The sequence below is a fragment of the Conger conger genome, chromosome 2, assembly GCF_963514075.1.
Source record: "Conger conger chromosome 2, fConCon1.1, whole genome shotgun sequence".
Classification (NCBI taxonomy): Eukaryota; Metazoa; Chordata; class Actinopteri; order Anguilliformes; family Congridae; genus Conger; species Conger conger.
The window spans coordinates 38,085,181-38,328,973 of record NC_083761.1 but is presented as its reverse complement, the minus strand read 5'-3'; the positions used below and the strand labels follow the sequence as shown (position 1 = coordinate 38,328,973).

Here is a 243,793-nt window from a genome sequence, read left to right as displayed (position 1 = left end):
GTCTGTTGGTTTTCTATGACTCTACTACACCTACTGGTAAATTATTTGCCATGTAGTAATATATTTTCTACCAAAAACAGTGATTGATCTGGTAAGTCATGTTGGACTGCTATTATTTTGAACACAACTGTATATGCCATAGACTATAATGGTACTTATAGTTATATATCAATATTGTTGTGTTTTGCATTAGCTATTGTATTGTTGTACTCTAGTGTACTGAGCAGCAGACATTGAACAGGTCGACCAAGGAAAACAACTGCAGTTGATGACATTGTGCAAACCCTGAAACATAAGTCATTGACATTACAGGGTCCACAGGGCAGACGTGAAGGTATCGCAATCAACCGTCCAAAGAAGACTTAGAGAGCAGCAATATAGACGATATACCAGAAGATGCAAACCACTCATCAGTTGTAAGAATCAGAAGGCGAGATTACAATGACAAAGTACAGAAATGAAAAAGCCACCGGTTCTGGAACAAAGTTTTATGGACCGATGAGACCAAGATTAACCTCTAGCAAAGTTATGGAAAGACCAAAGTGTGGAGAAAGAAGGGATGTACTCAACATACGATCCAAAACAAACAAGCTTATCTGTGAAGCACGGTGAAGGAAGTGTCATGGCTTGGGCTTGCATGGCTGCTGCTGGAGTGAGCTCACTAATCTTTACTTATGATGTACCTCATGATGGTAGCAGCAGGATGAATTTAGAAGTCTACAAAAAACATTATTTAATTACAGTGACCAGATTTCCATACTTCAAGCAATAACCTGTTACCCCATAACTGAAGGAAGACAAATTTGTCAGCTGCTAATTGAAAAAGGAAGAAGAAAAAGGAATATGCTACCAAATATTAAGTGTTATTTCTGTTCATTTACTTACATACTCTCTGTTCCAATACTTTCCAATGCTCACCTATAAATTCGGTGGTCTGATACCAAAGGTGTTATGTTCTAAGTAGTTTAACACATTTAGGTGTAAATACCAGGAAATAATGAAATTCTGAACACTTGTCTCCTGTTCTTCTTTTTATCTCAACCCCAAATATATTCAGTGTATTGCAAAAACAAAGGAATTGGCCTTGCTGTTCCAATACTTTTGGAGGGGACTGTATAGTTATGATGGGCTTGGTCCTCCATATTGTTGTAGATTTGTGATTTAGTGGATATAAATTGTTTGACAGGTGAATAATTTGAATACGTTTAATGGGAAAGAGTGCAAATGATGGTACAAATCACTTGGACAAAGACAAAATATACATGCATCAGTCACTATTAAAACAAAGCTGTTTTTTTGTTCCACAAAATATTCCCATTCAGCCAGATACAAATTGAACTAAAAAGTAATTCTATCACCCACAATTTTGAATGCAAAAGTTGTTGCCCAAATGAAACTGACATACTGTCCACTCAAATTGTCTGGAACACTTAAAAACCCTGTAGTAAAATATTCACAATCATTTGTTCTTCTGAGCAATGTTTTCCCCAACCCCTTTCACAATTAGGTTATTATTACTGCTTATGATATTGTAATGGATAGGAAAACCATAATCAAAGCTATATCCAATGTAGCTTTCACAAATCTCCTTAAATACAGCCTTGTCTGAGTAGCAAAAAGTACTATTTATCTCAGTAGAAAAAATATTTTCCAAAGGTGTGAAAGAATGAAACATTGTAAACTGCATTGTTTTCTAAAGAGATTATAAGATACATAACTTGTGACTTGGTAAGCCAATAAAATAAATAATTATATGCAGCTACATTGCATATTCCAGTTCACCATTAATATTGTATTCATGAAACTGAATGAGCCAATAAATAAGACTTCCTCAAGAAGTTCTTGATGGAACCAAATGTAGCATCAACACAAAGTCAATTAAAACCAGCTTTTAAAAGGCAGTAGAAAAAAAAAAAAGAAGCATATTAATCATAAAAATGCTGACAAAAAGAAAAAACTTTTTTTTTTGCCTCCCATATAAAAGTATAAATATCTCCAAGGAATTGGACACAACAATTTTCAACTGTTATACATTTGGATGAAATGAGGTAATAGTTGTGTTCTCCCTCCAGTTACTGAAAGTATTTAAGTCCTGCGACCAGGAAGAACTTCTCCAGGAAGATCTCAGAGTCGAGGACAGCAATGTGGGCAGCCCTGCCAATGAGGGAGTTGGCAGTGTTGGGCAGGGCATGAATAACGTCATAGCGTACTAGGTTGCACTCTTTATTCCGCAGCACTGGAAGCAGCATGTTTTCAATCATCTCAGCATACACTGGACCTGAGGGGAAGAAGAAGGAATAATGAACTTGTTGAAAGAGTGATGTGATGAAGACAGCATGCCAGACTCTGTGGTTCAGGAGGCACATCAATGTGGTATTCAATATATAAAAAATTGTAATCAGGAGTAAGATGGTTCTGGTGGGAAATGCAAATATAAAGCAGAGTTCTATCCATCCATCCATCCATCCATTATCTTAACCCACTTATCCTGAACAGGGTCGCAGGGGGGCTGGAACCTATCCCAGCATACATTGGGCGAAAGGCAGGAATACACCCTGGACAGGTCGCCAGTCCATCGCAGGGCACACACACCATTCACTCACACACTCATACCCATGGGCAATTTAGACTCTCCAATCAGCCTAAACCTGCATGTCTTTGGACTGTGGGAGGAAACCGGAGTACCTGGAGGAAACCCACGCGAACATGGGGAGAACATGCAAACTCCACACAGAGAAGCCCCAGCCGACCGGGATTCAAACCCAGGACCTCCTTGCTGTGAGGCAGCAGTGCTACCCACTGCACCATCCGTGCCACCTCCACAGAGGTCTAGAAGATCCAAAAATGTCTTCTGCTGGAGTGTCTTAACCCTGTTCCCCATTATTCCAATTTTTTAAATTACAGTGACCAGATTTCCATACTTCAAGCAATAAAAACCTGTTACCCCATAACTGAAGGAAGACAAATTTGTCAGCTGCTAATTGGACTCTTGCAGTGCACTTGCGGGTCACTTAGCAAAATCTTGCTAAATTCAACATTATATTAGCAATCCGCCAAGGGGCAAACACAGGTGGCTTAAAAGGGAATTGAAGATGATACTCTGATTGGTTTATTGCATGTTACAGTCAAGACACACGTACATTCAGTAAGCCACTAAGTCCAGCCCTTTTGAATCTTGCGACTTTTGTGCTTGAACTATCTGCCGTGAAACAAGAAAAAGTTGGTCGTGCACATTAGACCATGTGGTAAGACAATGAAAATAGAGCCCAGAGAATCATATTCGCCAATATCTTCATGCAAGAAATCATTCTGAGATGGCCAATGTGAAAATACTTGCTGTGGGACAGAGGATCGCAGCTAACCTGCAGCATGCTTTAGGGATCACTCCTAATCCAACCAGACCAAAAAGCTAAAGCATCTTGAAGACCAGCTCCAAAACTCCAACATCTTTACAGCCATTAATGAACCAAAGACAAAAACACAGTATATCTCTTTCTCAGCCTAGCTAGATCCACATTTTTAATTCCAGAAGTGGGCCTATGAAGGTCTCTATTGAAATCCAACAAACTTACTGAAATAATTCCCTTTATATTTATATTTGTCAGCTGACTACATAGATTACTCCAGGATGCCTCACCTGACTGCTTGTCCTTTAAGGCTGTTTTGCACATCTCGATGCGAGCAGAATGGTAGGGGACATAACGGTCCTGCAGAGAGCCAACCAGCACCACATTCTTGAAAAACTGAAGACCTGAAAAAGGTTTGGAAAATAAAAGTCACAAAAATCCAGTTGCCTTGAACTATTGGTGTGAACTAAAAGTGTGCAAATGTGATAAAATAGTTTGAATAAGAGCCAAGAATTCAATTAACACATTACTTTTTTTAGAAAATAAAATCTATGTGTATAATGGGTGGGGTTTCACACAGACTTGAACTCTTTACACTCAAGTTTCTATTTAGCAGTTGGTCCCAAAAACAATAAACGAACAAACAAAAAATATTAACCCATAAGCTTAATTGGAGAAGATGGCATATGATTACATTTTTACGTGGATAGCTGATAGATTTTGAAACATTTATTCATCAACAATAGCATGAATAAATGTTACGGGTAGGATAATCTTGTTATGCCAACTAATACAACAAGGAAAAGACCACCCCCATTTCAAAGTGAATATAAAAACCCGCTGAAGTGATTGGTAGTGTGGATGAAATACTCAAAACACAGTTTCCATTGACTTGACATTATCCCAAGATGCCTGTAGTAACTAGGAGCTCAAAGCTCACCTGCTTTTTTGCTGAGCTTGTAAAGAAATGTCTGACGAGGGTCCGGGTGATCACGGCAAGTCAGCTGCAACAAGGAGCCAGACTTTTTCCACTTCTGCATAAACCAAAGACCTGTGTGTGTTTAAAAGCAAAATAATTGGGAAATAAAGCTCAAAATGAGGCTTAATAAATTAATCACTAAGGCAAGCTAAAGCATGATTGTTCACATTTACTTTTGCTGTACTGTATATCTTTTCTTCTCATTGAATGAATAATAAAACAATGACCCCCAAATCTGGATATCTTTTTAACAGTTGTAGCCCTATTATACCTAAAATTATGAAATAAAAAGTTTCATTTTGATTGGAAACTTTTTACCAGGATATTTGGACACCATACATTCACGACTACTGTCTTTTCTGGCTCCACAGTGGTGGAATGAACTCCTCATGGAGGTCAGAACAGCAGAATCTCTTGCCACCTTCAAGCGCAGACAGAAGACGCACCTCTTCAAGCTGCACCTCTCCCTGCCCCTCCCTACCTCCCTGTAAACCTTAACTGCTGTCTTTACTTGCGTTATTTTCTTCTATTATTAGGATGATACCTTTGCTAGTTTTGTTTGGCAAGATAAGCAGTATATTCATATATTTGCCTGGTGCGGTACTATGCAGAAATTAAAAAAAATAATGCCAATGATCAAATAGATCTTTGTTGTACTGCCAGTTGAAATTGTACTTCCCTCCAGGGTCTTTCAACGCATTTATCCCTGGATATGGGTATGCACTTTGCTGTACGTCGCTCTGGATAAATGCCATTAATGTAATGTAATGTAATGTAAACTGACACTGATATAGGAAGCCATCAAAGCTTCTCTTTGAAATGATCAAAACATGCCAAGACATAGCAGTAACAATTCCATTGTACATAAGTAGGCCTATTATACTTTTTGAGCTACATAAGTTTCATTTTGATAGGAAACTTTCCACCTTACTAGGTTGAATATGCAACACTTTTTGTTTACTTTCTGGCCGAACCTAACTTTGGCATTTATGAATGACCATAACTTTTTTTATGAGTAGTATTATAAAAATTGGAGTTCATCATCTGGATCTAGACAGAATAGTAGAGATTACTGACAGGAAATTGGCGGTAAAGAGGGATGTTCTGCAGTTGTTTGCCATGGGGATTATAAAAATGGAGGTTCGCCGATAATAACGGAGGTATCAGCAATTGCGCCTGGGGTGCAAAGGACCCTGCTGGTCCTTTGGTTATATTTGGTTTTGAATTTTAAATGAAAAAACTAAAGTTATGTTCTTATTTGTCCAAAAATCCAATGGGACAATTTACCCCTTACTTTATGGGGCAACTTGTCACAAGTGTACACCCTCTACTATAACTGTTGACTGAAATAAAATATGAAGATGTAATGAATATAAAATATGTGCCTGAGACATTTTTTCATTCACTGTAAGAAAGAGCAAAAAGTATGACAATATGACAAGTATGACAATAGCGGGCTCTCCTCTGCAGTTTTCCCTTATTTATGAACATAATAATCTATGTTATCTGTGTCATGACTAAATACAGCCTTTTTTCATTTTTCTTCCTTCGGCCCTTCCTTTAAACAAATTCCGGATGAATGTGAGGATAGACAAAACACAACACAAAAAAAGGGAGATTTTGATTTATAATGAGAATTTCAGAGCCACTGGTAGCCCAAGTCATAGGACTTGTCCGATACTCATCTCATGATTGAAATGAGACATCAATAGCTCCAACAACCTAGGGAATCCAAGCCGTTTTGATGGATGGTTCCGAGATGAGTAAGGAAATCAGTGAACCGCCTGACATTGTTCAGTGTTGTGAAAGCCTTGGTAGTGGCATGTATAGCCTTACCTACTAATTGCTGACTGTAATGGGCATTGCAGTATTTTTCTAATCAGCAGGATCCGTAGTGTCATGATAACTTTAATTTATGCTGAGGGAGCATTACAGCATGCAAAAGGAGAATATACAATATCTCTTACAAGATCTGAGACAAACAGAATACCCTAGCAATCAAGAAGCTACTTTTTCAACAAATCCGTCCCATCATACACATAGGCGGCACCAAGGAGGTGTTTCAGCACCTCCTAGAGGTGGCATAGCCCCCCCCCCCACAGCACCCCATGCACATTTCCACAATTCCATGGAGGCATGGTGTGAGTTTAAACAGAGAAAGCAAGATGGCTTGAAAATTGCTAGATATAGGACATTCAAAAACTGGAGTACACGGTACACAGTATTCTCAACTGTTATCTATGGATGTACAGTACTGTGCAAAAGTTTTAGGCAGGTGTGAAAAAATGCTGTAAAATAAGAATGCTTTCAAAAATAGAAATGTTAATAGTGTATTTTTTTTATCAATTAACAAAATGCATGAACAGAAGAAGTGAATGAACAGGAAAATTTTAATCAAATCAATGTTTGGTGTGACCCCCCTTTGCCTTCAAAACAGCATCAATTCTTCCAGGTATACTTGCACACAGTTTTTGAAGGAACTCGGTAGGTAGGTTGTTCCAAACATCTTGGAGAACTAGCCACAGTTCTTCTGTGGATTCAGGCAGCCTCAAATTCTTCTGTCTCTTCATGTAATCCCAGACAAACTCGATGATGTTGAGATAAGGGCTCTGTGGGGGCCATACCATCACCTCCAGGACTCCTTGTTCTTCTTTACATTGAAGATAGTTCTTAATGACATTGGCTGTATGTTTGGGGATGTTGTCCTGCTGTAGAATAAATTTGGGGCCAATCAGATGCCTCCCTGATGGTACTGCATGATGGATCTGCCTGTACTTCTCAGCATTGAGGAGACCATTAATTCTGACCAAATTCCCAACTCCATTTGCAGAAATGCAGCCCCAAACTTGCAAGGAATCTCCACCATGCTTCACTGTTGCCTGCAGACACTCATTCTTGTATCGCTCTCCAGCCCTTTGGCGAACAAACTGCCTTCTGCTACAGCCAACATTTTGACTCATCAGTCCAGAGAACCTGCTGACATTTTTCTGCCCCCCCAGTTGTTTTCGTGCATAGCTGAGTCGATTGGCCTTGTTTCCACATCGGAGGTATGGCTTTTTGGCCGCAATTCTTCCATGAAGACCACTTCTGACCAGACTTCTCCACACAGTAGATGGGCGTACCTGGGTCCCACTGGTTTCTGCCAATTCTGAGCTGATGGCACTGCTGAACATCTTCCGATTGCGAAGGGAAGTAAGCATGGTGTGTCTTTCATTTTCCAAGTTTCCTTGGCTGACCACTGAGTCTACGGTCCTCAACGTTGCCCGTTTCTTTGTGCTTCATCAACAGAGCTTGTACAGCATATCTGGAAACCCCTGTCTGCCTTGAGAGACCTTGCTGATGCAGTATAACTACCTTGTGTCTTGTTACTGTGCTCAGTCTTGCCATGGTGTATGCTGTATTAAACTGTCTTCAGCAACCTCACCTTGGAAGCAGAGTTTGGCTGTTCCTCACCCAGTTTTAACCCTCCTACACAGCTGTTTCTGTTTCAGTTTATGATTGTGTTTCAACCTACATATTAAATTGATGATCATTAGCTCCTGTTTGGCATAATTGGTTAATCACACACCTGACTATATGCCTACTTTGTGCAAGTGTACCTAGAAGAATTAATGCTGGTTTGAAGGAAAAGGGTGGTCACACCAAATATTGATTTGATTTAGCTTTTTCTTCTGTTCACTCACTTTGCATTTTGTTAATTGATAAAAAATAAACTATTAACAATTCTATTTTTGAAAGCATTCTTACTTTACAGCTTTTTTTCACACCTGCCAAACACTTTTGCACAGTACTGTATATCAGTACAGCAACGTGAATCCATAACAAGTGGACAACTGTTGTTTGTTGATCAAAAAAGTATTATATTATATAAAACACAAATTTTAAACGCCACAGTCCAAAAGGCCACTCGGTGAATGAGAGGGCAAATGGGCAGAGGCTCAAGCCTTCCTTGAAGTCTATCTCTGCATTGTCTGGTTTCACGTTACCATTGCAGGCTCCACTTTTTTATCACATAATGTATGGCTGCACAATATATCAAATTGCGTTTTTTTAAGCACAATAAGAATAACCACCACCATGGGGGCATATGGGCTTTTCTTTTGTCTTTTTTCTTTAATCCTACCTGATGAGGTGGTAAACAACCGTTCGTGACCATGTGAAATCCTTCCAGGAAAAAATATCACTGATATGTAATGGATGTTGTTGCTACATGACCTTGCTACAGATTGGCTATGTGATCATATTCTTAGTTTTTTTCAATGACATGGAGGCTGCAAGGAAAAATTTCACATGGCCTCTTATGTTTGCTTGTTTAGTTCCGCATCAGGTATGATTAAATAAAAAAAGACAAAATATCACCTCCATGCCCAATAGTGGAATTCTTATCAGGCTTAAAGAAACTGTGATGAGATATATTGTGCAGCCCTAAAGTTATATCAAACATAGCTCACCTGTATTGACCAAGGCAGAGCTGTTATACAGGGTTCCTAGGTGTGGCCCAGACAAGGACAGGAAGGTGTATAACTTGTTCAGGTAGCACTTGAACCTGGGCCTTGTCAGCACAGACCGGATTATTAAATTCCCCAGGGAATGACCCACGAAGCTGTTGGAAGAATTTCACAATCATCCATCAAATACCAAATAAACAGATTGGTGTGAGATAATTGCAAGAGAACTGGACTGTGTCAATCAAATGTGCACAATTGTGAATTTGAAGTTATGACTGACTCTAGAAAATGATACATAACCAAAAAAATAATTCAGCATTATTTAAAGGAAGCTAACAGTGCCACAGTATTTGTCCCATGCCCAATATTTGGCCCCCTAAAAATGTATGATTGAATGGTTGTGGGGAAAAACAAAGTATAATGGGACTGTTTGCATTATAAGTATCTTAACAAAACATTTAAACGTATGACATCACCAGCCAAAGCAGTAATGCTACAGAAAGTAGCAAGTTAGTTAATATAGCGTTTGATAATTTTAGCTAACTTTCCTATAGTAAATGTCTTGTGTTAATGTAACTCATTGGTGAGCTACCTAGCCATCTAGTTAGCTTCACAGATATATCATTACAATTATATAGCGCTTTTCTTGCTTTCTTGATTTTTCCCTTTTTCTCCCAATTTGGTTGCCAATTGTACCCTATCTATATAGGGTCCCAATTTGGTTGCCAATTATCTATACCTATGAATGCCTATCCTCACTAGCTGCCGCCACTGCTTACTTCTAATAATATTCAATCTTGTAATGATTAACATTAGTCAAAGCATGTAATGTACTTCACTGGCATTGCATCAGTCTAAGATGCTGTTAGAATTCCCCCAGCAGTTACCATGGTAAGGATGCTTGTTCAACTGAAAGCTGGGGGTTCCACCAATGTTAAATCAGTGGTGGCCATTTTTTTAATCTTTGAAATATATACATTGTATCATTTAACTTAGAAATGCTGTAAGTAAAGAACTGATACCTGCCTTATTTTTGAGATGGTGAGATTATAGATCTGGATGTACTGCACAATTTCATCCAAGAGCCGGTCTGTCATCGACTCAAAATCAGCGAAGGTATCATTCTGCGGAGGGGGTTAAGAGAAACCGCTTAACTGTGTGAAAAATCAACAAATACTTGGAGACTTGAATCAGAAAGGCTGAAATTGGAATTTTATAACTCAATACCATGCCACATAAAACCCTCCTTCCCCAGTTGACCCTATGGCCATTGGACTCCCAGCCACAGTCATTGGTGTGCACTAGTGCCTCAAATTAGATCATGCCTGTCTCTCAGAACTCGGATCAAACTTTTTTGCGTCCCTTGTTCTTATTAATCCCACTGGCTATCTTTCCAACAGAAAACACCTAAAGTACTGTAAATACTGTATTATAATGGACATCTTCATTTAGGTTTTCTGAAGTTAGGAGCGTTTGTTGAATCCAACGTGGCACACTCGCACAAGCCCTTTGTACAATAAGAATACAAAAAATGTTCTTGCATGCGGCCCAATGATCACAGGCACACTGCTCATGCAAACAAAGCATCTATGCGGAAAAGTGTAAAGTCTTGGATTGGCCAAGTCAGTCACCGAATGTAAATCCACTCAAGCATACATTTCACTTGCTGAAGGGGAGACTGAAGCAGAAACTCCGAAATAAAAATCCACTGAAACCCGCTGCAGTGAAGGCCTGGAAAGGCATTTCCAAAGAAGATAACTTTTGGTGATGCCAGCAGATCATAGACTGGATGCAGTCCTTACATTGAGGGGCTATAGAACCAAATATTAGACCTTATTGCTTTGATTTAGTTTTAACTTCTTCTTATTTTATTTAATGATAAAATGTATCAAATATCCACATTAACCCTGTGAAAAATGAATTGCCCCCTTTATCTTAAAAACTGGTTGCAGCATGTTTAGCAGCAATTGAACACTTCCTATAATTGGATATTAGTCTTTCACATCACTGTGGAGGTATTTTAGACTACTTTTATTTGCAGAACTGGTAGGTTTCTTTTGGCCTGATTAAGGCTTATCATTGTTGATTTTAACTGATTCCCCATGAAAAATGCCCCGCGTTTCTCCACATTTGGAATGTTTTTAGAATTAAAATGTATTGTGAATTTGCTTGTCTGGACCCTTGCCATCAAAATAATTCAAATTTTAGCCTGATTCGTGTCGTCTGACTTAAGGGATTAAACTGGATTTCTTAGTCTTTTGCATTTTGCTCATCTCACAATTGCAACAAAAAAAAAACCTAAATGATTCTGAAGTTATTTGAGATAATGTTCCTTGATCAGAAGAGTAAAAAGTGGAACAGTTTGAACGATATAGCACTGTAAGAACATCATACCAAAAGTCAAACATGGTGGTGTTAGTGTGATGGTGTGTGGATGCTTTGCTGCCCTAGGACCTGGACAACTTAATTTTTGAAGGAACCATGAATTCTGCCCTGTGAATCTGTGAATGAGCTGAAGATGAAGCTTGTGATCTAGCCAAGTCTTGACTTGAATCGAATAACATAAGGTAAAGGCGAGAATAGGCCATTCAGCCAAGCAATGCTCTCTGCTTTTCCTACCCCTAAGTATACCTACTGCCTAGTTTGCCAAAAAGCTAAATTCAAGCCTGGTCTTGAAAATCATGAGCAGGATTATACCCGCAGTGTTGGATGCCATAATTTCCCTAACTACATCCAATTCCCATACATCATTGCACAACAGGCCGAGGTCAAGAGGGAATTTTACGCCATCGCCCAGTTTCCCAACATAATCGGAGCACTAGGCTGTACCCATGTAGCTATCAAAGCACCATCAATCAACAAATGAAATTTTGTCAACAGAAATGGATTCCACTCAGTCAGTGTACAGATAATCTGCGATGCGCATTTGGCCCTGCTAAATGTCATTGCCCAGTGGCCGGAAGGAAAGCATGACTCGTATGTATGTTTTTTTTTGTGTGTGTTAGTATAAAAGAACACATTTGAGATTTCCAAATATTCATTTTCCAAATTATTTAATTTTTGTATTTAATACATTTTTGTATTAAAAAAGTAACATATTACTGTAAGCAAGTGACTACTTTTTACATAAAAACTTCATCAAGGCTGTCTGGATCAGAAGCAAGTAGCCAACCAGTCTACTATGGCAAGTTCTCCAACATGCTTGGAACAACCTCCCTGCTGACTGTCTTATAGAACTGCAGGACAGCATTGGCTATCTCAGAGAAGTGATGCAGTTTTAACACTGAAGGGTGGTCACAAGCAATATTGATTTGATTCTGTTTTTACCTATTCTGCCAAATTACTAAAATGTAATGTAAAATGTATAGTACGTTTATTTAGTACCTTTCATTGAATTATTTTTGAAAGAATCTTATCTGTACAGAATGTTATACTGGTGCCAAAGACTTTTGTACAGTACTGTATCTCTTATCTGCTGGTCCATGGCTCATGACTCCTCTGACCAACCCAACAACCCAACAGGAGCGTAATTATAACCGGGCACGCACATGCACAAGAGCCACTGTAGAGTGCGCAATTGGCCTGCTGAAAGTTTGATGGCTATGCTTGTATGGCCTTTAAAGGGATGTTTTTTTTGCCAAATATTGTCAATTGTGGGTGTTTCTGTATTCAAATATATTCAAAAGAAACAGAATTAACGGAATCTGTCACATGCTCCCATACAGCAGTTTTTCTTTTCTTGGTTATCCCTACACTGTGTGAACCAAACAATACATTTTGTTTAGATTCTACTTCAGTGACATCAATCTCGCTTCCTGTAAAGTTTCTCTTTTTGGCTCTTTGCGCCATTATTCCAGGAAGATAGCAGGCATGTTTTCATGCAGCCTTCAAAGGGAGGTTTTTTTTGTCATATATGGTTAATTGTGGGTGTTTCCGTATGCAAATACTTAGAATCGTGCACAAGCAGAGAGGGTAAGAATAATTGGTATTTATCAACACAGAGTACTTGCAGGTGTGCGTACGACCTGTGTGCGTATGTTTGATAAATATTGATTTTTCTGTGCGTAGAAGCATTCAAAATTTTGTTCATAAGAGATAAATTAGGACTCTATGCAATGTTGATAAATGAGAGGCCAGGTTTGCTTTCGATCACGTACAGATTAATTGTAACAGTATGCAACTGTATGCTGTGGGAACATTATTGCGTGCAGTAGATCTGTGACAAACAGAATACCCCAAAAATCAAGACGCTACCTTTTGAACAATTCCGTCTCATCAGACATTTCCAATACGTCCCTTCTTGGCAGAAAAGTGCATGGTCTCCACCTCAAAACAGCCGTTTGCTGGCAACTCTCTTAAATAACTTAGAAGCCAAGACTATTTTTGACACACAAGAAATTTTATACAATTCACTTATTCTTACTCATACAATTAAGATCAAAATTGCATAATTCTCAGAATTCTCATGCACTTGAGACGTGTTTTACTATGAGCGCCTTTATACAGACCAGCCCTGGTCTATTGAGAAAGAGTTGCTTGGGTTTTGGGAAGATATTTTATGGGTACACCTAAAGGAGCCCTTGTGAGGGAACTTTTTTGTTGTTTTGTTGTCTTTTGTTTTTAGTTCGGTACCTGTGTGATACATTTAGGTTAGCTTATTTGGCTTATTTTTTGGTTTGAGAAAGTTTTGTTTTTCCTTACATAAAAATATGTGTAGGGACTACAACTTCCACATTCCCACAGGAAAATTCTGCGACGTCCACCACGAATGACGTCTAACTTGGTTCAGCCAATCCCGTAATGGCGGGAGCAATAAACGGTCCCGTATAAGAGCAAGACACGTTTTTGGGATCTCTCTTCTGCTCTTTTCTGCTTCTTCTGCCTCTTCTGCTTCTTCTCTTCGACGCACCCTTTTTGGCCATTCGCTTCAGCTCATCTGCTCCGAGACTCGGACAGAGGCTGAATGCTGCACAGCGCACTACCAGGCCTACGGACACACCCAGTTACCTCGCGGTAACTTCGTGGCCTATAGCGAGTGGAAACTGGTGTACGCGGAACGCTACATCAGTTTACCCCTGCAAAGCTCAGCAAAGAACAACAGCATCAAACTTTTCCACCCGGAAAAGGGACCAACGAACATCCTTCCAGCAACCGAGCGGACCAGACGACAACGCGCGGCTAAGACGCCCCAGCCTGCGCATCTCTCCAGGACACACATTCACAGCACCATCGCGGCTCCTACAAGGACAGCACGTCTTTTGGATCCAATGCGTATGGACTCAGTAAGAGAACAAACATTCAGGCATAGCCAGTGTTTAGTTTAGTCTTAACTGTCTTTGTGAATCTGTGTTTCCATATTTGCCGTCTTATCATTGGAATGTATTTTGTTAGCTATATATGTACGTGAATTGATTCGCCGTCTTTTGCGCATATATAGAGTAAACTATGCAAGTAGTCTTCTCACAGCTAACAATAACTAACACACCCAGAACTCTAGCTTACCCAAGCTAGCTACTCCCACTTTTACCTTTCCTTTGTTCAAACGACACGCGCGCTTGCGCGCGCCACACACACACACACATACCCAACTAAATTTCATTACTAACTTCCCGTTAGTTTATCTGTTCTGTGTTTTACGTTTGTTTAATAAATATATTTTATTAAACCCCGGTGTCCGTTTTGGAATCACATAGACATGAGAGCCAAGTTAAAGCAGTCTTTCGAAGAACTTCCAACCTTCAGGTTATCGGTATGTTTAATCATTAATATTGGTTATTTTAATTATTAATTAAAATACAAAATTTGTGGTTAGATATTTCTGATAATAGTAATTTTATGAGACTGATTACTTTTTGCAGTTATACTGCTACACAATGTTTAAGTGGCGCCCCGGTTTCGTAGAGAGTAAAATCCCTGCGTTATTTGGCGGCCCGTGCGAGGACCCTACATTATTTGGAGTCCCGTGCGAGGACCCCTACATATGTTATTTCATCAACATCAGCAATTACTACCAAATTATATACCATCACAAAGACTTTCCTGTCACAAATACACATCACATCATTTTTAAGAACACATTGCTGAGGGTGTTTTTATTTAACTACATTCATATATATTAAATATATTATATAATATACTTTAAATAATGCATGTACTAACCTGATTTCTCTCGGACATTAGAAAGTCGATACGAGCTCCTGGTAACCCCAGCTCCAGGTAGGTTTTCACTAACCGTAGGTCAGCGCTGTTTCCTGTGTTTATGGATGGAAGAGAGACATTTGGTAATCGGAATACATAAATACATAATCACATGGCAGGAGGCTAATGCAAGATTTTCAATGTCATCTTGTGCACAGGTATATATACAGGTACACTTGATTAGGAACACAATAGTAATACAGGGTAGGGCCTCCCTTTGCAAAGTTTTTTGTGCCATGGATTCCACAAGATGTTGATTCTGTTCCATGTTGACATGATTGCATTATGCAATTTCTGCAGATTTGTCAGCTGCACATTCATGCTGCGAATCTCCCGTTCTACCACCTCCCAAAGGTGGATTCAGATCTGGTGACTGGGAAAGCCACTGAAGAACATTGAACTCATTGTCATGTTCATGAAACCAGTTTGAGATTCCCCTCACCATACTAATGGGACTAAATTACACTACTATCGAACACATTTATTGGCTAAATGGCTTTACGTCATCAAGGGTCCAAGGTATCAAATTTTTCTGATTTCTGTTTGCTGAAAACACAAAGGACACTAAGAATATGCTCTACTGGATTGTAAATGCTTTAGAAACATGCCTCCAAAAACCAGTATCATTAGGAAAGGCACTCCAAGCCATTTGTCATTGAGGAAGATGGATGTTTAAGGAAATGAAAGCAAAAGTACAAATTGGAGAGTCTAAAATGCTCTTGCCTTTGCCTACAGAACCAGAGTTTTATCAATACAGCATTTATCCCCAGATCAACTGCCGTCATTCTGGCTTTGCATTTTCCATCATGTGTCATAGATACTGTTGGACATAGATAGCTTACTGAATTGGGTATTGACTGCGCATAAGTTTTTAAGTGTTTTGACAAGAGTGATATTCAAGAGAGTGCTCACATTTGCCACCTGGTGGTGGTTGAAACACAAAACCAAATGAAACACAAAACCACCGTAAGACTGCTCAGTGATGTTGGAAGTAACCAGTAGATAATGGTAGGTGTAATCATTATTGCATGTTTAAAACAAAGGGTAATTATGTCTTCATATTTGTTCATGTTGATAACATTTACATATCACATGTATTATGCGGAGAGAAATTGTTGCAAAACTGCGCTTTAATCAAATACAGTCAAATAGTTTATATATGCAGTTTATCCAAAATTTGTGCCAGAGTCCTACTGTAGCTATCATTTTAACGACTGTGGCATAATTCAAATTAAAACATTGCTCAAATTGCGTTATGCCCTTCTTCTCATTACACATGGGTGTAAAATGGAGAAAAAAGCTGCATAACTTCTGTTCAAACATACAAGAAAACTATATACTTTTATTTCAATACATTTACTCTTATGTTTCAATGATTTATATTTAGTAATAAAAAAAATTCTGAAAACCACAGGTGCCAAAATTATTGGCACCCCTAACAAACAAACCCCCAATTGCTACGCGCTGGTTGGTGCCTTGCATGGCAGCCAATCGCGTTGTTGTGTGAGTGTGTGTATGAATTTGTAAATGAGAAGCATCAGTTGTACAGCAATTTGGATGAAGGCACTATAAAAATTCCAACCATTTACCACATTTACCATTTCACAATAACATTTGTGCCAAAGAACTGTCAATTCAGAAGACACAGATGGTAAAGTCGGTTAATGGGTACAGAAAAATACATAAATGGTTAAACATGCATTAAGGGCAATAATAAAAAGGCATAAACAGATGAAATGTTTGCAACCTTGCCAGGAAAGGGAAAGGGACCCCACGGATAGTAAGGAAGATGGTGAGGGAGGCGATAAGTAACCCAAGGTTTAAGAATTGCAGAGATTGGTTGTGTCTTAAAGAAAAGTAAAAAAATAAAAATAAATAACCCTAAACATTGAATGGCACTTCTATAACAGCAAACCCTTTGGAATGTTGGCATGAACACTGCCCAGTTTGCCAAACCTCATTGAAATCAACATGTTTGGCAGCAAAATGGAACGCATACAATGAGAAGCCTCCTGTCTTACCTATGGTCAAATATGGTGATGGGTCATTCATGTTTTGGAGACATTTTGCTGCCAGTGGTCTAGGGGCACCATTTAAGATCAATGGCAGAAATGAATTCAATAAAGTAGCGGGGATATCTTGGAAGAAAATCTGGTTGTCTCTGCTAGGAATCACAGTCTTGGTCATAGGTAGATTGTCCAGCAGGACAATGACTCCAAGCAGACATCAAAATCCAGACAGAAATGGTTACATAAAAACAACGACCATGTTCTGCAATGGCCATCTTAGTCCATCCATCTATCCATCCATCATCACCCTCTTATCCGGAGTCGGGTCGCGGTGGCAGTAGGCAAAGCCGGGTATTCCAGGCGTCCCTCTCCCCAGCAATGCATTCTAGCTCCTCCTGGGGGATCCCGAGGCATTCCCAGGCCAGGAGAGATATATAATCTCTCCAGCGGGCTCTGGGTCTCCCTCGAGGTCTCCGCCCACTTGGACGAGCCCGGAAAACCTCCAAAGGGAGGCGCCCGGGAGGCATCCTGATCAGATGCCCGAACCACCTCAATTGGCTCCTTTCAACGCGAAGGAGCAGCGGCTCTACTCTGAGCTCCCTCCAGATGTCCGAGCTCCTCACCCTATCTCTAAGGCTGAGCCCGGCCACCCTACGGAGAAAGCCCATTTTGGCCGCTTGTAAACGCGATCTCGTTCTTTCGGTCACTACCCAAAGCTCGTGACCATAGGTGAGGGTTGGGACGTAGATCGACCAGTAAATCGAGAGCTTCGCCTTCAGGCTCAGCTCCCTCTTCACCATGACGGTCCGGTGCAACGCCCGCATTACTGCTGACGATGCACAGATCCGCCTGTCGATCTCACGCTCCCTTCTACCCTCACTCGTGAACAAGACCCCGAGATACTTGAACTCCTTCACTTGGGGCAAAGACTCATTCCCAAACCGGAGGGAGCAATCCACCGTTTTCCGGCAGAGAACCATGGCCTAGGACTTGGAGGTGCTGACTCTCAGCCCGGCCGCTTCACACTCAGCTGCAAACCGCTCCAGTGCGTGCTGAAGGTCACGGTCCGATGAAGCCAGCAGAACCACATCATCCGCAAAAAGCAGAGATGCGATTCTGAGGTCACCAAACCGGACACTCTCCTCACCTCGGCTGCTCCTTGAGATCCTGTCCATGAATACCACAAACAGGACCGTTGACAAGGGGTAACCTTGGCGGAGTCCAACACCCACAGGAAACGTGCTTGACTTTGTGCCGAGAATGCGGACACAGCTCTCACTTTGGTTATACAGGGACCGGATGGCTCGTAACAACGGCCCCGGTAGCCCATACTCCCGCAGTACACCCCACAGGGTTCCCCGGGGGACACGGTCGAAAAGCTTCTCCAAGTCCACAAAGCACATGTGGACTGGATGGGCAAACTCCCATGACCCCGCCAGCAACCCTGCCAAGGTAAAGAGCTGGTCCACTGTTCCACGACCAGGACGGAAGCCACATTGCTCCTCCTGAATCCGAGGTTCGACCGTCAGTCGGAGCCTCCTTTCCAGCACCCTAGAGTAAGCTTTCCCAGGGAGGCTGAGGAGTATGATACCCCGATAATTGGAGCACACCCTCCGGTCCCCCTTCTTGAAAATGGGGACCACCACCCCGGTCTGCCACTCTGCAGGTACTGTCCCCGACCTCCACGCGACACTGAAGAGGCATGTCAGCCAAGACAGCCCAACAATGTCCAGAGCCTTCAGCATCTCAGGGCGAATCTCATCTACACCTGGCGACTTGCCACTGAGGAGCTTTTTGACTACCTCAGCAACTTCCGCCAGGGATATAGGTGCAGATTCCCCTGAGTCTTCTGGCTCTGCCTCTTCCACAGAGGACGTGTTGTTCGGGTTCAGGAGCTCCTCGAAGTTCTCTTTACACCGCCCGACAATATCCCCAGTCCAGGTCAGCAGTTCTCCTCCCCTGCTGAAAACAGCCTGAGACAAACCCTGCTTTCCCTTTCTGAGTCGTTGGATGGTTTGCCAGAACTTCCTCAAGGCCAACCGAAAGTCCTTCTCCATAGCCTCCCCGAACTCCTCCCATACCCGGGTTTTTGCTTCGGCGACTGCCGAAGCCGCAGCCCTTCTGGCCACCCGGTACCTGTCTGCTGCTTCAGGGGACCCCCGAGCCAGTCAAGCCCAAAAGGCCTCCTTCTTCAGCTTGATGGCCTCCCTCACCGCTGGTGTCCACCAGCGGGTTCTTGGGTTGCCGCCCCGACAGGCACTGATGACCTTCTGGCCACAGCTCCTGCTTGCCGCCTCTGCAATGGAGGCTTTGAACATAGCCCACTCGGACTCCATGTCCCCAGCTTCCCCCGGGATGCGTGAGAAGTTCCTCCGGAGGTGGGAGTTGAAGACCTCGCGAACAGGGGCCTCCGCCAGACGGTCCCAGTTCACCCTCACTACACGTTTGGGTTTACCGGGTCTGTCCGGCAGCCTCCCTGGCCACTTGATCCAACTCACCACCAGGTGGTGTTCAGTTGACAGCTTTGCTCCTCTCTTCACCCGAGACATGTCCAAGACATACGGCCGCAGGTCTGATGATACGACCACAAAGTCGATCATCGATCTTTAGCCTAAGGTGCTCTGGTACCAAGTACACTTATGAGCTACCCTATGCTTGGACATGGTGTTTGTTATTGACAATCCATGACCAGCACAGAAGTCCAATAACAAAATACCTTGGGTTCAGATCAGGCAGGCCATTCCTCCCAATCACCCCCCTCCAGGTTTCTCCGTCATTGCCCACATGAGCGTTGAAGTCGCCCAGCAGAACTAAGAGGTCTCCGGGTGGCACCCTTTCCAGGATGCCGCCCAGTGACTCCAAGAAGGCTGGAGCTTTCCCCCCAGCGACACGTAGTCGCAGAGAGGCGACCCTCTCATTCCCCGGGTGGAACTCCAAGAAAAGAACAGAGTCCAGCCCCTCTCCAGGAGTTTGGTTCTGTGCGTGGAGGTGAGCCCAACTATATCTAGTTGGTACCGCTCCGCCTCCCGCACTAGCTCCGGTTCCTTCCCCACCAGAGAGGTGACGTTCCACGTCCCCAGAACCAGTCTGCGACGCTGAGGATCAGCACGCCCGGATCCCCGCCTTTGCCTACTGCCTGTTGTGCAAAGCACCCGACTCCAATGCCGAGCCCTGCAGGTGGTGAGCCCACAGGGCGGCAACCCCACGTGACCAGTTTGGGCTGTGCCTGGCCGGGCCCCATGGGATAAGGCCCGGCCACCAGACGCTCGCCGACGAGCTCCCCGCCTGGGTCTGGCTCCAGCAGGGGGCCCCGGTTTCCCTTTTCCGGGCGAGGTAACTGGGTCATTGTGTGGCCGTATCATGGAGTCTTTGAATCGCTCTTAGTCTAGCCCCTCCCCCGGGACCAATTTGCCTTGGGCTAACAGTGCCCCCGACAACCTAGCTCCCAGGATCACCGGGACACAGAAACCCCTCAACCATATTTAAATATTAAATCCCATGGTCTGAACTGAAGAGTCCCAAGGATATGAATGATAGTGAAAAAATCAGCATGGAGGATTGGTCAAAAATCCCTCCAAATATGTTCTCATAGGAAAATACTTGCGGCTGTCATCTTTGCCAGGGGTGTTTGCACAAAGTACACTGCTCAAAAAAATGAAGGGAACACTTAAGGGACACATCAGATCTTTTTGAACAATTTATTCAAGTTGAAAATCTTTACTGATGTACATTGTGTAATTTGTTGAGAACAAAATGATGTAACAACGGTCAAAGGAAACCAAAATCATCAACCCATTGATGGCTGGATTCAAAATCACACCGAAAATCTAAGTGAAAAATTTAAATCGCAGGCTGATCCAACTTGTGTGAATTTTATCACGGTAACTCATAATGTGACTCAGTAGTGTGTATAGCCCCCGTGTGCCTGTACACACTCCCAACAACGTCTGGGCATTCTCCTGTTGAGTTGGTGGATGGTGTCCTAAGGGATCTCCTCCCAGACCTGGAACAGGGCATCAGTGAGCTCCTGGACAGTCGGTACTTGGCGGCATCAGATGCACCAATACATAATGTCCCATAGGTGCTCAATTGGATTTAGGTCAGGGGAACATGAGGGCCAGTCAATGGCATCAATGCCTTCCTCATCCAGGAACTGCCTACACACTCTGGCCACATGAGGCTGGGCATTGTCCTGCACCAGGAAGAACCCAGGGCCCACTGCACCAGCATAAGGTCTGACAAACAGTCTGGGGATTTCATCCCGGTACCTAACATCAGTCAGGGTACCGTTGGCTATGACATGGAGGTCTGTGCGACCATCTAAGGATATGCCTTCCCAGACCATCACTGACCCACCGCCAAACTGTGTGTGGGCTGTCCAGCCTTCCACGATTCAAGCATACTCAACCATTGGAGGGCAGAATTACCCAGTTGAAATGTCCAACTTCTGTGTTCCAGGTGCACAATGGCAAACATAAACAAAAAACATGGCAGACCATGAAAAACTGGTGGTATTTATGTGGCAAGTGTATAACCACATGAACTGTTTGTATTCTGCACTGACCCAACGGCAGAAATTACACCACTCGTTAACTGTGCTCCGGTCTAGCTACATTGGTAGGTAAGTCATTAAATGGCAGCTAACTAATAACACTGGCAGCATCACATCAATTCACACGCAGAACAGGCTTTACTATATGACAGTATGTTTGCAGGAACAAATACTTGCCTTTTAGTTTAGTTGTTCACTATTTACGATGTTTTTGTGCCTCCATGGATGCTGTCATTGTTGTGTGAAGTCAGGGTAGATGGATTTGCCCTGAGTTCACAAGTAGGAATTTAGACTTTGAGTGAGGTTCTATTGCACTTTCCAACTAGGAATTCAGAAAAACGAGTTAATAAGAGTGTAAATTGTGAGGCACTAAGTTAATTAATGTTACGTACAAAGACAGAATGAGGCATCATTAGCATTGTCTGTTGCAGCTAGCTAACGTTAGCTGCTAACTTTACAACATTTTACTTAGCTATGTAACGTTAGTTATGCAATGTATTTAACTACGTAAGGTTAAAACAGGGGGACCCTTGTGAACCACAGCTGTGGACTGTGCAAGAACTAAATAGCAAGATGAACTTACCTCCTATATTGACTCTAAATTAGTCTGATGGGGAATCTATGAAATTGTTTGAGGTTATATAGCCTAACATTTGTCAAAGAAAAACAATGTGGTAAAAATATCTTAAATAGGTTTTTGTCCAACCACTAGGTGGCTGTGTATGCACTATTACTATTCACTATTTTATTTTTAGTTTACAGCACTTTTTGTGAAGATTTATTAAGGGCGCCAATAATTCTAGAGCCCACTGTATGTAGGTTATACTATTAGACGTAGGAATCTTTATAGATGTGCTAGATATAGGCCTAAGACTATCCCCTTCAGTGTCACTGGAGTAACGTTATGGATAATAATCACCACAGAATCTAGGGGTAAAAAGTTTAGGCACTTTTATTTTAAAATTGTAATGACAAAACACCAGTATTAACCATATGATTACAGTGGTGTAAGCCTGTGCATCACAATTCCACTAGTTAAATGAAACACTGTGTCAAGCATGAGGTTGGACATTGGTTGGTTATCTCCCTTGGCGATACAAACTTTCAAGCATTCATTGCAGGGGGCAGTAATAATTTCGTTCATCACTGACTTTGTAGGTAAGGAACCGCCATATTTCACTTCGAGCACCCTGCTTTTCAATAAGGTCAGTGTGATCTACTGCGGCCATCATATCTAACAAACTTCTCCTCCTCCATGAGGATACAGAGCTACACTTGCTACACATCTTTCTCTCATTCACAGGTCACGAGGTGTCCACAGAGACACACACTCACAGGTCATTAGGCACATCCACTACATCAATTTTCCCTTCCATGCTTAAAGGTTTGCTTGGTGGGATTGGGCTTGGGGTGGTTCAAGGGTTTGTTCTATCTGTGCCCTTATTTACCCTTAAAAATGTAAAAGGTAAGGTACACTGTATTTTTTTAATACACTGTGTTCACTGTATGCTTCACATGTAGCTCACAATAAAGATAGCAATGTCAAATGCGTTTTCATACTTTGATAATGAATTTAATTTTGCAATATGCACCATACGATTTAAGTGGTATGGTTGAATTTTACTGGTATAATGCAAAACCGTACACAGCACATCTGTACAATCTTGGCATTGCGTCAGGAAGACACCGCTGAGCAAGTAGCTATTATAAAATGTATCCCCCCAAAATTGTTTGCTCACCGTCTAGGCCATGGACACAAACAATGAGATGAATGCCCTCCTCTGATCTCTCCTCCATCTCCAAGCTGAAGTAGGGGATGCTGGAGGCTAGGTCAGGTACCTCACTGTACAGAAAACCTGGTAACTTCAGTTGCTTCAAGTCCTCTTTGGCCTGGACAAAGCTGACCAAGAAAAATAAACAAGAAAACCCAGAATCTTTTATTTCCTGTTATAGAGAATGTTACAAAAAGAGAAAATAATTTTATCACTGCATCTCTTTTAGGAACTATAATGAAAGATTTTTGCATTATGGAAGAATACTAGCACTATGCAGCATTAAGGGCCTTGCTCAAGGGCCGAACGGCTGTGCGGATCTTACTGTGGCTACACTGGGGATCGAATCAGCGACCTTGCAGGTTCCAGACATGTACACTACGCTACAGGCTGCCCTGTCCTTGTCCTTTTGTCAAATCAAAACCCATGCAGTTGTATTAACTTTGTAAATTGTAAGTAGTACATTGCTTGAGCCTAAAATTGAGCCATCAAATAAATTAAGTAAAATTTTTGTAGTGGTTTATTTTGTGTTCGGAATCACACTCCAACATTCTGGTAAGAATTTCGGATTGAGAGATCATATTCAACAAAAATCTTAATGGCAAATGAAAGTTAACATAAAAAGAAAAACAAAAAATGTCTGATTCAAGTTGCAAAAATGTTGATTCAACAGGTTTGAAGCTAGAAGTGAAATATTCCAACTACAACTGCTCTTCATGCGTGTTTTGCCATTTATAGATTTGATGTTTTTAACTTGTTGAAGAACCTGTGCACTTGTAAATCAGATGGATTAAAAGCGTCTGCTAAATTACTAAAATGTAAAATCTAAATATCTGGTGTAAAATTTAACAGCTTTGAATACATTATATAAATGACAAAACTTTTGTGATATAACATTGCCAACTTGATGAGAAGTCAAATAACTATAACTAACTAGAACAACTGCAATTCATTTATGACAAATTCAAACCAATATGATGGAAAGAATAATGTTTCAGATGGAAAATGTTATAATTTACTGCTCTGAGGCAACCAAGAAAAAAGGAAAGACATTTCAACAGAATCAAACAAAAAATGAAGATCATACCAAAATAAAGCTTTCCTTAGGGTTTATGCAATCAATAATAATCAAACAAAAAGCAATTATCGATAATGCTCACTTTTGTTTTATTTAAAGTTTGTTGGCCGTCTATGTACGTATGTCATTGTCCATAATGTGTGGAAAATCAATCCAAAAGGAAATGCTAATTTTATAATGTAAGAAAAAACAACAAGTCCCAAATCCAAAACCCAATAATTTTTTCTTCATCCACCAAAATCAAATGCATTGCACAAAAAGGAGTGCTTAAAAGATAGATGCACGGCTTCACCCTGCGGTAAAAGATAATATTTTCCTTCGCCGAACATTCCTTAGATGTGCAACTTCAAAAACAAATATATACATCATCCAAAAAAAACATTCTGATTTTAATAAGATTCCTTTGGTTAATACTTTTCATTTGGCTGTCTAGATTCCCCTTTTGTTTCTCTAGCTTGCCACAACTTGACATTTCAAAAGACCAATCACCTGATTTCCCATACTCCCCTTATTCTTGAGAGACCAACCCTTAAAGGGCTAGTAGATTATATGAATTAGCATGTAAGGTGCTATATTTGACCCACTACCATACCATACAAATAAGTGGAATAAAATGTGCAAATACACTTGACAGGCAGTACATATTTTCTTAACCCACATTTAAATGACATTTCTTTCTTTCAATTATTTACATTTATGTGGCTATCACACATTGAGCATCTCTTTTTGAATTGATGTTACTAGGAGAGTAAAAAATGAAATTGAAGTGTGACGTTGAAGGTGCAATTTCGACACCGCCAGACAATAAATAATGAGAGGTTGATAGTCAAAGTGCGAATGTGTCTATTCAGTAACTAACTGAATGACAGAGGAAGGGAAATCAAAATTACAAATTTTAATAAATGATTTTTATTATTAATGATAAAACGTTTATTTTAGTGTCATTATAATTTGTAACATGCACTTCCATTACATCTGTTGTAAAGGCAAGGCCATGGAGGTGACATCGTCATAATCAATATAAGTTAATTTAGGCTAAATAAGCTGATGCTTAGCAAAAAAGCTAGCAATGAGTCTTAAAAGAGTTAATTTTTTTTATTTTTATTTTTTTATCTTTCAATGTTTTCTTATTATTTATTATATGGACCTCAGTCTCTTATATTTGTTCTTATTTTAAAATGTTATTTTTTGCAACCTATTTTAAATTTATTTTGTATTTATTCATAGTCTGCAGTGGTTTCATATTTCATTTGGCAGTTTGCTTCTGCGGCAAGAATGCCGCTGGCTGGGAAATACCTAGGTTTTTTAAGGGAAATACCTTTTGCACTTTTTTGGCTGGGAAAATATAACTTGTCATGCCTCTTGATGTATAATCATTATGATGGCAATTTAAATAGCACCTTTAAAAAAATTCCTAGTTGACTTCTATTGGGTTTCTTTTGCCCGATAACAGGCTGAGCAGTCATTTCTAGCAAGATTACCCATAATCCGTTGTCTGCTTTTTCCACAACCACCACCACGTGGCAATTGTGAGCACTCTACTCCAGAGCAGTCGTGAACCCATGCCCCTTGGTGCCGGTGATTTCAAGGCCCCCGAGCAGACAGGGGCCCTCAGAGATTTGACCATTTATTTTGGTTGCATATATAATTCTGTCAGAGCTACTGAAATTATTCTTAATTTAAATATGTTATTGGTTAAGTTAAAAGGTCCTTCTAGAATATTGAAAGCAATGCATCTTGTATTCTGTCAGCTCCTGAAGTAATCACACAGTGGTTTTGCCCTGACATGGTCTGTAACATCAAAATCTCTGTTGACTCATTAAATCAAACCAAAATTATTATTTTTTTCTGATACAGGTAGCTAGGACACCAGGAAATGTATTGTAAAATATTAACTAGCTAGCTATTTTTTTACTTGCTGTTGCTAACGTTTGCTAACTTGTTCATATAGATCACAAATATGCATTTCATATTGTGTTAGATAATCATAATCTGCTTGGATGTCATATTGATAGCAGCAAAATTGGTTGCACACTAGGCTATAGCCCTGGTTGCAAATAGAAATGCTTCTGAAACATTTGACTGCCAGATGTAAACAGAGTAAAACTGCAAGAAGCCATTGTACTCACCGTGTGCTTTTATTCTTTTAACTTGCTGTTGCTGATATTAGATACCCAATTCGTTTTTATATCCCAAATATTGTCTTCATAGAGCTGACTGGGTGTCATGTCACCTAGCTAGCTTTGTCTGCATGTCATCTGGCCATCGGCTGGAGTTCACGGAAAACCAAAGTTTATATCTAATGTTTCTCCGTTTCAGTTAAAAAGATAAATCGATATCAAAATGATAAGTAGCCTATTTTTCATCGTGCCATGTTTATAATTTTGTTGACAGCATGCAAGAAAACACATTCGATTTCTTTCTCTGTAAAGCAGGCGAGCTACCCCAAACATTTGGTGACGACTGTTATCTTGCAATAATTCAGAGGAATTAACTTGGTTAATTTTTATATTAATGTTGGGAAAGTGATTTCTTTTAAGACTTTTTTGTTAGACTACTTATTAATACCCATATTGCTGGTTGCTATGCCCATCAAAATAAATAAATGTGCTCATATGATCGCAAGAGTAAGAGTTGGAATTATGGAGCTTTAAAGGAATGAGAGTAGGGTTTTAAGAATCTTTGTAGGTTTTAATGTTGTGGTTGTGAGGCAAGGGGCCAGTGCATTCATCTACCAGGGGGCCCAAAATGCTTTCAAAGGGTTGACCCATTCCCAGTTTTGTTCTCTGATTGATTGAGCAGAGGGCTGCCTCAAGCACAGATCTCACTTCTTGTCGATTCTAACCTATAGTTGATTCTTCTATTGATCAGATCTGCGCACTGTTGTGTCACATTTATTTTATTATTTCATCAAGGTTAGCGCAAGGCAAGTTCTTTAAATAAACATAGGTGTAGATTAGGATGGTGCAGTGGGTAGCACTGTCGCCTCACAGCAAGGAGGTCCTGGGTTCGAATCCCGGTTGGCCTCTGTGTGGAATGTGCATGTTCTCCCCGTGTTCATGTGGGTTTCCTCCCACAGTCCAAAGACATGCAGGTTAGGCTGATTGTCTACATTTCCTGTGGGTATGAGTACGTGAGTGAATGGTGCGTGTGCCCTGCGATGGACTGTCCAGGGTGTATTCCTGCCTTTCGCCCAATGCATGCTGGGATAGGCTCCAGCCCCCCTGCAACCCTGTTCAGGATAAGTGGTTTAAGATAATGGATGGATGGATGGATGGAAGTGTATATTTGTTGTAATCTGCAAAAATGCAACACAAATGATATAAAATAGGTAAACATTAATATCAGCTAAAGTTTGCTACTAAACTACTTTAAATAATTTCATGAAGATTTTACTGGCAGCAGTATGACTGTAAAAGGCTGGCTTTTGAAAAAAACATTAACAATTAGGCAATCTTTGTTTCAGCCATCGCCAGCAGTGCGATGAAGATGGCTACATTAGGCTACAGTATCATAGTACATAGACAGTACATACCGTAACTATTACAGTAATACCTATGTATGTCGTTATCAAACCACAGCACTGGAAACACTTTGTAGTCCTAAAACATGCAGCCCATTTTCAATTTGCCTCCTCTGTCATCCAGTTTTCTACTGAATAGCGGGCCAGACACATTCCAACATAGCATGGCCATGAACACCTCTTGACTAGTATCCGGTGGTGGGAGTGTTAGAGTTGCTTTCTCATCCTAAATAAACATGACTGGTTAATCAGCATATGACTTCACTCTCATAGTGTAGTTGATGGCTACTCATTTTCTTATGATCTAAATCAGGAAAATGAAGAGCTTGTTAAAATCATTTGGTTGCAAACCATAAAAAACGATTAATGAAAAATGGAAACTTGTTTTATTATTATAATTGTTATTTTTACAGTGCACATGCATAGCCATAACAGAAAAGTAGGCTAAAGAAATATGCCACTGTAGGGGATGAATGCTATTAGTTATGTAGGTGGGTCATTTTATGTCTGGAGAGGTTGTAGGGGGGAAGTGTTAGGGGACAGTTCAGGTTGGGGCCAAGTTGTAAACAGAAGCTTGTGGGTGAAGAGCTAGTTTTGTAAGGAGGCATTGTCAACCACGGGCTGGCTATGAGTCATCTTTTATGGGGAATAAAACCAGGGCAGTTGGCTAGCAAAGCAAGTGCTGTGTCGAGGACCGGGCCCTAGGCCCCCTGATGAGAGATTGACAGGGATAGGTTAGGAAGGAATGCATTGTTAACCCCTCGCACACGCCATTGAGGTGGTAGCAAGAACGCCCGTAAGATGAAAAATATGTGGTTCAGAGATAATGAGCAGCCCTACTTGTCAGCGGAGGAGTCAGAAGTCGGGGGACTTAGATTTAGGGTTCTAAGGAGCAAGGTTAAAGTTCTGACTGAGGCCATGCATAGAATGAGTTCCAGCATAACCTTGGAGGAGATTCAACATGCTGAGCGAGCAGTCGGGGAATACCCCAACCCTACAGGGGAGGGGCACAATGCCTGGCTAAAGCAAAAAGATAAGGAAAACGGAAGGGATGTCAATACCAAAAGAATATTAAGAGGCTTTAAGGGCCTTCCTGATTATAGCACAAATAATTTATCGGATAGATTCAAAGGACTAACAGTGGAGGAGTTAAATGATGAATTACACTCAGCTATTAGCTGGATTTCTTTTGTAGATCCCTTAAGGCGCCACAAAAAGGGGCACCTGAAGAGTGTATTGAGATGGTGGCAGGCACTAACTTCTGGCTTGCATGAGGTCAAGGTGTGGAGGAAGTCAAGGAGAGACTATGAAATTGAAACAGACACCAGTGATGAATAGGTTCCTTCAAAAAAATTTTCCACTCGTATATAGAGATGGTGGAAATTCCCTACCGGAGGGGCACATGAGATAAAGTATTGGGGAAATTTCTTTTGAGGTATGAGAAAATGACAGTGAGACAAACAATAGTGATGAATATGGTCATTAAAAACGTTGCATAAGAGATAAATGTCTTCCCACTCGGTATACTGGGGACATTTCTTATCAAAAAAAGGGACATTATTATACAAGTTAAGGATATATAAGGAGTGAGCTTTAAGACGTTAAAAAGCAGAGAAAAAAGAAGAAGAAAGAAGGAGAAAAGAAAAAACCCTCTTAGAATTTCGCTGTTGAAGATATCTATGGGCTGTTGAAGAGAGAGCAACGCAGGACAGCTGTAGTCAAGCTGGAGTGGCGCGCTCCCTCTGCGCGCCACTCCAGGATCTGGATATGGAGAACAGAGTGATGTACGCGGTGCGGACTTAGCCCAAGAGTTGTGGCAACAGGACTGATGTCGAAAGAGCAACGCAGAACAACTATAATCAAGCTTGAGTGGTAATTATAATCTATATTACTTGTAGAAGTAGGAAAAGTAATACATAGAAGTAATACATTATAAGTTTTCTTTTATTTTTATGTCTTTTATTTTTCATTAAGGTACTATATAAGGTAGAAAAATGTAGAGAAGTTTTTAGAGTTTAGATAAACATAATATTCTAGGAATAGTTTCTTTTAAACGTCCAGAAGGGGGAGCTATAGGATAAGGCTAAGGCCAAAGAGGATGGGTATTTGAGGGGTGTACCTTGAATTTTAACATCATGGTGGAAAGGTAAATCAGAAAGAGCTAAAGGGGTATATGTAACTTGCATGTGATCAGCAAACTGAAAGATGATATATATCCTGTAAGCTGTATAACTCTATTCTTTTGATTGATTATAATAAAGTATATCTTACTATAATCATATGTGATAAAGATTCTTTTAGAGGAATACATTGAATACAGGACATCATATACCAGATTTGCATCACACCCTTCACTTCGAGACTGGGCTGGAAGTTCAGTAGAACTTACCAGGGCTCCAGAATGTTCGGAGTACTTGAGTTCGTCCCCGAGACACCTCATGGTGAGGTACTGCTCGTGGGAACGTGAGGTCTGAGCTCGGCAAGGGGTCCGTGGCTCACGACAATTTTGGCGCCCAACGTGGGGCCCGAGTAGTTGAGAACTGCTCACAGCCTAGTGAGGCACTGCCCGAGTAGATTCCTACTCGTGGGGCTCGAGTCGATTACTGGCACTGATGAGAAAGGTGCTAGGCACCCAAGTAGTGAAACCGTAATACTTGAACTCGAAAGGAATCGAGATAATTTAGAATAAGTTACAATATTAGAAGACTGTATAGGACAGTAAATTCGAATAAAGTAATAGTATAAATATAAATTCATAACTAGGTGGGAAAATGGCTGTCAGTGATATGCCAGACCCACATATAGAAGTATATTTCCTAATAAAGAATAGCCCATAGTAGGGACTAAACAAGTCATGCCTCCGACAGAGGGAGAGGCATTGGTTCGGAAAATACATGAAGAGAATGGACATTTCTCTTTTAATGTAATTAAGAACCTGAATAGGTTACATATACCCAAGCTGAAAGAGGTAGTGAAGGGAGTAGTTAAGAATTGCTCACAATGCCAGATGATTAATACACCACACGGCCTGTGGAGTGCTGGATTAACTATAAGGTCGGGAGTACCCTGGGGAAGTATTTGCATGGACGTGGCTGGTCCTGTAGTACGATCCACAGGGGGGCACCGATACTTACTGATAATAGTTGATTCGTGCACTGGGCACACCCTTATCCATCCTCTGCGGCAAGGTACGGGGAGACAGATTCTAGCCAGGCTAGAAAGCACAGTAATAGCAATAGGAAAACCCAAAGAAATCAGATCAGACAATGGAGCTCATTTCAAGAATATCTTTATCAATAAATGGTGTATCAAAAACAATATAGAAAGAATATTCTCCCCACCCTATCATCCTCAAGTAAATGGGATAGTAGAGAAAGTGTTAGATAAAAATACGGTAAAATTGAAAAAGGGAGGAATAACCTCAGTGGCACAATGTAGGAAGATATTAAAGGGCCAGGCTGTTGCATCCTGTGTTCATGTAATGAGTTAAGGCCAGGATATCAGGGACCTGGTGGGGCAAGAGTACCCCCAAAAATAGAGGGGTTACCAGGGGACGCCCTATGGGGAATGACAACCCAGACAGGGCATTCTCCAGTAGTGATGATGCACAGATTAGTGGTCTGTGGACAATGCAGAATTAGCATTGCGACAAATACCATTTTCCTCATGGCCAGAGAGATAGAGGGGCCTGAGAAGGGGGGGGCAGCCTAGGAAAAGATGTTACTGCCTTGAAACAGCAGAAGGGGAACTTGTAATGAGTGCAGAGAACTCACTTTCGAGGGATCAGCTGTAGCAGCAGGCCTCACTCATGCATTAATCCCCTATGATAAAAACGAGACCTCCAAAGGTCAGGAAAAGACAACATACGCCCAGCCCATAATGGGTAGACAATGAGACGACCAACTAAGAAATGTTATTGAACAGACATATAACTACGGGCCCACCTGGCTGCTGATGGTTAACCAAAGGGGGGAAACAGATATACTCTGTTTCAGCTCGGCACTCAGTGGAACCCCTGTCTACAGACGAAGAGGGAGGAGAAGCAGACGCTACGGGAAAAGCAGCTGAACCTGTAGTTCCAGACACCGAGCCAGAGTACAAGGACGTCAGCGATTTTGCTACTCCAATACCACTGAGAGATAACCCGAACAATGGAGGACCGAGTGATGCTTCTCAGCAACGACGCACAAGGAGGCCGAGAATGTCGTGTTTCAGCGGGTTTTTCCGATCAGGAAATGCTAACAGAGTACATGAAAATCCGAAACCAAAAGAAAAATCAACAAATCCTACGCAGTGAGTCTTTGAAGAAGGAACAAGATCGGGAAAGGATAGCAATACTAGGGTTAATATTTTTTGTAGCAGTAATAGGATTAGGAAGTTATGTAATGAAATATAGAGTCCCTTACCAATACACATGCATTACTAAGGAAATAAATGTGATCTGGTGTGAATACAACCTGACATCACCAGGAAGTGAAAACAGTACTGAAAATTGCGGTCAGAAAATGAAAAACGAAACATGCTGTCACTATTTAACTCGCGGAGGTTGGAAATCCAGTATGATAGAATGTGATGTCAGCTGTATCACCACAGACGGGAAACAGAAATGTTCAAGAGGCAGCAAACTCGATATTGTCCAAACTCATTGGGGCGTAAAGTAAAGCGAGAGGTCCCAACAAAAAATACTCAAAGGGCAAGGAGATGTGAGCTTAAATACCCCTTGATTATAAGGAAAGGGTTACCGAGTCAAACTGGACTTCGATGGTCGCAATTAGAACAACGAGGAATAATATGGGGACCCACAACACCACTACTCACTAGTCTATATATAGGGGACCCGCAACAATATCCCAAAATAGATAAGTCAATAATGATGCAAAAGGAACTAGGGTGGACAAATATATATATGTATATCAGAATAGAACTTTACTGTGTACATTAGCCTATTGGAGTCAAGGTAAATTTCGAAATTGCATTTGGGCAGCCGATACAATCCAAGCAAGGCCATCATTATTGATTAAGACAGTAATACCTTCTCGAGAATTAGTAGAGGAGATACTTCAGAAAGAAAAGGAGATGATAGAAGAAATGAGGCAGTATGCAATATCGGTAAATACGGAAGAAGAAAAAGATATAAGGGAAAAATCAATCTCTAAAAACGACGTTAAAAAGGGTGTAATGACAATGGCATGCACATGGGAAGACGATGAATACGTAACCTTCAGATATAGGCCCGTAGAAGAACAACTTAGAAATTGGATAAGTTGGTACTGGAATAAAGTTATGAAAGGAAAAAATCCTAAAACAAATTACAAGGCAGAATGGATTCATTATACGTTAATGAGTGGTTGGTGGGAGGCCTATGCTGGAGATATAGGGAATAATGTATAAAACCAGGACTATTTCAAAAATTATGTCCCTGACTACTTTATGCCACCGCTCAGAACTAATTACACAGGGAAGCAAGAACATGGAGTTAAGCCTCAACTAATTTATTTTAATGATACATTTGGGAAAAGGGTGTATCTAGTAAATCAGACTTCTGGGGCCCTACTTAAAAATATGAGGGTCATAACCCCAGATAACACTTGTAGGAGAGGAAAAGAGTTTATATGGCAACAACCAGCTTGTGACCTTCGAGACGACTTGCGTCTGGTATGGAAAACTTGGAAGGAGATGATTAATGCAGGACAAATATACGAAGGATATAAGTGGATGAGAAAGTTAACTCTTTATAGCAATGCAAGTAAACATATTTTTATAGGGAGAGGAGGGTTCTCTGGTGTGATCAGAGCAATCTGGACAGGAGTTAAACAAGGAGTGAATAATGGAGTAGATACGTTTAAAGAAACCACCTCCACTATCACGTCCAGGGGATGGAACACTATTAAATCCCTGTTTGGGCCCTGGGTATGGGTTATAGGGGTTGGAATATTAATCATAGGAATACTATATGTCATTTTTGTATGCTTAAGGTGCAGGCGTCATAGACAACAGTATGCATACCACAGGCTCGAGTCTCAAAAACAAGAGCATGAGCATCATCGCACTTTTGCTGAAATCTTGACCAGACGACCCCGGCAAGAAATCACTGACCAAAATGGCTACCCAAAACCCAAACAGATAAGGTATAAAGCCTGGAACAGTCAAAGACACAAGTCACCAGAAAAACAGCTGAAGCAAGCATTCAAGAATAATGGCAACTTGGAACAGTTCCTATGAAACCATGAGCCAAACCGGGAATGTATCAGGGGAAGGAAATCTGGGAGTGCGGGAGAACGGTGAAGCAGTACCGTTAGCTCTATCCATGGTGATTTCCCTCCTCCGAGCTCTTGATTTGAATCTCGGTAACATAGTAACAGTAATTAAACTCATTAGGAGTAAAAATTGTTAATTGAGTTCTAAAATCAAAACATGGTTTTATTTGGTTACTAGGAATGCGGAAGGGCAAGATTTCAGACAAAGATGACAAATATAATTTGAATGCTGAATATGAGATTTGATTTTTTGTCAATAACGGGCACCTTATGAATACAAATATGGAATTACAAATTTACTAAGTGGCTGGTATTAGTACAACATGCATTGGCTGTGGGTTATCTAAATTCTAATTTTTCTAGTAGGCAGGTGTTAAGAAATAATATAAATTATATACCTGATCATGCTTGTGTTTGATGGGTCACAAATAATAACAGCCCTCAGTTGTATGTCCATGGAAATGCAGATACTTGTGAATCAAAAGTGTAGGGGCAGGAGCCCAGAGAATGATTTATATCTCTTGTGTACTTAGAAATCAAAACTGTCACCTGAGGCCTAGGGCCTCCAAACAAAGAAGGGGATTCAACAGAGTCTTCAAACTATTCCAGCATAGTTCACAGGAGTCCCCACACTAAAGTTACAAATCCAAGACTAAACTCCAAAGAGAGGTGTCCCGTGTAAGAACAGTTGCATGGCCTCCTTCACCAAACCAGCAAACCGAATACATAAATCCACACATCCAACAGAGATGTAACTTGATCCGTTGGACGTTTAAGATTGATTGGAAAAATCCTGCTGGTTAATAAATAACCATTCTCAAAGTGAAAAGGGAAATCTCGTAGTGTGTGTCCATAAGAAAAGTAATAATAATAATAATCCCCTAAATTGTCCACCAGGCCTAATCGAAACAGTGTAAATTTATAAAAGAATTAAGTTCCTAGGGAGTATAGATAATCAAAGGCGCATGGAAAAACTTATAATATATTCCGGTAGAGGTAGGATGAAGAAATAATAAAAAATAAAGAAAAATTGTATCTGATCTCTTGCAGAATATAAACGGGAATTGGATTATGGAAAAAGAACAAGTGGAAGCCAGTGAATCACAATCCCCAGTAACAGCCCTAAAGGAGGGGTTGGCAAACGAAACAGATACACCCAGTTATCCCATAGAATTAGGAGGGTATCGTAATCATATAGTGAATACTTTGTTTGCCTTGGGAGATAAGAAGAGGTTATTTAACACCTGCAACCTCGAATACCCCCCACTAGATTCCTGTCTAAACTGTGAGATAACTGGGAAGTCTAGGAAGGGGGCCAGGGGCCTATAAGGTTGTCTCTGCAGCTCGTGCTTTGTCTTGAACAAGATTGAATGCATCAATATTATCAACCTAGGAAATCACAGAGAAAAATTTGAAATCTTAGAAAATACAATAACTGTATATTCAGATATTCCAAATTACCCATTGTCAGAAGGACTAGTCACCCCCTACCATGTATCGGCACAGTTAGGTTCTATCCTTATAATAAAAAAAGAGAAGATATTGTGACAATGCACAGGAATGTATTTCCTTATATCTACGAAGACCTTGAAGGGAAACAACAGACTAGATATATAATCAAGAGAAGCAAAATACCCGCTCGGCAGCTGTAAAAACACTCGAACGGGGAGAACTATGTGGGGGAGGGGTTTGTATCTGTGTGTTATTTTATCTTTAAAGACGGTTTGGGGTATACCCCTGAAGAAGAAGTACCAAACGAGGACAGGAGGTGGCGATACGAAGAGAAAGGTCTTTCTGGATCGGCAGGCTCTCCTTGATGGAAGGGATAGCTTCCTGGTCTCGAGATGCAGTTAGGGGTGAAGTTCCGAGGAGTGAGGGACATTGCCCATTTCACGCTGCGAGGAGGCATGCGGGGATGCCTGGAATGCGTCTGCTTCAACATGAAGACAACGCTCAGGAATGGACAGGACTTTGGATACGAGGCTCCTGTAGAGGAGTGGCTTTTGGGACAATTGGTTGCATCATTGTTTTGTTATTTTATTTTTTGTTTTTATATTAGCACACTGCGGATGTGCAACTGTCTAAACTGAGGTGGCTAATGATGGAGTGAGGCACGAAACAGGCAGATTACTGTTGGATAAGCTTGCTATGTGTGTGGCTTAGAAGCCGCAAAAGAGGGAAATTATATAGAATATTTTCCATAGTTATTCCTAGTTATTCTATGATAATCTTATGAATCAGTATGATTATCTTATGTTATTCTATGTATCAGGATGAGCAAAGTAGACAAATTATTTTTCTCTTTGAACATGTTATCATTTATATGATAAAAGGAGGGATTATGGAAGAAAAGTATAATATAACCTAGGATTTATATATCCAGATATGTATTCTCATGCATATAGTCAGAGGACTGCTTAAAAGAATAAATTGTTCTTGTGACAGATAACCAGAAAAAATGTAAGGGAGGGGTGAGTGCTCTCCTCAGCTTACGTCATATAGGCATATGTGCAGGAGATAGGGCAGAACACTCTCCCATTGGTAGGTGCGCTCATGGGCTTGATTGATGATAAAAAACAATGAGGAGGATGATAGATGGGAGCCCAGTTAGTACTTGGTACTCCCTACCGTTTGATACCTGGATATTAAAGCTGTATGGGTTAATTGAGAGGCACTTACGGCTAAGATTGGCTTAGTGCGAGGGGTTGAAGGGGGTGTCGAGGACCCGGCCCTAGGCCCCCGGATGAGAGATTGACAGGGATGGGTTAGGAAGGAATGCATTGTTAACCCCTCGCACACGCCATTGAGGTGGTAGCAAGAATGCCCGTAAGATGAAAAATATGTGGTTCAGAGATAATGAGCAGCCCTACTTGTCAGCGGAGGAGTCTGAAATCGGGGGACTTAGATTTAGGGTTCTAAGGAGCAAGGTTAAAGTTCTGACTGAGGCCATGCATAGAATGAGTTCCAGCATAACCTTGGAGGAGATTCAACATGCTGAGTGAGCAGTCGGGGAATACCCCAACCCTACAGGGGAGGGGCACAATGCCTGGCTAAAGCAAAAAGATAAGGAAAACGGAAGGGATGTCAATACCAAAAGAATTCTAAGAGGCTTTAAGGGCCTTCCTGATTATAGCACAAATAATTTATCGGATAGATTCAAAGGACTAACAGTGGAGGAGTTAAATGATGAATTAAACTCAGCTATTAGCTGGATTTCTTTTGTAGATCCCTTAAGGCGCCACAAAAAGGGGCACCTGAAGAGTGTATTGAGATGGTGGCAGGCACTAACTTCTGGCTTGCATGAGGTCAAGGTGTGGAGGAAGTCAAGGAGAGACTATGAAATTGAAACAGACACCAGTGATGAATAGGTTCCTTAAAAAAATACAAAAAAGCTAGTGTTTTTCCACTTGTATATTGAGATGGTGGAAATTCCCAACCGGAGGGGCACATGAGATAAAGTATTGGGGAAATTTCTTTTGAGGTATGAGAAAATGACAGTGAGACAAACAATAGTGATGAATATGTTAAAAAAGTTGCATAAGAGATAAATGTCTTCCCACTCGGTATACTGGGGACATTTCTTATCAAAAAAGGGACACTATTATACAAGTTAAGGATATATAAGGAGTGAGCTTTAAGACGTTAAAAAGCAGAGAAAAAAGAAGAAGAAAGAAGGAGAAAAGAAAAAACCCTCTTAGAATTTCGCTGTTGAAGATATCTATGGGCTGTTGAAGAGAGAGCAACGCAGGACAGCTGTAGTCAAGCTGGAGTGGCGCGCTCCCTCTGCGCGCCACTCCAGGATCTGGATATGGAGAACAGAGTGATGTACGCGGTGCGGACTTAGCCCAAGAGTTGTGGCAACAGGACTGATGTCGAAAGAGCAACGCAGAACAACTATAATCAAGCTTGAGTGGTAATTATAATCTATATTACTTGTAGAAGTAGGAAAAGTAATACATAGAAGTAATACATTATAAGTTTTCTTTTATTTTTATGTCTTTTATTTTTCATTAAGGTACTATATAAGGTAGAAAAATGTAGAGAAGTTTTTAGAGTTTAGATAAACATAATATTCTAGGAATAGTTTCTTTTAAACGTCCAGAAGGGGGAGCTATAGGATAAGGCTAAGGCCAAAGAGGATGGGTATTTGAGGGGTGTACCTTGAATTTTAACATCATGGTGGAAAGGTAAATCAGAAAGAGCTAAAGGGGTATATGTAACTTGCATGTGATCAGCAAACTGAAAGATGATATATATCCTGTAAGCTGTATAACTCTATTCTTTTGATTGATTATAATAAAGTATATCTTACTATAATCATATGTGATAAAGATTCTTTTAGAGGAATACATTGAATACAGGACATCGTATACCAGATTTGCATCACACCCTTCACTTCGAGACTGGGCTGGAAGTTCAGTAGAACTTACCAGGGCTCCAGAACGTTCGGAGTACTTGAGTTCGTCCCCGAGACACCTCATGGTGAGGTACTGCTCGTGGGAACGTGAGGTCTGAGCTCGGCAAGGGGTCCGTGGCTCACGACAGCTGTGTTTCCAGTCCCTTATTTGCCTGTTAGCTGCACCCATCTCACCACATACAGTATAAAAGCTATTTACGAAATGGTAAAGGTCTTTTTTTTGGTCGTAGCTACATTGAACAGAGGCGGAAATTATGGTAGGCCTATGATAATTATTGCAGCCTACATCTGGCATCAATGTCCATTTCACATTGTGCCAATTCATTCATATTTAGAAAACATAAGTTAATTTACAGCATTCTGTGACTTCAGTACATTAACAGTTCCCTTTCCTATTGTTTTTTTTTTTTTTTTTTTATCAAAGAGAGTATCAACAATGTGCACTCTCACTACTCAGCTGCCCGTAAATCCATTCCCATTCAGGGAGGTGTGGGGAAAGGGAGTGTGTTTCCAGAGTCATGAGACCCTGAATCTACCTATCTCACACATAGCCTACAGTACAAAAGCCATTTGTGGAATGGCAAAGGTATCTTAGGGGAAAACCGGCACAATCGTTCACTTACCCAATTACTCAAAAGTATGTGATTAATGGCTGTGAGAGCGTACACTTGTCTGCAATAAGTCACATTATTGTTTGTTCATAAGTTTGAGGTGATCACAAATGGTTTGTGTACGATTTATCTAAACAAACATTGTTGTTAAAATTATAAAGTATGCGCTGAACATGTAGCATTTATTTTGACTTTATTGTGAGTTGAAAATAAGTTGTGGCTTCGCATTTTTTTTTTGAGAGGGGAGCGCCAAATGAAACAAAACCACTGTACAATAAAAGGGCCGCTTGTTGCACCATAGGTACTGTTTTGTTTGGTGTTAGCTTATGTCACCCTATGTGACCTTGCCGAGCCCACTAAATGAGCCAGAACCACCACTGGTCATGTGACATACACGTTTCTAAATCACATCTCATAAGGCAGGCCATCAAATTAACATCAAACATCAAATTACAGACCTGGACTTACCATTACATGTCCAACAGAAAACACATAATAAGTTCATCCTGTGCCCTGCTTCTTTCACCTCCACTATTACTATCATGGTAGTCATGTTGACACTGTAGTATGATCTAGTGTGACTGGAACTACTGGATGTACTCACATGTTCATTTGTGCGGTGGGGGCGCTCTCATACCAGTGCAAGGAGACAGACGCAGAGGGGGGTAGGGCATGGCAGGGCTGTCTGGTGACAGTATCCAACTTTCCCCAAGAACAGCCCAAGCTGCATGGAGAATCCCGCAATGCAGAGGTAAAGGGCAGGCAGCTGGGGGTACAGACACCAGGAAGGCTCCCAATTTCATGGAAGGGCTCCATGTTGAACTTTTCTGAATAAGGGCCCCTCTCTTCACCTTCTTCAACCCCATCACAGTGCCCAAAGTCTGCCCCTTCAACATTGTTTACATAGGCATGGTCACTCCCTTCCTCATAGTAGCCATTCTCAATCATCTCATGCTCTGGCTCACTCTCCTCCTCCTCTCCTGTTGCCCCCTGACCCAGGGTGACGACAGCTAAATCCATAGGGCTGATCTCAGAGATGTCAGTGCTAGAGTGTGAGCCAAAGTAATTCTCAACTAGGCCCTGTCTGACAATGTCAGTGCTACTTGTGGCTGATGTGCTAGAATGACATGCTGTCTCCCTGGAGAGGTGCTCCTGAGCCCTGGGGTTGACAGAATCCTGTTTTGCCTCGCTGGAGCTTTTTACACCACTTGTCTCCTCATCCATTTCCTCTTGTTTGATTTCACCAGTGAGTTCTGGTAGAGCAACATTTGAAGATCTTGGAGTACCAATGTCCGAGCCAGCATCCTGGAATATAGGGACACTGGGTGAAGGTGGAGCTGATGGTTGAACCCCCTGACTAGCTAAAGCTGATCTGTACCCCTGTTCTTCAGTGCCAACATTGGAGACTGTGCCTGTGCCATGTGCAAATGGACTGATTGTGACTGTAGTGCTAATTATTTTAGTTTTGGACCGGGGAATAGCATCCATGTTCCCAGAGAACACCACACTCTGTTCCTGCACCACAACGCTGGATTTCTTGCCATGATCCCTTCTGGAAATGTTGCCCTTTACCCCATCTGATGTGGAATGGGCCTTGGCTGTCATGGATTCTCGGGAGCCATCCTCACTATTGTCATCGGATGGTAGAGAATTGATGGAAGTGAGGGAAGACTGGATACCACTGACTGCACTGGTGCTTTCAGTGAAAAGACCCTCTACCCCACTGCTCTTCACTGTGGAGTCTGGCCTAATCAGCTGGGAGGTCTGAATGGCCTTTACCACTAGTTGGTAACCATGTTCATCCACTGCCCACCCAGAACTGGGCTCACTCTCAATCCCCGAGTCTGACAGGCGGGATGAGGCACAGGGCCCCCCAATGTCCGTCAGCTTGATGGAGTCACCCCCCACCAGCAGGTGTATCTCCTTTGTGGACACACCTGCCTGACTGAGCTCTGCCAGCCTGTCATCAGACTTGAGGCCTATGCTCTTCTCAAAGACAAAATCTCTGTCCGTGAGAAACGACTTTGTACAGTCAGTTTGAGTAACATCAGAAATAGCACTTTGGAAGTTATTGTCAGTCTGAAAAGGCATTATGACAGTCACTTTCTCCCCTTTATATGGGTTTTTGTTGCTTGGTTTCACTTCAATCTGCCTGATCCCCGTTTCTGGGACTAGCTCTGGGTCTTCAGAGTCTTGGACTAGCTTTTGGCTACATGGTTGCTCACTTTTATGAACTGCTTTACCCTCTAAAGTTTCAGCCCCAATTCCAGTCTGTGGCTTATTCATTATATCCAAGTTCAAGTTATTAGTAAAGGAATCACCTTCCTGGCTTTTAGTGTTAGTCACATGGTCATTTGTGGAATCAATGGCATTTTGACATGCAAAGGAAGATACAACATCTGGTTCATTTAGCTGCTTTGTGAAAGTCCTTTCATCACTGCCAAAGTTCCCCAGCAAAGCCTCCCATTCCTCCTTTTGATTGGGCAACTCATCTTCTTTGCATTTATCACTGCTTTTTAGAGAAACGTTTAGACACTTGAAGCCGACAAGAACCACTGAGTCCTTAGAACTCTGTTTGACTAGTTTCTTGGAATTTTCTGTCTTTATGTTCTTTTTCAGCTTAACAGATTTTCCCTTGAACTTGAAGGAGTCCTCTTGCTTCCCCTTCTGTGGCTTTAATGGCTTCTCATCCTCACCAGGCCAGGCAGTGGACAGCATTGTTTGGTGGAGTCTGGGGTCTGGGATATAGTAGCCCATAGCATTGCATTCCTTCAGGTCAACTTTGTTGGAGATGGAGCTGCTCCTTGCATGGTGGACACCAAGCCATGGAACATCACAATCTTTTCATAAGAAAGGAATATTGATTTGTGTTTAATAACGGAATGGAATATTTTACAATATATACATTTTTAACACTTTAAGGCTTTTTATAAATAACATAATCAATAGGACATTATTAAGTCAGAACATAATACATCACAATTAACTGGGAAAGGAATATTGAACCCAGTTTTTCACTCCCACAATTCTAAGCCTCTGAAATGAGCACTTTCCAGATTTACACAATTTCTCAATGTGGCTGAACTAACCTTCTGTAACAGACTCCAGGTACCGGTCTTCAAAGATTATAGGCAAAGAATTGACATCTCCATCAAGTTCAGCACACTCAACAGGCAGAGGGGGTAGAGACAGGAAGTAGGCTGAATTTTTGATTGCTGTGGTCATCTGTAAGTGGCTTTGAGCACTAGGGGAAAGCAAAACATAATCAGAAAGGAGAGCTTAACATAACATAACCTAAGGTAACAGGCCATTCAGCCCAGCAATGCTCGCCTTTCCCTACTCGTAAGTGTACATACTGCCTAAATTGCCTAAAAGCTCAATAAAATCTAACACTGTATCAAGCCTGGTCTTGAAACCCCCCAGTGTTTCTGCCTCCACTACATGGGCTGGCAAGCTATTCCACACATTGACCACTCGCTGAGTGAAAAAAAATACTTTCGAATATCTGTACGGAATTTCTCCTTTGCCAATTTCCATTTGTGCCCGAACTCAACTTGAACAATCCCCCGTACTTCACTTTGTTAATCCCTTTAATGAATTTAAAAGCCTCAATCAAATCCCCCCTTAGCCTCCTTTTACTAAGCTAAAAGAGATTAAGCATCCTAAATCTATCCTCATAACTATTATCTTTCATACATGGAATCAATCTGGTTGCCCTTCTCTGAACCTTTTCTAGTGCCTCTATGTCCTTCTAATAGTGCGGTCCCTCAGAACTGCACACAGTACTCCAAGTGTGGTCTAACAAGAGTATTGTATCAGGTGAGTATAACTTCCTATGACCCTATGACCCTAAGACTCCTATGAGTCTTTTTCCACTTGAGCACTATCTAATTTTGTACCCCCAAAGAAGTAATCCTGCTTTATATTTTTATTTCCCACGTATAGAACTTTACATTTAGTTGTACTGAATTTAATTTGCCATATTTGCACCCACTTCCGGATTCTGTTTACGTCTTCCTGGATTACTTCAGTAGAGTCTATACTATTAGCTAAACCTCCGAGTTTTGTATGATCTGCAAATTTAACGAAATTACTTTTAATGCCCATGTCTAGGTCATTTATGTAAATGAGGAAGGGCAGTGGTCCCAGCACTCAACCCCTGTGGGACTCCACTTCCCCACAATACCCCGCTCAGATAAGGCTTGCATGTGCAAGAACTGCATTCTGCCATTATATTAGCCCTGTTACAGTGTAGTTGTCAAAGTATTCCCAATATACAGTATCAAAAATGGAATACATTGTCCTGGGTATGGCACTATTTTCTTTGCCTCTGTAGAATTTCTAAGGACAATAAGAGGATGTGACAATTAGACAAATGTTAATTAGCACAAAAAAAAGAATCTTTTTTTCTCCATATTTGGAATGCCCAATCATTTTAGACCCAACACTGTAATACTGTTTGGAAAGCTTGTAACCTTTGGTCAACCAGTAGTCCAATAGTTGAGTTGCTTGTGCTTGACACAGAATCCACCCTCAACATATCCACTTCCCTCAAAGGCAAAAATGGGGTAATAAAGGGTAATATAAGGCCAGTTACAAGTGGACTTCACACTGTATGACCCATTTATCAGCGATGACCCAAGTTATTTGCGTGATAAATGTTAAAACAAATTACACAGGTCAAACTGATGATTGTGTCTTGTATGCATATGGCTTTTTTATCAAGCTTTGTATAACTTACTGTAATTCTTGATATGCCAAAGCAGTGTCTCTTGGGTGCTCAAGACAGAAGAAAGCCTCGCCAAACCTTCGTACCTATAGGAGAAGGATCACTGATGTATTGTAGCTTTAACATACTGTGTTCCTTGCATAAATACATTACTTCATTTGCATAATATGGAGTGGACACCACTCCGATGTGCTAACACCAGTGCTGGTGAATGGTAAAACGACAAATTAATGAACATATACACTCACCGAGCACTTTATTACGTATATTATTATTATTATTATTAGGACTTATTTTTTCGACTTATACTGCTGTAATTATGATGTGTTGTGTATTCAGAGATACTCTTCTGCATACCACTGTTGTAATGTGTGGTTATTTGCATGACTGTCACCTTCCTGTCAGCTTTGACCAGTCTGGCCATTGTCCTCTGACATCTCTCATTAACAAGGCGTTTCTGTCTGCAGAACTGCTGCTCACTGAATTTACTGAAAATCCCTGGAGATCAGTAGTTTCCGAGATATTCAAACCACCCTGATGTGGACATTAACTGAAGCTCCTGACCCGTATCTACATAATTGTATGCATTGCACTGCTGGCACACATTTGGCTGATTAGATTATTACACCTACTTATTCATGCAATTAAGTAAAACTCTTCCTAATAAAGTGCTTGGTGAGTGTACTTAAGACACAGTGTCATACTCTGAGTGTGTGATGCTCCTGGGCAAGAAGGGAGGTGACATCCTCTTGGAGGGACACTACTTCCAGAAACTGCCCCCATAGGGCCATCAGCAGGGAGCAGAGCAGCGCCAGGTTCATGTTCACAAGTTCTGCAAGCTCATCAGGGTTCTCTGCTTTCTGCTGCAGAAGAGAAATGTCCCAGGTACCCAATGAGCATGCTACATACACACCAACCACATAAGGCACAAGACAGACATTGACACAGAAGGCCCAATAAAATAACTGGCATTAGCAGAGGAAGGCTATAATTTGGGTAGTAGTCTCAATTCACAAAATTCACACAATAGTCTAGAGCAGGTGAGGAGCTTGATTATGCAGAATTAATCATATACCCCTACAGCGACTGCTCCTCAGTGTGTACATATTAAGCTTTATTTACGAATGAAAAATTATCCAAAAATATGTTCACCAATAGTCAAGACTATTGTCCGAGATGTGATGAGTAAGGGTAAATATCTACAGAAAAATGTATCTATCTGTAAAAAAGGCCATAATGAATACTCTCTCTTTATATTTCAAATGTTGACAAATGCTGACATGGTTTAATACAAATTTCCTATAAATTGATCAGTTATTGATGTCCATATAAACTTGTACAAGTATGTACCCAAATACTGTAGCTAATCAATTTGTTTGTCTCCATATGGAATTTGTGTGAAACCATATTTTTATGACATATGTCTTAGATATAGGGTGGCCTGTAGCGTGGTTAAGGTACATGACTGGGACCTGCAAGGTCAGTGGTTCGAACCCAGGTGTTTCAAATATGCATCATCAGGTTCATATGATCTTTTTTCTAAGGCTCCAAGGATGGTGATATTTCTCATTAGCTCATGTCACAATGAACTGATAACATATTTGGCATAAGACTCCATTTCGAAAGCTTTTCTCATCGGATCTACATAAATCACGTAGATTACGTATTTTGGACTCAAAATGGTGATCTTTGCCAAGCTGCATCCCTGAAAACAATACCCATGGGGACATTTGCAGTCAGAGCCAAGTTACGGTTACAGGTGAAAAAGACAAAACAGCTGATGGACCTTATGGCAGCATTGCTTGTTATTTGGCTAAATGATACTTATTCCCTAGCATTCAGCATTCATGCTCCCAATAAAATTAGTGAAATCTGCAGGAACTGCGTGGTGATATAGTGTCAACATGAACCTGAATCTCTAAGGAATCCATGCCATGGGGGGATTCCGGGTTGATGGAGTAGGACGTGTTGTGTGAAAGCTCTATGATTTAAATTCAATAATTACATCCCACAAACATTTTCTTGCACGGTATTAACGCTAGTATCCTGCGCTTAATAAGTTTATATTTAGTGTGTTCTGCTTGTGCAAACTTAAAATTGATTCTTAATTGACAATATGTGTTAACATGAAGACAATCACGTGATTATAAATGACCTTTTATTGATAATCCTTATTAATATTAGACCACTTTCTCAATCAAGTGCTGACTAGAAGTCTTTCTCTGTCTCTCTCCCAGCAGACAGCCTTTGACCATAATGTCTCTGCTTCTCCTGGAAGGGGGTAGCTAGCTGCCTGATGGTACCAAGAAATGGCTCACGTCTGTGGAGGGAGCAAACCGATACTTGAGAGACCTCTCAGCCTGAGGGCTTTTTGATATGATCGGGTTTGTTTCGTAGAGAAGACTTTATTCAGGGAACTGACAGACGGCCGCAGGAGGGGAAACAAATTGCTACTTACGGTTTAGTATAATTTTCATTAAAATTGCTATTCATGTATGTCCAAAGACAATGTTTGGAGTTATCCAAACAAATTAAGGACATCGATTCACAATACACCCAAATTAGAGATCCAAATGTATACAAAAAATGTGTAGAGTTACAGATCAAATTTGACCTCCTTTCGACTCACCCAATAGAACGCAAGCTTTGAGAAAGTAAGAGCTTTTTTTGCAATGATGTGTTCAGGGATTTCTACTCTTGCTTGTATGTTTCTGATTGCCCCGTAGACACCAAATTAATGAATAACTTTTTGGATCAATTAGAAATCCCCAATATCCCTGAGGACAAAAAGAGACTGGAGGAATCCATCACAGAAGAGGAGATAGTGTCCGCAATCTCCTCCTTACAATCTGGGAAATCTCATGGTCCTGATGGGTTCACAGTAGAATTCTACAAAGCATTCTACCCATTGATTTCGCCCCAACTCAGTACGGTGTTATCAGATTCATTTGAACAAGGTAACCTTCCACCCTCCTTTAATGAAGCTTGTATTACCCTCATCCCTAAGAAGACCTGGCGGATTGTGCCTCCTAAAGGCCAATCTCCCTTATTAATGCAGATGCAAAGATACTGGCCTGGAGAATGGAGGATGTCTTGCCACGGGTTATATCAGATGACCACACTGGCTTCATTAAAAACCAACACTCGTACTTTAACATTAGACGTCTAGACGGCCTACCTGCTCACAATCCTAGATAAATTCACTGCGTGGATGAAACTGTTATACCTATGTCCCACTGCCACAATATTAACCAACTCTCCAACCCAACCTCAACCTCCAACTGGTAACCCATCAGGGGTGACCCCTAAGTCCATTACTGTTCGATCTGGCCATCGAGCCCCTGGCAATTGCGATCCGAAATAGGGGTGATATAGAGTGAATTTGGAGGACTGGAACAGAACATTAAGTGTTGTTATACGCGGACGACCTAGTATTTTATATGTCGAACCCAGATACCTCACATCCCCCCACACTGTCACTACTTGCCTGGTTTGGTGTTTTTCAGGCTGCAAACTAAATCTACACAAGAGCGAGCTCTTCCCTCTTGGGGTGGGGATCTTAATACCGAGACACGGAAATCTCCCATTTCAGATCGTGCGGGATGAATTTACTTATATCGGTATTGTTATAACTAAAAATAACTAAATAACTAGAAATTTTAAAAGAAAACTTTGCCACCATGTTAACACTGGTGAAGCATTATTTAACACAGTAGACACCTCTCTCCACAATTGGTTGGCCGTATTACATTAAAATGACAATCCTCCCCAAATTTCTTTATCTTTTCCAATTCATTCCCAAATCCTTTTTCGACTCCCAAGATTTGGCCATTTCATCCTACATATGGAAAGGCAAGCACCTGAGGCTAAATAGGGCGCAACTTCAGAAACCCAAGAGTGAGGGAGGTATGACTCTACCCAATTTTCGATACTATTGCTGGGCAGCCAACATACGTTGTGCCACATTGGGGTCACACTACCACGGTCGTGATGATCCTCCACCCTGGGTAAAGATCGAGCTAAGCTCCTCCAATGCTCTATCTGTCGCAGCACTTCACGGCTCACTGCTCCCCCTCCCCTCAAAAGGTAGAACTGATAACCCAGTAGTCTGGCATACGTTGAGAGTGTGGGCCCAATTTAGAAAGTACTTTACCTTTCAGGACTTCTCCCTCTCAAGTCCTATACTTTCCAACTGTCTTTTTCCACCAGCTAAGCTCAATCTCGTTTATCGGGACTGGCATACAAGAGGATTGAGGTGCTGTAGGGACCTTTTTATTGATGGCAATTTTGTCTCAATCGCAGAGCCCTTCTTAGATTGAGTTAGCAAATGTACTTTTAAGAATTTGATCAAATCTCTAAACTCTACTACTGCTGCTAGTTTTGTGGCAGCTCAGGAGATAGTAAGGCATGGAAAGCCATTTATGGACGGTGAATACATGAGAGTCGTTCAATAAAATATCAGAGCATCTATTCTTAAAGACTTCAAAAACGAAACTGAGATAGTTCCAAAAATTAAAGATATGCCTCTCTCCACAAAGACCGTCTAATCGAGGACATCAATTAACCTGCAGCATACTCAATTGCCTGTGAACGATATTGAGCAGACAGCGCTGCTAATGCAGGTGCGTGAACTCTGATGGGCCACAGGAAGAAATTATTGAATTGATACAGCTGAAAGGACAAACACGGGGGGAGGATATTTGTGAGGCTGTTGTGAACTGTTCAAAAGCCAAATAAATAAACACCAGCCACATGGTGTCAGTGACTTCACAGAATGGATTTCTGACTTTACTACAGTGGTTGGATGAAAATCTGCTTAAGTTTCACTGCACCAAAAAGCACTGTGCACTCAAACATTTCCCCTGAGTGTATGGAGATGATGAACTTCGTGATCCAGATAGTGAATAAAATAATGCCAAAAGGCTCAAACCCCCGACTTCTGTGCATTGCTAGATGAGGTCGACAGCGTATATTCGGATCTCCTGCTGCAGAACAAAGTCCAGGTGGGAGGTCCTGAAACACTTGTGCTGAACATGTGAAAACTTTCCCTCAAAGTAAAGGTCTGACCATTCCAAAACTGGAAGATCCTGATTGGCTGGGATAGCTGCACTTCATGGTGGACATGACATCACTTGAACAAAAGTCACCAGGGAAAGGGAAGCATGGCCCAGCAGATGCTGAAAGATGTTTTAGCGCACATTTACAGTGTTCACCAGAGGCTTGCTCTCTCACTTCCCCTCCCTGAGAGAGTTGAAAGAAGGACACAATCACATAAATTGTGATTATTTACAACGTGCGATCATTGGAATGCAAACCGTATTTGGGAAAAGATTCAGCAAGTTCAGAAAGGAAAAGCCTTCCACTATCCTTCCCTGTCCCACCATTGGACATTGACCTATTGAACATGTTCGCTTTCACAGGAGTAAGTCAACCCAACTTTGAAATTGAGCTGGAAGATGTCACCAGTCAGAAAGCCATTCTCATTCAAAACAACAAATGGAGTGATTCTGAAAACTTCCCAAAACCTGAGAAACATGAAACATGGAATGCTCTTCCCGACAATTATATGAACATGAAGAAGTATGTATTTGGAGTCCTATCCATCTTTGGATCAACGTACTTGTACGAGCAGGTTTTCTCAAGCATGAACTACATAAAATCCAAATATTGCTCCCGCCTCACAGATGAGAGCCTGCAGTCTTGTGTGAAGATCAAAATTACATCTTACAGCCGAGATATCAAGAACATCTGCAGTGACGTTCAGAAACAGAAATCGCATTAAAAGAAAAAACATGGTATTATTGCAATGGAAATGCTGAGGTAAAGTACCAAATAATTATAAATAGCCCACTGCAGAGTAATGTTTTCCCACATGTGTTAAAACATTTTAATGAATGCTCATTTACACCTACATTTACATTTGCGGCTCCTGGCAGTTTTTGGCCAAAAATGGCTCTTTTGATAGTAAAGGTTCTAGGGTCGAAAGGAGGTCCTACCAAATACTAGAAAGGTGTAACTAATAAAATGGCCACTGAGTGTATGGAAGTGAACATTTTCAGATAAAATTTAAAGAAGTAATGAACACTGTGTAACTGCTGGCAGACTTACCAATAATTTACCAATTACCAATATTGCCATTAAAAAAGTAAAATTCTGATGAAGACAAATATTTCCAAAGCAACTGAATCATAAGGAAAATGTGTGAATGTGTTACTGCACCCAGTTACATAACCATGATATCACCCGTCATTATTTTCGACAATTTGTTAAGATGTAACAGAATCAAATTGAATGGAGTAGACAAGATGACATATACACACTTTGTGCTGAATATATAATGCACTATATATGATATGAAGCAAATGTTATCAAGGCGTTGGACCAACACAGTAGCTTTTGGGACCATACTGTCCCATGTTCTTCAGGAATTTTAGCAGATAGCATGAAGGTGAAACCTACCTTTACTTGATCACATAGCTCAGAGAGTCGGGCATCCATGTCCAGTTTCTCTGAAAAACATTTAATTATGATTGCTTCTTCACAAAATGCATCTCCATTTTTAAAATGAAAGCAAGTCACAAAGGCAGATATTTGTGCTGTGATCCTGAGGTGATGCCCACAAGAGAAGGAAAGAGTCTGCATGGTACCTGTGTGCAGTGTAATTGAATGATGCAAGAACAATCTCACTCAGGACTTACTCTATTGGATAGCCTTGTGCCAATAGATTGCTCAAATTAATAGATTACTTTGCATCACAAATTATATATGGTACTCAAATAATTTGCATAACAACGGTAATGAGTTTCATCATTTCAGTGTAAGTCTGCAGAAACAAAACACACATACAAAGTCATGCCATTAGCTTCTTTGGTGGCTTTCACTTGATGGCATCATTACTTATCAGAAAATGATAACCATAACTGTTTGATGACAGGGTAAGAAGTGGGTTGAAAAGGACAGTGGAAAACAAAACCACTAAAGTATGTACGGTTCAGGTGAACATTTCTGCACTGGAGAACCTGCCTAAAAAACCTGCCTGAAAAAACATTGTGAATTCTCTCTGCAAATAAATACCAAAAACAAGACATGAAGGGAATAAATGAGAATTCATTGAATCAGATCATGCCTGGATCAAGTTGTCTCAAAGGGGGAAATAAACGACAAATTTAAAAGAAAATTTTTCAAAAAGCTAAAAGCAAGTTAACACAAAGAATTTGGGACGAGGGACATACCTATGTAGATGTTTCTCTGGCTTCGAGGATAGGGTCTTCCGAGTACTCGCTCATAAAGGGCTTGCATGCTGGGCTTGGCTAGTTATGGGATTATACATATAGGCACATTTACTTTTCCTTTACTGACCTTCCAGCTGGATTAGTGCTGAGTTGCATACTTACAAACATAAGCCATATGAAGTGTCAGATAAATGTTGGTGTGTTAGAACTGTGGAGCCCTTTAAGCTCAGCATTTAAGGTTTGAGAGTATGTGCAAAACTACAGAAATGATACAAAGATCTCAGTAAAAAAATAGAAGTGGAAAAGGCTTGTGATGTTAGGAAGCTCTGTTTTAATTGCAGGATAGATCGTTACTAAAAATATGGGTGATTAGTAGGTTTAGTAAAAATGAATATTCTTTCAAAACAGTTTGCATTATGCGACAATTATGACAAAGCATAACCACGTATAAAGACATGAAAACACTTTGGCTGTATGGCTGTATTTTCGTTACCAGTTACAGACTCTGCCACATTGTTACAGTTTTTAAATAATACAATTTCAAAGAATGAATAGTCATCTGTACTCACTCACTCACAAAAAAGATTTCATGAGGGGTTTGTGCACTGCAACCTGGCCATAGGATCATGCTCTGTATTTTTGGCATCCTTGATAAATATGGCCAAGTATATTATAAACAAAAAAATAATAGTTATTGACATAAGCTTAATTTTCCAACATGCATAAAGCAGTATGCTTTAAAAAGAAAAAAATGTTTCTATTTTTTATTTCCCCAAAAAACGGGGTTTGACAATTAGCGCAAAGAAACATTTTACAAGCTTTGCTGTGTTAGTATGTGTACTCACTCAAATTTCCTACTTAAATTGAGGCTATGGTGTACAGGCTGAACCGTAATGCCCCTAAAGACCCATTTTTTTCTTTCTCCCAATTTGGTAGCCAATGGTACCCTATCTAATTCAATTTGGTGTTAGCAGAGGGATACATTGCCCACACCCCGTCCCAAAGGGATCTGGCAATCCGAGGACAACACGCCTTCTTCAAGCCGTCTCGTCTCTTGCTTGTGACCGTGATTCTGAGGCGCCCAGGGAGCTGTTGTGCGCGGCGATCCGCTAACCCTGTCAAGTCCCTCCCTCCCGTGGAGCGAGCCAATTATGCCGCTCCACGAAAGCCAGCCAAATTTGGCTTTTGGCAGGACCGGGGCTCAGTGTGCAACTGCAACGAACTGCAACCGCAAGTCCACTGCATCTTAGTCTGTTGCACCACCGCGGCCCCTAATTAGACACAATTAACGAGAGATTCCTAACCTAAGTTGTGTGTGTGGGTCAAATGGAAAAAGTTAAACAAAAGGGCACGGGACACATCCACTATTTCCACAGGTGACTTGCCTTGGTTGGAAGACAACCAACCACTTGCCAGGGCTAGCCCAATCGTTCTGATTTCTGCGGTAGCGTGCTCTTGGTACTTTGAAAATTAATTGAATTGGTTTAGTGCACATAAAGAAACTAAATTAAAACCGAGCAAAATAAATCTCATCCCTCTCTACTAAACTCCCAACGCTGGGAAGAACGCTACCCGAACAGAAGAAGTGATGAAATAATTATTCTGCCCGAATCCAGTAGGCAATTAAAGGTACAAGAGGTTTTGGGATTTTTGGAGGGATCTTGGACCATTCCTCCATGCAGAACCTTGCAAGACCCTTCATATCCTTAGGTTTGCGCTTATGGACTGCCCTCTTCAATTCAGACCACATGTTTTCGATAGGGTTTAAGTCCAGAGACTGAGATGGCCATTGCAAAACATTGATTTTGTTTTCACAGAACCATTTCTGTGTTGATTTTGAAGTATCCAAACATACGGTTATTGTCTTGTTGGAAGGTCCACCTACAGCCAAGTCTCAGCTTCCTGGCAGAGGCAACCAGGTTTTTGGCTAAAAGGTCCTGGTGCTTGGTGAAATTCATCATGCCATTGATCTAAACAAGAGCCCCTGGACCACTGGTAGCAAAACGGCCCCTTTTTTGATGGCAAACATGCCGACGGTGTACATGGCCAAAAAGTTCAATTTTGGTCTCATCAGGCAATAGCACTGTGTTCCAGTCATAGTTCCAATGACGTTTCGCAAACTCCAGACGCTTGAATATCTTGGTTGCTCTCAGTAAGGGCTTTCTTCGTGCAACCCTTCCAAAGAGCCTGTTAGTATGGAGGCGGCGTCTTATGGTTGATTTTGAGACTTTGTGACCCCAAGACGTAATTCAAGTCTGCAGTTCTTAAACTGTGGTCCTTGTGTTCTTCTTTGCCTCCCTTACTATCTTCCTCACTGTGCATGGGGGCAAGATGCACTTGCGTCCTCTTCCTGGCAAGTTTTCAACTGTTCCAGATGTTTGAAACTTTTTGATTATTGCCCTAACAATGGTTAGTGGCATGTTTAACCGTTTATGTATTTTTTTTTGTACCCATTAGTTGAGTTGTGTAGGTCAACAACCATCTGTCTCTTTTGATTTGACAGTTCTTTGACTTTCCCCATGGTGATGGATGACAAAGGGATTTGTGTTACATCATTTTTATACCCTAGGGAAACAGGAAGTGATGGAAGGCCATAATACAGTTCCTTAAGACTGAGATTAACTTAATAAGTAGAATTTTACTGCAGATTTTTGGTTTTATTTAAAATAATCTTTAAGGATGCCAATCATTTTGACACCTACATTTTTCATAAAAAATAGTATTACTCAATAAAAAAATAGAATAATTGTATTAGGATAAAAGTATATAGTTTTCCCATATGTTTGGACATAAAATATAGCTCATTATCTGTGTTGTTTATTTTATACAGCCTTTTTTGCTCATTTTCATCAAGGGTGCCAATAATTCTGGACCTGACTGTACATTCCCAAAATATTTGATTATCATTCAGTATCCTTATACATTTTTGAATAATAAATAGCATGTGAAATTATGGAATGTGTTTCACTTGTATATGGGGGTTGGGTATTTGACAAAAATTTCAATCATTTCTTATCTTCTTGACCTGTTGCTGTCTGAGGATAGCTGCAAGGAGAGGGAAGTTAGGACAGAGAGGTGGAGGGTGAGAGGCGGGGGAAGTCAGGATCAAGAGTGCTGTATAGTTGCAAAATGCAGTATTTTACACCTTAAAAATTGCTTAAATAAAGGTAAAAATATGTTTCATTTTAGAAGTTCATAATTTTCACAAGTGCTATAAACACTAAATAATGTTGGCAAAAATGCAAAAATGAAGTTCTCCTTTACTTTGAGTCACAAATGGGATAAACGTATACATTTCCTGAATCATGAACTAAACAAAATCTGATATGCATAGCTAATAAAGATCTATGAAGCTAAATGTAAGCAGTGTACCCTAGTGTCCCTTAATGCCTCCAAATATATACAATATTGTTAAATTTGCATTGCTGTAAATCATAAAAGAATCTTATATTTTGCAACTAACAGTTTTGAATTATGATACATATGCATCGTTTAAAAGTAGGAATTACAATCTGTTCATCAGCATATATCTTAATAAGGCATTATTTTCCATCCATCCATCCATTATCTGAACCCGCTTATCCTGATCAGGGTCGCAGGGGGGCTGGAGCCTATCCCAGCATACATTGGGCGAAAGGCAGGAATACACCCTGGACAGGTCGCCAGTCTATCGCAGGGCACACACACCATTCACTCACACACTCATACCTACGGGCAATTTAGACTCTCCAATCAGCCTAACGTGCATGTCTTTGGACTGTGGGAGGAAACCGGAGTACCCGGAGGAAACCCACGCAGACACGGGGAGAACATGCAAACTCCGCACAGAGAGGCCCCGGCCGACGGGGATTCGAACCCAGGACCTCCTTGCTGTGAGGCGGCAGTGCTACACACTGCACCATCCGTGCCGCCGGCAGAATTTTTGCCACCCTTCATAAAAATGGAGAAAAATATTATATATTTTTGCATATAATAAAAAAACATTGATAATGATGTATATTTTCTGTTCAAACATACAGGAAAACTACCCTATATACTTTTATTTAAAATGGTAAATGGTTGGAATTTATATAGCACCTTTATCCAAAGTGCTGTACAATTGATGCTTCTCATTCACCCATTCATACACACACTCACACACCAACAGCGATTGGCTGCCATGCAAGGCATCGACCAGCTCATCAGGAGCATTTGGGGGTTAGGTGTCTTGCTCAGGGACACTTCGACACAGCCCGGGCGGGGGATCGAACCGGCAACCCTCCGACTGCCAGACAACTGTTCTTACTGCCTGAGCCATGAGCCATGAGCCATGAGAGTTAATACTAATTATTCAGTAATCAATTTTTTTCTGAAAAACACAGGTACCAAAATGATTGGCACTACTAACAATGAACAATTATTGTAAATAAAATCGAAGTGAAATTAGCAATACAATTTTACCTTTATTTAGTTAATCTCAGTCTAACTACATTGTGTCATTCCATCACTTCTTGTTTCACTAGAATATAAAAGCACACAAAATCCCTTTGTCAACCATCAGCATGGGAGAAGCCAAAAAACTGTCAATTCGGAAGACACAGATGGTAACTGACCATCACAAATTAGGGAATGGGTACAGAAAAGATACTTAAATGGTTAAACATACCACTTATCACTGTAAGTGCAACAATAAAAAGGTGCAAAACATGTGAAATGGTTGCAAACTTGCCAGGAAGCAGATGCAAGTGCAAATTATCCGCATGGACTATAAGGAAGATGGTGAGGGAGGCAATAAGTAACCCAAGAATCAGAGTTTAAGAATTGCAGAGATTGGTTGTGTCTTGAGGTCAAACAAAGTAAAAAAAAAATGCAAGGCCATGTCAGTCTCCAGACTTAAATCCCAAGAAAAAACCTGTGGTCCCTCCAAATGTTCTCTAACATTATCACAAATTATAGAAAAATACTCATGAGTGCCTGATTTTTGGGGAAATAATTTCTTTATTTGAAAAATGTAAGACTTTGGTTGATTCCACTGTATCATGAAGCGTATGCATGTTGGAAAATAAAGCTTATGGCAATAACTGTACTATTTTTTAGTTTGCAGCACTTTTTGTTAAGATTTAAGGGGTGCCAATAATTTTGGAGCCTATGAATGTACACCAGGACAGAACTTGCTAAAACAGGATGGATTATGTAAATTAGGCCAATTAAGTATTCCATCTTATTTACTAAAGCACTCATTAATTGCGACTCCCCTCTTTATATGAGAATTCTTGGAAGAAGGCGATAATTTGTCTGTGCATATAGAGCCTGGGGCTATTTGGGCTGTATGTAGCCTACATTCTCTGCAGTTGAATGAGTTTGGCTAGGGTGGAGACAAACAAATATATCCTATGATGCAGGGGTCACCAACACAGTGCCCGCGGGCACCAGGTCGCCCCCAAGGACCACATGAGTCGCCCGCAGGCCTGTTCTAAAAATAGCACAACTCACTAGTGAGCTGAATCAAAAATTTTATTTTATTCTGTTGCTATTTTTTTTTAATCACACTTGCATTTATATAGATTTAAAAATGACAATATCTTAAAAATATGTTTATTATACATAAGTTTAGGTGAAGTTAGTATTGGGCGCGTGACAAAACTTCAGTGCTTGGAGAGTAAGCTAGCAGGCGCAGCTTAGATGGACGCTGAATGCAGTTTCTTACCCCAAAAACATGGCAGAAAAAAGAAAGAAAAATTATCACTTTCACAACGAATGGGAGGAGGAGTTCTTTTTTACGACTGTGAAAGAAACTTGCGTGTGTCTCATTTGCGAGGCGACTGTGGCGACGGCAAAGCGGCAGAATGTGGAGAGACACTTCACTACGTGTCACAAAAGCTACCATGCTAACTACCCACCGGGAAGCGCACTACGGGCAGAGAAAGCCTGTGAGCTAAAGGCAGCTTTGGGTAAGCAACAGTCTTTTTTCACGAGGCCGGCGAAAAAGTCACAAAAAGCAACTGAAGCCTTGTTTAGAGCTACACATTTTCTGATCAAGAAGAAGAAGGGATTTTCAGACGGAGAAGTTGTGAAGCAATGATGATAATTGCTAACACTGTACTTAAAGAGGAGAAAAATGGATCCGATCTAATCTCCACTCTCTCCGACATCCAACTGGGGGCATCTACGATGGCTAGACGAGTGTCAGCTATGTCCGGTAACATGGCCGATCAGCTGGACGGGGATCTGGCGAAGTGCAGGTGGTTTAGCATCCAGTGCAACGAGTCCGTGGACAGCAGCAGTACAGCGCAGCTGTTGGTTTTTATCTGGATGGTGTTTGAAGATTTCTCCACAAGAGAAGAACTCCTGACACTACTGCCCTGAAAGACAACTACAAGGGGAGTTGACATTTATAACACAGTGAAGGAGTTTTTCGTGCAGAAAAAGGTACCATTGGAAAAGCTGGCAGCGGTGACTACAGACGGGGCTCCTGCTATGATCGGCTGACATACAGGTTTCATCGCTCACTGTAAAGGTGACCCAGACTTCACAAAATTTCTGCATTACCACTGCATCATTCACCAGCAGGCGTTATGTGCAAAAGTGATCGGCTTTGGGCACGTGATGACTCCTGTTGTGAAAATCATAAACAACATCCGCTCCAAAGCAAAACAGCACAGAATTTTCAAGGTGCTACTGGAGGAGATGTCAGCTGAATATGGTGACCTGATGCTACACACAGAGATCCGATGGCTCAGCAGAGGGCTCAGCAGAGGATGAGTTTTACTTCATTTTTTGTCACTTTTGGGTCAAATCAAAGAGTTCATGCAGTCCAAAGGCGAAGACGTCTCACTGCTAGAGGACACAGAGTGGACACTTGACCTTGCATTTTTGACGGACATTACCGGGAAACTAAACCACTTGAACTGCGAGCTGCAAGGCAAAGGCAAGTCTGTTGTTGATATGATAAGTGCTTTAAATGCATTTAAAGCCAAGATGAACATTTTCTCTGTGGATTTACAGAGAAAAAAGGTGCTGCACTTTCCCTCTGTGCAGTCGGTGCTGAAAGACAATGCTTCTGCATCTGAGACATTTGACAAAGTTGCAGAAAAGTACTGTGAAGTCATAAACAGACTTGGGCAAGAGTTTGAGAATAGGTTTTGTGACCTTGATCAGCTTGAGCCATGTGTGTCATTCATTTCCAATCCTTTCATGAATGTGGACACAACATGCTTTGCTGAGCAACTAAGTGCAACATTCAACTTGGATGCTGGACAGGTGGAGATTGAAATCATAACATTGCAAAATGACCTCCACCTCAAAGCCTACCAGGCTGCACCAAACTTTTGGTGCCTTGTTGACACAGAGAAGTACAGTGGTGTATGCACAGCAGCTATGAAGGTTGCCAGCCTGTTTGGTTCAACCTATCTCTGTGAATCAGCGTTTTCTGACATGAACTTCATCAAGAACAAACACAGAACACGCCTCACTGATGCACATCTCACTCAGAGTTGCAGTGTCAAGTTACACACCAGATTACAGTACACTGGTGAACAGCATGCAATGCCAGTCTTCCCACTAACAAAGAAACAGATACCAGATGTTGTCAGTGGCAACATGGCAGTGCCATGGCAAAGTTGAATTAAAATATTGAAGAATTGTATTCAATTTAAAAGTGTGTTCATGACATGTAACAGTTATAATTTTGTTAGAAATGCCATAGATTTGGTAATTAGTTCAAAATGTGACAAGATTTATTTAAAAATATGTAAGTTGATTTTTCTTTAACATTACATAATTGATGACTTTTTGAAACATGGTGCAACATAGTTCATGATTTGTTAAAAGGGTTTGTCAGTGGCTAGTGAAAATGGGACATTTTCCTATGAAATGTAGTGATGTAAGTGATCATCTGAAAATATAACAATTACTGAGATTAATAGAAATAAAGTGCTGAATATTGATATCTGTTTCCCACCTTGTTGTCATTGTTGATAATTATTGTGAGAAATCGTTAACGTAATCAGTGTCTTCACATAGATGAGTATCATAAATCATTATTAATAATGTATAACTACAGGCAAACTGAGCAAATTTGTTATTTCAGAAGAGTGTATCAAACTGGTAGCCCTTGGTAGCTCTCAGTTTCAAAAAGGTTGGTGACCCCTGCTATGATGCATAATTCTCTGCAAAAGAGACAGGATTTAAACATTGTTTCACACATTTCTACTTATCACTTCTAAATCATTTTCATATTATCATTGTAAGGACGCAAGACTATCAAGTTTTTAAAAGTCATCAGATGGCAGTTAGAATAAAACCGTGGTTCTGAATTGCTCAGTGTAGGGTAGGGTAGATAGGGTAGCCTCATTTGTACATACTTTCAGATGCTCTGTGACCATCCATGTTTATACCTTCCAGCCGCCCCAGTATGACTCGCTAATTTTGTATGACTTTTCTACCTTGGTTCTACCTTTTCTACCTCTGTTCTATCAGTGTTAATATTATTCACTTTTTACGGCTGTAAAGTATCGGGATATTCAGCTTCCTGCTTCAAAAGAATGCGTTATTTTGACGTTTCGTTTGTGAGCTATTGAAGCCGAAATTCTGAATAGGCTATCCCAATATGAAACTAACTTTACCCAAAGGCATCATGCCCATTGACTGCTGATTAAAGAAGAGGGGGGAAAAACAATCAAACATTAATAAAACAAACCAGTACAAAAAAAAGAAATCGAGCAACAGCCCATTTTCATAAGATAAAGGAACAGATCTTTTTGCTTAAAGAGCTCTTTTTCGATGTTCCACATTTTGCATTTTGGAGGGTTCCGGGTTTGTGCAATTATTTAACTAACTCAGCAATCCTCCCATGTAAACTATCCTAGCCTGAGTAAAGAGAGTTGTAGTATTTTGGTTGACCAATTCAGACTAGTTTTGACCAGCTCAAGCTATGTTTTGAAACAGCTGGTAGCTAGTTGACCAGCTCATACTCAATTATACCAGCGCAATTTTCAAGCTGGTCAAGTTAGCGTAGCTGGATTTCACAGCAGGGCAATATTGTCTTTATTTAATTATAAAAGCAAGGCAAAATGTATGTCAGTATATCATGTTAACTCACTAACAAACTTGAAAACTAGCTAAGGTGTTGCTAACCACCCCACATACCACTGTTGTGTTTTCATCGTTATCTCATATTGTTTCACGTTCCTGGCTAATTCAGTTAACCGGATTAGTTTGTTGACATTCTGGGACAAGCTCAGAAAGTAAATTTTCAGTTTCACAAAGCAAGTTCACAATGTAGTTAGCCTCGTTACTGTAGCAAAAGCATCTTATGCAAACATGCAAAAACACAGGTTTAAGCTTCAGTTCATTGGAAAAGGCTATGCCACACAATGAAGTCAGACACACAACAGAAATGAACGCAAAAGGTGGGAGAGAAATAGGCGATAAGGCGCTAAAGTGGAGAAGAATAGAATTAAAAGCAACAAGTAACAAGAGTGAATGAGTGAAATGTAGTTTTCAATAACCACAACAGCACAAATAGTGAACATGAACATGAAAATCTAAAAATAAATATACAGTGCTTACCCGAATGTAAGGTGGGAGATAACTACGGTACCCACTTGAGCATTACTGTAGCTATATTTCCTGACTTGTACGTTTTTCTTATGGCTCCCGCGCTACTTGTATTGCTTCACCCATTTTTTAGCACCTTATAATCTGGACGTGTAAGCATCCCATATTGAGGGCATTTCATTTATTTGACTGCGTAAATTGGAACAGACTTTGTAAATCAGTTGTTAATGTGTCTGGACCTATGACGGGTTAAAACTCGAAAGCAAGAAACATTGCTGGACAAGAAAATTGTTAGGTCAACTGTATTTTATCAGCGGCATGCATGATATCACGAATGCAGTGCCTATTCTCTAAAATACTTTTCATTCCACACAAAAAGCATCTATGTCATTTGAAAGCATATACTAAAGCTAACATTAAAATTCTACAAAGCGAACTATGACTTCAACAAACACACACACACACACACACACACACAGCAAGGTATGCACTGTACGCACACCCACACGCACACACACATGCACACACAAGCACACACCAGTCACCAGTGCAATCTGACAATCCTTACCAAGCTCCATTCTGAGTGAGGGGTGCAGGTCCTTGGTTACTGCAATGAAGTAGCTGAAAAGCCCTTGATAAGCCAGCAGGAGACTGGCACACAGGCTGTAGTGTAGACTGTAGGCATGCTGCAAGCAGTTCTCTGACACAATGAATGTCCTGCCCTGTAAAATTATACAATGATCAAGAAGGGAAAAAAATCTTACAATAGTTCTTCACAGAATTGCCACTTACAGTCCTCTCCAAAAGTATTGGAACAGCACAGCCAATTCTTTCAGTTTTGCAACACACTAAATACATTTGGGGTTGAGATAAAAAGATGAACACGAGACAAGAGCTGGTATCAATTTTTAGGTGAGCAAAATTGGAACAGAGAGTATTTAAGTAAATAAAAGTAAATAACACTTAATATTTGGTAGCATATCCCTTGCATGCAATAAATGCATCAAGCCTGGGACCTATTGACATCACCAAACTGTTGCATTCTTCTAATGTGCTTTGGGTCATTGTCTTGCTGCATGATGAAGTTCCTCCAAATTCATCCTGCTGCTACCATCATGAGTTACATCATCCATAAAGATTGATGATTGAGCAGCCATGCAAGCCCAAGCCATAACACTTCCTCCACTGTGCTTCACAGGTGAGCTTGTATGTTTTGGATCACGAGAGGTTCCCTTCTTTCTCCACACTTTGGCCTTTCCATCACTTTGGTAGAGGTGAATCTTGGTCTCATCAAATGGTAAATGGTTGCCATTTATATAGCACCTTTATAAAGCGCTGTACAATTGATGCTTCTCATTCACCCATTCATACACACTCTCACACACCAACGGTAATTGGCTGCCATGCAAGGCGCCAACCAGCTCAGGGGTGAGGTGTCTTGCTCAGGAACACTTCAATACAGCCCGGGCGGGGATCGAACCAGCAACCCTCCAACTGCCAGACAACTGCTCTTACCGCCTGAGCCAATGTCGCCATCAGTCCATAAACCTTTGTTCCGGAACTTTTGTGGATCATCTATGTAAATTGTAATCTTGCCTTCAAATTCATACTAATGATGAGTGGTTTGCATCTTCTGGTATAGCTTCTATATTGCTCCTATCTAAGTCTTCTTCACTGACTGATGTTTTGGGGTTTTATTTTACAGCTCTCACAGTATTTCTGTCATCAACTGCTGTTGTTTTCCTTGGTTGACCCATTTGATGTCTGTGGCGCAGTACGCCAGCAGTTTCTTTCTTTTTCAGGACATTCCAAGTTGTTGTACCAGCTATCCCCAAGGCTCTGATCAATTTCCCCTCTTTCGTAAGCTTCAGAATGGGTTGCTTTCTGGTAGCTCTCTGGCCTTCATGTTGGTTTATCTTTTCGAACACAAATGCAGTCTTCACAGGCAAAACTCAACGATAAAACCAATAGTAGACATTCAGAACTATTTATTGTTTAACCAATCAATCTAACATGATGCATCTGGGCAACAACCTGTCAGTCACATGTTCCAATACTTTTGTTCACCTAAATATTGGATGATACAAAAGGTGATATGTTCTAAGTTGTTTGAAGAAATCTATAGAACAATACCAGGAAATAAAAGCTGAAATTCAGATTTGTCATCTCATATACATCTACACCTCAAACTCAATTGTCTTCAGTGTATAGTAGGAATTGACCTTGCTGTTCCAATATGTTTTGAGGGGACTGTAGAAGTAATATACAGTGCCCTCCATTATGTTTGGGACAAAGACCCATCATTTACTTATTTGTGTCTGTACCCTACAATTTGAATAATGCGTTTAAAGTGCACATTGTCAGATTTTAACAAATAGCATTTTTATACATTTTGGTTTCACCATGTAGAAATTACAGCAGTGTTCATACATAGTCCCCCATTAACTCATGGATCCCAGAACTTTCCCAGACTGAAAAACACAGAAGGGTATTTATTCCCTTTGGATGGAATTAGAAGTTTGCATCGAAGTCCTGCAACTTGGTCTGGCATTGAAACAATGAAAGCTTGGGGAAAAAATTAAAGCTGGGGTTTGGTATTTTCCTTCATCCATTAGCACTGTGACTGTTACTTGTCTGTTTGTAACCTTTATTGTTTTAAGGTAGATGAACAACATCTTTAGATTAGATGTGCATATTTTTGTAATTTAATACATTTCTTAATTTTAACCTGGTTGCAAGTTGTACTATTTGAAAAAGGTTGATCTAACAGGTTGCTCTGTCTATCACTGAATTTGGCAATTTAATTGATAATTTATATTGTTAATAATAATTACCAAATTAAATCAAATAAACAGATTTTACATGTTGATTAAGTGAGGTGTGGAAACACTTGTGTTTGGTATTCCGAGTGCTGGATATTTAACCTATGGTTAAAACTGCTAGATTCAGGAATTGCTGTTTTAAATGCAATCCTCACTTCTCCCGAAACCCCTTTTCTCTAGAGCTCATGAAAGGCATACTCAATTGGGTTCAGATCGGGTGATTGACTTGGCCACTCAAGAATAGACTATAACATAGGATGTGTCTATACCATCAGCAGTTATATCATCAATGAAGAAAAGTGAGCCAGTACCTTTGGCAGTGATACATGCCCAGGCCATAATATCCCCACCAACGTGTTTAACAGATGAGGCGGCATGCTTTGGATCTTGGGCAGTTCCTTCTCTCCTCCATACTTTGCTTTTGCCATCACTTCATCTCATCTGTCCAAAATACCTTTTTTCCAGAACTGTTTTATGTACTTCTTGGCAAACTGTAACCGGGCCATGCTGTTTTTGTGGCTAACCATGGTTTGCATCTTTCAGTCTAGCCTCTATATTTCTGTTCTTGAAGTCTTCTGTGGACAGTGGTCATTCACAAATCCACACTCCTGAAGAGTGTTTCTGATCTGTCGGACAGGTTTTTGGGGATTTTTATTTATTATGGAGTTAATTCTTCTGTCATCAGCTGTGGAAGTATTCCTTGGCCTGGCAGTCCCTTTATGATTAGAAGCTCTCTTCTTTTGTAATTATGTTCCTATCAGTTGATTTTGTAAGCCTAAGGTTGATGTCTCTAACCATTTTATTCCTGTTTTTCAGTCTAATAATGGCTTATTTGACTTTCATTAGCACATATTTGGTCCTCATGTTGATCAACAGCAATAAGAGTTTCCATGGCTGATCGAAAGGTGCTGAAAGCTCCCTTATACCTGCATGAACAAGGTAATTAAACACACCTGAGCAATTACAAACACCTGTGAAACCATGTGTCCCAAACATTGTTATTCAATGAAATGGGGGGACTATGTATAAGCATCACTGCAATTTCTATATGGTGAAATCAAAATGCATAAAAATACCCTTTAATGAATCTGAGCACTGTGCACTTTAACCACACATTATTTGTGTGATTCCAAAAAAATAATAATCATTGAGGGCACTGTACTATCCACCATGTTCAAACACTGATTTTTGGATATTTGGGCAAATCAAAGCCTCAGAAATGTTGCTGTGATTTACGGACAGAAATTTTTGCAGCCAACTAGATTCAATTCCGCCCAATAACAGAACTATTTACTATGTGTTTGTAAAATAGGTTAAATGAAGGGTTACCTACAAAAAAGGGTTACTCTTCTCTAACATGAGCATGATTGTATGTGCCCAAAGGGGGGGGGAGAACATAAGAGTGTATATCTTTGGATTTGGTTTGTATTATAATAGGTTAAGTTAAAATACAAACATGAAGACACTGTGAGCAACAAGGTTATATTTGCAATAGCGTTGTTGTTGTTGTAGCACGCTGCAGTGATGTTAGCTTACATCCGAAGAAAGACGTTTAGTGTAGCTACTGCCAAACACAACGCTCTCCAAGGTAGGGATGATGGATTCTTTGGTCTGTGTTGGTGCACTGCGGTTCAGCCAGTTACTTTTCACTGCCCGTGGAAAACTGCAAATCAAACAAAAATTATATATGGACTTGACTGCTGGAGAACAGTTTAGGCTAGAAATCTGATGGTGGTGAGAATCATCTGTCAAGATGATTGGGTTGGCAAGTTGCAGGTTGGTAAGGCATATAGGGCACTGAGAGTTCAGCACTTTTCAGGTTGCCCATAGAAATAACTACATTAACCACCGACTTTCACCCAGTAGAATCATTAACTTCCATACTCTTCATGTAAACACTCGGTTTCAGATAAAAGTGGCTCCTGGAGAAGCTATTGCTTCTTGCCAGTCATCCTCAATATATTCATCATTAAGATTCACATAGTAGAGTCCACAGAAAAGAGCTTTGAGTATAAATGTAGAAAAAAAGGTTTTGTTCCTGATATAAATCCCAAACAATGTTCAACCCTTCTGTATGCCATGTTTCAAAAATTATTTGTTCTTAGTCAATGGTTTTGATGCATTTGATGGTATGTTTTATCCTTGATATTTTGTTTTATCTCCCCAGTGCTGTAAATAATAGAATAAGCCTTAATTTCAGTTATCTTTTTCTCAGCACAGCTTGTGAGTTTACATAACAACAAAAAGGGTGTGGAAAACCATGTGTGATCATACCATCACTCCAGGTCATTCTTAACAGTTCTAACTATGGGGGTAAAATTTTCCTTCGGTCCTCCACATTAGATGACACCTTTATTTCAAGGTAGGCAGTTATCAGCCTGTTATCTCTGCTCATGGCATGTCATATAATTGTTATGCCGATGACACCCAACTCTTTCTCTCCTTCCCCCCATCTGACACACGCAGGTCTCTACCTGTATCTCCACCTGCCTGAGAGACATCCAGAGCTGGATGGGCGACCACCATCTAAAACTCAACCCAGGTAAGACAGAGGTAATCTTCATTCCTGCTCTAACCTCTCCCTTCTTTGATTTTCCAATCTAACTAGGAGATACCACAGTGACTTCATCCCCCAGTGCAAGAAGTCCTCTAGGGTCCTCTTCACACTTGTTCCTGTGTTCGATCTGCACTTTGTTGTACATCGCCCTGGATAAGAGCATCTGCTAAATGCTTTGTAATATAATGTAATGTAATATAGCACATCTTGAAACCCCGATGAGACCTTGTCATCAGACCGAGAGTGAGAAAAGCAGACGGAACTGGTTGAGCAGGATTTCAACATAATATGTAGCTCAAAAGTATGCTACTCAAGGCAACAGATGTGACTGGTGTAACACCGTAAAAGTCACATTTAGAGGTATGTCTAATATCCATCCATCCATCCATCATCACCCGCTTATCCGGAGTCGGGTCGCGGGGGCAGTAGGCAAAGCCGGGTATTCCAGGCGTCCCTCTCCCCAGCAACGCATTCCAGCTCCTCCTGGGGGATCCCGAGGCGTTCCCTGGCCAGGAGAGATATATAATCTCTCCAGCGGGCTCTGGGTCTCCCTCGGGGTCTCCGCCCAGTTGGATGAGCCCGGAAAACCTCCAAAGGGAGGCGCCCGGGAGGCATCCTGATCAGATGCCTCAATTGGCTCCTTTCAACGCGAAGGAGCAGCGGCTCTACTCCGAGCTCCCTCCGGATGTCCGAGCTCCTCACCCTATCTCTAAGGCTGAGCCCGGCCACCCTACGGAGGAAGCTCATTTCGGCCGCTTGTATACGCGATCTCGTTCTTTCGGTCACTACCCAAAGCTTGTGACCATAGGTGAGGGTTGGGACGTAGATCGACCAGTAAATCGAGAGCTTCGCCTTCCGGCTCAGCTCCCTCTTCACCACAACGGTCCGGTGCAACGCCCGCATTACTGCTGACGCTGCACCGATCCGCCTGTCGATCTCAAGCTCCCTTCTACCCTCACTCGTGAACAAGACCCCGAGATACTTGAACTCCTTCACTTGGGGCAAAGACTCGTTCCCAACCCGGAGGGAGCAATCCACCGTTTTCCAGCAGAGAACCATGGCCTCGGACTTGGAGGTGCTGACTCTCATCCCGGCCGCTTCACACTCGGCTGCAAACCGCTCCAGTGCGTGCTGAAGGTCACGGTCCGATGAAGCCAGCAGAACCACATCATCCGCAAAAAGCAGAGATGCGATTCTGAGGTCACCAAACCGGACACTCTCCTCACCTCGGCTGCGCCTTGAGATCCTGTCCATGAATACCACAAACAGGACCGGTGACAAGGGGCAACCTTGGCGGAGTCCAACACCCACCGGAAACGTGCTTGACTTTGTGCCGAGAATGCGGACACAGCTCTCATTTTGGTTATACAGGGACCTGATGGCTCGTAACAACGGACCCGGTACCCCATACTCCCGCAGTACACCCCACAGGGTTCCCCGGGGGACACAGTCGAAAGCCTTTTCCAAGTCCACAAAGCACATGTGGACTGGATGGGCAAACTCCCATGACCCCGCCAGCAACCCTGCCAAGGTAAAGAGCTGGTCCACTGTTCCACGGCCAGGACGGAAGCCACATTGCTCCTCCTGAATCCAAGGTTCGACCGTCGGTCTAATGTCTAATATATGCAACAAATTCATCGTGGCAGTATAATTTAAAGCTTTTCAATTTCTAACAATGTTTGCTTCAGGTCTAGCCTGCAGACAACTGTGAGCATACATTAAAGCTAGGCTATCTTTATCGTTTCCTTTTGCCAAGATTGCTTCGGTTTTTTTCTTGCCAACGAGAACTGTCAATTACCTATGATTGACACTTTCCACACATTGTTATTTGTTACCATAGCTACCTCCGTGATACACGCTTATCTTGGGAGACTGACTTTTCACAAGCTAGCTAACTTATGACATTACCGTCCCTCAAACACCGAGCAGAATGATGAAACCAATAGTTATGTTCACTCGTGTTGTTTTTTTTTTTTTAAGCAATCGCAACCATGGCAAAACTTCTGTCTGACCACTCGCTAACTAACTACAGTGGGTTGTGTGTTTCATTTGGTGGTTTGCTTCTGCGGTAATAATTTTGCTGGTGGAAAAGTAATTTGTAGCAAGACTTCCCATAATCCATAGTGGATTAGGGTTCGCTATACATACATAAATGTGAGGGTATAGGGTCTATTTTCCACCACAGCACTTAAACTCATGAGCACTGGCATCTCATACATACCTTTTAAAGATTTACCTCAATTCTCTAGTGGGACTTTTGCTGTTTATGAAAGGTGCAACAAAAATTTTCAGCGCCGTTGACTGTAATCGAATGCTTTCATTTTTATAATTCTACTGACCAAGTACTATTAACAAGCTAATTATATGGGTTAGTGCTATTTGCTTATACTAGCTACTAACCTCATATGCAACCAGTAATAGCCAACAACACAGTAGCACTAACTTCTTGTTAGTAAGTTTTATCACCACTGCTGTGAAGTAAAAAAGTGGAAAAACTACATTTTCCATGAGAAGTGTATTGTTGATTTACACACAGAGGTCTACATTCTAAAACTCCAATTTGCAATATGGATGCCAATTATTTTTGTAGGCTAATACAATTCAGTGGGGATAGCAATCCTTATGCTGTTACGGTAACCTCACTGACAGGCCCATCAAAGACCATAAACCTTGCAATGTCGGCCTACCAATACAAACTTTAAAATAACAAATCAAAATGTATTTACAATATTAACCCCCTGAGCATATTTTGGTGGATTTTCCCCTCCTCCTAACTCCTAACCTGCATAACTTTAGTCTGCCTTTACGCTTCACCATCAAGCTCAACCATTGCTCACCTACATGAACAAAATATGAAACAGTCATTTCAGCATATTATGTGTGTGTGTGAACTGCAATGAACGACCCAAAAAATAGAAGAATTTCGTGAATTTCTTGTATTTTATAACACCCAGCCAACACATAATGTGTTCCAAGGCATTTGTTTTTACACATCACAGAAAACAGAATATTTATATAAAGTGGAAATTGGAAAACGAAACTGTGTAAAGTATTAAACTATATACAACGAGCATAGCTATATGCATATCAGAGATGGGGACTCGAGTCGCACTTAAGTCGCACACACTGTGACTTGAGACTTGACTCGAGTCTCGTCCTCAAAAGACTTGAGACTTGACTCGGACTGGAGGTTTGCGACTCGTGAACAATCTTTTTTTTTTTTGGGCGCATTAAGGAAATGTCTGGCGAGCTGAATGTCATTCCCTCCATCATAGGTAACCTTACGCATCTGGCGCGCGCTGCCACGGCCACAGATGACTACGACACTATGGCGAGCACACCTGCTACTGCTGTGCCATTTGTTATAGCCTTTGGCTATACTAATTTGACACAAAGAAAAGGAACGCTAAATGCAAAGTCTGCGGGATCTACATAAAGGATGCTGGATCGACCACATCCAACTTTATCAGGCACCTGATAACGCACCCAGATAGGTCAGTCACTTGGTAATGAAGTGAACGTTAGCGCCTGACGGTTAGCAAACATGTTTAGCTCAGCATCAGCTATCTTAGAAATGGACTAACGAACGCCAATCTAATCAAGTTAACCTCATTAGCTAGCTACAAAGCTAGTAGCACGCTAACGTAAGATAGTAGTGTAGCTGGGAGGGACGTGATTAGATTAGCGTTCGTTAGTCCATATCCATTTTTAGCCACCCTCTATATTCAGAAAAAAATATTGATATAGCCTGCAACATTATTAGAAGAACCAGTTCTTCTCTCAGAACCCGGTGGTTCCAGATGGATTTTGTTAGTTGCTACACAAAAAAAATGGTAGTTAACGTTATATCATCCAGATCTTAGTACTAATTAGTTTGCTTGCCAAAGACGCAAACTGTTCTTCTACGTAATCTTTACTTATCATTATTATTTCTGGTTCTTCCGGACGTATCTCCAACAGTTTTTAAGCTAGACATGTGACCACCATAAGCTATACTGGTCAGGTTGCTTTTTCTAGATTTATACTTTATATTTTAAACTATAAAGCTTTGAAAAACGACCTCCATTGACTTGACATTGGTGGAATGTTGAGCGTGCTAAACTGCTAAGAGGCTAACGTTACTAAGCAACAATTAACCTTTAATTTTTGTGCTCATTGATATCTTGGGGTTCTTTAAGCGATTATATGTAATATGTGCGGTATAATTGTGCATTTCAAAAAATTTGGTACACGAATGATAGTTAACGGTATCGCTGTGAGAAAAAAAAATCTCCATCTCTGAACGCTCGGTTTCGAAAGGTTTTTTCTACTCGACACAGTCTGATATATTTCGAGGTCGCACAGATTACATTTCGGGAGCATATGCGAAATGGTCGCAATTTCGATACTCTGTACAGACAAATAAAGAGGTTTTTTTTGATCTGTGAATCATGAAAAGCTACTCTAGTGAAGTCCCAGAATGAATATGAATATAGAGAGTGGAAATGAGCATAGGTCCCCTTTAATAAATTTAGCTCTAACAGCATGCTTGCCAGTTAGATACCTTACCGGACTTGACATTTTGAAATAACTTTCCTTTTGCTAGGGAGGGCAAAGCGGAGCTTTAGAATGTAGACCGCTGTGTGTTCACGTGAGTTCGCCGATACATTTCTCACAGAAAACATAATTAGGATAGGATTGTTTTAAACCTTTAAAAGTTATAAATTTTTTGGTACTGTATTTACTTCTGGAAACTGACTTTTCAGCTCTTTCATGATAATGCAAGCTTCTCAAAAGGGCACTGCTGCCCCCCTACTGTCAGAACCCTCAAGTACGTCAGACTGCTGTGGATTAGTGCGCTAACATATGCCACTCGGTAATGGTTGTGCAAGTAATTACTGTGGAAAAAAATTCAAATCTGCCACTGCCCGGCTGATCTCCGGAGGCGGCTATAGCAGTAACTTTAGATTGACCTATCAACAATTCCAGGCTCAAATGCGGTCCCAGACCGAGTTTTTAAGGACCCTGCTGAGATAATGTTACCTCGACATTATTTTGATTGAGTTACCTGTCGATGTGTTGTAGGCTAACAACGATTATGTTTCAATTTACAGTGAGCACCATAATTCATTGGAGAGTTACCTTTTTTAATATTTTGGTTCTGTACTTTAGTATTTTGAGTTTGAAAGGATGAAAATGACAATGACAATGACAATGAGGCTGAAGTGCAGACTGTCAGCTTTAATACATAGCCCCATTTTCGGGGATCAGAAAATATTGGACAGCGTAATATAATGTAGAATAAATTAATAATTTTTAATATTTGGTTGCATATCCTGTGCAACAAATGCTTGCAGTACCTTAAATGGGGTGACGATAAAGTGCTGTAATTTCTAAACGGTAAATCTTATATTGATGATGAAAATACCTTCAAATTAAAGCTGACAGTCAGCATTTGAACCTCATTGTCATTGATTCAAACTCAAAGTTCTAGAGTACAGAACCAAAATACCAAAAAATTAGTCACTGTCCAATAGTGCTCACTGTATATAGGCAAAGCCACCAAAACACATGCAAGGTGAAAGCATCTGGTAATTTTCAAGCTGCAAAATTAAGTAGCGTGTGTTAATTAAATTATTTGTTTATCTTGAAGATTGCTACTATGGATAGAAAATAGGTTGTAGCCTACTGTCACATTTGTATGAAGCAAACGGTACAGCCACATCACACATGGCAAACATTAGCCTAAGTTATAACAGAGTGTTTTGAGAACAGCAAAATTCAAGACGATGAAAGGTGAACTTTATTATTTATTTAATTAATTTTTAGAATAAAATGGGAAATCCATCATTTATAACATATGGCAGGCATTTTATATAGCGCCTTTATCCAAATTGATGCTTCTCCATTCACCCATTCATACACACACTCACACACCGATGGCGATTGGCTGCCATGCAAGGCGCCAACCAGCTCGTCAGGAGCAGTTGGGGGTTAGGTGTCTTGCTCAGGGACACTTTGACACAGCCCAGGCGGGGGATCGAACCGGCAACCCTCCGACTGCCAGACGACTGCTCTTATTTATATGATTCATATGATTCAATTATAATAAAATTGTATCATGATATTATTCATTCACAGACTTTGTCTCCACTGCTGATTTTGAGTGGTGATATAAACTTAACCTCACTTGCTGCCAAGGGAACAAGAAGAACATGTTTGCTGCCATGTTCATAAAGCCTATGTTTTTCAAAAGGTATGGAAGATTCTGCTCTGCTGGTTAAACATCAGAGTAGTTTAAAAAAATCAAACAGTTTTTTCTACGGCTGCAACCGCAGCCTTGTTCTGTTGTACACTGTCTGCTGAATTTGACATTTTCAATTAAGAAACTGAAACATTCCATATTTTTTCAGCAGCTACCATGGATCATGCACTAAGATTGTAGATAAAATAGGGCCCATTACAAATTTGTCATCAGAAAAAATCAATCGGTTGAAAAACGCTTGATACAAAACAATTGTAGTGCAACTACATTTGGCAGCCTTTCCCAGAATTTGCACATGAAATCAGTATTTACATTACCCCAACATAAGTCTACACAGGATTCAATTCATATGTACCAGTGTGGTAAACTCACCTGATTAGGGGCTGATGAAGAGCAACCAAGGACCCATGGATAGTAACAGAGAGGACTGACAGATGAAAATAATCAAACATGATGTTGACATGCTGGTGAACACCACGGTAAAGGTTAAAGTGTAATCGCAGGGTGCGACTGCTTATCATTGGCAGGGAACTCATATCCTCTGGCCTGTGTACAGAGAAATAGAGCGGGTTGGTCGGGTGACCAGCAGAATGTAATTATAAACACAGACACATTAGAAATCACAAGTTACGATAACATTTACAATTACTTTAATCAATCATTCCAAAGACACTAAATGGACACTGACAGAACTAACTAGTTAATTAAAAAGTTGTATGACAGCAGTATGTGCTAATACAAATAAATGCTGCATGCAAAATGTATACATACAGTACACTGTGTGTGTATACACTGCAATCCATACGTATTTGATTTTGGACGGTTTACCTCTGTACTCAAGCATATTGGATTGGAAATGAAACAATGAATGCTTTAATGTGCAGGTATTTATAGCCATATCAGGTGAACTACATAGAAATAGCAGCCTTGCAGCCTGTTGGAGCCAAAATAGCTTTATGTTATTTATTGTGGAAAAACATCCTATTTTTGAGTTGTAGTTTGGCATATCTGCAATATTAAAAATACAAGCTTTTTATTGGCCATTGAAAGTGGGTCCCGCCCAACTTAAGGACACAAGATGGAATTTAGGGAAGTGTTTTTTTGGTTTGATTAGTTGAGTCCTGACGGGTGTGGGGCGACACAGTTTTTCAACCACCACACACACAAGGCGGCACACGCCGAGATTTTTTGATACCAACAGTAAGCCTACATATAGGATACTGACTTGACTACACAGAGACCGACCATAACTTTACATTTTTAAGAGCATTTTAATTCGTTGGATATTGGATACGAATTACGGATGATGAACAGAAGAAACAAACAGGTGCGTTGCAATTACACCCATTCGTGCCAGGACAGTGGCTAATTGACTTGCATGATAGCCATTCCACAGCCTGTAGTATTAATTGGACAGTTGGCTGTTCAGCTGTTTCTTGGCAGGAACAGTGACTGTGTGTCACAGCATCATTAGTTCATCCACAAAAACAAAAGGTTTTGAGATGATTATAGGTGTGGCAGTAAAGCAGGTCATCATAAGACAAAAAAAACTGACTAAAAAGAATGTGCTGGTGAGCTCACCAGTAGCAAACAACCAGACGGATCACGGAAGAACATTGTAGTGGATGACCTAAGAATACTTTCAATTGTGAAGAAAAAAATATTTTTTGACTGTCAGTGGTTTCATGTTTCATTTGGCGGTTTGCTTCCAGCCAGGAAAAAATACTTGCAAGTTCCAACAGTAGGGGCAGTCGCATTGCAATTTAGCCTGTAACAGGCAGAGCAGTCATTTGTAGAATGTCCATTGTTTATTTAGAATTTCTCTGGAGGAATAAATTATCCTTGTTGTTCATGTCACTGTTGTATTTTTCTACAAACATGCTTGTACATAGAAATGCTATCATCTACATTTTGTATAGGCTCTCTAGAGCACGATGAGCGACTGCCTTTGACCAGGATTGATAATGTAGTTGCAGAGAAAATGTGTTACCCCCATCTGTGCTCAAGCAAATTCAGTATAGCTCCTCAAAGGCTATGGGCATGTTATTGAAGTGAAGATTAAAAAGCATTTTAGCATGACATTACATTTCCAACAGTCAATATTTTGTTAGGCTTGCATAAAACAACACAGCATTTTTTCGCCAGTGTAACAAAACTTTAGCATTTTCAATACACATGCAAAGACTGTTGCACTTTGGCAAGAACTTCTTCAGATTTTATGCCAAAAAAGGTTTTACGTTTTACAACCAAATAATTATTATGCGAAATAGAGGAGTTTCAAGGAATCTCTCCTCTGAGTGAATATTTCTGAGGAAGACAAGAGAAAAAATGTTGACAATAGAAAGTATTTTCAGTGACGTGACCCCATTTTATATCGATGAGCCCCTAAATACATTCTCAAATTTATTGATTTTTGTTCAGTATGCTTATAAAGAGCCAGCCTATTTTCGAATAATAAATAGCATGTGAAATTATGGAATGTGTTTGACTTGTTTTCTTGACAAAAACTACAATCAATGTCCTAAATGAATATATTAGCATACAAGATGGTATTATTGTACATATTGTTCATGATCTTCTCGACCTGTTACTGTCTGAGGATAGCTGCAAGGAGAAGGACGTTGGGACAGAGAGGTGGGAGAGGGTGACAGGTGGAGGAAGTGCAAAAACTTTTCTTCAGGATAAAGTATTATATATTTTAGTAAGCAAAATTTAGTATTTTGCAAGCGCCTTGTGATGAAAAAGGGCGCTGCTTTCCCCCTACTCTGAGAACCTGCAAGTATTTCAGACAGCTGTGGATTAGAGTGCTCACATATGGCACCTGTTGGTGGTTGTGCGAACAAGAAATTATTGTGGAAAAAACTAAAAATCTGCCGTAACCCGGCAGATCTCCGAGACAGAAGCCTCAAATGAAACACAAAACCACTGTATATAAAAACTTTATTTCAGATTATGTTAATCCATCTAATTATTTGAATCTCCTGTAATCTGCCAGCAGCAACCCTACTTCTACCAAATGGCTGCAGCTAAGCAGGTGTGGGCTTGGTTAGTACTTGGATGGGAAACCGCCTGGGAAAAGGTGGGCGGTGTTGGTGGGCCAGTAGGTGGAGATCTTCCCTCTGGTCAAATACATCGCAATGCCCCTGTGCTGTGATGGGGACACTGTGCCATAGGATTAGACCTTAAACCGAGGTCCTGACTCACTGTGGTCATTAAAGATCCCATGGCATTCTTCACAAAGAGTAGGGGGTTCCTCAGTGTCATGGCTAAATTCCCAACCTGGCTCTTTCAATCAGCCAACTAATCATACCCTGATTTGATTAGCTAAAAAAAAAGGTCTCTCCCTCTCTACCTCAGCTGATGTGTGGTGAGCATTCAGGTGCAAAATGGCTGCCTTTGCATCACCAGGTTATATAGATAAGGGCTGTAATTTCTATATGGATCACTGGATATGGATGTATTCTTAAATTAAAGCTCCCTGTCTGCATTTAATTATATTCATTGTTAAAAATCCAATGTTCTGGAGTCCAGAGCCAAAACAACAAACTTGTGTCTCTGTACAAATACTTACGGACTGCACTGTACATACACGATTGGGGATTTATTAGACTTATTGGCCTTCTGCTGCTGTAACCTATCCACTTAGTGGTGTGACGCGTTGTGTGTTCAGAGATGCTCTTCTGAATACCACTGTTGTAATCCGTGGTTATATGCGTTATTGTCACCTTCCTGTCAGCTTCAACCAGCTGTCCCTTTCTCTTTTGACCTCTCTCATTAACAACATGTTTTTGCCCGCAGAACTGCTGCTCACTGGATGTTTTCAGTTTATTGCACCATTCTCTGTAAACTCTAGAGCAGGGGTGCACGGCAAGGGCCGATCCGCTTCAGGATTTGTTGGCACAATGTCATGAGCAAATAATGTGTATATGCACCAGCTACAGCTGCAGACTACAAGTGTATCCTGAAGATTTTACTGTGCTCAAGGAGTGAACCAACATAATTTATCAAGCTGTCAGAAAGATAAGGCCAGAAAAGAAGGGCCAGCCTGGTCGAAACTTACAGGAAGCTGATAGAAATGCAAATAACCACGTGTGACAACAGTGGTATGCAGAAGAGCATCTCTGAACACACAATGCGTCAAACCTCTTAAGTGGATACGCTACAGCAGCAGAAGGCCAATAAGTAAAAAAGAAATATGTCTAATAAATACCTAATAAAGTGCTCACTGAGTGTATATAAACATACACTGCATACTGTACATTCAGCTCCCGAATTCTTGGCACCCTTGAGAGAAAAAAAAAAAAAAAAAAAAAAAAAACCCTGCATATGACAAGCAACATAAGATAATAATCTATCTGTTACGTTCATACATATGGGAAAACTAAAGTAGGCTCCAGAATTATTGGCACCATTGAGTAAAATACTTAATTTTTGTACTGTACTTTATACTGTGCTTTATAGAATACCTCATCATTGCCCACACCTGGTTCCGGAAGAGATTTTCCAATTCATTTTTTCCATAAACATTTGAGAAGGTTCCTAGCTAAAGCATTTTAAGCCATGAACTGAACCATCCAGTTACCAGATGAATCATGATATTATAAAAATGTGTTTAGAGCAATCTTTATGAAACGGAAAAAAGTCAAAGGTACAAGACTGTGTATTTACTGATACTTAATGACAATGAACTACACATCCCATAAAGCATTGTGAAGAATGTAATCAAACTGCTTTCCGCTCACTTTCGTGTTTTAAACAGATTGTAATCACGTACATTTTAGGTTAGTTACATTTGATATTTAGTGCATTCTTGTATTTACACTGGGGTGCCAAAATGTATGCACCCTTGTTTTAAATGTCTGTTACAATTCATGCCTGTTACAATGTGAAAGCAAACCTGGTGCTCATTACACAAAATCATTCTCATCCGGCTGCCTCATTTTGGTTTTGTATTGTACTTTTGCGCACAGCAACACACCAAAGCTCTATGTGGGCTGGCCATGCGTGTCCAAGGGATGGAAAAACTAATCTTGGAGTTTGACTGAATTAGAATTATAGGCCAACTAAAATATATTTTTTTAATAATGATGCATTTCACTTTAATTATGTATCCCTGTTACACCTAATAGCCTACACTTTATCGGAAAGTTTTTGTGATTTGCAATATTCAAATGAAACCTACCCATCACTAAGAAGCCATCCATCAGTGACAAAGCGGTGACACAAATTAAAGTTACTCCAAATATAGCTGTGTGTGCTCCTAATTTAACCACACTAGATAATAGCCTAGCCTACTCTGTAATTGGCATCACATACAACTTGTTGGGCGATGTTTACAGTGTGGAAGCCTACCCATTTCTACACAAAAGTGTATACCCCTTTGTAAGCAGATGTTAGAATAAATAGCATCGGCTACACGTAGACTATGTATTACATGAAATACTTCACTTTAGGCAATAATGGGCCAAATTACTTTTGTGAATCAGCCTATTTGAACATGTGAAACACTATTGGAAGAAACACTGTTTTTGCAAAGAGGTCTGTAGTCATCGCAGTTTTATTTGCGATTCTCAAGGGATGCATTTTCGTAAAACATGTTTTAATAAGGTATTGCAAATCACTTTCGTGAAACAAGCCCTTGAACTCTAAATTGTTAAAGTTAAACATAAGACCTTTCTGCAAATTTTGACGTTAGATTGCTTTTTATTTAAATTAACATTTTACTGTTCATAAATTATATCATAAAAGAATAGGGGCCTGTGCAAAATTTTGGGAACCCTTCTACATTATTCTCTGTTACTTAAAAAAAAAAAAAGATGATTACGAAGGCCCGGACCCAGGTGATTTACACGTTAGCGCTTCAATGAGTCAGGTGAGTATAATTCCAGGACCTAACTTTCTATTCTAAACTCCAGGCCTTCTAATATATGCAACTGCAGTGGCTATTCTGTCTGGAGTTAACAACCATAACAACTCTACAGTTGTCCAAGGATGTCGGAATGAAGATTCATTTTCCCCAAGTAGGAGAAGGCTACAAAAAACTCTCAACATTTCAAATCTATTTCCACTGTCAGAGCATTATTAGAAAATGGAAGATAAATAGAACAATTGAAGTCAAGGCAAGGACTGGAAAACCAAGAAAGATTTTGGATAGAATGGCCCGAGACCTGGTGAGAAATGCTCAGAAGAACCCTTACTTCACTGCAAAAGAGCTGCAAAAAGAGTAGCAGACACAAGTCTAGCTGTTCACAGGACAACAATACAATGTATTTTAAACAACAAAGACCTACATAGCAGAGTTGCCAGAAAGAATGATCTCAACGCAAAATAATGTGTCTGAAGTATGCAAAAGAAAACATTGAGAAGCCTGAAGCCTTTTTGTGCTTTGGACTGAGGAAAACAAAATTAAACTTAAAAAGGTATGTTTTGAGAAAGAAGGGTGAAGCCTTTGTATAGAAGAACACCTTGCCAACTGTTAAGGGGTGGCATTGGCTCAGGAGGCAAGAGCAGTCATCTGGCTGTCTTCCGCCCGAGCTGTGCCAAAGTGTCCCTGAGGAAGACACCTAACCCCCAAATGCTCCTGACAAGCCGGTTGGTCGGGTGGCATGGCAGGAAATATTGTGCAAGTGGAAGGAGGAATGAATTCCACCAAATAAAGAAATAAGGCTAATATTTCAGTCCAGACATTGAGGTTTAAGAGAGGTTGGGTATTCTAGCAAGACAAGGATCCAAAGGATGAAGTACCTCCAGGAAAGATGGCGGTTGATGAAGGTTTTGGAATGGCCACCACAGTCCCCAGACTTGAATATTATTAAATCTGTGCAGGGGCATACATGCAAGGAGGCTGATGGGCCTTTCGTTCATGATTTGCCAACTTACATACATGCTTCATTTTTATGAGTGGAATGGTGACCCATCTGTTTGTGGTTCAAAGGTGCTGTAATGTCTGCTAATATTGTGACCGTGGTGGATAAGTGACAGAGTGACAGAGTGCATACTACATACAGTCCCCTCCGAAAGTATTGGGACAGCAAGGCGAATTCCTTTGTTTTTGCTTTACACTGAAGATAAGTTTGAGGTCAAAAGATGTAGATGAGATGACATATTGTTATTTCTGCTTTTATTGGTGGAGGACGTGTCATGGCTTGGGCTTGCATGGCTGTTTCTGGAGTGGGCTCACTAATCTATATTAACTCATGATGGTAGCAGCAGGATGAATTCAGAAGTCAACAAAATCATGCAGTCCAAGAAATGCATCCATTAATTGGGAGGAACTTCATCATGCAGCAAGACAAATTACCCAAAACACACTGCCAACACAATAAAGGACTTCATTAGGGAGGAAAAGTGGAAGGTTTTAGACTGGCCAAGTCAATCACCAGACCTTAACCTAATTGAGCATGCATTTCACCTGCTGAAGAGGACATGCAAGGAAAAAAACGCTCGAAACAAACAACCACTTGAAGAGGCTGCAGTAAAAGCTTGGAAAAACATCACGAAAGAACAAACAGTTTGGTGATGCGAATGGGTCGCAGGCTTGGTGCAGTTATTGAAAGCAAGGGATATGCTGCCAAATATTAAGTGTTATTTACTTTAATTTACTTAAATACTCTCTGTTCCAATACTTTTGCCCACTTAAACATTTGGTGGTCTGATAAATGTTCTAAGTAGTTTAACACATCTAGGTGTGAATTACCAGAAAATAAAAGCGGAAATTCTGAACTCTTGTCCCGTGTTCATCTCTTTATCTCAACCCCAAATGTATTCAGTGTAGTGCAAAAACAAAGGAATTGGCCTTGCTGTTGCAATACTTTTGGAGGGGACTGTATATGATTATATGGCTGTTCTTCAACAATTCATGAATTCATTGTGTCTTGCCTCAGTAGTGAATAGACCACAACCAGATCTTTTTATTGCCGTCAATTGGATTGGTTCTAATTGACAGTTGGTTCTAATTACTTGGGTTAACTGCCATTTTGTCATTTGTCTACTTCCACAATCCCAACTAGGCTTTGGCCTACACCCTGATGAAGGCTTTATAATAAAGGCTTTTTTTGCCAAATCTTCCAGAGAAAGAATTTGATTACTAAATTTAAAAAATTGAAACGAGAGTAAATGTATTGAAATAAAAGTATATAGTTTTCCCATATGTTTGAACATAACATATACTGTATCATTATCCATGTCCTTTATTATATATGAAGCCCCAGTGTGCCGATAATTCTGCAGCCCACTGTATATAGCCTTTTGATACATACGAATAATCCCCATCTGTGAAGTGCAAGTCTAATGAAAGCTGGAAGTCCATTTCGTTGAGTAAAACTTCAACCTGAAAAATAATTGGAATAAAAGATTCAATAAGGATGTTTGTATAAAAACCTCTGTGAGTACTTTTTCACATACTGCTATAAATATATAGTCACCTGAAAAATAAACATTATTCATTATTTTGTGTACCTCAATAAATATGGCACATTTAATTAAATGTAATTTAAATAATTACCAACGTTTTGGCAGCAAAGCTGCCTTCATCAGGGCAAGGCTAATTCTAAACATTAAATTTGCAAAAAGGACAACTACAACAATGTACAACAATATAGTATTCAATAGGAATTCATTCATATCTATTTTATGTAGGTCTAAACAAGGTGTACATATTCTTTTTTTGCATTTGTACCCCAATAAATACTGAACTTGGCAGCCACTGTAGCATTTTCAGAACTGATTAATCTATTAGATGCATCACAAGAACTAAATAAATTTTAGCCTAGTCTCGAAAACGCACAGCACTTCTTCCTGGCATTTGACACAGCGACCACTCTCTGTATGGAAAAAAAACATGTCTGTGCAGAATTTATCCTTTGCCAATTTTCATTTATGCCCCCTCATTCTACTAACCAAACCCAATCTGGAGAATCTCCTGTAGTTCACTTTGTTAATCCCTTTACTGAATTTGAAAGCCCCAATCATACCTCCCTTAAGCCTCCTGATCTTGAAGATACTAAGCATCTTAAGTCTGTCCTCATTATTTTTATCTTTTATACCAGGGATCAATCTGGTTGCCCTTCTTTGAACCTTTTCCAAAGCCTCTATCTTTCTTGTAGTACGGTCTCCAGATCTACACACAATACTCCAAGTGTGTTTGTTCACCAGCCAGCTGAAAAGCTGTGCGAGTCCGGTTATTTGTGTTATATTTGTCATTTTTGTTTATTATACTCTTGTATAATCAATACTCTTGGCTATGTATCCCAGCATCATATTGGCCTCTTTGATGTTACAGCACATTGAAGTTGGACCCACTCTACATTACTTAAATGTAATCATATTTTGCATGCTTGTTAACTCATTTTTATACGCCAGTGAAAGAGGAAGTGATGGAATGACAGAATATAGAGGAATTAGAGCAGGCCCTCTTAATTTTATTGTGGAGCAATCACTTGTGCCAAGTGGTTCCATTACCTCTATACTATAAATTCTGTCAGAATTATTAAATCACACCAGATCTAGAATTGATTGCTTCTACACATCCTCTCCTGTTCCCTCATTCCGTGCTGTCCCAAGCCACCCATAATGAAATAAAGTTTTGCTTTTAAAATATTTTATTTATGTTCTCACTATGATACACAGCCTTACACTATGATACCCCCCCCCCAAAGTCCCTAGTTTAAATAATCCAGTGCTACCCTAAGCATATGCTGACCCTGTGCAAAGGTTCCCCTCCAGTTCAGGTGCAGCCCATCATGCTTGTACAGCTCACCCCTGACCCAAATGGAGTCCCAATGCCAAATAAACCTGTACCCCCCTCTTTCTGACAGAAGGCTTGTAGCCACATCTTAAACCTCCAGATAACGTGTTGTTTCCCTCTGCTTGTACAGTTAGAATTCCAGAGAACACTACCGTGGAGGTTCTGCTCCTAATCTTTTCTGTTAATTCTACAAATAAGTCCTGCAGAGCCTCAAATCTGCCCTTAGCTATGCCATTGGCCACAACATGGACCATGACAACTCTTCTCTGGCCAGGAGCTTGTCTGCACGCTCCAGGAGATCTCCTACCTGGACTCCAGGCAGGCAACTCACCCAAAAGTTAAGTAGATGGCACAATAACTAGCCTCATCTACCGCTTGTTAGCTAGCTAGTTAAAGGGATACTAAATTTCCTAAATTTAGAAATAGAAATGTTCCAATGAGCTTGTCTAGCATCTTAACCAGTGTTGTTTGAACTAATGGTGACCGTTTTGTTACCATACTGAAGTAAAACTGCATAGTATTTTGCACTTATAGTAACCAGAGTTTCATAGAATCATTGGACCTCATGCAAGAACCACTTGTAGGAACAGATTTCTTCTTAACTCATTAGCTCCAAAATTCCAGAATCCCAAGGGCTGAGAGCAGCCATTCTGAGCACCCAGCCTGCCTTCTTAACATTCTAAATGAGTCCTCTTTGAGAAACCTTCTATGTCTTTAAGGTTTTAAAACTTACAATTGACCAAATAAATATCTTAAGCTCATTGCAACATTTAATTAATTTTATTCATAAGGTAACTTCTAGGGATGGGCATATTCAGTGTTTTTATGGTTTGTTTAATTGGTGACATTTAATCAATTAACCGAGTAAAAATCTATAATAGGCTGTACAAGCATGCTGAAATAGGCTGGACCACAACCAAAACAATAAAAGTCAGAATAAGCACATTAATTAGATGTATTATTGCACAACGGGGCATAATTTCAGGAAAAAACCTGGGCAAAAAATGACATGAATTCATGATTGCACAACATATTTCCAAATATTCTGAAGGCATGACACAGACAAGGGGTGATCGCATGAAAATGGCAACTCTAAACATCAATATATTGAGCAATAGGCTACTCTCTGAACAACAGATATTGTAACGATAGGACACTGCCTGAGGAATGGCACGGAACAACATAGGCTACCTGTAGACAAAGTTGCCCGCAAATATGCAAGTAAAAAAAGGAAATGTTTATTTTTAATAGTGGCAATACCACTTGTCGACCTGAACTTGAAGTGTAATTTCCCATTAAAATTTTTCCCTTAAAACCCATCTCATGCTATTTTCCATTTCATTTTGTTTTATTGGTAATAAAAATACAAGTAACGGCCCAGAATCAGATCTAAGTGTCAGATCTAAGTGGACAAGTGTCCATTTCGGTTAACCAGATAATCAATTAACCATGCCCATCCCTAGTAAATACGAAATATCATTTCATGTACAGGTCGTAATATAATTGATTATGGGCTACTATAAATGAAACATTAAAAATTACATGTATTAGAGAATAATAAATATGGATTAAAAAAAACAGCATTTAAAAAAGTTAATGGAAACTGATTTCATTTCTCCTCAATCTCCATGGACCAGATGTCACTTGGGAGTGGCAAATCACCATCACCTGTGAAAACAGAACACTCTTTACTTGTTTGAAATTGAATTTGATTTAATTCCATTTTATTTATTTGTTCTTACTTTTGCTGTGACTTCAATAAACACTCAGTGAGCACTTTATTAGGAACATGTAAATGTAAAATGTAATGTAAAATGTAAACATGCGATTACCTAACCAGCCAATCGTGTGACAGCAGAGCAATGCATTAAAGCACGCAGATAGAGCTCCGGTGCTTCAGTTAATGTTCATATCAACCATCAGAATGTGGAAAGAATTTGACCATGGAATGATTTTTGGCTGATCTCTGGGACTGCTGGGATTTTCATGCACAACAGTCTCTAAAGTTTGCAGATTGGGAGCAGCAGTTCTGTGTTCAGAAACACTTTGTTTATGAAAGAGTTCAGAGGAGAAGGGCCAGACTGGTCAAAGTTGACAGGAAGGTGACAGAAACGCAAATAACCAAACATTACAACAGTGGTATGCAGAAGAGAATCTCTGAATACACAACATGTCAAACCTCAAAGTGGATAGGCTACAGCAGCAGAAGACTTAATAAGTCTAAAAAAAAAGTCTAATGGATACCTAATATAGTGCTCACTGAGTGTACATCCTTTATTATTATTATCATCATTATTATTATTATTATTATTTTATTTTTTTCCATTGGTGCTGTCAAAAAATAGTAATCTGTTATCCATTTACACGGTACCATTCCTGTTTTCATTGCACACAAGACACTGATCACAAAAGCACACTCACCATCACTTGGAGACCACCTTTGTATTGTATACTTCAAAGCATGGGACAGGACACATTGCTGGCTTCTCAGGACAGGTTTTGCAGAAAAAGGTCTTCCTGTGTCCTTCTTGCTGCTATCCTCACCCCGACCTCTCTTCCTATTTGAGCAGACTCTGCAGACTGGCTAGGTCCCCTGTCAAGTCCAGGAAGTGACGTCCAGTAGGAATGTGCACGGTTATTTGAATATCCGAAAGGGGGATTCGTATTACATGTATGAGTATTCTAATTTGTTGGTTTGTCTATATTTATCAATATGAAATGTTTATTAGACATACACGTTTTAATGGTTTAAAGGTTTTAATGGCATGAATTTCCAATACATTAAAGGCACATAGAAATCCCAGAGGATCAGGATACTAGACAGGCAAGAATCATGTCCTTCACAGTTTCGCTGTGATCTAGTTCTGTCTAATGGCTGTCTAGCATATTATTGCTAATCACTTAGCTAACCTTTTCAAAGTTATCTAAATAACTAGCAACTTGTTATTGGTTTTATGATCACCTTTATTTCACTGACGTTTCTCTCAGAACTAGTCCCTTATCAGTCTCTGCTTCTGAGTCACTGGATTAAAGTTATTGACCAGAATCACCAGTCACAGATTAACTTCAAAATAAGGAAATGAACAAATAAGACACAAATACAGTGTCATTGTTTCTATTGGTCAATGACAAAAAAATGCCCCAGCAACGTATATATTTGATTGGTTGTTTATTTAAAAGGCTGTTTCAGTGAGAAAAGTTGCCCAAGGCAGGCTGACAAATGTCACCCAGGGCAGTTAATGAGTTAAATCACTTGTATGAGTGATTCAAGAGAATTGGGAGATAAAGAGATTGGGCTGTTTTTTTTATTTTTTTTATTGGGTAGGAACAACATCGATGAGCGGTACCTACCTGTCGTATGAATCGTGTAAGCAACGTATTCCATTCATTTTCTATGGAGAGGCTTGCAATGCATGATAGGCGCAGTCTACCAAGTGCCACGGTACATTAAGCAGCTCTGTATTTGCATATGCAAATGAAATGCATCCAGCACAGATCGCCTGGCTCACAAAACTCGGATCAAACTTTCAAACTAGGAGTTGCAGATCAAATATGAATCAAGAGTCAGCTGCCACCTTCAGGTCTCTCCACAGATGTTGGATTTAAGTCTGGGCTTGGTTGGGCCACTCAAAGACAGTCAGAGACTTTTCCTAAAGCTACTCCAGTGTTGTCTTGGTTGTATGCTTCAGGGCATTGTCGCACTGAAAGGTGAACCTTTGCACTCTGGAGTACGTTTTCTTCCAGGACCTCTCTGTATTTGGCTGCATTCGGTTTCCCACAATTCTGACCATTCTCACTGCCCCTGCTGCTGAGAAGCACCCCCATAGCATGATGCTGCCACCACCATGCTTCATCCTAGGGATGGTATTAGCGTTTGCCAGACACAGTGCTCGGAGTTTTGCTGAGTTCAATTTTTGTCTCCTCAGACCAGATAATATTTTTCCTCCTTTAAGTGGCATTTGGCAAACTCCAAACTGAAGAGTGGCTTCCATCGAGCCACTCTACCATAAAGACCTGATCGTGGGCGGCCTGTAGCTTAGTGGTTAAGGTAAATTACTGGGACATGCAAGGTCGGTGGTTTGATCCCTGGTGTAGCCATAAGATCTGCACAGCCATTGGGCCCGTGAGCAAGGCCCTTAACCCTGCAGGAAAAGATTGTCTCCTCCTTAGTCTAATCAACTGTATGTCGCTCTGGATAAGAGCGTCTGCCAAATGCCTGTAATATAATGGACTGCTGCTGAGACGGTTCTCCTTCTGGCAGGTTCTCCCATCTCTGCATAGGACTTCCGAAGCTCAGTTAGAGTGTTGGGTTCTTGATCACTTCCCTGACCAAGGCCCTTCTTGCAACTCAGTTCACTGATGGCCAAGTCAAGGAAGAGTCCTGGTGGTTCCAAATTTCTTCCATTTCACAATTATCGAGGTCACTGTACTCCTGGGAACACTCAATTTTTTGAAATTGTTTTATACCCTTGCCCTGATCTATGCCTCGCTGCAATTTTAATACATTTGCAAAAATGTCTAAATGCATGTATTTATTTTGTCATCGTGGGTTATTGAGTGTAGATTGATGGGCAAAAATAGCTATTTTATCCATTTTAATATCTACAACACTATAAAGTGAGCAATAAGTGAAGGTGTCTCAATACTTTCTGAAGCCACTACAGAGATTCCGGGGTTATTTAAGAAAGTTTTCTGAAGTTAAGAGTGTTTGTTGAATCTGACGTGGCATACTCAAACCAGTCCATCGCATGAAAAAAGTTTGGGAAATTTACCATAAAAAAAGAAATATGTTCTTGCATGAGGCTCAATGAGTAACATAAATGCACTGCTGTAAATTAACATAATTAATCAATATAACCCAAGTACATATAAGCTAAGAAAATCTAAATTAATCTTGTTATCATTCTTTTATTCACCATATTAAGACAAAATATAATGACAGGTATTGTACATCACCTAAAAATCTGAAGAAAGGTAGCCACCCTGCCCACTGTTGATGCCAGTCACCAACTCCACAGTCCACCGGCAGGACTAAAAAAAGCTTTGGCAAATTATGTACCATTATGTTATGAATTTGGAACATCAAGTTACTATGAGGATGCTGGGTCCTTACCTTCTTTTCATCAAGCAGCAGCTTTACTTTGAATATAAGGACATCATTGATCAGACTTTCTTCATTCTTATAAAGGATTTGGAATGTTTTACTGCAGTTGATACCATTGTGAACTGTGGCAGGGAAGGCAAGATCTGACCCTGAAAAACAGAGGACTAAAGTCAGAAATGTTAATCTAGAGTATTTTTAATACAAGACCAATCCCCTGAAAACCTGAGTATTTGGATCATGCCATAATGACTGGAATGTTTCAATATTGAAGAGTGAGTTAGAAATGATCTTTCATGAATTTGTCTTTCAACACTTTCAAAAACTAAAAATTATGTTCTCATAAGAAAAATAACCAATGTCTATACAGTAGGTCAATTTGAAAGAAACTACTGGTTGACAAAAGACTAGGTAGAAGGATGTACACAGGCCGGATTTCTCTTCCAGTGAAATTAAACATAACATTAAAACAGGAGCAGTAGTAATCTGACTAGCTCAACCTAAAAAACATGCACCAGACCACAATTTGAGCAATCTTGTTGAAAAATGTTAGCTTGGAGTAGTCCTCAAATGACTCCATAGCACACTTAAAACCGCTCACTCAGGAACAACATGAGACTGACCTTGCAAAAAGCTATTATTACATTATAAAAAATTATGAACAACATGCTTCTCAACATCTTTATCAGTTTCGTTCTGCAAACAATGGCATACAGTCCCCTCAAAAAGTATTGGAACAGCAAGGCCAATTCCTTTGTTTTTGCAATACACTGAACATTTGGGGTTGAGATAAAAAGATGAAGACGAGACAAAAGTTCAGAATTTCAGCTTTTATTTCCTGGTATTCACACCTAGATATGTTAAACTACTTAAAAAATTGTACCTTTGGTATCAGAACCCACAATTTTTAGGTAGTGGAACAGAGAGTATTTAAGTAAATGAAAGTAAATAACACTTAATATTTGGTAGCATATCATTTGCTTGCAGTTATGTTTATTATGACGTCACAGAACTGTTGCATTTGCCTTGTGTGATGCTTTTCTATGCTTCTACTGCAGCCTCTTTCAGATATTGTTTGTTTCTGTGAATTTTTCCCTTCAATCTACTCTTCAGGAGGTGAAATGCATGCTCAATTGGGTTAAGGTCTGGTGACTGACTTGGCCAGTCTAAAACCTTCCACTCTTTTCTCCCTAATGGGGTTTTTGTTGTGTTGGCAGTGTGTTTTGGGTAATTGTCTTGCTGCATGATGAAGTTCCTCCCAATTAGTCTGGATACATTTCTCCCTAAGTTGGAAGACAGAATGTTTTTGTCTTCTGAATTTATCCTGCTGCTACACCCATGAGCTACATCATCAATAAAAATTAGTGAGCCCACTCCAGAAGCAGTCATGCAAGTGCAAGCCATGACACTTCCTTCAGCGCAGATGAGCTCGTATGTTTTGGATCATGAGCACATCCCTTCTTTCTTCACACTTTGGCCTTTAAATCACTTTGGTAGAGGTTAATCTTGGTCTCATCAATCCATACTTTGTTCCAGAAAGATGCAGCTCATCTCTTTTTTCAAAATGGAATCTCGCCTTCTGATTCTTACTAGCCTTTATACTGCTGCTCTCTTCAAACAGTCTTCTTCAAACAGATGATTGAGATACCTTCACTTCTGGCCAGTGGAGATTGTTTGTGATGCCACTGTCTGATGTTTTGGGGTTTTTCTTCACAGCTCTCACAATGTTTCTGTCAACAACTGCTTGGTTTGATCTCTGTTGCTTAGTACACCAGTGGTTTCTTTTTTTTTCAGGACATTCCAAGTTGCTGTACAAGCTATCCCCAATGTTTGTGCAACGATTTCCCCAATTTTCTAAGCTTCAAAATGGCTTGCTTTTCTTGCTTCACGTTGGTTTATATTTTCTAACACAAATGCACAAAAGGCTAAAACCAAGAGTTTCAAGACGTTCAGAACTACTTATTGTTAAACCAATCATTCTAACTGGACACATCTGGGCCACAAGGAACTCCTATCAGTCACATGTTCCATTATGTTCACCTAAAAATTGGGTGGTCTGACACAAAGGGTGATATATTCTAAGCAATTTAACAAATCTAGATAAAATACCAGGAAATAAAAGCTGAAATTTGGAACTGTCATCTCATAAACATCTTTTGATCTGAACCTCAATTGTCTTCAGTATCTAACAAAGAAATTGATCTTGCTGTTCCAATACTTTTGGAAGGGACTGTAGACAATTAACAACATGTACAGTAATATCGATTACCAATCATCACAATGGACAATTCACATGACATGATTTCAATAGGTCTCATACACATTTTGAGCAATGGATTTCCATGACATTTCCATGACTTCTCAATGGCTTTAAACCAATTTCCATGACCAAATACTCTGTGTGTACATAAAATGTGTATACATAGAATGGATAAAATGTGCTTTTGACACTGTAAATAAGCAATATTACTGAATCATGAAGAAATCCTTACTCCGTGACCTGTATGCAATATGTACAGTGCATCCGGAAAGTATTCACAGCGCTTCACTTTTCCCACATTTTGTTATGTTACAGCCTTATTCCAAAATGGAATAAATTCATTTTTTTCCTCAAAATTCTACACACAACACCCCATAATGACAACATGAAAGAAGTTTTTTTTTTTTTTTTTTTTACAAATTTATTCAAAATAAAAAACTAAGAAATCACATGTACATAAGTATTCACAGCCTTTGCTCAATATGTTGTTGATGCACCTTTGGCAGCAATTACCGCCTCAAGTCTTTTTGAATATGATGCCACAAGCTTGGCACACCTATCTTTGGGCAGTTTCGCCCATTCCTCTTTGCAGCACCTCTCAAGCTCCATCAGGTTAGATGGGGAGCGTCGGTGCACAGCCATTTTCAGATCTCTCCAGAGATGGTCAATCGGATTCAAGTCTGGGCTCTGGCTGGGCCACTCAAGGACATTCACAGAGTTGTCCTGAAGCCACTCCTTTGATATCTTGGCTGTGTGCTTAGGGTCGTTGTCCTGCTGAAAGATGAACCGTCGCCCCAGTCTGAGGTCAAGAGCGCTCTGGAGCAGGTTTTCATCCAGTATGTCTCTGTACATTGCTGCATTCATCTTTCCCTCAATCCTGACTAGTCTCCCAGTTCCTACCGCTGAAAAACATCCCCACAGCATGATGCTGCCAATACCATCACTGTAGGGATGGTATTGGCCAGGTGATGAGCGGTGCCTGGTTTCCTCCAAAAATGACGCCTGGCATTCATGCCAAAGAGTTCAATCTTTGTCTCATCAGTCCAGAGAATTTTGTTTCTCATGGTCTGAGAGTCCTTCAGGTGCCTTTTGGCAAACTCCAGGCGGGCTGCCATGTGCCTTTTACTAAGGAGTGGCTTCCGTCTGGCCACTCTACCATACAGGCCTGATTGGTGGATTGCTGCAGAGATGGTTGTCCTTCTGGAAGGTTCGCCTCTCTCCATAGAGGAACGCTGGAGCTCTGACAGAGTGACCATCGGGTTCTTGGTCACCTCCCTGACTAAAGCCCTTCTCCCCCGATTGCTCAGTTTAGACGGGCGGCCAGCTCTAGGAAGAGACCTGGTGGTTCCGAACTTCTTCCATTTACGGATGATGGAGGCCACTGTGCTCATTGGGACCTTCAAAGCAGCAGACATTTTTCTGTACCCTTCCCCAGTTTTGTGCCTCGAGACAATCCTGTCTCGGAGGTCTACAGACAACTCCTTTGACTTCATGCTTGGTTTGTGCTCCGACATGCACTGTCAACTGTGGGACCTTATATAGACAGGTGTGTGCCTTTCCAAATAATGTCCAATCAACTGAATTTACCACAGGTGGACTCCAATAAAGCTGTAGGGGACGGGATGTACCTGAGCTCAATTTTGAGCTTCATGGCAAAGGCTGTGAATACTTATGTACATGTGATTTCTTAGTTTTCTATTTTTAATAAATTTGCAAAAATCAAAAAAACTTCTTTCATGTTGTCATTATGGGGTGTTGTGTGTAGAATTTTGAGGAAAAAAAAATTAATTTATTCCATTTTAGAATAAGGTTGTAACATAACAAAATGTTTTTTGTTTGAAAGTGAGGGCAGAAAAGGGAATTTTGAGGAAAGAACAGGACAGAGCTGGGACAGTGGGAAAATAACAAGGGGGATATGATAGAAATCTTAAATATGGATATAAAAAGGTCCAATTGTGGAAAAAGCTCCAGATACATGCCTCCCCACTCCGCCATTTCACAGGGAAGGCAAAAAAACTTCACTATCCTGTCAAAATTTAGTTAATACAAGAATCACATTCCTGAATATCAGATCTACCTAAATATTTGGTAAACAATTGGTGGTCTAAAAACACCAATTGGTGATTATATAATCACACCTTCAAATATGGTCTTCATTACTGTTTTTAATTAGTGTCTTTCAGTTGGATGACAATAAAGATATTCACCTGCCAGTCTGTTAATTGTTGCACTGACACACCTATAAAGGTGTCTTATTGCTGTGCACAATCACCTTGATGAAGGCTGCTTAGCCGCAATGGGTTGGTTGGCAGCACTTCTAATTACGTTGACGCCCATGGAATAAAGGCTTTTTAAATATCCACGTGAGTGCCTTCAAAGTTTTATCTTTTTACTCATAACGTAATATTGTTTTTATTATTCATTCTTGTTTAATAAAGAGATATGGCTGTTCGGGCTGTTCGCAATTAGTGTTTTTTTTCCCCTTTCTATGGTAGTCGCCTCTGTTCACTGGTCAGTGTGTGCTGCCACTTGAAACTTTTTTAATGTGGGCTACTTTCACACCTTACTGTTAAAAATATGTTATATAAAGCCAACAATGACCAATGATTTTTCCTTTTATTACAGAAAAATGACAGTATATTTTTACAGTATTTCCTATGCTTTTTTAAGTGACACACAAATTTATGTAAAATTATGACAATTATCTGTGATTTTATGATTCACTTGTATTAAGGTGAATGTCCATAATGACAAATTAAAAACAGATCAAACATACACTCACTCGGTACTTTATTAGGAACACATGAACACCTACTTATTCATCCGATTATCTAATCAGCCAATCGTGTGTCAGCAGTGCAATGCATAAAATAATGCAAATACGGGTCAGGAGCTTCAATTAATGTTCACATCAACCTTCATAATGGGAAAAAAATGTGATCTCAGTGATTTCAACCATGGTATGATTGTTGATGTCAGGTCAAAGGGCCAAAGTGAGAGAAAGGTGACAGTAATGCAAATAACCACACATTACAACAGTTGTATGCAGAAGAGCATCTCTGGCAAACCTTTAAGTGGATAGGCTACAGCAGCCGAAGACCAAAAAGTCTAATAAATAAGTTTAATAAATACCTAATAAAGTGCTCACTGAGTGTATATTGCTCTGCCTGTAGCCAGCCAGAAAAAATGCTTTGATTATTGGGCTATCTTTGACCTCATTTACACTGGTCATTTCATCCTGGTAATATCTGCATAATGATTATCGACATAAAAATGCGGGTATGAATGCACATTACCAACCGATTCAAATCTGATCGCCCAAACCATTTCAGGAGGTGGTCTTTCGAGACAGATGTTATACAAGTGTAAATGCATCCATCTCTCCAAGAGGCAGATGACAAAGGAAACTCCTCCCAAAGTAGGAATTTGACAAATCATCAGTCTTTGTAAATGGTTACCATCCCATTTTGAAAATGGTTAACCATGAAACCAATCATGCTTATGATCACTAGGGGTCGTATGTTATTAATATTTAACTAAATAAGTTTTACATTTAATAATTTTTGCATTTTCAAACTTTATTTCAGGCCAAATTAAGACAGTTTAATTTAATGTCAACATTGTAAGTCAGATAATAGCCAAATTAAGGATTTACATTTTTTCAACATCATCATTGTGCTCACAGATATCCAGCAGTCTGTAGTTAAAGCCGTGTAGGCTATGTCCAGGTATGCTGGTCGATCGTGTGTCATTTATTTAAATGCATTGTTAAAAATGATAATTCTTTGTGTTTTCATGGCAAAATTAATTCAACAAAGTAGAAGGAAATTTAGTAGAAAATCTAGTTGTCTCTGCTAGGAAGCTGAGACTTGGTTGTAGGTAGATTGACCATACATCACAATACACACATAAATGGTTAAGAGAAAATAACATCCATGTGCTACAACAGCCATCTCAGTCTCCAGACTGAAATCCCATCAAAAATGTGTGGTCAAAACTGAAGAGGGGGGTCCATAAGCACAAACCCAAGGATATCAATTATTCTGAAAAGTTCTGAACAGCGGACCTCAAAATGTGTTTATCGATACATTATCGGAAAAGACTCATGGCTGTTATTTTTGTATTAGTATTATACAAAGTATTAAACCAGGGTTGCCAATAACTGTGAAACCTGTTATTTGAGGGAAAATGTAAGACTTTGGCTGATTCATTAATAAAGCACACTATTTTACACATGGTGGAAAATAAAGTGTGTATCAATAACATTATTCTTTTTCTTTTTTTTTTAGCGTACAGCAAATAACAGTACCAATAATTCTGGAGCCCGCTGTATATTTTAATCTATGTTTATTATATACAGCCTTTTTCTTACATTAGGGTGCCAATAATTCTGCCAGTAAAATATTTCACTTTGATTGGAGAATTTCTACTTTACCATCTACTTGGTGATACTTTCCGGTCATTTTCTGGCCAGAGCCAACTTCGGCATTGTATAATTTTTAAATAAATGAACCATTTCACCTCACTTTGTTTCTTAACCAAGATATTTACTTGTGTTTCAAATCTGGACACCAAACACCGAGTGGCACTGATGTAGGAAGCCATCAAAGTATGTTTTATTGTGAATTAATGTTGTCTTTGAAATGATCATGCCACAACATAGCAGTAACAACTACATTTTTTGTACATAAGTAGGCCTATTACACCTTTTGAAGTACACTAAGTTTAATTTTGAATGGTGATTTCAGACAGTAATCAGGTAACATCTTGTGTGTCTCGTGTGCTACATAGTATGGTAATGTTTCTAAATGAATGTAACAACTTCCTTAATAAAATCATCCACAAATTGACTTACAAATGTGTTGCTAGATACAATAGGTCTTCCTGAAGGATGAACTAAACTTTTATAAATCTTGTGTAACAAATAAAACACTGGTGTAGAGGGAAATTCTACTAAATTCAAATTGTTTCTGTGTGATGCAATTCTTCTCTTTTTAAAGTGCTCTTTCTAAAATATAATCCCAATCCTTAATTAGTTGTTCCTTAGAGTTGGCAGGGAATGGTTTGTAAAAGGTTTTATTCTCCATTTGCAGTCAATGGCTCGGTCACATAAACTGGAGTAATTTTACAGTGCCCCCTTTATCTGCTGGTTTAATCACAATTTTGTGGTCTGATTGAAGTTCATTGACGGCTTTTCTCTCCAATATACTGATATTATAATGAGTTAAATTAGCCTGAATAGTGAATGCAATATCACTCTCCACCAATTTGTTGGATTCGAGTGGGGTTGGGGGCCCTGCTGGGTATAATGTACAACCAGAGGTCTTGTGAAAATAGTATTTTAAATGTAATTACAAAAAGAAACAATACCACCTTTAATTTAAATGCATTAACTATTAGTTGGAACAAACGATAGACCTTTACTCAATACAGATTCTTGGGTAGAAGTGAGGGGATAGTTAGAAAGGTTGTCTGCTCTACCAGCACCTCATGGATTGAGTGACATGTTTGTGCCCAATGCTTTTCTTTTGGAAAAAATTTTTTTAAGTTTACATCATGGATTTTTGATTAATTTCCGATGTTCTGATTAACGATGCTTCTCCCTCAGAAGCACTTTACATTCAAAACTTGCTGATTTTCAGTGGACCCTGAAATGCACAAGCTATCAAAAGGGACATGCAGTTATAACTGGTCCATAGCAGTCCAAAGCACAGTGATGGTCTCTTTTACTTTGCCTTGGGCCTTAAGGGGGCTGGGAGCATTTGTATCTGGTCTTGAAAACACCCAATGTTTCTCGCTCCATTACATGTCCTGGCAAGCAACTCTACAGAGTGACCACTCTCTGCTCCTCTATATCTTTACAAATGGATGGATGGTCTAATTGAAAGATGTGCTGCAGTGTCTCAAAAGCAAAGCAACATCAGAAATCAGGATCAGGTGGACCCAGTATTGGCCAATGTTGACAGGAAGCAAATGACTGACCTGCAGGGTGCAGCAGGCTTGTCTCGATCTTGTGAGGGACCCGAGTTGGCATTTTCATGCTGCTGCGGATCTGATAAAACCTGTGAAGACAACATTAACCATAAAGTTAGTGTGGAAAACACGTAAAAGGTGTGGACAATCATCAATCCATGTGGTAGTCCTCTGGCCTACAAAGTAGCCAAATCTGATAGACCTATGAATTTTGTTTTAGCCCAGGTCTATATATAATGAAAAATACATTAGAATATATTTGCGTCATTTGTACAGAAAATTGTTACAAACTTACATCCTTTATCCAATTTTTAAATGGTTGCACGTTGTACTGTAGTAAATAATCAGCTGCAATTTGTAATTTTCTGAAATCAGAAGTATGATGAGTTATGAGATTGAACTGTTCATTTTCTACTTCACCAACGTACTCTTTATTTTATGAACACTGCAAAAACAAAAATCAAATTGAATGAACTTAATTCACTCACTGCACTGGCTCTCTGCCTTGTTCACAATGCATGACTGGGTTATCTCCCATTAGGAAAATGACAAGTCAGCATGCACAGAAATTTATTTTCCAGAATTGCCAGTAGGTTATATTAATTACACTAACCGTGGCAGTTTAGAAGCTGGCTTACAACAGCCAAACTCATTTCTGCTACCTGAGTGTGATTTCACCAGGTGACTTATATAGACTACACACATGTTGTCCTCCTAAATTAACCATAAACCTAGGTTTTTGAAGGTTTGTGCTTAAGACACAGTTGTCCCAGCAACAAGCCCATCTGCTTTCCACCAGGACTGTGCGCATTTGAGAAAAAGAGACATAAATTGCACCCCTTACAAGAAATCCATGTTTAAAACCTTTTTATCCGAGTTGTTTATAAATAGAAACAAAACATAACCAGACCAAATGTCTGTTTCCCTCTGGCGAGTATTTTGGTACTGTTGGTTACTTCAGGAAACCGACTGTTCAGATCTGTCATGATAATGAATGCTTCTCATGATGAAAAAGGGCACTGCTGCCCCCCTGCTGTCGGAACCTGCCTGTGCTGGTCATGGATTGTCCATAATGAACACCATGTTCAAGCATATGGTGGATCATTCCCTGTGTACCTGGTACCAGAGCACCTTAGGCCAAAGATCGATGATCGACTTTGTGGTCGTATCATCAGATCTGCGGCCGTATGTCTTGGACACTCGGGTGAAGAGAGGAGCAGAGCTGTCAACTTATCACCACCTGGTGGTGAATTGGCCCGGTAAACCCAAACATGCAGTGAGGGTGAACTGGGAACGTCTGGCAGAGGCCCCCGTCCGCGAGGTCTTCAACTCCCACCTCTGGAGGAATTTCTTGTGCATCCCGGGGGAGGCTGGGGATAGCTTCCAAGTGGGCCATGTTCAAAGCCAAGTGGGCCATGTTCAAAGCCTCCATTGCAGAGGCGCCTGTTGCAGCGGCAAGCCTAGAACCCGCTGGTGGACACCAGCAGTGAGGGAGACCGTCAAACTGAAGGAGGAGGCTTTTCGGGCTTGGCTGGCTGAGTTCAGGGAGGCTATGGAGACGGACTTTCAGTGGGCCTCAAGGAAGTTCTGGAACAATCTGACGACTCAGAAAGGAAAAGCAAGGCTTGTCTCAGGCTGTGTTCAGCAGGGGAGGAGAACTGCTGACCTGGACTGGGGATGTTGTCGGGCGGTGGAAAGAGCACTTTGAGGAGCTCCTGAAGCCGACCAACATGTTCTCTGGGATAGAGGCAGAGCCCAACGACTGGAGGGAATCTGCACTTGTATCCTTGGCGGAAGTTTGAGGTAGTCAAAAAGGCTCCATCTCTAAAAATGCACTTTTATTGTCGAAATATCTTATTTTATTGTAAACACTTCCAAAATAAATCATATTGACACTTTTCTGGAACATTGGCATTTTTGCCACAATTTGGCACAATTCGGTAACTAAAATTTAGTTACCAAATGGGCTCACCTCACTGTAAAACTTGAATGGCATGAGATATTGCCACAAAAATATTCCTGCATATTCAGGAATAGAATGAATAAAAAACATCCACCATAACTAATCCACCATATCAGGGAAAAATTCTAGAACTTGAATGAAGGTATACGTTTATTTTATTTTTATTTTTTGATTTCCTGTACATAACATGCTGTAATTAAGCAGGACATTGATTTATGTGGACATTTGGACAGCCTGTAGCGTAGTGGTTAAGGTAAAGGACTGGGACACGCAAGGTCGGTGGTTCTAATCCCGGTGTAGCCACAATAAGTTCTGTACAGCCGTTGGGCCCTTGAGCAAGGCCCTTAACCCTGCATTGCTCCAGGGGAGGATTGTCTCCTGCTTAGTCTAATCAACTGTACGTCGCCCTGGATAAGAGAGTCAGCCAAATGCCAATAATGTCATGTAATGTGAATTCTGAATTCCATTTAGTCAGAAGGGTCAGAAGTCCTGAACCATATTTGTAGCCTGTGTAGTTTTTGAGATATAGATCACTATTTGACATTAGTGAAAATGGGCGAAATTGGCCTATTTTTCCCCCGATGGGAAGAGGGTTAAGAACCATCTGGTCCCCGTATAACCAAAGTAAGAGCTGTTATAGCTATATACACAGCTCTTACTTTGGTTATACAGGGACCAGATGGTTCTTAACCCTCTTCCCATCGGGGGAAAAATAGGCCAATTTCGCCCTTGGCACAAAGTCAAGCACGTTTCCAGTGGGTGTGGGACTCCGCCACTCTCGATTTACCGGTTGATCTACCCGCATCTGGGTAGTGACCGAAAGAATGAGACTGCGGATACAAGCGGCCAAAATGAGTTTCCTCTGTATGGTGGCTGGGCTCAGCCTTAGAGATAGGGTGAGGAGCTTGGACATCCGGAGGGAGCTTGGAGTAGAGCCGCTGCCTTCCGGACGCCTCTCTTTGGAGGTTTTCCGGGCACGTCCAACTGGTCAAAGACCCCGAGGTAGACCCAGAACCCGCTGGAGAACGCCAAGGGATCCCCCAGGAGGAGCTGGAAAGCATCAACCTGACTCCGGATAAGCAGAAGAAAATGGATGGATGGATGGAAAAGAAGCATGTTTTGCTTAGCTGATGCATTGGATAGCTAGGACATATTATAAATAATGGCCTACTGATTAGTCTGGCAAAAAGAGACCACTACAGTATGATTTACTGTATTATAAAATAACATTATTACACTTATTATCTGGTCCAAATGAATTTCTATTCTGCAAGAAACTCCTCTCAAGCTGATGGGTCAGAATTATTGTGGGCCCTGAACCTGGCTACTCTCTCTTTGCAGGACAGAGGCATCTAGCACAGAATTTCCCTTAAAATGAGAAAATGGACATGGAAATGCAAAAATGAAAATATACATGAAGTCAGATTAAATTTTGAAAAAAGCTTTTAATATGTTAATTACATTGTATGGCTCAATGCAGTATATAATGAACATTCTATACCTAGACGCATAGAAATCTACGACCTTGACATTCAACTATTAAATATGTAATTTCATATCATCTAACCCCAATTTTGCCATAGCAAAGGGTTTGAATACTTATATAAATGAGAGATTTCAGTTTTTAATTAGTAAAACATCATAATGTCACAACGAAGTGTCCAAAAAGTGAAGGGGTCTGAATACTTTCTGAAGCCACTGTATCTCTCTCACAAGCTGGTTGCCTAGCTAGTGATCTTTCTCTCTCACTGGCAGGCTAGCTAATGATCTCTCTATCTCTCTGAGAATATGAAAATTCATGGAAAATGTGCAGATTACAGTCATGTAAATAATCCGGTTTTGTTACATAGCCTTTATTGCAGGTTGTGCTCAAAGTAGTAGAAACATGGTGGTTCAATGTGACACTTGCCAGTTGTCTTTAGGCAACAACAAAACATTTTTTATTATTCAGTCATTTAAATGTATTTTAATACTTCTTTTTCTAAGCCTAAATTTCCCATAAAAGTTCACCCAAAGTGGTAATGAGAACTGTCAATTAGGTATGATTGACAGACCGTGCTCCCTCTTTCCACAAATGGTAATTGTTGTTTCTTACCATAGCTACCTCCATGATATGTGCTCATCTTGGGAGCAAGCTAAATTACAATATCAACTATCGATAGCTAAGGTAAGGACGCTGACTTATCCAATGATAATTTTTGCTAGCTAGCCAAGTTAAGATAAAAGCACAACCATAACATCCTTATGAAAGCAAACTAGCTAGTTAACGTTAACGATAACGTCACATTATGAAAGCAAACTTGTTCAAGTGAACATTTGTCAGATATTTTCCTTGTCTTGGGTGGAGGCTAGCGGCGCAAACTATGGGTCACGAGTTATAAGGGAGGAAAATGAGAGTGGTTATCCTTGTGTGACGCACTACAAGGAGAACATTCTCAACCAGTTGAAAATAGGAAACACTATTCCAAACCTAAGGAAAGGACATACCGTAAATCCTCAAATTGTGTCCAAGGCTGGAATGCCTTGCGGCAACAATTGTGTTTAAATGTATACTGCTTCAGCCTTTGGCAAGCTACTGGTAGCTTGACAGCAACGTGTTGGAGACCCATGGTTATAAGGTGGGGGTAGAGCGGAGAGCCAGGGGCGACCAGAGGAAGAACCCGACTGAGCGAACGTGCTAGGGTTCGCCCCTGAATGCAGGGGTTGGTTTACAGGGATATTCAGGATATCTACTCCCAAAAGAAAGGGAGGAACAAAAAACTAACCCGAAGGCGATTCTTAATAAGGAAACAGAAAACAAGCCCAAAACGGCTGAGGAAAAATAAAACAACCCTCACAAAACAGGGCGAATAATGAAATCACTCTTTGTGCTTAAAAGTACATAAAAGTACAACCTAGCCAAAAAAACGCTAGGCATGAAACAAAAAACCCATGAGGCGCAGCTCAGGCAAAACACAAACTAAAATACAGATACCGGGGACAACGTCCCTCTACCACCGGCTCACACGAGCCCAAAACAAAAATGAAAACCCTTAGGGAAGGCGTCGGTGAACCCAACAACTAAACCGAGCGCCTTCCTTACCTTTGTTCTTTTCTTTCTTTAAATTGTATTGCTTTGACACACACACACCTGCACAGAACCTGACTCGAATAAACACAGAGTCTACCTTGTGCATTTACCGGCTTTGTGCTAGGGCGAACGGTAACACAGAAGCACTGAAGACCAGTCAGAACTGGCCTTAAATACTCTGCTGGGAGGCAATTCCCCTGGTGCAAACGAGGAACAGGTGTTACCAATTATCCTAGGCCCTCTGGCGATCACCACGGGTATTACCTCCCACCATGACAATGGTGTAGGACAACGACTTTTCATTGGCAACAGTATTAAACCAACCAACCAATATAAAATATTAAGAAGAGCTCTTTTATTTAATTGAGTTAAATCGAAACAATGTCTTCTAGTGCTCATGGACCGATAGCCCTACTTGTAGAAGATAGAGAAGGATTCCTGGAGGAGCCTTCCTGGGCCCCCTGGGAAGCCCCCCTTCTCTCACATTGCTACAGGGTTAGAGCACAGGAATACTGGAGATGGCATTAAGATGTTTCATGATAATCCCAGGTCAGAATATAGTAATATGTTTGGTGTTATTCTGATTGGTTCAGTGCGACTGCTGTAATGGTCTAGTTTTTTTAACAGTCTACCTTTGATAGCATAACCACCCAGGAGCCAAGGGGAAACTGGGCAAAAGCTGTCTCTGTAGAAGCCATTTGTTTCAGCCCCCTGACCATTGCCTGGTGGGGGTTGGCGGTAAATTACAGATGGGTGACCCATTTTTAGGGTCAAGAACTAAGGCCTAGATTTTGGAGATATTGGATTGTCTCCTTTCCTTTCATATACCCAAATCAGGTTTATCCAAAAGGTATATTACCATGAGAGGCACAAATACATATTTACAGCATAATGCAGTTATCATGAAAACTTCCAACTACATCATTCATAGATATGATGGGGCGGCCTGTAGCATAGTGGTTAAGGTAAATGACTGGGACACGCAAAGTATAATCCCGGTATAGCCACAATAAGATCCACACAGCCGGTGGGCCCTTGAGAAAGGCCCTTAACCCTGCATGGATATTTATGTAGTGTTCGCTCCCAAATTCAAAGCCATGACCAAATTCTCAAATACATATTACGTGGGTCTGCTGCTAACATTAGCTAAGTATCCACTTCAACAATGCCTTATTGGAGTGTGATTAACGATTGCTGATAAACTAATGCATCTTTTCACGCCATGCCAAAAGATCCATGTCTCCAAAAGATAAATTATAAATTAAAAAAATGGTGCAAAGTTAGTAGATTACAAAAGATTACAAAGTTTTAACATTTTACCCCTAATTCATTGTACAATTGTGAACAGAAGAGGACGAGTTTTGCAAAGACAACGGTTCTAATGCCAGATGCTGTGCCAACTGTCAATCAAGATCAAGATATAGAGAGGTGTTCCAGTAAGCATCCGTTCGGGCTAAATGGCATTCTGCTATTAATCAAATTTACCCAACAAACTATAACTATCCTCACAGAGGTAAAATCTGAATCTCCACATCTGAAAATAAACATCATGGTATGCACTAACTATGTTAGAAATTGCTTTTATCATAAAGTGCATTATTGTGGTTATCCCCTAGACTAAAACCACATTCCTCAGGAGAAAAACTTTGAACGGATGTTAACTCCTGGTGGAAGTGGCCACTTTCCTGTATTCTGTTTGAAACACGTTGAGTTTACGTTGTTACCAGATACTAACCTAGTTAGCTAGATGATTTTATAGCAGTGTGTAGTCTTATATTTTGTTAATGTTAGCTATCTATCTTGACTGATCTTACTAGGGAATGCAAGTTAGCTATCGGTGCTGATACTATAGCTAGAGAGTGAGTGGCCCGGGCTGTCAATCAATGCATAAATGCATAAATAATTAGGACAGAACTGACACGTCCTACCAATCTTGAGTCTGCTATATTAAGAAATTCACATTTTTTATCTTTTCAAAGTCTAATAAAAAAAAATTACTATATATATATATTTATATATATATAGTAATTTAAGTAATTAAAAAAAAAACACTTTAAATATAAGAAAAGGGAGGCTACACAGGGACTTTAATACATGCAATGCCCTCTTGTGCAAATTGCATATAACCTAGAAAGTGTGACCAACCACCATGTTACTCCTTTGACGGAGTGGTATATTTTTTGTAAAGTGTGCTTAGTGATTTTTCTGAATTCGATTTTTTATTTAATCTCCCAGTCATGATGATGTGAAGAAAGAAGCTGTGTGTATACCTGCCGATGGATTGTTAATCAAGGAAAATGTATGAAAACAGATTGAGACCAATGATCAGATTTACAATAGAAAGCTCAGAGGCGATACCATCATGAGTAGTTCCTCTCTTTCTACAAACATTCCTCTTTCTATCACTTTGGTACAGGTCAATACTCGTCCCATCTGTTCCTACTAAATGTGAACTAAATGTGCTGTTTAGCAAAATAACCTAGCCATTGTGCTCTTCAGGCTTATCAGTGGTTTTCAATGAAAAATATACCTATATCCTGGAGAGTGCTCCTGATTCCTGTCTGATAGTTGAAGGGGTTTTTTCTTCACAACTGAAAGTGTTCTTCAGTCCTCCACTATAGTGGTCTTCAGGACGTTTGCTATTGCTGTGCTCACCAGTGCGATCTTGCTTCCTAACAAAGTATCAAAGATTTGATTTTGACACTCCCAGTATTTAGCTGTTTCTGATTTTGTTTTTGTGGATTTTCAGCCTCATGATGGCTTGCTTTACTGGCATTGATTATCTTAACCCACTTATCCTGAACAGGGTCGCAGGGGGGCTGGAGCCTATCTCAGCATACATTGGGCGAAAGGCAGGAAACAGATCGCCAGTCCATCGCAGGGCACACACACCATTCACTCACACACTCATACCCACAGGCAATGTAGACTCTCCAATCAGCCTAACCTGCATGTCTTTGGATTGTGGGAGGAAACCGGAGTACCCGGAGGAAACCCACGCAAACACGGACAGAACATGCAAATTTCACACACAGAGGCCGACTGGGATTCGAACCCAGGACCACCTTGCTGTGAGGCAGCAGTGCTACCCACTGCATCATCCGTGCCGCTCTGTTGAGACACAACATACTCTAAATGCAGATATCACACCTAAACTCAACTCTGGACCTTTTATTACCTTTCTTGAGCATGAACTAAACTGGCTACAACAGCCAATTGTTCCATTACTTTTGGTCCCCTAAAATGGGGGACTATATATTGCTGTAATTCCCAGACAAATCACCCGATATGGATATAAAGGGCGGTCTGTAGCGTAGTGGTTAAAGTAAATGACAGGGACGCACAAGGCCATTGGTTCTAATCCTGGTGTAGCCATAATAAGATCCGCACAGCCATTGGGGCCTTGAGCAAGACCCTCAACCCTGCATTGCCCCAGGGGAGGACTGTCTCCTGCTTAGTCTAATCAACTGTACGTCGCTCTGGATAAGAGCGTCTGCCAAATTCCAATAATGTAATGTAATGTAATGTAATAAATAGCCTTAGATTTAGTCTTTAGACAATCTGCACTTTATCCTCATATTCATTGTTTCAAATCCAATGTGCTGAAGTAGATTTTAAAGGAAAAATTCACCCAATACATTTTTTGGGGTTTATATCTGAAGATGAAACACTGCCTGATGTATATAATACCTTGCTTAGCAAAATAACAGCCCAAAGATTAAGATAATAATAGTTATGTAGAGTATATTACAGCACTCACCCTCTCTGAAACAGATCCACATTATAGAACTTGATGAGTTCCACACAAAACTCAACAGTGGCCTGGACCTCACTCATGTTGTGATTTGAATGTAGACCTGGCAATGATCACTTCATCCACTGCATATCTGGGGACAGAATATTGCATTATTATTACTCATGATGCCTGAAAAGAGAAATGAGAGCTAGAATTCAATCTTGGGCATTCAAGATCAACATTACAAATTACATTCTCTAGACTAACTAGATCAATTAATTTAAATTATTTTTCAATTTAAACTTCAGCAGTGAACATGCCTCTTGTGGCACAAAGTGAGAACTACTTAAAGACATTATTGTCAGTGATCAGATGCAGCAGTCAGCTTGAATCCAGTTGTGAAGCCATACTCCAGGTTCTTTGGTTGACAGGAAAAAGAATTTGAGACAACCAGTAAAAAAGATTTTTGCTTGCCACACTGAAAATAAAATGACTGAAAAATAATATACAAGGAAGTGCTTCTAAATACTGGCCAACATATACAGTGTATCCGGAAAGTATTCACAGCGCTTTACTTTTTCCACATTTTATTATGTTACAGCCTTATTCCAAAATTCATTAAATTCATTTTTTTTCCTCCAAATTCTACACACAATACCCCATAATGACAATGTGAAAAACCTTGAGATGTTTCTACAGCTTAATTGGAGTCCGCCTGTGGTAAATTCAGTTGATTGGACATTATTTGGAAAGGCACACACCCGTCTATATAAGGTCCCACAGTTGACAGTGCATGTCGGAGCACAAACCAAGCATGAAGTCAAAGGAGTTGTCTGTAGACCTCCGAGACAGGATTGTCTCGAGGCACAAAACTGGGGAAGGGTACAGAAAAATGTCTGCTGCTTTGAAGGTCCCAATGAGCACAGTGGCCTCCATCATCCGTAAATGGAAGAAGTTCGGAACCACCAGGTCTCTTCCTAGAGCTGGCCGCCCGTCTAAACTGAGCAATCGGGGGAGAAGGGCTTTAGTCAGGGAGGTGACCAAGAACCCGATGGTCACTCTGTCAGAGCTCCAGCGTTCCTCTATGGAGAGAGGCGAACCTTCCAGAAGGACAACCATCTCTGCAGCAATCCACCAATCAGGCCTGTATGGTAGAGTGGCCAGACGGAAGCCACTCCTTAGTAAAAGGCACATGGCAGCCCGCCTGGAGTTTGCCAAAAGGCACCTGAAGGACTCTCAGACCATGAGAAACAAAATTCTCTGGACTGATGAGACAAAGATTGAACTCTTTGGCATGAATGCCAGGCGTCATTTTTGGAGGAAACCAGGCACCGCTCATCACCTGGCCAATACCATCCCTACAGTGATGGTATTGGCAGCATCATGCTGTGGGGATGTTTTTCAGCGGTAGGAACTGGGAGACTAGTCAGGATTGAGGGAAAGATGAATGCAGCAATGTACAGAGACATACTGGATGAAAACCTGCTCCAGAGCGCTCTTGACCTCAGACTTGGGTGACGGTTCATCTTTCAGCAGGACAACGACCCTACGCACACAGCCAAGATATCAAAGGAGTGGCTTCAGGACAGCTTTGTGAATGTCCTTGTGTGGCCCAGCCAGAGCCCAGACTTGAATCCGATTGACCATCTCTGGAGAGATCTGAAAATGGCTGTGCACCGACGCTCCCCATCCAACCTGATGGAGCTTGAGAGGTGCTGCAAAGAGGAATGGGGGAAACTGCCCAAAGATAGGTTTGCCAAGCTTGTGGCATCATATTCAAAAAGACTTGAGGCTGTAATTGCTGCCAAAGGTGCATCAACAAAGTATTGAGCAAAGGCTGTGAATACTTGTGTACATGTGATTTCTTCTTTTATAAATTTGCTAAAAATTAAAAAAAAAAAAAAAATTCTTTCATGTTGTCATTATGGGGTGTTGTGTGTATAATTTTGAGGAAAAAAATGAATTTATTCCATTTTGGAATAAGGCTGTAACATAAAAGTGAAGCGCTGTGAATACATTCCGGATGCACTGTACTTCATATTTTTAGTGCCTAAGTATGAAATTAACGAATTAGATGAGACTTTAAAAATGGCTATGCACTTGTAAATTATTAATTTCTCGATTAAACAGTCATGAGAGAAATTAATCAATTCTGCTGAGCAGAAGGCTAATATGTTACAGGCCAGCTTTCACTTCCATGGAGTGAAAGCATTCCTTTGATCTATTGCACATTGTTTGTCCATACTCAACTATGCCAAACAAAAAGATCTGAATACTTTCAAAATACTTCCCCTTTTTCTCCTAAATCATTTTCAGCCAATTAATTTCATCAATGCACATCTACAACCTCCATTATTGATATGAAAGAGCGAAGATAAACATGTGTTCTCCCCTGAAGCATCTGATGTCAGCCACTATTTCCCATTACACTGCAGTTTACATGCAGTTTTGCACAGTATGAGTCGAAGGAAGACACTTCATGGATAGCTCAACAGACTAGCGGGCACCTGAGCAACCAGAAGAGATCTTTAAATAAACCCACCAGAGACAAAAAGCACGGGTAAGCATCACATAATGACTCGCTCCACAGGCATTCAGCCAATTCTAGTTATTCCAGAGGTTTTTCATGAAATTACGCAGAAATTGTTGTTAGTATGACTATGAATTTGATAAAATGATCGCTGCTGACGGAAACACACAAAGTCACTCTGGAAAATGATTTCTTTGGTGTGACGTCATAGCGGAAACACACACAGCTCTGTTGTATGCCTTTGGGTTGAAAATATGACATTGACAGCATTTAAATATTTTATTCTGAATCAAATGAAATTATCGATAACTGTGCTTACTTGGATTCGGATGAGTGAAAAGAAGACCTAAACCACAGATCCTGATACGGCAATACAGCTATTCAGGTTTGAGCCAGAGGTAACGTTACTTGGATCAGAATCAAAGGAGTTGGAGGATTGCCACGTCCAAAGTCTGCATCAGCAACACACTGGTTATCACTAATTTACACTCAGTGAGCACTTCATTAGGTAGACCTTTACACCCGCTTGTTAATGCAAATATTTAATTAGCAATCATGTGGGAGCAACTAAATTCATAAAAGCATGCAGACATGGTAAAGAAGTTCAAGACCAAATGTCAGAATAGGGAAGAAATGTGATCTATGTGACTTCGACCATGGAATGACTGTTGGTGCCAGACAGGTTTGAGTATCTGGAAAAACTACTGATCACCTGGTATTTTTACGCACAACAGTCCCTAGAGTTAGCAGAGAATGGTGTGAAAAACAAGAAACATCCAGCAGCATCCAGCAGCAGTTCTGTGGGCAGGAATACATTGTTAATGAGAGAGGTGAGTGGAGAAGGGAAGGGGAGTGGTCAAAGCTAACAGGAAGGTGACAGTAGTGCAAAAAACCACACATTACAACAGTGGTATGCAGAAGAGCATCTCTCAACACACAACGCATTAAACCTCATAAGTGGATAGGCTACAGCATAAGTCTAATAAATATGATGTGAAATACTAATGAAGTGCTCACTGAGTGTATAGTCTGAGGATAGTTTTCTCTGTTCATGCCCTATTGTCTAATTAAGGTATTCACAATATAACCATAACAGTTCTTTAAGTACTAGAACAATTCTATGACAGCATAGGCAACAGGACATTTAGAGGAGCTAACATTAGCTTATAGTTAGGCTACTAATAATAGTCATCAACTATTCAGTGGTTCAGGCATGTTTGATAAGTGTTTCTTGCATAACTATACCCCACAACTCCAGTGTTTGCATTAACAAATATCACCCCACACATACATGTTGACTTAAGTGCTTTATACAGCATTGCACTCAATTGAATGAAGACAGTTTCACTTTGATTTATAGGCTAGCTGGAGGCTAGCTATAGCAGGAAAAACCCCTTGCTGCCAGGATACAAGAGCTCAGCTTGTCCATGACAGACACAGGCAATAAAATGTGTTCTTGTTCTAGGTGTTGTAGGGACCACGGGACCACCTTTCCCAGGATTCAACAGCAAACTTCTGTGAAGTTTACATCACCACCCCTGTGTGACGGCTAGTTACAGTTAAACCCATACTGTGACCCCGGAAGCAATAAACTTTACAGTATAAGAGCTAGCACAATCCCATTGTCCAGTCTCTTGGTTCTTGGCTCTTGCTTCATCGTTCAATGACCGAACAGACCAGACAACATTGCGCAGCACACAGGAAAGACCCCAGGTATGCATGAGCTTTAGGTGGGATGTTTAAGTATCATAAGTTATGGAGTTTACTACTACAAGCGGTTTTTAATTTTTTAATTTTTAGCAATGTAATGTTTGTCCAGGATTATAGCATCAATGTCTGCACACTTAGGGACCTATAATAAATATTTAAAAAATCATGTGCTGTAAAACTAATTTGTAAAAACACAACTGGATACAGTGTTTCCTCAAGGATTTTCTTCCTGCATCGGCTCACCAGTTTAAGGATACAAATACAGGTGGACACACATCTGCGACCCACTCACTGAAACAAATAACGCTAGACGTTGCTTATTAAAAGTCAACTTAAAAGTGAAAGTAAATGAGGCATATTATAGGCACATTGAGAAAAAAGGTACAAAAACTATTTGGAGCATGCTTTAATACTATTCTCGCACCATTTCTTTTCTCTACAGAGAACACAGTTTTTGTGGTTTCTGTGAGCGTGGGACCAAACACATAATGTACATTTCATGCAGCTCACATGCCAGGTCCATGATAACGTCTCACCTACCCTTGATTTGCTACAACATTGTTTGAATAGCAACCAGGTTGATGATGTTGTAAATAAGAAAAAGCACCTGATTAGCGTGTGGCTGCTTTTCTTGTGTAGGCTACAGTCAGTTTCTTCCAGGTTTTACCCAGCGCAGTTATTCAGCTTTGTGAAACTGATCTTTGTCGGTACAGAGATATAATTCAAATCAAAGAAAGACTGATGCAGATGTGAGTTAACATTAGCACATTATGTTTTATTAGTGCTTATTATACTATCTTCAAACCATACCAGACTTCTCTAGCATATGAAACCGGTGGAGTGTTACAACATAGGCCAATTTGCAAATCAATTCTTTCTGTAAATAAAGATTTGTGGACGGTTTATGTGAGGAATAATGCACTTATACCATGGTCTTTCAGCAAAGACTGAAATATAAGCAGGGGTCATTCATATTTTTGGGCAATTAGCCCTCAAAATAATAAGTACCAGACGTAAATCCCCATGTTAGCACGCAGGCGACACATGGTGATTGTTGGGAGACAGACAGATTTGTGTATTACAAAAACTTCACATATGCATGTTAATGTCCGCAGGAAGCTTCCATTGTTTTATAGACAACCAATAAAACAGCGGTAGAAATTGCAGCCTATAGGGCAACCCTGTATTACAAATGACCAATCAGAGGTCACACTGTATTTAGCACCCAAATTTGAATACATGCAAATGTACCTGTATAAAGTCACCGAACTCCAATGGTTCGATGGATACTTTTGTGTGAATCCTTCATGCTGGCTTCCTGCAATAAATACTTTCCTGACTCAAGACACAAACATCGGATTTGCTGCTTCCTGAGAAAACGGTCACTTTAATTATTTGGTAAAACTTTGTGTTACCAACATGATCATGCTCGCTGTGCACCTTTTAGAAATTGACTTGTGGGGCCGTGCACCCCAACTGCCTTGTTAACTTCCAGTGGAAGTGGAAGATTTCTTTCTCACTGAAAAGATGTTCAATTTTTGATCTTATTTTTGAGATGATGGTAGCAGTGCCTGGTGTGCTTAGAAACACAGTGGAGCCACAGCCAAAACACCGGACACATCCCCTTTCAAATTTGATGACAATATCACCAAAAATGAACATTCTGCATTGTTTCCTCTAAGCTATGTCTAGTCTAAGCTATGTCATAGTTTTAGGGTAATTTTATGAGAGTAATCTGAAAGCACTTCCTCATTGTGTAAATATAAATACTAATAACTTTGTGCAAAGATAATACTAATAACATTAGCTGAGATATTGGATTACTCTACCATCAATAAGGCGCTCCAAGTTCCCACCGCGTCCTATATCATCCACAAGCTCACAGAAAATAAATACAGGCAGATAAAACGTTATTTACGTTATAAGTTATTTACGAATTCTAATGGATAAATGGTTTTCAGCTCGCCTATCTCTCACCCTGGACTTCCCCTCTCCTTCTTGGGCTGTCTCCTGCTCTGTGTGCGATATGTTTACTTATTTCTTCTCCGCAGTTAATGATAACTTTACCTGTGATAAGTGTAGGTTAAATGCTAGGCTGACGAAGAAGATTGTTGAATTGGAACCTCACATCCGTACCTTATACGAAATTCGAGATAGTGAAAAGTTCATAGAATCCTTCTTGGTTCCGGATGCACAAGTTAGTCTGTCTCCAGGTAACACCCCGGCAGAGCCTTTGCCGCAAGGCGGGTGGATTACAGTTTGGGAACTTAAGCCACCAGTGCACCAACAACCCACTCACGTTTCCAACAGGTTCTCCCCCCTCAGCAACGCACCGGCTGTGAAACCTGTTGAAAAAACTCTGGTAATTGGCGACTCTATTTTAAGAAACGTGAATTTAGCGACACCAGCGACTATAGTGCAATGTATTCCTGGGGCTAGGGCGACCGTCATCGAGGCAAATTTAAAAGTGCTGGCTAAGGGTAATCGTAAATTTTCGAAAATTGTTATTCATGTCGGAGCTAACGATGTCCGATTGAAGCAATTGGAAATCACCAAAGATAATTTTTCATCGGTGTGTGATCTGTCAAAACGGATGTCTAAGTCAGTTATTTGCTCTGGTCCCATCCCCTCTCGGCGTGGTGATGAAATCTACAGCAGATTAACATCACTAAATCACTGGTTGTCTATTTGGTGCCCTGCAAACAGTGTTGGTTCATAGACAATTGGAATACCTTTTGGAGGAGGCCTGGTCTTTTGAGAGATGGTATTCACCCCTCGTGGGAGGGTGCTGCTCTTCTTTCTAGAAATGTATCGTATAGTCTCAGAAATTCAATTTCTTGACACACCAGAGCCAAGGCCAGGCAGCAGACTTTCTGTCTTACACAGATTTCTGCTTGTTCCCAAGAACTGCTGCCCAGGTTTCATACTATTGAGATAGTGTCTGTGCCCCAACCTAAATTAAGCCTTGCTAAAAAGCCCATCAAGGGTGTTTGTATGGCTAATCTAAAAAAATAAAAATCAGACCAACTCTTGGAAATGAATTAATTACCGATCATCAAATTGTTTAAATGTTTAAATGTTTAAAATCCTATGGCTTAAAACTGATGAATATATTGCCCTAAATGAATCCACCCCTCCCGGTTACAGTTATAGTCACGTTCCCTATCTGACAGGTCGTGGAAGAGGTGTTGCTGCTGTATATAATTCCAATCTCCTTGCTACTTTGAAATCTGGCTTTGATTTGAACTTTTTTGAAGTGCTTGTTCTCAGTTTTGCACATCCGGACAAAAAAGCAGTCAGTTTTGTCCTTGCAATTGTATACAGGCCATACAGTGGTTTCTTATTTGAGTTTGCCGATTTCCTTTCCAGCCTTGTTGTTAATTCAGATAAAGTTGTAATTGTAATTTCAATATTCACATGGATAGTGAAGGTGATCATCTCAGATCAGCATTCCTGTCTATCACTGAATCTATTGGCTTTGATCAACATATAGATCAGTCCACACATTCCCATAACCATACTCTCGATCTGGTCTTCACTTATGACACAGAAATAGCAAACATAGCAGTCATGCCTAATAATCCTGTCTTATCAGACCATTATTTAATTTTTACTTTTCAAATTTTACAAGTTTTTCATGTGTCACCAGATCCTACTTTCTACTTTAGCCGTAAGCTTTCCTCCAGGACTGCAAATGCTTTTATTAATGAGCTCCCAGACTTGTTTGTGCACTATGGGGATTTCCTTGGCTCCAGCCAAAATGCATACACAACTAGTATTAACTCAAATGATCAGCTGACTGACAACATAAATAACATACTTTGCAGAGCCCTGGATACTATCGCACCTCTTAAGAAAATAAAAGTTGGCCATAAGAAATTAGCACCTTGGTACAACGACCATACTCGTGCTCTCAAGCAACTTCACACCAACTTGAGCACAAATGGCGCTCTGCGAAATTGCAGGTATTCCTCCATGCCTGGAAAGATAGCCTACTAGCCCTCTCCACAGCACGTTCATCATATTTTTTTACCTTAATTGATGAAAAAAGAAACAATCCTAGGCACCTGTTTAAAACTGTTGCCAGATTGACTAAGAATCATGTTGACCCCTGTGTCTCAATATCGTTTAGTAGCAATGATTTCATGAATTTCTTTGATGACAAAATTATAAAAATCAGGGACAAGATTCAAAGTTCTTCTGCCACCCCTCCTATAGGGTCTGTCCTTCCATCCACTCAACACATAGATGCACAATCCTCGGAACGACTGATGGCCTATCTGAACTTTACTCCAATAGAGCTCATTGAATTTAATACCATAGTTAATTCTTCAAAATCTTCTACTTGTCTTCTAGACCCTATTCCAACAAAGCTTTTGAAAGAGCTACTACCAGTGATTGGAGCACCACTCCTACATATTGTCAATGCTTCTTTAGCATCTGGACACATACCACAGACTCTAAAACTTGGAGTCATCAAACCACTTCTTAAGAAGCCAAACTTAGATGTGAATGATTTGTCCAACTACAGGCCCATTTTGAACCTCCCGTTCCTGTCTAAAGTACTAGAAAATGTCATTTCAAAACAACTTTGTTCATTTCTGCACCCCAATCATATATTGGAAGTTTTTCAATCTGGTTTTAGACCCTTCCACAGCACTGAAACAGCCCTGGTCAAAGTACTCAATGACCTACCCCTCGCTTCTGACAGTGGCTGCATCTCTGTACTTATGCTTCTAGATTTAAGTGCAGCATTCGACACAGTTGATCACCTGATCCTGTTGGATAGACTTGAAAATCTTGAAAATTGTAGGCCTCCGTGGACAGACTCTTTCTTGGTTTAGATCATATCTATCAGATCGTTATCGATTTGTGCACTTTGACAATGACTCCTCTTATCAATCCAGGGTTAGATACGGAGTACCACAAGGATCTGTGCTTGGGCCCTTGCTTTTCTTTCTATATATGCTTTCCCTGGGACAAGTTATTCGCAAACATGGCATTAACTTCCACTGCTATGCTGACGACACACAGTTGTACCTATCAGTCAAACCTGAGGAAGTTGTCCAGCTGTCAAAAATGGAAGCTTGTCTTAAAGACATAAAGAAATGGATGAATCATAACTTTCTTTTGCTAAACTCAGATAGGACTGAGATAATGGTAGTGGGGCCCAAGTCCTTGAGATGGTGTTACAGATCTTGCGTTTGATGCACATATTAAAAACATCCTTCTCAGCTCATTCCCTGAGGATGGCACCCCACTGATTCTCCTTGGAGACTTCAACATCCACCTTGAAGCCTCCCAGGCTGCTGCCTTCCTACCGCTACTCCACTCCTTCGGCCTCTCCCTGCAACCCACAAGGCAGGCAATATCCTAGACCTTGTCTTTGTGAGGAACTGCTCAAGCTCCAATTTCACGGTTACCCCTCTGCACACACTTCCTCAGCCCGCCGTAACCTCCACTCCCTCTCACCATCTTCCTTTGCCACCACTGTCACCGCCTCACTCCCCCCTCTCGAATCCTTCTCCAAACTCCCCACTGACTCTGCATCTGCCACCCTCCTTTCAGCTCTCTCCTCCGCCTTTGACTCTCTCTGTCCCCGTCTCAAAGCCACCTCGCACATCCCACCCAGTCCTTGGATATCTGACACCCTCTCTCCCGCCAAGGCCAGCCTCAGCGCAGCGGAGAGGAAGTGGGGAAAATCCACAGACCCTTCAGACCTCACAATTTACCAGTCTCTCCTGGCGGCATTCTCTTCCGCTGTCACTGCCGCCAAAGCAAAATACTATCAAACACAAATTCAGAACTCCACTTCTAACCCCCGGAAACTGTTCTCTATTTTCTCCTCTCTCCTCAACGCACCGCCTCTTCCACCTCAGTCCTCCTTCGCTGCTGATGACTTTGCTGATTTTTTCGATGAGAAGGTCACAGACATCCGCAGTTCCTTTCCAACCACCGCCCCCCTCTCTGTGCCCTTCACCCCCTCTAGGCCCATCCCTTCCCTTTCCACTTTCTCCCCCCTTACAGACTCTGATGTTTCTCAACTCCTGCTCTCCCACCGCCCTACACCCTGTGCCCTTGACCCTATCCCCTCTTCTCCAGACTATCACACCTGACATTCTCCCATTTGTCACCTCCCTTGTCAACTCCTCCCTGTCTTCTGGCTGTTTTCCATCATCTTCCAAGAGGGCCCACATCACTCCGCTGCTAAAAAAAGCCTACTCTGGATCCCTCCATCATCCAGAACTACCGCCCGGTATCTCTTCTTCCTTTTCTTTCTAAAACCATAGAACGAGCCGCTTCTACTCAACTTTCTTCTTTCTTTTCTAACAACAACCTGCTAGACCCCCATCAGTCAGTCCTAGGCCTGCTTCTTTTTTCTCTTTACACTCGTTCCCTGTGATCACTGCACATCCTACCACTGTTCCCACCATCTGATACGCAGGTTTCAGCCTATATCTCTGCTTGCCTGAGTGACATCCAGAGCTGGATGGACAACCACCATCTAAAGCTCAACCCAGGCAAGACTGAAATGATACTCATCCCTGCTAATACCTCTCCTCATCTGGATTTCTCCATTTCCCTCAGGGATACCACACTCACGCCATCACCCAGTGCAAGAAACCTCGGCGTGGTGATGGACAGCAGACTGTCCCTCTCCGAGAACATTGCGGTGACCCGGTCATGTAGGTTCTTCCTATACAACATACGGAGAATCTGCCCCTTTCTCACCCCCTACTCGACTCAGCTCCTGGTCCAAGCGATGGTTCTGTCCCGCCTGGACTACTGCAGGCGGGACAGAACCATCTTGGCTGGCCTCCCAGCGTCCGCCATCAGACCACTCCAACATCCAGAATGCAGCAGCTCGTCTGGTCTTCAACCTTCCCAAATACTCACGTCACCCCCCTGCTTACTTCCCTCCATTGGCTGCCTGTCATGGCTTGCATCAAGTTCAAAACATTGGTGCTAGCCTTCCAAGCAGTTAAGGGGTCTTCCCCAGCTTACCTACAAAAAATCATCAGACCCTACACCCCTGCCAGACCTCTTCGTTCAGCCTCCACAGGCCGTTTGGCACCTCCCCGTCTCCGAACTTCCACCTCACGCTCACGACTACTGTCTGTTCTGGCTCCACGGTGGTGGAATGAACTCCCCGTTGAGGTCAGAACTGTAGAATCTCTCCCCACCTTCAAGCGCAAACTGAAGATGCACCTCTTCAAGCAGCACCTCTCCTCGTCCCTCCCTACCTCCCTGTGAACCTTAATTGTTGTGTTTCTGTGATTTACTTTTTTGTGTATCAGTCTTTTTAGTTGGCTAGGTAAGCAGTGTTTGGCTAGTTAAGTTTGGTCACTTTTGCTTTGTTGTTTGTTTATTTGTTTGTTTGTTTGTTTATCTTTGTTGTACAGGTAGCAGTTGAAATTGTACTTCCCTCTAGGGTCTTTCAGCGCACTTATCCCTGGTTATGGGTATGCACTTTGTTGTACGTCGCTCTGGATAAGACTGTCTGCCAAATGCCATTAATGTAATGTAATATAATGTAATGTAATGTAATGTAAAAATAAATAAAAAGAAAAGATAATTTATGATGACTCCATGTTTAGAACAGCACTTCCTATGTATTTTCCTAGTTATGGATGTGATGCCATGACTTGTGGAAGAACCTATGCACTTGTAAGTCGTTTTGGATTAAAAGCATCTGCCAAATGACTAAAATGTAAATGTAAATATAACAAGGAGATTTGAGCACATCAGCCCAGTGTTAGCTTCACTTCACTGGCTGCCTGTTAAGTTCCAAATAGATTACAAAATACTACTTCTGACTTTTAAAGCCTTACATGGGCTTGCCCCTCTGTATTTAAACAATTTACTTCATCCTTATACTCCCTTATACTCACGAATACTCCGTTCGCAGGGTGCAGGCCTCCTTGTTATTCCTAGACACTATCACCTTATTTAAAGCTAGGCTAAAAACGTATCTCTTTAGTCTGTCCTACAGTTGAGGGGCAGGAGTGGGTGGCTGGCATAAGCTATAGAGTTTCTGGTGGACTTGGTGGTCAGTGCTGTCAGTGGATCATTGTTGGTAGTGCTGTGTTAAGCATAACCAGTCATGGTCTGGTGGTGACCATCTCAAGCCTGCCCTCATGGCTGTGTTGGCCACTGCCTCTGTTTCCCTTAGCTACGCTGCCATAGCCTTATTCTGCCGGGGTTCTCCTTATCACACGTAGGTGCCGCTCCCTCCTGCTGTGATTGAACAATTACTATCTAACAATGTTACTTTCCTCTTCTCCCCACTCCCAGCACTTGCCCGGAGCGCTAGCCCAACTTCTCCGGCGCACCCCCTCCAGGCCCGGAGCTCCAGTCCAAGACCAGCCGTACAACTCCCTCCTGCCACTGCTGATTCAGCTGTAGCACCAAGCCTGTCCCCTTGCCTGACAGTGCCACCCATTGGTCCTCCTGCCATCCCTCAACCTCATCTGAGCTACAAGTTATTGGACATTTACGTACTTTTATCTTTTATTTAATCTGGTTTTCTGTTTAAAACCATTGTTTCTACAAACCGGTGTCAACCAGCGGCAGATGGGTTCCCCTACTGAGTCAGGTTCTGCTCAAGGTTTCTTCCTGTTTCCAGGGAGTTTTTCCTTGCCACTGTTGCCCTAGGCGTAGTCTTGGGGAATTGAATTGAATTGAATTGAATTGAATTGAATTGAATTGAATTGAATTGAATTGAATTGAATTGAATTGAATTGAATTGAATTGAATTGAATTGAATTGAATTGAATTGAACTGAACTGAACTGAACTGAACTGAACTGAACTGAACTGAACTGAACTGAACTGAACTGAACTGAACTGAACTGAACTGAATTGAAAATTCAATTTGGCCTTTTTTGGCACAGATACACCTGTCCGGAAACAAATTCAACCTATCCAACCCTATACTTTGGATGCTTTGAAGTTACATCCTTAATCAACTTTCCTTGAAAGAATTAGCTTTTGGTAACTTTGGTGGGTTCTGTTTATACAACAGTTCTAGTTATCTTAAATTCACACATCTTTACACACCTGTAACACCTCCATTACCTTAAATGGAAGAGTCTGATTGCAGTTACCAGTATAACCACTGCAATCTATTACTGCATGCATCCTTGATCAACTTAAACAAAATAATTAAACATGAAAATTAATTGTTTTGGTTTCACTCAAAATGCTACTTTACTTTTTAAATGTATGATTTGAAATGACATTTGTATACCCATCAATCCAATAAAGTAAATAAAATACACCATCTTTGTATATATTAGATATTATAAAATATATGATCTTTGTATATATTTGATATTGTATAGGAATATATACAGTCCCCTCCAAAAGTATTGAAACCACAAGGTCAATTCCTTTGTTTTTGCTACACAGATGTACATGAGATGACAGATCCAAATTTCAGCTTTTATTTCCTTGTATTTGTATCTAGATTTGTTAACCACTTTTTGTATGAGACCACCCAGTTTTAAGGTGAGAAAAAATATTGGGATATGTGACTGACAGGTGTTTTTTGCTGCCCAGATGTGTCCTGTTAAATTGATTGGTTAAACAATAAACAATTCTGAATGTCTAATCTTGGGTTTAGCCTTGGGTTTTTCCTGCGAAGACTGCATTTGTGTTAGAAAAGATAAACCAACAACAACTTGGAATGTCCTGAAAAAGAAACTGCTGGTGTACTGAGCAACAAAAATCGAACAAATCGACCAAGAAAAACAACAGCAGTTGATGACAGAAACATTGTGAGAGCTGTGAAGAAAAAACCCTAAACATTAGTCGATGACATCACAAACAATCTCCCCATGGCAGGGGTGAAGGTCGAAGAAGACTTAGTGAGCAGCAATATAGAGGCTATACCACAAGATGCAAACCACTCATCTGTAGTAAGAATCAGAAGACGAGATTAGACTTTTTTCAAAGAAGTACAGAGATGAGCCACAAAAGTTCTGGAACCAAGATTAACTTCTACCAAAGTGATGGAAAGGCCAAAGTGTGGAGAAAGAAAGGATCTGCTCATGATCCAAAACTTACAAGCTCATCTGTGAAGCACGGTGGAGGAAGTGTCATGGCTTGGGCTTACATGGGTGCTTCTGGGGTGGGCTCACTAATCTTTATTGATGATGTAACTCATGATGGTAGCAGCAGGATGAATTCAGAAGTCTACAAAAACATGTCTGCCAACTTACGGAGAAATGCATCAAAGGACATCATTAGGGGGAAGAAGTGGAAGGTTTTAGATTGGTCAAGCACCAGACCTTAACCCAACTGAGCATGCATTTCACCTCCCGAAGAGGAGATTGAAGGGAAAACCCCCCCGAAACCAACAACTGAAAGAGGCTGCTGTAAAAGCCTGGGAAAGCATCACAAAAGAAGAATGCAACAGTTTGGTGATGTCAATGGGTCGCAGACTTGATGCAGTTATTGCATGGAAGAAATATGCTACCAAATATTAAGTGTTATTTACTTTCATTTATGTAAATACTCTGTTCCAATACTTTTGCTCACCTAGAAATTTGGTGGTCTGATAGCCAAGGTGGTATATTCTAAGCAGTTTAACACATTTAGGCGTAAATACCAGGAAACAAAAGCTGAAATTCTGCACTCTTTTCTTGTGTTCATCTTCTCATCATAACCCTGTATTTATTATCATAAATGTATTCAGTGTATTGCAAAAACTAAATAATTGGCCTTGCTGTTCCAATACCTTTGGAAGGGACTCTATATACTATTAATTCCGTGAATGTTTACTGTACAAATTTGGAATTATGGGATCGCAAACGCCGCTCTATATGCCATTCAATTCAATACATACCACTATTTAAATTGTATTCAATAATTTAAATCAAATGACATAGAGAATGATAATGATACAGACAAATTATACATTTTAAATAATAGACCACTTTTCAGACAAAAACTTGATTGAGGCTGTCAGGAATTACTTGGATAGCCAGAGGCAAGCGAGACAGCCAAATTCTTACTGCATTTTAATGAATGCGCCAAAACAGAAAAAAACAAAAAAACATAGTTGCATATTATTTCATGTTTCTCAGGTTTTTTCTTCCTAGCAGACAATGCAGTTGAATTCTTGAATAGTAATACATTTATATATCTCAAATAGCAAACAAGGAAACAGATAAGTGTTTCATATTGAAATCCCATTCACAGAGAAAGAAAACAGTTGTCACAAATGAAAAATGATCAATGAACATAGAAAGAAATTGTCAATAATATTTTGAAATTAATGATTATTTTTGGGTTTCTTAATTGTCTGGGAAGTAATTGAACTTGATTGCCATTATGGCGGAATTTGGTACGCCATAATTCCACATTCCTACAGTGAAAATGCCCAGAATCAATGGGATGTATACTGGGGATGGTCCTCTTCTAGAACATAGTGGTGATTCCTTTGATTTAAATTATTTAATACAATTAAAATGTTGTCAAATTTGCCATCCTATAATTGCAAATTTGTACATTAAAAATTCAGAATCAATGACATATATAAATGGCATGCTACTTTTCAAACAGTGCCATGTATTGAATACAATTACCATTTTGGACGACTTTGCAATCCCATAATTCCAAATTTGTACAGTTAAAAAGCCACGCAATCAACACCATATCTTCCTGGCATGGTCTTGGGGCTTCTTGAACAGTTTGATTGAGTTTTAAAAATCGTCATGCATTAAACAGAATTACCCGTTTTGAGTATTCACGGTTATTATTTGTATTAACTTACTAGAAAAGCGAACAAAATAACCAAACGATATCATTTGGAGTAATTAACGTGCGAGTAGTGTAGTTTTCAGCGCGGATAGTCAAAACCCACCTTTTCAAACTCTACCTTAGTCCTCCCTCCTGATTTCCCCTGCCCCTCCTTTCTGATATCCCTATCCTTGTCTAACCCCCCCCCCCCCCCCCCCCCCAAAAAAATAAAAATAAAATAAATTTCACTTATGATGACAACTATGTTTAGAACAGCATTTCATGTGTATTTTGCTAGTTCTGGATGTGATGCTTTGACTTATGGTAGAACCGAGGCACTTGTAAGTCGCTTTGGATTAAAAGCGTCTGCCAAATGACTAAAATGTAAAATGTAAATGTAGTTTGACCAACGTTTTTCGAAGTGCGGATGGCATGACCGCAGTCAATATCCACTCGGGAGTAAATTCTTGGGTGCCACCCACCCCTTATTTAAGAGCCAATATCTCTTGAATGACAAATCCAATGAGGCTAATATTTTGGATTCTGTTTATTGAATATATAAAGAACATTTACACAAAGCTTGAGCAGTATTAGGGTGGTCAACTCCCACAATGTCTTTTTTTTCCCCAAGGAATGACACAATAGTATCTCTTTAAATAACGTTACCCATGTTGGGTCAACTCATACTTGCCCAAGCTTGCATACAATGGACGATTCTCACGGGCAGCTACTACTATTAGGTTAGCTGGTTAGCCAACAACAGGTAGCTACCTAACGACGTGAGATTCTATTTTCCAATGACAGGTTCCCTGTATATAGTACTAGCTATGAGCTACTCGTTAGCTAACCAAATAGCTAGCCTAGTGAACGCTAACGCTTAAAAACAACAGTTCGGATGCAAGTAGCTTGTTGTCAAACCTCACAAGGTTGGCTATTTAAGTTATGACGCGTATCTATGTAATGTCATGAGCGAACGTAGGTTAGCTAACTTATAGCTAAATGGTTTGTAGCTAGCTAGCTAACTAGTACGATAATTGTGCATGGGTAGCTATCTAGACTAATGCTAGTCAACTCGGTGGACTACACTTTTTGCTTTTGGTCGAGGTGCAATTCTGATCAGACATGAGTTGGAGAATTGACTAAGCTAGAGCTAGCTAACTATCAAACAAATGTTGTGTGGACGCAAAGCGTGGAGTCAGCCCCTGACATTACTAGCTCGCAAGCAATCACGTTACCGAAGTCACAATACACAACGTAACAAAAAACGAATATATAGCTTACTGTTAAAGAAGCTAACAGGAACTTCTAGCTAACGTTGGCATACCTATTCAGTCGCAGAGTACAAGGCCAAGACACCGGGCTGAATTTGTTTAGTGAAGAGTCTTCTGCTCTCTTCTCATGCCTGTCGCGGCATACGGCTGCACGTTTTTTTTTCTTCGGGATGAATGCTAAATATATATATTATATTACATCCAGCTTATAATGACGGTCACCCCAACAATTCTTTGGTATTTTTATACGGCCATAAATATATTGCGGCTAGCTAGCTAGCCATTTTATTCAAGCCAGTTTTATCCCCTTCTAGCAGCCATAATCATTCCAGTACGCGATGGTAGGTAACGTACTAGCTAGGCTAGCTAACTGAACTAGTAGGATAGAGCTTAGACTAGCTAACTCTGGAGCATTTGGGTGACGTTGGGTACCAGGAGGCGGGGGCACATCGCTATGGAAGTTGCATCCATAGACATTGACGCTCTATGGTTGCATCCCTCGTCGTTCAAGTGGTTTATGGAAGCAAAGCCTTCCTAAAATACAGTTGTTGTACATTTAATCTTTATTTATTTTTTAATAATATTAGCTTCATATCCGGGGTGTGGTTCGCAAAGTTGAATTCTGTTTGTTTCTATCCAAGCTGTTTAGCTCTTGTCATTTAAATAGCCTGAATGAAACAAACAATAACAAATGAGTTAATTTTAAACGCTGATAGCCTGACAAAACAGGCATTATGCGCTGCCTGCATATTTGTTTTGAACGCCCAGTTTAATTATAGCTATTTTAACCTGACACTAAACTGTACCTTGCGGATTGCAACATTTTCAAGTTTATCATGAAAGGAAATATTAGCCGTGTAGAGAAACATATTGGGCAAGCTCAGGCGTTTTGTGGTATTTAATGCCATGATAAAATGCATGGACATGGACATCTATTGTCAATTGTCTATTTTTAATAGTGTGATGATGCAGAATTCTGTAATTAGATCGTCTTGGCGGTAAAATGTGAACGGCCCGTGGGTGGACAGTGCATAGAACTGTAAAAATAATAGCCACACATCTGCACATTGTATGGCATTAAAATTCAGTTCTACATTCAAATGCCAAAATACACTCCAAAACTCTATGTGAGCTATATCTTAAAGTGCAAAAATCAGTCCAGGTCAGTTTGGAGAAAAGAAAAAAAAAAGATGTTCTGAAAATTTGTTACATGCCATCTGGCTGCTACTCTGTCTCTGTTATGCTCCACCAGGTTAGAAAGTAACCAACTGTTTGAAAATGCATAGCTCTGGCAGAATGCTTACACCCACAGAGAAGAGGAGTGTTGTTATTGGGCCAGAATGCAGTTCAGCATGGAAGTGGCAGCCCTGATAGGAGACCTGCTCGCGTCCCAGGTGCCAGGCTGGGTGAGAAATACGGTTCTAGCTGCCCAGAAAATGGCATCATGGATGATGGATGGGGAGGGGTCCCTTTCGACAATAGGGCTTTGCCAGGAGGATAACGTGATTAAAGGGGAAGTTCCAGTCCCACTGGGACAGGTACAGTTGTGGTCAAAAGTTGATATGCACTTGTAAAGAACATGCATATCATGGCAGTCTTGAGTTTCCAATGATTTCTACAATTCTTATTTTTCTGTGATGGAACAATTGGAACACATACGTCTTTGCCACAAAAAACATTCACGCATTTTGCTTCGAACCCAGGACCTCCTTGCTGTGAGGCGGCAGTGCTACCCACTGCACCATCCGTGCCGCCCATTTTGCTTGTTTAATGCATTTATTATAATATGACAAAATATTATTATTAAAATATGACAGAATCTGCTGGGTCAAAAATATACATACAGCAACTTGATTGATCAATTTTGATGAGGTAGAAAGTTGTGTCAATCAAATTTGCTTTGTGGCATGGCCTCTTAACTTCTTGTGAGTTATTTGATTGACTACAGCTGGTGACTTTGCTGAGCAGATTTAAATAGAGTTCGTTTGATGCACTCATTAGACTCAGCCACAAACGCAACAATGGGAAAGTCCAAGGAAAGAAAAAGCAAATCATTGACTTGAACAAGTCAGGAAAGTCACTTGGAGCCATTTCAAAGTAGCTACAGGTCCTGACTCACAAACAACTGTACAAACAATTGTTTGTGAGTATAAAGTGCATGGCATAGTTCTGTCACTGACACGAACAGGAAGAAAACACCTGCTGCTGAGGGAAAATTGGTTAGGATGGTCAAAAGTCAACCAAGAACCACCAAAAAGCAGATCTGCGATGAATTAGAAGCTGATGGAACACAGGTGTCAGTGTCAGGAGGCCTTTTCTGTGGTCAGATGAAGCAAAAATTTAGCTATTTGGCTACACTCACCAGAAATATGTTTGGAGGAGACAAGGTGAGGCCTTGACCCCAAGAACACCATACCTACCGCCAAGCATGGTGGTGGTAGTATTATGCTCTGGGCCTGTTTTGCTGCAAATTCTTCAGGAAAACCTAAAATCATCAGCTAGAAGGTTGGGTCTTGGACGCAGTTGGGTGTTCCAACAGGACAATGACCCCAAACACATATCAAAAGTGGTAAGTAAATGGTGAACTCAGGCTTGAATTAAGGTTTTACAATGGCCTTCCCAAAGTGTCAGAAAACCAACAAATTTAGTTGAACTGCACCAATTCTGTCAAGAGGAGTGGTCAAAGTTTCAACCAGAAGCCTACCAGATGCTTATGGATGGCTACCAAAAGCGCATTGCTGTCTGTATATTTCTGACACAGTAGATTTGGTCACATTTTAAATAATAAATAAATTCAGAAAATAACCAAAATTCCTGAATGTTTTTTGTGACAAAGAAGTATGTGCTTTAATCATTCCATCACAGAAAAATTTGAGTTGTAGAAATTATTGGAAACTGCCATGACATACATGTTTTTTATAAGTGTATGTAAACTTTTGACCAAAACTGAACATCCACTTCCCTACCGATGTCACAGTAACTTCTGTAGGATTCAGAGTGTTCAGTATGTCATCACTGACAGCCAGAATCAGGTTGCTTTCTGATAGGAGCAGTGTTCCATGATAGGGGCAAGGGTGCTGTCCACTACTCCCTGAGAATATGGCCTATCATCATCGCTGGGACCTGATGTACTAGTATTATCCTTTACATGCTTCACAGAAACTTTGCATGACGTCTAACACTCCTTACTGCATTCCGGTATTTATGTTTTTATTGTCTTATTTTCTCTGAATGTCACCACCAACACCACCATGCCCAGCCATGTCCATTGGGAAATGTACATGTACATGTACAGGGCGGCCTGTAGCATAGTGGTTAGGCACATGGCAGACACTCTTATCCAGAGTGACGTACAGTTGATTAGACTAATGCATTAACCCTGAATTGCTCCAGGGGAGGATTGTCTCCTGATTAGTCTAATCAACTGTATGTCGCTCTGGATAAGAGCGTCTGCCAAATGCCATTAATGTAATGTAATGGGAAACAGATCCTGACAATTGTTTGAATAATGCTCTTTTTGCGTATGGGGTATAATCATTTATGTAATGAATATTGTAGTGTATTGCACCCTCCAGAGGGTGATTAGAGAGATGACAAATGAAATAATGTTAATGTTAACCAAATTAGGTGAATAATGCATTTAGGATCAGTAGAGCCCATTTTCTCTTCTTTTGAGGTAAGGGTTGCCTCACCACCAATTCAAAATGGGGGACTGATGGGTTCAGGATGGTTCTCTATGCATAGTTAAGTATGCACATAATGTTGACAAACAAAACCTATGTCATCCTACCAGAACGAGATAGGACCTCACAGATAAGATGGACATGTGCACCAAAACGTAAATTGATGTGTTACAGCGCCACCATCTGACCCTCAGGTGTAATTGCGATAGTGGGGTAGGATAGGAACATATCGATAGTGGGGTAGGATAGGAACATATCGCTGCCCTTAACATCTTAGGGAATAATAATAATGATAAATAAGAAACAAAAACAATATGGTTCCAGCACTTCATGCTTTGACCACTAATAATATAACCGCAAGCTGTAATTAACATTACATTACATTAATGGCATTTGGCAGACGCTCTTATCCAGAGCGACGTACAACAAAGTGCATACCCATAACCAGGGATAAGTGCACTGAAAGAGCCTAGAGGGAAATACAATTTCAACTGCTACCTGTACAACAAAGATAAGGACCAGGGCCTATTTGAATTATTATTATTATTATTTTTTTTTTACACGAACAAATAAACAAAGCAAAAGTGACCAAACTTAACTATCCAAACACTGCTTACCTAGCCAACTAAAAATACTGATACACAAAGTAAATCACAAAGACAACAATTAAGGTTCACAGGGAGATAGGGAGGGACGGGGAGAGGTGCTGCTTGAAGAGGTGCGTCTTCAGTTTGCGCTTGAAGGTGGGGAGAGATTCTACAGTTAACAGGGTCCAAGCACCATGTGACAATTATTCATTTCCAAGCTGTAAAGACACATATTGGATGAATCAGAATGGCTGGTGATGTTGATTCTTGTGGAAAAGTTTTTTCCATTAACCACAGCAAATGATACATTCTTTGAATACCTGCATATCTGCTATAACACTTTGAGCACTTTGAGCTGCAGTCTGCATGCAAGCTATTATTATAACGCCCCCTAATGGCCGACTGATTCCAAGTTTATACAGGACTACCAAGTCCATAGGTCAATATACACCATGAAGTTTCATGAAGATTGGCCGCTGATTGATTGCTGATATCTCATTGGCTGATGGCTATATGATTGGCTATGTTTTTTTAAGATATATTTTCATTGGACATTCAGGTAGCAACTGTCAAAGGGATTGTGTCTGCACCAGTTGGTCAAATGCTTGAAGTTATATAGGCATTTGTTTTTGTTGGTTATACCAACGTGCTTAGACCCTGAAATATGTATAATTGCAAGTGGTAATTAATGGGGTCCAAGCAGCATGCAGCAATAATGGATTTTGAAGCTGTAAAAACAGATGTTAGATGAATGGTTAAAAAAAGCGTGAAAATGTGACATGGTATCCTGGAGCATACGAGTTGATTAATTACTTGCCATTACTAAGGCTGTCATGTGCCCACAGACAACTGATTGGTTTATCCATTATCTGAACCCGCTTATCCTGAACAGGGTTGCATGGAGCCATATATGTTTGCAATGGTGATATTGTAGCTATTAATGGAGGCAATTCCTGAGGTTCAGAATCTGTTAGGTGAGTTTCTTGTATGAGGCATATGTCTGCCTGTAATTAGGTAAGGTGATTTTGAATTTTGAATTTCTTTACCTGGCGGCACGGATGGTGCAGTGGGTAGCACTGCCGCCTCACAGCAAGGAGGTCCTGGGTTCGATTCCCTTTCGGCCGGGGCCTCTCTGTGTGGAGTTTGCATGTTCTCCCTGTGTTCGTCTGGGTTTCCTCCGGGTACTCCGGTTTCCTCCCACAGTCCAAAGACATGCAGGTTAGGCTGAGTCTAAATTGCCCGTAGGTAAGTGAATGGAGTGTGTGCCCTGCGATGGACTGGCGACCTGTCCAGGGTGTATTCCTGCCTTTCGCCCAATGTATGCTGGGATAGGCTCCAGCCCCCTGCGACCCTGTTCAGGATAAGCGGGTTCAGATAATGGATGGATGGATGGATGGAATTTCTTTACCGGCGGCACGGATGGTGCAGTGGGTAGCACTGCCGCCTCACAGCAAGGAGGTCCTGGGTTCGAATCCCCGTCGGCCGGGGCCTCTCTGTGCGGAGTTTGCATGTTCTCCCCGTGTCTGTGTGGGTTTCCTCCGGGTACTCCGGTTTCCTCCCACAGTCCAAAGACATGCAGGTTAGGCTGATTGGAGAGTCTAAATTGCCTGTAGGAGTGAGTGGAGTGAGTGGAGTGAGTGGAGTGAGTGAGCCCTGTGATGGACTGGCAACCTGTCCAGGGTGTATTCCTGCCTTTCACCCAATGTATGCTGGGATAGGCTCCAGCCCCCCTGAAACCCTGTTGAGGATAAGCGGGTTCAGATAATGGATGGATGGATGGAATTTCTTTACCTGTGAACTAATCCCATGGATGTTCCAGTTTATGAATTTGATTGACACATTTTAGGTGGGTTAAGGTCTGTTTTCTTGAAGAGATTGAATGAGTTTCTCCATTTTCTTACAGTTTCTTACAGGTACAGAGAGAAACATCAAACACTGATAGAGAATCAAGCATAGAGTGTGAGAGTGGGAGAGAGGTGAGTGAAAAAGTGCTGTGTGTTCATGTGAGAGAGAGTGAAAATGAATAATAATAATAACGATAAACTTTATTTATATAACATACATAAAATGTAGCTCAAAGTGCTTTACATTAAGCCAGTTACAAAGAATTACAGAGCAACACAAAAATAATGAACACTGTGGAAATATATACACATAACAAACAAACAAGACAAACACTTTGGGCCCTTTCCCCTGTGCCTCCTTCAAGTGAGACAACACTGATTGTGGGAATATATACCGTAATTTGTTAAAATCTCACAGCAGAGTTCTGAATTAATTGTAGTTTTTCAATTAACCGGTAAAAAGCTTTGCAATAGTCCAGCCTACTTGAAATAAAAGCATGGACTAACTTCTCCAAATCCGGACTTGATAAAAATGGCCCTACCTTGGCAATGTTTCTCAGGTGGAAACTTAGATCACAGTCTAAAATTACGCCCAGGCTTGTTACTTCTGATTTAATCTGGGGAGTCAAATGTCCTAGCCTGTTATAAAGTGCATCCCTATTGACTTTGAGGCCAACTAGAAATATCTGTTTTATCTTCATTTAACAAAAAAAAAAAAATGTTACTTGCAGACATGTAGTCAGGCAACATAATCGATTTGGATCATTTGGCTCAACTGCAATATATAGTTGTGTGTCATCAGCATAGCTGTGGAAATTAACATTGCGTTCTCTGATGACATGACCAAAAGGAAGCATATATAATGAAAAAGAAGGAAGGACCAAGGCAGCTCCCTTGTGCAACAGTTTAGATAATTAACTATCTTAGTTAGAGCGGTCTCTGTACTGTGATTAGATCTAAAACCTGACTGGAACTTCTCTAAAGTACTGCTTTCATTCAGAAAGATGTAGTTGCTTAGGACACTAGAATCTAAATTAGATTTTTTCTTCAAAAGAGAAGAAAAATTCCAGTCTCCAGTCAGTCAGTCCAGTCCAGTCAGTCTTGTTGACTATCTTAAGAGCAGTTGTGGAGACACTCTTTAAAACATTTTTCAAAAATGTGGTAGGAACTTGGTGAATATGATATGTTGAAGGTTTACTCTGTGCTACAATTTTACAGAGCTCTGCCTCAGAAATTCTTGTAAAGCTTCTAATCGTGGCTGGCTTGTTACAGGGCAGATCATCTAAGTTGCTAGTGTTTCTAACAATACCAGCTCTAATCGTTGTTACTTTATTTACAAGATTAGTAAATTCCTCACACTTTGAGGTTGAAGCTTGGCCTGAGATTGAATAATTGATCAATACTTGAAAACAGTACCCTAGAGTTGCTGCCATTCTAATGATCTTTGAAAAGTGGGCTCTTCTCTCACCATTATTAAAGTTAGTAATGCGCCCCTTTCTCACCCCCTACTGTCCTGCCTGGACTACTGCAACTCCCTCTTGGCTAGCCAGCGTCCGCCATCAGACCCCTCCAACTTATCCAGAATGCAGCAGCTCGTCTGTTCTTCAACCCTCCCAAACACTCACATGTCACCCCCCTGCTTACCTCCCTCATGCCTGTCATGGCTCGCATTAAATTCAAAACATTCTAGGGCCGCGGTGGCGCAACAGGCTAAGATGCAGCAGACTTGCGGTTGCAGTTCGCTGCCGTTGCACACGGGTTTGATTCCTGGTCCTGCCAAAAGCCAAGTTTGGTCGGCTCATGTGGAGTGGCATTAATTGGCTCGCCGCTCCAGAGCATTAGAGAGATGTGATGTGTGGACGGTGTATCTAACACTTCGAATTGAATTAGAGGAGGGTATATTTGGCTACATGGGAGAAAAAAGGGAAAAAAAATAAAAATTCTAAACATTGGTGCTAGCCTTCCAAGCAGTTAAGGGGTCAGCTCCAGCTTACCTCCAAAAAATCATCAGACCCTACACCCCTGCCAGACCTCTTCGTTTGACCACCACAGGCCGCTTGGCGCCTCCCCCTCCGAACTTCCACCTCCCGTTCACGACTACTTTCTGTTCTGGCTCCACGGTGGTGGTGGAATGAACTCCCCGTGGAGGTCAGAACAGTAGAATCTCTTGGCATCTTCAAGCGCAGACTGAAGACGCACCTCTTCAAGCTGCACCATTCCCTGTCCCTCCCTACCTCTCTGTAAACCTTAATTGTCTTTACCTGTGATATCTACTTGTGTATTAGGTTATTTTTATTTGGCTAGGTAAGCATTGTTTGGCTAGGTAAGCGGTTCATGCATTTGTGTGTTGTGGTACGACGATTAAAAATAATAATAATAATAATAAATGTAAAGAAATTCCGATGATCAAATAGGCCCTGGTCCTCATCTTCGTTGTGCAAGTAGCAGCTGAAATTATACTTCCCTCTAGGGTCTTTCAGCGCACTTATCCCTGGTATGGGTATGCACTTTGTACTTTGTTGTACGTCGCTCTGGATAAGAGCGTCTGCCAAATGCCATTAATGTAAATGTAATGTAATGCATTCCTTGAGGCTGCTGCAATGAATCTCTAACCGCTTCAGCTCACGGATCGTGTTATTTATCCATGGTGTCACTATCACAGGGCTTCTTTTTAGTCTTGACTGGGGCGACTTTGTTCAACATGTTACTTAAATTGCTATTAAAGGCATCAACCATTTCATTTATTGATCAGTTCTCAGGACATAGATCAGAGGATTTCACAGGCTCTGAAAACTTTTCAGCGCGTCCACCAAGTCGGCACAAGCAAAGACGACAGCCCCTGTGCGATTGTTGCGAAGTTCGAATGAATGAGAGGAAAAAAAGTTCGTATTGCAGATAACACTAAACGCTACCTGTAGTGGAATGGGCTGTCTACATAGTGTTATGTTAGGAGGTTAGGGTGTTAGTGTGGTCATTGCAAGCCTTAACATATTTCAGAAAAGCCACGGTGTGGTGTTGCAGTCTCAAAATAAATGTCCGGCAATGTACAGTTTATCCACCACAAGGGAGACAAGCTTGCCCTGATCTCTATGTTTTTTTAATATTGGCCACAGTATTTTGCGGTGCTCATTTATTTCCCGAGGGAACTGATCATTGAGACCAACCAGTGTCCCCCTCAGTTCCCGTCCTTTGCTTTTCACCAATTCCTTTTGCTTGTCGTGTTTGAATTTTGCAACAATGGCACGGGGGCCGTGGTCTTTCCGTGTCCTGACCCGGTGGACGCACTGAAAAGTTTTGTTGTGCACCATGTCTGGTTGGACAGTTCTTGCTGCAATTAAAGCTTCTGGATTGTCCGGTGTACTTTCTAGAATCCTTGAGAATATTATATTATCACGCATACTTATCACACTGGTTTGTATGTTGATGATGGTTTCTTTGAGTGTTTTATTTCTCTCTCAAGACATAATCCATCTGGCCGGACAGGGTTTTTACTGTTGTTTGGAGCTCATTGTTTTGTTTTTGGAGATAGCTTGCACCATGTCAATCTCATGGTGAGTGACGTCATGGCTAGCACATAGCTCTTTTATCTCCTGAGGTAGTAAATCAAGGAAATCTAGTTTCTTATTAATGGAAGCGAGTACACTGACCTCGATTTCGGTCGAGATAAGATCATCTGTGCTGGTGGAGGAGGAGTCAGCCTTCTTTCTCTTTGACGGATTGGTGGTTTCTATTGGAAGTGAGTATCATCTTCCATTATGTCCCAATAAAAGTAACCGTCAATTAATTTCTCCAGGAACTCCACATTGAGAATTTATGTTTTAATCTGACTGGCAAATAGCAGAGGTTTCTTTATGATCGATTATAATCGTTTAGTTTTTCTCTGACACTTTGTTGTACGTCGCTCTGGATAAGAGCGTCTGCCAAATGCCAATAATGTAATGTAATGTAATGATACAGGATGGCTTGTCTGTCTAGCAGGGGTGCGCTGCCATGTTGAATTTCCCTCCGCAATTCGCATTCTCAGAGCTCACACATGCTCAGAGATTGTCACACTTCAGTAATATTTGAAAGTAGTAGTAGCTAGATTATCTCCGTATTTCAGAGCTAAATATCTCCATCTAAAATAAAGTTTCTGATAAAGACTTATGTCTGAAATATGCGCAAAACAGACTATTCCAAAAAGGTTCACATATTTTTAAACATTACTGTATTACATAATTACTCATATTGGTTGAACTATACTTTTAAGATTAATGTACAGTCCCCTCCAAAAGTATTGCAACTTTGGTATTTACACTTGTGTTAAACTACTTGGAGCATAGCACCTTTGGGATCAGACTACCCAATTTTTTAATGAAAGTAAATAGCACTTAATATTTGGTAGCATATCCCTTGCTTGCAATAACTGCATCAAGCCTACAACCCATTGACATCACCAAACTGTTGCATTCTTCTTTTGTGATGCTTTTCCAGCCTTTTACTGCAACCTCTTTCAGTTGTTGCTTGTTTTGGGAGGTTTTTCCCTTCAATCTCCGCTTCAGGAGGAGAAATGCATGCTCAATTAGGTTAAGATCTGGTGATTGACTTAGTCTACAACCTTCCACTTTTTCTCCCTAATGACGTCCTTCGTTGTGTTGGCAATGTGTTCTGGGTTATTGCTGCATGTTGAAGTTCCTCCCAATTAGTTTGGACGTATTTCTCTGTAATTTGGTAGACAGAATGTTTTTTGTAGACTTCTGGCTTCATCCTGCTGCTACCGTCATGAGTTACTTCATCAATAAAGATTAGTGAGCCCACTCCAAAAGCAGCCATACAAGCCCAAGCCATGACACTTCCTCCACCGTGCTTCACAGATGAAATTGTATGTTTTGGATCATGAGCAGATCCCTTCTTTCTGTAGACTTTGGACTTTCCATCACTTTGGTAGAGGTTAATCTTGGTCTCATCAGTCCATAAAACTTTGTTCCAGAACTTTTGTGGCTCATATCTGTACTTCTTTGCTAACTGTAATCTTGCCCTCTGATTTTTACTACTGATAAGTGGTTTAGGTCTTGTGCTATAGCCTCTATATAAGTAAGATACCTTCACCCCTGCCCTGTGGAGATTCTTTGTGATGTCGCAAACTGATGTTTTGGGGTTTTTCTTCACAGCTCTCACAATGTTTCTGTCAACTGCTGCTTGGTCGCCCTGTTTGATGTCTGTTGCTCAGTGTGCCAGCGGTTTCTTTTCCAAGTCGTTGTACAAGCTATCCCCAATGCTTGTGCAATGGCTCTGGTCGACTTCCTCTCTTTTCTAAACTTTAAAATGGCCTGCTTTTCTCCCGGAGACAGCTCTCTGGTCTTCATGTTGGTTCATCTTTTCTAACACAGATGCAGTCTTCACAGGCAAAGCCAAAGGCTAAAACCAAGAGTAGACATTCAGTACTATTTATTGTTCAATAAATCAATCTAACAGGACACATCTGTGCAACAAGAAACACCTGTCACATATTCCAATACGTTTGTTCACCCAAAAATTGGGTGGCCTGATTCAATCGGTGATATGGTTGTTTAACAAATCTAGATACAAATACCAGGAAATAAAAGCTGAAATAAGGATGTGATCTCATGTACATTTTTCATCCTCAAACTCAATTGGCTTCAGTGTATAGCAAACACAAAGGAATTGACCTTGCTGATCCAATACTTTTGGAGGGGATTGTATATTGTGGCTTTCTATGTACACTCACTGAGCACGTTATTAGGAACATTTTTTACTGTATTACACCTACAGTACTGTGCAAAAGTTTTAGGGAGGTGTGAAAAAATGCTGTAAAGTAAAAACGCTTTCAAAAATAGAAAAAATGTATTTTTAATCAATTAACAAAATGCAAAGCGAGTGAACAGAAGAAACATCTAAATCAATATTTTGTATGACCACCCTTTGCCTTCAAACCAGCATCAATTCTTCTAGGTACACTTGCACAAAGTCAGGGATTTTGTAGTCAGGTGTGTGATTAACCAATTATACCAAACAGGAGCTAATGATCCTCAATTTAATATGTAGGTTGAAACACAATCATTAACTGAAACGGAAACAGCTGTGTAGATGAGGAACTGGGTAAGGAACAGCCAAACTCTGCTTCCAAGGTGAGGTTGCTGAAGACAGTTTAATGTCAGAAGTCATACACCATGGCAAGACTGAGCACAGCAACAAGACACAAGGTAGTTATACTGAATCAGCAAGGTCTCTCCCAGGCAGAAATTTCAAGGCAGAAATTTCAGGGGTTTCCAGATGTGCTGTCCAAGCTCTGTTGAAGAAATGGGCAAAGAAATGGGCAAAGTTGAGGACCGTAGACGCAGTGGTCAGCCAAGGAAACTTAGTGCAGCAAATGAAAGACACATCATGCTTACTTCCCTTCACAATCGGAAGATGTGCCATCAGCTCAGAATTAGCAGAAACCAGTGGGACCCAGGTACATCCATCTACTGTGCGTAGAAGTCTGATCGGAAGTGGTCTTCATGGAAGAATTGCGGCCAAAAAGCCATATCTCTGACATGGAAACAAGGACAAGTGATTCAACTATGCACAAAAACACAGGTGTCTGCAGGCAACAGTGAGGCATGGTGGAGGTTCCTTGCAAATTTGGGGCTGAATTTCTGCAAATGGAGTTGGGGATTTGGTCAGAATTAATCGTCTCCTCAATGCTGAGAAGTACAGGCAGATACTTATCCATCGTGCAATACCATCAGGGAAGCATCTCATTGGCCCCCCAATTTATTCTGCAGCAGGACAACGACCCTAAACATAAAACCAATGTCATTAACTATTTTCAGCATAAAGAAGAACAAAGAGTCCTGGAAGTGATGGTATAGCCCCCAAAGAGCCCTGATCTCAACATCATTGAGTCTGTTTGGGATTACATGAAGAGACATAAGCATTTGAGGCTGCCTAATCCACAGAAGAACTGTGGCTAGTTCTCCAAGATGTTTGGAACAACCTACCTGCCGAGTTCCTCCAAAAACTGTGTGCAAGTATACCTAGAAGAATTGATGCTGTTTTGAAGGCAAAGGGTGGTCACACCAAATATTGATTTGATTTCGAATTTTCTTCTATTCATTCACTTCTTCTGTTCATGCATTTTGTTAATTTTTAACTATTAACATTTATATTTTTGAAAGCATTCTTATTTTACAGCATTTTTTCACACCTTTTGCATTATCATGCGATTATCTAATCAGCCAATTGCGTGGCAGCAGTGCAATGCATGCAATGCATATGGGTCAGGAGCTTCAGTTAATGTTAATGTAATAAAGAAAAAAATGATCTAAGTGACTTTGACCATGGAATGATTGTTGGTAGCACACAGGGTGGTTTGAATATCTCAGAAACTGCTGATTCGCCGGGATTTTCATACGCACTAATCTCTAGAGTTTGCAAAGAATGGTGCAAAAAACAAAAAAACAAAAAATCCTGTGAACAGCAGTTCTGCAGACAGAAACGCCTTGTTAATGAGACAGCCAGACTGGTCAAAGCTGACAGGAAGGTGACAGTAACGTAAAAATGCTATGGCTATGCCTGGAAAGTTTTCTCTGGGGTAGCTGTGGACTATCCTTTGAGAAGCAAGGTGAAGCCATGAAATGTGGATGTCTTTGGTGGAGATACACGAAAAGCTGGGGTCTTTCCTGTGTGCTGCGCGATGTTGGCTGGTCCGTTCGGTCTTTGGAGTTCTGGTTGCTGGTTCCAAAAGTTTGTCTTACTGTTCAAAAAGTTGTCCTCTGCAGTTTCTAGTGGTGAGCTGATGCAGCAATGTGCATGCGCCAGGTTCCACTTTGGTTAAAATAGGCCTATGGACTTAATTAGCTATGTCTACACTGTGGGGAGTTTGGCCACTGTCCAAGCAGGAGGGTGAGACGTAGTTGGAGAGAGTCCAAAGAGAATGGCAAAAGAGAGTGGCGAAGGGCCCAAGAGAGTGGACAATGCAATTGTCCTAGCTCTTATAATGTTAAGTTTTTATTGCTTCTGGTGTTACAGTATTATAACTAGATGTCATGCCAGGGGTGGTGTTGTAAACGTTGCGGTTGTTCGCTGTGGAATCCTGGGTAATGCAGTCCTGTGGTCACTACAGTGACAATGTGCAACGATTGAGGTGAAAGGCCTACCTGTATCCCAGAAAGGTATGCATTCACCAGACCAGCACCGCACATCTCCACAGACGGACAGCGCGAGCAGTTTGCAGTTGTCGTTACAGGTTCTGATAATTTTGATAATTTCCCACGATGACATACAGCTATCTAGCAGGTTGATTATTGTAGATTATGTGTGCATGTAACGTTATATGGTCATGCAAATAAGTTATAAACTCTGTTATGCTGTGGTATCTCGTTGCAGTTGGCGTCTCTTCTCCCGTACTTCCTTCTCATCGCCATGAGGATCCCCGCCCCCTTTATAGAGTTCTAAGCTCACACTCCCACTTCCAGGGTGGGTTACATCAAATAACATTACACAGGCACTTTCAGCACACAGTACATCACACATTTCACCAAGACAGCCAGGGGACCATAATTATTATTGGATATGGGATTTAATAAAGAAGTCATTATAACACTCCTAGGTAAACCAATATTGGTGGGCTTGTGTCCGGCCCAGGATATGGATCATACCATAAATATATTTTCCCCAATTTCCTCGGATTTGTCTAACTCATAACTTTTGCTGCCTTTACCTCCACCATCAAGCCGCTGCAATTTTTTTTTAAGAACAAACCATGAAACAGTGGTTACATTGTATTATGTGGGTGTGAACTTCAATGAAAGACCAAAAAAAGAAGTGAAGTGGGAAAAAGAAAATCTTGTATTTTATAACACATATCTAACATATAATGTGTTCCGCCTATGCAATGCTATATAAACATGGACCTTATGTGAATGGTCAGGCTGTAAAGGATTCATTAACATGTACATTTTCTTTTTTTTAACTGGAAAAAAACAGATTTGAATATGAAGTTTAGCTGTAGAAAGATTGTTATATTGTACTGTATTATATGCTTACATTTGTAAAATTAGTTTAAATGGTTTTCACAAAAAACCTGAATGCTGACACATCAGGAAAGATATAATTAAGGACAATAAAGGACAAATCAAGGATCTAAGTGTCATTTATGGTCAAGTGAGCATTAGAATCTATCCAAAAAGCTAAGTAAGAAAGTGAAAAAAATACCCAGTGAAACAGATTTTCTCAGATCTTTGGAGCATCTTTCAAATTTACCTCATAGAAAGAGGATGATACAACACACATGAAGAGTTAATATGATAGTTCATGCTCGTGGTGCAAATTAGATATTTAGCGTGTTTCGACTGTACCCCTATTACACTGCTGTACCTAGCCTACTATTGTTTTACAATCTTGCAGCTCATGCTAGCCACGTAAAAAATTCTGATAAAAGCTCAGAAGTGCCATCAGTGCGTCTACTCTTCCGCGATCCTCAGATGGGACAAGTCTACAGGCCGGTGAGAATAGGCGTCGCCACTATCAGAAAGAATTTCTGAAATATGGATTCACGTGCCAAGTTAAAAATGAGCTCGACCACCCACAATGTGTAATTTGTGGCGATGTTCTGGCTGCGCTGCATGGGCAAAAGACTGTAGTGCATGGGCCTTGGCTTTGGCACAAAGTGGCCCACCTTTTGCTGAAAGCCTCCTTCCTGCAGCAATCGCGATGACCACCGCAATGCATGGTGAAAAGATTGCAAGTGCGCTCAAACATATCCCCCTCTCCAATGATACCATGTCCAAGCGCATTAACAAGATCGCTAATGACATGAAATGCCAGCTAATCGAGAGAGTAAAAAACTGCCGGTTTTCTTTGCAGTTAGACGAGTCTACTGACTTGATTAATGTTGCGCACTTAATGGTATTTATTCGCTACAGTTATGACGGGAAACTTCATGAGGACATGCTGTTCTGCTCTCCGATGGAAGGAAGGTGTACCGGTGGTGACATTTTAATGGTTGGATGGAGGAGGCAGGGCTGTATTGGGATAACTGCATAAGCATATGCACTGACGGTGCCGGAGCTATGCTGGGGAAAAATAAAGGACTGAAAGCAAAGGTCCTTAGCGTTGCACCACACGTCAAGTTCACTCACTGCATTATCCACAGGGAGGCCCTGGCATCCAAGACACTTGAGCCCGATCTTAACGTTGTTCTCCAAACAGCAATCAAAATAGTGAATTTCATAAAATCGCACCCACTAAGTTCCAGACTCTTCACCCTTCTCTGTCAGGAAATGGGGTCTACACATGAATCCCTTCTTATCCATTCAGAAGTAAGATGGCTTTCACGGGGCAAGGTTCTTACACGCCTGTTTGAGTTGCATAGTGAGGTGCGCACCTTCCGCTCAGAAGCGCACTCCCCTCTTGCGCACCATCTCACTGACTCGAAATGGATATCACGTCTTGCTTACCTGGCATGCATATTTGACAAATTAAACACTCTCAACCTGTCACTACAAGGCCTCAACACTAACATCCTGACCCTCTTGGATAAAGTGAACGCTTTCAAAAAAAAAAGTTGCAGCGTTGGGCAGCCCGTGCGGAGAGTGGGGATTTTGAAATGTTTTCGGAGCTGCATGACTTTTTGGAGGAGAATGGCATGAATGGCAATTAATTGAAACCCTTAATTACCATTCATCTCCGAAGTCTCCTCGACAAATTCCATCAATATTTTCTCACGGAAAATGTAGAGCATTATGACTGGATACGACAACCATTCACCAGCTGCTCTTTAAACGACCTGCCATCTGAGCTCGAGGATGCGCTGACTGAGCTGTCCAGTGACCACACATTACAGACGTTGTTTGCCTCAAAAACACTGGATAAATTCTGCCTGTCAATTGCGCAGGGCTGCCATGGACATTCTCACGCCTTTTGGATCGACCTATCTGTGCGAGAAGACATTTTCGTCTCTGGCCTATATAAAAAATAAATACAGATGTTGGCTCAGCAGCGTGGAGGAAAATCTTTGTGTCGCCGTGTGCAGCATCAATCCAAGAATTAACTTGCTATGTTCGCGGAAGCAGGCCCATCCTTCTCATTAACATAGTCTATGTATGTTATTAAAGAAAATAAACCAGAGGAAGAAACTCAAATAAATAAAGTGAGATCCTTATAGCCGTGTTTCTGTCTCTCTCCGCCTCCAGATTAGCTGCTCTGGTGTTGTGACTCTTGGCTACCGTTTTAGTTCTGGACTGGATCTGATGATTTGTGCATTTGTTTAATCGAGATTGCTTTGTTCGTTCCGGTTCTTGTTCGTTTTAATAAATTGTTGTAGCCTAGGCTATTTCTTACATTGCCTTATTCGTTTTTGCTTGATTGACAGTTGTTAACATGGGTTTGGAATGGGTTTTGGGAAAGTGGGGTCGCCAGACCTCTCCAGTTTCTTTTGTGGGGTCGCCAGACAAAAAGTTTAAGACAGTAGTTACTGTGGACAATACAGAAACACATGCAAATTTGCTGCTGCCTGGCAGATATCTTGCAGCAGTGGTGGCAAATTAAACATGAAACTGTAGTCACTGTAGTCACCCTATTTCAGGGCACCATAATGTTTGGGACAAATGGCATCACAGGTGTTTCTGATTAGATGCTTCAATTGCTCCCAACATAACTTCTAGCCTTTGGATTGCCTTTGCAGTTTGCTATTAGTGTTTGTCAACAGACAAACAAGAGTTCTTCAAAAGACTGAAGAAAGAAAAAAACCCAATCAGAGATGCAGGTGACACCTTAGGCTAAACCCAGTGTTCGGAACACCATTAAGAAGAAAGAGAGGAGCTCTACAGTTGACAAATAATTCTCCCCATAATGAAGGAAACCCCCAAGCACCTATCCAACAGATCAGCAACACTCTTCAGGAGACAGGCATGGATGTGTCAGTGACGACTGTCCACAGAAGACTTCACAAACAGAACTACAGAGGCTACATTACAAGACACAAATTAATAGCTGCAAAAACAGGATGGCCTGGTTGAAGTTACAGTTTGCTACCAAGTCCCTAAAAGGTTCATACTTTCTGGAAAAAGGTCTTGTGAACATTACCAAGGTCTTGTGAACATGACCAAGGTCTTGTGAACATGATGACACCAAGAAATACTTGTATCAGAGTGATGGAAAGAAAAAAGTGTTGAGACCAAAAAGAACAGGCCCAAGATCCAAAGCACCCCCTACCCCTATATCTGTGAAACATGGTGGTTTGGGCATGTGTGACTGCCACAGGTATGGGCTCACGTGTTTTCAGTGATGACGTAACTGCTAACAGCAGCAGCATGAATTCTGAAGTATACAGAGGCATTGTATATGCTTAAGTTTAAACAAATACCTCCAAAATCATTGGATGGCACTTTGTCCTATTACAAGAGAATGGTCCCAAACATACTGTTAACAAAAACAAGCAGGAGCTGAAACTGGCTGGAGTACAGACCTGGTACACCATCACCAGAGATTACACTCAACAATAGATGATGTCTATGGGTCCCAGACTTCAAGTAGTCATTAAATGCAAAAGATATGCAACAAAGTACTAAACCTGCCTACTTTAATTCACATGTGTGGGCTATAGCGGGGCTATACACATAAACATACACATACACACTATAGCCCCACACATGCATGCAACATTGGCTCAAGCAGTCAGAGGGCTGCCAGTTCGATTCCCACCTTCGGAAGTGTCCCTGAGCAAGACAAGACACCTTACCCCCTTGACGAGCTGGTTGGTGCCTTTCATGGTTGGTGCCGTACATGGCAGCCAGCCATTTGCCATTGTATGTATAAAAATGACTGCAATTTCTACACAGGGCAACCAAAAAAGGTAAAATACCCTTAAATAAAAGCTGAGAAACCACATATGAATTGTTTGTTTACAAATCTAGAATTATGGAGTACAGAGCCAAATTAAGAAAAAAATGTCTTTGTCCCAAACAATATGGAGCTCATTGTATTCTCTGTGACATGTAAAAAAAAATGCTGATGAAATCTACTTTATTGAACCCTGTTCTCTGCATTTAAGCCATCCTAGCTATCTAGGAGCAGTTGGCAGCTACAGTACAATGCAGCACCCGGGAAACAACTCCAGTTCTAAGGCCAGTGCCTTAAGTCAAGGGCAATGGCAGGAGTGTACCTAACCTCACATGCATGTCTTTCAGTGTGGAATGAAAGCTGGGAACCCAGACAACCACAGGGAGAACATGCAGAAGGGATCCAGCCAGTCAGAACTCAAACCCAGAACCACTTTCAAACCACTGCAATGCGATGCCACCAAATGTCTATCAGGGACTGGCAGAGCAATTTAAACTTATCTATACTTAACAATATTATTTTTTATTATTTTTTCCATATCACAATGACAGGAAAATAATTAAAAATCATTTAAGATTGCAGACCATTAAAAAAAATTGGCAACATGTTACATTGCATCATGCTGTTAGTTTTTTACCCTATATTTTTTATACCTTAATCTCATCCCTAAATTTGGTGTAACCCACATAACTGTACACATAAATACACAGCTCATAATCATCATAAAACTACTTTAAATGCAAACAACTATAGCTTGTAGCATCTCAAATCAGTTTAAGTTATTCTGGAACAGCCCAAAACATTTATTGAAATATTACTCATTTCATTGGACACTACACAACAGAATATTCAAGGAATATATTTATAAGGAAGATGAAACAGCAGAATAAGGAAAAATAAAAATCATTCATATTTGCCAACAGTCTACACACTGAACATTCCTCTGAGAGGTACAATCCTGTGATAGTTACAATCTCCAGGGGTTTCCTCCCTTTCACAGCACTTGTGTTGGGTGCTGTCTTTGTGTTGTGGCTGCTTTCCCATGTTCTGTGCTTCAGGCATTAAACCTGGTCAAGGATGCCTGTCCCTTTAAAGTTTCTTTCCATTCATGTTGTGACTGACTGTGGAACCTGTTGCTTCCACAATGAGTGCTGACCACCTGCAATCAACCATCCAAGCCAGAGTGGCTATGCTCAGAGTGGCTGTGCTGAGACTCCCAGGAATTGCTGTATTGTCCCTCTGCTCCCTTGGTTCCCTCTAGTCTGTGGCAGCATGGAGAATTTTTCCAAAAAGACAAGTCCACTGAGAGGATGAGAACCTGATTGAATGAGGAGCAGGTGTGGACCTGTTCATGGCATTATTTTGACCCTGGGCCCCAGGCTGTGCGAACAGGGGTAGCAAAGTGCTGGGATTCTGGATACTGGGTGGCATGTGCTGGTGCTGTGGCTGGAAGGCAGGCAGTGTATTGCTTTGCAAGGGGAAAACTAGGTGCTGCTGCCTGGTACTGGAGCTCAGGGGCTCTGACATACTCTTGGTGCCCTGGGGTGGTTCATGCCCCCCATTGAGAAAACACAGTGGCTGGAGTGGTTGGGAGTAGACCAGGACCATGGGTTATCCTCAGTTTTGTTATGGAATCAAAGACCAGTGGAAGTTCCCAGGATAAAGCATCTGTGGTTGAACTGAGTACACTGATGTACTGACACTCCACTGGATGGACAATGACTTTCTGAAGATTCTGAATAGGCAGGGGGAACCTCTTCAGGAGGCCTGTAAGATACAGCAACAAAACCAGGAAGCTGTTCAGGCTTTTGTTTATGCTGTTAATGGTCCATGCTTTGTGAGACTGGATTTGCAAGCCTAATCCCCACTGATAGACCGAGAATGCAGAGGGAGAGGCTCTTGTGGATTATACCTTGGATAAGTGTCATGCTAGCAGTTACTTTCTGGGACAGGTGGCTAGTTTTTGTTTGGATCATTTGGATTGGATGTTATTGCTTGCTCCATCTGAAATGTTTTTGGGCATTTTTTCTTCACAACAAAACGTTCCAGTCTGTTACCACTTGAAGCAATGCTTTTGCTGGGTGTGCTCCCCATAGCAATGCCATCATTTGCTGTGACCCGCTTGTCTGCATCCTTCTCTGTAGTGCACTGCAAGCTCTGCTGAAATTCCTCAACTGATCTGAGTGTGGGTGAAGACAGCACCCCTGGAAGAAACCGCAGTGGTTTAGCAGGATCAGGTAGACTGGACTCGGTAGCCAGGGCAGTCTTTTTAACAGGCCATGCTGCAACTTCAAAGTGAGGGGACTTTTCTACTTTAGCCACTTGCTTTGGATGAACTATTTTTAGTGAACTGAAAAAGTCCATGTCTTCCCTGTGAGCACCTCCATCCTCATTAGTGGCATAGTTTTTCCCAGGTAAGGATCTGGTATAAATTTCAGGGATATCCATGGGTACAACAACTTCAAAATCTCGTTTCACCCTCTGTCGAATAATTAATCCTAAAAGGAGGTTTGGACGTTTGGCTTCCAAACCTTAGGAGTCACAAAGAAAAACAGGTCATTTCAAAGGGAAGACTTGGACCACAGTGAATGTGATGCATTTAGAACAGTGCTCTTACCAGGTCCATCGAAGGGTACTAGATGATGTGGAATTTTTTCAGAGGACCCCAAGGGAATCAGATACATGTCTTTCACCTGCTTCATGTTATTGGCTACAACTCCATAGCGTTTCCTGCTACTGAAATAGGCATACAGAAGAGTATATGATATCTCATCCTCTTCTGTCACAGGACTGAAACGAATTAAACAAATCTCCTGAGGGGAAAAAAGGGAGGAGATATCAGCCCTAGCTAATTTGCCTTAGCAAGCTTAGACAATTAACTACCGCTACTATCACAGATTGAAATTCACCCATTAAATGTTATCAAGCTGTAGCACAAATAAAATATTTGACTTGCTGTTGATTTGATGGCTTTGAATATCTTGGAAATCATATTTACCCTGTGTTGGATATAAAATCTCCTCCACACTCCATGCTAATCCCACTTGCTGGTAGTGATTTACACACTACAAACCACACAGGGTACTAAAGTCTGAACTGTTACTGACAAGAGGAGACTTGCATCTCTCATTGATGATGACAGCTCACCTGTAGGTGGCTGGGGTGTAGCTTGGAGCTGTACATGCAGTAATAACCTGAGGAACCCATGTCAACATAAGACATCAATGATGTCCCACTGCAGCAAAATCCCAATAATCATCTGTTACTGACATTAATCCTGACTTGATCGAGGCTACCTCAATTCTGTGGTAATAGTGGTCAGCCTGCATTCTCCAGTTAATCAAGCGGCGCGCTTCTGCCATTTCTGTCATACGTCAGACTAAAAATTCCATATTAAGATTCCATATAAAACATTCAATTTTTCAATACTTAAAGAAAAAAAAAATCTACGTAGTCAAGCAAACCTATGGATTTAACCAGCAGCTCTACAGAAAGACACCATACACACTTTCACACCATATTTCCAAGAGACTTGTATGAATGTAAAAATAAATATCTCATCTTTACTTATTTCCCAGGTTACCCTACACTGAGTAAAACGGAGAGCATATTATTAAAACTGTACAGCATAAAACAAAAATCACATGGAATTTACTTTTGTTCCTGAGGCTCGAATCTTTTCCATATAGTCCCATACAGTCTGAGGGGAGATCCTCCCTCCAACCTGGATGCTGTCAGGCAGGTCCTAATAATAAATAAGACATTCATGTTTAGTAATTAGTAATACTCAACCTGATGGTGATGAGTAAGTAATACTCATTGAAGTAACTGGATGTTATTTTAACACAAAGCATGCTTATTTGCAACTAAAGCTTCTTACCTCAGTTAGGTGGTCAAGAATACCTGATACTGGATATGCTTTTGTGACAAATTTTGCCACAGAGGGCATATTGATAAAGCCTTTCCACAGGGACTGTAGACGTGCAAGGAACATGGCCTCATACTCTCCTCCATTTGTATTATTTGACCTGGAAAAAAAACTGAAGTTAGAAGAAAAAATACTTTTCCTTGAGCAAACTTGAGATTCTGCATTTGTCAACACCCTTATTTGCCAGAGAACCTTACTCTCATTGGTGTCCTGGTAAATCAAATGTAAGAAAAACAGACCTCAAATCTGAAGAGACCTCACCTTCCCTCAGAGGAGATAGCTGTGGTAGTGACCACATTTTCCACTCCACTGTAAGATTGTCCATCTGTGTGGTCTGGCAGGGTGGTATTCTCTCCATCAGAGCCAGCTTGCCTCCACAGCACTGTGGTAGCCACCCTAACTTTGGTGGTTGCATCCTCGACTGGAGGAGCCATTCGTCCTTCAAGGGGAAGTAATAAAAGTGAATGACACTGATTTTTATTGTTATAACTAAAATAATACATTTTGATATGTTTGCATCACAAAGCTATTCAATGTATGCCTTGTACACTGATACAATTAAATAATTAAATCAATACATTTTCTCCTTCACAAGAACAGACAAAACAAACTAGCATAACATTCTCTTTGGGTTGTGGTGTTTTTTTTTTTAATCTGTTGATTAAGGAGGAGCAGCTGGACATTTAGCAAGACATAAAACACTGAATCATACATTGGTGAGGAGAGGATGATAAATAAGAGCTTTATCCCATTTAGTGCTCCATTTTATTGCCAGTGCATGGTGTGCCTCCATTTTGTTGCCAGCAAGTTTCACTGAAGTGTCATATACACGCAAAACTCGAGACTCGACTTGGACATGTCCAAAAATGACTTGAGCCCATAGACTGTATAAAAATAGCTGAGACCAACTCAGACTCATGTATAATGACTTGTGAACAATAAGACTGCCAAATTCCACTGCGAGAATGGAAGTGAACAATGTTACAACCAATTATTATTTTTCAATAGTTTACATGAAAAATAATCCTTGGTTTAAACACATACAACATTGTTTTACACACCACACTGTGCGCCGTTCAGCTGTAACCATAGCAACACCCTACATTGCAGTATAGCTAACGTCAAAGTTCTGCATGTTGTGGCCTATGGGTTTAAAGAATTCAGGCTCATTGAGCCAAACTAAATTAATACAAGTTCAAAATTTGCAGCATTAAAATAAGCAACCACGTCAAATTTCATCAAACATTTGAAAACTCATTTGGAAAGGTCAGTCAGTTTACCAGCACCAGAAGTTTCAGAGTATAATGTTCATGTCACCATTTAATCAGCATCACAGAAGTGTAAAATTGATTATTTTGTTGACTGTGAAGTTGTAGTGACATTGCCTTGCATTTCAAATGGTTGATGTCAAAAGCGATGCAAGCTAGTTAGAGCCACAAGTTAACGTACCGAACTTGAAAAGCCTGTAGTTCACACAAGCAGCTGCACTTTCAATAAAACGGTCATCTCATGCTGTTTTGATCTGGAGCATGAGTACTATTGCACTATTGAGAGTCATTTTGAATGGATTTGCTTTAACAAAAAATCTGCTGCCGCTGCTGAGAAAATAGTATTTCCAAAAGTATTTCTGCCCAACTCTCACGACTCTTTGACATTTTCCTACTCCATTTAGCTCTAGTTAAACCATGAAGAAATTCATTTCTGTCGTGTGCTACATAGTCATTACATGCAGCTCAGAAAGATATATTTCCTTTTTCCAAAAATGAAACATCACAAAAAACAAGGACACTGTATTTGGACCAAATTGTTCATTTTGATGGAGACTATTTTGAGTATATCGCTGCCACGCATTTGTATACATTCAATATAGAAGTGAAGGCAAGCTGAGGGAAGCCGCAAGTTATGGGCAGTATACACTCACTGTGCATTTTATTAGATTTTACTTATTCATGCGATTATCTAATCAGTCAATTGTGTGGCAGCAGTGCAATGTGTAAAATCATGCAGAAACAGATCAGGAGCTTAAGTTAATGTTCACATCAACCATCAGAATAGGGAAAAAAAGAAAATGAATCTCTGATTCTGAATCTGTGAGCTGTGGCATGATTGTTGGTGTCAGACGGGCTGGTTTGGTTACTGATTTTCATGCACAACAGATTCAAGAGTTTACTCAGAATGATGCAAAAAACATCCAATGAGCGGCAGTTCTGTGGACAGAAATGTCTTGTTGATGAGAGAGGTCAACGGAGAATGGCCAGACTGGTTAAAGCTGACAGAAACGATAACTGAGATAACCACTCTATACAATTGTGGTGAGCAGAAAAGCACAACACGTCAAACCTTGAGGCGGATGGGTTCCACTTCTGTCAGCCAAGAACAGAAAGCTGAGCCTGCAGTGGACACAGGCTGAAGGTTTTTTTTTTTCTTTTAGAATGTATTTCAGATTTTTCCCATTTTTCTCCCAATTTGGTAGTCAATTATACCCTATCTAATCCAATTGGTGTTAGCTGGGGGATACACCGCCCACACCCCATCCCTCGGCGGCCGGAAGGGATCTGGCAGTCCGAGAACAACATGCCTTCTTCAAGCCGTCTCATCTCATCCTCGTGACCATGATTCCGAGGCACCCAGGGTGCTGTTGTGCGTGGTGATCCGCTAACCCTGCCAAGTCCCTCCCTCTGGAGCAGCGAGCCAACTGTGCCGCTCCACGAGTCCACGAGCGCCAGCCAAACTTGGAATCGAACCCCAGTCCTTGGTGTGCAACTGCAACAAACTGCAACCGCAAGATTTGGTGCCAACAGCATGAATCCATGGGAAGTTTTATCCAAACTGCCTTGTGTCAACAGTCCAAGTTGGTGGTGGTGGTGGTGTAATGGCTTGGGGAATCTTATTATGGCTACTACAGGAATGATAATGTACTATGTCACAAAGCAAAAGTCATCTCAAACTTTCAAGATGACTATGAGTTCAACTTTCTTTACTGGCCTTCCCTGTCACTGGATCTGAATCCAATAGAACACCTTTGGGATGTGGTAGAATGGGAGATTCGCAGCATGAATGTGCAGCTGGCAAATCTGCAGAAATTGCATGATGCAATCATCACAACGTGGAACAGAATCTCAAAGGAATGTTTTCAACATCTTGTGGAATCCATGCGATGAAAAATTGAGGCCGTTTTGAGAGCCCTACCCAGGGAGGCCCTACCCAGTATTGTATAGTGTTTCTAATAAAGTGCTCCGTCAGTGCATATACAGCAGTTGCCACAAGCTGTGTTTTGGATGTACAGTACTGTGCAAAGGTTTTAGGCAGGTGTGAAAAAATGCTGTAAAGTCAGAATGCTTTCAAAAATAGAAATGTTAATAGTTTTTTTTTAATCAATTAACAAAATGCAAAGTGAGTGAACAGAAATCTAAATCAATATTTGGTGTGACCAGCCTTTGCCTTCAAACCAGCATCAATTCTTCTAGGTACACTTGCACAAAGTCAGGGATTTTGTAGGCATATAGTCAGGTGTGTGATGAACTATTATACCAAACAGGAGCTAATGATCATCAATTTAAAGCTAGGTTGAAACAGAATCATTAACTGAAACAGAAACAGCTGTGTAGGAGGGTTAAAACTGGGTGAGGAACAGCCAAACTCTGCTTCAAAGGTGAGGTTGCTGCAGCACACATCATGCTTACTTCCCTTCGCAATCGGAAGATGTACAGCAGTGCCATCAGTTCAGAATTGGCAGAAACCAGTGGGACCCAGGTACACCCATCTACTGTGCGGAAAGTCTGGTCAGAAGTGGTCTTCATGGAAGAACTGCAGCCAAAAAGCCATACCTCCGACATGGAAACAAGGCCAAGCGACTCAACTATGCACGAAAACACAGGAACTAGGGGGGCAGAAAAATGGCAGCAGGTTCTCTGGACTGATGAGTCAAAATGTGAAATATTTGGCTGTAGCAGAAGGCAGTTTGTCATTAAGAACTATCTTCAGCGTAAAGAAGAACAAGTCCCGGAAGTGATGGTATAGCCGCCACAGAGCCCTGATCTCAACATCATTGAGTCTGTCTGGGATTACATGGAGACATTTGAGGCTGCCTAATCCACAGAAGAACTGTGGCTAGTGTAGTTCTCCAAGATGTTTGGAACAACCTACCTGCCAAGTTACTTCAAAAACTATGTGCTAGTATACCTAGAAGAATTGATGCTGTTTTGAAGGCAAAGGGTGGTCACAGCAAATATTGATTTGATTTAGATTTTTCTTCTATTCATTCATTTCTTCTGTTCATGCATTTTGTTAATTGATAAAAATAAATAATTAACATTTCTATTTTTTAAAGCATTCTTATTTTACAGCTTTTTTTCACACCTCACAGTACTGTATGTACAATTATTTTAGATTTCCATCATTATTGCGTCTTTTTCACACTGAATGGTTTCAGATGTTTAGACAAAATGTAATATTAGACAAAGGGAACCAGAGTAAACAAGAAACACATTTTAAAATGTACATTTTTTTAAAAACACATTATTTCATTTAGTTATCAAACACCCATATCACCCCTGTGAAAAAAAATATTGTCCCCTTAAACTTTATAACGGGTTTCACCACCTTTAGCAGTAATAACTGCAATCAAACACTTCCTATAATCTCTTTTCTGTTGACAAATTTCAGATTTTCAAGCAGAAATGCTCTTTGCAGGTCCTGCCACAACATCTCTATTGGATTCAAGTTGTGACTGTCAGGCTTCGGAACAACGAACCCAACAGGCAGACCACAACATTTTTTAATTTATTTTAAGTCTTTATTAACTTTGGTGCAGGTGAAACAGGAGAAGTTCGATAGCAGACAAACAGATGTGTTGAAGACAAAGACAAAGTTTATAGTGAAAATCCATGCAGGGGTTCGGTAGCCAGGCAAACAGATAGAACAAAGACAACGTAGTCATGGTGTAGGGTCCTCACACGGGCCGCCAAATAAATTTGGCTAAAGATTTTAGACTCTATGAAATAGTGAGGATGACTATTTGAAATCTATACATCAGTCCTCACATGAGGCGCACAGATTTTGTGGAATATGCCCCCACACCTGCTCTAACCTCTCCCTTCTCCAATTTTTCCATCTCACTAGGGGATACCACAGTGACCTCATCCCCTAGTGCTAGAAACCTTGGAGTGGTGAGGGACAACAGGCTGTCCTTCTCCGAGAACATCACTACGGTGACCCGGGCATGCAGGTTCTTCCTGTACAACATCCGGAGAATCCAACCCTTTCTCACCACCTACTCCACTCAGCTCCTTGTCCAAGCAATGGTCCTGTCCCGCCTGGACTATTGAAATTTTCTGCTGGCTGGCCTTCCAGCATCTGCCATCAGACCCCTACAACTGATCCAGAATGCTGCAGCCTGTCTGGTATTCAATGTTCCCAGACATTCACGTCACCCCCCTGCTCAGCAACCTCCACTGGCTGGCTGTTGTGGCTCGCATCAAATTTAAAACTTTGTTGCTCGCATACCAGGCAGTTAAGGGATCAGCCCCTGTATATATTCAGTCACTTATCAAGACCTATACACCAGCAAGACCCCTCCGTTCTGCTACTTCGTGCCGTCTGGTGCCTCCCCCTCGCCACACCTGCACTTCACGCTCACGAGTGCTGTCTGTCCTGGCCCCACGGTGGTGGAATGACCTCCCGGTGGATGTCAGAACGGCAGAGTCTCTGACTTCCTTCAAGTGCAGACTGAAGACTCATCTCTTCAGGCTACACCTTTCCCTCCCTAACTCACCACCTTATATATGCCATAGACTATAATGGCACTTATATAGTTATATAGATATTGTTGTTTGTATTAGCTATTGTATTGTTATACTCTGGGTATTCTAGCTGCCAACTGTGATATGCTAGTTTGGAAGTTGATGTATTCTTCAAGGGTTCCGATTGTATCTGTATGGTCACACTCGGACTCGGAACCGTACTGTCCTCTCAGGTCCTCTTCACACTTGTACTTGTGCTTGATCTGCACTTTGTTGTAAGTCGCTCTGCATAAGAGCGTCTGCTAAATGCCTTGTAATGTAATGTAATTTAATGTACACTCACTTTATGTGTGGATTGCAAGAATTGATACATACAACGTTTCGTGATAATAATCCTCATATTTGGCGCCAATTAACGTTATGTAGCAGTATGACTGCAAAAAGTAATCTTTCAAGCAATCAGTCTCATACAATTACAGCTATATTAAATATCTAACCACAAATTTAGGATTTTAATTAATAATTAAAATAACCAATATCAATGATTAAACATACCAATAACCTGAAGGTGGGAAGTTCTTTGAAAGTTCTTTGAAAGACTGATTTGACTCATGTCTATGTGACAGCGGGTTTAATAAAACAAATGTATTAAACAGACATACAAACACAGAACATAAATGGGGTGATGAGCTAACGGGAAGTTAGGATAAGGTAGGTGTGTGCATGTGCTCGCACGCGCACTTAAGGACACGTGTCCCTTGAACAAAGGAAAGGTAAAAACAGCTAGCTTGGGTAGTTAGCGGGAGTTCTGGGAGGGAGTCTTAGAGTGTTAGCTGAGAGAAGAGAGAGACTACTTGCGTAGTTTAATTCTATACATCCATTCACGTAAAAAGTTAACAGTCAGAATGCATTCAAATGATAACACAAATATAAAAACACAGATTCACAATATCAGTTACGACTAAGCTAAACACTAGCTATGCCTGGAATGCTTGTTTAGTTACTGAGTCCACCGCTTTGCTGAATCCAAAAGGAGAAGCTGTTCTTGTAGATGGATCTGTGAATTGATGACCTCGGACGGTACACAATGCTAGGGTGTTCCCATGTGCTGCATGATAGAGTCTGGTCTGTTCGGTAGCTGAAAGAGGTCTGCTGGGCCTTTTTCATTGTGGAAAAGTTTGTTTGCTGCAGTTTCTATTGGTGAGCTGATGTATCAATTCACGTACAACAATTTCCACTCACTATAGGCCACTTTAAATTACCGCAAGGTAAGCTGGGTGTATCAGTGAGGCCTACTGGTGCACTGTGGAGGCCTCTGTCCGAGTGTCGGGAGGAGGGCGTGATGCAGTTGCAGGAGCCGGAGGCAAGATGAGGTAAAGAAAAGGGCAAAGAGAGTCAATGAGAAGGGCCGGACAATGCTTGTCCTAGCTCTTACACTGTGAAAGTTTATTGCTCCCGCCGTTACAGTATTGGCTTAACTAGACCTCACACCGGGGTGTTGTTACGGAAGTGTCCTGTGGAATTGTGGGAAACGTAGCTACACAGTCCCTACAGTGGCCACTGGCAGAAGGTCAATAACAGTAAAGCAGTCCAAACAAGCAGATAAACAAAAGCGAAATCCAAAAGCACAAATCGGTCCAAGAACTGTGGGAGAAATGGAAGGGGAATCCAAAAGGCGATGGTCGAAAAACAAAATGGGTCGAAACACAGACAGATCAGACAGGAAAACCGCTGGAGAGAATGGTGAAAACACATTACAATCTGGCAAACAACTAATAGAACAGACAGGTTTATATAGACAGATAATGAGAGGAAACAAGAATCAGGTGAGTACAACAATCAGGAAGTGGGGAAAAAAAAAAAAAAGGTGGGAAGAATGAATAGAAAGACAGACTATGGAAAGCAGAGAGTCGAAACACTAGGGACTGGTACAGTTCCTTCAATAATGGAAAGTTGACCAGGTCCAATAGCAGCAAAACATCCACACATCATCACACGAACACCACCATGTTGGATCTGGTATGATGGCCTTGCTGTAAAATGCTGTATTTGCTTTACGCAAAACATAATGGACCTATATCATTGGTTGGCAGTTATATTATTTATCCAAAGTGCTGTGCAATTGATGCTTTTCATTCACCCATTCATACACACACTCACACACCAACGGTGATTGGCTGCCATGCATTGGGGGTTAGGTGTCTTGCTCAGGGACACCAAACGGCAACCCTGCAACTACCGCCTCAGCCAAAGTTGCCCCCATTTGTGACATCCTGGATGAGTTGTCGGTACGCCCATGGTGAATTTTGGAACACTGGCCACTCCTGGGAAGATTCACCACTGTTCCAAGTGAGAGATAATGGCTCTCACTGTGGCTGGTGTCACATCCTTTCCAGAATAATATATTTATTATTATTTTTTCAGATCTCATCTAGAACTGGCTCAAAGTTGGCTCAAATTCCTCCACAGCAATGGGAAGGATTGATATCTAATTATAGGTAACATTTGATTGCAGTTATTGCTGTTAAAGGTGGTGCAACCATTTAACAACATTAAGGGGCAATTATACTTTTTCACAGGGGTGATATGGATGTGATATGGATTTCATTAAATTCATTTCATTAAATAAATGTTTTTTTATTTATTTATGTGGTTTGTGTTTTACTCAGGTTCCCTTTGTCGAATATTACTGTATTAACATTTTGTATAAAGGCCCTAGTGTTGGCATTTCAGGCTGCTAAGGGGACTGCCCCACCTCACATACAATCCTTGATCACTCCCTACTCCCCAGCTAGACCACTCCGGTCTGCCAGCTCTGGTCGCCTTATGGTTCCCTCTCTACGAGCACTTGCCAGTCGAGCTGCACGTTCACGCCTGTTTTCCGTTCTGGTTCCTCAGTGGTGGAATGACTAGCCTACCACTGTCAGGACAGCAGAATCCCTCCCCCTATTTCGACGCAGACTAAAAACACACCTTTTCAAACTCTACCTTAGTCCTCCCTCCTGATTTCCCCCTTTCTGATATCCCTTGTCTAACCCCCCAAAAGAAAATTTGCACTTATGATGACCAGATGTTTAGAACAGCACTTCATATGTATTTTCCTAGTTATGGATGTGATGCTTTGGATTAAAAGTGTCTGCCAAATGACTAAAATGTAAAATGTAAATGTAAACTAAATTCTCAAGCATCCTGTCTGGCCTCTGAAGAAACAGGTATAGCAATAAGTCCAAACAAGGCATCAAGGCCTCTTCCCAAATCTCCCTTGTGCTCTATGGGTATCAGTCTCCCAATAACAACGCAAAGTTAGCTAGAAATGCTGCATGTGTTTGTGTGTGTCTGTGTATGTGTAACAGACTTATTAGTTATTTGTGATTCCACTTGCCACCCTTAAATGGTAACTTTCTACAATTATTATACACTAAGGTACACCTGGTTGGCCAGTGCGTGTGCATCATGTTGATTTGGGTGGTGTTTTAGTTAGAATCGTCCCAGTCGCATGACTGCACATTTAGTGGTAGGTCAAGTTTTAAGGCACTGCTGCTATTAAGTGAATATAGGAATTTGTGATTAATCTAAATGTGTTGATATTACATTCCAGAGTCTAAGTAATTCTGTAACTTTATGTTGGGCATGTTTTTGTTATATCTTCGAATTGTATAACGGATGTGCACAAGCTAGCGACAGTGGTTCTTCCCAAAGCCACGTGTAATGCATTGCTTGAGTGCAATGAGTGTGCTAGTTCCTCAAATGCATGAGAAAACCCACTGCTGTGCATGGCTAAGCATTCTTGGTCCACTGTTTTACCAGACATGAGATTGACTCCAATAAAAACGACTGGCAATGATACCAGATATAAGCTTTATTGAAGATAACCAACACAACACGACGCAGCAGTAAAGGACAGTTACATATGTCTGTGTGTTTTCTTTCTCTCACACACATTGCAGGCACTGTTCTGCGGCCTTTGACCTTCCACCTCATGTTATCACCAGATTAGATACTTCATCTCGAACCCTGAAAACAAACTCTGGGAGGCCAAATAATTATTTCTGAATTAGAACCCATTTCTGTAATGTTGAAAGGTCAGGGGTCTCTGTATGCTCATTCAGTATGCTTGGCATATGATAAGGCATAATCAATCATTTACTTTTATATCAATTTACTGTTATATTTTACTACATGCTTACTACATATGAACCATTTACCAACCAGAGGTAGAATTATTAGTAAAACACTTTTTTTGATTATAAAATGGCGACCTCCACCTATTCAGTTCATGCTTCTCCACCTTGTTCTGTGAAAGTCCTGAATTCCTTCTGCAGAAAATAAATCCTCTTTGTTCAGTAACAGAATAAATCAGGAAGAGGGCAAATACTTTTTCACGGCACTGTATAACTAAAGAAAATGTGCATTAGCACACACAACAGCATGCAATTCCTGAGCATGTGCATTGCATCCTAACAGTCCACCTGAAACAGAACTACTTTTCATATATAGAAAAAGCTATTTTTAACTTCATAAAAAAGTTCATGTCTCTTGTTTTAATACTTAGTTAGACAAAAATGGAGTTCCATGTTTATCAGTAAATGGTGTTGGCTAGACGGACAATTATTGTTCATATAATAAATGCATTCATTTGCTAGTTCTAACCACAATTGCAGTCCAATATTTTTTAAATGCCTGAAATATGTACTTGTCCCGCCTGGACTACTGCAACTCCCTCTTGGCTGGCCTCCCAGCGTCTGCCATCAGACCCCTCCAACTAATCCAGAATGCTGCAGCTCATCTGGTCTTCAACCTTCCCAAACAATCACGTCACCCCCCTGCTTACTTCCCTCCACTGGCTGCCTGTCATGGCTTGCATGAATTCAAAACATTGGTCTTCCAAGCAGTTAAGGGGTCAGCCCCAGCTTACCTCCAAAAAATCATCAGACCCTACACCCCTGCCAGACCTCTTCGTTTGGCCTCCACAGGCCGCTTGGCGCCTCCCCCTCTCCAAACTTCCACCTCCCGCTCAGAACTACTGTCTGTTCTGGCTCCACGGTGGTGGAACGAACTCCCCGTGGAGGTCAGAACAGTAGAATCTCTTTCCATCTTCAAGCGCAAACTGAAGACGCACCTCTTCAAGCTGCACTTCTCCCTGTGCCTCCCTACCTCCCTGCAAACCTTAATTGTTGTCTTTCTGTGATATTTACTTGTGTGTCAGGATGTTTAGTTTGGCTAGTGTTATGTCCTGGTGTATTAAGTTGTTGTTATGCTTAGAACTGCCTGGTATTTTGGCTCCGCGCTGCTGTGTTTTGTTATTGTGTTCCCCTATACAGGTGAAGGTGAGGATGCATCGTGGTTGCTGGGAAACCTGACCGGAGGATGCGGTGGAGATGGATGCATCAACAACTGTTGCGGGGGAGACACCTTGAAGGATGCGCCGACCGGAGGACGTTGTGATCGTCGCATGGAAACCGGACGAGAGAATGCGGTTACCGGGGACACCGGCACCATCATGGAATGGCATCTTTTTAAATGAATGCGGAACTATATAAACGCCGCAAACCATCATCGTAGAGAGACCTGCTGACTACCTGCTCTAGACTCCACGCCACTCCGCTTCACTTTCAAGAAGGCCGCTCTATGCTAGATACTATTAACTGCATCCAATACGCAGACTGTCACAGACCATAGACTAGATAATATTCCGTGTGCTTCGAATAACCATTGTCGACTGCTGAGAGGTGAAACCACCGTCTCTCTGGATTTTGGACACGCCAGATTAATCGGTGAGAAACTTGCAAACTCAACGTATTAGTCTGAATACTTAGCAACATTCAGGTTTAACAATACTCTTGTAAATATTAAACTACTTTTCCTTTTCTAACTACCACTGTGTGCTCAACTCTTTCTGTGAAATCGTGATCGTGGCGGTCTAGTGTTACGACCCATTGATTCACTTAGTTGTCGAAACATTGGTGGAAATTCGGGACGTAACACTAGGTAAGCAGTGCTTGGCTAGGTGAGCGGTTTGTTGCGGTATTATGATTAAAAAAACAAACAAAAAAAAACCTGATGATCAAATATGACCTGATCCTTATCTTTGTTGTGCAGGTAGCAGTTGAAATTGGACTTCCCTCTAGGGTCTTTCAGCGCACTTATCCCTAGTTATGGGTATGCACTTTACACTTTGTTGCTCTGGATAAGAGCATCTGCCAAATGTATTAATTAATTAATGTAATGTAATATCATTTATTTTGATTATTATGACAATGCCTGTTACCATAGTTTTAGCCAACATGACATGATATTGAAGTCTTTTGCCATAAAGCACATTATTTGATGAAAGGTTTTTCTGCCTGTCTTTGCTTCTTCATGAATTTTTCTAAATAAATATTCATGAATAGTCACTGAATATCAGTCTGTAATGCAGAATAGAAGAACTATGGTGCTTCCCAACATTTAATAAAACTGCTCCAGAAATGACCCAAAATGCAAAAAAGCCCTTATTAAATAAAATTACTTTCCTACCTTGCTCCATACCAACAAACTCTTTGGAAGGGTGGCACGAGACAGCCCTTACTGAGTACAATAAACAAAACCAAGAATCTGGAGTTTGCTAAAATGTAATGTTTTGGCCATACACACCATCAAAATGTTTGCAACAAAAGAGGAAGGAGAAGCACCTCATACCTACTGTTGAATGTGGAGATGGGTCATTGATGGTTTGGATATGTTTTGCTGCCAGTGGTTCAGGGGCACTATTTCAGATCAATGGCACAAAGGAACCAGGAAATTTTGGCAGAAAATCTGGTCGTCTCTGCTAGGAAGCTGAGACATGGTCGTAGGTAGATTATCCAGTCAATGAAATGACTCCAAACATACGATAAATCCACACACTATATTACATATGTTGGAAAATAAAGCTTATGTCAATAACTAGACATTTTTATCTTATAATATCTTTTGTGCACATTTATCAAAAGCAATAATTCTGGAGCCCACTCTATAGGACAATATGGACATTTGGTCATGACACATACAAATGTTCATGTTAGTGAAAGAGTTATGCCGATTATTGTATTCTCCCCTGCAATAATTCACCCTGTCCATCTAATAAGTTAACAAGAACCCACACAGGCACCCGGAGAACATTCAAATGCCAAACAGAAGGATTTAAACCTAGAAAATCCTTGCTCGGGAGCAATCAGCAGGGTGCTTTTGCCTCAGGAGATCTGCCGGCAGCATATTTGCATATTTTTTTTGTTTTTCCACAGTAACTACAAAAAGATTGCAAAAAGATTTTCAAATAGTTTATGGCTATTGAGAGCAAATATTCGAAAGTTCAATATCCCAAAAGCAAATATGTAGGTTAATTCTTTGCAATATAGCATAATAAGATTGATTCTTCATGGCATGCACAGCAATTTAGACAATGTGGCTTAAAAGGGTAAATATTCCCTCTGAATATGACAAGTAACTAAGTTATAGAAGTTAACAGTTTCTTAAAATTCTAGGAATGGTTTAATATTATGTCAAGGTACTGTTGTCATTATTTATTAACTACGGCATTAGATGTTTAAGCTAACTGTAGGTTTAATGGGAAATAAAAACTGGGCCATAAAAATTATATATTTATATTATGTTTTTATTTTGAAGGTAGGAATTTCCTTTTTTTTTAATATTCATGTGATTCCTTTGAACTCAACTTTTGGAAAGTGACAGTCCTAGACTCTCTTCACAGGAGCTGCTTCTGATGAGTATCTCATCTTCCACTGCAATGGTGGACCACCGAAATTTGCAGTACAACACGACACAATGTGCACTGCTCTTAAAGGGAATGAAAAGAGGTCATTTGATTGGCCATGATTTAATCCAGCTGCAACACACCCACTAATAATATAATCAACCCAATCCAGCCCACTTTACACCTGCGCCGCATGCTTAGAGCTGTGCATTCCTCGCCTACCAACATTCAATAGTCATTACATTACATTACATTATTGGCATTTGGCAGACGCTCTTATCCAGAGCGACATACAGTTGATTAGACTAAGCAGGAGACAATCCTCCCCTGGAGCAATGCAGGGTTAAGGGCCTTGCTCAAGGGCCCAAGGGCTGTGCGGATCTTATTGTGGCTACACCGGGATTAGAACCACCGACCTTGCATGTCCCAGTCATTTACCTTAACCACTACGCTACAGTCTGTGCCCCAGACTGTGCCCATGCTCTATGTGACTTTGACTTTGAAAATAGAGCCCTGTGTTTATTCTGTTCCAATAGAAAATTGTTGCAGTTCCTTCAAGGTTAATGCAGTTATGTGGGGGAACATAAATGATTCTGACAACATTGGAGGATGGAGGATTTTCAAGTACCTGTACATATCTTGCACTCAAGGTCAAAAAGGTGACCCTTATGCTGGCTGGTTGTGTCTTTAGTGCTCTCCAATTCCATTTCTGGTGGAACAACTGCAGGCTCTTCCACTGGTTTGGGCACAGGGTCCAGCTGAACAGAAATAAATTGAGAGACATAAAACTCATGAGATTTGCTTATCCACGTAAAACCCTTTCCATTTACAGTGTTCAGAACAAAGCTCATTCCTGAGTGTCAAATAGACACATTGACTCTGGGTTGTTAAATGACCAGAGAAGAGCCTATTCAAATATGTTTGCTGATTTACTTTAGATATAATGGGAAGAACATAAAAATACTGTACATTAAAAAAATATCACACATGGCAAGTTAAGCATGCCTTTGTAGGCCAAAACCAGCCATCGTAATTTGTGCGTGTCAGTTTTAGTAAGTTGCTTACATTACGAGACAAGTGTGTTGGGAATTTCAAGCATTGTGTTGAAGTTTTAGGTTTTCACCTATGAATAAGCAAGCTAGCAAGTTCTAATAATGAACCACAAATCAGATTAGAACTTCTTTTTTTATAATCATTGATAACATTTTTTATAATCACAGAGCATTTACAGTGCAGTGTTTGGACAGTGGTACAACTCCTGTTCTTTTGGCTAACAAATTAAGCATTGAATTTGAATAACAATATGATTTTACAGTCCAGACAGTCTCTGACAGTTTTATTCTTATTTCTTATAATCACTTCCTTGACTATCATTGGCAGTCAACTCTGGTCCTCATGTTCGCATATGCCAATAACAGACTCAAAAGGCAATCAAAAGCTTAGAATCAAGACTGAGCTCTTATACCTGCACAAGCAGGAGATGATTAATCTGAAAACAGCCGAGAAGCCAACTGTCCAATTGCCTTTGGTCCCCAAAAATGGAGGGATTATGGATAAAAGGGATGTATTTCCCATACGGATCACCTGATGTGGATTATAATGAAATTTTCATTTGCCAAGTACAGTTGCCTTAGAATAGAAAGGGGCACCACTCTGCCATACTACTTTTGGACAGGTGGTGGCACCCATGATGTGCAAGCTAGATGCAATAACTGCATTAGTTATCACCTCCCTATCCAATTTAAAATCACCCGATTGTGCTCAATATCAGAGACTGATAAATGAGAACCCATTATATTTTTTGTCTGGAGGGCAGACTATGTTGCCTATGTAGCCTAAAAATAAAATTAACATTTGTGGGTCATGCAAATAACCAAGGAGAAAGTTGCATGCAACGTGTGCAAAAATCTAGTGCCGGCTTTCCCCTCTAAAGGAAATCGCTCAGTTCAGTTTATTAAGCCATTCCATTGTTATGAACTCATTATTTAATCCTAAATCAAAATGTTTTTTCTTTCGATTGAGCAGCATTTCATACTATTCATACACATCTGATTACTATATCCATAGCAGAGTCAGACATGAAATTGGCAGTTCATCCTGCACTATGGTCACGGCTCTATAAAGGAAATGAAGAGAAAATTTGATTGGCTAGTTAAATTTTAAATGTGATGCAGGTTCGTTAGGATGAATAATCCTTTTCGGAGAGCTTTTTCGACTCCTTGGGCATGCTTTATAATACAAACTCGCATATATCTGAATAAAACACACATGAACTTTCATTTTCTTTACTTTCTTTGTGTCTGGACAAAAAGATATGCAGATGTTTCGTATTTGGTGAGATTTCGGGACACTTGAGAAAACTCATGTGGAATTTGAATGCCTGTAGTTTACCAAATCTGATTAAGAGATTGAAATATTCAGTGTTAAACTATAAATACATAAGTCATTTTTATTTTATGTATATGTACACTGTATGTACATATGGCGGCCTGTAGCTAGTGGTTAAGGTACACGACTGGGACCTGATGTCTGCCAAATACCAGTAATGTAATGTAATGTAATTTAAGTCTTCAACTATGTGTGATACAATTAATATCTCACATGTATACATAGGGAACAGAAATGAACCTGACCTCTAAATGGCACAATGTTGATATGACACATTTCTTCAAATTTTAAAGCAAGATTACTTTTTTTATTTAACAGTATGAAAACATTTGGGAACCCTGTCAGTTAGGACATTGCAATTCATCCTTGGGCAACTATAAAAGCTTGTAAATGAAGTCTTTCATTCTCCCTGGCAGAACACCTCCAGCTCAGAAATATTCTTTGGTCTCCTCTTTTGAGATCTCATCACAGATTTTCAATAATTTCAATAATTTGACTGTGGTGGCCATTCCAAAACCGTCATCCGTCTTTCCTGGAGGTACTTCATGGTTGATGTCGAGGTATGCTTTGTATCATTGTCTTGCTGGAATACTCATCCTCTCTTCAACTTCAATGTCGGGACTGACCTTTGAACATTAGCCTCTTCCTTCCACTCGCACAATATTTCCTGTGCCCCAGCTGCCAAACAACCCCAAAGCATAACGGATCCACCACCATTCTTCACAGTTGGCAAGGTGTTCTTCTCTACAAACCTCTTCTCACCCTTTGTTCTCCGAACACACACACACACACACACACACACACACACACACACACACACACACACACACACACACACACACATATATATATAGATAGTTTCATTTTAAATCAAATGTGCTGCAGTACAGAGCTAAAAGAACAGTATTTGTACCTCTGTCCAAATACTAACAGACCTTATTTTACAATGCAAAAGCCCATTCTCACACAGTGTGATTTCACTTACCTCCACTTCAAGAGCTTCAGGCTCTTTAACAGGCTCTTGGTTCTCAATCTCAATTTCTCCTTTGTGGGTGATTTTTGTGATGGGACGCCTTTCAACCTCTCGCTGTTCCTTTTCTATCATTTCAATTGTCTGAAGAAAAATCATGCTCATGTTGTCAAATTAACTACAAACTTCCCAATTCCATTTCAGTACTTTCACATAACATTGTACAAAAGTGCAAGATTGACATCATTTATACAGGTGTAATTTATGAAAAGGAAAAAGACTCTTTAGAGGCAGAAATGTACAATAATGGTTACAGGATGGGACCCAGGCAAGCAAAATGTTTTGCTGTCTAACCAACACAGACACCATCACAACACTTGCTGTACACTGAACTTTATGCTACCCGTGCTGACATCAGTCCACTGCACAAGAGGGAGAGATAATCTTGCTCATAATTATTCAGAAGTAGATTGACTGTCTCAGCCATTTTTTGACCAGTAAAATACAGTGCCTTCCATAATGTTTGGGACAGAGACCCATCATTTGTTTGCCTCTGTACTGTACTGTATGTATAAAACAAATCACATGCGGTTAAACTGTACATAGTCAGATTTTAGGGCATTTTCATACAACATGCATTGTTTCACAATGTGGAAATTACAGCAATGTTTATACATAGTCCCCCCCATTTCAGGGCACTATAATGTTTGGACCCAGCAATGTTATGTAAATGAAAGTAGCCATGTTTAGTATTTTGTTGCATATTCTTTGCATGCAATGACTGCTTGATGTCTGCTATTCATGGACATTACCAGTTGCTGAGTGCCTTCTCTGGTGACGCTCTGCCAGGCCAGCCATTATTAGCTCATGCTTGTTTCGGGGGCTAAACCCCTTAAGTTTTCTCTTCTGCATATGAAAGGCATGCTCAATTGGGTTCAGATCGCAACTTGATATTTTTGATTTTGATTGATTAAAGTTTTTTTTTTTGAGACAAACTCATTTGTTGCTTTAGCAGTATGTTAGGAATCATTGATGAAGAATGAATCGCTGGCCAATGAGTTTTGAGGCATTCACTTAAACTTGTGCAGATAGGATGTACCTATACAATTCAGAATTCATTTTGCTCATACCATCAGCCGTAATATCATCAATGAAGGTAAGTGAGCCAGTACCTTTGGCAGCCATACATGCCCAGGCCATAACACACCCACCACCGTGTTTCACAGATGAAGTTGTATGCTTTGGCTCTTGGGCAGTTCCTTCTCTCCTCCGTACTTTGATCTTGCCATCGCTCTATTATAAATTAACCATCATCTCATCAGTCTACAAAACCTTTTTCCAGAACTGTGATTGCTCTTTTAAGTACTTCTTGGCAAACTGTAAACTGGCCATCTTGTTTTTGCAGCTAACCAGTGGTTTGCATTTTGCAGTGTAGCCTCTGTACTTCTGTTCATGTTCAAGTCTTCTGAGGACAGTGGTCATTGACATATCCACACCTGACTCCTGAAGAGTGTTTCAGATCTGTTGGACAGGTGCTTGTGGATTTTTCTTTATTATGGAGAGAATTATCAGCTGTAGAGGTCTTCCTCGGCCTGCCAGTCCCTTAGGGATTTGCAGGAGCACCAGTGCACTCTTTCTTCTTAATTATGTTCCAAACAGTTGATTTCGGTAAGCCTAAGGTTAGGCCGATGTCTCATAATGGCTTATTTGACTGTCAATGGCACAACTTTGGTTCTCATGTTGATAATAGTTTCCAAAGGTGATCGAAAGATGAAAGGAAAGACTAGGTGCTGACAGCTTTCTTATACCTGCATTAAGGAGGCAATAAAAAGCACCTGAGCAATTACAAACACCTGTGAAGCCATATGTCCCATTATGGTGCCTTGAAATGGGGGGACTGTATAAACATCGCTGTAATTTCTACATGGTGAAACCAAAATGTAAAAGAAATCCCCTTTAATAAAATCTGAGAAGGTGCACTTCAACCACATGTTAATTGTATGATTCCAAATCTAAAACAGTGGCAAATCAAGTCATAATGTCCCAAACATTATGGAGGGCACTGTAAGCCTATTGAGCAGGTTGAAACTGAGATGAGGGAATATAAAATATAAGTTTAATATAAATATAAATATTAGAAAATAGTAAGTCATTGTTTATCAGTTTTATCTGCCACTCAAAATATGACAGAAATATTAGATTTATTTTAACCAGGAATACTGCATGAACATCTCTTTCACAAGAGATACCTGACATAAAACAAAGTTTTACAAGACATGAGAAAATTTAAAAATAAAAAAGGGAGAATGAGACAGTAGTATAACAATGAGCTCTGACCCAGTCGTCTGGCCATAACGATTTGCCCCTTGTCACAGTCACTCAGGTCTTTGCGCCAGCCCATTTCTCCCGCATCCAACACGACTTACCATCTAATATATCAATGCGCTATTCTTGCGAATGCTATAGTAATTCTTTTGAATTACTATAGCATTTCACCATTTCACCAATATACTGGACTAATGCACAAGTTACCACTTTGTATTTCTCAAGCATTTTTTTTTTTCATTTTCCGTATTTGTTTACAGTGCACATTCATTTACGTTGAATAAGACTTTCATGTAACATCATATTGTCCATCCTGTATTTGTGTATGACATTCATCCACTTCGATATTCATACAAGCATATTTAAGTTTGCATACCTCTTTCCGTATCTGGGAAAGTTTGCAGGGTAAAGGTGTGCACGCATATGAGAATGGTATCCTTCGATTCAATCTACTGGATCATTCATTTTGCTATAAGGTAGTGTTGAAGGTGAAGCATATTCAAATTTGTATTGTTTTATTTATTATTATGTTACCTTTTCAACATAATTCATGTTTTCAGGCACTCCGCAAGAGTGAGGGGGTATCGTTCATTCCCACTTAAGGGAAGGGGAGGAGCATTCCCTTTTACAAGCCAGGTAGCAGAAGTGTAAATGTAGCTAGAGGAGCATTAATTTGTATATATTTGAAGTCCACTGTAAATATTTTCTTGCAGTTAAGTTGTATAGCACATTTCATACACAGAGGCAATTCAATATGCTTTATTTAAGAATAGACCAAAAAAAACAAAACAAAAAACCCCATAAAAGCATAAAATTGTTAAGAGTACAAAGATACAGAAATAATTTAAAGAATGAAGTTAAGATAGAGTGCAGTATTTAGTAGTATTAGTAGTACCATACACACTAGTATTTAGTAGTAGGCACATGAAAAGAGAAATGTTTTTAAAACAAATTGCTACATTTGGGGCACATCTAAGATCTTCTGGCAGTTTATTCCAGTTGCATGCAGCATAACGGCTAAATGCTGCTTCACCATGCTTAGTGCTCCAACCAGTCCATGGATCTAAGAGCCCGACTTGGTTTATATGCTGCAAACATGTCAGAGATGTATTCTGGGCCCAAACCATTCAGTGATTTAAAAGTTAGTAGTAGCACTTTAAAATCTATTCTGTAAATAACGGGAGGCCAGTGTAGAGCTTTTAGAACCAGAGTAATGTACTCTGTTGTCTTGGTCGTAGATAGACTGTAGCAGCATCATTTTGAATACTGCAGCTGTTTAATGGTCTTTTTGGGTAGACCAGTTAAGAGACCATTGCAGTAATCCACCCTACAGGAAGTAAAAGCATGGATAAACTTCTCTTGGTCTGCAAGAAGGCTGTTTTTGTGATTGCTTTGACTCAAATCTCACTTTCACCAGCCATATCAATTAGAACGCCAAGATTGGCACTTGTTCTTTGGTTTGGGACTCAAGGCATTTACTAATGCTAATTCTCTTTATTGCCAAACACAATAATCTCCGTTTTGTCCTTATTTAATTGAAGATATTTTTGGCTCAACCAATTATTTATTTGCTCTAAACATTGACAGAGTGAGTCTATTGGGCTGATGTCATCTGAAGAGAGAGCCAGATATATCAGTATGTCGTCTGCATAACTATGATAATCAATGTTTTGTAGGATTTGGCCCAGAGGCAGCATATACAGATTGAACAAAACCGGACCAAGAACAGATCCCTGGGGAATTCCGCAGGTCATAGCCACTCTATCGAATTCATAGCTGCCAATGATGACAAAGTAACGGTCTTTTAAGTAAGACCTGAACCAAGTAAGGGCCGCTCCGGAAAGTCCTACCAAGTTTTCTAGCAGTATTGTATGGTCAACAGTGTCAAACGCAGCACTGAGGTCTAGTAAAACCAATATGCTGCTTAATGGCAGCTGTTTAAAGTGCCTTTGGGAAAGTGCCTGATATTAGTGAGCCATTGACTATTTGCTGCAGGTGAGTTTTTAAAGACTCTAAAATAGTTTTGAAAAAGTCAGTAGGCAGTACGTCAAAACAGCATGTCGATGATTTAAGATGCAGCACTGTTTATATATATATATTAAAAATATACACACATACATACAGTGATTTCTTATTTTTTTGCATGTTTGTCACACTTAAATGTTTCAGATCATCAAACAAATTTAAATATTAGTCAGACAACACAAGTAAACACAAAATGCAGTTTTTAAATGAAGGTTTTTATTATTAAGGGAGAAAGAAAAAAATCCAAACCTACATGGCCCTGTGTGAAAAAGTGACCTGGAAGACTTGCTGTGATAAATGGAACCATGAATTCTGCTGTCTACCAAAAAATCCTGAAGGAGAATGTCCGGCCATCTGTTCGTGACCTCAAGCTGAAACGAACTTGGGTTCTTCAGCAGGACAATGATCCAAAACACACCAGCAAGTCCACCTCTGAATGGCTGAAGAAAAACAAAATGAAGACTTTGGAGTGGCCTAGTCAAAGTCCTGACCTGAATCCTATTGAGATGCTGTGGCATGACCTTAAAAAGGTGGTTCATGCTCGAAAACCCTCCAATGTGGCTGAATTACAACAATTCTGCAAAGATGAGTGGGCCAAAATTCCTCCACAGCGCTGTAAGAGACTCATTGCAAGTTATCGCAAACGCTTGATTGCAGTTGTTGCTGCTAAGGGTGGCCCAACCAGTTATTAGGTTTAGGGGGCAATCACTTTTTCACACAGGGACATTTTTTTTCTCCCTTAATAATAAAAACCTTCATTTAAAAACTGCATTTTGTGTTTACTTGTGTTGTCTTTGACTAATATTTAAATAAACTGTGTGTTCTATATTATCTTGTCTTGGGAGCCTGTGAACCTGCAGAACCAAAAACATAAGACCTCACCACAGAGGTTACCATGGGGATTATCTTCCCCCCGGACATAGGGAGTTAAAACAAGATAAGATAGACTTCTCAGAGGCGCAGGGAATGCGCAGGTGCGCAGGCCCCTGCGTATCCATCATGCTGGAATGTTTTGAGAACATACATCTGCATAAACAGTACCTTGAAGGGGGGAGATATGAATTAACAATCTGTAGTAAGGAGAAGAGTGGGGAATTGTCTTTGAATATTGATCATTGGGAATGTTTCATCAAAGGGGGCATACATTTGTATCAGCGAAAGATATACATATACGCGTTGTCCGCAGGGATATGTGGAATCACCAGCGATATTTACGCAAGCAATGGAGGCAAACATAGCGAAATTTACTCCCCCTCAAGGGAGCCAAATTATAATATATGTCGATGACATAATAATTTGCTCGCGTACGGTGGAACAATGTAAAATAGATACTTTGGCATGTTTGAAATTTTTAGCCTCACAAGGTCACAAGGTAAACAAAAGCAAATTGCAACTGTGGCAGGAAACAGTTCAATATTTGGGTCATAACATTTCAAAAACAGGAAAGACTATATTGCCTGAGCGACAATTGGCAATAGCCCAGATGCCGAAACCTAGAACTAAAAAGGACATGATGTCACTTTTGGGTACTGTGAATTTCTGCCGGAGCTGGATTCCTGACTATGCACAGATTGTGCAGCCACTGTTAGATTTGATATATGCCGTCCCTATGGCAGCCTCAGACGCCATCGTGGCTTTGGTGTTACTGTTCGCTCTGTCACCAAGCTGGTAAAGCACACGGTAGACTCAGTGATTATAGGAGTTAGGTATTGTGCTGGTTTGGGTTTTCCAATTCATTTAAAATAAAATAAGGTAAGGAAGGTGTTCCGTTCGCTAGTGTGGTGTACACTGCGAATGCCTTGCTATAGGTTCTTTTGGTTTTCTCTTTTGTTTTCGGCTCGTGTGAGCCTGTGGGTGAGGGACGTTGTCCCCGGTATGTAGTTTGTGCGTTTTCCTGAGCTGCGACTCAAGGTTCTTTATTTTGCTTACCTAGTCTTTTATACTAGGTTGTACTTTTATTTTGGGATCCCCGGTCCGGGGTTGCAGTGCTCGCCTTTTAGCACTCATTTTGGTTGGGTTATTCACCCTGGTTTTTTTAAGGGTTGCTTTATTTTCCTTAGCCGTTTTTTGGGGCTATTTCCTTTATTTGGTTTCCTCTACCTTCCGGGGTTTAGTGGCGGACACGTTTGCATGCCCGCTTACAAGGGATTACCCTTAGTCGCTCCTGACTCTCCGCCATTTCTCAACCTCTTAGCTCCCCCACAAGAAAAACTTCAATGGACATCACATGGCGCACAACACACTGATGAAGGATGGGTGGGACCCAATAGTAAGCCTATCTTGCCAAAATCTCTCTTCCATATTGCTGCTCATTTGGTACATGGGCAGTGCCATGTATCAAGAGAAGGGATGAAGGGTAGATCAATATACCATTGGACTCACCACATTATGTCAGAGCTGTGGGAGGAGTTCCAGTTACCTGACGCCTGGGAGCTGGTTCCAGTGAGAGAGGAACAACTGGATGTGTTGGACCGAGACGGAGAAGAATACATTGCATAAACACCGTTTAGTCTGTGCGGACCAGGTTTTTCCTCATCCATCAGTAAAGAGAACATAAAAGTGAATTGGAGAGGTTTTTGACACTTTGGTTCAGGATCGAAGGAGTGGCTTTTGGGACTATTAGTAGCGTAAGAGTAGGATGATGCCCTAGCCCCAAAAGATCACCCCGGGTTGTGTTGTTTTGCTTCTTTTATTTTTTGTTTTTATATTGGCGACACTGCGGATGTGCACCTGTCAGAAATGAGGTGGCTAACGATGTAGTGAGGACCTGTCGGATGCACAACAAAACAACTATGTATATGATAACTCCTGGTGGCAGTGGCTCATTTCTGGGTGGTGGAAAGCGGCAATAACATCTGTACTGACCCTCATAGTAGCCGGATTTGCAGTACTGCTCTTCTGCAGCTGCTGTGGGGTTCCCATAATTAAAGGATTGATATCAAAAATGTTGAGTACTAACCTACAATATCAGATGCTTATGTTACAGGACGTCAATGAAGTGACCGCCATACCATGATGTGAATTAAATGGCCTGTTTCAACAATAAAATATTTTCCTGTGAATGAAGCACATGCCGAAAATCGAGAGAAGTGGCATGTTAGCGGATAATCAATTAAAAAGAGAAGGGAAATGTTGTTGAAATGATACATTTATGTGTTTATTTTATTATTAATTGCTTATCCTATTATTAATTGCTTATGCTGGAGTGATCCAGATCATACATAATTATTAAAGTATCATAACTTGCTTTGTGCTAATGAATATTATTTTCTGTAACTATGTGAGTTGAGATGTCTCTCCCTTTCTGTACTGTGGGCCTTCAAGGCTACGGCCATAAACTGTGTGCTCTATATCAGGGTTTCTCAAAGTGGGTGCCGCGTGCCGTGATAACAGTCCAGGGGTGCCGCAAAATAATTTGATCATAGTTGAAATTTAGCTATTTTAAGTAGGCCTATAGAATGATGTTATTGACCTTTAAATTATCAGTTTAAACGTCAAGTTCAACATTTTTTTCAGTCAATCGTAACAGAAATGGATATTCCTTCACGCACATAATTTTGGCACAAAGAAAACACCGTACATGCATTTATTTTCTTGTGCTAAAATGTATACACTACTGCATTTATTCTGAAGCGCACTTTTATAATATTAACTGTCAGCAGATGTCGTAGGCTAGCTTGATGAGAAAAATAAAGTATGGATAGATTTCTTAAGAGAACAAATAACATGACACCCATTCAGCAACTGACATCGGAGGCTGTGTCCGACCAGCCAGGAGAAGCAAAACGGCCAAAACTAAGGTTTTACAAAGATTGCTACCTGAAGTATGGTTTCAGCTGGTGCGGTGCTACTACGAGTCCCACACCACTATGCCTGATATGCAGGGAGAAGTTAGCTAATGAAGCGATTGTACCAAGCAAATTAGCACGGCACTTTGAAACAAAGCATCCAGGACACAAGTCTAAAGACATAGAATATTTTAAGAGACTGAAATCACAAAATGAGGCAGAGAGTGAACGTATGCTTTCAACTGTGCGTGTGTCTGACAAAGCACAAGAGGCTAGTTTTTTAGTGGCCGAGTTAATTGCCAAAGCTAAAAAGGCGCACACCATCACAGACTCGCTCATATTGCCAGCGTGCAAGAAAATCGGACCGGAGGGATCAAAGGTTTTGTAACAAAAGCTAAACAGAGTTACCACCATGGTCGTAACCCATTGCATGCTGCATCGAGAGGCGCTCATGGCAAAAACTATGCCTCCCGATCTCACTGATGTTTTTGATCAAGCCGTAAAAATTGTGAATTACATAAAGTCCCGCCCACTCAAGACGTGCTTATTCAGCATGCTCTGCAATGAAATGGGATCGGAGCACCAGGGCCTTTTACTGCACACAGAGGTCAGGTGGTTGTCGAGGGGGAGAACGTTGACCCGGCTTTATGAACTAAGAGAAGAGCTACTGGCATTTTCGAGTGAGCATGACATTCCTTTTAAAGGACAGATAAATGATAACTCATGGTGGCTGAAACTTGCTTACTTAGCTGACATTTTTGGCCACATGAATGAGCTAAATATGAAAATGCAGGGAAGGAAAGAAAATATCCTGACAGCCACAGACAAAATCAATGGCTTCAGAACAAAACTTGGCCTGTCAGTGGAAAAGGACCTGCGCCTGGCACTGTCGACAATCCCCCCTCGTATTAAGAGACTTTGTAGTCAGAGGCAGGCACACGTGTCCCATTAAATTGACCAGTTGGCTGAGTGGACACCAGACATTGTAAAAGCTCTTTGTAGCCCAACACCTTTTGTTGAAGGCCTAAACTTGTTCTTTTCTGTTCATTGTAGGGCAGGCCAACCTAGTTTCGCAAAAGTGCTTATAATTGCTCATGTAATGCGTTTACATTTGAGATAATATACAAATATGTTATAAATGTTACATAAGAAATAGGCTATGGGAACTTTTGAATTAAACTGAATGTATCTGTTTTACTGAATTAAAAAAATATATAATAATTTGGTCCATCATCATCATCTAATATTAATAAAAATATGATAATAATGATGAAAATAGTTCTAATGGGGCCTATCATAAGTGTTAAACAATGCCAAAAATAAGCTCCTGAGAGTGAAAGGTAATCAGTATCTTAGGGGTGCCGTGAATGAAAAAACTATGAGTAGGGGTGCCCTGAGTCCAAAAAGTTTGAGAACCACTGCTCTATATTATCTTGTCTTGGGAGCCTGTGAACCTGCAGAACCAAAAACATAAGACCTCACCTCACCAAATTCAGTGAGCACAGCAACCTTTATCAAAATGCATAACTTGCAACCAGAAAATCAAGATATTTATTTAGTTACAAAAATGATTCACATCTAATCTAAAGACGTGGTTCATCTACCTTAAAACAATGAAGGTTACAAACGTGAAGAAGTCTTGGGCACCCTATACTTTTTTTTATATGTATATATATGCTTATTTTTTGTGTGTTACTATAAAAGAACACATTTGAGATTTCCAAATATTCATTTTCCAAAAGATTTAATTTTACAGAGATTTTTGTATTTAATTTAAAAAAGTAATATATTACTATAAGCTATTTACTACTTTTTACATAAAAACTTAAACAAGGCTGTCTGAGATCAGAAGTAAGGAGCCAACCAAAGTCTGCAGAAAAACTGTGGCAAGTTCTCCAACATGCTTGGAACAACCTCCCTGCTGACTGTCTTAGAGAATTACAGGACAGCACTGGCTATCTCAGAGAAGTGATGCAGTTTTAACGCCGAAGGGTGGTCACAAAAAAATATTGATTTGATTCAGTTTTGAACTATTCTGCCAAATTAGTAAAATGTAATGTTAAATGTATAGTACGTTTATTTAGGACCTTTCATTGAATTATTTTTGAAAGAATCTAATCTGTACAGAATGTTATACAGGTGCCTAAGACTTTTGCACAGTAAAAAAAAAACTATGTAGAAAGCTAATTTTTGGTGATATTGTCATTAAATTTGAAAGATAATTTTTCCAGTGTTGCAGCTGTGGCTCTATTGTGTTCCAAGTGTACAGGAATGTGCTACTGGAATTTGTGAACTGGAGGTTCCGATATCCTTAGCTAAACACAAATGGTTTATTGCGCTCAGTGACTCATTTTCTGTTTGGAAGAGTGTCCCCCCCTAAACTCCAGCAGAATAATATATGGCAGGAGTCCTGTGTATGTTTTTCTTCCACTTATCTGTCTCTGCCTAGCTCTTTCAACAGTAGGGAAGGTCGTGAGAAGTGTGATGATGATGATGATGAAAATGTCAGCGTTGCAATAAGGGATGGATAAGTCGAACCCCTCTCCACCTTGCAGTGCTTGAATGAAAACCATCCATTCCGTGTCCTCAATAGATATCCGGTATTGATCACTGATTTCTGCAATGATTCCTTCTGGGCAAACCTAACTGATCTTGCTGAAAGTTTCTCACATTTGTAACTTTGCTCAAACTTGTGGTAACCACTGACTCATTGAATCTCGCAGGCAGCTTTCTCTCCCGAATGGCGGTGACATTCTTTTCGAAACCACTTCGTGAATTATCTCTAAACTGTGCAAAAACGCTTTGAGGCCTTGAATTGACGCAGTCAGTGACAGTCAATGAATGACTCTGTAAACACTGCTCTCAAATAATTTCCCGAATGTAACCAGCAAAACCAAACACCGGGGACCATTAATTTTACTGCATGGGCTCATCCACAGCAGATACATCTGTAGGGGGCCCGCCAGTAGGGGGAGGGGAACCTGCCATACTGTCTGAAGCTGCCTGTCATTCTCTCTGGTATCTTATTCTCATTGGGCATCTCGGCCAGTGCTGAAGCAGGGGGATTTTCTTCACACACACACACATACACACGCATACACTCTGCAATAGCCCTCCCACACATAGAGGGTTCAACTGTAGTTAGTATTGTCTCTTTAATAGTTCACAGATCAAAAGGGTTCACACCAGCAGTGGGGGTGCCCTGGAAGTCTGGGTGCAATGTATATTCCTTCCTGGGAAAGTACTCATGACATTTGTTATTTCTCTGAGCAGGCTACTTAAACCCTCACTTTTGGCTAGCATGTCGAGATTTGTGTGGAAGGTTTGTCGGACGCATCCCTTGCACATTGTAATAAAGCTTTTCAATTAAAAGGCAAATGCTACAACAAGATACTCCTCTCTTAGAGGTAACCTCATATTAAGTAAGAAGAAGAATTATATACCTAGGTATTATGACCTGGAGCCCAAAGAGGATTTGTGAATTTAATAGTTGATCTTTTGATCAAAAAGGGAGGAATTGTAGAGGAATTAGCCAAATGAGGTAAACTGGATGTTCACTAGCCGTGGCTTAACACAATAAGCAATAACGGTTTATTACTTTATTATTACAGTGACTCCTTTTCCTTTTCTAAATTCCCTTCCCCAGCAGTATAATATATTACAGGAGTCCTGTGTGTGTTTTTCTTCTACTTACCTGTCTGCCTAGGTATAAAGATGGGTGAAAACTTAACGGCTTCATAGAACTACAAATGCTTGTACTTCTCTCCAAGATCATGGAATAAAGCTGGACCAAGATTGAAGTCTGTGTAGGCCTGAATTATTCTGAACTGAATTATTGCACTGAACCACACACAGCCGCAATAATCTGTATCCTCTCAGAAACAGAAAATATTTTCAGTGAGAAAAAAGGGTTTTCAGTAATTTTCAAGCTTGAATAGTCAAGAAAAGGGGCAATACATAAGCACTTTTCCAGATAACCGGATAATTATTGTGAATGTGTGTGTTTCTGTTTGCCTTTGTTTTGATCGGCTACTCCTTGAAATCACACCATTCGGTTGGTTGCTCAGATGATGACATGCAACGGAGTACACTCAAAATGAACATACTGTGGTTTTGAACAGACCCATACTACATCTGGGCACTTTTTGGATACTTAAAATGATCATACTATGCACTTAAAACATACCATGTGTAGGGACTACAACTTCCACATTCCCACAGGAAAATTCTGCGACGTCCACCACGAATGACGTCTAACTTGGTTCAGCCAATCCCGTAATGGCGGGAGCAATAAACGGTCCCGTATAAGAGCAAGACACGTTCTTGGGATCCCTCTTCTTCTCTTCTGCTTCTTCTGTTTCTTCTCTTCGACGCACCCCTTTTGGCCATTCGCTCCAGCTCATCTGCTCCGAGAATCGGACAGAGGCTGAATGCTGCACAGCGCACTACCAGGCCTACGGACACACCCAGTTACCTCGCGGTAACTACGTGGCCTATAGTGAGTGGAAATTGTTGTACGCGGAACGCTACATCAGTTTACCCCAATAAAGCTAAACGAAACAGCAACGAACTTCTGCACCTGGAAAAGGACCAGCGGATCAGACGACAACGCGCTGCTAAGACGGGAACACCCCAGCCTGCGCATCTCTCCCGGACACCATTCACAGCACCATCGCCGCTTCTACAAGGACAGCATGTCTTTTGGATCCAGCAATGTGTATGGACTCAGTAAGAAAACAAACATTCAGGCATAGCCAGTGTTTAGTTTAGTCTTGACTGTTTTTGTGAATCTGTGTTTCAATATTTACCATCCTACCATTGTAATGTGTTTGGTTAGCTACATATATATGTACGTGAATTGATTCGCCGTCTTTTGCGCATATATAGAGTAAAACTACGCAAGTAGTCCCTTCTCACAGCTAACTCTAACTCATTACCACACCCAGAACTCTAGCTTACTCAAGCTAGCTACTCCCACCTTTCCTTTGTTCAAGCGACACACGCGCTCACACACACACATACACATACACGCCCTAACGTAACCTACTAACTTCCCCTACTAATTCCCGTTAGTTTATCTGTTATGTGTTTGTATGTTTGTTTAATAAATATATTTTATTAAACCCCGGTGTCCGTTTTTGAAATCGCATAGACATGAGAGCCGAGTTAAAGCAGCCTTTCGAAGAACTTCCAACCTTCCGGTTACATTAGGTATGTTTAATCATTAATATTGGTTATTTTAATTATTAATTAAAATACTAAATTTGTGGTTAGATATTTCTGATAATAGTAATTTTATGAGACTGATTACTTTTTGCAGTTATACTGCTACACAACGTTTAACTGGCGCCCCAGTTTCGTAGAGAGTAAAATCCCTACGTTATTTGGCGGCCCGTGCGAGGACCCCTACATAATTTGGAGCCCCGTGCGAGGACCCTACATAATTTGGAGCCCGTGCGAGGACCCCTACTCATGTACTCATATCTTGCAGTTACTAAGTACAGATAGTTTGTGGTTTAAAACACTCCAAAAGCCATCCATTCACACAATGAACAAAGGTTGTTGTAATCCTGAATTTATAAAATACAATGATGTATTAATATGATGCAAAAAACGTGGTACTTACATGCTGATTTTCTCTTTTTCGCCAAGCAGCCAGCTCTTTTGAGGCTAGCTCCTCAGGACTCATATGAATCAAATTCTCAGGAGAAATTTCACCTTTGAGTACACGCTTGAATAACACCTGTGGAAAAAAATATTTCATGCTTACTACTGTCATTGTGGAGAGCATTGTTACATTTTCTTAATGAAAAAAAAAAACCATTTTCTTAAACATTCGCCTTACTTATTTTATCATCATTATTGGGTTTATTTTTTTTGGGGGGGGGGGGTCTACTTTTCATTTAAAAAAACTGGTGAAAATCAGATGAAAAATATGAAAACCTTAAAAAACCGGATTATAATAGTAATGCAGATTTCCAGGATAAATATTTTATTTTAAAGATTGTCCTTTCTTTTAACCATAGACTTTGTTAATGGAACAGATAGTGCGATTCAAGGAGACACGTTGCACCTGCTAGTGCACCTGCTCGTTTAATGATGCTCGCACAGTGACATATAGCCTACAAAAAATTGGTCTAACATAGCTATGATAATGCACGGCCAGCATGGGTTTAATTTGCATGCAATCATTTGTTCACGGTTCAAATCTTCGATATAGGCTAGGACAGGGGTCACCAACCTTTTTGAAACTGAGAGCTACTTCATGGGTACTGAGTCATACTAAGGGCTACCAGTTTGTTTTGTCACGCGCACAATACTGACCTTTGAACTAGAGTAGGTCAGAGTTCACCTAAACTTATCTAAACTTCATGTATAATAAACATATTTTTAAGATATTGTCATTTTTAAATCTATATAAATCCAAGTGTGATTAAAAAAAAATAGCAACAGAATAAAATTAAATTTTAGATGCAGCTCACTAGTGAGTTGTGCTATTTTTAGAACAGGCCTGCGGGCGACTCATGTGGTCCTTGGGGGCGACCTGGTGCCCGTGGGCACCGTGTTGGTGACCCCTGGGCTAGGATATAGCACAACCACTAGCTATAGTTTTGCAATCTGTTATGCAGGCACATCTCTACTCAATCTTTATCTGGTTAATCTTAGCATTAATTAAAAACGGATACCGTCTATATAAAACGATGCGTGTACGTGTGTGAACAATATTACAAGGAACACTTTTGGCTAAACCTGCCAGGTTCATAGTCACTCGTTAGCAACAGTTTTACCACCACACCATCACAGGGGAGCACCATTATTTTGTATACTGAAATCGATTGTGTAGCTACGAGACTCATACGTTTTTATGAAAACTGAATTAGACTTTACACGCTCAAAAAAACCAAAGATGATCTGGAAGTAATTTCTTATTTAGCTATTCGTCATGTACGTTGCACTGTATGGAACTAACTATTGTGAGCTAACTTGGTGTTTGGTGAGTCTACGTTATGCATTTTAGAACTTCACGACATGATTCAGGCTAAAATTTATATTCTTTTCACTGAAAGGGTCCAGACAATCAAGTCCATAGTACAGGTAAATTCCAAAAACATTCCAAATGCAGACAAACATCAATAAGAAAAACAAAAAAACGGGCAAAAATCGGGTTAAAAAAAGAAAAGAAAAATAGATTTTTTCAGGGGTAATCGGTTAAAACCAACACTTTACTCTTGAAGCTCATTAAAGGTTTCTAAATGCCCATTGGCCACAGCCTTTTTGAAACATGGTGTCCTACTCACATTGTTTTTGACATCCTTAAGGTTGAACATTAAACTCCTATACTTGCTCTTGTATTTGCTGTCAGTATCCCGGAAAAAAGAAAAAAGTTCCTTCTCCGTTTTCATCGCCACCTTTGCGGCTCGCTCTGTTGAAACCTTTAAATCAGATTCATTTAGCCTGAAAACAAAACACATTCAGTCATACATTACAAACATAGTAACTTTATTGACACACTGTTAACAGCTTGAATACAAAAGCCTGAAGTCAAAGAGTGAAAGATGTAGACTAAAACTGGCATAGCTGAGTCACCGTTTTTTGTTTGGCCTACTGTTTGGACTTTGTCTCTGACTGTTTTTTTTTTCTACCTGTAAGAAATACCTAGTGATCTCAGCGGTAAAAATTTCTCACAGTACAAAATTTTAGGACAGCAAGAATGAAGAGACTGCAGCTCAAAGGGTTTGTTTTTATCCATGGTAGGTTTGATAAAAGCCCCTGAATGGCGTACAAAGACTATTTGTAAAGGTAAAAGTATTTGCTTTACAATGCAGTTTGCGATGTAAAACGTTTCACAAGCTATGGTTGGGACTATTCAAATAGCTACCGGGCTACCGGGCCATGCCCACTTCCAAGTACGAATACGGATACAGATAATATAGTTCGTTGAGCAGATCAACTATATTACAGATATCGGTGTACTTGCTCGCCACTATTAATAATAGATCAATCCGTTTAACATTTAGCCAAAACTAAAGGTGCTTGAGAGTTCCTTTCCAGAGAAAGTACTGTAGTGCCCACTGACTACTCTCAGGGTTCCGTGGGAAAACATAACGAACAATGTGCTAAACTGCAAGAAGTAGGAATGTAAGAAGTCTGTCTCTGAGGCCAATGTCTGCTGGCCACACATTCCCTGATCTTATCATTATTACAAATACTGTTGGTGCAAGGGTAGCATAGCGAATGTGAGTGGGAAATCAAGAACTACTGAAATCAACAGACATGCTAATTCAATCACAGCAAGACGGCTAATACACTACAGCCTAATTCAGGGGTCGGCAACCCTGGTCCTGGAGAGCCGCAGGGTGTGCTGGCTTTCGTTGTTACTTGGCATTAATTGATCAATGAAAGCCGTTGATTGCACAGTTAACTCACCTCACCTGGTTTCTTGGGTCTGAATCGGTTGCTTATTTTAAGGTGGAGACGAAAGCCAGCACACCCTGCGGCTCTCCAGGACCAGGGTTGCCAACCCCTGGCCTAATTGATAGGCGTCACAAAATACAAAACTGTCTACATCCTTCCTAGTATGTGTATTCAACACTCCGGATCAAAGTTGGGAAACCAGATAAGAAGCAGTAATTTTAAATATCTGTGGTTCAATCTGACTGTCACCTGGCTCTGACTCGGTATCGGAAATAAGCGTATCTTTTCATCACATTCGAAAGATGTTCCTTTTTCATTACAACTATGTGTACAAAATTGGAAGGATGAAAATATTTGTTTTTGCATGCCCTCCCCTAAGAGTAGCAATCTTTACCGTTTCAGAAGAATGTCCTTCAGAGAATCACATACATTCCTCCTGATTTGCTCCACTGAAGGTTTTTTCAAAGCTGCAGGCAAGGATGACAAACACTTTTCTCGTTTTGCAGTCTTCATTTCCACCCTCTCATGCATTGCTGAGTGGGGAAGTGGGAAAATGAAATGGTTTATTAGCAGGGGTTATGACCGAGGGGCATTTTAATACCTCTACATCAGGCATTCAAACTGTGGGCATGCAAACTGCAAACACAAATCCCCAAGGTCATTAGCCTACTTTGGAACAAAACCATGATTGTAATTAAACCTTTGTTTCAAATGTTGCTGTAATGTTACTTAACTTACTGTACAGGAGAAACGTTACTCACTTACAGGGATACTTCACTTTGGTAAAACATAATTTATTTTTTTGCATTGAGTAAATACTTGCAACATCTACTGTCCCTGACAATCGTGAACATCAACGTATTTCCCATTTGTCAGGCTCCCATTCATGCCAATTCATTTTTGTGACCTTTAGGCAAGCTATAAATTGAAGAACTATTTTCAGATTGTCAACTGCGTAGAAATACAGCAGGCTGTAATTTGGTCAATTCAATGTCCACGTAACCCATGTAATCTTATCGTGAGAACACATCACTTTGTTAAAAGAACAGTGGCCCCCTTAAGTACCCCTTAAATGTTTTAAAGGGATTTTTTCTCCTTACCTAAGGGGATGTTGTATTGCATAAAACCCCTCATGTGTTTTTCCTTAAGGAAGGGTAATTCTTCAGTATTTTACTGTCTATTGCCGTATTGCCTCACGGTAAAAACAGGGGAATCTCCACATTACCATGGAGATGACTTGGACCCATGTTGAGGAGGCGTTACATGTTAAACGCATTCACTAACAGATTATTTAATGTTGAACTGAATAGTAAAATAGTTCATTAACATATCTCACTTTTACTACATAAAAATAATAATCATCATCATAATCAACTAGGTAGCGAATCAAGTTTTCAAAATGGACAGTAAAAGAAGAAACCCAAATTGGTAAATTCAAAATGACATCTACCAAAAAATATGGCAGGAGATAATAGACAAATTAAACTTCAGAAATTTAACTGTAAATAGGACAGTAATTGAGGTCAAAAAGAAACATGAAAATTTCACTAAATATGAAAATTCAGGCTAAAAAAATGTGCGCTAGCTATATGCCTAATGATAGCCAACTATCGATTCAAGTTAGATATGCTAGCTAGCTGTATTATTTAGTATTTGGAAAATGAGACAGTTCTCTCTCTCATTGAACTATTGTCCATAGTTACTGCTTTATTGTAGTGCTTTAAAACTATTAAATTCCTCGAGGTCACAAAATTGAATGGGAGTCAATGGGAACTGGATAAATTTGAAGATATGGCCATTAACGAAAATTAAGCTAGATTTGCTGCAGTCATTCATGGACAACAAATGCTCTCTTTCGTCTTAACCCCTTCACACAAGCCACCTAGTTGTCACGTGACTGCTTGACATTCAGTTCTCTTGCAATCACACAATGAAAGGATGCATCAAAATCTTTGTTAAATATTCATTACTAACTGATACAGGGAAAGGGTTAAAACTATGGGTTTACTAAATGCCACTGCTGTCCCCTAGTTTGCCCAGTCAAACAGCACCCCCTAGCCCAGTCTCATGCAACCACAGTGACGCACTGGAGTATGATGTATACGTGGAAGCATGAACACGGGGGAACAAGTAAATATTTAACCAAAAAAAATTCCCTCATAGCAACGAGATAAAACCAAAAAGGCCTGAATCATTTTCCGATACAGTGGAGAAAAACGCTGCTCACTGAACGGCAATATAAACTAGAATTCTTGTGTACTTATATTATATACAGTGCATCCGGAAAGTATTCACAGCGCTTCACTTTTCCCACATTTTGTTATGTTACAGCCTTATTCCAAAATGGAATAAATTCATTTTTCTCCTCAAAATTATACACACAACACCCCATAACGACAACATGAAATTTTAGCAAATTTATTCAAAATAAAAAACTAAGAAATCACATGTACATAAGTATTCACAGCCTTTGCTCAATACTTTGTTGATGCACCTTTGGCAGCAATTACAGCCTCAAGTCTTTTTGAATATGATGCCACAAGCTTGGCACACCTATCTTTGGGCAGTTTCGCCCATTCCTCTTTGCAGCACCTCTCAAGCTCCATCAGGTTGGATGGAGAGCGTTGGTGCACAGCCATTTTCAGATCTCTCCAGAGATGGTCAATCGGATTCAAGTCTGGGCTCTGGCTGGGCCACACAAGGACATTCACAAAGCTGTCCTGAAGCCACTCCTTTGATATCTTGGCTGTGTGCGTAGGGTCGTTGTCCTGCTGAAAGATGAACCGTCACCCAAGTCTGAGGTCAAGAGCGCTCTGGAGCAGGTTTTCATCCAGGATGTCTCTGTACATTGCTGCATTCATCTTTCCCTCAATCCTGACTAGTCTCCCAGTTCCTGCCGCTGAAAAACATCCCCACAGCATGTTGCTGCCACCACCATGCTTCACTGTAGGAATGGTATTGGCCAGGTGATGAGCGGTGCCTGGTTTCCTCCAAACATGACGCCTGGCATTCACGCCAAAGAGTTAAATCAGAGAATTTTGTTTCTCATGGTCTGAGAGTCCTTCAGGTGCCTTTTGGCAAACTCCAGGTGGGCTGCCATGGGCCTTTTACTAAGGAGTGGCTTCCGTCTGGCCACTCTACCATACAGGCCTGATTGGTGGATTGCTGCAGATGGTTGTCCTTCTGGAAGGTTCTCCTCTTTCCACAGTGGAACGCTGGAGCTCTGACAGAGTAACCATTGGGTTCTTGGTGACCTCCCTGACTAAGGTCCTTCTCCCCCGATTGCTCAGTTTAGACGGGCGGCCAGCTCTAGGAAGAGTCCTGGTGGTTCCGAACTTCTTCCATTTGTGTATGATGGAGGCCACTGTGCTAATTGGGACCTTCAGAGCAGCAGAAATTTTTCTGTACCCTTCCCCAGATTTGTGCCTCGAGACAATCCTGTCTCGGAGGTCTACAGACAATTCCTTTGACTTCATGCTTGGTTTGTTCTCCGACATGCACTGTCAACTGTGGGACCTTATATAGACAGGTGTGTGCCTTTCCAAATCATGTCCAATCAACTGAATTTACCACAGGTGGACTCAAGGTTGATCAGTGGAAATAGGATGCACCTGAGCTCAATTTTGAGCTTCATGGCAAAGGCTGTGAATACTTATGTACATGTGATTTCTTAGTTTTTATTTTTCATAAATTTGCAAAGATTTCAACAAAAACTTCTTTCATGTTGTCATTATGGGGTGTTGTGTGTACAATTTTGAGAAAAAAAAAAAGAATTTATTCCATTTTGGAATAAGGCTGTAACATAACAAAATGTGGGAAAAGTGAAGCTGTGAATACTTTCCGGATGCACTGTAATTCTACTATAAATATCTGCAACAAAATATGGAATACATATAAAATCTAACCATTGGTTTTAGACATAAAGATGTCCTTTTCAAGATTCATTGGTTATTTACGGTCTTGGACAATCAGTTTTTGAAATACATGCTCATTTGCAAAGCTTATCCATCATCTGAAATAGCACAACCACACGTGCAGTTTAGCTTGTTGTGGGACGTTCAAATTTATTATGATTTGAGTGATACGCTCTGTGATGGTCATCTCTGGAGGTATAAAGCTTCAAAGTAGAACATTGCAAAATGGGTGAGGGTTGCAGGATATTGAGGGTTGTACGAAGGGGTTATGTCTCTGATTGTTTTTTCTTTTCCTTTTTTCTTTCATTCTCAGCCTCATAATTGCTTCCTTGACTGTCATTGGCAACTCATGCTGACAAATGGCAATAACAGACTCCAAAGGCAATCAAAAGCCAAGACAAGATACTTAAAGCTTTCTTATACCTGCACTTAGGAAGCAATAGTCTAATTACTTTTGGTCCCCTAACTTGAAGGGGATGTGATTCCTACACACATTCCCAATATGGAATGTTAAATTAAAGGGGTCAACCCCTTTAAATAACCCCACATTTGTCATTTCATTTCAAATCCAATGTGCTGGACTAGAGCCAAAACAACCAAAACTGTTGAAATACATACGGACTGCACGGTATATGATTGATCGTGATTACTGAAGCGAATCATTACTACAGTGAAATTTAATCCCAATACCAGTTCTCAGTGGCACATCCCCAGAGCACTTTCGTGTTCTCACTGTCAGAGCACTTCTACTTTCAGACAGCCTTCTGGTCACATACAGCCTGGTTGACTGCAGTCTCCTTTCCTCTGAATCCTAGGTTAGAATTAAAATTAAAAGGCAGAAACAAATTACAAAGATTCTCAAAATGAGAACCTACACAAAAGCGGGCCTTAATACTGTAGCATTCAATTCCCTGTGGTGTTTGCATTTTAAACCCCCTGAAATGGGCAGATTGCTTGTTAGAACTACTGAAGCTAGTCGAACCGCAATAATACGCCTGGTGATGAACGTGCATTTATTTTAAACTCAGCTTACAATTTCACGTTCAGAAAGAAAAAAATCTGTTATCGGTTATACATTTTTTGTAACAGGTTACAAATCAGTTTCAGTTAACCGTTTAACCATTCACGCCACTAATATAAACACAGAAAACATTCCTTTACAACATATCCCTTACCCTTCTGATTGCTCCAGTTGTGAGTGGCTTTGCCTGCTTCTGCTTCTCTTGTGTTGCCAAAGGGTTACTCTCCAGGCTATGCTCAAGCTTAGATTGGTCCACCATGGAAAGCTGCCTCTGGACATTGGACTTCCTGTCCTCCTCTGCGCAACACTTGAGGCAAACATACTCCTGGTCCTCCTGCTCCATCTGCTGGGCCTTGGCCAGGTCAAGACCAACACACTCGCCATGAAACCAGTCGTCACAACGACCACAGCCCACCATGAACCTAAACGGATAGCAGCCTCATTGCACATTTTGAAATTGAAAGCATAAATGCAGCTACTTAATTTATTTCTACATTAACGCAGTTAATATTACAGAATGTATTGTTTTTCTATGCAGGACCACCTAAAGCAGAAAACGTACAATTAATTATTGAAATGAGATATGTTGCAGCTTTGAACAAAGGCATCTATAGGAATAAGAAGCCTGTGTAATATACCTGTTTTTATGAGGCTTTTTGCATAGAATGCAATGCTTTGAAGGATTCCACACAATCTCACTGTTAATGGAGTCTTCCTCATGGACCTCTTGCTTCACTGTGGGGGCATTATCAGGAATAAACAAAGGGAGCTCTTCCAAGGAGAGGCTTCTACCACTCTTGCTCCTCTGTCTTTGCAAAGTCTTTTTCATTTTCCCCTTTTCTCGTTCTTCTGCTTCTGAGCACTCCAATTGGGGATTACTGGATCTTGACATTGCTGCTTGTGGGTTCTGTAGCCTGGGCCCAATATGAGACTGAACAGATCTGGAAATTTCAGGCTGCAATTCCAAGCCCTGACCCTTGAACCTGTCTGGACCAGCAGCAGATGGTCTGCTGACTAGAGAAAAGTTAGAAATCCCAGGAAGTTTCTTGCATTGACCAAGAACTAACAGTTGCTTCTTTTGCACATTGCTGTAAACATGAACCGGTTTCATATCTTGGGCAGCCTGCATTCTTTGCTTTTTGGAAGGTGGGTACGTTTTTAGTTGATTGGTTCGCTGTTTCATAGTCATCACTATTTGCTGGTCTTCCGTCATCTGTATGCTTTCAGTGTCTGTTGGTGTTACCCTTTTTGGCTGAAGTGAAGGCCCTGCACTAACTGGGCTGCTTGGTCTCTGCTCCATTCTCTGCGTTGCAGGGGGATTGCCTTGTTTTGAAGTGAGCATATTATTCAAATCATTTTGGTCTTGACCTTCTTTTCCTTTAGGTAAACTCTGCAGTTCCACTTCTCTGAACTCTGAATTTTTCAGGACTGCACTGGTTTCTTTATCTTTGTCAGAATCAGAATTATTTATGCCACTCAAAGCAGTTTTTTGAAACAGGAAGTTGTCCGTGCTCGGTTTGTTTTCATTGATTGAATCAGTAGCTTTGCTTCTGCTCAATAGAATGACATGGCCATCCTGGACTTCACTGGGATTAACAAAGGGTCCAAGCTCTGGTGCCCTGTCTGAAATGGTGTCCACACCAAGCTCTCGTGCTGTGTTAAAGAGATCAGAGAGAGTCGCATCTAGAGTTCCACCCTGTCTAAGTTTATTTTCCACAACACCACAAGCTGAACTCTTCTGGGATCCCAGGGAATCTACCAAACCCTGAGTAAGGTCTGGTAGCTTTGTTTTGTCCAATTCTAAATTGATTGTTGTTGGATGTAGAACAGAATTCATGGGCTGCAGTCGCTGCTCACTGCCTGCCCAATTCTCTGGTGTCAGTCCCTCTTTCATTTCTAGGGATATTTCTCCTGATGGCTGGACTTGACTTGGCTTGTACTTCTGCACGTTTTCCTTTCTTACATCTGCCTTGTTAATGTACACTGTACATTCCTAACAGGGTCTGAAAAGACAACAGAGTGAACATAATAATGTAATTTTCATGAGCATAAAGTTGATAGAGGAGGAAGATGGCTCATACTTAATACAGAGGCGAGTGAGAAAATCATTTCTGTTATTAACATCTATGGACCCAATAATAATGATCCAGTCTTTTTCAAAAGTATATTGGATAACATTTTAAATTTCCATCCATCCATCCATTATCTTAACCCGCTTATCCTGAACAGGGTTGCAGGGGGGCTGGAGCCTATCCCAGCATACATTGGGCGAAAGGCAGGAATACACCCTGGACAGGTCGCCAGTCCATCGCAGGGCACACACACCATTCACTTACCTACGGGCAATTTAGACTCTCCAATCAGCCTAACCTGCATGTCTTTAGACTGTGGGAGGAAACCGGAGTACCCGGAGGAAACCCACGCAGACACGGGGAGAACATGCAAACTCCGCACTGAGAGGCCCCGGCCCGACCTGGATTCGAACCCAGGACCTCCTTGCTGTGAGGCGGCAGTGCTACTCACTGCACCACATTTTAAATTTGCAAGATAAAATACATTCAACCATCATGGTAGAGGACTCTAAAATGGTACAAAATAGCTCCTTAGATAGAAAAGGTAATCATTCTGACAATTATCACACAAATGAGACAAAGAGATATCAAATATTATGAGCATAGTAGACCAGGTTGATATTTGGGGTTTAAACAACCCAACTAAAGGGGCTTTTACATGGAGACAACTTAATCAAGCCATTGCTATTGACTATTTCAACATTTCTTTTTCTCTTGTTCCAAATGTTATGTGGGCGTGGCTCCTGGAAATTTACTCCGAGCCTTCTGAAGGATACTGTATATACACTCACCAAGCACTTTATTAGGAACATTTTTACTTTATTACACCTACTCATTCATGCAATTATCTAATCAGCCAATCGTGTAGCAGCAGTGCAATGCATACAATCATGTAGATACGGGGCAGTTAATGTTCACATCAACCATCAATGGGGGAAAAAAAGTGACTATGACCGTTGAATGATTGTTGGTGGCAGTTGGTGGTTTGAATATCTCAGAAACTGCTGATATCCTGGGATTATGCAAATAACCACACATTACAACAGTGGTATGGAGAAGAGCATCTCTGAACATCATAACTCTAAGTGGATAGGCTACAGCAGTAGAAGTCTAAAAAATAAGTTGAATGAATACCTAATAAAGTGAGTGTATAAATTACACCAAAAAATGATAAGCTACTTTTTCTTTCACAATTAAAAATCTGCTGGGATACTTTAAAATGTGTTCTCCAGGGTCACACTATTCAATATTTAAAAAATTTCAGACAAAATAAAAAATATTAATAACAGAAATAGAAAAGTTGAGAATACTGGCCAAGTCAACTAGGGATAGTTGAACTATAATAGCGTTATAATGAAGTGCATAGGTTCTTCCACAAGTTAAAAGCATCAAATCCATAACTAGCAAAATACGCATGAAGAGCTGTTCTAAACAAAAAGACAATAGTCATCGTAAGTGCAATTTTCTTTTCTTATTATTAAGGGTTAGGGTTAAACAAGAGGGATATCAGAAGTTGGGGAGGAAATCAGGAGGGAGGACTAAGGTATAGTCTAAAAAAGTGTGTTTTTAATCTGCGTCAAAATATGGGGAGGGATTCTGTTGTCCTGACAGTGGTAGGTAAGTCATTCCACCACTGAGGAACCAGAACGGAAAACAGGCATGAAGGTGCAGCTCGACCTCAAAATTCTACTAAGAAGAATATACAAAAACTTGTAACAATAGAGAGAAGTCATAGATTCTCCTGACAAAGTAATTGAAGAGACCAAATACTTCCGGCAAATCTATTCCTTCCAGTCGCCTCAAATTAATTAGAGTGAGGGCCACTGTAAAAGTTATTTTTCCAAAAGATTATAATAAGCTGTCTTCCACCCAGAGTAAGTCATGTGAAGGCCTAATTAGGGAAGATGAACTGTTAACAGAAATTCATTCATTCAAACTTGGAAAATCACCTGGCCGGGATTGAATTCCTATCAAAGTATATCAAGTTTTCTATGATGTAATAAAATAACTATTATTGCCATATTTTAACTATGCTTATGAAATAGGGAAACTGTCAGATGAACAACACAAGGGTCTCATTTCTCAACAGAAACAAGACCCGGGTGGTCAATATAAGGAGCCTGTCTTTAAAAAAAGAAAAGAAATTGGAGAACATTAGCCAAATGCATTGCTTACAGGATTAAAGATGTTATTTCAGACATTATACATAGTGATCAAACAGGTTTCATTCAATGTCGTTTCATTGCCCAACATAATTGAGACCATGGATTATCGTATGATAATGATAATGCAAAGAAACCAGGCTTAATATTTATAGCTGACTTTGAAAAGGCATTCAATAGGGTAAAATTTTATTTTAAAATGGGTTAAATGCTAAATGCAGAATTATCAATAACGGCCATCTGAGTAGAGTTTTTGAACTAGTAAGGGGTGTAAAACAAGGGTATCCCCTCTCACCATATCTATTCATAATTGGCATTGAAATGTTAGCAATCAAGATAAGAGACAATGCAGAAAATTCTTTTAGAAGAGCTAGATATATTTGCCATCAGCTGAAGAGTTAGATTTTACTAATATTGATGAAAAATAAGCTCTTTACAAACTGTCATTTGAGTTGAGTTGACGGAGCAGCCTGTAGCCTTGTGGTTAAGGTTTATTACTGGGACCCAGAAGGTTGGTGGTTCAAACCCTGGTCAAGCCACAGCTGTTCAGCCCTTGAGCACAGCCCGTAATCCTACATTGCTCCAGGGGGATTGTCCCCTGGTTAGCCTAATTAATTTATTGTTCCGATTATTCATTTTTTTCCTATACCTTCTGTTTGGACTGGTGAAAACTCTTTACTAACCTAAATTACAGACCTATTAAGACTCCCGGCCACTACAATACATACTAATTGTACTGACTGGCCAGTTGGTGATGCTATAATGTATGGTCATATAAAAACGATTCAGCATTCAGCCCAGCAATGCTCACCTTTTCCTACCCCTAATTGTACCTACTGCCTAAATTGGCTAAAAGCAAAATAAAACCTAACCCTGATCAAGCCTGGTCTTGAAAACCCCCAGTGTTTCTGCCTCCACTACATGCACTGGCAAGCTATTCCACACATTGACCACACGCTGTGTGAAAAAAAAGTTCTGAATATCTGAGAATTTCTCTTTTGCCAATTTCCATTTGAGTCCTCTCGTTCTGCTAACCGAACTCAACCTGAAGAATCCCCTATAATTCACTTTGTAATTCCCTTTCATGAATTGAAAAGCCTCAATCAAATCCCCCCTAAGCCTCCTTTTACTAAGCTTAAAGAGATTAAGCATCCTAAATATATCCTCATAACTCTTATCTTTTATACATGGAATCAATCTGGTAGCCCTTCTCTGAACCTTTTCTAGTGCCTCCATGTCCTTCTTATAGTGTGGTCCCCAGAACTGCAGACAGTACTCCAAGTGTGGTCTAAAAGAGTATTGTATAAGGTGAGTATAACTTCCTTGGACTTATTTCATTTTTACATTACATTACATTATTGGCATTTGGCAGACGCTCTTATCCAGAGCGACGTACAGACTAAGCAGGAGACAATCCTCCCCTGGAGCAATGCAGGGTTAAGGGCCTTGCTCAAGGGCTCAACGGCTGTGCGGATATTATTGTGGCTACAGTTGGATTAGAACCACCGACCTTGTGCGTCCCAGTCATTTACCTTAACCCTCATTTGCCAGGTTTCCAGCCACTTCTGGATTCTGGATTTAGTAGAGTCTATAATGTTTCCAAGTTTTGTATCATCTGCAAATTTTACTAAATTACTTTCAATGCTCATGTCTTCGTCATTTATGTAAATGTGGAAGAGCAGTGGCCCCAGCACCGATCCCTGTGGGACTCCACTTCCCACAATACCCTGCTCAGATAAGGCCCCTCCTACTACTCGGCTACTGCTTACTGTCCCTTCCCGTAGCCAATGCCGAACCCATTTGAAAATGGCTCCAACAATTCCTACCATCTAAGGACCTCGCGTGTCGAATATGCTGCGACCAAAACGAAGATTGCAATGAGCCTGCATGCACATCTACCGGAATGTAAACAGGTCGGGAATTCTCAATGTAAGAAGAACTTTTATGACAACGTTCATAAAACACACGAAACTTTCATCAAAGGCTGAATCGAACCAGCGATCATTCACGCTGAAATGGAGAGAGCGTTTAGAGGAAATGCTGCGAAGAAAACGAAGATTAGCGTGCAGGCACATCTGTTCAGAAAGTAAACAAAATTGGAAAGGAATTTTCACGGCCAAGCTGTCAGAATTCCGTACCGGACCACTACAATTTTCAATCGTGACGGTGGCTCTGTCACAACAAATTATATCCCCCTTACAAAATGTATCCCCTCCGGGGTCACGTTTCCGGTTACGTTCCCCTCATGCATAAGTTAACGTCATGAGTTAACGTTAAATCGACAGCGTGGTTGCCAAGCTTTATCTGTTGGTCGCTATGATGCGATCTATAGGATACATTCCCCTGATGCGTACGGTAGCGTCAACTGGCTAGCGTGTCTTTTTGTGAACGGCATACGCTTAGTCATTACTCTGTCAATAAGCATGCATTTAGTCCGGTGTATGAAAGTTAGCGAAACATATCAATTGCCAATTTCCCTACAGTTTAAGTGCTCATCTCTCGATGGACTAATATCAGTACCGCTAGCTAGTTAGTGAAACAGACAGCAATATATGTAGAGAAGTAGAGAAGTAGATAAGCGTGACATAGGTGGATATATTTAAGTTGGCTCCCTAGCTAGCAAAATAAGAACTATCTAGCTAGCGAGACAGCCAAGACGGATAGATCGCTCGCTAACTAGGAAGATAAGCCATAGCTGTTTTTTTATTCCTAGCTCGGGATCTTTCTATCTAGCTAGCTAGATGTAGCCTATATCGTGGTTCAATGTATATAAATAATCGAGATATTACATATGAAGCACTACATATTCACAAAAGCATCGCTAGCTTGCCGATGCAGAGCCTATTACACACAGGGGGATAGAATTTGTTGTGATGATAGCTGCCAGTGACAGCTCCGTGAATAAATCACGGCTTTCAGTGTGAATGATCGCTGGTTCGATTCCGACTTTCATGAAAGTTTTACTTGTAGTCTAGTTTTTCTTTTTGTTAGGGATTCATTATCTAATATGATTTTAAACGCTCTCAGCGACGATGGAATTATTTTCAGCAGGTTTATTTTTCCCATTTATGTGTTTGATTCATGCTGTGGCAGAATATAGCCTTGCATTTCCCCCCAAAAGTATAGTACCGGTATACGCAAATCTTTGACGCAGTGACTCAGTGACCCACTACATGCTGTAGATCATACAATTGTCAGATAGAATATACTGATGAATGCAACTAATTAATTGTCCAGGAAATAAGACACTTTGCAATTTGTTCACATTATTTATTATTTATTTATTATAACCTTCATTTAACCAAGGAAGACCAAGCGAGTAATGCTATTTTCCAGCAATGCTATGGGATACATAACAATGCGCAAATCATATCAGTAGAAAATAGAGAAAGAAGAAACAATGAAAAGATAAAGGTAAGAAGAAGTTTACAATAACGGAAAGGAAAACTGAATGGATTATGAGAAACAAGAGGTGTACCCGGCAAGACCTCGTTTAAAATAATTATCGAACCCTCCACGTTATTTCATGACGCATAATTAAGAAAAAAATAACTGCTTGTTCCGAGTTCAGGGATTGCAATTGTGGTTAGTATATTAATCAAGCAATAAAGCTAAACGTCAGATATATATCCAGCTAGCTAACTAGCCTAACGTTGTCGTAAAATGTCTTCTGATCGTGAAGAACCCATTCGCCAATTTACTTGTTTGCATTTTGGACATATGTGACCGCAAACGAAATCATGTGTTAATCTAGTCTGTATTCTATTCTATTTTACCAGAGTCCACTGGTATACAATATAAATTGACTTGGGTTTAACCAACATTTGCTCGAGCCCGACATCACAGAATGGTAAATTAATTTAGCTAAATCCGAGGCACAACTACACGTGCAGTGCAGGAAAAGTGCCCGATGTAAACAGTGTAGCTAGCCAGCTAGTGCTAGACTAGCTACTCTGTTGGCTTGTGTCATTTAGGCCTGTTCATTAGGAAGATAGCTTGTGTTTAGCTTGCTGGATCCGGGGCTAAACACAATAAGAAACGCTCCCTATTCCTTTATTGATTTGTTGACCGTTAATAAAACTAAAAATAAACAGATTTACCTTCTCTTTCCGCGTTGACGTGGGTTTAGGTCCACATGTACCTAGCCAATTCTTACACATGCATCCCAATTCCATGCAATCCAAAACATAGCGGGTACTTCTTAAAACGTCTCATCGGTTCTTGCGGTCTTGTGAACTCCTGTGACATCATATTTAACGGCAGGTTCAAACCAATAACGCAAGGACGCGAGAACGGATAAAGATCCTAGGATGGTCAGTGTACTTTTTGGCCAATCATTTTCCGTTTCAGAAACAGAAAACAAGCGAGCATGTATTTCGCAATAACATACGACGAGAGGTTTGCCTAGAGGTTGCATGTGTCACTTCTGTAAAGGTTTTGTCGGGTTGCTGTCTGTGCTGTCTTATCCAATCAGCAGTGTCAATACAAAACGATATGCCTGCGCATGCGTTTCAACTTGAAAACGCCTCACTGACAAGAACGACGATAGACAGTGAAAGAGACCGACAACACTGTTATGATGATTGACTAGCCTACTCCGGTCTTTTCATGCTGCACCACTATGTGTTAATCTAGTCTGTATTCAATTCTATTTTACCAGAGATTAACCTTTAAAAATAAATATTTGCGCCCTCGTTTGGCAACTGGTAAAGCGTTTTTCATTGGTTCATCCCAGGGGGCCAGGGTTTGCCATTCTCTGAGAAGCTCGCAAACCCCAGTGATTACTCGAGGCATTGCAGTTTTGTAAGCCTATGGTGCCAAAAATCGAATTTCTCCATTGAAGTCCATTCAAAACTACGAATTTACCCTGGCCAAAATATAGTATTTTGGACCATACTTTTCAACTGTAATGACTCTCCAGTGGCCGATTTCTTTTCTGAACAATACAGAAGAAGATATAGGATTTATTTCATTCCATTTTGGTCCGCATAATTTTGCGTCACACCGAGCACGTACGAGTATGAGGCCGTGACAGACTCATAGACTGATACGCTAAAAATGGTTGAGAGAGTTCCCTGCACAGATCGTTTCTCAGTCCAAGAGATGATTACATGAATCGACATTCAGTGTCATTACCTATTGTTTTGATGATGTTGTTGTTTTGATATCACTGTCAATATAACATAATAATGTTACCTGCAAAATCGTTCTTGTGTCCATTGTTCATGGTGATGAATCAAAGAATAAATTGAAAATAAAGATGGCATGTTACATTTCATTAATGGCATTTGGCAGACACTCTTATCCAGAGCGACGTACAACAAAGTGCAAAATGCATACCCATACCAGGGATAAGTGCACATGTGTTGCTCTTAGGCAGGTACTATGCTGATATGATTCCACCATATTATTATTTTGACCAAATTGTTATTTTGATATCGGTACTAATAGCCTACTGTTGTCTTAGTTGTAATATTACAACTAGGAACAACTGAAATAATATTTCTGGCTTTGCATGATGATAGTGCTGTTGATGATGAAGACTAATCAAATATGAAGAATAAATAGGCTGTAGTGAGTGTGAAAATAAACCACATCGGGTTGTGAGAAAGCTGTAGCGATTTATTTTAATCTCACATAAAAACAATTGTGTTAGCTCAAACCAATAGGTAGCTCATTCAACAGGAATAACAGACGCATCTAAAAACACGTCATCACATGCAGTGACTCTTAAAAGAACAGTGGCCACAGGATATGTGAATTACACCATTCTTAACATTGTGCACTCACTTGCCACACACGTCCCCCTAGAACTTACATAAACTGGCACTACGAACCATCTGGGGGCTCTGATTGCCCGGCCACAGCGGCTCCGGGGACCATGTTCTGAAACAGGAGCACTTGCCACTGAGACATGGTCCGGCTTGCCTCCGATATCCACAACAAAGGCCTTGTCACCGTCCTCCAGAACTTGGAAGGGCCCATCGTAAGGTGGCTGCTTCGGACTCCGGTGTGCATCATGCCTGATGAAGATCAACTCTGCTGGGACTGGTGTTTCACTCTAGATGTGCTGCCGACAACAATATTGTCTCGATCAGGGGTTGGCAACCCTGGTCCTGGAGAGCCGCAGGGTGTGCTGGCTTTCGTTGTTACTTGGCATTAATTGATCAATGAAAGCCGTTGATTACACAGTTAACTCACCTCACCTGGTTTCTTGGGTCTGAATCGGTTGCTTATTTTAAGGTGGAGACGAAAGCCAGCACACCCTGCGGCTCTCCAGGACCAGGGTTGCCGACCCCTGGTCTAGATAAACGTACAGGAATGGTAAGTCAGCACTCAGGCATTGGAATGCCTGTTCTTAAGCCCAAATAGCATGTGTAAAAATGAAAAAAGTCCAAAGGGCGTGACCGCTGTCTTGGGCATGTCCTCTGGGTACACAGATACCTGGTGATATCCTCAGACTCGGTCGATCTTAGAAAAAATCACCTTTCCTGCGGGCTGAAAAGTCCTGTATGTGAGGTAACGGTCGTGGGTGGTGGCGTCGTTCAGGCGACGGTATTCCAAGCACGGGCGGCACCCACCACCAGGCTTGGGCACCATGTGTAGGGGAGAGGCCCATGGACTGCTGGAGCGGCAAACTATTCCTAGCCTCTCCATGTTGTCAAACTCCACCTTTGCGATGGCAAGCTTTGCCGGATCAAGGCAGTAGGTGTGGGCGTGGACCGGTGGGCCTGTCGTGGGTATGTGGTGCTCCACACTATGTTTGGTGTCAACGGTTGAGAAAGTGGGCTTGGTGAGGTTGGGGAATTCACATTGCAGGCTCGGTCTCACAAGAGTCTGCGAGCACACGAGAAAGTGTGGTAGTGGGAATGTCACTGAGTGAGGAAAATGGCCTCAAATGGGGGACCCTTGGTTATCATCCGTATAACGACGGGCGATGCAGGCAGGACACTCACTTGGGCGCCTGTGTGGCACAGGAACCTCTGCCCAGAAATGGTGTCGGTGATGAAGAGGAGGCTCTTTGACCCATCAGCGCTGATTGCAGTCACAGAATATCGTGCCCCCAGATGGGCTGGATCGCTGGACCTTGGGCACAGGTCGAGCCGCAACTGCATTTACTGGCTCCACTGAGGTGGTGAAAGGGGTGTTGACAGAACAGCCACATGTGGCAGAGTGGAATGCATCTGCTGCCCTAGCCAGTTCCCGGTAATCTGACGTCTCTGATTAACAAGGCATTTCTGTTCAGAACTGCTGCTCACTGGATTTTTTTGTTTGCAAACTGTAGACTAGTGTGTGTGAAAATCCCAGGTGATCAGCAATTCCTCAGATACTCAAACCACCCTGTCTGCCACCAACAATCATTCCATGGTCAAAGTCACTGAGTTGACATTTTTCCCCATTCTGATGGTTGATGTGAACATTAACTGAAGCTCCTGACCCGTAACTACATGATTGCATGCATTGCACTGCTGCCATACAATTGGCTGATTAGATAATCGCATGAATAAGTAGGTGTAATAAAGTACCTAATAATATGCTCAGTGATTGTATATATACTCAGTGACCACTTTAAGAGGTAGAGCTGTACACTAGTTTGTTAAAACATTTAATTAGCCAATCATGTGGCAGCAACTAAATGCATAAAGGCATGCAGATGTGGTCAAGATGTTCAGATGTTTTTCAGACCAAACAGAATAGGGAAGAAATGTGATTTTTACAGTGGAGTGATTGCTAGTGCCAGACAGGGCGGTTTGAGTATCTCAGAAATTGCTGATCTCCTGGGATACAGTTTGCAGAGAATAATGCAAAAAACCAAAAACATCCAGTGAGCAGCAGTTCTGTGGGCAAAAACGTGTTGTTAATGAGAGAAGGGTCAGAGAATTGAAGTCAGAGAAGGGCCAGACTGGTCAAAGCTGGCAGGAAGGTGACAGTAATGCAAATAACCATGCATTACAAGTAAGAGAAGCAGAAGAGTATCTCTGAACACACAATGTGTCAAACCTCTAAGTGGATAGGTTACAGCAGCAGAAGACCAATAAGTCTAATAAAGGCAAGTGAAAATCATTGGCACCCCTAACAATTATTGTAAATAAAATCAAACAATACAATTAATATTGGCAATTCATATAGTATAAGTATAAAAGTATAAAAATTAGGCAACAAGCATGATCGAATCAATCCAAAGAACTCTCAATTCAGAAGACACAGGTGGTAATTGACCATCACAAGTCGGGTAATGGGCAAAAAAAAAAAAAAAGAAAACATACCACTTAGCAGTGTAAGGACAATAGTAAAAAGTTAATAAATCATATGGAATGGTTGCAAACTTGCCAGAAAGAGTGCATAATATCCCCACGAACAGTGAGGAGGCCATAAGTAATCCAAGGATCGCAGTTTAAGAATTGCAGAGATTGGTTTTGTCTTTGAGTCACCGAGTCTAAAAAAACAAACAGAAAATGGCACCTCCATACCAACAAAGTCTTTGGAAGGGTGGCACAAAAACAACGCGAACTGAGCATAATAAACTAAACTAAGCATTTTGTTTGCCAAATCTCATTGGAATTATGACTGGAAGAGAGTGCTATCGACATGTTTGGCAGAAAAATTGAATGCATACAAGGAGAAGCACCTCATACCTACTGTCAAATATGGCAGTGAGTCATTTTGGTTTTGCGGCAGGGGCGCTATTTTAGATCAATGGCACAATGAATTGAAAAAAGTACTAGGAAATCTTTACAGAAAATCTAGTTGCCTCTGCCAGCAAGCTGAGACTTGATGTTCTTTAACCCGTAATCACAATTTATAGGAAAAGACTAATGGCTGTCATCTTTGTGAGGGGTGTTTGCACAAAGTATTAAACCAGGGAAGCCAATACTTATGGAACCTGTTTTTTTGGGGAAATATTATTTTTTATTTGAAAAATTCAAGACTAAGTGGGGTGCCAATAATTGTTCTGAATTGTGTCTTCTTGTGAAAAAAAATATGAATATTGATTAAAAATAAATAAACAACTTTTACAGTCAATTTTTGGCTTGCTGAAGAAATGATTGGAAAAATACATACACTTTTTACATTTTATTTGACCATGGTTACAACATCTAATTTTAACAGCTTTTTTGCCCCAAAATTAGGAATGCCATTCATTCCATCAAAATGTGTGGTTCCAGCCATTGCTTATTTTTCCCGCAGCTTAGCTGTGCAGGCATTGTACACTTCATGCAGACTGTTCTGGTTATAGAGATCACACAAATTCATTATTCTTAAAATCAAAAACATTAAAATTCACTGATCTGGTCCACCTTCTAACAGCACAAATAATGTATAAAGCAATAAACCGGCTACTCCCTGGGAATATTCAAAACTTGTTTTTTGATAGAGATGGGGGTTATAATTTGAGGGGAGAGTTAAAGTTAAAACATTGTTAACAAAGTTTTTGTATTTCAATATGTGGAGTGAAGCTGTGGAACGGATTGAGTGTGGAGCTAAAGCAGAGTCCAAGCATGACCCAGTTCAAAAAGTGGTATAAAAACATGGTTTTCACAAGGTACAAGGAGGAAGAAGGGCTTTGACAGTCACCAGGTGTTCTTACGGATTATTTATTTATTTGTTTATTACATTATTTATTTTCTATTGTTAATAGATATGTATGTATGTAAACATGTAAATATGCATCCCTCATTCGGTGTGAAAATTGTTAGCACAATCTACTCGCTGCACTCAGTCCCTGTACAAGCAAGGCCTGCTGTGTGTGCGCAAGACCTGTCGGCTGTGGCACAAAGGGATGGCAGTTTGATTTAATTTAAAATATATTAAAATTGAAGTCAATATTGATCCATCGATTATTAATTTCTGAATAGTGGAGAAGGGGTAGGATTAAATAAGCTTATGCTTCTTCCTACTCCTTTTCGGACATGTTAGGTTAATATTGTTTTTCTTGGTTTATTTTATTTTATTGTTGTTAATACTACTTTCTTTTTGATTTTGTCTTGTTATCTTAATCCTTGTATTTTCGCATGTTCGAAATAAAGCTTTCATTCATTCACTGTAGGCACCCAGTTGGACCAAGCAAATGCTTTTCTGTGAGTAGATGACGACAAACCTGCTGGTTTGAACCATTCCTCCCTGGGTGTGACCACAGACAATTAAGTCCACAGTTGACAGTGACAGTATGCATCACTACACTGAAACTCCCGTGTCAATTCTCAGTGACAATTCTGGATGAACCACCTGGTACCCAATCTGCAGCTATTCGAAGGTTTATTGGAATTCTTTTTCAGTTCGCTGGATTACAAGCAGATTGCCTATACACAGCAGATAAATATTGTGGTGTGGTTAGGTTTAGCTTGCGTAATGTTTGATATTCCATTAAAGTATGTAGAATACCTTTGGCATCTAGACTGAGTTTCCCTCCCTCTCTATCAGGTTTCGATTGTCCCTCCCTAAAGAGGGAGTTTTTGTGGACTCTCAGAGATGCCAGAGGAAAAACTAGTTTGGTGGCTTAGTCATTTAACCGAAAGACACAGGTGTAAAACACTTGTACACAGAGGCAACATCATTCACCTGCATCCTCATTTCCCTTGCACAGCATTTTATGGTAAGACCTTCTTCATTCATTACACAGAGAAAGACTCAAGCTGTATCTTAAAGTTTTCTGTTGTAACTGTAACTGTTGTTCTGTAGCCATGCTTAAGTGTTCTTCGCTTTAGTATAGTTAAAGTTGCCACACAGGCTTGTCTGATTGTTTGACTCTTCAGCCAGGTCTTACACTTACTGAGCCCCTTATGAGGAACATTTGTACACCTGCTTCTTGATGTGGTTATCTAATCAGCCAATCTTGTGGCAGTAGTGCAATGCATAAAATCATGCAGATACGAGTCGGGAGCTTCAGTTCACATGTTCACATCAACCATCAGAATGGGGAAAAAATGTGATCTCACTGATTTCGACTGGGAAATTATTTTTGGTGCCAGATGGGGTGGTTTGAGCATCTCAGAAAATTCTGATTTCCTTGGATGCAGTTTGTAATATTGACAATGATATTAATGGGTGTACACAGGGCAGGGAAAAGCAGTGCACACATATTTTAACACTGTTGATTAATTTGCTGTGTTGCCAGCATTGCTGGCTAGGTTATATGTATGGGCTAATCTTTCTCTGCTAAACTAAGGTTTGTGTATTATTTTCTGAAGTTGGATCTTATATGGATTTTAATAGTGGAGGCAGTGTTGTAGTAGCAGGGATGTGCTAAAAGACAGAAGGACACAGACCAGCCTTGAAACAGCCTATTTTGTAACAACTGGACAGGAATGAGCAGGGGACATCAATTCAATTACCTGGATGCTTTGTAAGCTTATATACTGTAGAATAAAAATCTTGTTGTGAGGACTTACTGTGCAAATCAAATTCCTGTTCAATGATCATGCAGGAAAGAGGATAAATGCCTGATATTTGGTAAAAGTATGACAAATGTAGAAGGAAACAGATTCCTCTGCTGTGAACTATGTCTTTATTTTGAATTTGTATGCCTTCTATACAATAAAACAAAGAACAAGACAATGTGAGGATATCTTTGATTACTTAACAGTGACAGTGAATTTGTATGTGACATTGTATGATTGTGACATTGTATTCATTGATTGATATTGCAGTGCAGCATGATATTCAAATGTGCTCCCAGAGAATTTTCACAATATAAAGTGATGTGTAGTTTAAAACGTATGTTGTTTACCCTGACTGTAAGGGCAAGTATCTTTGCATCTACCTGGAAAAACCAGCTTCCCAGGTTTCACAAAGAAAACCTTACATAATGTCATGCATAGAATGGCACAACAGTACAACCATATGAGTGCATGCCACACCCATGTCACATCACATATAAATCAATTCTCTTGGTAGGTGCAGAACAGAAGATATGAGATTAAAAGAAAAGGGAATCAGAATCAGAATGTTCTTTTTAAATACTTCTTTGCATGAGTGCATTTTTCCTTGTGGTGTTGACTAGAAGAAAAAAGAATAATGTTCATACAAACAATATGTCCAAAGGCATTATGGGTATGTTGGTTCTAATAGAAACCCAGCACCAAGTCCTATGCAGACTTTTATCAAAGTCAGAAGAAGATTAGGGGAGACGAAGTGTGAAATGATAATCACTATGGAAAATGTTCAAATGTAGCCAAGCATCTTGGGCAATGGACAAAATGTGAAATGGTTTTCAGCGAGACAACATTTTATTATTCACTTTGGATGCAAAGTACCTCTAGTTCTTGGCTTGCATGTTTGTCACTGTACTTCAACTGTCAAGTACAGTATCACGTGGTGAACAGACACGCAAACTCAAACTAAAGATTGGCTTACTGCTGTTTATTAAAGAAAATAACTAAATTATCCAAACACAAAAAGGAAAAGGCAACAAATACTTCAAAGGGGAAAAACGCTGGCAAAAGGTAATAGTAATAAAGATGAACACGAGACAAGAATTCAGAATTTCAGCTTTTATTCCTGGTATTTACACCTAGATGTGTTAAACTACTTAGAACATTTATCAGACCACCAAATGTTTAAGTGAGCAAAAGTATTGGAACAGAGATTATTTAAGTAACTGAAAGTATATAACACTTCATCTTTGGTAGCAAATCCCTTGCTTGCAATAACTGCATTAACCTCCATTAACATTAACAAACTGTTGCATTCTTCTTTTGTGATGCTTTTCCAGGCTTTTACTGCAGCCTCTTTCATTTGTTGTTTATTACAGTTTTCATTTGTTGTTTATCAATCTTCTCTTCAGGAGGTGAAATGCATGCTCAACTGGGTCACGGTCTGGTGATTGACTTGGCCAGTCTAAACCCTTCCACTTTTTCTCCCTAATGAATTCCTTTATTGTGTTGGCAGTATGTTTTGGGTCATTGTCTTGCTGCTTGATGAAGTTCCTCCAAATTAGATACATTTCTCCATAAGTTGGCAGACTGAAAGTTGTAGATTGTAGATTTCTGAATTCATCCTGCTGCTACCATCATGAGTTACATAATCAATAAAGAGTGAGCCCACTCCAGAAGCAGCCATGCAAGCCCAAGCAAAGCATGACACTTTCTCCACTGTGCTTCACAGATGAGCTCATATGTTTTGGAGCATGAGCACATCCCTTCTTTCTCCCCACCTTGGCCTTTTCATCATTTTGGTAGATTAATGTTGGTCTCATCAGTCCATAAAACATTGTTCCGGAACATTTGTGGCTCATCTCTGTACTTCTTTGGAAACAGTACTAGCCTTCCGTTTCTTACTACTGATGAGTGGTTTGCATGTTGTGGTAAAGCCCCTATATTGCTGCTCTCTAAATCTTCTTCAAACAGTTGATTGAGATACCTTCACCCCTGTCCTGTGTAGATTGTTTGTGATGTCACTGACTGATGTTTTGGGGTTTTTCTTCACAGCTCTCACAATGTTTCTGTCATAAACTACCAAGGAAAAACCAAGAGTAGACATTCAGAAATATTTATGGTTTAACCAATCAATCTAACAAGACACATCAGGGCAATAAGAAACACCTGTCAGTCACATGTTTCATTACATTTTCTCACCTAAAAATGGGTGGTCTGATACAAAAGGTGATATTTTCTAAATTGTTTAACGAATCAAGATAAAATTACACCAGTAAATAAAAGCTGAAATTTGGATCGGTCATTTCATATATATCTTTTGGCCTCAAACTGTATGGCAAAAACAAAGAATTAGACCTTGCTGTTTTTCGAGGGAACTGTATGTCGAGAATATCTAGAGATAGCTAGCCAATTGACATATAGCTATTCTGCGCTCTGCATGCGGGCGTTACCAGACTTGGGGCTGAGACGTGGGGCCCCACAGACCAACATAGAAAATCTGGGTGGGTGTGTATCTTTCTCGCATTAATATTCATATTCATAAATCATCACTAGATCAGAGCAGTTTTATCTGCGCATATGATTTTGTGTACTGGGCCCTAAATTATTTAAAGAAGAACAAAAAAAAAAGTTTGACAGTTATAAAACTGGCACACAGTGCAAATATTTGTGTTAGGCTCTATGCCCTTATGCGTGTAAACCGGAGGACATGTATTGTAATGGTGAGTTTTCTCCTTTTACGCATTGTGTAAGGTGGTGCATACTAGCTAACGCAGGCCGGTCTACATGTTCTATTACTGCCAGTGCATTAGCATTTTGTTGTGTGTGTCACTGGGATGTCCACCTGGAGTCCAGCATCCACCTTTGCAATTTTATACCCAGGTGGTGAATCAGGTGGGTGTATATATGTGCAAAAGTCTTACGCAGGTGTGAAAAAATGCGGTAAAGTAAGAATCCTTTCAAAAACAAAAATAAATAAGCATTTCTATCAATTAACAAAATACAAAGTGAGTGAACAGAAGAAACATCTAAATCAAATCAATATTTGGTGTGACCGCCCTTTGCCTTCAAACAAGCATAATTTCTTCTAGGTACACTTGCACAACGTCAGGGATTTTGTAGGCATATAGTCAGGTGTGTGATTAACCAATTATGCCAAACAGGAGCTAATGATCATCAATTCGATATGTAGGTTGAAACACAATTATTATCTGAAACAGAAACAGCTGTGTTGGAGGGTTAAAACTTGGTGAGGAACAGCCAAAGTCTGCTTCCAAGGTGAGGTTGCTGAAGACAGTTTAATGTCAGAAGTCATACACCATGGCAAGACTGAGCACAGCAACACAACACAGAAATTTCAAGGCAGACAGGGGTTTCCAGATGTGCTGTCCAAGCTCTGTTGAAGAAGCACAAAGAAACGGGCAACGTTGAGGACCGTAGACACAGTGGTCAGCCAAGGAAACTTAGTGCAGCAGATTAAAGACACATCATGCTTACTTCCCTTCACAATCGGAAGATGTCCAGCAGTGGCATCAGCTCAGAATTGGCAGAAACCAGTGGAACCCAGGTACACCCATCTACTGTGTGGAGAAGTCTGGTCAGAAGTGGTCTACATGGAAGAATTGCGGCCAAAAAAACCATACCTCCGATGTGGAAACAAGGTCAAGTGACTCAACTATGCACAAAAACACAGGAACTGGGGTGCAGAAAAATGGCAGCAGGTTCTCTGGACTGATGAGACATATTTGGCTGTAGCAAATTTGAAATATTTGGCTGTAGCAGAAGGCAGTTTGTTTGCCGAAGGGCTGGAGAGTGGTACAAGATTGAGTGTCTGCAGGCAACAGTGAAGCATGGTAGAGATTCCTTGCAAGTTTGGGGCTGCATTTTTGCAAATGGAGTTGGAGATTTGGTCAGAATTAATGGTCTTCTCAATGCTGAGAAGTACAGGCAGATATTTATCCATCATGCAATGCCATCCGGGAGGCATCTGATTGGCCCCAAATTTATTCTGCAGCAGGACAACGACCCCAAACACAGCCAATGTCATTAAGAACTATCTTCAGCGTGAAGAAGAACAAGGAGTCCTGGAAGTGAAGGTATGGCCCCGACACAGCCCTGATCTCAACATCATCGAGTCTGTCTGGGATTACATGAAGAGACAGAAACATTTGAGTCTGCCTAAATCCACAGAACTGTGGCTAGAACCTGCCGAGTTCCTTCAAAAACTGTGTGCAAGTATACCTAGAAGAATTGATGCTGTTTAGAAGGAAAAGGGTGGTCGAACCAAATATTGATTTGATTTAGATTTTTCTTCTGTTCATTCACTTCTTCTGTTCATGCATTTTGTTAATTGATAAAAAGAAACTATTAACATTTCTATTTTTGAAAGCATTCTTATTTTACAGCTTTTTCTTTTTTTTTTTTTTTTTTTTTAAATTTTTTTTTTACACCTGCCTAAAACTTTTGCACAGTATGGTATGGCATGTAGATTTTGGGAGACAGTAGAAAAAATGGAGCACTTTGAAATACTGCAGGGAGTCCTTCATTTACTAAAATAATCCTATATTTATAGAATCAGTGAAATCTGGACACTAACAAACAACTTTCATAAATCATTTCTATGCTACATATTTACAAAACAAACTTTTTTATTTAAAAACATGACCCGTGCCAATGTAGGCTATGTCATCTGCTAATAAAAAACAAGTAGACTTTCCATTTTTAAAGCCAATCAAAAGAAAATGGATCAGTGGTTGAAAATGACCTATGAAAAAGAAAGCGAAGACTGAAACTTGGTCGGGAAATTTCACCCATATCGGAAGGAATGTTTTAATGGGATTTACCCACAAAAGCTCTGACCCTTCACTGGCAATTTGATTCTTTGCAAACACTAGAGACTAGTGTGTGTGAAAATCCCAGGAGATCAGCAGTTTCTGAGATACTCAAACCACCCTGTCTGCCACCAACAATCATTCCACGGTGAAAGTCACTTAGATCACATTTTACCCCATTCTGATGGTTGATGTGAACAACCAATTTTAATTAACCAGTACAACACATGACAGCTTTCACTTTGTCTTTTTTGATGCTCCAGTGTCGGATCAAACAACTTACAAGTTGATAAAGCTGCATGGGGTTCATGGACATCATGCACCCAATTTTCTTTGAGGGGACACACACAAAAAACAGATGCAATACTGCAAATTAAATGACAGCAGAGTAAGTAATTAATAATAAAGCTATATTTTCTATTTTGCTTTATCTTACCATTGAAACATTGGAACATGAAGTGGCAAATCTTAGTTAAATCTCAACAAAGTTTCACATGACTGTATATCTAAGCTACAGTGGGGTGCAAAAATGTGGGCATCCCTGGTTTAATGTCTGTTACAATTAATCTGTGCATGATCACAAGCAAACCTGAACTTTAAATGGTACAGTTAAACATAAGACCTTTCCGTAAATTTTAAAGCAAGATTGCTATTTATTTGCATTCTTTACTGTATAAGTGATATAAAAAAGGGAAAGGGCCCTATACAAAAGTTTGGAAACCATTTTGGATTATTCTTTGTTACTTTTTAAAAAGATGATTACTAAGGCACAGACCCAGGTGATTTACTCTTTAGGGCTTTAATGAGTCAGGTGAGTATAATTCCAGGGCTGGACTTTTTATTCTGAAGTATCCAACTGCAGTGGCTGTTCGGTCTGATGTTAACAACCATGGGTTCCTCTCGATAGTTGTTCAATAATTTCATTGGTTCATTTTTACCAAGATGGAGAAGCCAACAAAAACTCTTCATGTTTCAATCTACCTATTTCCAGTCAGAAACATTGACAGCAACAGTTGAAGTCAAGGCAAGGTCTGGAAGACCAAGAAAGATTTCAGTTAGAATGGCCCGAGACCTGGTGAGAAATTCTCAAAGAAATGGAAATGGAAGTGGAACCACTTGGGACAAGTGACCATTCCACAGTAAGTTTTGATGTATTTTGGCAAATTAAGAGGGGCTCCTCTAAGTCCAGGATTTTTAGGCGTGCCACTGAATGAAAATTGGAGCAGGTTCAAAAGGGTTTTACTTGATGCACAGTCTAAATTATTTCCTAAGGTGCAGAAAAGTAAGTTGAGAAAACGATCTCCACAGAATACAGCTATACGTAGGAGCAAAAAACAATAAACTGTACAAGATATATAGAAAGGACAGCACTGAGAATAATAAAGCTGTCCCCAATGTCAATCACAGGAGTGTGGACGAAATCAGTGCTTATGTTTTTATCAGTCAGTCGGGAAGTTAGCAAACAACTGCACACAGCGAGAACACTCTAAAAGATTTGGGGGTAGTCAAAAAATATTCCTGGCTGAAGCCCCAGAAACCCGATGCTGGTGACGCCACTGATTGTATATCTAGATTTCCAAAAAGCATTTGATAAGGTACCACATGACAAACTATGGGTAGAACACAAAGAGTAGTAGTAGGAGGGGCCTTATCCGAGCAGGGTATTGTGGGAAGTGGAGTCCCACAGGGATTGGTGCTGGGGCCACTGCTGTTCCTCATTTACATAAATGACCTTGACATAGGCATTGAAAGTAATTTAGTTAAATTTGCAGAGGATTCTACTAAAGCAATCCAGGAAGTGAGTGGAAACCTGGCAAATGAAATTCAATACTATAAGTAAATAACTAAATGTAAAGTTCAACACATGGGAAATAAAAATATAAGGCAGGACTACTTCATGAGGGTACAAAATTAGATAGTGCTCAAGTTGAAAAAGACTTGGGGGTAATAGTTGAAACAATAGTTGTTTCAGGTTCTAGGCCAATAGGATGCTGGTGCAAACTGATCCAGTAGTAAGCCTTGGTAGTTAAAAAGTTTACGATCACTTTACGATCGAAATATTATTTTTATAGAGTATAATAAGTGCTACATCTACAGTTAAGTTGTATTCTGATCAAGATTGTATAGTCTCATAAAGGTTGTATCTCATAAGAATCACCAGATCCTGTGTTAGGAGCACAGTGCCAGTCTGTTCAGTGTTAGGTTCAGTAAGGTTATCTGTGGCACAAAGGGCCACACTCCCTTTTCTATGAGCATGAAGGGAGGGCAGAGATGGCTCAAGTTCTCAGATCACTGAGTTTTCTCCACAGCCGACCAGAGGCCTTCAGCCATGTGGCACCAACCAGCACTGCATCTCAGACATCACAGGATTACATATATTTCTATAACTATATTTTGTATAATAACAACAGTTCAAAACAAGGATAATATATATATTATAGTATATATATAAATGTTTATTTTTTGTGTCTGTTAGTATAAAAGAGCACATTTGAGATTTCCAAATATTCATTTTCCAAAAGATTTAATTTTACAGAGACATTTTTGTATTTAATTATAAAAAAGTAACATATTACTGTAAGCAAATTACTGCTTTTTACATAAAACTTGATCAAGGCTGTCTGAGATCAGAAGCAAGGAGCCAACCAAAGTCTGCAGAAGCTGCTTGGAACAACCTCCCTGCTGATTGTCTTATAGAACTGCAGGACAGTGTTGGACATCTCAGAGAAGTAATGCAGTTTTAGCACAGAAGGGTGGTCACAAAAATATTGATTTGTTTCAGTTTTTAACTATTCTGCCAAATTACTAAAATGTAATGTAAAATGTATAGTACATTTATTTATTTCATTGAATTATTTTAGAAATAATCTTATCTGTACATAATCTTATACAGGTGCCTAAGACTTCTGCACAGTACTGTATATATATATATATATATATATTTTTTTTCAACCTTAATAAATAATTAATTATAATTAATTACTTCAATTTATAATTGGGCTAGTCTTATACATTGGTTTACTAACCATCAATCAACACTATATATAACATTCCATGTTTTATATAATTGGCCATACAATTTTCCACTTCACCAATGCTAGGATGCATAGCCAGGAGTATTGAGTAGAAGTCCAAGGAAGTTATATCCATTTAAGAGTACTGTGTGCAGTTCTGGGGACCGCACTATAAGAAAGATATAGTGGCACTGAAAAGGTTCAGAGAAGGGCTACCAGATTGATTCCATGTATAAAAGATAAGAGTTACAAGGATAGACTTAACCTCTTTAAATTTAGTAAGAGGAGACTTGGGGGGGGGGGGAGATTTGATTGAGGCTTCTAAATTCATTAAAGGGATCAACAAAGAGAATTATAGGCGATTCTTCACGGCGAGTTTGGTTAGCAGAACGAAAGAGCATAAATGGAAATTGACAAAGGACATTCTGTACAGATATTACTATATTTTTTCACACACAGAAACACAGGGGGTTTTCAAGACCAGGCTTGATACGGTATTAAATACTATTTAGTGATTTATTAAAATGATTAGTTAACTTCCACGCTGGCACCATGTAACAGGTAAGAGTAGACATTAGAAAGTGCAAACCAAATAACATGCATAATGTGGTAGTGGTTCTCAACCCACTCCTGGGGCCCTCTAGCTGTTCCACATATTTGTTCAATTCCACCACCATTCTTTGATTAACTTGGCGTCCTGACTGCTCTTCATCCTTTTCATAAATCTAGTACTCGTCACATGGCATAAACCATGCTTATCTAGGCTGGCGTGCACAGATAGCTTTCCCACTAGGACATCCTGTGCTACCTGTTTGCATGTCTCTGTTGAAAAGAGACCTGTGTCTTCCTAATTCAAATTCGCTGCATTTTCTGTAAATGCAACAAAAGAAAATGCATTATGATACTGTTACTTCCGTCCCTCCCCTCTCTCCTGTCACTTCTACCTGGTTAGCATCCAAGACTTGCTAGCATCACACTTGAAAACTATGCTATCATTTAGTCAGTACATGTATTAACATATGTTTACAAACTTAAAGAAATAAAAACAATTCTACAATAAAAAAAAAAGTTTTTTTACTTAACTTGCGCAAAAATGTTTTCTGACATTAGCCCCACCATAAGTGCTCTGATGGCGCCAAAATTTTGTATGAAGCCCATGCACTGCTACATGCACATGCACCATGTCATTGCATCTCCCATCGTTTATGAGAAAATGTGCACGTTACTTTTGCCCTCCTTTACTTTCAACCCGGCTCTCCCCTATTTTTTATACAATGTCATTGTATGTCGTAAATGTAATCAATTGTATTTTTATTCAATACATTATTTGAGGGCCAAAATTGAGAGAGCTTCTTGAGAGAGCTTCTTGAGAGAGCTTCTTGAGAGAGTTTCTTCAGAGAGTTTCTTCTCTTCGGCCACCGAAAAAGACCTCAATCTTATCTGCTTTTTCTGATGATTTTATTTTGGATATTTATGGACAATTTAAACCGCTTACAAGACACGGTCTCCGTCTGCCTCGACTGCTTGCTAGCTTGGTTTGTTTTTAGCCAGGTGGCTAGCTAGTTAGTCGCTTGAGGATTACATCATACTTTACAGCAATGCCATCACTCACCTCTCCCCCAGATTGCTCTGGATGCCTTCAGCTGAGTCTTAAAATCACTGAGCTAGAAGGTCGGATTTTAAATCTTTACCAGATCCAAGAGGATGAGCGACTTCTGGACTCGATGGCCGTGGAGGCTTCCCACATTTTTGACAACAACACCGTGCATCCCTGCTTTGGTCCCCCTCCGCCTGCGGTGCTGGAGCTGCTGACTACCAGTTTGATGCCCGAGGAGGACCCCTGGTCCGTGTTTGGAGCTAAACCTAAACGGATCTGTTCCACTCCTGCTCCGTTGGATCCCTGGATCACCGTCTGGGGTGACAAGAAGTGAGGAAGGAAATCCTCCCACAACGTTACTCCACCCTCGAGGTCTATCCAACTGGGCAACAGTTTTGAGGTGCTGGGGAAGCTGGAGCAACACCTGTCCGGGCCTTCGAGGGCCGTCTTTCCCCACGATTCCTCATGGGAAACGGCCAGACAGCCGCCAGACAGGGCAGCCCCGTATTCAGGCCAGTCAGTCGGTTTCTCGTCATAATCATTGTGGGAAACATCCCAACTCCCACTCCATTACATTTTTTTACATTAATGGCATTTGGCAGATGCTCTTATCCAGAGCGATGTACAACAAAGTGCATACCCAGATGAGCTGCTGCATTCTGGATAAGTTGGAAGGGTCTGATGGCGGATGCTGGGAGGCCAGCCAAGAGGGAGTTGCAGTAGTCCAGGCAGGACAAAATCATTGCTTGGACCAGGAGCTGGGTCAAGTAGGGGTTGAGAAAGGGGTGGATTCTCTGGATGTTGTATAGGAAGAACCTGCATGACCGGGTCACCGCCGCAATGTTCTCAGAGAGGGACAGTCTGCTGTCCATCACCACGCTGAGGTTCCTTGCACAGGGTGATGGCGTCCCCTAGGGAAATGGAGAGATCCAAATGGGGAGAGGTAATAGCAGGAATGAATATAATTTCAGTCTTACCTGGGTTGAGCTTTAGATGGTGGTTGTCCATCCAGGCAGCAGAGAGATCTACAAGAATGAAGACCGAGGAGAGGGAGGCTGCTCGTACGGCATGGAGTGATTCACCGACAGAGAGGAGTGTGGTCTCCGTCAAGTGGCCAGGTCTGAAGCCAGACTGATAGGGGTCTAGCAGATTATTCTTGGAAAAGAAAGAAAAAAGTTGACTAGAAGCAGCTCGTTCTATTGCTTTTGATAGAAAAGGAAGAAGAGATACCGGGCAGTAGTTCTGGATGATGGAGGGATCCAGCGTAGGCTTTTTTAGCAGCGGGTGATGTGGGCCCTCTTGGAGGATGATGGAAAACAGCCAGAAGACAGGTAGGAGTTGTCAAGGGAGGTGGCAAATGGGAGAATGTCAGTTGTGATTGTCTGGAGGAGAGAAGAGGGGATAGGGTCAAGGGCACAGGTTGTAGTGCGGTGGGAGAGCGGTAGTTGAGAAACATCAGAGTCTGTAAGGGGAGTGGAAAAGGATGGTGATGGTGGGATGGTGTTGAAAAATAATTATACTTCGTTACAGCTTATATACACATTCTTTTGCTGGGGAGAGAGTGGGGCAGTCCCTATCTCCCACCAATCAGCAGCCAACATATGCACCGAGAGAAACAATTCTAAGCTCTGGGGTTCCAAGTGTGGCCCCCTCCTTCGTGGTTAGGTGGGCTCCTGTTTTTCTGCAAGCTCATGATGATATTTGAAACAAATATTTCTGCTTCTCTCATGTTACTGGTATTCATGCCCTATGACACATATTTTACATTAATGGCATTTGGCAGACACTCTTATCCAGAGCGACGTAAAACAAAGTGTATACCCATAACCAGGGATAAGTGCGCTGAAAGACCCTAGAGGGAAGTACAATTTCAACTGCTACCTGCCTATTTTTATTTTATTTTTAATTTAAAACATTTTTTTTAAACAAACAAACAAACAAACAATGCAAAAGTGTGAACAAACCCCTTAACTAGCCAAACACAGCTTACCTAGCCAAACTAAAAATACTGATACACAGAAAGTAAATCACAGACAATAGACAGACAACAATTAAGGTTCACAGGGAGGTAGGGAGGGACGGGGAGAGATGCTGCTTGAAGAGGTGCGTCTTCAGGCATATTTGCTCGCATTGCTACAGTTCAGTAGGAATTTCCACTGGTAGACAGCTTCTCTCTGCACGTTAGTAGAAGTGGGCACAAATGCTTTGCACAAATTACACAGTGAACACCATATGAGCTATATTTCGTGAGCCAATTAAAGTTTTCCCACAATGGGCCTAGAAGGGGGGAGGGGCACAGAAAGGGGGGCGGTGATTGCAAAGGATCTGCAGATGTCTGCGACCTTCTCATCGAAAAAATCTACAAAGTCATCAGCAGTGAAGGAGGACTGAGGTGGAGGAGAGAGGAGAGAGGAAAAAATAGAAAATAGTTTCTGGGGGTTAGAAGTGGAGTGAATTTGTGTTTGATAGTATTTTACCTTGGCGGCAGTGACAGCAGTAGAGAATGCCACCAGGAGAGACTGGTAGGTTGTGAGGTCTGATGGGTCCCTGGATTTTCCCCACTTCCTCTCCGCTGCGGGGAGGCTGGCTTTGGAGGTACGTAAGGGTGTCAGATATCCAAGGACTGAGAGGGGATGTGCGAGGTGGCCTCGAGACAAGGGGACAGAGAGAGTCAAAGGCAGAGGAGAGAGATGAAAGGAGGGTAGCAGATACAGAGTCAGTGGGGAGTTTGGAGAAGGATTCGAGAGGGGGGAGAGAGGCGGTGACAGTGGTGGCAAAGGAAGAGGCTGAGAGGAAGTGGAGGTGGGAGGAGGGGGGGAGGATGGGGAGAAAGAGGGAGGGATAATGAGATGAAGTGGTGATCAGATGTATGCAGAGAAGTAACCATGAAATTGATGCATGAGCAGTTCCTCACAAAGACAAGATTGGAGGAGAGTGTTGCAGTTGAAGGTGTGGAGTAGTAGTAGGAAGGCAGCAGCCTGGGAGACTTCAAGGTGGATGTTGAAGTCTCCAAGGAGAATCAGTGGGGTGCCATCCTCAGGGAAGGAGCTGAGAAGGGTGTCTAGCTCACCAAAGAAACTTCCCAGGGGCGCTGGAGGATGATAGACAACTGCAATAAAGAGGTTAGTAGGGTAGGATACTGCAACAGAATGGTATTCAAAAGTGGATATGAACAAGTCAGAGAGGGGGAGAATAGAGAATTTCCATGATGAGGAGGAGATTAACAAACCAGTACCCCCGCCACGACCGAATGGCCATGGAATGTGAGAGAAGAAGAAGGAGGATGAGAGGGCAGCGGGAGTGGCGATGTTGTCAGGTGTGATCCAGGTCTCAGTAAGGGCAGGGAATTGTAAGGAATGGAGGAAGGCATATGCAGGGATGAAGTCAGCTGCAGATGAAGTGGCAGACTGGCAGCTCCATAGTCCCCCTGTGACCGCAAAGTGCTCACAGGGGGTCAGCGGGGGTTGCAGAGGTTGGAGGGGTTCCAGCGCTGTGGGTTTACGGTCTTGGAAACTTGTGAGGGAAAAAGTGAGTTTCAGATCAGTTTGCTTTATTATCTTCACCCACACCCCACTCCTGCGAAACTCTGAGAAAGTGCTAATGTGTGTAGCTATGGCCCGCTATTCATCTGAATGAGAGAAACTGGCAGGTTTGATACTAGGATTTGGCAGGTTTGATAGGAGGATTTACTTGCTTTCTAACAATGCCAGCACACTGAAACATTAAATTATAGAATTTTTCATGACATCCCATTCAATATTTCAGTGTAGTGGCATTATACAGCATTATACAACATACTGCTTAAACCAGGTCCTGGAGCAGCTGTTAAGATAGACGTGATCATTTAGCAATGATCACCCACCCCCCCAATGAGCTTACAAGACATTTAAAAAATTTACTTTTGAATTCACTTATGCTTATATATGGACACATATCATAAAATTAAATATTAAGTGTTTATCTACAAGTTTATACAGTTCAAAGCAATGTTGTGGCTCATTGGTGTATGAGAGCGAGTGCTAAATCGGACTGAATAAATGCATGGACTACATGGAATACACAACATTACATTAAAAGTTATTGTGGCTGATGCATTTAGGCCTATAACAGCCAGGGGCATTTTGGAACACAGCATTCTAATGTGCCCCAGCTAGTTGTACTCCAGCAAGACTCACAGTTTGCTTGTGACATGTGTCGAATCAATATAGTCTTATAACCCACAAGACAGTGATTTCAATTACACTTGATGATCACACAAATGATATTTGGAGTATTAAAAAAATAATTTGGTGAAAAAAATTACTTTCAGGGTTCTAGAACACAAATTGGTTAATAACTCTTCATGAAGTAAACAAATTGTCCAGCCACTCACAAATGAGAAGCGTGTTGCTATAGTACATCAGTAAAAACTTCCGGGTACAGCGGTACCCATTGTTCTATGAGTTATTAGCGGGAATTGGATTTCATCCAATCTCGAGACTGAAAAACGATCTACGCAACGCCATCTTGATGGCCAATCAGGGCAAAGATGCGCTTTAGTGACCGAATTTAGCGGTGGCTATATAAGCGACATCGCAGGCCGTCGTTCTTTCTTCGAGACAAATTTTCAGCGAAGGAAAGAGACAGGGCCTGTGAAGCTTAAAGCTCGCTAATAACTCATAGAACAATGGGTACCGCTGTACCCGGAAGTTCTATTTCTTTATTAGCTTCACTTTAAGCTCTATGGGAACCCTATAGCCCACGCCCTGTCGTCAACATCAGCCCCCTGATGCAGAACAACAGGCGATGGCAGTGATAGCCAATCAAGAGGGGCTCCCCTCAATAGCCAGCCCTTTTTCATGCATGAAAAAAAGGGGGGACTGTATAAACCAAGGAGCCACAACCATCCCCAGCGCTCGGTTCATGTAAACCAGCTACCGAATAGCCAAGCCGGGAGATGGTCAATATAAACATGCACGCTTCTAGCCACCGCATAGAGGCGTCGCACATAATGTGTTTGAGCAGCAGCTATGTCCGATTGGAAGCTGAGCTCAGGACTGCATATGCAACCGACGGTGTCGATGCATCCAGCAGATAGAAACATACAAAGGCGCATTGGCGAACTCCATGACGCCGCTGTACAAATGTCCTGCACACTGACCCCTTTAAAAAGTGCCCGAGAAGATGCCATGCCTCGAGTAGAGTGGGCGCGAACCCCCGACAGAGGGGGCAAGCCCATACACTCATACGCCCAGTTGATTGCGTCAGTAAGCCAATGGGAAAATCTCTGTGCCGTAACAGGTTTTCCTCTAGCATCAGACGCCGGACGCCCTGGATAAAACGCTTTACCAGGGGCTGGGCAGCCACCGTAGAGCCACCATAGCCAGTATGGCACGCAGAAATTGCGAAGACATACCCCTTTAACGTGGACAAAGATAACCCCTTATCAAGTAGGCTCTGCACAAAGTTGAGCACTACGGATACAGGGCACACCAGGGGGTCCTGAGAGCGTTAGAGACACCAAGTCTCGAAGGCCTCCCATCTGCCTTTATAAGCCATTGTAGTTGAGATAGCGCGAGCATGCTGTATGGTATTTACAGCTGCCTTGCTCAATCCCATGTTCACGAGCCTGCTCCTAACAGGGGCCAAGCCGTGAGGCGCAGCCTGCTTGGGTGGGGATGAAAAATGGTCCCTGCCCCCTGTGACAGGAGGTCCCGGCGCTGGGGAAGTCGCCACAGGACGCCGGTCAGCAGCAGGGCTATATCGGCCATCCACTGTTTGTGCGGCCAATCTGGCGCGATCAAAATCAGGGGTTTCTTCTCCTCTCTCGCTTTGGCTAGTACCTGCGGTATCAGACCAAAGGGAGGGAAGGCATAAAGGAGGCCCTTGGGCCAGCGATGGGCTAGCGCGTCCACTCCCAGTGGGGGCGAGCCGGTTGCTGTCATCGCAAACCATAATGGGCAATGCGCATTCTGTCAGGAGGCGAATAAATCCACTCTCGCTTTCCCAAAGCGTGACCACACCTCCGCTACCACGAGTGGTTGAAGACACCACTCTAGGGGGGAGGAACCGCCCCGAGACAAGAGGTCTGAGCCGCAGTTCAGCTGCCCCGGGACGTAGAGCGCCCATAAGGAGCGAACTCGCGGGTATGCCCAAGTCCAGATCCTCACCGCCAGCCGGTGTAGATGTGGACATTTGGTGCCGCCCTGTCGGTTTAGGTAAGCGACTGTCGCTTTGTTGTTGCTTCTGATTATAACGTGTCTGCCCTGAAGAAGGGGTTCGAAACGTTGTAATGCAAGCCATACTGCTGTGATCTCCAGCACATTGATATGAGGCAGAGGAGGGTTCCACAACCCGCTCGCCATCATTCCATTGCAGACCGCCCCCCACCCCTTGGTGGAGGCTTCTGTGTATACGGGGACATGAGTGGAGATAGCGCCCATTGGCACACCGACACTCAGCATTCGCCCATTTCGCCAGTGTGAGAGTGCTCTCACAACCAACTGCGGAATGCGAAACAGCTTTGCGCGGTCTCTCATTGGATCGAAATGCATCGATTGCTGCCGCCATTAAACCCAACAGGCGCATAATCGTGATTCCACTGATGCAGCGCCCTGGGAGAAATCGGTAAGCGTGGTCTCTCAGGGAAGCAATTCTCTCCTGGGAGAGACGCGCCGTCATTGACAATGAGTAGCGCCGGAGCCCTAGGTACTGAACACACTGGCTCGGGGTGAAAACACTCTTGTCGCGATTGATGGTGAAACCCAATCCTTCGATGTGGGTTATCAGCATCTCTGTGTGTTTCGCAGCCAACTCCCTGGAAGGGGCTAACACAAGCCAGTCGTCCAGATACGTTAAAACACGTATGCCCTGTTGTCGCAACGGGGCGATAGCAGCCCATGCCACCATTTCGAAGGTGCGGGGTGCCAGGGACAGACGGAATGGGAGTTTGGTAAATTCGTACGCTCTTCCCAGAAAAGCGAAACGAAGGTACTGCCAATGGTGCTGTACAATGTTCACATGGAAGTAAGCGTCTTTTAAATCTACGAGCGTGAACCAGTGCCCTTGGCTAATTGAGCTCATTACGCGCTTCACCAAATGATGGTTCAGTGCTCGCAGGTCCAATATTGGTCTCACACCGCCGTCTTTCTTTGGAACGAGGAAATAAAGGGAATAAAACCCTCGCATTTCATTGTGTTTGGGGACTAGGCGGATTGCGCTTTTTGCCAAGAGAGTCTCTATCTCTTGGGAAAGTGCGCTGTTTAGATGCGGGGGCATATTCGTTTCCCTTACTCCTACAAAAGGAGGAGAGGGGACAGCGAACTGTAACGCGCAGCCCGCTCTGATTACAGTACTGAGCCATGGTGTCAGCTTGCACTTCCGAGTCCAAGCACAAAGGTTGAACGCGGACCTGGTTGAAAGCAGTGCAGACTGTACCGCGGGCTTCTGAATTTGCAGAAGCCCGGCTCTTAAGTGGGGGCGGGGTCGAATTCGAGCCAGTGACCTGGTGTTTATCTGGGATAGGCCGACGTAGAGTCCTGGCCAGCTTCGATTCTGAGCCGGCGAGGACTCCAATACTGCCTGAATGTCGGGGAAAAAGGCCCCTTTTGCCTGGGAAATCACCAAGCGCTGATGCCAGCTTTGAGGCAGAGGGCAAGGGAAATGTTTGTGTAACAATAGGGGGAGTGTGCTTTGTGACTGTAAGGGCGAAACTCGCTCCCGAGTAGGCGCTAGTAAAGTCTGTGATACAGGAGGGGTGGGTGTCCGGTCCACTCGCCAACACCTGGGTGAGGTGCAGGATTGCGCCCGCGTTCTTCCTCAGCTCGGCAGAAACATCATCTGCGAGGGAGGAAGTAAAGGACTCGATCAAGTTCGTCTGTGCTATCGCTAGGATAGCAAGATTGTTCATTGCATCGGCGCCTTGGGAACCGCAGATAAACGAATGTTCAGACAAGGCAGCTGATATCTGCCCAGACCGAGTGGGAAGGTTAGGCTTCCTTGCACTCCACCTTGCTGTGGGGGCGAGGAGATGAGTAGCCAAGGAATCTTCGAGTCGCGGAACCCCTTCCGTCTGAAGCTTTTGTCAGCCTGACACCACCGTGAAAGGCGAAAAAGACACTACCGGGGCTTTCGTAGAGAAAGGCTTGTCCCAGGTAAGCTGCACGTAGTGCAGGGGGGTCGGTTGCACACCGTGCCTCGATGTGTCATGCCTGTACACTGGAGCCACCAGCTGGTTTACAGGCGCTGCAGGAGGAGGGGGCCAGGGGAGCTCCGCTCTGGTCGCTGCCACTTTCATCACGACCGGAAAGTCTTTCAACAGGGAGGGGTGGTGCTCTAACTGACCCGTCGCCGTGGAGAAGGAGGTCGTCGTCCTCGTCCCCAGAGCTGTTAGTGAGGGTTAGGAGCGCCTCTTCCAGATGGGCCGTGTCAGACGGAACCCTGCCATCGTGCAGGTTCGGTCTGTCCTCCTGAGAGTGCATGGCAAAAGGCTCCGGGAAGTCAGCCCAACTGGTGTCTTTGCGGTGCATGCTTGCCCGGTGCAGTAACTCTTGCACTCCGAGTGCAGCGCAGGTGGTGCAGGTCACCTTAGATAAAGCCGTGAGAGCATGGGTCTCGCCGAGACACATAACGCAAGAAGTGTGAGGGTCCGTACCCTCCACGGCTGCGTCGCACCCTTGGCACTGCTTCATGGCGAAATCTTCGAGCTCGACGTCGTCTAGCGGGGGCCTTTGAGTCGGGAAAAAAGGCTCCTTCCTCACAGCGGTGCGTTTCTGCTCGCAGACGAAGAACTTTGGCGTGGTAGAAACGTAAGTCTCCAGCTAGGTTACCTTGCGCTGAAAATTTGAGAAGAAAGAACGACGGCCTGCGATGTCGCTTATATAGCCACCGTATGTAAATTTGGTTGCTAAAGCGCAACTTTGCCCTGATTGGCCATCAAGATGGCGTTGCGTAGATCGTTTTTCAGTCTTGAGATTGGATAAAATCCAATTCCCATAGAGCTTAAAGTGAAGCTAATAAAGAAATAGAACAAACCAATCATTATTGCGCAAATGCAATTACGCAAAATCCCTATGTTTCAACATGCCCCATGTTTGTTTGTGACCCTCTAAATCAAAGTATACTTATGAATAAAATGAAGTAAATTCATAAACAATTACTTGTATGCCGTGCAAGTGCAAGTGGTTAAACTCACAGAACATTATGGTCCGTGATTATGCACTTTAGCCTATGTTGTATTTATGTATGAAACGAGAGGACAAATAAAGTTTATTGTATTAATCGTGATTACAGTTCAGTCAAAAGGCTGTAAGGCCATGTTGAAATGTAGGAACAACCTGGTGTTACAGTTAAGAAAGTGTGTAGCCTAAAAAGTAGCCTACACTACCCGTGTCAAAACAAGGGATTTAAAAAATGTTTTATAATGATGTGATGCTATCAAACAGACACAGAATACCTAAATATTACTTCACTGATTTCATCCAAATACCTCAAATTTACAATAGCTTGTGAATGGTTTTGTGTATTGTGTAAGGGAAACGTTATAGAGGCATGTATGTTGTTAACATTAACTCATCACAACAAACTTAATGTTAAAGGAATACACCACATTTTGAGAAATATTAATTTTTTCCGACTTACCTAGTCTTAGACTAGATGTTCCTTTCCATTTTCATTTTTGCTCATTCACTGGCTTCGGTTTCCATGTTAGCATAATGTGTTAGCTTAGTATAAAGACTTGAAGCCTCCTTCAAAGTGAAGAAATCCACCTTACAGCAACTCCAAAGCTGGTATCATGTGTATTTGAAATACATATGCAGAAAAAGTTAGACGATTAGAATTATAACCGCTGTATGCACATCTATCCTTCTGTCACCACTGTAGAAACTGAACATTCTTGCATTCATTCCAATGGAAATTTTTCCCCAAGAAAAATTTAAATATCTTGGAAATTATTGGGAATATCAAAAGGCTATTACATTACATTACATTATTGGCATTTGGCAGACGCTCTTATCCAGAGCGACGTACAACAAAGTGCATACCCATAACCAGAGATAAGTTCGCTGAAAGACCCTAGAGGGAAGTACAATTTCAACTGCTACCTGTACAACAAAGATAAGGACAAGGGCCATTTTTTATTTTTTTATTTTTTTTGAACAAACAAACAAACAAAAGTGACCAAAGTTAACTATCCAAACACTGTTTACCTAGCCAACTAAACTATGAACAAGAACACCATTCGGGACCATGCCATTTGGTTTAGTGTCGATTGCTCGAAAACTGTGGGAGGACTAGGCCAGCAAAAAACTGGCGGAATAAAGATAATAACTAGAAATGTGCATTTCCTAAAGAAAATGTGGAGTGTGATAACGTCACTGAATAAAACAAACCAGGAACATGGAAGTACAATTTTTACGGGTTTATTCAGTGCAGTAATACTGCTTTGTGAAATACCACCAATTCAGATTGCTAGCAACACCAGATTGTTAAAATGGTTTTCTGTGCTATACATGGTTGTTGCAACAACAGCAATAAACCAACAGAGTCCACCAAGATGAGCTTTTATATTACACCAACTGTTAGATTAATTCAGACAAAGAAAAAGAATTGGAGGTGTTCCATACCTAGTTAAACATAGGTGAGGTTTAGCTAGCCAGAATTAATCAAGGATTTCTGCCATCCTCGCACATTAAAGTGTGTTCAGGCCACTTCAGGTCACAGGTAATCTAATTGGTAATTTAATCGGTAGGACATAGCCAGCAAGCTCACTAGCTAGCAAGATTTAGCTATGTAAGCATTACAGCAATCAAACCCACCGGAAAACATTTTCACAAAGAAATCTCCTATAGTAGCCCTCCACTCCCAAAAACCGTCTAACCTCGTTTCTAGTCTTGGGCAATAGGCAGACCGCAAATACTGCTGTCTTATCTACCTGAGGACGCACCTGCCCACCACATAAGTAGGCTCACGAATGTAGCGGGAACCCAAATAACCCGAAGTGCGACAAATTAGTATGAACCATACGGAGTGGAGAAGGCTTTTTTTCCTTTGATTCTGGAGACAAGAGAATCTGCCAGTAGCCCTTGGTTAAATCCAGCATTGTGAAAAAAAAGCAGTGCCCAGCCAGAAGGTTGTCAACCCTAGGCATGGGATAAGCATCAAAATGTGAGACATCATTCACCTTGTAATAATCAACAGAGAAGCGCACACACCCATCCTGCTTAGGCACAAGCACAATGGGGCTGCTCCACACACTGGTTGATTCTTCTGTTATTCCCATTTCTAACATAGCCTGCAATTCAGCCTGCACCGTTTTCTTTTTGTCTTCAAGCAATCTATAGGGACATGAATGCACAGTCAGCCCTGGAGGTGTTTGGATATATTGGTTAGTGAGATTTCTGAAACCTGGCAAGGGGGAGAACACATCTGCAACACGCTTCTACTCCCGGGCCACATCTGCTCTCTGCCACAGTGAGACATGTTCATCACAAGGGACTGGGGTAGAATTGGCCAGTTTTGTCACCTCCGGACCCAACTCATCTCTCTCAATTTCTGTGGTAACCAGAGGAATGGATACCGCCTCTCTCTATGCTTTTATGAGGTTGAGGTGCTATATCTGTGTTGCCCCACCCCTGTCAGATCGCACAGCCTTATAATCTGCATCTCCTACTCATCATGTGACCACAAAGGGCCCTTGCCACCTGGCATTGGAAGTTGAAGAAGGGAAAAATAAAAGCACTTTATCTCCCGGTGTAAATTATCTTAGCTGAGTCCTTCTATGTATGTGTATGGAGCTTTGCTCGCAGGTCCAGAACATATTGAATTTCATTTTTACTTGTAGTTGGACCTTCCTTTATCTTGGTCCAACACATCATATAGCCACCTGCAAAAACAAAATTCAAAGGGAGAAAATCTTGTGGGAGCCTGGAGAACCTCATGCACTGCAAAGCCCATGTATCCCAATTGCGGCTATCTTTGTGCATAAACTTACAAATCATTGTTTTTAAAGTTTTATAGTTTGCGTAGTGTGCATGATGTAAATGGAGTTCAAATGGGATCTCCATTAATGGTAATAGTTGCAATAGAGCTCTTGGAGTGGCCATGGGGTTAACTAATTGACATTTGGGACGAGGTACACACAACCTCTGCACCTCGCCCTGAATGCCCAGCTGATAGAATCGAGCCATTAGCCTACTCAGTGTTTTCTCCATGCAAAGGTTTTGGTGATTATGGTGAGCTGGCTGGAAAAGCATTTCCCGGCAGCTCTTTGGTACGAACAATTGGGTTATCTCTTCTCAGGTATGAGTGTCACGACTGACTTGGTATAGCCCATCTTTAATTTTTGAAAAACACAGGTGAGCTAATGTGGTGTCAGCGCCTGATCATCACCTGGTCAAAAGCATATAGTTTCATCCCGAGACTGCTTGTGCGGAAAGCCCTCCTGGAGTTGTATAGCTGAAGTCGGACTCAGCCCTTCCTTTGGCCATGTCAGACGACCTCACGTCACCACTGAGCACATCACACAGCTCAAATACGTATTGCTATTGGTCGTGATTGCTTCCCCATACAGCCTATTAGAACATGTGTGAACCCTGGCCAATCCATACCCAATAACGGGATGCGATAGGCTAACCGAAGCTTTTACTCGATTCTTTTTTCCCTCATGTCAAATTTCCTCTGGCCCCACTAGGTCACTGTGAATATCCCCATGCACACACCTTATAGACACCCGCGGTGCTTCTACAATGCCTCAGGCGGGACCAAGCTTTGATGAATCATCATTATTACCCATCATGCTTACGACCTGATTCCAACAAAGCGTAGCGTGCACCCCCTTGAATACTTATCAGTATCCAGTACCTCCCCTCCTGGGGAGAAAGCCGGTGACACAAACCACCTGCCAACCTTCCATCAGGGGGCAGTCCTGGACTAGGACTAGCTATGCATTACAAGGGCTCTTTTCTCTTTCTTCTTTCTAAAGTCAAGCAGCAACACTAAGTTAGCAGATTATATTGTTGATTTAATGTTAGCGCCTGATAGTTTTCTTTGTGCAGAATACTAATACATAATGCTCAGGTAGTAAGAGCAGTCGTCTGGCAGTCGGAGGGTTGCCGGTTTGATCCCCCCCCCGGGCTGTGTCTAAGTGTCCCTGAGCAAGACACCTAACCCCCAAATGCTCCTGACGAGCTGGTCGGTGCCTTGCATGGCAGCCAATCGCCTTTGGTGTGTGAGTGTGTGTATGAATGGGTGAAGTGAATGAGAAGCATCAATTGTACAGCGCTATATAAATGCCAACCATTTACATTGTAGGGATTACAGAGATGGGGATGAATAGAATATAGAGGGGTATAAACTTATTAGGAAGGACTTATCTAGTAAGAGAGGTGGAGGTGTGGGTGTTTATGTATGAGAAAATCTTAGAGATTTCAGAAATTGACCAACACATGCCTAGTGAGGATATTTGGATTAGTTTTTTGAAATACAGGACACGATGTTATGCTTTACCCCTTCACGGACGAAATGTCCTGTAGTTGCAGGATGGGATGGCTGCGGAAGCAGGGCTTTGATGGTTGCCAGTCTGCTCTCCAGCGTAGCTGCTAGACACTTTAGCACCTGATTGTGCCGCCAGGTATAACAGCCTTGTGTAAGGCTTGCTTCCATATTCCACAACTCCTTCCAAGAGAACTTTCTCTTCTCGACTCCGTCCCATCGCATCCACTGTCCTTGCTTCCCTTGTGAGACAGCCTATGCGCACATTGCTGCCTGCTCTTCCTGGCGCACCTCCTCGACCATGAGGCCTTGTCACTGAGATGGAGTTGCCTTGCACCAGGACAGTTTGCTCTCTCCAAGACCATGGCCTCCTCTCCCTTGTAGCACATGGCAAATGATTTCCCGGTGCTTGAGGGCTGACTTTGCCTGCTGCGTAGCTGCAGCTGGAATCCACTTCCTCCTTGTTGCCAGGGTGGGAGCAGTTTGGGCTACACATGGGTCATGGGATTCTGTCAGCATCATCTCCAGGCTTACTTTGGTGCTCTTATACTCCTCTGTAAGGCTGGACACGGGAAGTTCCAGGATGCCTTTTCCATAGAGCCCTATGTTGCTAAGGCTAAGTTGCCAAGTTGCTAAGTTCTTTCCACTTCACTCCTCTTGGGAGGGCTAATGCCTAGCTGATGTTCTGGAGGATGTATTGGTGTCATATCAGGTGAAAGTGTAACCCCTATATTAAATATTAAGAATGCAGAAGCCAGCTTATAGTAGGGACCACAAGGAAGATTTTATTCCAGGGAGGATGTATGTACTTTAGTTTCTATTGTCTGACCTGGAACGCACCGAGTCCTACAACTGCACACAGCATACAGTTTTCTTTGCAAATGTGAAAAGGAAACTTACACAATGATACAGCATAAAAATAAAAAATTGATAATCACAAAATCTTATTTTGTAAGACCTAACATAATAATTTTTACGCTGCAGCTTGTTAACAACCTCTGAATGTGTTGATCGGAATTCTCAAATTGAACTATCTAGAATCAGTCCATGAACATGTCTGTTTGGAGAAAAAAAACCCCCAAAAAACCGTAGGAGTCAAAGTTGAATGGGTACTCGTGTCATAAAAAAATTCTGTTCCAATTCCTACTTGATCCCGTTGACGAAAGAAAGAAAATTTATAAGCGGCAGCGGGGCTCCCTCTAGTGGTGTCCTCGAGGCAACTGACAGATGACCCAAGACAAACTCTTCTCAGTCTCCGACACCTAATATGAGAGGCATGTAATTGCAAACTTTGTAGGAGCAAGAATTATCGCCAGTGTGCAGCGGTTACTTTACAGGACTGTACTGCTACTGCCTCAAGTCTGCACACTTACGTTCTGGCACGCACGTGCTCTACCAGTGCATTTATACTGCCTTCCTTACTATTGTCGTAAACTGTGACGCTACCGCAGAAAATAGCCTAAAATGCGGCAAAAACTTCTTAAAGGAACCCCATCACTACCTTACCAACTTGTGTGTTACAGTGTGGGTTACAAAAGGGCGATTTGTTTGTGTCGATGGCCGTCAGTGTGGGTTTTTTCTTTTAAGAAGTTTGACCTTGCCCGTTCCTTCTTTCTGCGCCTCTTTCTCAGGTTCTTAGCTCTCCTCAGTGCTGATAACCGGATCTTGATTTCTGCCTGCAGCAGGTCTATTCCCTCCTTCTCCTCCTCTGGGGCTTTCCTCCACTGCTTCTTCAGTTGTCTTCTCTCCTTGACCAGTCGCTCCTGCTGTCTCCTGGACTTAGTAGGGATGGATGGTGTATTCCTCTTCTTCTCCGCTACTCCAAAGCATTCAGCTCTGTAGCTGAAGATGAGCTCTCCCATTCTCTCCAGCTTCTTCACTGCAGTTCCGCCCAGTTGTTACAACAGTATGCTGAGGTCTGTGTTGACTGTTTCTCACTCCTTTTTCTCACAGGATTTTGGCCAGTTAATTAGTGGCTTTCGCCCTAAGACTCAGTCGCGTGTTGTGGCAGACTAGGCTCATGGTGCTCTGCTCTGCTTGATTCCTCCTCCACCTCTGAGATAGGGATATTGGAGGGTGTTACCAACTGCCAGCTTCAGATAGTAGTGTGAATACAATATTCTTTAAAAATATTAAACAAGCTTGCCTGGGAGGCGAGACATCGTGGAAGACTTTAATTACCCAAATATTAACTGGAATTTGGTGATCGGACAGAGAAAAAGCGAGGAGAAATTTTTGGATGTTATAAATGACCTTTTTTTTGACACAGTACGTCAGTCAGCCTACAATACGGAAATTGATTTTAGATCTGGTGATATGTATTGATTCAGACAGAATTTGCAGGATAGATGTAATGGAACCACTAGGGACAAGTGACCATTCCACAATAGGTTTTGATGTATTTGGCAAATTAAGAGGGTTTCCTCCAAGTCCAGGATTTTTAGGTGTGCCAACTTTAAAAAGATGTGATCAAATTTAAGTAATGTAGAGCAAGTTCTTGATTGCAGGACTGTGAATGAAAGGTGGAGCAGGTTCAAAAGGGCCACACAGTGTAAATTAATTCCTAAGGTGCAGAAACAGTCTCCAAAGTGAATGAATACAGCTATCCGTAAGTTTGCAAAAAAAAAGAATAAACTGTATCAGATATATAAATATTGAGATAGGGGATAAAGAAATACTGGATAAATTATATAAACTAAAGACAAATAAGGCAGCAGGCCCAGGTGGCATATACTCAAAGAGTTAAGTGAGATCATTTTTAAACCACTGCTAAGTCTTTAGAAACTGGAGAAATACCGGATGACTGGAAACAAGCTAATATAACACCAATATTTAAGAAAGGGGACCGTACCAATCTAGGAAACTACAGGCCTGTCAGTCTAACATGTATCTCATGTAAAATACTGGAATCTATAATTAGGGACAAACTGCAATTATTTCTTGAAAAGAATAACATTCTACGGGATAGCCAGCATGGTGTTCGAAAGGGTAGGTCATGCCTGACAAACCTTTTGGCATTCTTTGAGGAAGCTACCAAGTGTTTTGATGATAGCAGGGCTTATGATATTGTATATCTAGATTTCCACATGACAAACTCATTATCAAAATGAGGACGGTAGGAATTATAGTAGCTATTTCGATGTGGGTTCGGAAATGTCTATGGGAAAGGACAAAAAAGAGTAGTAGTAGGAGGGGTCTTATCCAAACAGGGTATTGTGGGAAGTGGAGTCCCACAGGATCGGTGCTGGGGCCACTGCTCTACCTCATTTACATAAATGACCTTGACATGGCATTGAGGTTTAGGTAACAGTAATAGACTCTACTAAAGTAATCCAGGAAGACTTTAACAGAATCCAGAAGTGGGTGCAAACCTGGCAAATGAAATTCAATACAACAAAAAGTTATACCCATGGGAAATAAAAATATATGGCAGGACTACTTTATGGGGGGTACAAAATTGGATAGTGCTCAAGTGGAAAAATGCTTGGGGCACATAGTTGACCAAAGCCTCTCAGGTTCTAGTCAATGTGCGGTCAAAAAAAGGCCAATAGGATGCTAGGATACATAGCCAGGAGTATTGATTATAAGTCCAAGGACGTTATCAGCCTGTGCTTCACAAGTATCAACAGGTGAATGTTCCTCAAAGCAGCTATGTTTTTTGGTGGAAGATTTCCAACAGTAAAATAAAAAGCAGGTATTTTATGTAGTCTCTTGGATCCTAAGGGATTAACAACTTTGAATTTGTACGTTGTACAAATTAATTATCAAAAAAGCTTCATTGGAGTTGAAAATATTTTTTTGAAAATTCCACCATCATTGCAATCTGTTGAGCAATAAATGACAGGAGCATCGTGGACCCTGTTTCAGTGTACTTCAGTGTTTAGTGCTCAAGTGGAAAAAGACTTAGGGGTCATAGTTGACCAAAGCCTTTTGGGTTCTAGTCAATGTGCGGTAGTTGTAAAGAAGGCCAGTAGGATGTTAGGATACATAGCCATAAGTATTTATTAGAAGTCAATGGAAGTTATACTGACCTTATACAATACTCTTGTTAGACCACACTTGGAGTACTGTGAGCAGTCCTGGGGACCGCACTATAAGAAAGACATAGAGGCACTGGAAAAGGTTCAGAGAAGGGCAACCGGATTGATTCTATGTATAAAAGATAAGACTTACGAGGATAGATTTAGGATGCTTAATCTCTTTAAGTTTAGTAAAAGGAGGCTTATGATTGAGGCTTTTAAATGTATTAAAGGGATTAACAAAGTTATTATACGGGATTCTTCTGGTTGAGTTTGGTTAGTAAAATGAGAGGGTACAAATGGAAATTGGCAAAGGAGAAATTCCATTAGGAAGTATTTTTTCACACAGTGAGTGGTCAATGTGTGGAATAGCTTGCCAGTGCATGTAGTGGAGGCAGAAACACTGGGGGTCTTCAAGACCAGGATTGATACGGTGTTAGATTCTATTTAGCTTTTAGGCAAATTAGGCAGTAGGTACACTTAGTGGTAGGAAAAGGCGAGCATTGCTGGGCTGAATGGCCTGTTCTTGCCATTACCTTATGTTACATTATGTTTACGTCTGTATTTTATCTAGTTTTATCTATTGTATTCATTTTTTTAATCTATTTTATGAATTTATATTATTTTTATTGCATTTTACATCCTCAATTTAACATATTGTATTTTGTTTTCATATGTTTTTATGGGCTGAATTTTACATGACTTTTGGAAACAGAGCTCTCCTGAAAAGATTAAAATAAAGTGTAAAAGGCTTTAGAGCAAGTAATCGAAGAACAAATATGCAAGCCATCCAATGGATAATGAGACAGAAATTCTTGTTCCATTATCCACTGAAAATAATTTTGAGAGTCTGAGGGGGTGGCCAGAGCAATAGAGTGCATTGGAGTGCATCTCTGGCTAGCAAACACACAGGAAAATTACAAGCCAGCACAAAAGCTTTGGTAATATTCTGAACCTTTTTCCCACCAACCCCAGAATCTGGACAGTTCTCCTCTGGAGAATTGAGTAATTCAATACACTCATTGCAAAAAATAATAATGAGTATATTGTATACATATATACTGTAATGACCTATTTATTTGTGTTTTTATAATATAGTTTGTCATAATGTTCATTTATTATTATTTTATGATTTACTATACTATTTGCAGTACATAATTATTTGTTGCTTAATTGGTTTCAGTGTCACAAAAACGGTTTTATTTGACCATTTCAGTTTAGCATATTTCTGCCTGGTACTGTGCTGATATTTCATATTCTTTTAATGTAGGATGGTATACCTGAACTGACACGTTTGCAGAACCTTTAACAGAATAACGTTTAACCTTTGCAGAATAATCCTTACTTTTGACAATACCTCAAAACTTTGATAGGATGTCAGGTGCATATCGTTTGTGAAAGTACTAAACGGTCAGTTCTATATCTAAGAGATAACGTAAAGCCAATGTTGTTAATTTTCAGATGAGGCACAGCAGAAGCAAGAGTTTCTCTGACAGCCTTGTCCTGGAAGATGTGGACAAAGGTGGGGTGATTGTAAAGAGCATCAGACCTGACTCTTCTACCGAAACAGGCCTGAAAGAAGGTGAGTGGGAAAAATATGTTTTGTCTGCAACATGCAACACTTCCCTGAATCTAACCTTTCTGAAGATGTTGCAACACGTGATTCTCAAGCCGAGTCCTCCCATGCAGTTTGGGGTTTCATTCCCTGCAGTGGCACTTTCTGAGCTGTGATCCCTTCTCTATCGGTTACCTACTCTGCTTACCTACTCTGCTTTCTCACTGTATGAATACAAGCAAAAATGCTGACTGTCTGCTCTCTTTAAATAAACAAAATGAGTAAATAAGCCATCTCTACTACACTTCAGTGAGATCTTTTCCTTTGATTTTTCAATTGCACATTCAATATTTTTGTTATGTGAAATAATGATTTTAAATGATTTTTTGGTGATTGAAGTGTTCCTGTCATGTATTTTGTCATTCAAAACTTTTTTTCAGGAGATGAAATTGTTGGTGCTACCATCCACTTTGACAAACTTAAGAAAGATGAGGTGTTGAGGGTACTGAAACTCATTGAACCTTATGATGAAAACATCAAAGTTCTAACAAAACAGGATTTGAAATCTGGTGTGAGTTCTTTGACATTCAACGGCCGCATTGCATCTCCAAAAGAAGTAAGTATAATTTTATTATAAGTGGGTCAAATCAACCAGAGGTCTGGGAGGTCACCACTAATATTTTGCTCTAGCTGGTATCAGCAGCCCTAAACTAGGTATGAAAACACCAGATCTTGACATTGATGCCCCAGCAGGGAAATTCATCATGCCCAAATATAGTCTGTCAGGGCCCAAAGTCAAAAGACACGATTTTGATATTGATGCAGGTTTGAAGACACCTGATCTAAATCTCACTGCTCCAAAGATTAAAGGAAGAATTAAAACTCCAAAGGTTGATGTCGATTTACCCAGTAGAGGCATAAAAGCCCTCAAAGCATCAAACTTTGACTTGAAATCATTAAAGATTAAAGATGAAATCAGTTTCCCTGATGTAATTCAAAATCTACCCCAAACTGATCTCAAAGAGTCTACATTGAAATTGAATACACCAGATCTTGATCTTGATGCTCCTTCTGGAAAATTGACTATGCCTACACTAAAGGAACCTAAATATGGACTGTCTGAATTAAATATGAATAGAAAACAACTAGATATTGATGCAGTATATAAAAAATAACATGAAAAGCATGCAATCTAGGCCAAACATCAAAGAAAAAGATCTTGATGCAAACCTGAAAACACAGGTCTGGGAGGTCACCACTAATATTTTGCTCTAACATAGTGTAAATATTCTTTATATATTTAATCGAAAATATGCAAAAAAAATAAAAAAAATAAAATCGTCTCATTGGATTTGTTGTTCTAAAGACATTGCCTTTTGAAAAATGGGGGATGGTACCCAAAAAGTCACGTACATGGAAATTTGGGTTTGTGTCAATTTTAGCGCCTCATATCTTGGGTATTAAAGCAGGGAAAAACCTAAAAATGTGTACTCTGATTTTTAAACATGTACATACAATTCACTTTTAATTGGAAACTAGTAGGAAGCCATCAAAGCATGTTTTATTGTGAATTATGGTTGTTTTAAGGTGAATTAAATGATCAAAACATACCAAGATCAGAAACTTTCCACCACACCAATTTCTTGGTTGGAAATGCAACATTTTTTGGTCATTTTCTGGCCGGACCCAACTTTGGCATTGTGAAATATTTGACTTAATTTTCCTTGTTGATTTTCTTAAACAAAATATCTACTAGTCTTGGAAGTTTGGAACTCCCAACACCACATGGTGCTGAAAGTAGACAGATGATTTTGTCAGAGCACAAGGTTGTTCAGGTTTTCAATGCCTAAAATATGGTATGATAATGTACGAATTAGAGTTACCCTCCTCATCTCTGGTCGATTTTGCATGGAATGACCCAAGTAGTGATTATAGAATCAATGGAAAATTAATGTTGTAAAACGATTGATTTGCTTTGTTTCATAGATGCTTACGGATTCTTACAGCAGACTATTCCACAGCAAAGTCCAGAGATTCCTAAACAGAGAACCATGTGATGCCGCAAAAACATCAGATGTTAAAATTGGTGACCTGAATGGCCAGCTTCTTGTCCCAGAGGAAAGACTACATTTTGATGGCGTGAGCTTTAAGGATGATATTGAGGGCCCTACTCAAAATTTGTCCAATATGAGTGCACAAACTCCTGAGTTCAGCAAAAGTGGCCCAATGCCCTTTATGGGATTATCTTCAGAACTGAAAGAACCAGACATGGGGGACATTGTAAAATGCCCTAAAGTTAATCTCTCTGGTCTGAAGTCTCAAGACATAGGCCTCAATCTTACAATGAACAATATTAAAGGAGATGACATTAATGTCTCTGGTATTGATATGTTAGATGACAGTTATAATGACACAAACGTTCCTGAACTTGACTTGAAATCAAAAGATGTTGACCTGAAATCACCTCCTAAGAAATGTACTCATCCACCATTGCCTGAATTTGGAATCTCTGGACAGAAACTGAAACATCCAGAATTTGACATTGATGCAAATCTGGAAACACCAGATTTGAATCTCTCATCACCTCAGATCAAAGGAAAAAATATTGCTCCTGAGTTGGGAGTAGATTTACCCAAAGCTGATATCAGCAGCAATAAACTAGGTATGAAAACACCAGATCTTGACATTGAAGCCCCAGCAGGGAAATTCCCTATGCCCAAATATAGTCTGTCAGGGCCCAAAGTGAAAGGACCCGATTTTGATATTGATGCGGGTTTGAAAACACCTGATCTGAATCTCTCAGCTCCTAAGATTAAAGGAGGAATTAAAGCACCAGACACAGGTTTTAATTTACCCAGTGCTGACTTGAAAGGCAATAAAAACAATGTGGATATACCAGACATAGACCTGAAATCACTCTCTCAAAATTTTAAGCTTCCAACATTGCCTAAATTTGGTATCTCTGGACCGAAACTTAAACATCCAGACATGGACATTGATGGAGATCTGGAAACACCAGATTTGAATCTCTCATCTCCTCAGATCAAAGGAGAAAATATTACTCCTGACTTGGGAGTGGATCTACCCAAAGCTGATATCAGCAGCCCTAAACTAGGTATGAAAACACCAGATCTTGACATTGATGGCCAATCAGGGAAATTTACTATGCCCAAATTTAGTCTGTCAGGGCCCAAAGTGAAAGGAACCAATTTTGATATTGATGCAGGTTTGAAAACACCTGATCTGAATCTCTCAGCTCCTAAGATTAAAGGAGGAATTAAAGCACCAGACACAGGTTTTAATTTACCCAGTGCTGACATGAAAGGCACTAAATTCGACCTGAAAATACCAGATGTTGATCTGAAAACTCCCTCTTGGGAATTCAAATTTCCAACATTGCCTAAATTTGGAATCTCTGGACCGAAACTGAAACGTCCACAAATTGACATTGATGGAGATCTGGAAACACCAGATTTGAATCTCTCATCTCCTCAGATCAAAGGAAAAAATATTTATCCTAAGTTGGGAGTGGATTTACCCAAAGCTGATATCAGCAGCCCTAAACTAGGTATAAAAACACCAGATCTTGATGCCCCAGCAGGGAAATTCACTATGCCCAAATTTAGTCTGTCAGGTCCCAAAGTGAAAGGACCCGATTTTGATATTGCTGCAGGTTTGAAAACACCTGATCTGAATCGCTCAGCTCCTAAGATTAAAGAAGGAATTAAAGCACCAGACATAGGGTTGAATATACCCAATACTGACATGGAAGTCCCTAAACTTGACCTGAATGCAGCAAATGTTGACCTGAAATCACCATCTCAAAAATGGCAATTTCCAACATTGCCTAAATTTGGAATCTCTGGACCGAAACTGAAACATCCAGAAATTGACATTGATGGAGATCTGGAAACACCAGATTTGAATCTCTCATCTCCTCAGATCAAAGGAAAAAATATTTATCCTAAGTTGGGAGTGGATTTACCCAAAGCTGATATCAGCAGCCCTAAACTAGGTATAAAAACACCAGATCTTGATGCCCCAGCAGGGAAATTCACTATGCCCAAATTTAGTCTGTCAGGTCCCAAAGTGAAAGGACCCGATTTTGATATTGCTGCAGGTTTGAAAACACCTGATCTGAATCGCTCAGCTCCTAAGATTAAAGGAGGAATTAAAGCACCAGACATAGGGTTGAATATACCCAATACTGACATGGAAGTCCCTAAACTTGACCTGAATGCAGCAAATGTTGACCTGAAATCACCATCTCAAAAATGGCAATTTCCAACATTGCCTAAATTTGGAATCTCTGGACCGAAACTGAAACATCCAGAAATTGACATTGATGGAGATCTGGAAACACCAGATTTGAATCTCTCATCTCCTCAGATCAAAGGAAAAAATATTGCTGCTGAGTTGGGAGTGGATTTACCCAAAGCTGATATCAGCAGCCCTAAACTAGGTATGAAAACACTAGATCTTGACATTGACGCCCCAGCAGGGAAATTCACTATGTCCAAATTTAGTCTGTCAGGGCCCAAAGTGAAAGGACCCGATTTTGAAATTGATACAGGTTTGAAAACACCTAATCTGAATCTCTCAGCTCCTAAGATTAAAGGAGGAATTGAAGCACCAGACATAGGGTTGAATATACCCAATACTGACATGGAAGGTAAAAAACACAACATGGATATACCAGACATAGACCTGAAATCACCCTCTCGAAAATTTAAGTTTCCAACATTGCCTAAATTTGGAATCTCTGGACTGAAAGTGAAACGTCCAGAAATGGACATTGATGGAGATCTGGAAACACCAGATTTAAGTGTCTCAACTCCTAAGATCAAAGGAGAAATTAATGATCCTGAGTTTGGTGTGCATCTACCCAAAGCTGACTTAAACATTCCTCAGCTAGATATGAAAACACCAGATCTTGACATTGATGCCCCATCAGGGAAATTCACCATGCCCAAGTTTAGTCTGTCAGGGCCCAAAGTGAAAGGGCAAGATTTCCATGTTGCAGGCTTAATACCACACAATCTAAGTCTCACAGCTCCTAAGATTAAAGGAGGAATTAAAGCACCAGACATAGGGTTGAATGTACCCAATACTGACATGGAAGTCCCTAAACTTGACATGAATGCAGCAAATGTTGACCTGAAATCACCATCTCAAAAATGGAAATTTCCAACATTGCCTAAATTTGGAATCTCTGGACTGAAACTGAAACGTCCACAAATTGACATTGATGGAGATCGGGAAACACCAGATTTGAATCTCTCATCTCCTCAGATCAAAGGAAAAAATATTGCTGCTGAGTTGGGAGTGGATTTACCCAAAGCTGGTATCAGCAGCCCTAAACTAGGTATGAAAACACCAGATCTTGACATTGACGCCCCAGCAAGGAAATTCACTATGCCCAAATTTAGTCTGTCAGGGCCCAAAATGAAAGGACCCGATTTTGATATTGATGCAGGTTTGAAAACACCTGATCTGAATGTCTCAGCTCCTAAGATTAAAGGAGGAATTAAAGCAACAGGCACAGGTTTGAATTTACCCAGTGCTGACATGAAAGGTAAAAAACACAACATGGATATACCCGATTTTGACCTGAAATCACCCTCTCAAAATTTGAAGTTTCCAACATTGCCTAAATTTGGAATCTCTGGACCGAAACTAAAACATCCAGAAATTGACATTGATGGAGGTCTGGAAACACCAGATTTGAATCTCTCATCTCCTCAGATCAAAGGAAAAAATATTGCTGCTGAGTTGGGAGTGGATCTACCAAAAGCTGGTATCAGCAGCCCTAAACTAGGTATGAAAACACCAGATCTTGACATTGATGCCCCAGCAGGGAAATTCATCATGCCCAAATATAGTCTGTCAGGGCCCAAAGTGAAAAGACACGATTTTGATATTGATGCAGGCTTGAAGACACCTGATCTAAATCTCACTGCTCCAAAGATTAAAGGAAGAATTAAAACTCCAAAGGTTGATGTCGATTTACCCAGTAGAGGCATAAAAGCCCTCAAAGCATCAAACTTTGACTTGAAATCATTAAAGATTAAAGATGAAATCAGTTTCCCTGATGTAATTCAAAATCTACCCCAAACTGATCTCAAAGAGTCTACATTGAAATTGAATACACCAGATCTTGATCTTGATGCTCCTTCTGGAAAATTGACTATGCCTACACTAAAGGAACCTAAATATGGACTGTCTGAATTAAATATGAATAGAAAACAACTAGATATTGATGCAGTATTAAAAAATAACATGAAAAGCATGCAATCTAGGCCAAACATCAAAGAAAAAGATCTTGATGCAAACCTGAAAACACAGGATGCGTTTCCCTTAACTTCTAAGGTCAAAGCGAGCCATAAGACTTCTGACACATCTGTGAATTTACCGAAAGCTGATCGCAAAGGTCAAGCAGATCAAATCCGATATCCTAATCTGAAAAATCCCAGTGTTGTTGGGTATGTTGATTTATCAAAGGGGAAAGGATATAATTTGACTGACATTGAAGTATCAAAATTGAGAACCCGCACAGTCACTACTAATATTCTGTGTGCTCCAGATATTGACCTTGAAGTTCCTGGGGGAACATTAAAAAGGTCAAAGTTAAAGACCTTCATTTAAATGCAAAGGAATGACCTTATGCCAAGCATCAAAAGAAAGAGCAACCCCATTTGGAATTTAATAATCCCAAGAGATTATGTAGGATTTCCTAATGGACAAATTTGTCACATTTGTAAAAATCTGACAAAAAGTTTCTTGTTCATCCAAATTAACAAAGTTTCTCAAACTGTGTATATAAAGATTCTACTATTCTATTCTTGATCAGGTAATCATCAACATGAACATAGCAAGACTACCTGAAAAATATATAGCGCTAGTAAAAAAGAAATTGGTGGATACATCATAGATGTAGCATTCTTGATATTCATGACTATGGATAGTTGCTACTTCATGATAATTGTACTTTGTCTGACCTGTGTATTTCTTTCAGTATGCACTTACAGTACATCACTTTGAATAATAGCGTCTGCAAAATAAAATGTAATGTAAAAGAATGTAATGTAATTGTAACCCTGGTTATTTTATTTTAACATTTGACATGAGTGTTGGTTTATTATTTTTTGCTCAACAAATCTGTATAACCTTTCATTAATGGAACTTCCTAGTAACAGGCTGCAATCCTCATTATAGGTGTGTAATATTTTTTTTATTGATTGATTTATTGCACTTGACTTTATGGGCAGTACAATACATGCTTGCTGCATGTCTTGCGGCATTCTGCAAAAAAAAAAAAAAAAAAAGAAGAAATTCTAACTAAATATGAATTATTTGGAGTTGGAGTGTGCAATATTTTCTGAACAAGCACATGTAAGCTAGACGTGGCCACTAGCAACATAGCAGCTTTTCAGAACCTATTATACCTAGACAGTGTGTGTGTCAGATACATTTGGAATGTGAATATAGTTATCCTATTAGTAAAATGTTATGGTGTTTTATGGCCATTTGAAATGTCACATATTACTTGCTGCTGTTTTTCTATGTTCAGCTAGGGTACCTGAAGATATTTTTATTGGATGTGTTTTAGTATGACGTATGTGGCCAAGCCAATAATTATGAGTGTGACATTGTAACTGTGTGTGCATGTAATCCACCGTGGTGCCACAGCTGAAAAAATGGGAATATTGAGTTTGTGAATGAACAGAATTAAAGTTAGAATGTAACTGAAACCAATTGGAATATGGATTAAGAACTGTATACATTTTGTACAGACTGGTTTTTATTTTTTCCTGGTTCACTAGAGGATTCTGCAGCTCCCACCCCCCCTCTGCACATACAGCAGTGGTAAGCAGGAGAGATGGATACCTGAGCATATCCAATTGAAGATCGTACAGACATTCATTTTAGTTCATCCAATCAGTTTCATGCAGTTTTTCTGACTGTTTTATTTCATTTTTATTCTATTTTATATGTGAAGAAGGAGATATTGGAAAGTTGTGGCCTATGGATTCTAAACAATTGATCAAAAGTATCCAATATTGGAGCTGCGGTGGTGCAACAGGCTAAGACGCAGCAGACTTGTGGTTGCAGTTTGCTGCAGTTGCACACCGGGGACCGGGGTTCGATTCTCGGTCCTGCCAAAAGCCAAGTTTGGCCGGCTCACATGGGGCAGCAATAATTGGCTCGCTGCTCCAGAGGGAGGGACTTGGCAGGGTTATTAGATCGCCGCACAATAAGCACCTCGGGCGCCTCGGAATCATGGCAACGGGCACGAGACGAGACGGCTTGAAGAAGGTGTGTCGCTCTCATTTGGGCCGCCGAGGGACGCGGTACGGGCGGTACATCTAATACGACTACCTCCAATTGAATCAGACGAGGTACAATTGGCTACCAAATTGGGAGAAAAAGGGAAAAATCTGGAAAAATAAAAAATAATAATAAATAAAATAAAAAAAAGGATCCAATATCAAAGTCAGCTATCAAACAAAAACATTTTGGTCTGATTAGCTTAGCAGTGCCAGGCTCGTCTTAGAACATAGATCTAGATCTGTGCACCAGAAATATGATTGTGCAACAAAAGGTACAACAGGCGTTACCTTTTATGAGCATTAAAGCCATTAGAGCAACTTAAATAATTTACTATAAAAACAAGTTTATGGACCAAATAGAGATCAAAGCAAGACTATTGCACTCAGAAACACTGGGACCTTATTTAGATTTAAATGGTTGTCATTTATATAGCGCCTTTATCCAAAGCGCTGTACAATTGATGCTTCTCATTCACCCATTCATACACACACTCACACACAAACGGCGATTGGCTACCATGCAAGGTACCAACCAGCTCGTCAGGAGCATTTGGGGGTTAGGTGTCTTGCTCAAGAACACTTCGACACACCCAGGGTGGGATTCAAACCAGCAACCCTCCGACTGCCAGACGACTGCTCTTACCACCTGAGCCATTGTTGCCCCCTATTTAGATTTAGATATACTGTAGAGCATGGGTGTCAAACTCTGGCCCGCGGGCCAAATTTGGCCCGCAGAGTAATTATATTTGGCCCGCGAGGCAATATCAAATTACTATTAGAGCTGGCCCGCCGGTATTATACAGCGGTATTATACAGCGCATTCACCGCTAATACTACAAATCCCATAATGCTCTGCTGTTGTTTTGGCGCGTCAATCAGGACAGGACCCAGACATGCCCTCTCCTCTGTGTCAGTAGCGATCCGTGCTTCGGCAGGAAAGCCCCCGCTCACCCCGTCTCCCCGTGCCTCTCTCCCAGACCACACCGCGACCTCATACTACAACTGTCACCGTATTACCCCTTCCCAAAAATGTCGAAAAGAAAGGCAGAAAACAGAACTTTTCTGGACAGGTGGGAGGCAGAATATCTGTTTACATATGTAAAAGACAGACCTGTTTGTCTTGTTTTAGGGAGGGCAAAGTGGAGCTTTAGAATGTAGACCACTGTGTGTGCACGTGAGCTCGCAATACATTTCTCACAGAAAACTTACAATAACTAAGTGCTAGTGTGTTCTAAGCCTTTACTGGTCCCTGTACGATGTTAGCATGATGTAGCTAGCATACGCGAATAGCACAAAGCCATACAATTTGCTTTTTAACGGCACTTGGTCATTCGAACGATATAAATAAAAGCATTCGATTAAGTTCGACGGCACCGGAATTTTCTGTCGTACCGTCCATAAATGGCAAAAGTCCCACCATAGGATTTATTTAAATCTTTAAAAGTTATACATTTTCTGAATCGTCATTAATTCATCCTGTTTCTATCAGTGATTCGGTGTGATCGGACAGTTCTGTAGCTATGTAAATGACGTCAGAAGGATACAGCACTGTGATCATGTCAGACATGATTGAAGTCTGACATGTCTATTGTCAAAATCCATTGAAACTATTAAAAAGTAACCAGGGACTTTGGACTTATAAGGCTGGACATACCGAGTACCCAGCAAAAATATTGACCTGGCTACAGTCACACTTTTGACAGTTCGAACTGCCATCAACTGCCATGTATGAGCGCGTGAAGTAAACCAGTAAAAGCTATTGTTGCGTGACCATTTTCGATCTCCATAAATGTAAACAATGGAATGGCAGTGAAATCTGCCTGTTTTTCGGTGCCGTCGGGGTCCAGCATTTAACATTGATGGAACCGCCGTGTGCGCACAGTTTGCTGAAAAACTCAGTGTACTCGGCGCTGAGTTTAGCCGGCGATTTGCCGACTTTGATGTCCAGAAATGTAGATTTGAACTGCTTAGTAATCCCTTCGCAGTTGATGTGGAAAACGCACCAACCAACCTCTAAATGGAGCTGATTGAACTCCAGTGTAATGACACGCTGAAGTCAAAGTATGATGCTGTTGGCGCCGCACAGTTTCCACAGTTCATCCCTGACACAATGCCTCAGCTCCGCACCCCAGCTGCTCAATTGCTCTCCATGTTCGGCAGCACTTATCTATGTGAGCAACTTTTCTCCTTGATGAAGATGACGAAAACATCTCACAGGAGACGTCTGACTGATGAACACCTTCGTTCGATACTGAGGGTTTCCTCAGCTCAGAGCCTGAGCCCAGACATTGATGAATTAGCATCCAAGAAAAGATGCCAGGTATCTGGCTTGGGCACATCAGATTAGATCAGTGTGTCGCAAACTGAGCAATAATTAACGTTTTCTTTATGCACTTTTTCTTGCTACTCCAAGGCCTGAATGGTTGATTCATTCATTGTTATTTTATTTTCAAATTTATTAGCCTGTAGAAAAAGTTTATTTTGATATTTACCTCAGAAGGCTGCAAATAGAAAAGAGGCATACAATTTTTATTTAAATTTTATTTAATATGCCATTGATATGTTTTTTTTTTTTTTTTGAAATTCGAAGTTATATAAGCGTTGCTTGTTCCATATTCAATGTTAAAGCAAAACTTGTTTGGGTCCATATTAAAAGGTTCATTTGTTCAACGTTGGCCCACGGCTTTGTTTAATTTTAAATTTTGTCCCACTGTGTATTTCAGTTTGACACCCCTGCTGTAGAGGCTCTGGAAAAGGTTCAACCCCAAGGGCAACTAAATTGGGTCCTGGTATGAAAAGGGGAAAGAAAAAAAAAAAAAAACTAAACTAAAACTAAAAATGCTTCTCTTCAAGCTTTGCAAAAGGAGACTTAGGGAAGACAAAATTGATAAAAGGGATTAACACAGTGAACCATAGGAAATTGTGTAAGAAGAACGAGGGGGCAGAATGGAAGTCCAATTCTGCACAGACATTAAAAAGTATTTCTTCACACAGAGTGGTCACTGTGTTTAATCGCTTAAAGGTACAATAGGTTATTAGCCCCCCACACACACACAAACCATTGGTGTGGCAATTAGAACCAATTTTCAACCAATGAGCTTGAATTATTGTACAGCTATACAATGTTTTGGTACAGAGTGTCAGGCTGTCAACTGTATATTTTTAAACCCGAATTTAAGAACTATAAACACAAGCAGAGGGTGAGTCAACATGTCACTGAGCCTTTTTCAATGATAGGAAGGGATTTACAATGGTCTTGAAACAATGTTTTAACACAAAACACAAAAATCTTACCTTTAACAGGTCATGTTATGAATTGAAACTCTGGGAGTTTTCAAGAACAGGCTATATGCCACCAGGCTCTAGTTTACATGACTAGTACGACTTGTAAATGTTCCGATTGAAGCAAAAAAATAAGAGAAAATTGGTGAATGCGCCAAGTTCTCTTAAATCACTCGATTTAAGAGACTTAAGCAATTTAATAACAAATCTGTTTGTACAAGTAGCTCTTGTATGAGGCTCAATGTTGAACACGAAAATAAAAATAAAGAACATAAAAATCAGGCGATTCATAAAAGTCAGCTAAGACAAAATGAAAATAAATTGATTAATAAAATAATTTAAGATTTAAATGATAACAAAAGAATACAAATGCAATGTTGAAAAGGTAAGTCTTGCAATTCTATTTAAGTGTATAGATGCAGAACCCCACAGTCCCTCTGTTCTGAAGGCTTGGGCCACAGAAACTGAATCCTCCTCACTTCTCATAGCCCCAACCCTGGGAACAGTCAGAAGGCTGGTACCAACAGACTTCAGGGATCTGCCGGGCACATAGCTTAAAAGCATGTCTGCTAAATTGGGAGGTGCACTACCATTAAGTGATTTAAAAACCAATAAAATAATTTCAAAATGTATTCCAAAAGATACAGGGAGCCAGTGCAGGGTTCATAGTACAGGCGTGATATGATCTTGTTTCTTTACTCCCTGGCAGCAGCATTTTGTATCAATTGAAGTCTGCTTCTTTGTTTTTTGGGAAAGTCAGTTAAGAGCATTAGTAGTCTAGTTGGCTAAAGACTGTTGTGTCTAGGAAAGGACAGAGTCCAAATCTCCAATTTGTCGAAAAACATCTGCACGAGGGAAAAGACACCACGGCAGCAAGCTCTTCAGGAAAATCAGACTTTATTTAGCACACGTGCATAAAGCCGGACCAGATCAGCAGAAAATGGAAATGGACCTGGACCATCATTTTTCCACCCATTTTATACATAGTTACTTCTCCTACAACTCCTCCTCAAACCTCATTGTGGCAAATCACCCACACTGTTCTTATCTTAACTCCTCCCACATCTCCTCCCACAACATCATTGTGGCAAATCGCCAAAGGTCCTTATGCTATGTTCAGGGATGCTCGGCCAACTCTGTACAAAGTTCAGGACGCCCCCGCCCTCGTGAACTGCCTCTAACACATCCATGGTTTTTCCTGAGCATACACGTCACTCTGTATTTTTCCACATATGGGTCACTTTTCTAAACGAACTAAGCAGCAGCAATCATTGAAAATATACAGACATACTAAACATTTGATTAATATTCTCTTCTAATATTCTTTTCTAATATACAGACATACTAAACATTTGATTAATATTCTCTTCTAAGTGAGTAAATGTACATTGCATTCTTTGCATTCTTTGCTCTCATTTCAACAGTTTTCACTGTGGTTTTTGTGTTTTCATAAGCTCAGCTATAATTAATGTTCTAGGTTCATTTGATTTGATAACAAGCAGCGTACATGTGATATATTGATTATAAGTCACTCACATATACAGTGTTGTGAAAAAGTGTTTGCTCCCTTCCTGATTTCTATTTTTTTTTTTTTGCATGTTTGTCACACTTAAATGTTTCAGATCATCAAACAAATTTAAATATTAGTCAAAGACAACACAAGTAAACCCAAAATGCAGTTTTTAAATGAAGGTTTTTTTATTATTAAGGGAAAAAAAAAATCCAAACCTACATGGCCCTGTGTGAAAAAGTGATTGCCCCTAAACATAATAACTGGTTGGGCCACCCTTAGCAGCATCAACTGCAATCAAGCGTTTGCGATAACTTGCAATGAGTCTCTTACAGCGCTGTGGAGGAATTTTGGCCCACTCATCTTTGCAGAATTGTTGTAATTCAGCCACATTGGAGGGTTTTCGAGCATGAACTGCCTTTTAAGGTCATGCCACAGCATCTCAATAGGATTCAGGTCAGGACTTCGACTAGGCCACTCCAAAGCCTTCATTTTGTTTTTCTTCAGCCATTCAGAGGTGGACTTGCTGGTGTGTTTTGGATCATTGTCCTGCTGCAGAACCCAAGTTCGTTTCAGCTTGAGGTCACGAACAGATGGCCAGACATTCTCCTTCAGGATTTTTTGGTAGACAGCAGAATTCATGGTTCCATTTATCACAGCAAGTCTTCCAGGTCCTGAAGCAGCAAAACAGCCCCAGACCATCACACTACCACCACCATATTTTACTGTTGGTATAATGATCTTTTTCTGAAATGCGGTGTTACTTTTACGCCAGATGTAATGGGACACACACCTTCCAAAAAGTTCAACTTTTGTCTCGTCAGACCACAGAGTATTTTCCCAAAAGTCTTGGGGAACATCAAGATGTTTTCTGGCAAAATTGAGATGGGCCTTATTGTTCTTTTTGCTCAGCAGTGGTTTTCGTCTTGGAACTCTGCCATGCAGGCCATTTTTGCCCAGTCTCTTTCTTATGGTAGAGTCATAAACACTGACCTTAACTGAGGCAAGTGAGGCCTGCAGTTCTTTAGATGTTGTTGTGGGGTCTTTTGTGACCTCTTGGATGAGTCGTCGCTGCGCTCTTGGGGTAATTTTGGTCAGCCGGCCACTCCTGGGAAGGTTCACCACTGTTCCATGTTTTCGCCATTTGTGGATAATGGCTCTCACTGTGGTTCGCTTTAGAAATGGCTTTATAACCTTTTCCAGACTGATAGATCTCAATTACTTTCTTTCTCATTTGTTCCTGAATTTCTTTAGATCTCGGCATGATGTCTAGCTTTTGAGGATCATTTGGTCTACCTCACTTTGTCAGGCAGGTCCTATTTAAGTGATTTCTTGATTGGGAACAGATGTGGCAGTAATCAGGCCTGGGTGTGGCTAGAGAAATTGAACTCAGGTTTGATAAACCATAGTTATGTTTTAACAGGGCGGGGGGGGGGCAAATCACTTTTTCACACAGGGCCATAGTTCGCATAGTCCTGCACCAGGAGGAACCCAGGGCCCACTGCACCAGCGTAAGGTCTGACAGTCGGTCTGAGGACTTCATCCCAGTACCTAACAACAGTCAGCGTACCGTTACCTATGACATGGAGGTTTGTGCGACCCTCCAAGGATATGTCTCCCCATGCCTCCCCAGACCACTGACCCACCGCCAAACCGGTCATGCTGGATGATGTTACAGGCAGCATAACGTTCTCCAGACTCTTTCACACCTGTCACATGTGCTGTGTGAACCTGCTCTCATCTGTGGAGAGAACAGGACGCCAATGGCAGACCTGCCAATTCTGGAGGTCTCTCGCAAATGCCAATTGAGCTGCATGGCGCTGGGCTATGAGCACAGGTCCCACTAGAGGACGTCAGGCCCTCATGTCACCCTCATGGAGTCTGTTTCTGACAGTTTGGTCAGAAACATGCACACCCTTCTTGCACAAAGGAGCAGATACTGGTCCTGCTGCTGGGTTGATGACCTTCTACAGCCCTGTCCAACTCTCCTTGTGTAACAGCTGCTCTCCTGGTATCTCCTCCATGCTCTTGAGACTGTGCTAGGAGACACAGCAAACCTTTTTGCGACCGTACGTATGGATGTGCCATCCTGGAGGAGCTGGACTACCTGATTGGGCTGCAGGTACCGCCTCATGCTACCAGTAGTGACAAGGACACCAGCAGAACACAAAACTAGGGAAGAATCAGTCAGGAAGGATAAGGAGAGAGCAATTGTCTGTGGCCACCACACAACTTGTCTTGCTTTTGCATTTCCACATTGCACTTGTTGAAATTGATTCTCAATCACATGTGCTTCCTAAATGGACAGATTGATATCCCTGAAGTTTAACTGACTTTGTGATGATTAAGTGTTCCCTTAAGTTTTGAGCAGTGTACAATGAAGATGCCATTCACAAACACTTCAAAGTTTTGCGTGCCATTTTTCAAAACAGTTCCTATTTAGCTGCAAACACAGGGAGACATCACACTCTTTGCACTTCCACAGTGTTGTTTTTTTCCCAATGTCCATCCCTCAGAGCATGCAAATCCTGCAAAAAAATGCAGAGGTAGTATTTTGAGATGTAATGGTTAGAATCGTGGGAAGTGGGAAAAGTTTGTAAATGGTAAATGGTTGGCATTTATATAGCGCCTTTATCCAAAGCGCTGTACAATTGATGCTTCTCATTCACCCATTCATACACACACACACACACCGACAGCGATTGGCTGCCATGCAAGGCACCAACCAGCTCGTCAGGAGCATTTGGGGTCTGGGTTAGGCATCTTGCTCAGGGACACTTCGACACAGCCCGGGCGGGGGATCGAACCGGCAACCCTCCGACTGCCAGACGACTGCTCTTACTGCCTGAGCCATGTGGCCCCTCCCTGAGCCATGTCGCCCCCCCTTGTCTGTTTAGCTAAGTTATTTCTGCTTTTTCCTTGAACGTAGATACAGTATGCCAATATTGATTCTGCGAGGACAACCGGTTTCCTTTTTTTCAGATGCAATGGTTACAGTGTGGGAATTTCCAAACGCACATATTGCTGAATATATTTAAACTAAGCTAGAGAAGTTGTCGTACACACGGAAGAAATGCACTTGGGACGTCCTCCTTGCCATTTTCATGGAACATGTTCCGTGATGAAAAATGTTTCCCTCAAAAGAAGTGTTTACCCTATGCTTCTTTATGTCATTTTCTCATGCTTTACATGGCATTGCCCCTCCCCTGCCAGAGAATAATTATCCCCTCGTTTCAATGTAAATGAGATGGACCGGAATTCGCACTGAGCGGAACTCATATATTAATGAGTAAAGTTTAAGAAATCACAGTGGTCTTATTCATCTAATTTAAAACGTTTTAAAACTATTAATATTATGTGTCAATAGGTACATTTATATAGATCCTAAGGTTTCTGGTTTCTCAAAGTTAATCATCCAAATAGAAACGAAAGTTGATCAGATCTTGTTGGTGTTGCCGGACACACTCCCGACCCCAGAGGGTTAACTTTATGTTACACTTTTGTCCCTGAGGGCAGTTACTGCAGCCAATGTAAAAAATAAATAAAGCAGGCTAATTCTCCAATCACGGATAATGAATCCAATTACTCGTTAACATTTGTATTTAGAAAAAATGCAATACTCGTTACGAGTATTCGTATAAAATGAATTCTTAGCTCACCCCTACTGTCTACAGTTATCTGATCTCTGAAAAATTTTACACCCGTTTAGCTTTCAGGACAGTGCATGAAATCACTGAATAAATCATTCAGAAAAACATTTAAAATTGACATATGTAATGTACTTACATTGCAGTCACTTCTGTATCCAGTAAGTGCATCTTGAAGGTTATTTTGTCCTTTTTAATAATCCAAAATGCTTCTGTTTGTATGGAAGCAAATTATCTTTTCTTTGTTGGACGGTATTTTCCATTGACTCAGATGCAAGTCCATGTAATAATGAAGGCAAAATATGTGAACAGAGATGCTCTCTTTACATA

At 40.8% G+C, this 243,793-nt stretch overlaps 3 protein-coding genes and 1 long non-coding RNA gene across 11 annotated transcripts; 1 reads left to right on the top strand and 3 right to left on the bottom strand.

The window, feature by feature from the left end:
* Window positions 1-1,191: 1,191 nt before the first annotated feature.
* On the bottom strand, window positions 1,192-121,797 carry LOC133116733 (protein FAM135A-like). 5 transcript variants are annotated; one of them, XM_061226637.1, is made up of 21 exons: window positions 121,469-121,795; window positions 104,185-104,311; window positions 95,401-95,480; window positions 87,171-87,310; window positions 80,571-80,641; window positions 72,685-72,858; window positions 65,048-65,174; window positions 61,258-61,411; window positions 51,153-51,230; window positions 50,380-50,429; window positions 44,625-44,783; window positions 43,933-44,006; window positions 42,281-42,435; window positions 39,796-42,031; window positions 23,273-23,433; window positions 14,934-15,025; window positions 9,801-9,898; window positions 8,778-8,929; window positions 4,288-4,398; window positions 3,638-3,751; window positions 1,192-2,278 (listed from the first exon to the last, which is right to left on the bottom strand). In XM_061226637.1, exons 2-21 carry the CDS (start codon window positions 104,259-104,261, stop codon window positions 2,073-2,075), a joined length of 4,509 nt encoding a protein of 1,502 aa, XP_061082621.1. In that variant the 5' UTR covers window positions 104,262-104,311; window positions 121,469-121,795; the 3' UTR covers window positions 1,192-2,072. The 5 variants fall into 5 exon arrangements, 3 of the variants coding, with proteins under 3 accessions (XP_061082621.1, XP_061082630.1, XP_061082640.1); XM_061226646.1 differs by lacking the exon at window positions 51,153-51,230; XM_061226656.1 differs by lacking the exon at window positions 104,185-104,311.
* Window positions 82,823-87,139, bottom strand: LOC133116754 (uncharacterized). Its single transcript, XR_009705902.1, has 2 exons — window positions 84,479-87,139; window positions 82,823-83,725 (listed from the first exon to the last, which is right to left on the bottom strand). It is a non-coding gene; the product is annotated as an uncharacterized LOC133116754 (long non-coding RNA).
* A 14,541-nt stretch (window positions 121,798-136,338) lies between the features above and the next one.
* Window positions 136,339-191,215, bottom strand: LOC133116430 (PHD finger protein 3-like). Of its 4 annotated transcripts, none has more exons than XM_061225947.1 (14): window positions 190,936-191,215; window positions 183,240-184,604; window positions 182,756-183,023; window positions 182,271-182,391; window positions 178,061-178,199; window positions 176,550-176,706; window positions 174,878-174,994; window positions 161,129-161,257; window positions 158,384-158,513; window positions 144,544-144,721; window positions 144,235-144,382; window positions 144,010-144,099; window positions 142,972-143,167; window positions 136,339-142,885 (listed from the first exon to the last, which is right to left on the bottom strand). In XM_061225947.1, exons 2-14 carry the CDS (start codon window positions 184,493-184,495, stop codon window positions 142,311-142,313), a joined length of 3,504 nt encoding a protein of 1,167 aa, XP_061081931.1. In that variant the 5' UTR covers window positions 184,496-184,604; window positions 190,936-191,215; the 3' UTR covers window positions 136,339-142,310. The 4 variants fall into 4 exon arrangements, with proteins under 4 accessions (XP_061081931.1, XP_061081940.1, XP_061081956.1 ...); XM_061225956.1 differs by having other exon boundaries at window positions 136,339-142,558; XM_061225964.1 differs by lacking the exon at window positions 136,339-142,885 and adding an exon at window positions 143,502-143,548 and having other exon boundaries at window positions 143,013-143,167.
* Window positions 191,216-197,345: 6,130 nt separating this feature from the next.
* On the top strand, window positions 197,346-234,022 carry LOC133122911 (neuroblast differentiation-associated protein AHNAK-like). Its single transcript, XM_061233188.1, has 4 exons — window positions 197,346-197,429; window positions 226,601-226,721; window positions 227,135-227,310; window positions 228,681-234,022. The coding sequence occupies exons 1-4, from the start codon at window positions 197,427-197,429 to the stop codon at window positions 233,337-233,339; spliced, it is 4,959 nt and encodes a 1,652-aa protein (XP_061089172.1). The 5' UTR covers window positions 197,346-197,426; the 3' UTR covers window positions 233,340-234,022.
* Window positions 234,023-243,793: the final 9,771 nt, after the last annotated feature.

Excerpts from the sequence above, each read along its gene's own strand:
- LOC133116733 (XM_061226637.1), bottom strand. The coding sequence starts at position 104,261 with ATGAGTGAGGTCCAGGCCACTGTTGAGTTTTGTGTGGAACTCATCAAG. Across the intron at positions 50,430-51,152 it reads CCAGAGAAACATCTACATAG|AGAAACTGGACATGGATGCC; the intron begins GTATGTCCCTCG and ends AATGTTTTTCAG. Across the intron at positions 42,436-43,932 it reads TTGGCATATCAAGAATTACA|TGCTCAAAGCCACTTACAGA; the intron begins GTAAGTTATACA and ends GCTTTCCCCTAG.
- LOC133116430 (XM_061225947.1), bottom strand. The coding sequence starts at position 184,495 with ATGAAAGAGGGACTGACACCAGAGAATTGGGCAGGCAGTGAGCAGCGA. Across the intron at positions 161,258-174,877 it reads GAAAAAGAGAAAATCAGCAT|ACAATTGAAATGATAGAAAA; the intron begins GTAAGTACCACG and ends ATTTTTCTTCAG. Across the intron at positions 144,100-144,234 it reads TTCTTGACCACCTAACTGAG|GACCTGCCTGACAGCATCCA; the intron begins GTAAGAAGCTTT and ends ATTTATTATTAG.
- LOC133122911 (XM_061233188.1), top strand. Across the intron at positions 226,722-227,134 it reads CGAAACAGGCCTGAAAGAAG|GAGATGAAATTGTTGGTGCT; the intron begins GTGAGTGGGAAA and ends ACTTTTTTTCAG. Across the intron at positions 227,311-228,680 it reads GCATTGCATCTCCAAAAGAA|ATGCTTACGGATTCTTACAG; the intron begins GTAAGTATAATT and ends TTTGTTTCATAG.